This window comes from Strix uralensis, chromosome 29, assembly GCF_047716275.1.
Source record: "Strix uralensis isolate ZFMK-TIS-50842 chromosome 29, bStrUra1, whole genome shotgun sequence".
Taxonomy (NCBI): Eukaryota; Metazoa; Chordata; class Aves; order Strigiformes; family Strigidae; genus Strix; species Strix uralensis.
The window spans coordinates 6305639-6593996 of NC_134000.1; the positions used below are offsets into that span (position 1 = coordinate 6305639).

The following is a 288358-nucleotide window of genomic DNA, read 5'->3' on the forward strand; positions in this document are numbered from 1 at the left end:
TGAGAGAGCTTTTCACTCAACAGCCTTGGTTTCTTCACCTTTTACAAAAGCTGTGAACATTTTGCCTGTGATGTCAGAGGTGGAGAACAGGAGTTACTATGAAATACGGGGGTGTGTGAAAAATAAATTACTGTACGGGTTTCCCTGTTGAGGGCTGGCAGCGGGGGCTGCAGGGGCCTCTGTGAGGAGAGGCCAGGTCTGCCCACCACAGTTAGTATCTATTAATCAGACTGAAATAGTTAAAAAGATGGTGTTTGAGAAGTGGAAACTATATACTTATTGACTGATTGTTACTGTATTTGCAGTCAGCATTGGTTCCACTGTTGGGAGCCATGCAGAAGGTCAAACGGCAGCTGAGTGTAAAGTGTTCTTCAAGTACCATGTTATGTTGACATGTTCTGAGTAGCATTATGTGCCATAATGGTTAAAATCTTGGCATCTGTCTCATTTTTATATTAGTATTCTCAATGGTGGGTTTGCATCAATGTTAAGAGATTTAGAGAAAAAAGATGATCATGAATACTTTGGTATTGTTTTATATGGAAGGAGCACAAACACTTCGAAGACTGTTCACAGTTAAAAGTCAATAGGTTGGTAGACAGACAAGCATAACCTAGAGAGATGTCTGGATAAAGGAATTCACCCCATGAAAGACCACCTGAAGTTGTAATGGATTTTCCACTGCAGTAAACTACTCAAGGTTTCCATTGGCTACTGCTCTCAAATTTTTGAGGTTGCTCAACATGCCTAAGAGCTTTACAAACAGCTGTAGGTATTTGTTAAAGCTTTTTGAGATACTTGAGTTTCTACTCCAAAGCAAATGCCAATATTTCAATTTCCCCCCCTCACAATATATGTGAATTTTAGCTACAGAAATGAAATTGAGAAAGTCTAATTTAGAACTATGAAATTGAACTGAAAAATTGTGCAAGAAAAATATTAGAAGAAATGGACTGCTATGAAATATGAGCTGAAGACCAGATAAAATCAGTAGCATGTGTTAATAAAAAAGGCAAAACAAAATATGACACAAAGATAAAATCCAAATTAAATGGTCTCCTTTGTTTGGATTGAACATTTCCTCAATATCAACATGTTCCGACAAAACATTTCCCTTTTGCCAAAATCACATTTCCTGGCAGAAATGGACTCTGTAAAAAGGTTTTGACTAGCTCGAGCGTGTGTATGCCAAGTGATTCCTTTTGTGTTTTGTGGTTTCATCCACTGTGGAGTGAACTTTTAGTGAGCCTCATTCATTCATCTGCCCCACCATAAGAATGCACGGCTATTTTAGGCATGTCATGAAGTGGAACATGCCACTTGGCCAGGCTGCCCAGTGATGGGAGCGTGGGCCAGAATCCCCCTCTGTACCCACCCTGTGCCCAGCCCTGCTGTTTGGGGCAGCAGCATCCTGGGGGTGCATCAACCCCTGCATGCCCAAATGGAGCATGTACAAAGTGCCTCCTCCTGGAGAGGTCTGTAACTTCAGCTCACCCACAGCAACTGGGATGACTCATATAAAGAGATACTCGCATTTCTGTTTCTTCCCCCTTTACAATATCTTTCTTTCCGAGATGAAAATCTCTATCTATCTCACCGAGCCAATAGACCCATCACAAAAAGGATCGGCTGCCAGAGTCCAGAAAGGGTTAAGGCAGCAGTTGGAGAGGTTTGGGGTGACGTCGTGCTTCTGGACGCCTGAGAAGTCTCTTGAAGGTAGTTCCCCTCTGGTGAGGATGGGAGCGAGCTGAGGTCTGAAATCCGAGATCCCTCGCAGCCTGGAGCTGGTGAGGTCCCAGTAAAAGCTGTTTGCCTGCTTTCCTTTCCTGAGCAGTCACACCGCTGCACTGGCCTGGGCGGTATGGAGCGAGCCCCCTGGACACATGTAGGACTCACTCTCCTCCAGCTCCTGCTCATCTCCTGCTTGCCAAGAGGTACCGTAAGCGAGCGTGTGCGTCCCCGGCACAGCCGAATGAGTCCCTTTCCTTCAGTGTGGTCAGAGGGGTTTGATCTCATGTGCTGTCATGGGAAGTAGAGAGATCTGCAGGGATGGTAATAATAGAAAGAAGGGGCTCTGCTTTATTTTTTTTTTTTCTTGTTGGCATGGAGTGGGTGTGGGGGAGGCTTGCCCAGGGATGATTTCCAGGCAAACTTAATAGCTTTAAAGAGAAACAACTGGCTGGATTTTTTTTTTGCCAATGGCCATCAAGAAAGGGTATGCAATCACTTCGCTTACTACTGCTTTATTTTCTCAACACTCAGTGCTAAGGAAATGATGATAAAAAGAGGCATTTAAGTCTCTGAATTGTAAAGCATAATTTGTTTAGTTTGGCAAGACAGAGACTTTCCTCTCCAGCCCCAACACCAAGAATGAAGGCAAAGGAGGAAAGAAGTGAAGGAAAAAAAGAAAACAAAAGCCACACATTGTTTCCGATCTGGGCTTTAATTCTGCCAATATTATTCTTTCGAAGGGGAAGCCTTGTTAAAGCAGAATGATCTTTTTTATGCTCAAGCCTTGGTCCAGTTTCTGCTGAACCAGCATGTATGGTTTCTTCTTGATAAGATCAAGCGAAAAGCATTTACTGTTGATTGAAAATTTGCTGTTGTTATGGCCACGAACGTGGGCTGTTTACACCTGGAGGTGGCTGGAGCTGCTTGCAGCCTAGCTGTCAGCATCGCAGGCTGCTTTCTCAGGAGCTGCAGCCCAGAGGACTGAGAGGTGAGGTGCCCTCAAATCACCCACCCTTCACGCTGCTGCAGCCTGCGGCACTCCCGGCAAGGTAAGCGCCTCTTACCAGGGGAGCTGTCAGGTACGCAGGCACCCCAGTTGCCATGGCTGTAGATCATCAGGGTTGAGGACGGCGCTTCAGAGCCCACCTCACCATGGTCTGCCTCTGCGATGCCCTTTCCTGCCAGCCCCTGGGGTCCCAGGGTGCGGGTGACGGGTGGTGGCCAGGGCCATCTGCCCACCAGGCTGGCCACCAGCCCAGCAGCCATCCTGGGAGGCTGACCTCCTGCCAAAGCTTCCCCGTGGGGCACAAGCACAGAGAGCTTCCCCACACCTCCCTCCCACATGGACTGACTTGTCCCTGCGGTGGCCTGTCCCGCAGCCACGGGCCACCTTGCACACTGGCCAGGCGAGGTGGCTCCGTGGCACATGCCAGAGTGGCACAGAAATAGTCCTGCCAGTGGCAGAGCAGCCATGGCTGCGGCTGTCCAGCGGCTACGCGGGCAACAAATCCTTCCTGCTGTGGGGGTGGCATGTGCCTCCCATGGCGAGAAGTGGGCAGACACTGGGCTGCTGGGGGCCCCCCCAGAAGCAGCGATGAGGGGAGGCAGGAGGAAGTACAACGACGGGCAATGGGACATGGGGGCTGTGAGGCTGCAAGGTTGGGAGGGAGGACGCTGGTTCCCCCCCGACAACAGCTCCTCGTGTGCCAGGAGCAGTGCGAGAAGGGCCTGGGGGACACATGGAGGGGCTCCATCCCCCTCGCCCCCTCTCCTCCCTCATCATGCCTCCCCTGCCCTGCTGGTGGGGGGGGTGCCCAGCACACAGCTGGCAGTGGGGAGTGGGCAGGAGCTCCCCTCTGGCAGTGAAAGGAGGGGCACTCAGAGACAGGGAGTGATTCAGAAGTGCAGTGGCCTTAGCATGTCAGGGCAGGTTGGAAAATAGCATTTTGCCTCCTCCCCACAGATGTATCCAATTTTTATCCATATTTATCACACCCAGTTGCACAGGGCCTGCCTCAAGACTTGGGGGCAGGAGTCGGGGAGGTCTGGGAATTGATTTTTGGAATAAACTTGAAGTGCAAGTGACTCATATTTCCTTAAAAATATATGTGTGTTTGTGTGTGTTTCTGCCTATCTAAACCTTTCCCAACCTCTCTTCCCCTCCCCCTCCAGCCTCTGTCTAGAGAAGTGGAGACCAGATGCACTCAGACGTATCCAGATGCATTCAATCTTAGCAAATGGGTTACTTTAGTTCACATGTTTAAGTTCCTAGCATGGACAAAGAGAAAGAAATTTGCTTTTTATTTTGGAGAAAAGCTGGGGTTACTCACTCTCGACCCCTTGGCCACCTCAAGGGGCTCCCAGTAGCCCCTGCAAGCCTGCCAGTGCCTAAGATTGGGCTCTCCCTCAGCCTAGAGGGAGCCCTCACCACTGCAGAGCCGTGTGGGTGCTGTGGGCAGCATGACCTCCCATGGGGACGTGGGTGCCCCTTTCCCTCCTGCAGGACCAGGGGCAGACAGGGAGGGAGCCCACAGGGCAGGGAGACAAGCTGTCAGCAGGGACAGGGGCTGCCAGCCTGAGGGCATCTGCAGTCCTTGGTTAGGGCTGGCCTACACACCCTGGGGGAGCTGTAGGAAGTAAAATTGGAGATGGAGGCTCCAGGGTTTCGCTGCTGTCTGTGTGGACTATTTCTATCTGGGCAATATTAACGGCAGTTAAACTGCCAACGTGACCCAGGCCTCGCGCCGTTACAGCAAGCAAGCGCTCACGACAGGTCTAGCACCACTCCTCCATGCTCATAACACAAGCACATTCTCATGTTATGTGGTCATGAATCTCAATACTGCAGCTGCTTCTTCTCCACAGATTCCCAGATATTCTCCCCTATTGCAGAAGTCCGGCTTTGCCCCCCAGACCCCATTAGCAAAGGCTGGGCTCTCTAACCTCATCCATGCTGTCACTAACTCAGAAGTGCTACATTCAGTACCTGTTCCTGTTCCTTGTTTTGCAGCACAAAGAAAAGAAAATCTCTTCCTGATCGCACTAGTATAATTTTTCTAGCCTGGCCCTAAAGTGAAAGGAGGGGATATAAGGGTTTGTTACAAAGAAAATGGGAAAAGGAGCAGAGTTTCGACTTGGGAGGTGTGGAGTATGGCTTTATGTTGCATGTTACAGCTTACCACCAGGGAACAAGGGCTGCTGAAATGTAGGAAGAAAGGGAATGGGAAGTTTCCAATAGCATCCTACCCTAGAGCTACCTGTCAGTCCTCTCCGCAGCAGAGGGTAGAGCAGGCAAGAGGAGGGGTGCAGGGCATGCAGGTTTATGGAAAGAGGAAAACGGTGGGAGTGACACAACCCAGCTGGTTGGGCAGCACAGTTGAGGCCATGTTGGCTGAGGGGCAGTGGGATTACCGAGGCTTTGACATGAAGAAAGACCGAACTGACAGTCCTGTTTTCAGTTAAGACTGGAAACAGAAAACCCTAGAGCTATTTGTGTTAATGCTGTTTTTGCATTATCCCATCATTATAGCACTTAGATGGGTGACGTCTAGACCTCACAAATAAAAAGCACAATTTTTATTTGGCTTTCCTTTTAGTTACACCAAGATACTTGATTTTTATCACGGACAAAGCAAAACAAAGCAGTGTGGAGAGAGGTACCAGCTTTGGAAGTCACAAGAGAAATCCTGTCAAGGACCCGATGGAGACCACAAAAATAATTTTTTTATTGAACAATTATTCTGTCCTTGGAGCAGAAGTGTTGGGAGTTTATATGTTTGTCACAGCCTAGTTAAGAATAGAAGCTTACAAATGTAAAAAAGGCACTACTGTAGAAACATGATGAAGCAAATCTACGGTCTATCAGGAACAACATCAGGACTATTTAGTTCTGAATTTATAGCTACTAAACACTGCATGACAACAGGAAACCTGGAATAGAGACCCTCCTATCTGACAACATGAGGCAGACCCCAGTTCCTGAATCAAAGGAGAAAGTGCATCAGTATTTTTTTCTATGTGAAACATGATCTGAATTGTTAAAAAGGTAGAGCTTAAGACAACGGTGGTCTCATCCAGCAGAACACAGATGTACTTACACCAGACAGGTTTTCAGTGAGTTTTTTAACAGAATGTACTTTCTGTAATAGTTTAGTCTGCTTTCAGCACAATCCTGCATTTGGGACATAAAAAAGACAGTTGAATTAATGCGCATTTATTAAGTGGACAGATTCATCTTGGTATAGCAGATTTCCCCCTCTGTTCACAAACTGGCTTTGATTTTTTTGATAGAAATACTTTCTTTTTTTTCCCCACTCTTACCACCGTGTGAAAGCATGCACTAATGGCCAGGAAAGGATGCTAACTGCCTCGGTAGGAGAAGCAGTCTAATTATTTAGCAAAGGCCTGCGACCCATAAAGTAAGCACACTGAGTAAAACTAAACCAGGGATGTATTTTAGCTCCTCTTTTAATTAGCCCAGCTGCTAAAAAGAATAATAGGTACATAATTTCTAAAGAGAAGCAAGTGTTTTTAGAGACAGCATTATCCCTTTCATCTTCTTAACACACCTATTAGGAAAACAGGCATCATTTGCACAACAGGTTATCTGAAGCAAAAAGAGGTTAAGAAAAAAGACCTGCACTTTCCTTCATTATTAATGGTTTGGGCTACGCTGTTTTCCAAGAGCCCCAGTAAAAGCCTCTTAAAGGGAACATCTCTCTTCCCTTCCGAGGTCTGTTCCTCTTGGCCTTACTGGAATCAAATGGAGAGTTTTACTGTTCATCACAGTGGAGTCACAGTTTCACCCAACATGTTTCTCATTTCCAGCTGACCAATTCAAGATCTCCTGTGTGCTCAGAGCTCTTCCTGTTAACGTCCACACACATGATACCTATGGGGTGGGGCCCAGCTTGCTCATCCATGCAATGACAGTAGAGCTGAGTAGCAAAGGAGCAGGACAAAACAGTAATAAAAAAGAGACAGACCTAAAGAAAATGTCAGATGTTACCAGGTCTCACCTCTGTTGGAGCTATTTTTTCTTTAAATGAGAAAGCTTCATTTCAGAATTATTACATGGCCAAACATTCCCTAAGAAGAGAGCCTTAAGAAATTGCTCCTTCAAACTCAAATGCTCTCTTCTTCTGCAGAAGGCAGTAATTGTTTTTGAGCATCATGCTGAAAAATTAAAATGGAATCAAATAAAAAGGGGCATGTTCCCATCTGTGGAACATGAAGTGGTTGAATAATCACTTTGAAAAAGTCGTTCTCTATGGCCTCTAATTTTAGAGCTATATCTGTTTGTATCTGCTCTTATTTACAATGCACTGTTAATTCATACAGCACTTTTCAAAGTAATTTGAAATAATACTTCTTTGAGCCTAAATCATGTTTTACCAATGTGCTGATGGATAAATTGAGGCATGGAAGGAGAACTCATCTTTTCAGGGTAACAGAATGGACTTGCAGGATGGGAAGTTCCATCAGTTCAGACCAAAATATGGACGTACTTATGAATCACTTTCTTCCATCTTTCAGGAATTTTGATAAATACATATAACCAGCAGGGTCCTAAGGTGATCTCTCTTTTGGAGGACACTATAGCACATTTAGGTTGTAACCTTTTTTTTTTTTTCTCCTAAGGATGGATGGAGATGGCAAACTGGTTTTCTGCTGGATCAGTTCTCTGATCCCTCCACGTAGCAGCTAATGCCAGCACAAAGACAGGGAGTGGGAATGGGAAGTCAGGGAGAGAAGAGAGAAAAGTGTCCCATCTCAGCAGCAGCATGGGTTTATATCAGCTTAAAGCGACTGCAACCTAAAAAAGTAATGCTTTCGAAGGAGTGGAAGACACAAGAGTCAATTGGTGTAATCGGGCTTGCTTCAATTCACCACAGTTCTTAGCCATATAATTTTCGCAGCTCTCAGACCTCTGGAACAGAAATCCTCTTTCTATCTAGCAAGGTATCTATGACTGACAAATTCACCATGGCAAAAGACAAGTGTGCTGCAGCTGGTTTTACCATAATGAGCTGCCTGACCCATCCCGGGCCAGCAATGGGAATGTGCTTGTGAATCTGTTCCCGAATCGCCAAAGCTTTAAGCCTGCCCTAGTAAGATAAACTAAAGTTGAAGCTGGTTTTCTTGAATATTCCAAGGTGCAAACTGTAATTGGTTAGAACCTCAGTAATATGTGGACCACACTTTATTTCTTTCCACACCCTCAAACCCTTGCTCAGATAAACAATTCCCCTGAAGATGAAAGCTAGTAATTCACTACATTCTCTACCACAGTCTTATATTTCATCCGCACCCCCATCCCACAGGAGTCTCTCTTCCTCTTTCTTTATTTCTTTTTTCTTTATATGGCTGAAGAACCTTTCGCTATTATTTTAATTTCCTTTGCAAGGTCAAATTCAGCTTGGCTTTTGGCAGTTCTTCCTTTGTCCCTGAGCTCTAAGACATAGCTTGCTTTGATGATCAGACTTTTTTCCATCCCTGATAGGTCTCTGCTTTTCCACTGAATGAGAAATTTGACTGGGCTCATTGTATATCCCACAGGATTCATCACTATCTTTTCCAGCAGACCTTGTATTGAATAGAACTAGTGCTTTAAGATGGTCTTATCCTTGCAGCTATTTTTTTTTATTACTTGGGCATCCTCTTTGAACTCACTTGCATAAGAATAAGTAACATATCTCCAGTCTTCAGGGTGAGTGCTCATGGAGCATTCACTTACCTTCCGAGGAGACTTCTGGCTCTGCAGAATGGTGCAGTAAAAGCTACCCTTTTGGAAGGTTGCATTTCCACAATATTTCTGTCAAACCTCCATCACAACCCTTCCCAAGTACTAATAAAAGAATTTCTTGTGTGGTTTTTATCACCTCATTTTCCAAAGTCCTGCAGTTTGGAACAGGATAGTATTTGAGGTTTAGTGAGGACAGAGATGGCTGAGTCATATGTGTGCCCAGACCATGAGGGTGATAGGAAAAACAGACCCACTTTGTGTGTGTCAGGGAGATGATGACTGCATCGCTAACTGTTCAAGCTCCTCTGCTGCACCCCAGACTGCCCAAGCACATCTAGGCCAAGGAAGTCAGCACGTTTTGAAAAGGTGATGCAAAAATGAGAAGCAAAAAAGGGAATTCTGGGCCAGAGAAAGTGAGGGATGTGGGAGAGCCTGGCAAGTCAAAGCAGAGCTGGATTTGCTGCAACTTCATCAAGGAAGTGAGTGACAGTAGAAGCTTGATAGTCCAGAAGATTAAAACTACCATCAAGCTATTGCAGCACCAGGAATAACCCAGTTCCACTCCTTCCCTTCACTGGCTCCTGTGGGTCCATGGTACAGAGGCAGGCAGGCAAGCACCACTTTTTAAAAGACAAACACTGAGCTGAGTTAAAATCAAGAGCAAAGGCTGAAAGTTTTGCCTTTGGAGTCTTCAGGATCTGTGGAGAAACTGAGGTCCTGCTACCAGCAGGAGAAGTCAGTAAGCATTAAACTACTCAGCAAACTGGCTGTGCATTTCATTCGGTGCCAGCTCCTTTGCAGATGTTCTTCATCTGCTTTTCAGCAGCTCAGCTCCCAGCACTGGCTCAGCGGAGGCCAGAGCAGGATCAGTCAGCTCCCCCCGTCCACATGGTCCTGCTGCATCTTCTCCTTGCTGCGGCTCATCACCCACACGCGGGTTTTCACAGAGGAAGCTCAGGGCCCACCTGTCAGCGGGGAGGGCTCCCCAAAGTGAGGAACCTTTTGCTCCTCCAAGGCCCTGGGTCAGCACTGGGGAGGTGGCAGCATCACTGTGATGAACTGCTGCCGCTGTAACTCAGCCCTGGGACTGATGCTGCTAGCAGGGAGGACACTGAGTGGGAACATCCCCTCCTAATGACATTTTACAAAGGCTGACAGGATCTGACAGCCTTTAGGACCTGAAATGTGCTCTAGGGACTAGGCGGTCTCGCTAGGTGCAGATGTCAGTGAAAAACATGAACGTGTTGCCATCTGGACCTGGAAACGCATGAGAATTACCAGCCACCCTGCATATGCCTCAGTGCTCATCTCCCAGCTCGCTTGTCCTTCAGGCTGGACTCAAAGCATTGGGTCAAACGCTGCATTGTGCTCTGCCAGGCTCCAGAGCCGAGCAGGTTTTCCCTCCGGCACCTTCCCCAGAGGTTCGTGTGCTTTCCCAGTGCAGCCATTTCTTGCTTGGTTTCCATGGTCTTGAGCTGCTTCCATGTGTACTGTTTATGCCCGCATTTAATGGGCTTTTCTTCCATCATTAAAATCCCATCAATTAAGCCACTGTTTGTTTGCCTGTCCAGAGACTTGTTTGTTCTTTTCTGCTAAACATTTTACACGGGTTGTCAAGCAGCTTCTTCCTGCTTCTCCCAAAATCAGGTCAAGCCACTTTCTGGACTGTGTTTGATGCTGAGAGGCACAGCCACTGCCTGCAAGCCAGACTGTCTGCTTTGGAGGATTATCAAAGTCAAGCCTACAAAGCACCCCACAATTATCTCTGCCACAGCTGGCCAAGGCCTGGCTTCCAGTATTTTACTCAGTCAATAAATCTCCCCCCAGTCTTCCCTGCCTCATTCTCTTCTGTTTTGGGGTCATAATGGCCAAGTGTGGGTGTGAGGAGCCACCAGTGGTTACCATTCCCCAAACACACAAGGGGGAGTGGGGTTATGCCTCTTCCTCCCTGGAGCCCAGGCTGAGCTCAGCAACACAAACACAGAGCTAGAGGCTCTGTGCACTTCCCTCTTAAATTTCTGAGAGAAAGGTTTCCTTTGCCTTTTGTTCAGTAGCCTGGAGATACTTATGCAAAACAAAAGGAATCCTGCCGTTACTAAAGAGATGCATAAAGTCTTCACACAAATTTCTTTAAAGAAAAGCTTCTACAAAACGTCAGAATAATAGATTTGAAGATTTCTGTGAGGACGATCCTACAGAGGATCACTTCAAAAAAAATCTCAAATCCACATATTTCCTTGTCAAGGCTATATATGTTGACCAAACTGAAGTACCTGAGAACCTGAAAGGGAATTAAATTGTCAGTAAATCAAAAGACAGTCTATTTTCATTGTCTCAGTTGAGACAGGGGCAAGAAGTGAGCAAACAGCATTTCTAGGTAGCAGTAAATTTATCTTTACAATTCTTTAAGGGCCAAGATCTGCTGCTCCCGTCTTAACATTAAATATTACCTTAAACTCAACTTACACTACAAATACACATATTCGATTCACCAAGAGCAAGTGTGACATCTGCCTTTTGGCCCTGTTGTGTACACAAGCCCTACATATAAAAATAAATATGCACGTGCACACAGACACACTCTCTACACGTATACAAATATATGTGTAATATTTTATGGAAGCATAGAGTAATTTAGATTAAAAGGGACCTCTGGAGGTCATCTGGTCCAGCCCCTCTCTCAGAGAAGTGCTAACTTGGAAGGTACGTTGTGTTGCTCGCAGATTTATCTTGCCAGGTTTTGAATTCCTGCAAGGATGGAGACATCCTTAGTCACCCTGGTGCAACTTTTCCTGGGAGCATTTGGATCATTTTACAGATAGCAATTTCTCTTGGGCAATTTACAGCTACAACTCACATGGATGTAGCCATTTTATTAATAAGCTTTAGAATCTTGAGAGAAAATAGATTTCTAGCTTGAGTTGGAACACATGACAATTTGAAGGAAGCTCTTCAAAAGCTCCTGAGTGTTGGGTAGTAATTTATGACTCAGACTTTGGGGAGTTCTCCTTCAACAAGGATTGAGACCCCCACCCCCACATGCCACCGAAACAGCTATTTTCAGTCATGTATGGTGAGGTGTATCAAACGGAGCGTCAGTTCTAATAAGATAATTAGACACATGTAATCAATTTGCTCTGGAATCTGAATCAAATACAGTTCATAGATAAATGGCTTCATTAAAAGAGAATAATAGCCATAGGTTAAGAAGTCCCAACTTGGCCAAGTTGATTGACTGCTGTTCTGGGAATTAGAAAGCATGAGTTTAATTCCTGGCTCTGCTATTGTTTTTTTCTGGGACCTTGAGCAAAGTCACTTCACCTCCCTTGTGCTTCAGTTTCCCATCTGGAAAAAGGACTTTGTAGAGCATGTCGAGATCTACAGGGAAAAGGCTATATAACTGCTGAACACTAAGGTTATTTCGATGCGAGAATTTATTATTGGAATAAAAAATTACAGAACCTTACTGAATGACAGAAGCGGCTTTCTTTTTCTGTTTGGAATGATTATGGGGGCAGGGAAGGGGGATAGAAAGGTTTCAGCACAAACAGCAGCCAGGTTTCCAGAGTCAGAGCAGTGGTGGACTCTTCGCAGTCGGTATACCAGGCACAAGGGAAAGGCTGAGTTCTGAGGAGCACGAAGGGCTGAATTTCATTTCCCAGCCAAAGGGAGAAAAATGAAGAAACAGTTTGGTGGTCCGTTTTTTATGGAGTCAGTAAATATCATTAGGGGAAAAGATAAGCTTCCAGGAACCAGGCTTCATGAGGCTGTGAAGAATCAAGTGAGACAGAGCAGCAAGGTTCAGTGGTAGGGAGCTCCAGCAGGCATGGTAATTAGGTTATGAGGCGCAATGAAACAAAAACCAGCAGTGTGAGAAGGGAGCCAGGTACAGGCACGGAAGGGAGTGCTGCGCCTTAAGAGACGTATGGCTTGTTGCAAATGACAAGGCAGCCCTGTACTCAGAGTTTAAAACAAAAGGAAAAAGAATGTTACCTAACCACAATGAGGAAAAAAAAAGGAAAAAGGGGAAGAGAGAGGGAAGAAGAGATAGTCTCATTATGTTTCCATCATGTCTCATCTTTCTAGTCTGCTCTCTCTCTTTTTACCATCAAACTCCATGAAAGCAGTCATCAGGTCTGTCAGCTGGTTAGGACACATGCTGACAGCACCGTGCGCTCATTAGATTTCACTTTGTAGAATTTAGACAGCGTGCTGGGGGAGAAAGAGGGGATCAGCACTTACTGCAGCCGTCCAGAGTCACAGTCCGAGGTCGTTTCCTAAAAGGGCACTTCCAGCATAGTTTAAATATCATCATATGAGGTTATGTTAAATAATAAAAATATATTAATAATGTTACCATATTAGAAATACCAGACAAAATGAACCTTTAAAAGTATTGAAAAATCTTGTTTCCTTTGGCAGTGAAGCCAAGTGTAACACCGTGTGCTTCTGAGTGAAAATAGGGAGTGAACCCGGCTAAAACCCAGCCTCAAAATTGGCCTTTCCTGGTGGACACCCTGGTATTCAAGAGTAGGAAATTCATGAACAGAAATAGGACTAAAACACGCTATTATAATTTAAATAATCTATACTATGTACAAGGGTGTAAATCAGTCCTGTGATCTGAAGAAGTCTCTCTCATGTGACATCATCCTCTGTGGTTTTTTTAAACTATTTTTCTCATCACAGAATTGGGAAGGCCTTGCAGAGAAAAGACTGAAGTGAATATATTCCTTCCCTCTGTCTATTTACCTCCTCTGGCTGGCACTGCAAAACTGCCCCTGTGTTCTTTAGACACCCAAACCGAGCTGACATTTTGACCATGTGTTACCACGTAGTTTGGGATTTCCTGGGCGGAGGACCTTGGCCAGCCTCATGACACACATGATCTGACAAATCACAGAATAATAGATCCTGTCAATCCTCGGCATATAATGGATTATTTCTGTGTATGTCCCTCTCTGTTCCCCACTTGCAGAGTACACAGTGATCAATGAAAACTGTCCGGGCGCCGAGTGGAATATCATGTGTCGGGAGTGCTGTGAATATGACCAAATTGAGTGCATCTGCCCAGGACGGAAAGAAAGAGTGGGCTACACCATTCCCTGCTGCAGGAACGAGGAGAATGAGTGTGACTCCTGCTTAATCCATCCAGGTATGCTTAGGGCCCCACTGCGTTGACACCGGATCTTTGGCCAAGGCATCAGCATGTAATGGCAGCTGCTGCGCAGGGGAGCGGCAAGAGCAGGCGCATCTCACTGGGGCATGGCATTGCCCCGCATCTCCTCAGGAACTCCCTCTGCCACTCTGCTGGCAGCAGCAAGACACTTGGCAAGGTGCCCCTGCAGCAGGTTGCACCGCTGCCAGAAAAAGAACACGCTTTCTACCAGCAGTGTTGTCCTCGGGGCATCTTGGGCAGGCTTGGGAGCTGCCAAAGGGTGATGTTGCAGCTGGCTTCACACCAGGAGTGTGTTGTAGGTGCTCTGGGATGATTTGCATCCCCAAAGCAAGAAGGGATAAATGACTTGGCAGTCCAGCGAGCAAGGAGGAAAGGGCAAAGTGAAAGGTGAGAGCAGGAGACAGGACCAGGTTCAAAGACACCAGAGTCCCTTGGGCTGGGCCCAAGCAGCCCCAGCACCCACATTCAGGCTCCTGAGAAAGGCATTTACAGTCAGAGCAATGAGATTTAGAGGTTTGGGCAAGTCAGACTGGGAGTTTGGCTCCAAATGTCAGAGTCTGAGCTGCCAGAGTTTGAGGGTGGAGGTTGGGTACAGTTCACAGTGGGGAAGCTGTCAGTACTGCAGCAGGCACTAAGATCGTTTGTGGCATTTTTTGTGGAAAAGAGAGAGACACTGCTCCTCTCTCTGCAGGACGATCCACCATGGCTTTCCTCTAACGCAGTGGCTCTCCTTTCAGGCTGCACCATTTTTGAGAACTGCAAGTCCTGCCGCAACGGCTCGTGGGGAGGGACACTTGATGACTTCTACATCAAGGGGATCTACTGTGCAGAGTGCAGAGCTGGCTGGTATGGAGGGGACTGCATGAGTAAGTGTCCTGCACTTAAACAGCGAGGGAGGCATGTCAGGGACAGGGAGGGTGGGATGGAGCCAGAGCCATGCTGTGCCTTTCCAGCTACTCCTTTACGGTGACTCTTGCAAAGGACACAGGCAGGAGAGGGCAAAACCAACCAGGCAGTAAGCAGAGCTACAGTGGGGAAAACTTCTCCCAGTGCTCATCTGCTTGGGATTGGCCCAGGCCCCAAGTCATGGGAGGTTACAACCCTACTAAACTTCTATTTCGGTTTGGTTTATTTTAAAACTTTAACTACTGTGGCTCTGGATATCTTCTCCGCATTTCTTGGACATACTTCAGCATAACTGATTCCCCAGAGGCCTTCAGCAAAGCATAAACATTTACAAGGGCAACAGCTATATCAAAGAGCTTCTCCTCTTGTCCTCCTTCAACCCCTGGGCTGCAGAACCAGCCCCGAGGAAGTCCCAGTGCTCCCTCCCTCCTTTGCACAGCTCCAACACACTCCAAGGTGGCTCTGGAAAAGTGTCTTGGAGCAGCTAACAGTGCTGTTACAGATCAGGCGTGTTTCAGGCTCTGTAGTGATATCTGAAGGCTTTGTTCTCGAGAGCGTACAAAAGTTCCTGCTTCTTGGGTTTTGCTAAGATGCTGGTCCCAATGCTACCTCTCAATAATGAATTCAATAAGCTAATTGGATACAGTTTAAGATTAGTATTTCCTTTACCAATTTCCCACCGGTGAAGGTACAGCCTCTCACCAACCCTCTTTCAATTTTTATTGACTGTCTCTTTGTTCACAGTTCACTGAAACGGATGAAAGCAGTCTGCATTTCCTACCGTCTTGTCTGTTATTCTACATATCTTAGTCTTGTCACCTATTAGGCCCTGATTTTAAAGTAACAATTGCACCTGCTTTCCCAACACAGCCCATGACCATTCAGGAAGTGAAAGCAAACAAAATAAAATCATTGCTTCAAACAGCAGAATATGGAGAATCAACATGTTTCAGCAACAGGGCTAACTCAACCTTGGTGCTTTGGAAGTTGATAAACGGAGTCCCTTGCAGTTTATGGTGTGATTTCTGATAGCACTTTAAAGTCCCATTTGCTCTGGGTCGATGCTAGGGCTCCCCTGGCACATTTTATAAGAGCAGAGCCAAGAAAGAATCATTAGCTCATCTAACGCTCCCTCCCTCTGCCTCAGTAGATCGGCTGCCTACAGTATATTTCAGACTGCTCTGCCTATTTGTGTTCTAAAGCAAATACACCCTCACACTGCAGCCTATTTGGACATTTTTGCAATACTGAAATTTTGCAGAGCTTTGTCATATTTTTCTTCCCGTTTGCTCTTCTGAGGGAAGCAGCATGACACTGGGGATGCGGTCTCTTGTGCACTACGATGGGCAGACAGTGCTATTGTCTCTTCCACTCTCAGAGGAGCACAGGGGCCAGTTGTGATCGCAGCACACTCCTGAGCTCCCCTGCTCGGGCTCTCATGGCTATCTCACTTTTAGCCTGTAGGCCAGAGACTGCACGTCCCGCAGGCAGCCTATAACCACGCCAGGTGCCTGGCGTTGGGCCTGGAGGGGGGCCAGCCAGTAGCCCTTTGGGCCACAGTGCGCACTGGCTGCTGGCCCAGTGGCTGCGCTAACACAGCACGTTTTGGAGAGCGAAGGAGGAGGCATCTCTTTAGTACCTGCGTGCAGGATCACACCTGAAACTTCGAAGCCTGCCCCGGGCACCTCGCCAGCAGCGGAGTGCCGATAAATCCTGGAGACACGAGGGAGCGCGACCCCGGTGACTGGAGGGTGTAACCTGTCTAATTCATGATCTATTGCAAACGCTGATGCCCTCAGCTAGCACGGACGGCCCGTGGGACCGGCCCTGACCGAAACGGGCGTGTAGGCAAGCCGCCCACAGAGCTTCACCCACAGAACGGAGGGCTCCTCCTGCCAGAAATGCCCTTGCCAGGCGTCCCCAGGAGAAGCCCCTTCCCCAGATTTTACCTGCCCGGCCAGGCCGGCCTCCCCCTCGCCCCTGCGCCAGGGCGACCCGCCCGCAGCCTCCACAGCCCCGGCCCACGCCTGAGCGCCTTCGGGCTGCTGCCCAGAGCACGGGCCGGTGCGGCGGAGAGCGCGGAGGTGCGGGGAGGCAGCCCCGGGCACCCGCGGGGCTCCGGCCGGACCCGCCGCTGCCGCCCGGGGAGCGCCGGCCTTTGTCTCCCTCTCGCGGGGCGCGGGCGGCGTTGCCGCGGAGCACCGGCCGCGGCCCCGGGCTCCCGCTCCCGGGGCCAAGACGACGAGCGGCTCGGGCAGGCTCCGCCGTAAGCGGGCGAGCGGGCACCCCTCCGCCCCATCCCGACACTCCCGGACGGCTCTAAGAAGCCGCCCCAGGCCCGGCCCGGCCCGGCCCGCCTGGGCGCCTCCGCCGCTCCGCCCTCCGGCCGCGCCATTTCCCTCAGGCGCGGCGCCGCCGCCAGGTGGCGCCCGGGGGCCCCGGAGGAGCGCGCGCCGCCCGGCTCGGCCGCGGCCCGCGCCTGGGAGGCAGGTGGGGAAATGGCGGCGCGGGGGGGCCGAGGGGGCGAGCGGCGGGGAGCGCGCGGCTCTCCGGTGGCTGCGGGCAGGGTTCATGCCTGTTCAATACGGCACCGCTGCAGGCGGGGCGGCTGTGGGGCAGGCTCTGGTTCCCCCACGGGGAGCTGGGAGGCCTGTCCGCGGGGCAGCCCCGCACCCCGGGGCACCCCGTCCAGCTCCCGCCGCCGTGGTGAGGGCGGGATGAGCCCTGGGCGCCATCTCCGGGAACTGCGAGTGAGAGCGGGGATGTGACGAGGCAAGGAAGGAGTAGCATGGGCCGGCCTGTGGGGCCAGCCGGGTCGTGTTTGTGCTGGCAGAGCCGGACACACGGACACGGCTGAAAAGCAGCCAAAGGACACCAGATCGTTTGGTAAAAAGATAGATGGTGTAGGGTAGCCCAAAGGAATGTTATTAGGAAAAAAACATACTGAATAGAGTTAATTGGGTACTGGGACATTTCCTAATGGGACTGTTTATTGGATTGGACTATCATGCCCTAAAAGGCACATCAGATTCTAAAACCAGAAGAAAAACAACCCTACAGGACCCTTTCCTCTGTACCCTGCACTCCAACAGCCCTCGTCAACCTCCAGTTGTCACGTTGCTTGAGAACACATACTCCATCAAAGCCAAAGTGGTGGTATCTAACAGCTGACCTCAGCGCTGCTGTCCGAGCGTGGGCCCTGTGATGAACAGCAGTACTTGGCGTTTTAGAGAGTTTGCAAACATCAGTGGTTCACATAATGCTGGTGACCAACAGGCAACAGGTAGCAAGAAGGCAGGACGAGTGACAGCTGCCTTCCTGTATCAGCCTGTTTCTGAATACCAGTAACGTTTCTACTATCATTCTCCTTTGTTCAGTCCTCTTGACCTTTGAAGGAGCCCAACATCAGTGCTGTAGCACTCAAACAGGAGATAATGAGTTCTTACCAGAGGTCTCCTCAGGACCTCTCCCTCCACCGACCCACGGGTCTCCGTGGGCTACAACTCAGAGGTCTCCTGAATTGTTTTCCTTTCTGTTAGTAACAAGCCTTGGAGGAAATCTTACTGTGGCCCTGAAAGCTGCCTTTTTTTTGGGAACAGGAACGGAACAAGGATGTTGACACTCCGCCAAAGTGGATTATTTTTTTGTAAATGAGGCAGAATTTGCCAGCATTTGTGTTTAGGATGTAAATTATTTTTGAGAGCCTTCCAGATCTCCCACAGATTCAGAATGGGAAGAGAAAAGACTCCTTTTGATCAACAGATGATTGAACTGTTGGTCTGGGGAGTCAGCCTAACTTCTGCTAGAAGGGCTGGAGATACAAGAGCACAGATCTGATGTGATGAAGCGAAGGTGCTTCATGCAGAGAAGGGCGGTAGCAAATCTGAGAACGTTCTTTTGGAGGCGGTCATTGAATGGCTCCTCTTTAGACTCTGGACCACCTGCTTTGCTGGCCAAACCTACTTCCTTGGCACCAGTGTTCAGAGAGTTCGGGCTGTACCACTGCAAACAGAAAAGTGCGTTTAGTATGCTGTGCATACAAGTATCTCTTTGCACCATTTCTTTGGCTTTCCTTTGTTAAAGGCATTGGAAACTCAGAAGCCTTTCGGGATGAAAGGGAAACTTTCTTTGAGGTGGTCCAAGCCCCCTGTCAAACCATCTGAAGATTTCTAGCAGCTTTGTCTCAGGTTGTTTTTGAGGCACGAGCCAATGGCAGGACAAGGTCCTGTTTCTTGCTGTGGGAAGGAGCATTATCATGTGCACCACAACAGATCCTGCTGTACTTGCTGAATCCTAATGTGGTTGCTGGGCACAGTCATTAATCCTTGTCTTTTACAGAGGGAACTAAGCAAGCCACAGAGGAGGATGAAACACTTTTGAGGAACTCTTCTGAGCAGGATTTCTGTTTCCTTGGGTCCTGCTTAATTAAGGGTAACCAAGGGTGAATGAACAAAGGGTATTTCATTTGAGCAACACTTTCTTAAGAAGAAAGAGGAGTAATTGACCTGCAGTTTTCACATTTCCCCATAGACCAGATGCAGCAGGACTGATATCCAGACACTAAGATCAATGGGAACCGCAGATGCTTGGTACTTCACCAAATCAGGTCACTGTCACCCTCTTTTCCCAAAGGAAGGAAGGCCCTGAGGCGAGTGTTAAAACCCACTGTTTCAGTAGGAAACATTCAGCCTCTGTTACTGGTTAAAATTTTAGTGTTCCCCTCTGGAAACAGATGGAAGGAGCAGGGCTTTCTGTCGGACTAAAGAGGTAAAAAGTGAGAGAGTTGCTGTGCAGGTCTTTTGGGTCATTTGTCTTTTTACTTATGCTTATTATCTGTGGTGTGCAGTTTATCAGAGTCCCCTGGTTCGGTGATGCTGTTAGACTCAATTGCAATTTCTGACTTCTGGGTACAGCCTCATCCCCCAGCAAAGCAGCAGAAGACTTACCAGGGAATGTAGCCATGCGCAAGACTCCATTCGGAAAAATGTAGTCAGGAAAGTAGAAACTGAGAAATTAGCTCAGTTTGGTGCGTAATGATTTAACTGTGCATTTTGCTAGCAGTTGCATTTACAGATCACAGAAGGCTCTACAAAATCGCTAAACAACTTTCCTTCTTCCACAGAGGAAAACACCATTAGCCGTATTTTATAGCTGGGAGAAAGGGAGAAGTTACAGAAAGTTGAGAGAACTCTCTGGGCTAAAAATTTTTAACACCCAAGATGGGGAATTAGGACAGCTATCCCTGGACAGATGCCTAGGGACAGCTGCAGGATAGCCATGAAAAGATATTGCTTCCTCAGTGTGTGACCTTGTCTGCTGTTTGTTCAGGTCATTGTTCTCCGATGGTTTTCTCAGACTAGGCCCAAATGGCCAGAGTACTTCCTCTTCTTCTGATGATGGGCACTGAAGTACATTTCATAATATGGTGAAAAGCTGAGAGTGACGCAGGCAGAGTAGGACAGGAGGAGAGTAAGGATAGGAATGAACCTGAGAGAAGGGATGAGGGCTGTGTTTTATATATGTGTTACACTGAGTCGGTGGTGGAGGAGCTGTGATGGTTATATGTCTCCATCGGCATGGTGGCATTAACGTGTGGGTGTGGTGAATCCTGAGGACAAACAGATGTCTCCTCTAGGAATACATCAGCTGTTTTTCCTCCAAGAATCTCCTTGTGAGAGACTTGAAACGATGATGTTGGGTGCGACAGCTCCTCCTCTCATTGTTTCTCTCACTTGAGCTAATTCAAGCGTTCATTGTACCTTTGGCACTTTCCCACCAGCTTCCTCAGCTTCAGTGGTTACACAGGTCAACATGAGATCCATCAAAACTGTTCTGAGCTGGAGTGTCAGCCAGGTGGGTGGGTGGGCTAATCAAGAGTGGGGGCAAAAGCTGTAAGAAATGGTTTAATAGGGCTGTGTGGCAAACAAGGGAGAAGCAATCAGCTAAAACTTTTCTGGGGGTGCTCTTAGCCTAGACAATACTCCAACAGAGTTGTAACTCTTTATAGCCATTGTGTTGCTGTCCCATTATTTCATATACTGCCTTGTATGAAAGTGTGTACCTTCCTAAGCCACCCTGGCTTCTCATTCCAGTGGTGTTTCTACATGAATTTTCTTCAAATGCCTCTTGAAGGTCCCTCACACAGATTTGTCTTCTTCTTTTGCTCTCCAGGATGCGGGCAGGTTCTTCGAGCTTCTAGGGGTCAGATTTTGCTGGAGGGTTACCCACTGAACGCACGATGCGAATGGACTATTCACGTTCAAGCTGGATTTAACATTGAATTAAGGTAGGTCATAGTGACGTTAGCCAGCATTGGTTTCAGGTGGCCACTGGGATAACCAAGAGTCAGTGAGGGTCAACAGCAGGGAGCCCTGGGGCAGTGAAGGTACTGCCACCACTTTGCATTTGGTAGCTCAGCTCTTTCCCCTGGTCTAGCTTGTGATGGGCAGCCGCTGCACAAATAATCAGTGCTGTGCCTTCAGTTCCCATTTAGGACAGCTGGATGCTAAGCAGAGTTTCTCAGATATTGGGCACAATGTATCTCCCTAGAGGTCTCTTCAAGACCTTGACAGCAAAGCACCCAATAGTTTCTGAAGAGCGTACCAGACTGAACTAAGACATTCTTTGAAGAAAAGCTGTCGGAACATTTTGATATGATGTCTTATGCCAGGAGAGAGTTGCCCATGGGACCTGCCTTGCATTTAGCCTGCATTTTCCCTCTCTTATTTTTCTTTAACTCATTTTACCAGCCTTGTCCTCTACCAGCTTCAGTTATTCCTCTTACCATTCCTATGTCTGGAGGATGTAATTGGTTCTCCTGCAAGTCATTGTTCCTCTGTCCTGTGTATGTTTAAACCTGTTAACCCACCCCTGCTGACTCAAGCTCACAGTTCTTGATTGGGTACCCTGCCTAGTGCAGGAGAGCCCCTAGTTGGGGAAATTAATACTGTTTTCATGTGTGTGCAGCAGGGAGCTCACACATGCACCAGGAAGCTTGGCAGGGGATTGTATTCAAAACCCACTTGTTAATATAATAAAAACAGTAGCTAAAGCCTTCACATCGATATTTCACCAGCTTTGGAGCTGAGGCAAAAGAACTACGCTAGATACACAAACAGATTTCTTCCTCTGTGTTTAAAGAGAGACTTAATATTTAATAAGAGGAAGAGAAATCAATTGACTAGAAAAGAAGAGCTTGTGGCATTCCCACACTAACACCCTTTTTTTCAGACTTGCAAATGCAAGCCTATTGTGTAGTTAGGAGCAGCTGCAATTATTGCCTGGATAGCGTTGGAGCCTCTTCCCTCTGGAGAAATGTGTAGGAGACACAGGGGAGCAATGCTGTGAGGAGGAGTTTTGTGTTCTTGTGACACAACTGTGCATCAGTCTCAGCAGGTGTGAGCTGTACCTACCTTGTTTTTAAGAGATGTTATTGGTTATGTGTATGATTTGCACAGCACAAGCTCAGGGAGGTGGTAACCTGGTATTTTTTGCATTTCTGAACAAGGCTTTGCCAATTGTAAGGCTTAAAAAGTGCTTCAGGAGCTACAGGTGTCACCCTGCCTTCACTGTTATGGTGGTGCGTGTGAGAGTGGAAATGGCTGCCCATCAGTAGTGCAATGCACGCAGGTCACTAGTGAATGCCCCCATCTCTGGGTGAGGAGCTGACAGCCAGCTGGCACCAGGCACACGCTCCAAGAAAGGGAGGAAAGGCTGTTGTAGCAACGGGCACTAGATCGAACAGCAGTACTTGCTGTGGCTGCACTAAGGGGATTCTCGTCCTTTTTCAAGGCAGAGGAATGGCGAGTGCTGTAAAGTAAGCTAACAGAGGTACTAACTCCTTGGAGAAATCAGACCTCCATTCTAGACCCTGAGGGCCACCCACATGCGTGCTAGGAAGTTGCTAGTGTCACGTGAGATCTGTACAGTTCACTCCGTTTACCTTTGCTGTCACCAGACGATGCAAAACTTTAACATGAGGAGCATCCTGCAGAGAGTGCCTTTCTCTTTTTCCCTGTGTCCTACAGTCAAACAAATGCAACACTAGGCATCTCCTTGATGTGACATAACGTTACATTCCAACCGTGTAAGTCTCCGGGAGGGGACCTGAGCTACCAACTGTCTGTTGTGAGCAGTGATATTTATCTGAGCTGGGCAGCGTTGGAGAAGCCTAAAGCCCTGTGCCCAGCCTGAGCTGAGCTTGATGTCAGGGTGCCTAGGATCCCAGCAGATGTCACAGCACTTCTAGGGGAAGATCAGGAACTGTCCTGAATGTCCACATTTAATCCTGCCACCCTGCAAGTCAGGAGGCATAGGAGGAAGCCTCCGGGGCAAACACACCACACGAGGACCTATGTCTACCTCACGTAAGGTAACCTTGGAGTGTGTTCTGAATCAGCTGAGGTTTCCAAGGTGGACCACCTCAAAGCTGGCCATTGAGGTACTTCAGCAGTTAGATACTGTGGAAAACTGGTACATTTATCCTAAAGCTTCTCTTTTAGGCCATTCCTACACAGAAGGGCAGGTACAACTAAGGCCCCCAGAGTCTTCCTCCTGGGTCTGCCATCCATGCTGAATTGCTGCCTTCAGTGCATTTTCATATCAACGTGCTGATCCCCTCCGTGGGTGCTAACTCTGCTTAGAGCTGTAATGCGCAGCCAACGTTGTGCTGAATCAGCACAACTGCTGACAAAAGAACTCCTTTCTTCAATCTCTCTGTGCACAAATCCTGTTTGCTGCCACTCTGATGGCTTGTGAGGGCAGAGATGGGGACAGTGTGATACAGAAGGGGAACAAAGTGGTTTGTCTCTGCTTACATAGGGCAGGAAGAGTAAAACTCTCAGGAGCACAGATAAATCTTCCCTTGCTCCAGGCTGTGCCGCACAGTCCTCTGGGGTTGGCTAAGCAGAGCTGTTTTGATAAATGGTGCCCAGATTGTGGTGGTAGTTTGTTTTCTCTGCTTTTTTCCAGCCTTGTTTTAATTTGGGTTGTGATGTATAGGCTCCCTCAGCCCCAGCCATGTCAGGGATGCCATACCAGAGTAGGAGTAGCTCGCAACTTTCAATCATTTTCTTTAATGCCTCAGCAGAGATGCGGTTTTAAATATTTTCCTTTGCCTAGAAGCTTTCCTCAGAGGGGTTGGTGAATGTATTCACACTGCAGACACCGATGAAATCAAGACAATACTTTGAATTCTATTTTGTGTCTGATGACCTGTAGCACTAAATTAGCAGGCTTAGCTTTGTAATATCCAAGAGAATTATGATATAGTCACAATTTCCCAGGTGAGGGAATGGAGGTTCATTACATTGCCTGTACCTGTGATTTAAACAGCAATAGACTTCGGGGTCTGTAAAGGGTCCCGTCAACCCCTGGCCATAGCCAAGAGGTTTTGAAAAGCTGTGGCAGGTTTCCTGACCTGCCAGTTCTGAGTCTTAATCATGGGACCCCATGTCACCAGTACAGTGTATCCGCTTCTGTGTTACGTTAAATAAAATGCAAATCAGAACCCCCTATGCCTTTCACATCTTTCACTCTGTTTTCATCATTTTTTTAAAGCGGAGAAAGCAAACAATTAAAACCAGTATTCTGTGTAGGGCTCTTTCATTCTGTGCCTTCACTCTGTGTGAGTATCTCTTGATATTCTTCGTTCAGGAACACACTGCTAGACAGAGTTTACCTTTACATCTATAAATAATACTACTCCCATTACATGGTGGGCATCCCGGAAACTTTCCTTCTGTACTTATACACATACTTAATTTTAATCGGAGAACTGGTAAATATTTTTCGGATTGAGTCTGGATGAACTGTAGTCTGATAAGTGTGACAAGGATGAATGGGTTAATTTGTATTGCTCTATAACTTCCATAAGGGTAGATCCCTGGGGTATGATTCAGCAGTGAAAGAATGTTTTGAAGATGTAGTGTATAACCTGATGTCTGGGAGGAAATCTCTGGCAAACCTGACAGAACTAGAATTCAACTCATGCATTTTATGCAAAGCTAAATTGAATTAATCTCTCTAATGCATATTTAAAGCAGATGTCATTTTTTTCTTATTCTACATTTCACCAGATGATTTAAAAAATGAGGGGCTCTGCTCCATTGGTGCAGCTTCCTACAACTGCTCATTCATTTCTCTGTATGTAGTGTATTCCTGACGCTCTAAAATCAACCCTATGACCTGGACAAAGGGGACTGAGTGAAGAGGCCTCTTAAGTCAGCTCATGAGTCATCAAAGAAAGGTCATTTCACATAACATGGGGGCCTCCGTAACACGGGGGCCCGAGTCTCAAGAAGAGAAGAGCAGGAAATAGGTGCCAGTACTCTCTTGCCTCTTTAGACTGTGAGATCCAGCAGCAGATCCAAAATTTGTCTCACCTCTTTGGTGTGAAAATGCAGTCTTTGCAAATGACTAGGCCCACACTAGGCCCACACTGGAATAGGCAATGTGAGAGATTTAGCCTAATCTAAATACATGTCTGCAGCATTAGGAGTTCTCAGGAAGACTGAGTACACGTTTCATTTATAAAATATTCTGCTGAACAGTTAGTATCATGGCCTGTCCCGGGCCCAGATCTCATTCTTATCTGCTGTACCAAGGCTGGGCCCAGCACCCCTGGCCATCGCTCATGCTCCAGAGACACTTGGTGTTTCTCACTCTGTTTCTCATTCATATTCTGGTGGGATGCTTTGTCTCTGTGCCCCGCTGAATTCAAACCGCAGCATGTGACATTGCTGTTAACGAACAGGAGCCTCCCGCAATGGCTGGATCAAAGCTAGGAGAGACAGACATTGTGGGAAAAAGCTTTAAATATTTCCCTTCTGCACTAACTCCTGTCCCTCATTTCTGCCCTCAAAAGAAGGGCAAGTGCCAGACATTGGGAATTTACCACCATTATGCTTTCTAATGCAAAATGTGCCATAGCGTTTCGAATTCCCTTTCTCTGCCTGTTTCTTCTTCTGTTACATCCTCAAGCTCTCCTTGTACCCTGATTGCTGACTTCTGAACATCAAAATGTAAATAGCTTTTGAGCCTTGATACTGTTACTTTCAGTACCTAGAATAAATTTAGGGGAGAGAGAACAATTTTTAGCAAACAGCCATTATAGAAATATGCCCCCTACAGCGTCTGCCCTTAGATGACAGTTCTAACACTGCAGTGTGGTTAGGGACCTCATGCATGTGAACAGGCTGTATAAGTTCGATGTAGACTTCATTGTTCTGCCTGTTAAATATTCTCATGGAGCGACTGGGTAGAGTTGAGCTGGCTTCCAAGAATCATGATGCAAAAACTGAGGGGGACTCCATGTGATGAGGGACTTGTTGATTCATTGAGGCAGAGGAGGCACAACATAACTAAACATCCAAATAAATCAGAGTCAGGGCATACAGGTGAGAGTATGCAGTCTGACTCTGTGTCCTTGTTCCCCAAGATTTTCCATGCTGAGCCTGGAGTTTGACTACATGTGCCAGTATGACTATGTGGAGGTCCGTGATGGGGACAATTTGGACAGCCGAATAATTAAGAAATTCTGTGGAAATGAGAGGCCAGCTCCCATCCGAAGCACTGGGTCTTCACTCCATGTCCTCTTCCAGTCTGATGGATCCAAGAACTTTGATGGATTTCATGCCGTCTTTGAAGAAATTACAGGTAAAATAATCTTAAAGTGGAACTTGCCACTCATTAATTCAATTTCACTAATCTCTCTCCCTGTTTTGCTTCATTAAAAACTTTCATGCTGTGTTGCCAACAGCAACTTACACAAAGTCAGTGCAGGGAAGATTCAAAAGCCGTCAGATGGCGTGTGAATGTGAGGCTCTTCTAACAAAGACTTGAATTCCTTCCACCTATGTGAAGAACAAGCACATCAGCCAGCACACAAAAGCTGCAGTTTTGTGAGACTTTCCTGTTTGAATATGAGAACTAAGAGCACAGAAGGAAATAGAGGAAGGGGCATGTGTATCTGCAGTTGCAGAGTTGCACAATCCTGTGTGCAGGAGCAGACTCACTGTCTCAATTAGCAAAAACCTGATGCAAAGCCTCATAATTCGCTCAGTGAAAATGCCCTGACCTGGCTCTTGTGTTGGCTTATGTATCATACCATTAGGGCTCTAAAAAAAGAAGCACGTACAAAGGACAGATTATGATCTTTAGGAAAAAAAAGAGCCATTTCCCATTCTGTGGTGAACTCAGTGTTATGAATGACAGAAGCAGGGCTCCAGGTGTTTTTGTTAGTACTCAGTGCTTGAGTTCCCCACACTGCTTTCCATTGTTTCTTTCTGGCTGCAAAATAACATTGAAAGTGTAGCTGGCTCCTCATTTTGCCATTGCATTTGAAGCAGCCTCTACGCTCTTGCTGGTTCTTCCTTGTTTAGCTATGTAGGTGATCTTGGTCAAATCTGTCCTGGCACTCCTGGCACAGAAGGCTGATCAGAGTGTTTGCCATAGATAAACCCTGCAGGATCTACAACTCACCGTAACTTGCCTTCTGCACATCCTGGTGACCTACATTTCACAAGGTCATCCAGGGTATATCTGGCTCAGGAAGTTTAGTTAGTTTATATGATCCTTGTATAAATACACAAACCTACAGTGGATCAGCTGTTAACAATGATGGGGGTGTAACTAGCAATCCGAAGCGTGCATACCGCTGGATGCAGTGCTCTGCCTGCCCTGTTCTTCAGATGCTTCCTCTAGTACCTGTTAGCAACGTAGCAGGAGCAGTTAGCTATTGATAGTTCGCCCGGGCTTACAGCAGGAGAGATGATAGAGAACAAATGAATGTGGTGTGGGCTATGTTGCGTAAGGGCTGCCTACACTCAGGGAACTAACATTTTCCATATGGTGCAAGCTGAACTGATTTTGTTTTCTCTGCCCAGCAGGGAACACTTGGTATTCGAATACTGTTGAGCACTTTATTTCCGCCCCATTTTTAGTGGTAATTATTCTGAGGCTGGGTGGCTGCAAGTGTGGCAATCCACACAGAGCATGTTCCAAAGGGCTTCTTAGAGTTTGTGAGGATGTCTTATTGTGCACTTTATTATGAGGCTGTTCTGGCATAATGTGTAGCTGCAGTGAAAGGCTTTTAAAATGCTCCCAGTGTCTTTTTATGGGAAGCATTAACCTGGCCAGCAGGACAGTTCAGGGGAAGAATATGGCATGCATGGGGCAGTGTAGAATTGCAAGTGGGGACAGCACAGGATCGAAAGCTCCGGCAGCACATTGCAAACTGAAGCATTTCCCTGAAATTTCCCTCTGTGAACAGCACTGTGGAAAAGCTGAGGCCCTTGGAGTAGATTGCACAGGGCTTGCTAGAGCAATTCCCTGTGCTGCAGGTGAGAGGAACAGCAGCACTTGTGCTCACAGGATGTGGACCAGGCCACGGAGGTGATCTGATGTCCCCAGCTCTTTAGTGGTGTAACGGAGAGGACTGAAGAAGCATCTTGTACCATCAGAACTGAATTCCTTCCCTTTGTGTCTTCCCTTCCTCCGAGCTCTGTGCTGGCTTATAAGTCACAGCTTGCTGAAGCAGTGGCACTGGGTGCACAAAGGTCACTGGTTCAACTGCCAGAAGGGTTTTGATTGATAGCTGCAAAGCCTATATCCCCTTTAGGAAAGGTCACTGCATGTGTAGTTATTAAAGAACGAAACCACACAACCTGCTGCGCTGCCTGGTCTGAAAGCAGGCGTTGGGTCCCATCCCATGCCAAGTGTCAAATGGGAACCAGTAATTGGCATGAGTGACTAGAAGTCACTCAACAGACTTCAGATGAGAAGGATGGGGGGCCAGCTGGGGAGGCATCAGGGTCTCTTTGGGATTAGACATATGCTGGATCTAGTTAGATGAAAGCCTGTTATTGAATTTCAATAACGCTTTGCTTTCTGTACCCCCAAGCTATGGATCTTTGTCACAACATATGGGCTTTAACCTTTTGTAGTGCTGTCCCATGTTGTTTGGCTGAAGCCAGGAAATCAAGACTCCTTTACAATGAAAAATATTTAGTGCTCTTGAGTATCAGGCATTTTTAAGGACAGTATCTGGCACTTACCCTTGTTCACTTGACACGCTTACTTTTACAGAATCATGAGACAAAGCTGAGGCAAGGACAAAGCTGAAAGTTCACTGGCTTCAAACCAGTGACCTCAAAATATCAGTCTGTACAGGCTCTTCTGCTTGTCCTTCCCTCTCTCAGTGATATTTTGTGTTAGTTGGATACAGTACAATTGCCACATATATATTCCTTTTAACAAATGAATTACTGTCCTTAGTCAGACCTTAGTCTTCAGTGAGACCAGGAAGATATGCATTGCCTAGCCATGTATGAATTGCTGTTACATCACCGTGTGAAACCTCCAGAGAAATCCGTATGTGGCATCTACATATTTCTTGTCTCTTGCCATCTGGATAATAAGAGACTCAAAGATTATGCTTCAAGTGAAGTCTTTGCAAGGAAAAATGCTGATTCTGATATCTGTCATTCTGGATTGCTGCAGAATGTTTTAAATATAATAGTGCACAACCTCACCATAGGTCCCTCAGGGCGGGTTGCTCATGGTTGCAACACTCAACAGTTGGTATAAAGATTCATATTTCTGTTATAACCAAAGTAATCAGTGTATTTAGCGTGGGAGGACAATCATGATCTGTAAATGAATTAGAATGCAGACCTTTCTAGCAATTATGATTTCAAAGTTTAATCCGTAAATTATCAAGCATGCTTGGATAATTCTTTAAGATGGCAAGAAATATGTTTTGTGGTCAACATGAGCTGAAACTGGACTCAACTTCTATTATGGATCCAGCTGTGAACTTTGCTGCAGAGTCTTGTTTTGTTAAGATGGACTTGAAGCAGGGCATCAGATCCTGAACTCAGGTGTTGGAGTTACTTGAATCTTAAACTGGATCTAAATCTTGAGATTTTGGCTCTGCATTCTGTCTGCTAAAACCCACACTCAGTTTGGAAGATAATCCAAGTGGAAATGATTTATTTGTATTTTTGAAAGTAAGTTATGTTCTACTCATCGCCCTTTAGAGCAGGCACACAAAAAAAGTGTGTGTGTTACTGCACAGTAGAATTTGCTGGTATTAAATGGTGCAATTACACATTCTGATATTAATTTATGCTAATATGTACAGTTTGATGTGTATCACTGCCAGATTTGTGGAGTGCAAGACCTTCCCCATTAGACTTAGGGTAAATGACCATTCAGAGCTTCCTGAACCCAAAGAAATGCTTCTTAGGGGCAAAGCAACTCCCAGAGTCTGGGATGACAAGACCTGAGGCCCAAAAAACCCACCAGAACCACAGATCCCAGAACTTATCCCTAAACTCTGGGGTGAATGGCAGGAGAAATGTATGTTGATATTAAACTTCTTTAATTTAGGATAAGCTCTAAACACAGTTGGAACTTGCTGTAAATTATTTTTCTTCCACAAACCTTTCTAACCACTTGACTACAGTTAAAGGAAAATGGTAAGAGTAAGTGATGAATGGTGGGAAAAGACCTGCCCATCCCTATAAGATCACCTCTCCAGTAAGTAAGAAAGAAGAGCAGAAGGCTTTTTGACATGCATTAGGTTGTGTCTTCCTAACTTTTAACCAGAATATGTAATTTATCCCAAGACACAACCATCATGAGGACAAATAGATAGGAACCCCATCCTATGAGAGACCATGAACGTTTTTGCTTTTCTTTTGCAGCTTGTTCTTCATTTCCATGTCTTCATGATGGAACGTGCATTCTAGACAAAAGCGGTACCTACAAATGTGCTTGTCTGGCTGGCTATACAGGGAATCGCTGTGAAAACTGTGAGTACAGGCACTGTGTGTGTGACCAGCCTCTGGGATTGTCACTGATGCGGCCATTGTTAGGAGTGTCATTGATACGTAGGTTAGGTCAGTCACAGTGCCAGAGAATGCACTGAGCTTCTTGTGGCATTTTTTTAAGACACGTTGCTTGCAGTTTATAAAGATATCCACTAAATAGTTCTGGAGCTTAATATCTACTTGTAAAAACGTAAAACAGAACTGGAGCTGGGAAACAGCATACAAGAAATCTTGTAATGGCCTAGCCTTATCAGAGAGAGATGTGTCTGCCTGCTGTTTTCCCCTGTGTGGATCAGCTGTTCTCTTCTCAAAGCACATACCCCAGCCGAGCCCTGCGCTTGATGCTCTAGCCAGAGTCAGTCCTAGGAAGTTTGTCTTCCCTCACAGCCACCTGAAAGGTAGAGTTCTGGCACCATGAATGGCAGAGATTTGGGATCAAAACAAATGAAAAAGAGTAGATGCTGTCCCTATCACTGTTGGTGGTTCTCACTGTACGTGTAGTCATACACCTGTTTTTGTCTTGCCAAGCAAATTATAAAATAGGCGTGTTCAAATGAGTTCAAATCAACTGGCTGTTCTAGAGATTTAATTCTTCATGCTTGAGCAAATGTCTTCATCTAACAGGGCTTGAAAGAGCAAGAAGGAGTAAGAATTGTGCAACATATGCTATGATAAAGGTTGTATCATCTCTACTGGTTGAAAAGAGCATTGTGCAATATTTAAAGTCACTGAGCTAGAGCTCCAGCTGACCCTGGAGGATTTTGGTGCTACTAGATCATATTTGGCCCAACACAGAAAGCATGGCTTACTGTGCCCTGCTGTGGCATTTCTCTGGCTGTAAGGCACACAATGACTTGCTTGCTTTCAGAGTTTTTAATTCTATGTCAGAGCAGCCAATATACACCAGAACTCACCACTTCAAAATCTTTTCCTCACACATGTCATTGTCAGGAGTAGCTTTCTCTCCTGGAATTGCTTTTACTTCATCAGGGGAGTTAAATCATAGTGACATGGTACATCCTCATAGTGACATGGTACTGAGATAAAAGACCTTTCAATTTCTACAGATCCAGAAGTAGCTTGTAAGACTTGACTTTTCTCCCAGCAGACCAGAAGAGAGGTAGTTTTACATTTTCTATAAACCTGGAAGAGTTTTGGTTCTCAACAGCATGCCACATTCCACCAGACTGCACAGAGTCCTGGTATGTTTTCAGTAGGGAAGGGGTTGCTGAAAATCGAGGGTTCCTGACCTCAGCACTAATGTGGCTGGTTCTTCTGCTAACAGCCTCTTTGCTGTGAATAGTTGTTTAGCAGGTCATTTAGGGACTGGAAACTCATGAGCTCTTTGCAACTGCTCAGTGAGATTAGTTCCGTTCCTGTCTTTAGGAGAGAGTTTAAAAAAAAGAAAAGATTCCTGTCTGGTTCAGAACCAACCTAAATTTCAAATTAATTAAATTTCCAGCAAACCTCAACCCTAGTTTTGGCAGGCTCTACACTAGAGTCAAGGCAAGAAATGAAGCTCGCATTCTTTTACTAGTTTTCTTTTGTAATTCCAGTTAGAAACCTCACCCATGCAACACACAGAGCAAACAACAGAGGAGGTAGTTGAAAAATAATAGGATGAGACTTCTGTCTTACTGTAAACAATGAAAGGTATAAGTAGTAACAGAATAAAAAGAGGGAGACACTTAAAAATATATACAGTAAGATTTTTAACTTGACAGGAATCCTGTAGTTTGATTTGTGGAAGAACAGTTTAGGTGGATAAAATGCTGTTACTTTATGATGTTTGTGGCCATAAGCTTGCCTTTCGCTTATGCTAGGAAATATTTTTTTCCAGCACCTATATTGCTGCCTTCCATAACATAGATAAAGGTTGGCTTTTTTTTTCTTGTATGTGAATAGCAACCTCATAGTGGGAAAACATCATGGCAAATCTTTGTTCTCTGTGGCTTCAAAGAAGTTCTTTCTTAAGATGTTTCCTTCAGTTTTGCCAAAACGTATCCTAAGTATTTTCCAGTGTATGGGGGGAAAAAGGCAAAAAATTAAAGTTTGATTTGTTTTTTTAAGAGCAAAAGGAAGAACTGGAAAAAATATCTGTGGGGTAATTCTTTAAAAATTAGTCATGTAGTTTCCTGAACAGCATTGCAGTTTAAATGTTAAAGGGAGATTGTGTCATGCTCAGAATCTTTCTGTCTGTTAGGTCTTGCAGCAATAGTGCTGTCTTGTGAGATGGAGCCAAGGAAAATAAATTTATTTCTGCAGAAAACAGTCATAAAATGGTCACTTTTGGATTATTGAATATGACTTTGGACACTATGAGGCTGATCCTTTCAGTCTGGTTTTCTTGGAGCAAGTCAGGTACAATCCCATTAAAATCAGTGGATTTAAGTTGATGAAAAATAGGTATAAGAGAGAAGAAAATTAGAGCCCCTTAATGTTAAGTGCATGTAGAAGATTTGAGTGGTGCAACAGAAGGTACCCAGAGAGATACGAGGGTTTTAAAGAAATCCAAGGGACATACCTCAGAGGAAGAGACACTGTGGGATTACCTCATTGAGGAATAAAGGCCAAATTAAACAAATTCAGCAATGGACATTTCATGACAGAATCAGAATTCTTCTAAGTCCCCCACCATCCCAATGCAGCTGTGTGTTTTTCTCTGTTACCAAGTTCAGTTTTAAAGATCTGGAAATCACTATTGGAGTTACGGTGATCACCTTAGTGAGATAAACCATAGGAACCTGTTTGTTCCTCTGTTAAACTAAATTCCATCTGTTTAACAGGATGATCAACATTGGTCAAGCTGCTTTCCTGGGGTAATATTCAACCCTAATCACTCTGTCAGTTACAATTTGCAATATCAGTAAAATAATTAAAGGCCCAGGTTGCTTATAACTAGCAGTCTCTTTTCTCTTCTGCCATGGCAGCCAGGAAATTGTCTTTTTGTTTACAATTTGAGGGGCATGTGTCTTTCTAACAGCTATTAATATTTCAATCAGTCCTGCTTCAGGACAAGAAATACTTTATCTAAATACATCTGATGTCTGATTTCACTCCAGAGACTGTTTTAAAAAAAAAAAAAACTATGGGAAATTGTAAAACAAATGCTAACCAAGAGAGTGAGATTTTTCCGTCTTGCTTTTGCCCTAAAACACAATAAAGACAAGTCCTAGAGACCATCAGCAAATACCATCTTACCCATAAGCATGCTTTCTTATGATGATACAGTAAGTAGAGAAAACTAATTCCTATTTTAAATACTTGGGCTGCTTTCTGGTCTTAAGCTGAATTTGCAGTATAGCTGCATACCCCTCCCAGTGACCCCTTAGCCGTGCTGACATGATTGAGGTCAAACTCAGGCTTTTCTGTCTGACCTGTGTGGATTTTAATGCAAAGAATCCTGCAATCAGAGGCATTAAAAAAACCCCAAACCAGATCAGCTTGTTCTCTTAGCCTGCAATACCCTGAAACAGAGCAACAACTTCCTCGAAAAATGCACATTAGGAAAAAAGTAGCAAACTGACTAGTGGCCTCATCCTGGTGCTCTGCATGCTAAAAGGCATCCACTCAAGTATCAGACTGCCAGTGACTCTGTACAAGCGTGACAACTACTTGTTCAGCTCAAATTAAGAAAGGTCTTTTCCAGAGTCTCAGTGTTGAGTTTGTCTGCTGAAGATGCAGCTGTAGAGCGATGGTACTGCTGGTACCCCATGGCAAATGCTCTCCCTCTCTGCTTGTCCTTCTCTTAGGACGGGGTGTTCTGACTCAAGAGTCCTCCCAGGACTTGCTGGCCCCAAAGCAAGGGACCTTGACCTCCTCCTGCCCTGAAATTTCCTGTTACCTTTATTTCAAACAAAGCTAGGCGAACTAGAGTTCCTACGCAAATAAGAGGAACTTGTATTGAATGGAGAATTCAGGGCTCAGATCCGATTTCCATTTTTATTCTGTTTCTCGCTCCTGTCTGCCAAGAAGAGGTTTGTTCTGCATCCTAATGAAGGGTCCAATCCAACTGACTAAGCTGTATAAACTAACTCCTTGCTGTAGCTTTTGATGTTGCTAGGGCTAGCCTCCCTATGTTCCAACAAGGCCTCTGAATATAGCTTTCGGGCCCTTCCCCACTGCTGATATAATCCCCTTCCATCCTTCTTGGCCCCATACAACTGTGATTTGGACCTGTTCTTAGGGATGCCCTCACCTTAACAGACTGACTGACTGATATTTAAGATAGGGAGAAAGCATTAACACTGCCCCGCCCCCTGCCTTGTTCTGCTGTGGGAGAAATGAGCCCACTGTCAGTGCTTGGCACAGGCTAGATGGAGTTTTAATCGCAGCAGTCCAGGATGAGGCACTGGGGAAAGGTTCTGGACATTAAACCTAATTTTCTTACCTAACCATGGATATGTAATGCAGTCTTCTAAGGGAACATTTGGAGTTTATTAAAATTTTTTGTCAGAAAGGTTCTCAGTTTTTTCAAGGAGTGCCATAACCACCGTCTATAATCACTGGTATATACTGTGCCATTTGCAGCCCACGTGTGTTAGACCCTGCCTACACTGCATGATTACAGTGGAGAACTTCAGGTATAACCAAATGCCCCTAAGCCCTTTCTTGCCACTCTGGCCTGGAAATCAGTCCTATTCCAGTTAAGGAAAATGTTCCAAAAAGAAATATGACTCTTTAATTTCCCTACTCCTAACCCTGCCATTGGTTTTTTTGGTTGTTTGTTGGGCTTTGCGTATTTTTCTTCCAGTGGGAAATAACATATTACAGCTTTTTTAAAGGGACAGAGTTCTTCCCCACTTGTGTCAAGGTGGCTTTTTTGGTGGCTATGTCAAAGAGATGAGATTAATGCCACTCTTGCTCCATCACATTCCTAACGTTCTCCCTGTAGGCTTGCGGGTATAGGGTGGGAAATGAGAACCCAACTCCTTCTGCTGCCAAAGCATATCTATACCTGGAGCTGCTGAGGAGTAAAGGCTAGTGGCCTTTTTTCACTATCACAATCCAAGGGTTCACCTGCCTCAAGACTCACACACTACCAAAAACCTTTAACTGGAATGTGGCAGTTCTCAGGTTTTGCAGACCCATTAGGGGTTATAGGCTAAAGCTTAAACCAGCACCACCCTTTGGCCTGTCATACAGCAACCCTGTAGTGTGAACACAGGCAGGATGCTCTCAGAGGTGCCTTGTTCTCCAGAACCTTCCTGGAACTCCCTCTGAGAAGCAACGTAGTATTGCTACGTGTGCCTTGAGCACTATTACTTAGTTAAACTGCTCTTTATGGGCAAGACTCTTCAGAAGGACAGTTAGTTCAGACAGGGGGAGGTAATCCTGCAGTGAAGACATGGCCAGTGCAGTCATACAGGAAGCTTCATTGACCCGCTCGTCTCTGCAAAGCCAGGTAAGGTAATAGCACTGCAGTCCTCAGAGAGGTTTTTAGTAAGTCACCTTCAGAATTCAGTTCTGGTGGGATAATGCCCTCTTTTGTTCTCCTGAGCTGATCAGAAGAACGTTGTGGTACTGGCTGGATGTTTGCTAGGATGTTATCCTTGCTGCCCCATACTGCCCCACAGGATACTCCTTTCCAGGAGGATCATGTGTTTACGAGGCAAGATCTGTATTGTTTAGTGCCTAGTGTGTGGCTTGAGGTGGAGGTAGAGATTTCTTCTCCCAGTTTTCACTTCAGTATATTTCCTGGAGGTTTCTCCCTTGGTTAGAAGGTTGCTGGAACTGTTAACACAGCAACTGCCAAACCACCAAACATTATGTCTGGTGCTTTAAGGTAACCTAACATCAATTTTGGGTTGTCTTAATCCACTGAGCAATAAACTAAAGCTGTTCGGCTCCTGTTACACAAACAGCCAAGCTGCCCTATAGGAGGACAGAAACACCTAAGAAAAAAAATGAGGTTAATGGCTGAGGATGGAAATTGCTACAGACATCTGAAGCAATCACTAAACAACTGCTGCTTGTGAATCAGCCTGCCGAAAACTGTTCCCTAGGACTGCTCTTTCCTTCAGCTTTGTCAATATGACTGTTGGACTGGGCAAGTCATGCAGTTTCTGGGAGGAAGTTGCTCATACCATTTAGCAGTGTTTGATCTCATAATATTTTTACAGTGTTTTGAAACTCCAGTGAGTAAGCGTAGCTGACAGCAAGGCTGAAAGAGACAGGACATCTGTTTTATTGACAACTTCTCTTGTCCCTTTGTTATTTTCTCAGTGTCTATTAACTAGACAGTTTTTTAGTTTTTCAGAAAGTGAAACATGCCTGGTAAAAAACCATGGTATTCTGCCCAGAGCATAGCCACAAGCATTGCCATCATCTAAATAAATCAGAAATTCTCTCTCTGTTAACGTGATCCATCCAAGGATAGGCCTGCTGTAGCAAAAGAGTTGTATTTCTAAACCACATTAAATGGATTCATAGGGAATCTCCACTTGCCCCACCCCAAAACAATCCTGAGCTTTTTGCTCAGTCTGCTAACATGGCTTGGATATAAACCGTCCCCAGGATTCTCCCTGGTGTGAATTGCCATGTGGAAGGATGAATCAGTGTTGCAGGAGGACAGGTTGTACCAAGCTGCATTCCAGGTATTCTTGCCATGCTGGATGGGACAAAGATACTTTCCCCTGTCATTTCATCACTGAATCACTTAGGAGACTGAGTCTTCCTGACAGGTCTGCTCTAATGTATGGCATAAATCAGCTCTACAGAATAACTGCATGCAGGCCAGGAAAAAAGTCTGCATCACTGGCACACTTCAGGCTCACCCCCACCTTTTGCAAAGGTCACGACAGTGGGGGGCTGGTATGGAGTTACAAGTTGCCAATGGACATGTTTTCTGCCTCCTAGCTGAGGAGGAGGAGGAGATGTCTCTTTTGGTTTCTTTGGAGCTAGAAGAAATGAGTGAAGGGCCCAGAGCAGTTTATAGATTTGGGGTCTCTGCCTCTGACCACTCCTTGTCCTCTCTGAAGACTGATACTCTGTAGCTTCTGGGGTGCAAGCACGCAGACTGCACCTTCTTGCAGTGTTTTGGGATAACCTTAAAACTACTCTGAAAGTTTGCTGGAACAACCAGCATGCTTAAATGCTGAGAGTTTCATTCTTTCTCCCCGCCAAGTTCATTCAAAGGCTTCCTTCCTCACTGAGGATTTTACACTCAGACATCCCTGAGGCAAGCTACCTTACACACTTCCCTTTGTTGGCTCATGGGCATGATTTCACTGTCTTGCACGCTGTTTGCAGCTGATACAAAACACTGCCAAGGCAGAGTGGCCCCAGGCGGTAGGAATGATGACACAAACGACCAGGCAGTACCCCACTTGCTCTTTCTTATGGCTCCCATACTCCTCTTTTCTTTCTTCAAGAGCTCAGGAACTGCATTTCATAGCTAACCAAATTGCCCTGCTACTTCCTTAGTAGTCTCCTGCTTTTTAGTTCCCTTCATTTTCTTTTTCCCTACACTCTCATCTCAACACTTGGTAATTTCCATCTCTTTTTTCTTAAACAGGCAATGCCAGATCTTCCTTTCTGTCTGAAATCCAGCTCAGATCCCTGCAAAAGGCTGACAAAACTGTTCTGTCAGCTATGCTAGGATGAATCTCTGTCATTGGATGGTGTTCTCCTGTTACAGTTAATGCACATTCCCAAGCATTGTTTCAAAGCAATATGCATTTCTTTGGAGTGTCTTTCTGATCCAGCATTTCCTGGGCTTGTCCCTGTTTAGCTGGAAAGCTGACATCTCCAAAGTGAAACACCTCAAAATGATTTATTTTCCTTTGTAATTTGGTATAATAATGAGGATATCAGCTTCTCCCATTGCTCTAAAATTTTCCCCCCTGAGCTGGTAGTGCTCTCCTCTGCAGTGTGATACTGTGATGTTTTCCAAGGGACACATTGCGGAACTTATTCTAAACATTAGTTCTTGCCACTGATAGAGAAAAAGAATGTTGAGGATCGTTAGGATTTCACTCACTCCAGTATCCCATGCACAAACAGGTCCAGTTGTATAATTAAATAGGCCATCCAAGTACCGGAAAGGTTGTATCCAGAGACACAGCTTTCTAAGGGCTAAGAACAATGCTGATAAAGATCAAGTGGCTAATTGTAAGCAACAACCTCCAAATTGCCTCCGGATGAATAAATCACAGTGGGTGATCCAAGCATATTTTCACATGGATACGGTCTCATTCACAGTAGCAGGGAGCTGGAAAACATCAGGGGTAAGTTCCAATTGGCTGGAAGGGAATGAAAAGATTTCGATTTCAGTAGGGATTATGTCATAGTTTTGTGTAATTATTCCTAGCTGGTGGAACCACTGCAAAAGCGAAGAGGCCCAGAGAGCAGGACTGGAAATCTACTATCTCTGGTACTTGGGGTTGGCTGATCAGCTGCTCTTGTTATGATTTCCTTTGACATTTCCAAGATTAATGTGAGGACTGGCAAAATGCAACAATGAGAGGAGATTTAAACTTTCAGGACTCTTTCATGGGGGATAAATTAAGGCCAAAAATCTTTGTGGTGAATTGTCAGTCCCAGCATTTCTGCATGAGCTGTGGCTGGAGCTGGGCATGGAGCTGGGACAGTGTGACCCGGGGCATCACAAGAGGCATGAAGCCGGGTGGAGAGTTTCCTCTCTTTTGAAACACAAGTGAGTGAGGGCAGAGATAGTTTATCCAAAATTCTCCCTTGCTAGCAACCTGAATGGAAGCTACTGCAATGCAGGGGGGCACTTTTGGGGAATAATCCCTGTTACCTCTCCAGGACTTGTATTTGATACCGAAGGCCAGTTCCTAAGTGACATTTAGGCACCTATTTGCTCTTTTAGCTATTGAAATCACCATGGCATGGGCACCTTTATGGAGCTAAAATGCCTCTGATAACAGAGGCTGGAGATACCTCTGAGACCCTCACCTAAAGCCTCCCCCATTGCTGAGCCTGTGGTGACAGGCATGACCAAGCAGAGCAGTGCTGCTTGGGTGTGTGGCTGTAGCTGTTCAGACCATCCTTGTTCTTCAAGGTCTAAGGGTCTCCTTATTCCAGAACACTGCCATCACTGTGAACACCTTTTTATCACAGTGGTTTTCTTGTCCTTTCCTGTACAGGATCTACTGCAGCGTTTGCATGTATTTGTTCTCTGCTTTGAGAGTCTTGCTTTACAAAAATAAATTTCAACCCAAACCTTAGCACTCTTGGCTTTCCTTGTTCACCCCCTTATAATTTCTGGTTGTAAAAGTTGGAACCAGACTCTTTTTTCACCTAAAATGCAGAGCTTGCCAGCTCCAAAAAGTAAACGTTCTGTGGAGCAACAAAGAAGACAAGCAATCATGCTAGACATCACCAGCCCCCTCAGACATGGCCCATGCAAACACACACCAGCTCTGGAAAGCGTTTCCTTCAGAGAGTCCTGACCAAGACCACTCCCTCTCTAAAGCAGTTCACCTCCCAGCAGTCTGGTCCTGCTGTGGGGAAGAATGATGACCATATAGGAAAGCTGATGCCATTGAGCCTCTCCTGCTCTCATTCACATCCAGCTCTTGCCAGGGTCTGGAGGAGAACACTGGGCTGCTTGTCAGAGTGTGGCTTCCCAGTCAGCAGCGCTCTCCAGCGTAGGAGGGGTGAGAAGTTCAGGGAGGTGGTGGCAAGAAGGTTAATGTCTCATGTTGGACATTAACACAGGTTAATGTCTTATGGTGGATCCCGCAGTGTTTGTGACCATTATTCAGGAGAGCTTGAGCTGAGAGTTGCTCTTGAGAGCAGCTTCAGAAGATGCCAGGTTCTTCCCTGAGTGTAAGCATCATCCTTGTAGGAACAAAGCCTGTGCTGAAACGATTGCAGGCTCAGGGAGAGTGTCAGCAGCGTCACAGAGGGGACAGCCCCACCACAACTTACACAGCTTGCTCTGTGAGGCGCTGCAGGTCTCAGGAATCCAGTGTTGCTATCAGCAGACTTACACTGTGCCCGTGATCCCAGCATGCAGAGAGCCTTGAAGCAGACAGGATCCAGGCGAGAACGCTGGGACTCCGTGCGTCTGGAGTCAGGGCTCTGCACAGAGGAGAGCGCAGAGCCACGCAGCCTCAGGATGGCAGGGTGGCCTGATGCCTCCCGATGCTGGTGGGCTGGTTCATCAAATCCATCACCAAACTCATATGCTTGCCTGGAAGCCCTGCTCCCTGCTTATGAGAAGGAATAAAAAAGCAGTTCTCCTGAGCACTCTGAGCCACGGCCTCCAGAAATCCCTCACCTCATTCCCTCCTTGAGGACACAGCCATTCCAAAAACATTTTGACAGCCAATGTCGTTATGCCTTTGGCTAAAGTTAGTCTCCGTGGGTTTATGTGTTAGGCATTAACTGTCTCTGGGCTGCTATGCCAAGCTGCAGAGAGATGATGTCTCAGGAGAACCATCTGACTCCTCCCCCACATCAGTTCTTTTCTGCCAGCAAACCCTGTGGGAACCTGGGGCATCCTCACCTTGTGGGTGCACGCTGGGGAGAGAAGGGGTAAGTGTAGGAATAAATGGTATCAGAAATTTACATGGACTGACAGAGCTCATGGGCCAAGATTAGGAAATAAACTGTTGTGAGTGAAGACCACAAATTCCGTAAGTCTGAATTCAGAAAAGCTCTTTACTCATGGGGCTTTGCAAAGGGCATCACAATACGCAGCAGTAACTGCTGAGCTCTTCACGTCTGGTTCCCTCCTTAACTCATGTGCTTTGCGTTCAGGCACACTGAACTATCTGCTCCCATATGGCTCCGTCACCTTGGTACAAAACACTGCTGCTGAGAATAATGTGTGGATTACATAATGGTGTAATTATTTAATGCTGATTTCTGCAGAAAGTTGTCTCAGGTTAAATGTAAAAGTAGTAAAAATAGCAGGAGATGACAGGACTGTTCCTAGCTCTGCTACTCACTCACTGTTTGCCTTCAGGTAAATCACTTAATATCTTTGTGCTATCTATAGCTTCCCCAGCAGTAAAATGCAGACAGACACTCATTTTGTAAAAAACTTTGGAAATACAGAGATTATAAGCTTTAAGAACTGTTACGTAAAGATAACTCAGGTAGTCATGTAATCAGACTTGCCCTCGAGACGAAAGTTAAACCAAGAAAAAGCGTTTGATCAAATCAGAGACTTGGCAAGCCAAAAGTCAAACCTGGTGGTATTTACCACCATTTACTTTAGCAGGCTTGGCCATAGGCAGCGACTGCACTGCAAATATCAGTGAGCTGCGTGAAGTGCGTGAAGAGCTGGCTTGGAGTTTTCTGTTAGAGTGGTTTCATAACAGTGAATTTTCAAAGACATTTATTTCTGCTGGATTTTTTAAAATTATTATTTTCTTAATCAGAGAGAAACCAAAAATCACTTCCACATACGCTGCATGTTATGCTCCCTCCAGCAACAGCACCTTGGAGCTGTGATTTCTGGGGCTTCCAGGTTCTCTGGCTCCAGAGCACTTGCCAGCCACTGCCACGGAGCCAGGAAACCCCAAAGCTCAGGATCCAAAATCCTGATGCTGAGGTTCCCTGCACAGTGTTTCTCTGGCTCGGGGTCTGCTGTGGCCTTTAGCAGCGTGCTGGGTCATGATAGCATTCACTGGAGGAAAGAATGGCATTTAGACTTTCTCATGGCAAAATGTCCTCTTTCTGAGGTTAATTATTTAAATTTCTTCAGTTTCAGTCTCTATCAGGCTTTCTCTGACAGTCATTAGATTGGTTTGGCTAGGATAGTGGCACCAGGGGTCCCAAAGCAAGTCCATAGCTCTCTCTTTCACAGCAGAAGACATATGCTAGGATTCATAACAGCAGGAGCTGCTCTACTCCCCTACTTGTTACCAAGTGCAGTTTCTGTGGCCGTTTTCAGTGTTTGGCCTCCCCTGAGCGTGCCAGCACACCTTATGCGAAAGCAATATTACAGGTATATCAAGAAATGTTCTCCAGAGCCACTACTAGATAGTCAAAATGTGCTATATACATTAGCATGAGTCAGCCTGAAAGCCAAACTCTGACTTCGGAATATGCAACAAGATAAATTTCTTTAGCAGTATTAAAAAATCCTGTAAGCAAATTAAGAACAAAACTCCATACAACTCCAACAAGCTCTTGCACCTAATATTTCAGGGGGGACAAAAATGGAAACGTAAACCTTTTATTAGCACCAGCAATGAGAAATGAGATTTATTTCAGGCATGCAATATATTATTGAAAGGTTGTGCAGAATTTAGAGATAATGTATGATCTGTGTGAGGGGGTATATATTATTTAATGAGGAAGTGGGCGAGAGAAGGCAGCAGAAAAAAATGGTGTTCATTTAATGAAGGGACCCTGGGACAAAAGCAAATGATAATTCCATCAGGCAGGATTTGAAGGACATTGAAGAGAGAAAAGCGTAGCTCAAGAGATCATCTAATTTATCTCACTGGTGATAAAATGAGCGTGAGAACTATTTCTAAATGGCAGATAATTCAGATCTGAGGAATGTCTCTTACATATAATTTAAAAAGGAGATCAATTTGCACCGTTATTATTAATAATGGAGAATTTTACTTAAAAATTCAGGAACTTACTGTTCCTCTAGTCTAGTTTTTCTCAGATTGTGGAAAGTTGTCTGAAATGTGGAGCCATTTTAATGTTTCATATGGGACAGAAATACTGTTTTGTTTTTTCCAAGACACCAAAGAAAGAGGCAAGGGGAGTAAGTTTTATCAGGATCTGTGAGTTTGTTCTGTAGATATTTGAGGCAGGTCTGGTTTTTATTCTCTCTCTGACAACCGGGCTGGGCTGTCACAACTGAACATTTCTGCTAGAGATGCCTGTAGCCGCCTTGTCTTCTACCTTCCTCCTGCCTATAAACTGTACAGAGCTGTATCAGGCCAACACTTGTCTCAAACCCTAAAGTTACAAGGATTACCTATATGCCTGTATAGATTAATTGTGAAACTTCCCAGGAACAACAATGTGTAGCAAAATATGGAGAAATTAAAAACAAAAAATTCTCTCAGCTCATTATGGGCCTGCTAGTGCCGCCCTGTTCTCTCCAAAGTCTGTTCCAGTTTTTTTTCTTAGCTGGAGTTTCAGTTTTCAAATGATGAGACACATATCATTTCCACTTACAACCTGCTACGCCTTTCAAACATTTGTCAAGGAGACTTTTATGGAGTTTTTCTTGAGTAATAATTCTCCTGTGCTTAATTTTATCCTGCCTGTATATACCTCTGTCCTCCTTTAAACATTTTACAGTATCCTTTCTGGTTTTAGGTTTTAGATTATTGTAGTTTTTAGCTTTTGCATCACCAGGACCATTCTTAGCTCTTAGTCAGTCTCAAGATTATAGTTCCCTAATGTTAGTTTCACCTTTCCCTGAAATCTCTCCAGGTTTCTGATTGTTTTCTAGATGTAAATTCACCAGAATCTTTATAGGTGTCATGACACCATGGCATGAAGAGTGGGATCAGCCTGACCCTCATGGGTTGCACAGACTGCTTTTGGCAGACCTTGAATGAATGTCTTTCATATTTGTCTGTCCATTACCATCTCACAGTAGAATTTTGCAGCCACCTAGTCCATTTTCTGGGTTCCTGGTGGCTTTGGTCTTCTGTTTGTGGAGAGAAAGGTGCAGAGACCAAGTCCTGCAACCTGAAATCCTGATGCTCTTAGTTCCATTTTGGCAGGGTTGTCTCAAACCTATTTGGGGTGAGTATTGATGACTTCATGGAACATTTCGTAGATAATTCTGTCTGAAGCTCTCTACCTTGTCTTTGCTTCTTCCTCGGTCTGCCTTGCAAAGTGCACTGAGAGAAAAGGTAAGGTATTAATCTTGTGAAAGGCTGGGCAGTGACTGCTATTCAGAGGGCATTGCACTAATGATAGGGAATTGTTGATAAGGCCTTTCAGTCGGATAAGACCTATGGATGCCAGTTCTTTCTTTAACCATTGCTGTGTCAGTGAGAAGGTCCTTCCATGGGTTATCAAGAGAGATCATAGAAACATAGAATACCATGTTGGAAGGGACCTCAAGGATCATCTGGTCCAACCTTTCTTGGCAAAAGCACAGTCTAGACAAGGTGGCCCAGCACCCTGTCCACCCGAATCTCAGAAGTGTCCAATGTTGGGGAATCCACCACTTCCCTGGGGAGATTATTCCAGTGGCTGATTGTTCTCATTGTGAATAATTTTCCTCTTGTGTACAACTGGAACCTCCCCAGGAGTAACTTGTACCCATTACCCCTCATTTTTCCATATGACTCCTTGTAAAAAGGCAGTGTCCATCTTCTCTGTAGCCACCCTTTAAATACTGGAACATGGTGATAAGATTTTCCTACTCCTTTCCTCTCACATTTTGCTATAGACGAGTAATGCTATAGCCAAACACAGCACCAATGACATATGTCTAAGACACCTTGAAGGTAGGAAGCTAGAGTCACAAGGCAGTAGGAATCATTTATTTCATGTGGAGCAGAGCAGTCTAACTAGTGGCCTAGGAACAGTTCCAGCCCATGGAGTGCCATGGCCAGCCCACCACCTGCTTCCCAAGGAGGTGCTGTCCAAATGGCTCAGAGCCCCGCCTCTGCCGTAGCTGTCAGGCTAGACCAGGCTCAGGTAGAGCTGGGGGTGGGTACAAGGTGGGATGGGGAGGGCTGTGGGTGGGCGAGAGCTGTGGGGCGGATCCAGCCTGCATGACTGTGGAAGCTGGACCACACAGAGAAGGAGGACTGATTTTCAGAAACACTCAGTAGATGGTAGGATCAGGCCCATCCTGCCTAGGCAAGGGAATCTGGAATCATATCAAATATCTCAGAGAGCTTAGAAACTGAAGAGCTCAGGTGGTTGGATTTTATGGGTTCTGTGTGTATCCAGAGGGTAAGGGCAGAGCTAGGTATGAATGACAATTACAGAATGTTCTTTTCCTTTCTTTTTGACTTCTAATAAATGTCTGTTGGAGAGTTGGATATAGTCTTACACCAGGAGATAATGTTGAAAGACTTCAGTAAAATATCTCAAAGGAAGCTGTCCTAAAATTCAGTGGAATATATTGCACATTCTGAAAGATGTAAGAACCAGTCAAATTCACACTCTTGATGGGAAGCTCTCCACAAAAACATCAGAGAGAATTGGGTGAAGCACACAGGGGCTAGGATTCCCTTCACAATAACTGTTCAAAGCTCCATTGCCTGAAGTGTTCACAAGTGAAGGGAAAAGATGCAGAAGAGCTGCCTGAAACATATTTGGTGAAAGGGATAAAAAGCAAGTCGATCTGAAGAGGGAAAAAAGCCACAGAGCTCAAACCAAAGCAGCAGAGGCAGGTACTGGAGTATCTGTATGTGACTTTCAGGCTAGATAATATAGCTGAAAACAGAGAGCTCAGCTGTGGTACTGAGGTGCAGGGAACATCTCAAGATTCAAAACCACATTTAGTTTGTAGAGAGAAAGAATGAACTTACAAAATGATCCAAAGAAAAAATAAAACGCATGGCTGTGCCTCCAGTGGCAAAGTTGGAAGAACAAGACAGACCACGAGGGAAGATCCTGTGTTACAAGAGAACAGACAACCAGTAGATAAAGACATGGGTAGCAAAAGGGGCACGTCTATCAATAATACTGAGCTGTTTTGCCGTCAGAGAACCCCCACGGTGGCTCTGTGACACAAGTGGGTATGAGCTAATGCTTATAACATCCCTGTGAGGAAAGGGGTGCTCCCATCTATTAGAAACAGCAGATGAAGCAACTTACCCATGGCCACAGTTTTGTAGCTATGATTAGATCTCATGACCTTCTGCCTCCATATCCTCTACTCTGGGCCATAGTTCCGTCACTAAATTAATCTATGCATGAAACACTGAGTTTACATCATAAATAAAGCCAGAGCTGTTCCAGCTGGGTCACACTGGCACAGGGAATCTAAAGGAAGTCTGGCAACCAGAGGAAATCAAAAGGACTAGAAACAGGCTATTGTAATCACTTAGGAGACTGAACAAGAACAGATACTTACAGTTCATGGAAAAAAAAGTAAGTGTAGTTTGGTGACATTTTTTCCAGGGTGGACCTAGAACACAAAAGCACCAAAACATTTGTTCTGCAGAGCTGAACTGGACCACAAGCGAAACAGAAAACCTGTATTTATGATAAAAAGGAGAACTCCGAGTGGTGCACAGATGTTTCTAATCATCATCTTTTCTCATTTGACAAGCTGAGTGTGACTTTACATTGAAAGAGAGAAATATAAATGTAGTGAAATTAATTGCTGTTCAGAGAAAGATATGGAGGGAGTGACTGGGAATACAAAGTTCATGACTGGGAAGACAAGTGTTCTGAGAATTTAAAGCACCTAGAAAGCCTGTGCTCCCATTATTTCCCTTTCATTTATGTATGTGCTTGTGTATACACATATGCACCTATATATGCATGTATATGTATGTGTGCCTATATGTCACATGAGAAACGTCAAGGGCTAGGAATGAATTTTGTTGAATTTTTATCATTATTCTTTTGCTAACAACGACACTGATGCAGAACACTTGCAGCCAAGAGGAAATGTTGAGCTCCCCTAACTGGATGTGCTTTGATTTGGAGCAGTGAGTCTGGGCCCTTCTCTAATGCTTAAATGGTAGACAGTTTTTCTTTCCAAGATTTGTGCTTAGTAGTGCACAAATGATTCTGCCAACTCATTGTAGTAGTCTGCAAATCGTTTGATGTAGCAATCTGTAAATTGAGGGGAATTTCTGTGGAGCCTTGTTCTTGCAAATGCTGCTGCTTTAGGACTGTTACTCAAGTATCTCTTCCTTATGTGAATAATTGGATGGTCCACAATCCATATAAATAGATGCATTCGTGTGTGTTCTGTGTAAGGACTAAACAGCTGAGTCCTTAGAAAAGCTTTTTCTCTGGAAATGTAAGGATCAAAATTTGGCTGTAGGTTAGTAAGCAACTAGCTATGAGGTAAAACAGAAAAAGTCAAATTCTAAACACATAAAGTAGGGATGATCTCTTTAGCATTCATGTATCTTCAGTGGAGCACCGCAGGTCCCAATTAAAAAAATGATATGCGTATCTAAATTTTGCACTGAATCCTTTCCTATGATGCAGTTTTCCACACTGAATGGCCAGGCAAGGCCAGAGACACACAGAGAGATGGGTAACTGTCTAGATACTAAAACCTGTGTTTCCCACATTGTTGTAATTTCTACATACAGAAATACATACATATAATTTCTACATACAGAAAATTGGTCTTAAAAAGTGACTTGAAGAAGTTGAATAGGGCATGGACATTCTCTGTCTCTCATAATGGAGAAAGTAGAGCATCAAATGAAATTATCAGGTGGCAGGCTAGAAACCAAACCAAAGAAAGCAGTGTATTTTTCACATAACACTTAGTCTGTAGAACTCATTGCCACAGGATATTGTGGACACCAAGTATGTAGCTGAGTTTGGAAAATACTCAGACAAATTAATGTTAAAAAAAAATCACCAGGGTATGTTATACCAAAAATACCATCGTAGTTCAGGTAGTCCTCAAGCCTCAGATTGCTGAATGCTGCCAGAATATGCCAGGAAAGTATTCTATATGCTTGCTCTGTTTTTATATTCCTTCCATCAAACCTACTGTTTACTGCCCTTGAAGACACGTTTCTGTGCTGGATGGACCTTTGTTCTGATTTAGCATGGCTGGTTTGATGGTCTTGGAGAAAGAAATCTTGCTTATGATGTTTAATCTAATATTTACTGCTTGCAGTAGTTAAATAGACCATTGTCTGTAAGGATTTTCCCAACAGAGCAAACCCTGTGGAAAGGGTAGATATCACAGTTTGGTAAATATCAAGATTCTTTTTTAATGTCACTGTGAGAATGTTTGATCTACACAAATAATGATGCTTTAATATTTCAGTGAGGTTATCTGAAAAACTATATAAAAATGGAAAGAAGAATTTGAAAGAATTTCAATATAAGGCTTTTAAGGATCTAATTTTTTTCTTGACCAACCATGGTAGTTCAGTCAAAACCCCTGTTAATGTGAAAAGTGCTTCGAGTACTAATGTTTTGAGCAAATGATCCCTGATGATACAAACACTTCACACTTGTGAGTAATCCCATTGACCTGAATGGATCAAGATATGTTTTGAAAAGTGGCGTATATGTAAGTGTGTGTAGAACTGATGTCTAAAGAACTTCCTAAAGGTTGGCATATACCTGTCTTGTAATTTTGACTCCTGTGCCCATTTTAATTGGTTTTTCAATGTTCTGAATAAAGAATCAACCTAACACAGTCCTGTTTTTGTAATAAAGTGGATTTTTTTGAAATATCTGAACTGTCAGTGGTGATGTGTAGGACTCCAGGTGCTCCCGCTCATGGTATTGTGGAAGGAGATGACTTTAAATACGGGGCCCAGGTTTACTTCAAGTGCAACGCAGGTTACAGCTTAAAAGGCAGCCGTGTTGCCTACTGTCAGCTTGATGGGATTTGGTCAAGACATCATCCTGAATGTGGTAAGGTCACTTTAAGTTTTGATTTTTATCAAATGTTTCAGCCGTTGTATTCATGTGAAACTAGAATATCCAGGTGTCACTTGAAATTTGGTAGATCCGTGGCTTAACGTGGTGTTGTTCTGTCTTCCTGTCTTTAAGAAGCAGTAGGGATTCTTATTTTACTCTACTGGAGCCCAAGCCTGCAAGACTTGCTCATGTAAAGGTCTGACTGAAACATCAAACGACTGAAAAATAATTTCCTTAAAGACTTTAGGCACATACCCTTCTTACACACAGACTGAAAATGTCTAGGACCAAAACCAAGTGAGGGACATTGTGCAACAATGAGTAGCTACTTCCATTACTATGTACCTCTGATACCTTCTGTGCAGAAGCCTGGTGCACTCTGTGGGGTTGATTAGGGGTTTACTGCGTGAAGACTAAACTCATTTCAACAGAATTCCCATCCTAGCAAAAAACTGATGAAAGAGAAACTTCCATTCATTCTGGCTGTGCAAGCTGGCCTGCTTACCATTCACATTGATTCAGCTGTGAAATTCCAAGGCCCTTGTTCTCATCCAAAGAGACTTTTAATTTTTCTTTAGTTGTTTTGTATTGCACAATTTTATTTCCATATTTCAGAATAATTTGTATCAATTGGAAAAGCGCTTTTACACGTGTGTTGTGGCAAAGTTGGGGGGGAGTGTTGTGAAACAGATGTATATAAGTTTGTCTGAAAGAGCAAGCAGTAGGCATTCTAGAGAGAACATCTCCAGTTGCAGTAAAGGTGATGTCAGGATGGTGCTCAGCTCCCTGCTGCACGATGTCCCTGGCTAAAGATCTATTGAAATACCTGTCTCTAGACTTGACTGTACTGAGGTGCTAGGTGATGTAACTTGGATCTCTCCTTCCCAGATGTTTTCTCTTTGTTTTTAATCCATCAAAAAAGTCATAACCCTGAGTTTAGGGAAGAAGAGATTTACTGTTCAAGTTACTGATAGGCGTAGGATGAAACACAAGAAGGCCTTCATTGACTTACGTGGTCAAGTTTAGGCACATTCGGAAACATGTACTTTGCTCATCAGGTGATGCCTCTAGGCTAGATCTCAGTGCAGAAAGCAACTTGCATTATACTGTGGGTGATCCCCTGTAGTCTTTAGCTGCTGTCAAGTTATCGGTCACTTGCCCTTCACAAGTGAGAGAGCCTGTGAGGTACAGAGAAGAAAAATGGAGCCAAATTAAAAGGAGACAGAGCTCTGCTTCTCCCTTTGTCCTGGTTGAGAGGAAGTTCAGACATCCTCTTTGTTTACTGAATATGACTCGTGGAAAAATATCTGAGTACATATAGAACCTTCAGCATATGCTAAAATTCAACGTTGTTAAAGAAAGCGCTGAAATACATGCTCAGCTTCAATTATATACTCACCGTTAAGAGCTCTTCATTGAATCTGTACTGTTAGAACAAAGCTATGTGCTTACATGCTTTGCTGAGCTGGGCTCTGTCTGGTGACATCAGGACACAGGGAACAGGACAGGGCCATACCTGTGCACTGTTACTGTGCTGATTTCACAGGGATTGAAGTAAACGTTGAGGTGCTTTGTTATATGTTGGTGCTTTTGTGAAGTGAGTGTCAGCAGGCAGCTGAGTCTGAGGCAATGGCATGAAGAGGTCACTTCTGGTCTATTGATCTGTCTCAGTCTTCTCAGCCCTCCTTAAGCAGAGCAGCACCAACACTAGCTGTCTACACTAGATGTTCATGGTTATCATGCAACGAGACATCAGACAGACGAATTAAACAGAATTGCATGATACTGTCACCCTGACAAGAAATCTGAGATGAAATCCAAAAGAAAAAGAAAAGTACCTTTTCAGCTGCTAAATAGAGCAGAGGAGTGAAAAATACAGGGAAAAGCATTTATTAGCATCACATAGAGAATACTGTCATTCAGATTTAGGCCGAAAATTTAAGTTTATGGAGAGAAGAAAACACAATAACAAATAAAAAGAAGGCGAAAATATTGGGAAGGAGGAAGTAAAAGAGGTTTTATAGGCAAAACCTAGCATGAGTAAGCTTTCCATATTAAAGTTTTAGTATCAGTAAATGTATATATATATGTTCTCTTTCAGTTCTCATATTTCCCTGGATTATTGAGATCTCTCCTTCAGTGCTAAAAAACCAGTATGCAGCCAAACATAAAAGTAAAATTAAGTCGTCTAGTTTTATTATCCAAGTCCAGTGAAGTATAGAAAGTAGAGAACAGGGAAAAGAATGCCCATTGCCTGTTTCCTGCAAATAGTTTAAGTGCATCCTTTTCTGCTCTTGAAGTAGCCCTGTTAATGTCAACGGGACATTAACGTCATGTAAAGTCAAGGTTCTCTTGCAGGGTTATCAGCTACATTTTAAGATCTTTTTAACAATTTGAGAATCTTACTGTTTCAGTGAAGACTAAAGTGTGTATTGTAAACAGACATCTGCATATTAGAATTTCTTCTTTAATATTTGATCTTTTTGAAGACAGAAATCCCAGCTGGGTCTTGAAGAGGCATCTTTAATAAAGTGTAGATTGTGTAGCAACATTTGAATGAAATGCCAAGCAATCTGATGGGTGAAAATAATGCTATGAACCTGATAAAATGGTTACTATTTTTTTCCCCTATCATTAGTTCTAGATGAAAAAAACTGCTCAGATCCTGGTGGCCCACTCAATGGCTACAGAAGAGTAGTAGAAGACACTGGGCTCTTGAATGGACGCTATGCAAAAATTGGCACAGTCATTGCTTTCTTTTGTAACAACTCGTATGTTCTTAGTGGGAATGAACAGAGGACCTGCCAAGACGATGGAGAATGGTCAGGGAAACAGCCAATCTGCATAAAAGGTAGTTTACAATCTTTTTTACCACAACTCACAAAAGTTGCTATGGTTTTACTGGAGTTTGTTTTATATAGGTTACATTTGCCAAACAATCATTTTTGCTAAGAATCAATTGTCTGACTGAGACCTGATGCTGACATTAGTAGTTTGCCAGCTCTACTGGTTGCTAAACTCAGCCAGAGAAGATGCCAGCGATTCCAGAAGATGTTTCCATCTTTAAACATGGAAAAGAATGTTCCCTGAGACCATTATTACCCTCATTCTAGGATCAAACCTGCGTATGATCAAAATCAAAGAAGATCAGGAGGGAATTGGAATAGAAGGAAATAATTGACTCATCAGAGTTGCTGTCATAGGGCCCAGCTCTCCTCTCACAATCCTTTTAAGTCAATGGGACCAGTTATGAGTGTAAAAGGCCAAGCCTGTAGATTGCAGCCTTGAAGGTTTGGTTTAGAAAACCACTTGAGGACATGCTTAAACTATCTGTATTCGTCAAAACACATCTTTAAATACTTTGCTAGGAAGGGAATTATGCCGTTGACCTGGAGCTACTCTAAGCGTGTCTGAAACCCTGAATGGATGAATGAGTTTGGGCTGGGAAACTGCCAAATTCATTTTCCCAAAGCATTTGTTTGACACATATTGTAATGTGTGTTTGGTTTTTTTTTTAAACCGAAGTAATGATAATATAAGGAAATATGTCTGTCCCCTGGGGAATTTCATAGAATCATAGAACACCAGGTTGGAAGGGACCTCCAGGATCAACTGATCCAACCTTTCTTGGCAAAAGCACGGCCTAGACAAGGTGGCCCAGCACCCTGTCCACCCGAATCTCAGAAGTGTCCAATGTTGGGGAATCCACCACTTCCCTGGGGAGATTATTCCAGTGGCTGATTGTTCTCATTGTGAAAAATTTTCTTTATTCTGTTCTTTTAGATGGAAATACTTTCTCCCTGAAGCATATAATCATCTGCGGAAAGCATCTTTATTGATGATAATAATTTGTGGAAAGCATCTTTATTGATGTTAACTTTGATAGTGACGTAAAGGTTCACATACACAGTAATCACAAAGAGCTAGATATTGTCAAATCCCACAGAACACAAGTGCTCAGGCATACAGATAAAATCCATCCCGCAAGATTCCTTTTCTTCTACTGTGTGCAACGGGAAGGAGATCCTGGCAGAGTTATTTGAACTGATAAACCTGAATATTTTATCCTGCTCTTAAAGTAAATAAATGGGATACGCAAAATTAGAAGTCCTGGATCTCCCTTCTGTTATTTTGTGCATATTCAGGTAACTCTGAGGTATCCCTCTGAATCAGAGTCTCCAGCTCCTTCCAATGGGTGCATAAGCAAACAGACTCCTAGAATTCTGTAACATCCTGCAGCCTTTCTCTGTATGCCAAGTCACTGGCATTAGCTGTGTGTGGCTACACAGATGGAAATTAAGTAATTTTTATATAATTCCATCAGCTGTAGTGGCGTAAATCTGGCATTCAGACACACTGATGAACAAATCTTCCTCCATGGCTGGAAGTGCCACTGCAGAAGACACTCAGTTGCTTCCATCATTGTAAATGGGATAGAACTGGTGATCTGTGGGGAAGTATTTTTCCAAGGCTTTAGGTTTTAGGGCCTATCTTTATTTTCATGCACGTAACTTACTGCCTCTTTTCTTAATCCAGTCCACTATAGCTAGTGAGAGGAAAGAGTGGGAATGTGTATGAACCATAACACTTGAGCTGTGAATGTGGAAAAGTACTGTGCAACATTATATTTTTTCTAGCCTGCAGAGAGCCAAAGATCTCTGACCTGGTGAGACAGAAAGTGCTTCCAATGCAGGTTCAGTCAAGGTGAGAATGCAATATCTCAACTACAGTTTAAAGAAAAAATGTGATTGTTTTTCCCCTCCTCTCCTTTCCACCCTGTGTGTTTAGCCTGCCTGAGCAGCCATTCCTACAACTCCACTGACGGTAACTGAGCAATGAGAGCTGCTGGGAGGGGAGGTCTGATTAAGCACAGGTTTACAAGCTGCTGGAGGCAGCCAGGAAGAAATGCACACTTAGAAATGTGCAAACTACTAGATGATGCCAGAATTAGGCTTGCAAGCTTGTGACTGGCTGTGAGAACAGTCTGAGAACAGTTCCTTGGGGCTAATGATGTGTCTGAAAATATGAACATGTGCTGTCTTAGTAAAGAAATGAGAGGGGAGAGTGCAAGGAGAGAAGGGGGTAATGTAATCTGCTCCCATTAAGTTTCACCATCCAAAGCAATGTAGCACAACTGACATAAAGTTGGGTTTGGGGTGGGCATGGGAGAGAGGAGGAAGTAGAGTAGGAGGGGAGGAAGCAGTGAAAGATTGGACCCTGTCTGGGCTTACCCTTCTGCTGATTTCTTGAAATAAGCCCAATCTGAATTAGTTATGTTGCAATGTTCAGATTCATTTTTGTCCCAAGTAGTAATTTCTCATTTCAGGCTTTTTTTTTGCAGTGCATGATTCATTTATTTTTAGATGCAGTGCAAGAACTGTCCTCATCTTTGGTCTTGAGAACAGCCATACCAGGTCAGAATAAAGGTCCAGCTCAAGCCATATCCTGTCTCTGGCAATGGCCAGTAGCAGATGCCTAGAGAAGACTTTAGGAACAAGGCAAGCATGTACTTCCCAAATGCTCTCCCACTCTCCAGCTGTGTGATGTATGATTGTAGAGATGGCTCTGAGAAGCCATCAGGAGGCTTTAGTAGCCATCAGGAGATTTTTCTTGCTTAAATTTCTCAATTCAGTTTTGAACACAGGTTCTTTTATGCTAAATGTTTCCGATATTAACACCAGCTGTCTGAAAGCGCATACATGCCCCCACCTCCATAGCATCATGGTGGCATCTCGTGTTCATGGACTGTTTTTATCCCTTGAAGTAGGATCTCCATTTCACAGATTAATAGTGAGGCAAAGTGTGGATTACACAATATTGCATGGTCACATGTGAGTAGGGAATGGGACCCTGGAAGTCTAAGCATGACCACAGCAGCTCTCATCCTTCTTCCAAAATACGAGAAACTTGCCATTGCTCTTGTTCTTAATAACTTTACTTTCCTTGAGTGCTGTTATGTATCGCCTCACAGATTCTATATGATGGAGACAGTCTGTGTCTCTCTGTGACCAAAAATGGAATTACCACAGGAAAAAACATTCTTATGGCTTTTCTGGATGCAGGCAGTACCAGAAATCTCAAGGGAAATTAATTTCCTGCTGAGTTTTCCAGACGTAAACAGTTTTTTCTGCAGATATGTGCTTTTAAGCATTAGAGCAAGGGACACGTTCTAAGTGATGAAGATTTAAGTATGACTGTAGTCAAGCTTATGGTCCATATCTAGGCTGGTGCATATATTTATTTTTTTAATTATGTGCCGTGTTTCAGCTAATCAGTACAATTTCTAAATGGAAGCTTAGTGATTATTGCAATTATGAAATCTCTGTGGTGAGGCAATTATCTCTGTTAATTGCTAAATCAAGCAACTTTATCAACATGGTTTAATCTGAATCGATTCCTAATACTGCCTATTAAAATGTTCACTAGAGAAAAGATGTGCCTCTCTAGTGAGAATAAATTACGGCAATACCAACTTCCAGTGTAATTTCTTTACTTAAAAACATGGTATCTCAGTCCTTTTGTGAATGGCAAAACTGTTCCGCAGTCAGAGGCAACTGGTTGCAATCCAGAAACTGTAAAATGAAAAAAAAAAAGAGACACAAATAGAAAATTTATAAACATGTGTGTATGTATATATGTGTACGTGTATATATATGTAAATAAAATAGCTGGGATGTAAATGGGAGTACTGCTAAACTATGTTGGAATGATATTTTTGCCTTATTCTTTCACAAGCAAGCTTCAGATGCTTTTAAATGATACTTAACACAGCTGGTGATAAAGCTATGATAACGATTGCTTTTATAATATTATTGTTATTAGTATTACCTCTTGTTCTTTGTGCCTTGAAACAGGGAAACACCTTTGCATCAGCTTTACTCATCTGCATTCAGCAAGCAAAAGCTTGAAATCTATCCAACCAAGAAGCCGGCACTGCCATTTGGAGACCTGCCCCCAGGGTACCAGCATCTGCACACTCAGCTTCAGTACGAGTGCATTTCTCCTTTCTACCACCGCCTGGGGAGCAGCAGGAGGACTTGTCTCAAGACAGGAAAATGGAGTGGGAGAGCCCCTGTGTGTATTCCAAGTGAGTCTCCAAGAGAAAAAAAATGCACACATCTCTGCGTGGATGGGGGAACAGGATGTGTATTCATCTTAGATAATTAGGGAGTCCCAGCGGTGTAGGCTGCCTGTGCTTCCAGCTGGGAGACAGGAGCAATAAAGCTTGGAGGATACATGACTCTTTTTATCCACCAGTAGAAACTGTGCAGCTGATGGTAGAGGGATCAAGCTTTCAGCACTGTAATTTGCCATCAATTTTATTATTTACTCTTTTATTGAGCAAAAGGTGCAGTGAGTTTCTCTCCTGATTTGAAACTGTTTTCCTACTATCACTTCATGTTTTCCTGTAGTATTTACTGCAAATGCGATTTTTCTTTCAACTGTATTTTGGCACACAGCTGACAAAAACATCGAAGTTCAAACAACAGAATGGAGAGTCTGCATTTTAAAAAGCCTCTTCCTTTAACATACCCTGCTAAGGAAGCGTTCATATTGCAAACTGTAGGTCCAGATAAAATCTTATCCAGAGCTAGTGCACAGAGTAAGTCAGGGTAGGAACATCACAAGATTTGGTACAACCCACTACTGACATCAGGCAAGCTGTGAAAAGTAGATCCTAACATCAAGCAAATTTTTAGAGTTCTTGTTTGTGGTTTTGCTTTGCGATCATCTCGGGTGTTGAAAAGTATTGCATTCAGTCCTCTTCACTGTGGGTGTGCAGAAGCTACATCCCAGGACAAAAAAATGCCCTAAGGGAGACTAAAAAATGTGACCACATGATGTAACTCTTTCAACTGAAGTAAACCTTTCCTAGTACAGGAGATTCTACCCCAGGTCTGAGCTCGGGTGAGATATTCCTAGAACAGGGCAGAGCTGCTGCTTTTCCCCGGGATGGCTGTTGATTTCAAGGTTGTTGTTGCAAGACAAGTCTGTTCGCATCGGCATGAACTCATCTGTGCTAAGGTCAGTTCTAGGAGAGGACCTCACAATTACTCTGTGACAGCCTAGGGTGAGTTTTAGTGCAATGCTGGTTTTATGGTGTTTTACTATAAGCAGGAATCAGGGGTATTCTTTCCATTGCTTTATGCAGTCATTTCATTATAGTGCAGCTTGATAAGGTTGTCACGAAAATTCACCTGCTCAGGTGCTAAATCCACATTCCTACTTCAGCCAGGAATTCAGATAATAATGGAAAAATTGAAAGATTTTTTTAAAAAGCTATATAAAATACTTGTATATTGTAATTTTGCAGGTTGGAGAAAGAGGTTAATTAGAAAGCTGTTCTTCATGTTAACTATTTGTCGTGGTTTAACCCCAGCCAGCAACTAAGCCCCACACAGCTGCTTGTCCACCACCCCCCGGTGTAATGGGGGAGAGAGTCGGAAGGGTGAAAGTGAGAAAGCTCGTGGGTTGAGATAAAGACAGTTTAATAGGTAAAGCTAAAGCTGTGCAGGCAGGCAAAGCAAACCAAGGAATCCCTTCAGCCCTTGCCAGGGGCAGGCAGGTGCTCAGCCATCCCCAGCACAGCCGGGCTCCATCACACCTAACGGTGACTTGGGAAGACAAACGCCATCGCTCCCAACATCCCCCTCTTCCTCCTTCTCCCCCAGCTCTATGTGCTGAGCATGACGCCATATGGGCTGGGACCCCCCTGGGGTCAGTCGGGGTCAGCTGTCCCGGCTGTGTCCCCTCCCAGCTCCTGGTGGGGTGGGGTGAGGAGCAGGACAGGCCTTGGCTCTGTGTAAGCACGGCTCCGCAGTAACGAAACCAGCCCTCTGGTATCAGCGCTGTTTGCAGCACAAACCCAAAACACAGCCCCATACGAGCTGCGGGGAAGAAAATTAACTCTACCCTAGCTGAAACCAGCACTCCGTTGCAGTTTGGTTTCTTTTGGCACATCCTAAGCAGAAATCAAGAGTTACATTCGGATTGTCTGGTGGGGAAAAGGCGTTACCTCATTCTTGGTTCATGTTTCCCCAGTCTGTGGAAAAGCAGAAAACATCACCCTTCAGAAGACGGTGACCTCTACCAGGTGGCCCTGGCAAGCAGCAATCTACCGAACGGCCAACGGGGTGAAGGAGAACAGTCTCCGGAAAGGGGCCTGGATCCTTATCTGCAGTGGGGCCCTGGTGAACGAGCGCACTGTGGTGGTGGCAGCTCACTGCGTCACTGACCTGGGCAAGACCATTGTGCTCAAGACAGCAGAGCTCAAGGTGGTTCTGGGGAAGTTCTACAGAGACGATGACAGGGATGAAAAGACCATCCAGAACCTGCGGGTGAGTAAGGCTGCTGGGAGTGGAAAATTACGAGCACAGACAGATGCTGATCACATCTGTCTTGTATGGGGAGAATTGAGCAATATATTGTTTTACACACTGTTCTTGGAAATGGCTATCTAGAGACTCAACTGGCAGAACTGTCATGGCACAAGGAGGGCATATGCTGTGATTCATTAAATTCCCCTGACACTGTCCAACTTGTATGTTCACCCCCTAACAGATCACTGAGAAAACTCAGGTTCCATGGGCCATAATGTCTTGAATGGTATTGCCAGAAAAAAAGTAGAAGAGATGCCAGCTACTGTCAAAAGTGATTAGCATAATTTATGAGGGAAACACTTGTGCTCCCGGTTTGACGCCACGAGCGCATTTCACATCTCAGCCCCAAGGCTGTACGGCTCTAAACTCAAAAGAAGTTTAGGTCTGACTCCAGCTCCAAAAATAGCACCTGAGGCTCACCAGAGTGGTTTGGTTTTTTCAAGTAGAACTAGAAAGGTTGGAGTCAAAATGAGAAGAAATACAGCAATTCTGGCTCTGTGTGTCTCTTTCTGGAGTGGGTGTGTGTGTGAGTTAATTAATGGGTTTTATCCAAGAGATCATAATTAATTTGATTATTTCCACACACCACCACCCCACCCCCTCCCTTTTTAGTTTCTTTCTCTAATTTCAGCTTTTTCAGACTTTTCCTGTGAGGAAATGTATTAGGTCTTACAAAATCTCCTCACAGGAATCTTACCCATTCTTGTAGTGTTTCATCAAGGTAACTAGCAGTAAAGGTTTGGCCCCAACATTAATTAATGGGTTGCTAGTATTTTTTTTTTGGTGGGAAGATGGGTTGAATTTAAATAAGACTTTAATTCAAAGCCCACTCCCCCCCTTGGAATTCTACAGGCTGAAGATGACATGGCAGGTAAAATCTTTTCAGTACACAGTGGAAAAACTTAAACTGCACATTAATTTCCCATTTTGCTGAAAATGTCCTGGACTGCTTTTCATTAGGAAGAATTTCGTGCAATAAAAACTGTCCTGAAACCTAAGCCAAAAAAAAAGTCAGAAGATGCTTGATGTCTTTGCATGTTTCTCATTTGAGTGAGCACTATGGTGAAAGAACAGTTCGGGAGTGGAGGGTCGAGGAGAAGTATGCAAAATAAACTAACATGTATTATAGTAGTATGGAAAGAGCGCTGCTGACTTGCCATTGCTGTTAACTCTACAATTCTTCCTACTCTGTTTCCTCCCCAGATTTCTGCCATCATAGTGCATCCCAATTATGACCCTATATTACTTGATTCTGACATAGCTATCATAAAACTCTTGGACAAAGCCAGAATCAGCAGTCGTGTTCAACCCATTTGCTTGTCATCTTCTCATGACTTGACTTCATCCACAGAGGATTTAAAAATAATGGTTACTGGCTGGAAGGTATTGGCTGACATAAAAGATCCCGGATACAAGAATGACACAATCCGCATGGGAGCCGTTCAGATGGTGGATTCACTGTTGTGTGAGCAACAGTATGAGGATAACGGGATACAAGTCAGCATCACTGACAGCATGTTCTGTGCCAAACAAGACCACACAGCCTTTTCTAATATCTGCCCTGCTGAGACTGGCGGGATTGCAGCCATAACTCTGCCAGGAAAAGCATCTCCTGAGCTAAGGTGGCACCTGATGGGATTAGTCAGCTGGGGTTATGATAAAACTTGCAGCCTAGAACTCTACAGTGGCTACACCAAAGCTCTTCCCTTCAAAGACTGGATTGAGAAGAACCTGAAATAAAAAGCTGTGTCTGGAAATGGCATTTTATAACTATCATAATATCTCTCTCAGTCTCTGCTGCTTTAGGCTTCTCATCCCAGTGATGAGCCACGTCTGGGATAAGGTTAAGGCAGGCAGCCTGGTAATTTGTCCTACAATCAGATGTTCCATCAGGCTACTTTTACTTAACCCATGACAGAGGGTCTTAGTGCATGGGAAGTTTTGCCATATTTCACCTGTCTCCCCTGGTGGGAGGAAGGTGCTTTGCTCCTGAGTCTGACCTACAGGACAGCAAATTCTGACTGAAATTAATCCGTAGTGTGGAGTCCCCTAGAGAAATCAACGGCGAGCCTCTCCCGAGGATCGGTGTGACTGAGCGGATGAGGAGGCTGGAAAGCGTAGCCTGAATTCATTGCGATGGATGAGCTTGTTACAGTATGTGCTGTCTGTATTGCCATAGTACAGTGTAATCTTTTTCCCTCCCAAGTACTTTACACATTTAAATAAACCATGGTTTGTTTTTTTAACCTACATACCCATGTCTGACATTATTTAGATTCCTTGTTGCTTTATCTGTGTCACACTCTAGGGACTCTCTACTGCCCTTGTCTGTTTGCATGTGACTCTCGCTTGGGACTCTTTGGGCACACTGAAAGGCAGAATTAGCACAAAATTCAATTACTACATAAATAAAAAGATTTTTTTTTTCTTAATACATCCAATGCTGCTATTGTCGTACGTGAACCATTGCAATGAAACGTACAGGGCACTTCTCTCCCACCTTGTATTCTGAACAGATGAAAACCTGAAACATACTTTTAAAAACATTTTTCCATGTGGATTATTTCAAAGGCCTATGAAAACCTCAGGAAAACTTCTGTTTCCATCAGTTCACATAATTTTGTGGCAAAACAATTCCTCTGTAGCTCTTCAGGGTGAAGAATAATGTCCAAGTCTCACACTCAGCAGAGGCTTTTCTTGACATCAAAGTGTAAGATTGTCCCATTGATCATGTTGTCCAGTGGAGAAACTTTGGTCCCCTCATGGTCCTTAATCACCGCTCTTTCACTAAATCGTTCTCTCTCATCAGAGATGAGCCCTAGAAAAAGTCTGGGAGGAGGGGCAGGGGGACTTCTCCCATCAGTAATGACTCCTGGATAAGTCATCTTCCACACCCTGGAATTTGTAGGACCTCCAAATTATTACAGTGCCCAAACCAGCTCACAGCAGCGGTTGGATGTGAAGGCTGGGGATCTGCTGAAAGGATTTAGTACTCTCACCAAGAAGGACTCAGATCCTGAAGTGGTGCTCTGCCTAGCCTATTGCACGGCTATGGCAATTGTAAGCGAGCAAGTCTGATTTCAGCTCTGATTCTCTGATGCTGTGAAATCTTGTTAAGAGCTTCTTAGCATTCAGTAGTTTCTACCTACTTCTGAATCTGAAAATTGCTGCTAAAAGGGCAATTAGTATTGAAGGTCATTCCATGTTATTTGTTTTTTGCTTTCCTGGGCAGAAAGATTTAATGTGTTACGCTTTTGCACTTTTCTTATTTTCACTGGCAATAGGACCAGGTGATGTTGCTTGAATCAGAAAGTTTAAGGGCTACGACCAAAGCATATTGGTTTGTCTTTATGTGGTTTGTCTGTCCCCTCCTGCCAGGAGATTATGCTTGGCTGACAAACTGCATGGCAACAACAGCAACAAAAATTCTGAATTAAATGTGAAAAATAAGATGTGTTTCATTCCTCTGCTGGGAGGAACGTGTGCCAGTGAACGTGTGGTACTCCCCCACTGACAGAAGGGGTTAGAGGAAATTAGGCGACAGTTTTGGAGAAGGGCAAACTTGCAGAAAGTCAACATGTGTTTCTTCCTAACACTATCAACGAAGAATGAAATGAGGAAGGAATAGAATTGGAGCCTGGATTGCCCAGTCAGAGCTCTTCCATGATCACATTAAATGAGTCTCTACACTCTAATGGTGAGAGAAATTCTCTTCTAAGCCTGGATTCATAAAGGTCGGTGAGCTGGTTCTTTTCTCAGTTACGACACTGTGACTGCATTGTTCTCCATAGCATTATTGTTCTCCACTGCTACAACTGAGAGAGAAGAGGAGGCCCTAAAGGGTTTTTTTCCCCCTCTCTAGGACTTCTGCACTAGAGAACTAGGCAGTCCACACAGATCTGCAAAAGCCGGTGTTAATTCCAGCTTTAGCCCTCACTCTTCCCCTTTTACTAAAGATCAGCAATGCTGAGTATTTACTTACCCTCTAACTCCTCAGTGCTGAACCCCATCCCCATTTGGCTTCAAACTACTCACAGATCTGGCAACGAATAGCTCAAAGTTTCTGGGCTTGGGCAGCAACAATATAGCTGTTCCCTGGCTGTATATCACACAAAAGAATGTTCTTGAAGAGAAACTTGAAGGAATTCATGGAATGAAAATCACAGGAGGAAGTTGCTACAGCTGGGCATGCACAGCAGAATTCAACCCCCCTTCTTTTTACAGTCACGATGCTCTTCAAAGAGAAGCAAGAAAAGGGCCAGGCTTCTCTCAACCCCCAGATTTTAGCACAGTCCTTTACAGGAAGAGGAATTAGCTGTGGCATTTGTGCTTCTGGACCTCAATGATGTTTGAATCCTAGATTCAATGCTGGCTGATCTCTAAATGCAAACATAATGTTTTATTTCTACGTACAGGTGGGCAGTCATATCAACATACCCCAGCCCCGGCACCGTGCCTGGCATTCCTAGGCGTTACAGCTCAGCTTGTCCATCCTGTCTGGCAGGCTGACCCACAGGAGTTCCACACTTGCACCCTGAGCAGAACAGGGGTTAACATCTATCGCCAATAATGAGGAAAACCAGGAGATGAATGTTTGAAAAAAACCAACCTGCGGTCTGGAATCACTAATCCCTTCGATAGCTAGGATCTATTTTTAAGATGCAAGACTATTTCAAACATCTCTTTCTAAACAGGTGAGGATCTGTGCCATCTGTTGGAGGAAGGGTGTGAAATAGCACAGCATGGATAGCAGCACATCTTCCCTCCGAGGAAAAGAGCTGTGCATTCTGGAAAGGCCGTAAAGATATTGCTGTGAAAAAAAGAGCAAAACGGTCTCTGCATTCTTACCCACCCCGATGGATTTATGCTTCTCCCTCTGCATGTTTTTGGGGCTGGGGGTGCATTAAATCCCTTCCAAACGCCAGAGTGCTGAGCTGCATCCTGCCGTTGTTCAGGCCAGGTAGGGGAACCGGCGGGGTTGCGGGGGGGGGGTCCCGGGGGGCGGTGGGCTGGGTCGGTGGCCGTGGCGCGGCCGTTCAGCCCCCGCAGCCCCTTCCCGCGGCCGGGAGCTCCCCGCCCGGCTGCCGCCTTGGCAGAAACGCCCGTTCCCGGTGAGACGGGACATCAGGTTGGTCAGACCTGGGTGGGACGGCAGCGCCGGGGCGGGCGGGCAGAGCCCCCGCGGGGGGAAACGGCGCGGAGGGGCCTGGCAGCGGCTGGCACGGCCCCGGTATCCCGGCACGGGGGCGCGGGCCGCGGGCGGGCTGCGAACCGCGACGTGCGGGGCAGGCAGCGGGGCCGCGGCGGGCTCCGGGAGCTCCGGCGGGCCCCGCGCTGAGGCTCCCGGGGGCGTCAGGGGAGGAGGAGGAGGGGTCGCCCCCGGCCGCCGCCGCGCTCTCCCGCCGGGGCCGCTCGGCTCCGGAAAGGGCCCCGCCTCGCCCCGGCCCGGCCCCGCCGGCAGCGGGCCCCGCCGCCCCCTCCCCCGGCCCGCCAGCCCGCGGCCACGCGCGGCGCCCCCGGCGGGGCGGGGCTGAGGCGGCGGCGGCGGCGGGCGGTGCAGGTAGGGCCGGGGCGCGGGACTGCGGCGCGGGGCGGGCCCGGGCGCGGGGGCGGCGCGAGGGCGCGGAGAGGCGCGGAGAGGCGCGGCGGCCGCCGGCGGGACGGCGGCTTCTCCCCGCGGCCCCGCTGCGCCCCGCAGCCGCGCGGAGCCCGCCGGGCTGGGCCGGGCCGCGGCAGGTGGGGGCTCCCTCCCCGGGGCGCCGCCCCGCCTGCCCGGCAGGGGGCAGCACCGCCCCGCGCCGCCGGCCCGGCCGGGGCCCCGCGCGCTGCCTGCGGCCGCGCCCCGCCGCTCCCTGAGGGCGGCCGGGGGGAGGCCCCGCGCTCGCAGCCCGCCGCGGCCGCGCAGCCCAGCCCCGGGCCGCCCCGGCGAGGGGCTGAGCGGGCCGGGTGGCCTCGGGAGGCCGCCGCCGCGGCGGTGGCGGGGCAGGTGCCTCGGCCGCGGGGGGGGTCGCTCTCCTGGCGGAGTGCCGGCTCCGCCGGGCAGGGGACGGGAGGGGCGTGAGGGGACACCCACGGCGGGTGGCGGGGGGTGTGTGGGGGGTCCCGCTCCGTCCCGTCGCTGCCGGCCGGCTCCCGCAGTCCCGGCGGGTGCTGTCGGTGCGGAGGGCCGGGCCTGCCCTGCCCCGGGGAGGCGGTGGCGGTGGCGGCCGGCAGCGCCCGGCCCTCCCCCTGCGAGGGGCTCGCCGCCCTCCGCCCCCCCCCCCCCCCCCGCTTCTGTCAAGGAGCGGTTGGGGGGATTTATAGGAGTAACAACGGCTCGTGATGTCAGCCCGTGCCTAAAATAGAGAGGGATAGACTGCAAATCCACGGCTCGAGGCTAAAACCTTCCAATCCAGCCTCAGCCAACACCGCGCCGATGTGAAGTCACCCCCACCTCTCGCGCACACACACACACACACACACACACACACACACCCGCACCCCACGGCGAGGGGAGGGCGCCGCCGATCGCAGCCCAGGTGCCAGCGGCTCCTCGCCCCCCGGCCACTGCTGGGCGGCCGCGGGGCAGCGGCCGGTGCCGGGGCGCCGAGAGCCCTCGCTGGGGCGGCGGAGAGCCGAGGAGCGGAGCTGCCGGCCGCTCGCCCGACGGAGCCCCCAGGATTACAAGGAATTGCGTGCTTGTTCCCAGAGGCGAGCGAGGGTTATCCCAAAGAGCCAACCTCCTTCGCGCCCTGCTGTCCAAAATAATCCCTTGGACTGTTGAGAAGACAGGGGGGCTTTCGGGACCATGGCATCGACAGAAGGGTGAGGGGGACCGTCTCTGGGGAGGGAGGAACGGGAGGATGAGGCGGGGGTCCGGCATTGTGCTTTTGGTAACAGTTTCCTGTCATCTGCTTCATTGCTAATCCTCGCCCCTCACCATTCCCGAACGGAATAATTAGGCAGTGAGAGGTAAAGAGAAGCGGACATTTAGGAGAGGGAGAGAGAGGGGAAAAAAGAATTTCAGATATGAGCCACTGGAAAGGTTTTGGTTTTCCTCCCATCACTTCTTTATTTAACCCCTGGAGAGCAGATCAAGCTTAAATCACCTGCCTGAAAGAAGTCCCAAGTGAATGGTTAACTCAGAGGTGGAGGGGGGAGCAGCCTCCTAAATATAACAATAATAATAATAATAATCAATATTTCCAAAAGAATTGAGGAGCTGTTCCCCCACCCACCCCTTAAAAAGGCAACAAACAAATCCAACTTCTCGAGGAGTTTTGCAATTTTGCAGTTTTGTGCCAAATGCATTACAGTGCTAGCGAGAGAAACGCTGGGAAGGGCAAAGGGTTATACAAGAGGCTTTAAAGCAATCACAGTTCAGCCCTGGTAGCGTCCCTTGGAAGGAAAGCTTTGTCCCTACCCATGACAGGACTGCGAGGATCAGCCGCTTCGTCGCTCTGATGGGGCTGGGGGCTTGGCTGATTTGTGGAGTAACTGGTAGTAGGAAAGAAGACAAAACCTTCCTTTGATCTCTGGTTGCCCTCTTATAATACTGGCTAGTATTAGACTGTGTCTGGTGTGAGCCTCCCCTTTATCCCTGGATGTTGTCAGGTTGTATCAGCATGATCTGCTCTGGATAGGACTCTCTGAGGACAGAGTGCAAAAGGAAGCTCTGTTTATATTGCTTTTGTGTCTCCCAGGCTGAAAGACTCACTGAGCTGATTTAAATAACCTGACACATGTCTGGGAGGGTGTGCACGCAAGTGTCCTGTTACCTGGACAGAGGAAGGGACTGGCTGGCTGCGGAGTGGCCCCCGAGCAGTTGGCCTGGGAGGAGTGGAAGGTTAGAAAGTATTAGCTTTGGTTGCTTTAGAAAAAGGACAATCCCCCGGGTCTGACAGAGGGCAAATCTGTGGGGCTTTTCTGGCTCTTTACAGGACTGTGACAGAGGTAACTAACTTACTGTTTGCTACTGCCTTGGCTTCGCGGGGAATTTCTGCTCCAAATTTGTACAATCCTGTTTTGCTAGCAGCCCAGCAATTTAATCTGCCCTGTAGCATTTGCTCTGACAATAAAATCACTTAGCTAAATACTGTCAACAAATAATTATTGGAGCCACAAGGAAGAAGCTTGGAGATGGAGGAAGCAGGCTACGTCTGTAGGGTTGCAGCTCTGTCTTCTCTGTCCCTCCCGTATCCTTGGACTGCCCCAAGTTTCGCTCCCCTCTGGGCGCTCTGGTCACCTGCTGTTTTCCTTCCCACATCAGGCGGCTGTAGAGGTTGTTTTGGACCAGTGGGGGAACGCGGGGGCTGTTGTGCAGGGGTTTAATAAGAGAAGAGATGCTGAGAGGGGGTTGTGTTAGAGGCATTTGTCAACTTTGGATGAGAGGAGGTTTTAAATGTGCGTGGAAAGAGAGGTGCTTTTATAAGAAGTTGGCTGAACAGGTGGGCTAAAAAAGATTGGAGCGCCAGAAGCAGAAAGGCTTCCATGGGTGCATGCTTTTGCTTTCCTTACTGGACAGAGCTAAATGGTGAGGGTGAGAAAAGAAACGAAAAGTTTAGGCTTGGCTTTCAAACTTTTTAGGAAACTTACCTAGATGAAGCTGAAGCTGTTTATTTGGTATGATTCAACTAGTGCTCGGCGATAGCTGAAGGAGGTGTGGAAAACAAGCTGAGTGGGAAGCGTTTCACTTGTCAGGGCCTTTTTACCAGTGAGAACTTCTTACAAAACTGAATTGTCATCTTTCCCTCCCCTCAGGTAAAAACCTGAGGGTGGACATAAGCTTTACACTCTAAGGTCAAACTCAGGCACCATAAGGATCATCAGGGAAAGTGAATACTCTCCAGACCTTGCTCAAGAACAGCTTTCTGCCGGCACCGGCACAGCGGGAAAAAGGTAGCAGAAAGTGCCCGTTGCTGCAAGCAGAACCGTGTATCTATCTCAGGCACACACAGGTACACGGAGAAAGAGCTGCTGGAGTTGGGGACAAACTGTACAACACACTCCAGGTTTATGTCTGGTGGCTAGATACCTTTGTCGAGATCTGAAGTATATAAAGGCTTTATTTTGTTGTGATGGAACTACTCCAGCCACAGTCATTTCTGCAGTGTGTTATTTCTCCTCTAACAGGGGACCTTATGTAAAATCTCCAAAGTGGGGATGTCAAGGGTGTGACAGGATACTCGCCGAACAACGAAAGGCCCCCATATATACACAGAGGAAGGCAAATCTGTATTCCATTGTTAAGAAGTAGTGGTCACTTAGAGCCAGGATTTGCTAGGAAAGATTTCCTTGTCTGCGCCTTTCCAGTCATTTGGTTTTTTCTTTCAGTGTCTTATTTGGTTAAGCTTATCCATGTATGCAAATCTGCTGCCCAAATCTTTCTGTTCCAAGAGGATGACGGACAATGGGAAACTTCAATCAGTTGAAAATGAGAATGGAAATGACCCCCAACATGGCAAAATCAGACCCAGGTGTGCTCTGGGTCTCCCTTGCTGTAGCTCCAGCTAGCGGGGCTTTGGCTTGCTGTTGAGTACACTCTCTGTATCTTGACTGTTAGGTCTTCCTTTCACAAAATGCCCTGATGAAGATCTCATCACTAAGATTGATTTTTAGTGTGTAGCTGGTGCTGAAAATGGAAAACAGCTAGTTCAAGGAGGAAGGGCTAGGACCAAGTATTGGTACTGTTGAGGGTTGCTTGGTTTTATGTTCTCTGTTTAAATGTCCTCTGCTGGCCGTGACTGCAGACAGGGTGCTGCTGGGGAGGTGGCCTTCTGAGCTGTGCTGGCATCACCCGTCCTGAGTCCTTCGCGTGGTTCAAAGATCCAGCGACATCAGTTCCTACTCAGATTGTGGTGTCTGGCGTAGGGCTCGCTGTGTGGTAGGTTGAACCTTAGGCAGGACATTTAAGCATTTCCTTTGCTTTCCCGGGGTCTGAGAGGACCTAAAGGTTAAATGAGATAGACTCCGATGCAACTGATGCCCATGCTTGCCTCCAGACCTTTAAGCAACATCCTGAACACCTTGCTTCACATGGTTTTGTTATGGCTCTCATCTCTGGCTTTAGTGTTACTGTTTCAAAAGGGAAAGAACACAATACCTTGCTACTGTGTTGTTTTTTGTTTTGTTTTTTTTTTTTTTTTTTTAAACCCACATTTGTATAACCTAGAGATAGGTTTTAGATGTTAAATCAGCATGCAACTTTGTAACTCAGATATTAAACTGTGAGTGTTTAAATGATTCATTTTATTTTATCTCTTGGAATGATGCCACTTTAGATACTCTAAAAATCTAGAGATGCGTTTGTATTTTGTCTGCCTTTGAAGAGTGGGAGTTTCAGGTGTGAAGTTTGGGTTTGGGTCTGTTCCTTCAAGAATATAGCCACTAGGAGACACTATCACTGCGTCTATAGTAGTAAATTAAAGAGAGGCAGAGCAGGTGTCTGAGCTGGGAGCTGAGCCCTCTGCGTGCAGGTCAGCCTCCGAGCAGTCCCGCCATGGCTTTGGCCAGGCAGCCCTCTCCCAGCTGCCAGGCATGGTTAGGGAGTCAGCGTGGACCAGCGGCCCTTCCCAGCGGGCAGGTCGGATGTGATCACCACATTTTGGAGAGTTTAGTAATACTGATGTGGACTCTTTCATTTCTGTTGGTCTCAATGCTAGAGAACAGTCCCAGGGCAGGTTTATGAAAAGAACAGAGATGTTACCCTGATGGATATAGGCTACACAGTTAACAGGCAAGTCTTTGTCTGTGTGTGTGTGTGTGTGTATGCACCCTGCTGCAAAATAAATGTAGTGAAGTGGAATAGTACACTGAAACGTTATTATGTTTGAAAATACAGAAGTCTGGGTAATTGCTTAGCGTTGTGATTTGATTAGTGCAATGGTTTTAAGTGCTCCCCAGTTTTATGTACACTTAATATAAATAGTGTTTAGGTAATATGAAGTGGCATGGATGCAGAGCTCCCATTCTGTTCCCAGTAGCAGATATACTGCATGCAAGCTACAGAGACCCCTGTCTTGATATTTGACTTTATCAATATCTCACCTAAGAGGAAAAAAACCCCACAAAACACCCCAGCTGTGGTCCATTCCTCCCCTTCCAACTCGATTGTTCCTACATTCTCCTTCTATAGATAATCTCTATCTTCATCCCAAGTTTCACTGTCTCTGAAGCTACAGTTCCACGGTCATGAATACAGTTTGTCTGTACCACCTGAGCACCAAACAATAGGAGTTTGGTCCAGATCAGGGAGCGTATAATTTGATTTCTCTAAAATTAGCCACAGCATATAGTATGGAACTTACATGGGTTTTATACTAGCTGTAGAAAGATGATTATTAGTCAATTCAACATAAAGTTCACACAGGAGGCACAAATAATAAATACCTTACCTGGCATCAAGCCCTGTGGATGCAAGTTAACCTGTCAACATTTTTTTGAACAAATTTGAACCTTAAAGATTAAGTTATTATACAGGATTGGTCTTTTAGTCATGCAGCTGTGCTGGTTTAGGATCTTGGAGTAGGAGTCCTAAAGCCATTTGCTGCATTGTCAAGACAAAGCCTGGAAGGCAGATTGCCAACACGTTTCAGGCCTAGCCCAGAGACAACGGGACACACCTAGGTGAGTCAGAAAAATTAGCTTTGCCTTTCATGGTAGGGTTCAGGTACCTACACAGGAGAGTGGGTTTTCAGGATCTGCCACAATATGTACAACAAGCGCACCCACAGATTTCTTGTCATTTGAGTTTTTGCTCTGTAATTTACCCACAAAATTCCTCTAAATGGAAACTTGATGAAATGTGCTGGCACAAATGTTTAGATACTTCAGAGGATGAAATCCTCCAAGTGCTCTCACTTTTATGTGGGATTTGAACAGCGTTGACTCAGGATGCAGATGTTTTACCCTATGCTCTTTCTCAGACATTTTGTGGGACAGATGGAGTGGGTGTAGCCTATTAATTAGACATATCAGCTGTGGCTCTGACCTCATTGCACTGTTGTCGATTGCAAATCTCTCATTGATTTCAGTAAAATAGAATTAGGCTCTACAGAAGATAACTCATATTCTTTAAAACTGATGTGATGACACAATAGTGCTCATGGCCTCAACCTTCAGTTTGGCCTTGAGCTACACTTTCAAAAAGAAGTTGTCACCTAGATATTAACTCAGTTTTTCTACATACCCAGATGCACAAGGATTAAAATACTTCTTATAAAGTCTACAGGGGCGTATTTATTCTGAAATTTTTGGAAAAAGCGTGTTATAGTATTGGATTAGATGTACAAAGGCTAAAGGGAGATAGTGCTTTCTTAAAAAAATGGCTAAAGTTTTCAAAAGTCTTGCCTTACCATAGCTTTCCGTGAGGTAAACACGTGTGCGTAGACCCTCCTCCATGAACATACACGCAGGCGTATATGTACAAGTGGACTGAGAACGCAGCATTCCCAGCAGGACTGCATTTCTGTACTAGCAAATTACTGCATTTAATTGTCCTTCTTCGTCTTCCTGTTTCCCCTTGATCTACAGTCTGTCCCAACACGGATCGCTAATAACTGTAAATTTGTGAGCAGGTTTTAAAGGGTCCCAGGTTTTCAGCTACAAAAGGCTGCCGTTAGAGCTCCGTCCCGTTCCACCCGCCCAGCGGTGCGGTTGCACGTGGTTCCTGCTCGGTGCAGGTGACAGCGGGAGCACCAGGGCTGCGTATGCCGGGTGTGCGGAGCCCTAAGCTCAGCCTAGCCTGCAGGGCCAGGCTATCTCTGCACAGGAGCCAGCTCTCTGCTTGGGAGGGGTGGGGAGGGAAGGTGCAGTGCTAATGAGTGGGCCTTCATCTTCGGTATCTTCTCATTTAATACCTTTTCATTTTCTGTAGGATTTAATTCCCTTCCCCAGCCCAGTGTGTTGCAATACCTGCTATTTAGAACAATTAATTGTATGAGTTCTTGGACACACTGGCAGGAGCTGTCAAATCCATCATCTCTGTTATTGTCCATTTGTTAATGAAAACTCCTCTCTTGCCAAGTCAGTACAATATTTCACACTTTAGCCTCCAGCTCGTTAGTTTAAAATGTTATTTCCAGGGGCATACAAACAATGAAAATAAGTGTGCTTTTATATATTTAATCCTACTTCTATATTAATTTCAAAGCCTCTCAGTGTAATTAAAGCTTTGAGACAATTAGCTACAATACATGTCTCAGTGCTTGGGAAAGATAACAAACGAGGTTCAAAGATCATCATATTTTCTACCTTTTATCTAGAACGTATTTGATCCTGTGTAAGCAATTCCAAATTGCTTCCTTACAAGGAAGAACAAACAGAACCAAGGCATAAAAGAACTAAGGAACACTCCTGCTAATTAAAGGCGTCTTCAGGAGAACAGCATGAAATTCACAAAAATGCAATATTTCAGGTTCACTGACATGTCTGAGAAATCAAATTCATTGTAGTGTTTTAAAGAAAAGAGGGTGGAAGGAGAATTTAAAAATGAAAACCATTTGATTTCTACTTCTTTTAAAAAAATGCTTAATTTCAGCCTAAACATTTTAATTTCAAACCTATTTTTCAATTGAAAAAAAGGTCAATGAATAAAGGAAGACTAAAATGAAATGGCAGGGGCTCCAATACAAAGGAAAACACTTCACTGTGTATTAAGGAAGCATTTTGGGTTGACTAAAACAGTATTTGTCTTTTTTTGTGGTTTTTTTTTAAGTTTTGCTGACAAACTCAAAGCATATCTTTTCTAGTGTGAGTGCGACCGATCTATTTCTTGACATTTTAAAAATATAAACAGCAAGTCAAAAATCAGTAATTTTTCCAGGCTGCTTTCTGTTCTGTAGCTTTTTTACTATTTAATTAACATGAGTTAAACTCCGGGCTATCCCTGTAGGCATTTAAATTTATACAGAATCATAGAATAGTTTGGGTTGGAAAGGACCTTTAAGGCTCTTCTAGTCCAACCCCTCCTGCAATGAGCAGGGACATCTACAACTACATCAGGTTGCCCAGAGCCCTGTCCAACCTGGCCTTGACTGTTCCAGGGGTGGGACATCTACCACCTCTCTGGGCAACCTCTGCCAGTGTTTCACCACCCTCATTGTGAAAAATTTCTTCCTTATATCTAATCTCAGTCTACCCTTTTTCAGTTTAAAACCATTAGCCCTTGTCCTGTCTCAACAGGTCCTGCTAAAAAGTTTTTCTCCATCTTTCCTGTAGCACCTTTAAGGCCTGGGAGGCCACTCTAAGGTCTCCCCGGAGCCTTCTCTTCTCCAGCTGAACCCCCCCAACTCTCTCAGCCTGTCCTCACAGGGGGGTGCTCCAGCCCCCCGAGCATCTTCGTGGCCTCCTCTGGCCCCGCTCGAGCAGGTCCGTGTCCTTCTGATGTTGGTGCCCCCAGAGCTGGACACAGCACTGCAGGGGGGGTCTCACGAGAGCAGAGTGGAGGGGGAGAGTCACCTCCCTCGACTTGCTGGCCACACTGCTCTGGATGCAGCCCAGGGCACGGTTCGCTATCATCTGAGCTGCGAGTGCACATTGCTGGCTCATGCCCAACTTTTCGTCCACTAATACCCCCAAGTCCTTCTCCGCAGGGCTGCTCTCAATCCCTTCATCCCCCAGCCTGTGTCGATACCAGGGGTTGCCCTGACCCATGTGCAGGACCTTGCACTTGGCCTTGTTGAACTCCATGAGGTTTGCATGGGCCCACCTCTCCAGCCTGTCCAGGTCCCTCTGGATGGCACATCCCATCCCTCAGGTGTGTCAACCACACCACTCAGCTTGGGGTCATGTGCAAACTTGCTGAGGGTGCCTCGATCCCACTGTCTGTGTCACTGCTGAAGGTATTAAACAGTCCTGGTCCCAGTACAGACCCCTGAGGGACACCACTCATCACCAACCTCCATCTGGAGATTGAGCCGTTGACCACTACTCCCTGGATGTGACCATCCAGCCGACTCCTTATTCACCAAATACTCCACCCATCAGACCCATCTCTCTCCCATTTGGAGAGAAGGATGTTGAGGGGGACTGTGTCAAAGGCCTTTCAAAAGTCCAGATAGACGACATCTGTAGCTTTTCCCTTGTCCACTGATGTAGTCACTCCATCATAGGCCATTAGGTTGGTCAGGCAGGACTTGCCCTTGGTGAAGCCGTGCTGGCTGTCTCGAATCACCTCCCTGTGCTCCGTGTGCCTCAGCACAGCTTCTAGGAGGATCTGACCCACGATCTTCTCAGGCACAGAGGTGAGGCTGACAGGTCGCTAGTTCCCAGGGTCCTCCTTTCTACCCTTTTGAAAAATGGGTGCAGCGTTTCCATTTTTCCAGTCAGCAGGGCGTTCACCTGACTGCCATGACTCTTCAAATATTGTGGAGAGTGGTTTGGCAACTACATCAGCCAATTTCCCCAGGACTCTGGGATGCACCTTGTCGGGTCCCATAGGCTTATGTATGTTCAGGTTCCTCAGGAGGTCACAAACCTGATCTTCTCTTGCCGTGGGAGGGATTTTTCTCCCCCACACCCCATCTTGCAGTCCATCCACTCCAGAGGTGTGGGAAGAGAGGCTGCCTGTGAAGACTGAGGCAGAAATGTTGTTGAGTACCTCAGCCTTCTCATCATCCGTTGTTACCAGTTTGCCAGTCTTGCTCATCAGGGTGGGGTTACGCTTTCTTTGACTTTCCTTTTCTGGCTGACATACCTGCAGAAGCCCTTCTTCTTATTCTCCGTGTCCCTTGCCAAGTTCAGCTCCAGCCGCGCCTTGTCCTTCCTGACCCCATCCCTGCACAACCGGGCAGTGTTCCTGTACTCTTCCCAGGATGCCTGTCCCTGCTTCCACTGCCTGGGCATTTCCTTCTTGCCCTTTTGTTTCACCAGCAGGTCTCAACTCAGCCATGCCAGTCTCTTGCCTTCCTTTCCTGATTTCAAACAGCTGGCAGTTTGCTTCCCTAAAATCCAGTGTCCTGACTTTACTCACCACCTGACCCATACCCCTCAGGACTGCGAACTCCACCAGTGCATGATCACTGCAGCCCAGGCTACCTCCACTCTTGATGCCACCAATCAGCTCACTTGCGATGGTGACCATCAGGTCCAGTATCACATCCCCTCTGGGAGGGCTGTCTGTTACCTGGCCCAAGATGTCATCCTCGATGCACTCCAGGAGTCTCCTGGATTGCCTACAGCTCGCTGTGCTACTCTTCCAGCAGATGCTGGGGTGGTTGAAGTGCCCCAGCAGGACAAGAGCCTGCGAGCGTGATGCCTCCTGCAGCTGGAGCACAAAGGCTTCGTCAATTGGCTTCCCTTGATCGGGCGGCCTGTGATAGGCACCAACCACAAGGTTCCCTTTGTTGCCTCAGTCTCTCATTCTTACCCATAAGCTTTCAACCTGCCCATGGACATTCTTCAGAGAGAGCTCTTCACACTCCATCCATTTCTTGATGTAGATCACCTGTCCCTTCTGAACAGGCTGTAGCCATCGACAGCTGCACTCCCGTCATGGGATTCATTCCATCAACTTTCAGTAATGGCCACTAGGTCATAACTTTCTAGCAGCGCGGTGGCTTCCAACTGCTCCCGTTTGTTGCCCACGCTGCGTGCATTGGTGCAGAGACACTTCAGCTGGGCTGTCGGCCGTGTCACCTCCTCAGAGGAACATCCCTTAATTCCTTTGAGGTATTTCACTGCTGTTTTCCTGTCGGCTCCTATTACCTCAGGAGCCCCTGACTCGTCTCCATAAGACTTCAGGAGTGCTCCTGAGCCATCAGGTCTTGGAGCAACAGGCTGAGGGCCCTTGCTAGCACCCCATCCCTCTAACCTTGGCGTGCCATCCCACAGCTGGTCACAGGCAAGCCTGGTATTATCCCCTTCCCCCTTCAAGTCTAGTTTAAAGCTCTGCTAGTGAGCCCCAATAGCTCGTGAGCAAATACCACCTTCTCCCTTTGAGAAAGGGGAATCCCATCTGATGCCAGCAAGCCTGGTGCCGTGTAGGCCATCGCATTATTGAAAAACCCTGAACTGTGGCAGTGACACCAGACACGGAGCCATGTATTAATAGACTGGGTGCGTCCGTTTCTTCCAGTGTCACTGCCCACAACTGGAAGATTGCTCCAGATTCCCTTACCAACCGTCCCAAGGCCCTGAAGTCTCTTTTGATCGTCCTTGGATTATGTGTTGTGGCTTCATCACCACCCACATGGAAGAGCAATAATGGGTACTAGTCCAAAGGCCGTTCCAGCCTAGGAAGTTTCCCGGTGATGTCCTTAACCTGGGCCCCAGGGAGGCAGCAGACTTCCCTGAGAGGAGGGTCTGTCTGGCATATTAGACCCTCTGTTCCCCTCAGAAGGGGGTCACCTACAACTATAACATACATTACGTATATGTATACACGTGTGTGTCTATGCATATATATGTATGCTTCATTCCTCCATTCCAGATAGTGTCTCTTACCCGTTTTATGTAGTAGACTTTGCTGCTGCTTCTGTCATATCGGTGCATTTTAATTCCACCTCCGTCATATATTTCCACAGTAACATTTGTCTTTTTTACCATCAGATATTAATCTACTTCCTACACTTTCATCCACCTCTGTTGTCATTCTTTTATTTTTAGTCCTTCATGGCTTCTGTTTTGTGTTTTTTTAATAATAATTCTCTTTCCTGGTCACTAGACAGTGACGATTCACCAAGGCTTTCTGTGAAGACAGCCAGTTGAGAAGAGGTTTCGCCAAGTCTTTATGCTTCAGTACGATTTTGTTTAGTTTGGATTAAAATGCTTCTTGTTCTCTGGCTGCGTACAAAGGCATATCTAATTCTGTCTTCAGCTGGTTTACTGGTGTTACTTCCAAAATTGCCAGAAAGTTTTGAGCACTTTCTCTGTCAGTCTCAAAACCTGTTAGTGTATTTTGCGGTGTTGATTTTCACAACGGCTCGTTTGCAGCACTCATTAACTGAATGCAGGCATAGGGGCTGCCTGCCGGTCTGCTGGGTGGGCAGGATGCAACTGCCATTACCAAAGTCAAGGTCCTTGAGCTCCAGCCAGGATTTGGGCTTTTTTTTATTCTGTCATAGCTCATTATCAACTGCATCCCCAATGAGAGATAATGGACAGCACCTCCGAAGCAAATATTTAGGGGCATTTGAATTTAATCAGTCACCCCTTTGTCATATCCAGAATGATGTATCCAAGTGTAAAATCAGGTCTAAGGGGAGCTCTATCACCTTCTAGTTCACATTTCTGTGTGAATTGAGTTAGTCTCGCTTAGCCCCACTGCCAAATTTGTGCTTCAGATCTGAGAGCGACTGTCCCTCTGGTTTACTTGCGGCCTCCTCAGGTTGTTTTGTATGTGGTTCCCAGCTGGTGGACTTCATCTCCCTCGAGGTAGGAACCCTGGTGTTTGCCTTTCCAACCATTCTTTGTACTTTCCTCCTGCCATTTGCTGTGCTAAACCCAGCAGCTGAGTTAAGTTTGGATCTTGGAGATTTGCTCTCTCCCAGGGACAATGACAGAGATCACCGATAAACAAGTCACGTGCATGGCTGAGCTCCTGACACACTGCACATCGTTCCCAAAGGCTGGCTGGCAGGTCCTGTGTGCAAACCTCTCCGTTCCTACTCCTCTGGGCAAGTGCGTCTGTTGTAGCACCCTCTTAGAGGGGTTGACAGACACCTCTGGTACACCTTTCCAACCTGGAGGAGCAACACGATCAGGGACCAGTTTAGATCCTGAAGGTGGTGTAACTGTATTAGCCCAGCATTGTAGCCAGGCTAATGACTGCCTCTTAGCCAGGCTAATTAGCTGGAGCACGGGAGAGCACTAGTATGGATGTCCTGGGCTAGCACAGAGGCAGACATGGGTACCCTTTATGTCCCAGGTCAGGCCCATACAGAGCCTGAAAGCCTGTTTCTCAACAGGTTTCTCAGTCCAAGGAAAAAAAGATCAATGTTATTTCTTCCAGAGGATGAAAATTATGGCCAGCATTTGTGAGTTCTACTAAACAAGTGTCTAGGACCGTGGCTCCCTTAATCTAAAAAAATGCCAACACATGTGACATGTAACTGGGGATATGAGCGTGGAGTAGAGGCTCTCCAGAGGTCCCTTCCAACCTTAACTGTTTGGAGATTCGGACGCCACAGATACACCGTATGCATCTGTCTCCATGTAGTACCCTCATAGCTCAGTTGTTGGATACGGCTGTGATGCCACACACTGCTGGCACACCATACTGTACTAGACTACGTCCATGTCACTGAGTTTTCATGAGATTGGCTTCAGGCTCTGTATATATGAATAACAGTCCAGCCCAACAGGAATAGTTGGTCCTGATAAGTCCACACCACACTGGTTAGTATGTGGAGAGCCTTAGGTGTGCTCCCAGAATGCATCTCCTGGTGTAGCTTAATCCAAAAGTAATTCAGTGCATCAGCCCCAACACAGCTCTGCAATGCAAACTGGAGCACAGCAGTCAGGAAGTTCATTCCAGAAGCTCGCTCCCGATTTGGACTAAATTGCTAATGTAAGTTTATCGTCAGCTGGTTCTTGATACTCCTCAGGTAAGTGCTCCCCAGTGGGCTGGTTCCTGGCAGGTTCTTTTAATCTCCTGGATACTCGTGTGCATGCCGGCAGCACGGCTGCTCCTGCAGCCACAAGCTGAGATGCTGTCCTGGCCTACTGAGGTATTTGCATACGCAAGCTGCTGCTGAACAGCACTCAGCCTGCTCGTCCTGAGGAGCACAGACTGGGGCAGAGCACGGCTGGAGGTAAACTGTAGTGTCCAGGCATACGGAATGTGGAAGCTTCATGTCGAGTGTGCCGAGGGCTCTTGGCCCCATGCAATGGCAGAAGCAGCATGCTGAGTATGTAGGGTTGTAGTACACTGAGACAGAAAGCTATCTCATTAATGAAGCATCTGGTCCTTATCTGTGTAAGAACTACTCTTGCTATAGTAACTGAGAAAAGACCTGTCCTTAAAAGCGCACATGTATGTATAAACACATGGCATCCCCACACACGCACGCATATGGGAATTAATTAACACCTGGCTGCTATTTATAGCACAGCAATCTGGGACAGGAAGTGAAAATCAGATACGACTCCCTCACCCGACATTTTAGGGGGACTTAGAACAAGCAGATGGCAATGTCCCATGCTGGAAACTGCCAGGAAACACTATTCCTGTTGGTATAAAAAGTGCCAGAGGAACCTTCACAGGTATTAGGCCAAAAGCGTTACAAAACCTGTCTCACTGTAATACCACAGCACCTCAGTAGCAAGCCTTCCACTGCTGCCAGGATTAGCTGTTGCCTTCCTTCTTGCTTTCTTTGCTGTCCCATTTGCAGGCGTGTGTGGTGGCCTGCTGAAGGGGATTCCCAGCTGCCCTGAAGGGGAGCTGGAGGACCCTCTGAAGGGCACCGTACTGGGCTCAAAGTTAAGGGTAAAAGGGCCTATAGCAGTCACTGTCGCTTCAAGCCAGTTTCTGGAGTGCCTTGAGGAGGACATTCCTGTCTCCCTTCTCTGGGAACAAGTTTGTGTCACATGGTGGCACCCTTGCAAACCGAATAAAGCTTGAACTCCCGCTGCAGCCTCTCTCAGGGAGGTCTAGGGGGGCTTCACCCTCACTCTGTAACCAAAGCTTGATTGTCTGTCAGATGTTGAGCCCCTGATTATGTCTGTCTTGAAACCAGTGAATAGGTGGAAAGACTTACTGGGCAGTGGGAAACAGATAAAATCCACGGGGATGATGTGGTATTGTAAGCAGTAAACGCCAAATAATAGTGCAGAGAGTACAATCGCAATATGTTGGTTGGTATTTGTCATACCCGGCTATTTTTGCCAAGATACTTTTTTTTTTTTCCTTTGTAATATTTAGCAATGAGACGTTACTATCAGTAGCAGTTAAGGATTTTGTGAACCATAAAGCAAGAATATACATAGCTAAATTCAGACCGAAGGAATCCCATTCTGGCCACCTGGATTCTTGCCAGCTCCCTGCCTTACAGTGGGATTGCGTTACCAAGTGCTCCCAAGCAGTTATGTTATTCTGCCTTTCCACAAATGATGTAGGCTGTTGAGTTTAGGTACCTCAGTTTCGGAATGGTGCGTGCTTTGGAAGCCTCTGTGTTTTAGGAGATCAATCCACTTGAGATCTTGCCGTTCGTTATTGTGCTGGCAGTGTGCAAAAGCCTGGGCTGGGGTTCAGAGCCCAGCTGTATGTTAACTGTTACATAGATTTACAGTAGAATGACAGTGTTGTCTGCTTTGGACAACTTGCACTCTCTTACAGAGATCCAGCAAGCTGCTGCAGTGGGAGCGTGGCAGTGTTTATTACAGAACTTCTTTGTGCGCTGCATTTTTCTACCTAAAAAAAAAGACACCGTCAGTTGTTACGGCCCTTCGACGTAGGGGCCCCGGTGAGAGCAGGAGTAAGGTGGAGTCCAAAGCCAACTCAATGTGCAGGTTTTATTTATTCACTAACCCGCAGAGAAGTGTTTCTAGTTCAGATAACAGTGGTGTTAGTTAATCTGGATGTATTGTCCAAATCAGGAGAAAAGAATGCATTTTCCTGGCTTGAGGGAATAGTAAAGATGTGGTCATAGAAAGGCTCGAATGTCGGTATCTTTATTCCTGTCCATTTTGCCCCCAAAACATCCTGCATATGTAGCCCTTAACAATAAAACCGTGAAGAACAATAATATTTAATCAGTGAAGAGTTCCCCTGTGTCTGAATCACCCAATCTGGATTTGCCATTTGCTTTGATAAGTACAAGTGATTTGCTGCTGTATGTCATGCTATTCAACCTGCATGTGAACCTGGTTCGCTGCTTAGACTCCTTGACAAATGGATGTAACAACAGTGTAGGATTGATATAATTGACTTGAAAAAGTGTCAAGTGACAGTTTAATTCTACTGGCTGGTAACAGTTCAGAATATTTTCTATTCAGGCTCTGCATTGAAGGTACAAAACCGTGATACCTGGATCAGTGTAGCAGCCATCGTATCCCTCCTCAGGCAAACACAGGAGGATTTCAGCAGTCAGCACATGTCCGAGATCTCTGGCTGCTCCGCACAGCCGTTGCCTGCTGAGTGCTGGAGGCAATGGGAGGAAAGACCTAGAGCTCTCACCTTAAACTCACCATCTCCACATCTGCAGGGGGAGCACTGAAAGTTGTCACTTGGAAGCTGGTCAGAGCTGATGAGAGGAACCTGCCAGAACAGGGCGTGGGTTGGACAGGCACATGGAATGGGAGCTGTGGGGGACAAAGCAATTACCGTCTTGTCCCTGTGTTAATGCCTGGTAATTACCCTGGGTTACGCAGTGCCCATACATCATCCTCTAAGTGAAGTATTTCCATAATTTTAGACACCATAAGGAAATCACAGTAGCTGTCATATACTGTTTCTTCATTATTTCCAAGGGGTAGAGAAAGGCAAGAGAAGGAGGGTTTTAACTTCCAGCCACTTTCCCTGCTATTTATACTTCTTCTGCCATCAAGAAAGACGGTAGTTTTGGCAGCCTCCCTTCTCATCTATGGCATATCAAGAGTGGCCTCATCGAGGTGTTGTTTTTCCAATCTATTTATTAGTAATGCTGTGATACCAGAATGCCTAAGATGCGCCTCTTTGGGACTAAAACGACAGGTACAGAAAGATTAATGTCTCCTAATTTATCTTCCTGTCGAAAGAGAAATCAGAGACAGCTTAGGAGAAGCAATGTATTCTCATCTTTATAGATGGAGAGCTAAGGCGTGAGGTTTGCTTCCTGTCACGCAGGAACCTGTGACTGGGGATAGGACAGTTGTCCTGTCGCCGTGGCCGGTCAGGTAATGCAAAACTATCTGTTCCCCACACTTTCCATCCCAGGTGATGTTGGTTGCCCCTTTCCTGCCTGACTAGAGCAGAGGGAGGCTGGATGAGGGGCTGAACCTGCTTCTTTGTGTGGACCTGCAGTGGCTTCCCTCTTCTTGTGAAAATCTTCAGATTTGTTGAATTGTTTGGGAATGCTTAGGTTCTCCTTTTGCTTTCTCTCAATTTTTTTTTTTTTTCCCCGAAGCTTAAAATATCCGAAAACCTGGTGACGACTATTTATTTTTAGAGGCAGACTGAATTTCTCAGAACTGCTGTTTCTAAGCGCTGTTGTGAAACTGATGTGTTTATTAACAGCGGCTGATTTGTAAAACTAGGCTTTTAGACATCAAGAGCACATACCTGAAGAATAGCTAGGACATCTCCCAGTGCCAGGAAATACACTGGTGCCAGATGTACATCAAAAGCCAGCATGGAAGGATCCTTATTGGCGGATGACCAGCTTATCACATTTCACAAACCTTCCATCACTGTTTTGTGGACTATTACAAAACAGTACTCAGGAAAAGGAAAGTCAAAACCTATCTGAAGCCTATGGTTTCTTTAACATTTCCTGGCATAATGTGTCATGTTTCAACAGGTAGATTCTTTCTCATGGCTTATGCTCTTGATATAACTTTAGATTCTGCCTAGCAGGACAGAATAGCAGGAGACAGAAAAAAGTTAGTCTATTTGTTGAATAAGCAATTAGGTAAGCAAGATAACACCCCAGTAGGGCATTTTTTACATGGCAAAGTGTAAAAGAAGAATGGAATAGTGTGTTTTCTTGAAACTGGCCATAAACGGTTATTGTCAAGGGTCATCCTTGTTTAAAGAAGATGCTCGCGCATCTGCTGAGCCATGGAAGACATTTTTACATGCAGACACATACTAAAAGAAACACGTGCAAACATGCAGTCACTGTTATGCCCAAGTGGTGATCTGCCACCAAGCTGCCAGGTGTCTCTAGGACATAACTGATGAACATGGCATAGTTTTAAATTGCTCCATTTGCTATACTGCAATATTCACATTAAAGTGGAGATGGCATAGCTGTTGTTTGGTCTGTCTGTCTGGGTATTACTGGCCTCAAAACACATTTCTTAAAGATTTGTTAACAGATTCTCTCCACTGTTTCACCATGTCCTGAGTTCAGCGTAAAAGAAATATTTGGGCTCTGTGGAAGTGATCTTCACCATCCCATCCCTGTATAAATTAGAATATTCTAGCAGGTGCTTTAACATTCAGCCTTTGGGATCATTTATGATGGTTAGTGAGTGTACTAGACATCCTCATCTTGTATTTCATCCTTACAAATCCTTTGTCCAGAATTTCTGGAGAAGGTATAGGAGTTGGCGAAGCTGTATCAATACCTTTCAGCGTCTTCTCAGATGAGCATCCCTCTGTCCAAGAATTACACTCTTGATTCCTTTTGAAATACTCAAATGAAGTATGTGGAACAGAAAAGATTCCAGATTTTAGCCTTAAATCTAGTCCTCTTCTAAAATCCTTGAGCATAGCTAACGGTCGTCCCTGACAAGTTGTTCCACTGTTAGTGTTTTGAAACCATCAGCATTAACTTGCTGTAGTGATTCATGTTTGTTTTTTTCAAGTGCCATGAGGTCCTGCAAAGATTAGGTAGATTAGCAGAAACAAAGTCAGAAAACAGGCCGACAAAAAGGCACATCGGATCCCACGAGGTCTACAGTGTATAGCTAGAAATACTACAGTAAATATCCACTGTAAGAGAAAATACGGTGAGTTAGCTTATCTGTTTTGTGGACAGTACTGAATCTGATTGCATATAAAAAAATCCACTCACAGCTCAACAAAGGATCAGTGACTCCCTCAGCAGGGGAGAGACCTCCTTTGACTTACTGTTGTCAGCAGTGTCCACCTTTATCGATGGACCCCATATCAGTGACACCCCTCAAATATGTTTCAGTGGGTGTCAAATCAATGCACAGGTCTACATTCTGTATGAAGATCTCAGAGTTTCTAAGTTTTGTTTAAAATGCATCCTTCCAGGTCAGTGAGATCATGCATTATGAGTTTACCTGTGCAAAAATGAAAAATGAAGAGTTATATTTCACCATCTAGTTATTATTTGCCCATAACACTTTTATTATGTTTAGTTTCTTTTTTTTTCTTTCTCACTCATCCACATACAAAGTGGGAGTTTCCTACAGCTTGTTGAGTGCCTGTATGGATAGAGCTTGTCCCGAGGAGCCTTGACGGGCCTGGCAGGCTCAGTGAGCGGGCTCTCTTGTGCCCGTGGGTATTGTCAGTGACCGTGAGTGCAAACACCCACGTTCATGTGGACATCAGTGTTCACACGCAGTGGACCTGAACATTCCTCACTCTCTATTTTTTGAACAGATCAAATAGTGACCCCCTGACAAACACTGAAGGAGGATTTAACAGTTCTGGCGACAAGCTCTGTTCTGCTTACACTGTAAGCCTCTATATCCTATTTTTTCTTCAGACTATTGGCAATAGTTGGTCACTTGAACTAGAATCAAATTGATAGTTGCTAGAACTAATTCATAATACCAGTGTCAGGTTTTTATTGAAAAGGAAGTGAGGAAAAAAGGGCATTGCAGGATTTTCACAGTGCTATCCAGATACTTCTTTTAATAGGTGAAAGGTAGGTATTCTGCCCATTTGTTCCTTTTTCAGTCTTTACTCATTGCAAGAACAAATAAAAATTAATTACAAAGGAATGTGAGGAAGGTGGTACACATTTAATTGCAGCTCTCCTGGCCAACTTTGCATAGTTTATTTGGGTTTGCCAGTACAGACTGCTCTGACTATTTGCCCATGTTCTGGCAATCACTTCTCGTCAGTTATAACAGAGGAAAATTTCATTTAAGGTTTACTCTTCCTTCAGTGGGACTATTGCCTGTGTGGCTGGCAGGAAGAAAGCAGTGTCAGTGGAATATGCTGGTCTTTTTGCTCAAGTCCAGACTTCCATAGAATATGTGGTACGTGTCAGGCATAAATTCTGATGCTTTGCTGGATTACCCATTGATCTGAAAGTCTTTCTTTAGGAAAGTCCTTCACAGCTACTCACAGACACGCTAGCACTCTGTCTGGGCTTGCCTGCTGTGAAGCAGGCTATCTGGCTAGCTGGCTGTGTACTCACTACTCTGCATTAATTCTTCACGCAGACACACTTACCCCAAAGCAAAGGTGAAGTAGCTGACCCTGAAAGTGTAGGATAGCCAGCATTGTACCTTTGCCTGCACTGCTATAGATTCCCAGTGCAGGCGAGCCTTGGAGTTGTAAAGGCTCTGCTGTCCTAAAAAAATCACATCTTCTTTCAATTCACTGTGAGTTTCAGCAGCTTCGTTTTCTTGGGCTGGGTCCTGAATGTGACTGCCCAGATGAGGCCAGGAGATGGGGTTAAAGAATTGATTTTGACTCTGTTCGCTTCTGACTACCAGCTAGCAGTACATGAGACACTCTGCAAGTTTGAGCCTGGCAGCTAATAAAACCGCTGGATTTTATGCACAAAAGGGATTTGACTCATACGTACTTGTCTTAGAAATATAATGCAGCTGTGTCGGAGCGACAGGCCTTTACTTGTTGCAAACCTTGCCTTGTTCCCTCTGTGGAGCAGTTCCCTCGTGCTGTGGGTGTAAAAGGAGCAGGACACTTGTGAAAACAAGTAGCGTGCAATTGCTTGTGGCTCTTTTGGAGCAAAAAATAGGTAGAGCTCAGAAACGTTCATGTGATGTGCAGAAATGGGGGCTAAAAAGCTAACATTGCCAGTTCTCCCTTCACAGGGCATTTTGTTAACAGCAGATGCTGCCATACAGTAATATATAACCGCAAGGACACAACAAGGCTATATGGGAGGGTGTAATTAGCACTAAAAAAAGATGACTTGAGAAAACCAAAGCAAGCCAAGTGGATGCTGCCCTAATGAGGCTGTGAGGAAAGTGCCATAAATAGACTAATGAAACTCCATTTAGGAATACTCTGACAATACCACTTCCAAGTTGCAGTTGTGGAGTGACACCTTTTCCTGCCTTAGAAAAATACAAACCTGGAATTCAATTCTGCCGACACATGGACAGAGGAGACTCACCGTATTAAAAAAATAGAATTCATAATGCTCAGATCTGCTTTATAATACACAATATCACGTATTTTGAAAATTACATCTGTAATTTTCTTCAGGTGCTCCCCAAAGCAGAAAGGAAAGGAAGGGGTGGTTCATATCATAAAACCCAGCTAATCACATTTTTTTTAAGAAGCGGAGGAAGATCAGTCTCTGCTGCTCCCTATTTGCTTAATGCTGCTGTATCTGGATTTAGAGTAACATGCTGGCAGAACTCAGTTTGGGACATGCAGGTGGATGCTTGAGGTACAGAAAGAGTTAGGCTTGGTCAAAACCAGAGTGGAAACGTTGTTATTGCCTCTTTGAACTGTTAGCCTCAAGGTGCAGATGTTCTGAACCCTCGCTGTGCTGAGGTCGCTCAGCCTGTGCTCTGGGCTGGAGGGATGCGAGACAGCTCCAGTCGAGGAGGGTTGTGTGGCTGCATGTGCCCAGTGCTGCTGTGCCTCGTCTGTCAGCTGGGGTTACACAGAATCACAGAATCACAGAATCATGTGGGTTGGAAAGGACCTTGAAGATCATCTAGTCCAACCTTTAACCTAGCATTGGCAGTTTCCAACTACACCAGATCCCTCAGCGCTATGTCGACCGGACTCTTAAACACCTCCAGGGATGGGGACTCCACCACCTCCCTGGGCAGCCCATTCCAACGCCCAACAACCCCTTCTGCAAAGAAATACTTCCTATATCCAGTCTAAACCTTCCCTGGCGCAACTTGAGGCCATTCCCTCTTGTCTTATCACTCATTACTTGGTTAAAGAGGCTCATCCCCAGCACTCTGCACCCTCCTTTCGGGTAGTTGTAGAGGGCGATGAGGGGTTATTAGCCTGTGCCTGGTATCATGCTAAACCCTTTTGGTCAGCCTGAGCAGGGGCGTCTCTTTCTGCCTGCCCTTTGCTGCTCGAGCCCCGGGGGTCAGGGCCGTGGTGCAGCAGCCTGCCTGCGGGCTGACCTCGGCGCCTTCCCTGCTGCGGCCGGAGGGATGTGGTTGTCACAGAGCTGAGATGTGATCTCCACCAGGTCTCCAGACAAGAACCTGAACCCAAAGGCCAACCTGCCAACAGCACATTCCCTAGGAAACTAAAATTCTGTCTAGACAATTAGATACCATGCTTAGTGCATTTAATATGATTCTTTTAATGTGGATAGTCATATTCTATGAGAGTACGAATTAACTTTCTCTCACCTGTTACCCTCTGCTCACTACTACCTTATTCACAGCTTATCCCAAATACATGTATGCAGAGCTTCTCCTTCCTCTCCATTTGCCTTTCAGAGCTTAGTCATACTCAGTTTCTCTGATTTTTTTTCTTTCCTAGCCTTAGTTTTTAATCTGAACCATAGTTACCTGATGGCTTTAGCATGCTTGTTGGCTAGGTCAGAGTGAATTCAGTGCTCATGAATAATGCTAAACAAGAAACCCAGAATAGATTTCAGTCAGCATTCGTCCATGGGTAGGAAGGTCTCAGTGCTGCTTCCGTACGGTCTTCCAGAGATGCCTCCAAATACTCAAGCATCTGATTTGTGCATGTTTGAAAAATCTCGTCCTGTCTCTTGCAGGGCGTGAATCCAGGCCCAACAGGCAATTTATCCTTTGGCTTCTCCCTGCTGTGTCTACCACAAGTAATGTTTTCGTGGTTTGTGGGACTGCTCCCTAGGAACTGAAATCACTCGTTTCACATACATCACAAAACTGCCATTAGTGGTTGCGCGTTTTGGTCACAGCCAAGACAGGCTGGACTGGGTCCAGGGATGAGCCCAGCTCCATTAGGCATCCAGTTCCACTTGCTTGCAACACTGACACCCTCCACTATGTAAAATTCACTCTGCCTCTCCCAGAATAAAAGTCTTAATGATGTTACACCATGCTGTTGCTACATCCATCATAGAGGCGTGGCTCCGTTAGAGAAGCAAGGCTGACTACGTGTGTGCAACTCATGCAGTAGTGAATTATACGATGTTAATAATAATTGCTTCAAGCTGGTAAAAATGGCCTAAGCTCCAAGACCCTCCTGAAATCATGGGCAGCACCACAAAGCATCCCATGCATCCCGTCACCACTCCTCCTGACTTATTTTCATGCTCCGGGGAACTGAAGGAGCTGTGCAAAAATGTGACACAGAGTTTTATGGCCAAAGGACACAGAGTGGGGCCGTTCTAACTGCACACCGAGGGTGGTTGTGTGTGAGCGTGTGTGCCCACATGCAACTGGTGCTCCATTAGGAGAGACTGATCCTATCGCAATGTGAACATGAAACCCAGCAACTATTTTCCAGTAAGGAAGAAAATGGAAACGAAGAGTATTTATTGTTACTTTCCCTTAGCGAGGAGTCCGTGCAGACAGTGGGATGTATTCTCTGTTTGTGTTCACTGGTCATCACTCTACTGACCTCAGTGCACTTCTGTCACTTCACATCAGCAGAGATGTGACCTTGTGCTTGCCTCAAATTTATAGAGACAATCCATCATTCAGTCAGCTGCAGACCGTGTATGTTATGGGGCAACCTCAACTTTAGTGTATAAACATTTACCCTTTGTCAAGACATGCACTGTTCGTGTTCAAAGCAGCCCAAATGTGTTTTTATGAATAGAGATCTCAGGCGTTACTATGGCAACCTAATACTGTCAGTCAGGAGTAACTGTTAATGATTTTCAGCAGCAGAAAATGCAAAATCTTGTTCCTGATGGCTGTGCACTGTGGTGTCGTGCTTTATTGAGGAAATAGTGCAAGACTTTTGTATCACTGGGATTTCATAGTGCATTACGTAAGCTATAAGATCCTTTTTCTTTCCTTTATATATTTTTTCCTGAAGCTTTGTCATCTACTCTTAAGCTTTAAACAGCTCTAACCATTAACAGACAGGCAGAATGAGTTATGTTTAAAAGGGAATTTCTTCCTCTGAGCTTCAAAATTCCAAAGCAAAACTCACTTTTTAAAAATTTTGTCTAGAAAATGCCTCCTGACATTTAATAAATTACTATTTTAAATTAGAATCTGGGTGGTAACTATAAAAATCAAAATTTAGGGAAAGAAATGTGTCTGATGCCTGCTAGTTTTTGTTACAGCTTTTCTATGCAGAAATACCAGGGTTGTAAAAGTATTGCAGAAGATTTTAAGGGTTTTTTTATACATTCAGTAATCCACAAACTTCTTTCCAAACAATACATATGTAGGGACAGACTGTAGCGTTCTAATTTTCTACGAAAATGGACGCTAAATTGATGAGCTCTGAATTTCTGGTTTTGCACTATTTATTAAGAATTTTTGTAATGGATTTTCCTTGCTCACATCTGCCCCCCCCCCCCCCCCAACATATTTCAAACATTTTCTTTTATAAAATTTCCTGGAAATTCTTTTTAGTGTTTAGTACAAAAAGCATCATGAGGATAAGAGGACAATTCACTTGGAAATGAAACCTGCCAGTGGCGTGATTTGAGGGCAGAATATTTTCCATCTTTAATATCCAGATCAACATACACTTCTGTGTTCTGGTATTGGCAAAGACAGCAGCTATTCTTCAAAGGGTCAGACAACTCCTTGCAGCTTACAAAACTGGTTGACACAATGCTTACTTTTTCAAAAGGCTCTGAATAACTGCTGTTGTAGGACTTTACTGCTTTAAAACTACTTAAAGATGTGATTCTGCTTCTAGATTTTTCTCATGTTTGTACCATCAGTTTTCTTTGGTTATTCAGATTGCCTTTATTCTTAGTCTTTTCTCACTAAGGGATTTGATTGATGACTCCAGGCAAGACTTACATTTTTGGTAGTGTTGAATATTTGTTACAAAAAATGGCAGAAAGTCTTTAAAATGTAATTTAAGAAACATAGAGGTGTTAACCTCCAATATTCATGGTCTATGAACGCGTTCTAGGAAAATACAGATGTTTAACAGATATGCCAAGGAGGAAATTTGGTAGATGTAGTTATGCTCAAAAATACTGGGGATATGATCCTAAATTTGTTTGTTGAAACAACTAGATAACTGAATAATCAATCACACTGCATTTTTTTCCACCTAGGACTAATATGCCCCCCAACAGTCTGTACCAGGTAGGTGAGTTTTCATGTTAGATCTGGAAGGGTTGTACGTGGGTCTTTTGCAAGGCTGCTGCTTCTGGCTGGAGAGAGATCTTCCTTTCCCAGACGGGGAGCTGAGGTAGGGTGCTGTGCGTAGCTCCACCTCATGCCTTGTGAGCAGGGACTTGCGTCTTTGGGCCAAATTCAGAGCTTACTGTAGGGCTTTGCAGCTTAATCGAAGTCCATGGATGTCTTCTCCTTCCAACCCCAACTTCTCCCGTTGAGATGGCTGGTATGCTCTGATGTCGCTATATGCTGATAATTAATGTCATTATCTTTATTAGTGCAGATTTTTCCGCAGCTCTTCTCTTCCTCTCTTCACACTCTAGCTAGGCTTTGGTATGCAGGAGTGTGACCAAAGACAGGTTTTACATGCAGGGTTTGAAATACAAAGCTGATGGTCTATGACAGATATTGTAAGCTCATCAGCCAAAGAGAGAAGAGCTGTATCTGCCTGGCTGTCCATCACAGGCCCTTAACAAGTCCTTTGGAAAAAAGATAAAAGGAGGAAATCAGAGCTGTAGGATGCCTCGCTTTGCTGACACACCTGGCAGGTGGCATTGATTGTTTCTAGGAAAAGCAATAAACTGAAGAGTCGGCAGCTTTTTTTGCCAGCTCTTCAAGCCGGATCATGCTTCACTGCAAATTTATAGAGGTAGCCGTGGGATCCCATTTCAGAGGGGATGGGAGACCTCAGCTGTTCAGCAAAGCTGGGGGCAGACAGGGCCAAACAGCCAACCTCGAACGAGTGGCAGCACAGCAGGTCTCCTGGGGAAACCAGACAGTCAAAGCACAGACTTTTGGGTTTTGTCAGGTTTTTGTTAGAAAGAAGTTTTCTGTACTAGGCCGCTCAAATTAGAGGCAGAACCATTATTGCCATGGGAAGGAGAAACAGTGATTTTAGTGGAATTTTTGTGTAAGTTGCCTGTGCTTATCTGAGGACATTCTTCTGCTGGGCTCTGAGCTGAGAGGTAGTGCTGCAGGTTGAGACAAGTATTTGTACCATCCGGAAGGGAAGGAAATGAGTTGGCTTGGTCCTTGTGAGATATAATTAGGAGTAATCAGATGGAAAAAAAAAGAGGGCAAAATGAGCTGGAATTTACTGGAAAAAATCCAAATGTATGCATGCATTTATGTATTAATGACAAGATTCATGAGACAGTTTTGGAGATCCTCAGGGGAAGTAGTGGAAGATAAATTCCTTAAAACTTTAATGACAGGCTGGACGACTCACTCTGATATATCACAAGGCACACCACCTGATTTGCCTAGGAAGTGCCCAGATGACCTACTAGATACCTGGTTTAGAGCTTTAAATGAGAGGAGAAAGGTCCAAAGGCACTAATGGAAATTAAGAAAAATCCAGCCCTCCTTTTTCTACAGTGGGATCCCGTTGTCCTCTGGGGATTTGAGACCTTCCACCAGATTCTTTCTGGAACACTCAACATGCGAAATAGGAAGGACAGCACTTTGTCTCCTGTTTCTTCATCATTTCAGCATCTGCACCACTGCCCAAAAGCCACCTTTTATCAGGAAAGAAAATACTCCTTTCCCATTCAGGGTGCAGTCTGTGGTAGGAAATGATTTATTTCCTAAGGGCAAGGAGTTACCCTGAAATGTAACCCACTGAAAACTAGACAGCCAGGAGGGAAAGAGGTGGCCTGTGGAGAATGTGCAGGGCCAAAACATTAGCAGTAGGGTTGTCCTTAGCAGATTTTTTAGCTATTCAGTAAACCCAGATAGAATCATGATTTGGGAATATTCAAGGCAACTCCCTCTTGCTTGTGACTGAAAGAGGAAATATTACAAATCAGATGGCAGAAAGCAAAGAAAAAAGAAGAGAAAAAGGGAAATAAAAAGAAAAAGATAAAGCAGAAGAAAAACCAAAAATCAGTAAACCTTCATGAAAATCCACAAGCCTTGGGGATAACATGTATGTTTTGCCTGATCTGTGTGGATCAGGCTGTAACAGCCCTCCCAAAGGCAGGCTGGGGTGCAGCAGCGTGCGGGTGAGCGGGGAAGGCCTGGGCCACCGATGTGCTTAACATAGTGCTTCGGGCACAGTCACTGCTTCACAACCCAGATCAAAATAGAGAGTTACCAAAACCCCCAGACGTTCCGACTGTAACAAGAGCAGTGCTGCTTTTTGCTATTCCCCACCCATCCCTAACATCTGTGTCTTTTCCTCCTCCCTGCAGCCAGCCTAGCCATCCCTCGCAGACAGCCCCTGGCCGTCGCCTTTCTGCAGGTTGGCATGCGTTAAACCCCACCCCACTCAGCTCATTTCCCTGCAGAGGTGTTAGGGGGATCGGCCAGGGGCTTTAAGAGCTGAAATTCATGTCCCAAGAAGGGCAAAATACTACAGGTAGAGTCTTGTTTATAAGATTTAGTCAAATATTTTGAGAGACATCTACTTGCAATTACGAGGCGTTCCACTGCCCGGAGTTCAATAAACATCTCAAGCTGAATAGTACAACTAGGTGTCATTTCACCAAAAAATGTGAATTATCCAGTGTTTTCCTGTATCTTCTTAGTTCCCTCCCTGAAATGGAAAGGAAAGGAAGATTACTTAAGCATGGAGCAGAAGAGTTCAAGCCTGGTTTTGCAATGCCTGCTTTCATAAGCAGAGCCTCTGAGGTTACTTGGAAGAATAAAGGCTGCATTCTTCCTGTCTGCAGAGCACATCAGGAAGCTAAAGCCAAGGGGTTCTTTCTTACTGAAGAAAATCAGACTAAGGCCTGTGCCTGAGACATGGTGAAATGGGGAGGTGCCTGCCAGAGCTCCCCCATTTTCCACGTGGCCATTACTCAACACAAATTAGGAAAACGTGTTTAGTTCTCTACCTCTACCCAGCTGGGAGTAATCCAAGGTCTAGGCTGTCACTTTGGGACAGATGGAGTTGGCTATTTGTCTTCCTCACAACTCTTTTGCGTGTGAAATGGCCTTTCCTGTACCCATATGGCCTCTGTGCACGTGTGTGTGGATTTCTGCCTCTGGCACCTTCCTCACACTGGAGAAATCCCTCCTAATTATTGCATGATGGCCAAGTGACCCTTACCTTTATGCCACCTGCAATAATCATACCACCGTGTTTCCCCGTACAAGGGAAGGTGGCACTCAATTAGCAGCTGCAAGGCTGTGACCAGGGAAGAGGTGTGTCTGTCTCTCTGTTTTCTTCTTTCTCTGTCTCCCAGGTTCAGGCTGTGGAATTGCCAATCACAGGCTCTGGTAGAAAGGCTTCAAAGACTATTGATGGCTGTGGCACTGTTTTTATTATGTATTAAAATTTAACAATAATATATATCTAAAAATACACCATGCTGTACATTGAAATGCGTTTCTCCCTCAGCCCTTCTTTTTTTCTAAGATCCTAGTTAGAGGGGCTAAGATAAAAGTAAGAAAATCTGAGCAAGCAAGCTGATAAATGTTTTCCTGTCTCTTTGAGATGCAGTGAATAATTGCAGGCAGAGCGTTGAAACAGAAGACAACTAAATGCATGTGGCTCTCCCACGTTTTCCAGGCTGCACTAGGATCCCAGGGAAGTGCTGCATGCCTTCTGGCTCTCCTCTGTGCCTTCCTTACCCTCTTAGTAGGGTAAGAGTAGATATAAAAGAGGATTATTTGAAAAAGCATTTGTTGTCTTCTTGCAGCTCACCACCAATCTAAGCTAAGATTTATCAAGAGAGCAGCCTAGTCTGTGATGCAGCAAAGATTAGTCAGGCTTTAAAATCAAACATTTTTGGAAAAAAAGTTCAACAAAAATAAACTGTCATGCTTTTATCCATGAATAGGTACAAGGACAACAAATAAGACACCAATGCTTAAAACAACATGGAATCACAACGCAAGAATGAATAAACACCTGTCTTGTTTTGAGATGTGTAAAGTATGAATGGTAATACCTCTGCACGAGATGAGGAATGGTGGTACCCCGGATTTCTGAAGGAAACAGAAATTCTGCGTTATTAATGGTTGAATGGCATCATGTTATTAAACAGGCATATATATATATACATCAGTGGGAATCTTCCCACCTACGAACACCACTGAAATCTTTGGTGCCAAAAATGCCTTGATATTTGGAAAGTGGCAGGGTGCTTTACATCCCAACAGCCCTGACACCACTGTTCGGGATTTAGCACGTCAAACCTGGCTCACAGAGAGCCCCGTGACTCCTCTGCCCAGCACAAACTGTAAAACACATTCACTGTCAGAGGCAGACCGGTAATTAGCAAGAGATTAAATGCAATCGAGCAACCAAAGCCCTTTGCTGTTTTGTTCGTATTAATGCGCATTGTACCTTAGTGGAGACCAAAACAATACACTAATCCAACCACTACAGTGTCAGGAAATAATGCTGCAAGGGACCTAAGGAGGCTTTCCATCTTTCATTTGAGACAGGATCAGTCATTCTGGTCTCATCTCTGACTGTTTTCTGTTTAAACTAGAGGGTCGGTGAAGGACATCCCCAGCCTCTGCAGGCTACTTCTGCAGAGCAGAGGAGTTTTCATAACACCTAACCTTAGCCTCCTTGCTAAATATTAAGTTCTTTTCCTTCTATCTACACTACAGCCACAGATAGAAAATAGTTTTTGTCCCACAGAGCAGCCTATTTCATAGTGGAATGCTTTTCTGATCCCCACTTGGTGTTATATCTTAATTTAAATACCTGACTTTTTATGGGAAGCACTACATTTGTTATATTAAAGCTTACAAGAGATGCAGTCCAGTACTCAGTTCCCACTGTACAACCACAGAATAACATTCCCCTTTTGTTCTGACCATAATAAAGCTATCAGTCACTGGGGTTTATAATGTGGTATTTTAGTGATGGTTTGCTGTATTCAGCATAACCTGTTTCCATTTCACCCGCAGGGAATATTCAGGGCCTCTCTTTTATATACTTTGCAAAAAGAACCCTTGTTTTGTGAAAACTCTACCTTTTTACATCTGTTCAGAGAACCGACTTTAACTCCCAGATCATAAATGGAATTTATTTTGCTTCTTACCGAAGAATGGTAGGAAGATGCCTTTGGGGACTAGCCTCATTTTGCAGTATTACGGTGTTAATGTGTCTGGCACTTTGGGCCAAAGGCAGTGATAGTCTGCACTCTGCACCTCAGTGTATGCTCTCAAAATCACAGACTGGCCTTTGGATATAGAAAAATGAAAAGTGAAGAACTTTGCAAGATAGAGTCGATCACACTGTTCAGTGGGCCATGAAGCGTTCTTCACACTCACATAAGGGAGTGTTGTCGTTAGGACGGTAAGGCCAGTGATGTCTGTCTGATTTTTCAATATTTGTTTTCTTTCTAGAAATCTTACTTTATTTGTTCTTCTACACTGTAATGTAGAAGAACTCAAAGAGTTGCAGTCAACAGCTCAATGTCCAAGTGGAGAGCAGTGACGAGTGGCATCCTCAGGGGTTGGTGTTGGGACTGGTGCTGTTTAACATCTTTGTGGGTGACATGGACAGTGGGATCGAGGCACCCTCAGCAAGTTCACTGATCACACCAAGCTGTGTGGTGTGGTTGACATGCTGGAGGGAAGGGATGTGCCATCCAGAGGGACCTGGACAGGCTGGAGAGGTGGGACCGTGCAAACCTCATGAAGTTCAACAAGGCCAAGTGCAAGGTCCTACACATGGGTCGGGGCAATCCCAAGCACAAACACAGGCTGGGTGAGGAGTGGATGGAGAGCAGCCCCAAGGAGAAGGACTTGGGGGCATTAGGGGATGGAAAAGTGACTGTGAGCCAGCAATGTGCGCTCGCAGCCCAGAAAGCCACCTGTGTGCTGGGCTGCACCCAGAGCAGTGTGGGCAGCAGGATGAGGGGGGGATTCTCCCCCTCTGCTCCGCTCTGTGAGACCCCCCTGCAGTGCTGGGTCCAGCTCTGGGGGCACCAACATCAGAAGGACACGGACCTGCTCGAGTGGGGCCAGAGGAGGCCACGAAGATGCTCGGGGGGCTGGAGCACCCCCCTGTGAGGACAGGCTGAGAGAGTTGGGGGGGTTCAGCTGGAGAAGAGAAGGCTCCGGGGAGACCTTAGAGCGTCCAGGGAGGGACTTTTTATCAGGGAGTGTAGGGCTAGGGCAAGGGGTAACGATTTTAAACTGACAGAGGGCAGATTGACATTAGCTATCAGGAAGAAATTCTCCCCTGTGAGGGTGGTGAGGCCCTGGCACAGGTTGCCCAGAGAAGCTGTGGCTGCCCCCTCCCTGGAAGGGTTCAAGGCCAGGTTGGACGGGGCTTTGGGCAACCTGGGCTAGTGGAAGGGGTCCCTGCCTGTGGCAGGGGGATAGAACGAGGTGATCTTTAAGGTCCCTTCCAACCAAAACCATTCTGTGATTCTGTGATTCTATAATACTGGCTGTATTTTGAGAAGAGTCTTGAGTTGAAACCTGACGATGCTCATTGTGAATAAGGGTGACAGTGTCTAGCTGTTAGGTGTTGGAAACAGGAGAAAAGCAAAACCAGTGAGAAATCTGTAAAACACCCATTTCCTTGACACAGGGTGCCCAGAGCAAGCACGGGACGGGATGGAGGTCCAGTGATTTGTGTTTGTCGTGGCACCAAGGAGGAATGCGATGTGGGGCATAGGCCGCGCGGTCCCATTCTTTCATTTCAAGGACAGATTTATCTCCTGCTCTTTGCAGTAGCCTGCCGGCCTTGTTCCCCATCCTCCCTTTGTTTTCTCACAAAACCCAGCTGCACCCCTCGCATCGAGCCGACCTTGTTTCTCATCCTCCCTTTTTTCCCCCAAAAACCAGCTGTACCCTGTCACCAAAGAATGTGCTGTGCCGTTACTCAAAAGATAATGGCTTGGCTGCAGTCCCACCCACTCACACATACAAACTAAGTTTGTACCTAACTTGGAGGGTCGATAATCCGACACCAAATCGGAGGGACAGATCGATAGGTTTGTGCTCTCACCGCCCCCCCAGAAGGGACACCTTTTGGTCAGATTTCCCTCGGCTACGCCGAGTGTATGCCCGGGAACTCTGTGTGTGTGTGACTGCAATCGTTTTCCTTTTGTGTGGTGCTCTAGGGCCAACCTGCAGCGTGTGCATTTATCGCAGGCGATCTTAAAGAATCTGGAGATGTTGCATGAAAATAAACCGTGCTATTCGTGAATCTGACTGCTGCTCTTGAATGCAACCAGACTGCCAGTGTATGGGCTGTTCGGGCTGGGTCAGACCTATAGTGACGGCCACTAATCCACACTATTTGTGAACCTGATGGCTTCTTTTGGACCCAACCGGACCTACAGCACAGGGGCTGTTTGGGTGTCCGGGTCAGACCTATAGTCCCAGTCCCAACTGACATACCTATTAAGGGATAAGGCCAGCCCCCCCCCAGCCCCTCTAATCTCTGAGGACCAGCTAGAACGCAAGGGGATTCATCTCTTACCAAATTTATTCTCACCCTAAATGCAACACTAGCTCGGTATAAGCTTGTTGCAAATCTAGGTGGCGTATTCTGCTTTTCTAACAGCATGTTTCATTTTTGTTATTCTGCTTAGCCATAAATGGGATTTAATTTGCTAGGCTATCTTAGCTTCCCTTTGTTTTCCCTCTGTAAAGACACCGTTTGGGAAGTGTAATTCGAACACAGTAAGAGCTTAGTACATTGTCTGGATTAAAGCACCCTGCTTTTTGATGAAATTTGTCCTAGAATCTGACAATAAAATCACAATGGTTTATTAAGAGAGTGGTAAAGCATGACTGAAAAATATTTAGATGATTATCCATTGGCAGCTAAGTAAACTGATTGAGCAGACAGCAAAATGCTACGTTGTTGGTCAGTTTAGTTTTATGCTGTTGTAAATCTCCTAAGGTGAGCGGTATAACAAAATGAAAAAGGAGGAATAAAGCCTGTGCTGACTCTGGCCTAAGAGTGCTCTAGAATTTTGCCTTAATTTTCATTTCATGTGCATTGCTGCAATGCTGAGAGTGACTCCAACGCTCCGTGTTCTCACCACAGTTCTCACTGACTCCAGTACAAATCATCTGATGCCAGCGTAAGGAGAATTGACTCGGCAAAATCAGATTTCTCTAAGCCTGGTGTAATAAACCTGAGGGTCAGGTCATTTATATACTTTTTCTAAGGACAATATTTTTAAATGTCACTGTGTGAATGACATTTAAACGTCTGTTCTATGGAAAAGGGCTATGTATTATTATCGTTGTAACACAGTTCCTGCGAATCATTTCTGATTTTTATTGGGGTGACTGGGATCTAGCATTCTGAATTAGGGAACACAGGATGGGTTGTTATGAAATAACGTTATTAAGAAGTACATTAAGGTTTGTGCTGGCTTGTCTGTAGTGTGTCTAGGACTCTGCTTTGGAAGACAGCACCTAGTGTAGCTTACATCACCTGGGCAATTATGCAAAGTTAGGGTGTATTGACAGTCGCACACTCGCTGACCTTGTGTGACCTTCCCATGTTGATGATCTTCGAGTCCTAATATTAACTTTGTACAATAAATCTTACCTAGAAGTGTTGTCAATGTCAAATCCAGGGGAGTAGGTTGAGACAGAAGAAGGTCATAAAACAGGGAAAAATTGTTCTTAAGAAACACCAGAAATTCTCAACACCATATAATGATGCCTTAGCATTTTCCATACAGGTCTTTAAAGTCTGTTTTGCCTCTCAAGGCAAAAGGGAGACAGCATAGAAGGATTTGAATACATGTGTGAGGGGATCGTATCTGTGCTTGAAATGAGGAAGTTACACTACAGTCTGGAAGACTGCTGGGAGGAAGGGGCAGGTAAAAAAAACCACACTGGCTTTTAGTTTATATAGCGAGAATTGTTAAGGGATGGATGCAAGGACCTTGAATGCAGTAATGGTCAGTGTTTGCAAACAGTCTGTGGAGAGCTCTGGGCTACGTAAGGACCACCAGAACAGGTACCTTGTCTACTGTCACCAGCCCAAGGTAAAGACTGTACTGCTCAGCTGTGAGACTTTCTCCTCGGTTTCTGTTCTGAGGCAGTTATCTGTGTGACTTCCAGGCTCAGGAGATGGTCTGCGAGCCCAGAGCGGCAGAAGCCTCGAGGCTGTGCCATGAGTGTCGCCGTGCCGGGTGCTGCATCAGCCAGCTGGAGTCACTGCGGTGATGGGTCTCTGGCGTTGTCCCCTGGCGCGTGCGCTGGTGGCCTCCTCTGCCAGGGAGCCACTTTCCCTACACCCCTTCAGTCAGGTTTCCTTACTGAAGCAGAAATAAACCAGCAGTAAACCCGCTGTATTTCTGTAGTGGCCTTCAAACACGCTTCTGCATCTTAGCAAGGCTGTTGTGGGCAGCATTACACTTCCTGCGCTGGGAGGAGGACGGAGGTACGGAGAAGTTCAGCAGATCACCAGAGTAACACTGAACCCGTGACAGAGTCAAGGACAACTCGCAAGGAGTTATAACTCTAAAAAGTGCTAGTGAACTAATTAATCAGTAACTAGTTTATCTCCACTAGTGTCAGTAAACCTGAGATGGCTTACACCTATAAGTTTTCCTTTACAAGTGCCAAATTGTCCTAATAGTTGCCATTGTAATTCATATCCTGATTCAAATTCACATCTGAAGAAAAACACTGATAAAAAGAACTGGCGTGTATATCTTCGTCTTTCAGCAGCTGTCTTTTCTCCTACAGAGCAGTTGGTGATGCCTAGAAAGAACTGTCTTCAGTTTGGCCTTTGAAATAGTTGCCAGGTATCATAAAATTCCTGCCTATGTTTCTGGTCCCAGATCAGTCTTTCTATCAAGTCTGCCACACAACTTCTTTCTGGCAGGTTGACACTTTTTCCCAGGGTTCATCAGTTGTGGGTTAGGTTTTTTTTGTGTGTGTGTGTTTTTTTTTTTTTCTTGGCTAGATTTACAAAGGCTGGGCTTATGGGCAAAGCTTCCACTCACCTTTAAGGAAAAAGGTTATGATCACGAATGTAACTGCTCTGGGTTTTCCTATAGCCATTGTAGTTTTGCCTTTAAAATATGTCTGTGTAGGACACAGAACTTAACATTTTCTTGGACTGATTGTTTTTATGTCTCTTTCAAACTGACAACTATGTATATTCTTAATAATAATTTTTTTCAGATTCTCATGAACTTTTTATTTTTTCAATGAAAAAGAAAGAAACAAATGCAGAGATCCTGTTTGTTTTTCAAACCCAGACTGGGTAGGCTAGAAAGAAAGAACACATCAGCGAAACGCTGTGATGAAAAACATTTCTAAAGGCAAATGTTTTGAATAACCTGCACACTGCATGTGTAAAACTAAATAGGAAACTTTCAGCGTATGTGGGCTGGTAGTAAATCATGCAGGCACCTCCTCTTGTTCTGGTCGCAAGAGCACTCCCTGAAACAAGGGGACTGGTTGTTCTTCTGAGTTTATTTCAGCTCGTGCTAATATTGCATGCTTTAAAAATAAATCTGTTCCTTCGTTTGGAGCTAAGCTGTACACTCCAAAAAAAGTCACAGGGTGTTCTGCTTAAGGCAGTAATTAGGTGTTTGTTTGACAGTATTGTGTGGAACCTTTCTTCCCCCAAGACACTGCACATCTACGCTCAGTATCCCCAAAGGGGACTTTCATAGCCAGTTATTTCCATGCTTCAGTAACAGAAGAGATGGGAGTATTCTTTGATGTCATTGCAGACCCCCACTGGTGAAAAAACAGGTTTGAAGATATATCAATACTGAAGGATTTTTTTTATTCCTTGAAAACTTCATAACTGAGCTAAAGAAAACTGAGCTGGGGAGTGTAGTGTAAGTCTTTGGTGTTACAGGCAGGGAAAGAATGGATTAGTATCTGTGAGATTGTAGGGAACAACTTCCATACTAGACAGAAACAGAATCACTGGTCTTAACAATTTAGTTAGTCTGCCGTTTGGGACAGAGCTTTATGTGATGAAGCCAATAACATGCAAAGCGGGTGAAGGACTTGGATTTTTTTCCACATTCTTATTCTTTGTTGTGTGTAAGGGAGTGCTAAGGCACAGGTGTACACTGCATGCAGTTGTTAATACTGTGTAAAGATGAGGGCAAGAAATGAGGTAGAGGCTTCTCTGTTCTGTGCACCCTCAGCTTTCAGTGTTGTGTTTTTCATTACAAAGCCAGGATGTTGGAGTTGCCAGCCTATGCAGCTTACTCAGAAAGAACCCAGTTGCTGAGTGTGACAAACTGTACTGTGGGGCACGGCCAAACCTCTGAGCAGTCTTCCCACCATCACTGTCATTCTTTTGTGTCCAGAGGGCGGATGGCATGCTCTCCAGATGTGCTTGCATCTGTTTGTTTGGGGGTTTTTCCCAAGCAAGATATAAACCAAAATCTATTGCCAGCTGCATTGTTCTGCTTGAGCAACTGAGGAGAGATTATGCATAAAACCAGCAATGAGTGGATGAGATTTGTATATACAAAAAAAATGGGATAGGTCCTTCTTCCTACTCCGGGAAATCTCTTTCCTGGCATGCAGCTCAAGATTTTCAGAGAGGAAGGAGCCCACATCCTCCTATCAGGCAGCCCTGAGGTTTGAGTACTTTCTCTGAAAATCACTAAAAGAAACAGGGATCCACCATTAACTTTAGGATGGTTTGGTTCAGGTTCAAAAGCGTGGAGCCTTAGAAGAAGAGAGGAGATCTGCGTTCTGTTTCAACTTGTCTAACCTTTAGCAAGTCACTCAAGTTAGAGCCCTGCGGCTGTAGGTGATGGTGCAGTCTGAAGGACGGTACCCAAGGGAAACACGCCCTGCTCACGCAAGCAGGAGGCTGCACGGTGTGCTGCCTTCTGCACGGGGTCATCTCAGTTAGTTGGCATGGAATAAGCAGGGCCACGTTCAAGTCCCTTTCAGCTTCCTTTGGAGAAGCTGCTCCTTGTGTAACTTGAGCTTTGGATTTTTCATTAGAATTTTTTTTTAGAATTTTTAGAATCATGTAGGTTGGAAAGGACTTTGAAGATCATCTAGTCCAACCGTTAACCTAGCATTGGCAGTTTCCAACTACACCAGATCCCTCAGCTCTTTGTCGACCCTACTCTTAAACACCTCCAGGGATGGGGACTCCACCACCTCCCTGGGCAGCCCATTCCAACGCCCAACAACCCCTTCTGGAAAGAAATCCTTCCTAATATCCAGTCTAAACCTTCCCTGGCGCAACTTGAGGCCATTCCCTCTTGTCCTATCACTTGTTATTTGGTTAAAGAGTCTCATCCCCCCTCTCTGCACCCTCCTTTCAGGGAGTTGTAGAGGGCGATGAGGTCTCCCCTCAGCCTCCTCTTCTCCAGACTAAACCCCCCCAGTTCCCTCAGCCGCTCCCCATCAGACCTGTGCTCCAGACCCTGCACCAGCTCCGTTGCCCTTCTCTGGACACGCTCGAGTCATTCAATGGCCTTTTTGTAGTGAGGGCCCCAAAACTGAACCCACTCATCGAGGGGCGGCCTCACCAGTGCCGAGTCCAGGGGCAAGATCCCTTCCCTGTCCCTGCTGGCCACACTATTGCTGATACAGGCCAGGGAATTAAAACATGATGATTGTCATGCAGCTGACTCAGAAGGGAAATCAACCACTGGCTGGGTCATGCAGCATCATGATGTGCCTTAGAGCAGGACCATAATACTACTAGCCCAGGATGGCATAATTTGAATCCTATAATATTTTAAATGATACCAACTGCCACAAGTCCCAAGCAGTTTTCATGACAGTCATCAATTCTGCTTGTTGTGATATCCAGTTACTTTTCCTGTCTGTAGCCTTTTTATTGGCCATGGAAAAGGTCTCCTGAGGCATCTGCTCAAGGGGGATGCATCCAGTGGTAGCTGAGTGAGCTTTAAGGCAGTTTGGGTCAAGCTGAGTAACCAGACAAGCTCTTTCTTTAAAACCTTTAGCCTTGTCATCTCAGACAAGCCCATGAGATCATGACACCGTCTCACATGTCCATGAGCCAGCACTCAGTGTGCACAGATCACACAGCTCAAGCACTTCAGCTCTTGAGCTTCCACCTGCTGAGCTCAGGCTCTAATGGTTGGGCATAAGGAAGATCTTCCAAGGGAGTGTCTTGCTCCTTTGAAATCAGAGGTGAAACTGTGTTATGAGCATGAGCAGAAGTGTATGAAGTAGATCACAGAGCAAAAGCATCCTTGCAAAAACCATCCATCTTGTCCTCTCTTCATGCACGGCATGAATCCATGTGACAGCCTTAGTGCTCACCAGGACTACGACAGACTCACACTTGGGATACTTTGCATCAGTTCAGAGGTTTCACAGGCCCTAGCAAATTCTTTTGAAACAGCATCTGGTTTTCCCCCCATGTTTATTTTTCCTGTTGTTTGTTTTAAAGTGTGAATCAAGATCGTACCTATTTCTCCATCAGTAACCAATCAAGAGAGAAATCTGCGAAAAACAGCAACTAAGCAGAGAGTGACCACAGCGAGGGCACGTTGTTTGTTGTCTGTGAATGTGGCTACAGATACACCTCCTGAAACTTTATTAAAACAGGATCTAAACCAAAGCTACTCCGTCATAAATAACGTTTTGTTCACTCCAGCACTTTTAATTGCTCAATAGTACAGGCTTTGTGCCCCTTGAAGGTTTGAGGTTTGCGTGTACCTGTGGCAAAGTTTGCTTTTGGGGAGTTTTTTTTAACTTGTATTATAGTCAAGTAAGAGGACCTGTCCTTCTTCCTGAGGTCCTGTCCTTATCTTTAGAAGTTAATAGCTCCCATTAAAATTTCCCTCTTTCTGTTTTCCTTGTGTACACACCTTTTATGTCAGAATGTGAAGTTGTGAAACTGGAGTTAGGACATTCACATGCATTCACAAAGAACAAAGGCATCATTCATTCAAGTTGTTGGCATTGTTTGCTTTCATACTTCCTTACTTCTTTATTAATCTCTCATTTTGAGTCTTTAACCTACATTTCGTACTTCTTTTTGGTTACAGGTTGCTTGGCACAGGTATAGCAAATTCAGCTGTTAAAAAAAAAAATATTCTTCCCCTCATGACTGGTTGCAGTGAAATAAAAATGTTAATTCAAGCTGAAGTGAGATTAAGGTTGAAAATTTCTAGCAAGGAGCAGGAAGAATTAAATACACGTGCACTGTGAGAGATCCCTTCTTCTAAAGCTTCTGGATGTTTAGGACCAAACCAGACTCCCCTGTTCCATCAGACCTATATGAATGCTGCTGCCCTTGCTAGACAGACATGCTACTTTTCCTGCTTCAAATACCACCTTGTCACTAAAACTACTCAGGTGAATGAGTCTCACCAGGCATTAGTTATGGTTTTGGGATCATGCCCTAGTAAGATGGTTAATTGTAAAAGCCCCATTGTGCCTGCTTCTAGGTGAATGGGAAGGGAAGAGGGAGCACAGGTGAGCTGCTGCTGCTCCCTTGTGCAGCGTAGTGGTGTCTCCCAGCAGTGCCAGAAGAGACAAAAGGGAAGACAACTGGCTGCAGAGGAAAAGAGGCTTTGTATCCCTGCAGAGCCATACAGTTGCAGTGCTTCTGTAAGACCTTTCTCACCACTGCAGTGCCCTACGTCCTCTTCTAGCAAAGGGTTTTAGGGGTAAGCTCTCCTGTCTCAGCAGCACCTCACACAGGGGTGATGTGAAAAGGCTGAATATTTGCTTGTGAAGATGGCAACACACAGGAAATGTCTGGTTATTAATTCTCTTTCCTTCACATATCTGTGATGATAGACATTTTCTTCATGGCACTGGGCACTTATGCCACTGGGCATTAATCCTGTGCATTACTGTGGAGCACACGCTGAAGCCACAGGTGACGGGCACATGAGAGACCCAGAGGCAGTAATGTTCTGGCCAAACTCCACTTCCAGCTTTAATTGAGGATCCATTTTCACAGCACCATTCACACGACATTGAAAAAAAAGCATTGAAAGTGTGAAAGTTTCTATTGTAAAGGTTCCTCTTTGGCAGTTTTTTCCCCTTCTACATTGAAGTGATGTAAGAGAAGCATTTCAAACCCATGGCCTGTAGGTTGGGCTGCTGGACATAAGGAGGTGGACAAAAGCCAACAGTGACTGGAAACATTGAGCTCTGTTTTTTTTAAAACTCTGATTGTTTACGTTCAACACAATATTCCACATGAATTTCAAGTTGCTGGACTTTCACACCAGATAAAGCACAGTCAATTTATCAGTATATATTTCATGTTTAAATCCTAATTGCTGTTGGGATTTTTGTTTTCTTTTTAAGTTCATAACTAGTCTATGGGTTAAATCTACTAAATAACATGGAATGGATGCAGCGTTTTATACAAGGAAACATAAAATCCAGCATAGTGACCATGAAACAGAACGGGTAACTTAGGTTCTTCTGTTGTCTTTCTGGCACGTAGTGGTGGGACAGGAGAAACAAAAGTTTTGGGTTTTGTTCCATGCCATTTGCTTTTTTCTCCACAACTGCTGCATGGAGATAGACTTGAAGGACTCAGGTTACCATTATGCAACTTGGTGGCATGTTTTCTGTGCCTTCTCCTTCAGTTGTGTGTGGATTCTTTATTTTGCTTCATCCCTCTGTAAGAGATATGTGTGAAAGGAACTGCCTGCAAAAAGTCAGGGTCAAGTGCCAATTGTAGGAGAAGTGAGGAAGTTTGAAAGTAAGACTGTAGTTTTGTGTTGTCTAATTTTCTTGCAAATGAGTTTCCAACTTTCCTGTTCACAGTCAAATACAACTGGAATATTACGTGCTGCTTTCCACCTCATGCTTCTGTGAAAAGATTTCTGTGACACTTTGCGTGTGCAGAGTTTCAAAAGCTCTTTGAGAACCATTTCTGCTGTTTAATAACTTCTAACATATTTTTTAACATAACCATTTTTGGGTTTAGGAATGCTAATATTAATCCTGACCAATAGTGACAGTAACTCTTAAGGCTGCTAAAACTTTTCCACTATAACTTTATTTTTAATTGCTTATAGATTTTGCTTTTGAGGGGAAAAAATTCCCTAGATTTTTTTGTGCAACCATATCTGCTGTAATTTTTTTTGTGTCAGTATGAAGATCCACTACACTATGACCTTCATCATAATTCATGTGACCCTTAGTCAGGAATCTGAAAGAGTAGAAATTGTAGATCTGCTGCTAATTTAACTTCTCACTGAGGATACACACTGAGGAGTGGTGTTATGAGCATGTCCTCTGGCAAGTAATGGTGACGTGTTTGTTTTGGTTTTGCATATTTGCATTTGGTAGACCTTCCGGGATTTTTCTTGCTTATATTTTATGCGAAGAGCACATGAAGGGCACATATATGTTGCTTTATTTCTGTTGGACAACTGATGTGGTTATGATTCAAAGAGAAAAGCATAACATTGCATCAATAATGTTGTAAGTCACAACTAAACTAAAACATAGGGTTTCCAGAATTCTTGGCTGTTTCATTTCTTTTGTCATAGAGATATGGCCCAGGGATGAAGGGTGTTTAAGAAAATCAGGGTAATTTTGTGCATCTGATTTTATAGCAGATGTTTAAACTTCCTGGAAAGTCTGTGTGAGGAAAGAATGTGTAGACAGAGATCTTAAGGCATGCTTTATTTTCCTCCTATGGAAACCTCATCACTTCAAACTATACTTGGGTCAGAACTGCATTGGCTGAATCATCAAACTGTCTCAAATGTGCTATGCTGTTGTCTTGCAACAACAGCTGTAATTTGGGTACCCAGATGGTTTCTCATTCTTCTGAATAGGCCAGGTTAAAGGTCATACTATATCTTGTGATGGGAAGAGTGAATCATGTTAATGTCCCTTAAGCAGATAAAAATATATGGACCTGAGGTCATCAGAGACCTTCATTTTAGCGTATCTGAACTGAAATATTTTGTTCTGGGAATGTGAACTTTCCCTTGCTGGATTTTTCTCAAGCCCTGAATTTTGACTAAGCCCTGACTTAGGAGTGAATAGGCACTCAGTTGAGAGTCATGGTAAAGTCCCATCTAATAAATTCCTTTGCATTTGGGGAAAGAGAGTATTGCCGAGTTTTATGTACTACTAATTTTGGTCACTCATAGAGCCAGGTCTTTCCTTCCCATCCACATCTATGCATCCAAGAGAAGGAAATAATCTTGTAGAAGTGACAGGTAAAAAACCACAACAGACAAAGAAAAAACCCAAGACATTAGTGGGCTGAGGGCTTAAAAATAATCGTTTAAATCATATGTCAGTGAGAGGTGGCAGCCCAGAAGAGAATTGAAAAATAAGGATATTAAAGGGGCAGGCAAGTGAGAGATGTACTGGCCCTGGTTAAATTGGAAAAGCTAATTAATAAAGAGGAAAAACATGGTTCAGGATTCAGCATGAAGGTGGGCTTTCTTTTAGGTGATGCTTATTAACAGTCTGGGGCATTACTATACAGAATATTAGTCCATAGAGCTATTATTTCTAGTAGAAGTAAGTGGGTCTAGACTGTAACGTGCTAGTCCAGTGACTTGTGAATAATTTTGTTCTTAGACTCTCTTCTAAGCAGAAAAACATCTTTTTGGAAAGTGTGGAGGATCAACCTTTTATATTCCAAGATAAGAGCAAAGGGAGTTGAAATGTGATCTTTGACATACACATGAATGAAGTGAGGGACTTCCCCTTTTAATTAGACAGTGTCTGTCTTATACAGTCTTAATGGCAATAACACTTCTTTCTGTTAAATATAGAACTGGAAAGAAGAAGAGATAAAAACCAAGTAGATGTTACCAGGGATATTGAAATGAGCAGCAGAAGACTGGTTTGTATGGTGAGGGTGAGGTTATGCCACAAGGTTCTCATTGTGATCAATTTGCTGCTGTAGAGTAATTTTCAGGTTTTGGGGCAGTGACCCAAATGTTGTACCATCAAAGAGGGCTAATAGCAGGTGTTGGTGGGATAGCTGATGTGTAGAAGGATGAGTGATTGTGAACTAGTTTCTATTGGCTGTATGCAGTCTAAAGAAGAGGCTTTTAGTCCGGAAGACATTTGAAGCACTTTGTTTAAGATGAGATGCAATGGCTTTTTGGTTACACATTTATCTTGTGCCTAGATGAAGAACTTTGATTTCCAGTGCCTTTCCTCTTCGAATGACATAAAACGCAGCTTAAATAACTTGTAATAAGATTTATCAGTCATCTAGGGAAACTGCCTAGGGAACAAGTGCTCAGGCCACAGGGCACATAGGAGTTGGCCTTTGGAAAACAATGAAATGTGTTGGGTTACTGCTGAAGACAAGTGCATGCTGGACTTAAAGTCTTTCTACAGAAACATCAGCTTCTGCTATTTAACAGTTGCTTTTTCTTATTTTTACTGTTGATAAACTCAGTTCACTGTTAGTCTCTTACCACATCAGTGTACCACAGGTAATTGAATTAGACACAACGGCTGTTTACAAATTAAACGAAAGGGGGCTCTTTGTAGTCACCTTTTCTTTTCCATCTAGGACAGATGCTTCCTTTTGTATAAGAAATCCCCCATCTCTGTTACCGTTCAAGAATCCTTTGTGCTTTCAGTGGAGAGCCTTGTGGCTCATTACAAGATTACATGTAGTTGTATCATCCATAACAGAGGGGAAAGAAAGGATTTAGGAAACGACCAAAGACAGGTTCAATTGTATTTAAGACTAAGGAGATTCTCTGAGGCTAGTGTACTTAAAATTGCATTCAGGGTACAGTCTGATCCCACCAAATACTGGAATTTAGCTAAACTCTTTTGGTGCCTAATGGACCCTGTATTGTACAAATGCACATCAGGGATGAAATCCAGATAGTCTTCACAAAATAAATACTGTGTGGCCTGTCCATGCCTACTTGTTCTAAAGAGCAGGACCTGCTTAAAGGAGACTGAGTCTTGCTGATCTCTGCTGTTAGCAAACCCAGTACTGAAATCTGGACCCTTGTTATCATGACAAAAATGGTCTAGGACAGGGGAGAGAGGGGGAAACAGCATTAGAAAATTTTGCTTGTTAGGAAGGTCAGAGGTGCAAGACCCAGCAACGATCAAGTGTAAGAATTGCCATTAAAACTTTTGCACTTTTATAAGGTGTCTCTCTAATGCTGTTCTGGTTCTTCTGGCATTTAGCAGATCTTGATAAAGTAGGTAACAAAAGCAGATTCTGCGCTCTACTTGTTGCCCAAACTTCTGCAAAGATTTTAATGGTAACTAGTGTAAAATCAGGGCAGAACCTGTTGGCAGCAAGGACAGCTGTGGGGGCTTAGGTTAGCATATTCCCTCTCCTCTCCATAGTTTCCTGATAGGTGGCAGTGTGAAGTACTTCTGAGGAAGTTTTGTTCACATTAGGAAAAGCTCTAATGTGTCAGATCTGGTGTGATGGGGATGCTCTGAGAGTTGCTGGTTGCTGTAGTCCACAGTAAGGCTTCAGGGAACGCACAATGGAAACAAAATGGTATCGCCAGCTTACAGCTATGGAGAACTGTGAACCCAGGAATGGTTTGCACCTACCTCACACTAATACAAATGGCAATACACATTGGCAAAGTTGTGAATAATTCTGCTGGGTCTGTTAGGGTTTCCTTTCAGAATGTTGGTGGCTTAAGTACGGGGAGACACAGCAAAATCTTCCTATACAGATTGTGTGCTAAATTAGATGCGTTTTCACTTTTACTGCATCCTCTACTGAAAGCAGAGTGAGAAAGTGGCATTATACATGTATGCATGCACAACCTGCACTGAAGTTCTTTCAACTGCTTAAGCGCTTTAATTGTGCAAAAGCCAGAATTGCCAACAGGATCTGAGAGCAGAGAGCAGGGCAGGGGCAAAGAAGTCAGAGAAAGATTATTTCCTCAAAGATAGAAAATCCAGCATAGGTCTCAAATGTACCCATGGAAAAGAAGCCTGAGTTACTGTTGGATAGCTTCATGCAGGCTTTACTAATCCCAGAGTACAAAGGTAAACTGTCAACTACTCCCTTTGCTCTTAGTTCTGAGAAAATAATAGAAGGAAAATTTTATAGCCAACAGCCCCTTTAATTTTAGGAAGCCTATTTACTGCTGTACCTGCTTATATCAATGCTTGATGTCAGCCTGTAGGGGTGGTCCTGAGAAAGGTGCAAGAAACCTTCTCTGTCAAGCACCTGTGAAGTACTCCAAGGGCATTGTTTCATCCTTGCTCCTGGTACAGAGGAATTGGCCTCTGTGCCTTTAGGATGTAGCCTTGTCCTTTATCAGTTTGTATCCTGCCAGGTGTAACCAGAGTGAAGGGTATAAAGTTCCCAGGAGTAATGATGGCACATTATCAGCTACCAGAAGATGGGCTGAGCAGACTGTGTCCACTTTGAGAACAATTTTAGCAACAGGCAAGTCAGATATGAGTGTCTTTGCAGCTCTAAGAGCTCTAAAGAGTTTGCAATATTTCACGTGTCTAATGGGTGAGTGATGGATATCATCTGTGTTGCTTTAACCTTAAAAACTGTAGTAACATTCTGTTGAATTATCTTAACCCTCCCCTTCTTTTAGACTACATGCAGATAAACCCTAAATAAGTCCAAACCTGGACTTAACATGTTTGACAAAAATGTGTCTGTGCTAGAAAAATACTGTGTTAACAAAGCAAACCAACGTACCTTTTAATGAGTTTAAAAGTAGATTGGCTGCTAGTGCAGGTGTGCATTTCATCATCCCAGGCAATCTGTAACACACTCCCTGCAAGCACGATAACAAGCTGAGTAGTTTTCAACCCAAGTGATGTGTAAGAGGAGGAAGAGCAATCAGAATAATGTTTCTTCTTCTTCATATAGACAGTACAGGAAACTGTGTAACAGGCTCTGGCAGAGGCTTGCAGGAGGTGATGTAGCTGGAGCAGAACTCGGGCTCCAACTTCTGCTTGATACAGATAAGGGCCAAAATAAGTAAGGGCAGGAAAATTCGTATCTCCATTCTGTCTGGCTTGGCATGCATGAGCTAACGGGGGATGCATGAGCACAAATTGTTCAGGGGTTTAGGTAGAAGGAAACTGGGGCGGTGTTTGATGAAGCTGCTTAGTCTGAACCAGCTCCTTCATGCACTGCCAAGAGATTCCTGGGGCTCTAAAGTCTGTCTTCTGGAACCTGAAAATGTGAAAGTGTTCAAAAGCAAAGAAGAATGGCAGAGTGGGAAGGTCATTCTCGGAACAAGGCTAAAGCTTTGTTTTCTCAGATAAGTTCAAGGCCAGGTTTGGGTTGGACAGTGTTGTCACGTCTTAGTAGAACATGTCCCAGTGAATCCAAATGAATGGATTAGCTGGGGAGCTTTTTGTATTACATGGTAAGCAAGATGCAAATGTTTGACTACCTACATAGAGAGGATTAGTCATGGATGGAGTAAGGTTTTTTGCTTAATGCATTTCTAATTCAGGAATATTTATTCTATTTCTCTGAGTAGTTTTTGGCTTATAACTTATTCACAATGAGTTGTGTGTACCTGAATGGGCGTAGCATGGCCAGACCTTCAACAAGAGGAGGTTAAGCCTCCTTAAAGAAACCTCTGAGCAGTCTCCTGGCAGAACTGAGCACAGGCTATCCTCATCTGGCATAGGGCTGCCCTGTGCCCCCAACATATCGCTTTGCGCCCTGGAGAAACCTTAGTGGCTCTCGGTCTGCAACCCAAAGAGAGATCAAGGAGGACCTGGGGAATCGCTAGGGTGATGTCAGTGTTAAGGAGGAGCCCAAGGCACTCTGGTAGTCTTGTTTAACGGAGCAGGTTGTTGGCACTCATCCTGTGGCCTTTGACTTTTCCATCATTAGCACTAAGCGATTCTAGTATAGTGGATAGTCAAGCTCCATGTTTCTAGAGATGAATAGCTAAAAGAAGGAGAAGAAGGAGAAGCATTTTATTTGATAAAAATATACAGTTAAAATGCAAAGATCCTATATTGTCATTCAAAGGTGGGATTTCATACATGGATACAACAGAGTAAGGCCCTGTTTTGTAACTGCTCTGTTGTATACTTTCCCACATATTTGCCTGTAGCACGTGTGTTCACCCTTACTGTTCACATTTCATCTTTATTTTTAAGCATAGGTGAAGAATGTTTGTATATTTTCTGGTCTAACACCTATGCTTCCTGTTATAAATAATCGCTTGCAAAACACCTGTGATTCATTATTTGTGCTACTAACAGATTTGCAAGCAAGGCAGTATTGAAACGCATGGAAAATGTGAAGGGTATAAAAATCTTTTGCATTAGTCTTTGCCGTGAAAGTGATCAAATTACTAAAACCGAGAGCCAGAGGCAAAAATGCAGAGGTCATTAATTATCGTTCTCACTAGCTGCCTGGTTTGTGAAGGCAAGGTCTGTTGGGTAACTCGGACTCGTATGACACCAGTAAGGGCGGTGGTTTGAGTTGCTGTTCAGTGCCATTCTGCCCAAGCCTCTGCTGGCTTCTGCAAGCCTGCGCCGGCTCTCAAACCACTGTGGGGAATCAAGTGTGGAAGTACATCAAGAAAGCCGTGAGTAGTACACCGTCACCATAAGCCATGAGCCATGAGCTCCTGCCACTCTCAAAGAGGACACGTCGTATTACCAGGGCCATTTCAGAGCAGGCGTCTGTCTTCTGAAACGGAGCCCTCAGTGCTCTTCAGCTTACTAGAAGGAGTCACGTCCTCCTGCTCAGTTGAAGGTGCTTTTTTGAAGCTCCAGTTGCTGGAGAGTTTAAAGCAGAATAAGGAAGAAGGAGCCAGAATAAGAATAAATCCAAACTTAAAATAAAGTGAATAGTATTATAAAATGACTTGTCACCTGACAATTAAAGCCCAGAATTGAAGAAAAATAGAGGAAGTTCTGACTGTCCCCAAATTTATATTAATCTGTGACAAAATTTGAGCTCTGTGCAGTCCTTAGGAAATTGGATTTTGGTTTAGCTGTTTGCCTTTTGGCACCACATATCAATGCATAAGATACTCATTTTAGGAGAAACACATCATTTTTTACCACCAAGAGGTGCGCCCATTCATCTCCAACAGATTTGTACTGCGTAGCAAGAGCGAGATCTTTCTCTTTGTAGGTGGTGCCGTGATTACCAGGCAAAACCCTTCTGAAGAGTGCTAGAAGTAAAGCTTCAGAGCATGCCAGGGAAGCTGAAGCCGGTGTTGCTTCCAGTGGACTTTATCCCCCTGCAGCTGGCAGGGGAGCTCCTTGCAGCCAGTTGAAACGAACTGTACTTTTCCCCCTTGAAAGGTCAAGTGAACCTGTCAAGAAATATAATAAGTGTAATAACTACTGTAAAGGAGCAATGCATTGGTTCTGGCTTAAAATTTGCCAAATGATGCTCTCAGACAGTCCTAAGAAAGTGCCTTTCACCTGAGTGCTGGGAAGCCTGCGTGTGCGTGCAGCACGGCGCAGCTGGAGGTTCTCCGCGGGCAGGCGGCGGGGGGCAACGAGGAGTGGGGAATGGCCACCTGCTACTGCAGAGGAGAGGAGTGGGGACAGGTGAAGAGGGGACAAGAGACGCAAATTGGTCAGAGAAAATGCTGAGGGTGCCTTTGCAAGAAGTTAATCCTTTGGTGTTTTCTCTGGGGCAAACATTTGATTTTCATGAATCTGCTGCTTTCCACCAGCTGGAGGAGTTTGCTTATCACGTTTGGGGGTGGCCACAGGGCTTGTGTAAATGTCCTCGAGGACACTTGTGTGTTGTGAAACACAATGTGACCGGTGCCATATGAAGGGTGCAGTGACTGAAAGGCCACGGGAGACATTTCCTTGGGTAATGACCTCTGGCCACTCACAGAGAAATGGGGGGATACTTGGGCTGCGCCAACAACCTAAAGAGGATTAACAGCAGAAGAAACTGAGTTAAGTGTTTCAAGAATGGCAAGACCAGCCTGTTTAACTGTGTTACAATAAATACAACCATGACAAACTATAGTTTTAAGTAATCAGAACATAGTGAGGTTAGTGTATGAGACTTGAGCTGGGCAGAGAGAGAGTGAGGAAGAGAACTGAGCAAAAATACGTGGTAAGTTTGAGTGACTCCAGGATGCCTGAGGAAAGATACACAAATGCACCATCACAGATTTTTCATTCCTAGAGCTTTTCAAGTATTTCAGTGGTACAAACTTCGTCCTTGATTGGTGTCACCTCTTAATTAATCAGGCAGGAAAGTACCAGAGATTGAACAGACTCATTGTTAACTTTTTACAAGAAATAGCCTAATAAATTCTGGGGCTATATCTTCCTGCAGTTCACTGGTTAGGGACCAGATCAGTCAACCAGATAAACATAACTTTAAGGACATGTGTAAGAGCTGCTGAGTTAACACAGAGCTGTGTCCCAGGAGATCGCTATTCATTAGATTAAAAGACCAAAAGATTGTATTTGGGTGTGACGTGTCCTGTCCTGTGCATTTACTCTGACACTGGCCCAGGGACAGGCCAGGGGACACTGAGGGGTGTCATGCTTCACACAGTTTTACTAGCCCTTTTCAAACTCACTTGAAGACATCCATTGCTTAGATGTTTAGTGGTGTGGGCTTTTTTACTTCTTGGCAATAATTTCCTCTAAAAGTGATTGAGATTTTCCACAGCTCCAACTTTAGGTAAACATTCAAGTGACTTAATAGAAATCCCAGTAAAAACTCAATAAAAGCCCTTAGGATTTACCTCATGGGAGTTCATTATTGGGCTTAGACTTTTTATCCCTTGGACTAAAGCACTACATCACCATTTTGCTGGAGATAATATTGACATAATATGCTTTGGAATTCACTATGGAAAACATAGATGTAGTAAATGTGGTTGGGGTTAAGATCGTTCTGTAATTTGTGATTTGAGATGTAACTGAGCATAATTCAAGCTAAAACTCTGCAAGCTTTCTACTTGTAGAGCACGTTCTACAAGGGTTCCCAATGCCATCTCAGGCTCGGTCTCTCCTTAAGCAATCTGGATTAGAAGTCTCACAAGGAAGACTGGGAAAAATTGCCTGTGATGTGTGCTTGTTCTTTCTTTCTATCTTTGTACTGAAGGAGTCTTACAGTTTATATCTGGATAACACTTGAAATCCACAACCCACAGGCTGATGAATGCCTTTTGGAAAATACCATACTACATGCTCATCTTACAGTCATGTCCTGCGTATCTAGGGCTGCTCACGGTCAGAGATTTCAAACTGGGTTGCATGAGCCCTCTAGTTTGACCTGCTTCAGTCTTCATGTTAAAAGCCATTAGGGTAAGGAGCACAGAATAATTTGGAAAATTAACCTTTTTAGATTTCCACTAACTTTGAAAAATTCAAGTTTCCATGGTTGAATTTGTCCAAGGTTAGAAAATCCATCCTAGTTTTCACAGAAGCTGTTGCGTCCTCATGCAGTGGCAGTAGTTGTATCATGCAGAAACCCAACTGTTGCAGCTCGGAGTAATGAATCCTGCTGTTGAGCCTCACAACTTTTGGATATAAAGATTTGTCCTCAACACATATATAGTAACTGTTACTCTGTCTTGAAGTGGAGCAGCTCCCTAAGAAGGCACCACCAGGCTGAACTGAAGTAGTCCAGCCAAGGCTACTCAAAGTGTTATACTACAGTCAAGTGGACAACACTAAATAAGCAGCAAAAATAAAATATTCAAGAAAATGTCTTGCTAGGATAGAGATTTATGAAATAAAATAAATCTTCCTGCCAAAAATAATCTTCTTCCTGCCAGCTCCGAAATTCTCTCAACCCTTCTGCACTGTAAAATGAGTGTAAGCAGACCTGGGGCAGACAAAGGCAGATCCTTTGATGGAGTGGTGCATGCCCCGAGGACATCATATGTATAATATATAAGGTAGAAAAGTAGAAAACAACTCAATCACCCATCTTCAGGCCCACAATCCTAAAAATACACTTCTATGTGAAAGCTATTTTGTATTTATGAGCTCCCATCTTAATACTGTTGCTTTTCTTGGTGTAGTTTCCTAGCAGAGATCTCTGATATGTTGATAAGGAGGGAACAATATAAACAGATCACCTGAGCAACCTATTTATCTGAACGTCCATTCCATTTCATACAGCTCCTAGAATAAATTCCTAGTCCATGTCAAGGGGAAACTTTTCCCTCTTTTCCCAAGAATGTGGTTGCAGTGTGTTTACTACTGTTTTTCATTTGTTTTAAAGATACAGTATGAAAAAAAGGCTCCACACCCTAATTATGAAGGCACATGAGACAATGAAGAACATGCAGTACACTGGGTGAAAACTATTGCTGCCTTCTAGGATTTCCTCTGTAAGAAGCCTTTTTGGTTCCAGCAGATGGCACGCACTCATCAAAGCTTGCTGTGTGTGATGATAAGTGCTGCTCCAGGGAGCATGCTGAGCTGTACAGCTAAAATAATGTGTCACAGGAGACTCTCTTATGCTACACTTGATTTCTATAATCTCTTTAACATACTACAGGAAGTTATATGTCTTAAAAACTTAAGTTCCTTTGCTTTTTCAGGGCCCAGCCCAAATAATTTTTGTTGAGACTGTTTTCACGGAACATAAGCCAAAGCAATTTTGTCAGCGTAATAGTTGTGATTAAAGCAATCTGAATGTCTGGCTATAATAATAGCATATTGGCATAAAAAGAGAAGCAGGGACTCTGGAAAAAAACAACAAAATGAATAAGAGAAAAGGATGAGTAGAAGTTGCTTGAACAAGATGCGTTTTAAGATAGAATGTGCCATATGGTCAGAGAAAAAGCTTAAAATGTCTTTTTTGGTTTTCACCTTGTGAGATAACGTTGTAGTGGTGAACAAATATAGTCTGTTTATAATGTTGTGCTACAAGACCTCTGCACTTTCATAGAGGCTTCTGGCACTCGGAGATTGCAGTGTTGAATTAGCTTTAGAGCTATTTAAAATTTCCTTGTAAGTCAGATTTTGGAGAACAGCTGAGAAACACCATTATCCATAGTTGGAGCAGAATGAACATCTGTTAGGATACGTAGGGGCAAGCTGGGACTTTGAGTTTCTGTACACTAACCCAAATTCTGACATTTTCTGCATAGAAGTTCAACTGTTTTCTTGTAGTCTCTTTAGTAGCTGCTCTTTGTGCAAACAGTTTCTGACTCTATCCACAATACTCTCTGGAAGAGAGATTTCCCCCACGGGAAGCACTGAGAAATGTTTTAGAACAGAATTAGTGCTGGATTCAATGTTATGTGCTGGCTCATGGACAACATCCCATGGAAATGAAGGCATTTTTTAGTGAATTGGTTGCTTTTTATTAAGGTTATCTGAAGTCTAGTCAAACTTGGATCTATTTGTGCCCTTTGCAGGGTTTAGAGAAAAATACTGAAAATGTGAAGGGTCAGACTTTAGCCACCAGAAGTTGGAGGGGAGCTCTGATTTTTTTTTTTTCCATCTTGATTTTTCTAGTTTTTCTGGTTGAATGTGTATAGCAAACCTAGCACTATCCAGTCACTTCTCAGAAAACATTTACAAATTAAAGGTTTTTTAGTACTTTGAGAAGCAACTAGTTGGATATATAGCTTCTAGAGCATATTTGAAAAGCAAGATGAAGCTTTGGTGTGAGAGGGAACTTCTGTTTGCAGGTTAAAGCAGTGTCATCCGTGATCGCTGTTTTCAGTTGAAGGATGCTTTGGAGCTGTATTTCTTGAAATCACCTGGAAGTTTACAGCACTTCATTACAGCATATCAGCAGTAAGACTCCTAATGCACCTGATGGGTAGTTCCATGCTGCTATCAAAGCTGTAGGGAACTTTCCAAGTGGATCCTAAGAACAGTAGTCACTACGGGCCAAGCAAGGAGGGTTTTCCTCTTTTTTTGTATTTTGTTCTGCTCATTGACACATACATTTTTTTAATAAATCATTGATATATAGATTGGTGAGAAAAAAATAAGCAATTAAGATAGGTCTTTTTATCCCTAACAGTGTCTAGAGGAATGCTAACTGTGTTTAGATTTGGTTAAGAATTACTTTATTGTAGAGCTCTGATTCAGCCATCAGGGTTTACGTGGCCACTAGAAACTTGTTCTGTGCAAGTGATGTGGTCCAAAATCACGAGTGTAGCTGCTTTCAGTGACAAACCTGTGAGAATTTACCGCGGGAAAAAAGTGATTCAAGAGCCATCACTCAAGCGATAAACTCATAGGAGAACTTGCATTTTGTTTCCCATCATCATGACAAAATTAATTCTTACTGTCTCACTCAGAGCTCCTCGTTCAGTCTGCATTTCTGTGAACTACTCTGAATTATATAAAAACCCCACACACTTCTACTCCTTTTTGTCCCTAGCCAGTATGTCTAGGAGCTGCAGTGTTTCTGATCTTCACACATTCTCACTGGCTTAATCTTTGCTCAGTGCACTTGAAAACTACATTAATTCCCCCATCATTTCATAGCCTTTTCCTCTGTGCTATCTGGCACACCCGAGGTAGAAGCAAATGCAAGATCATGATTTTACTTGCCTCTGAGTTTCTGAGCATGTAAGTAGATAATTTTTTGCACAAAGCACATTGTTATTATATCCTTTGCTAATAATAATATGATTCATGCTTAATTCTATTACTTTTCATCTCTGCCTCAGTGCATAATCCTGGGGTAATGAAGCATGCAAGTTCCCAGGTTGTTACACCACTATAAAGCCCTGTCAGAAATTTGACAGTTAAAAAAAGATATTCCACGCGTGCATCATTACATAAATAAATTATAATCTTTATAGTAGGTATTATACTGTATGGTTTAAAACACACTTTCTTGCTTTAGACTCTGAATGGTGGATAGAATTCCCTGTAGATATAAATGCACCTTGTTTATTCCAAACAAGAAACAAACTGGCAACCCTCCTTCCACAAAGAACTGTTATCCCTTTACGGTCTGAAGTGCAGAGTAAATCCGAATCTTTACCATGTCATAGTAGTATTTGCTTTTTTAGGTTGATTAGACTTGAGATTAAGCAGAGATAGTAAACAGACAGAGCTGGAGCTTCACATAAATATGTCAGAGCCAAATTTAAAGACTTGTTAAAAAAAAAGTTCAAGTCCAGATCCTCCGCTGGCAAATAGGAAGAATTATGGAAGCTTTTTCTTTGTCTGCTAAAATGTGAGCTATATTACATGTTCTGCCTTCCTGCAAACAGCAGCTACTTTACCAAGGCAGTGTCATTTCACCCTGGAGATGCTCACAAGAAGGGGAACATAACATGAGTCTTTGGTCGCTCACTCTGCATTGTAGACTGGTCAGGACATGCAGCAAGAAGCGGTTTTGGGTCTTTCAGATGTTTCTGCAAGGAGTGAATTTCTGATCCCTAGAACTTTCGTTCTAGTAAAGTGCTGGAGACCTTCCTTGCCAAGAACCAGGCGAGTCCACGGGCCACCTGTCTTGTGTGAGGTCTGGATAACTACCTTGGCTTTGTTCTTAGGAACTGTAACTTAATCTCCTCTGTCAGGCTTTGTAATGCCACTAAATTAGAAAGTTAGTTAACTCGCTAACATGCCCACACACAGACACTCTGACACACGCTCTCTGTGAGGTGTTCAAATCAGGTTTTCGTATGACTAGGTGAGAGACACCCAGAGGCACTGCTTTGGGGGGTCCTGCAGCCAGCAGGTTCGTGGCTGCCTGGTGGAAGGATACCTGTAAAGCTTCCCGTGGCTGCCTACCGTCAGACCCACCACTGCAGCAATTGCCATCTCTCTTCCTTTCAGACATGTAGGTGTTATCCTGACTGCTTTCTCCCCTGCCTACCCGACACTCCCAAAGCATTTCTAAGTATGCAGTTACATACCTGTTTGTAAAATACGATTATTTTATTCTAACAGAACCATTGTGGTTCAATGTGATCTGTTGGCTTCACATGGTTTATGGTGCAGGATTCCTGAAAAGTGAACTTTAGTTGACAACCTCTGCCATAGGAACTCATTTTCTTTTCCATGTAATGTGCCATAAAATGCTATATAAATTCTAAGTTTCAAGTTAATAGGAAAAATTTTGCACAGGAAGAGGCCTTATCCACACTCTGCACTCTGTCTAAAGAGACTATTCAAAGCCATGTATGTGGATATACACAGGATGTGTGATTCTGAGTAGAAAACAATTCATTCCTGCCCAGCAGATCCATCAGATTCTCTTATTGTTCAGATGTGTTGCTGCAGCCCAGTTAATACATAAATCAATACATTCGTCAATCAGATATAAAGAAACCCTAGGGGGGGGGAAAAAAAAGTCGTGTCTGCTCCATGGTGATAAGTATTTGTGGAAAGACCTGGACAGATATGTAAAAAAGGACCATGTACTTGTAAAAAAATCATGTCACATTATACTTCATTCTCCTTTGCTCCTGCTTTGACATGGTCTCCAGACTACCCTTTCTCCAATTAAGCTTCCTGAGCCAGATTCAGAAGCTGGAGGAACTGCTAAAGGAAGCATCTAGTGAGTAGAAACCTCCTGCCAATTCTAATGGGGTTTTAAAAACACAAACAAATGGAGCCTAAGTTCAAAGATTGCAAACTCAGATCATGAAGAGTTGTTTTCCTAAATGACCTCATATGACAATATTTTTAAAAAGATAATGTAACTGCTAACCAATGTGGAGATAGGAGTGGGTTCATGTAGACTACTCTTCCCTGCAGGTTCAGTAAGGATGCTGCTGGTCAGCTATTCAGATACAGAATCATAGCATCATAGAATCATTTAGGTTGGAAAAGACCCTTAAGATCATCAAGTCTGACCGTTAACCTAGCACTGCCAAGTCCACCACTAAGCCATGTCCCTAAGCACCATGTCCACACGTCTTTTAAATACCTCCAGGGATGGGGACTCAACCCCTTCCCTGGGCAGCCTGTTCCAATGCTTGACAACCCTTTCTGTGAAGAAATTTTTCCTAATATCTAATCTAAACCTCCCCTTGTGCAACCTGAGGCTATTTCCTCTTGTCCTATCGCTTGTTACTTGGGAGAAGAGACTGACGCCCACCTTGCTACAGCCTCCTTTCAGGCAGTTGTAGCGAGAGATAAGGTCTCCCCTCAGCCTCCCTTTGTTCAGACTCAACAACCCCAGTTCCCTCAGCCGCTCCTCACAGGACTTGTTCTCTAGACCCTTCACCAGCTTCGTTGCTCTTCTCTGGACATGTTCTAGCACCTCAATGTCTTTCTTGTAGTGAGGGGCCTAAAACTGCACCCAGTCATCGAGGTGCAGCCTCACCAGTGCTGAGTCCAGGGGTCAGATCCCTTCCCTGTCCCTGCTGGCCACACTATTGCTGATACAAGCCAGGATGCCATTGGCCTTCTTGGCCACTTGGGCACACTGCTGGCTCCTGTTCAGGCGGCTGTCAACAAACACCCCCAGGTCCTTTCCCACCAGGCAGATTTCCGGCCACTCGTCCCCAAGCCTGTGCTGTTGCATGGGGTTGTTGTGACCCAAGTGCAGGATCCGGCACTGAGCCTTGTTGAGTCTCATACAATTGGCCTTGGCCCATCGCTCCAGCCTGTCCAGATCCCTCTGCAGAGCCTCCCTACCCTCGAGCAGATCAACTCTCCTGCCCAACTTGGTGTCGCTTGCAAACTTACTGAGGGTGCACTCGATCCCCCCATCCAGATCACCGATAAAGATATTAAACAGAACTGGCCCCAAAACCAAGCCCTGGGGATCACCACTCGTGACCGGCCGCCAACTGGTCACACTGGACAACCACAACTCTTTGGGCCCAGCCATCCAGCCAGTTTTCACCCAGCAAAGAGTACACCTGTCCAAGCCATGAGCAGCCAGTTTCTCCAGGAGAATGCTGTGGGAAACGGTGCCAAAGGGTTTACAAAAGCCCATGTAAACAACATCCACAGCCTTTCTCTCATCCAGTAAGCGGGTCACCTTGTCATAGAAGGAGATTGGGTTAGTCAAGCAGGACCTGCCTTTCATAAACCCAGGCTGACTGATCACCTGGTTGTCCTGATATGATTATGATTAAACTCACTCATATGATTATGTTAAACTCACAGAATGTATACTCAATGCTATCTCAGAGGAAACAACATCGTTGTAAAATGATCCAGGGAGAAAAGTTCTCCCACTGCAAAAAGGCAAGTCATGCTTCAGGGTGTTGCTTGTAATACCAGTCCCTAAGCCAAATCAGGCTCCATGGTAAATCTCCACTCAGAATTCATTAATGTCTTACAAATAACAAGAAAAACCTACATAATGCAGTTAAAATTCAATAGAAGGGCTTAGTGGCAGCAAGAGGCTTAAAATAAACCCCTTGTTAATGCAGACTAAAGCTTATGTTACTCTTGGTTTTAGTGGTTTTGTGTGTGTGTTTTGGCATTTTTTTTTATTTTTGTGAGGAGACTGAGAGCTGACCAGAATATTTTATTGATGTAAAATACAACGTTTAGCAACTGGACATCACATAGCAGGAGTGATGCCAAAGTTAATGTATACTTTGCACAATAAAAGTATTCTGGCTGTTTTCATATTATCACACTGTGGCTGTATATGAGGAGCTTTACCAGCTCTGCTGTGGTTTGAAAAATAATCTAAGAAAATAAAGCCCCACACTACAGCACATACCATGGCACAGTATTGTCAGACTGTCTCCCAAAAGCAGCTCAACAGGTGTTTTATTGATATAATTTAAGCAGCAGACAACTCTATTTCAGCTCAAACCAGAAGTTCCTTGGCAGGCTGATGCTTGAGCCCTAATTTCACAAGAGCTGGTGCAGACTGTCTGGACTCCTCACACCCACCTAGTGAAATCCCTCTTGTCCTGGTGATGTTCTGTAAGTTTTTTTAGTCACTCGTCTTTCATCCAGCAACCAGAGTAGACCTTTTCCTACGTACGGGATAGGAGTAAGCCGATCGTGAGGGCTGGAGCAGATCCACCTTCCCTCTCCTGGTGGTGAACACAGCAGGTGATGCTCCATCATGGGTGTAACACTGTCTCTGCAGGGAAAGTGGAAGAGATACGAGGCTGATCCAAGCCTTGCTGCTGACAGATGCCCTTCAGGGCAGATTGAGCTCTCATTCACTGCCATGCAGTTCCACTGATTGCTAGGACAAGCTCTGTTGGTGAGAATTCACCAAGATACCTATGCCCCAAACTTCACTATACCATTTTTGCCATGACTTTTCAGCTGTGACTACATTTGAACCACCTGTCTCAATATTAGGTGGTTGGCAAGAAAACATTTGCAGCTTGTTCACTTTTTATTCTGAGGTCAAGAAAGCTAGTTCAAGTTTCTACACCCCCCCCACCCCCCAAGCAGGCTCTTAGGAACAACTGAACAAGTACTGAGATTTATGCCTGGTGTTTCCTCATTGCTTCAGAAGAGAGCAGTGCTTGGTTTGACAGCACACATCTAGCTCAAGAGATGCTCTTAGACCCTGAACTAAAACTTAAGCTAGTCCATCTAAGGTTTTCTCAAGAATAACAACTCTTGCAACCTAGATTGAAGTAATTGCTGCAAAACATAAACTGGTGCTTTATTCATGGTATTCCAGCAAGAAAATGTTATTTCCCTAAGTCCTTCCTAAACAGTTTGCTGAAAACCTGATGACTCTCTACTAAATAACCCTTAATAAACCTCCAAGAGCTATTTTGTCAGGTCCCCCAAAATATGAGGACAACCTCATTCTGTCATCCTACTCTAAAATAGCCCTTTACTATATTAACAAGAACCTCTCCTCTAAACAGCTTATTATTACCACCCCCCCCCCCCCCCCAAAAAAAACCCCAAATTAATCTCTAAGGCAGTGCTAACCAAAGCAGACTTTTATACTGAGAATTACCTGCTTGATTAATTGACACAGCTGAAATACTTTACACAGATTAAACACAGTCTCTGCTAATTTACCCCATCCACAGCATCTGTTTTCACTAGCCCGGTTATGATCTTTGCCTATATTTTTCATTTAGATGAAAGATTATTTTATCCCTCTAGTCTCTACTCTAGGTTTATGCTAAGCTGGGTGTTTGGGAGATGCAGAATTCTTTCCCTATAACTGACTGAAAATAAAAGGACACTGTCACTCAAGCACTGTGTAAATTGTTAACCCTTAACTTTTATGAGGAAAGGAGTTCTATTTGGTAACCAAGGAAAAGAAGAAAACACTTTTTCCAGCCTTTTAGGCCTCGAAGCTTCAGGGGGAATATAAGAAAGAAGCAGTTGTAAAGAAATAGAACAGCAGACTTTCCCAGAGGGAGGTAAAATAAAACCTAAGAAAAATGCTTAGAGGAAATAGGAACAAAAAATCCCAGGGACCCTGCTGTTTTAATAAATCGTTTTCCTGCATTTTGACCCCATTATGCGTAGCACCCAGCAAGAGAAACAGACTACAGTTTAGAAACTGCAGATAAAGTGATTATCTCATATAGCACTGTATATCTCATATGCTAAACTAACTGTAAATATTCAGATAATCTAAAATCAAATGCTTATGGACAGATTTTTTTTCTTGTACCTTGTACATACTTGTGGGGATGAGGGACAGTGGAAAGAGTAAGCAGCTAATTTCCTGACTATTCAGGGAAGAGATTGTTTCTTTGCTTCAAAAGCAGTAAAATTGCAGTTTAATTCCGATATTCATTTCTATTAATACACTTACATGTTGCCTTGGCATAGTAGAGTGTGTTTGAAGTCAGTGAAAATACAGATTGTGTTCACTTTGAGACACTTGTGTATTCTCCTAAGGTGGATAAAAATCAAATCTCCAGGGCTCAAAGGAGTTCCTCTCCTCTGGGGATAAGCGCTGCCTCAAAAGGGAGAAGAACAGGTGACACTGAGTTAGGCAGCAGATCATAATCGTTCAAAAGCCACTACGTATGTCTGGCTCTTGGTATGTGCAGTTTCATGTGATGTGCTGTTTCATGTGACTACATATTTTCCAGTATTTGGTTCGTTTTTTTATAAATCCTGTTAATGTTTTCAAGCGCCTGTAGTTGGCAGAAAATATCACCTTCTTTGAAGGTCTCAGTTCTTGCAGTTCCCTGGGGGCCTATTTTGGAACTTAGCTGTTTGGCTGCTTGTCACTCTGACATATGAAAATAATGAGCAGAATTAATTTATGTTATCATGTTCTGGCTTCAGTGAAGTTAGCCTAAAAGAGATTTTGGCCTGATGGGTTTCAGACGAGCATTCAGAACGCTTCGTTTGTTTGAATAGCTGTAGAAGCTCAGTGCAGTGGAACAATGGTTTATTTAACCAAGGTAAGCATTTGCATGTTTGAAAGATCACAGCTGCTAAAATGCATTCTGCACTGTTTTGTGATACCTATGTACAGAGGTGCCATTAACATAGAGATTATCTTAGTGGTGTTCAGTTGCATGGGAGGGACTCATGTTGTTGGTACACTTCTGGCTTTGTATGAGTCCCAGCACTGCCCATGAGTTGGGGCACAGTCAAGCTCCACTCTCATGCATTAATTTGTTCCTTCAGTAAGAAAATCTGAAGCACAAGAAAGCCTTATACATATTTAAGCCCCTTCCCTGCATGATTTAACATGGCACTATGGCCTCATGGTATGGAGAAAGCTGTGCCTGTGAGCATGCACTGATGTCAGTGACAGACAGCAGAGGAGTAGGACAGATCCAGGGGGATCTGGTCCATAAGGGCCCAGATTCTGCCCTAACTTACATCTGTGCATCTTCCATTGATTTTAATAGGAACTTCTTGCAATTATGTCATTATGTGACTGCAGGTTTCAGGTGCAAAAAGTTCTGCATTCTTCTGGAGCTAAACATCGTTTACAGGATGCAAGTAGAGGCACAAAACCAGCACAAGGAATGGATGAATACAGGTTCTTTAGGGAGGACAGGCAGGGAAGATGAGGAGTGGGGGTCACCCTCTATGTCAACGACCAGCTGGAGTGCGTGGAGCTCTGCTTGGGAATGGGTGAGGCGCCAAAAGAGAGCTTATGGGTTGGGATTAAAGAGGGCAGGGACGGGTGACATTATAGTGGGGGTCTGCTGCAGGCCACCCAACCAGGAGGATTGAGCAGATGAGGCCCTCTATAGACAGGCAGGAGCAGCCTCACGTTCACAAGCCCTGGTCCTCATGGGGGACTTCAACCACCGCGATATCTGTTGGAGGGACAACACAGCAGGGCATAAGCAATCCAGAAGGTTCCTGGAGTGCATTGATGATAGCTTTCTTCTCCAAGTGATAGAGGAGCCAATGAAGAGAGGTGCTGTGCTGGACCTTGTTCTCGCCAACAAGGAAGGGCTGGGGGGGAGTGTGAAGCTGAATGACAGCCTTGGCTGCAGTGACCATGAAATGGTGGAGTTCAAGATCTTTAGGGCAGTGAGGAGGGGGTGCAGCAAGCTCACTACCCTGGACTTCAGGAGAGCAGACTCTGGCCTCTTCAGGGATCTGCTTGGCCAAGTAGCATGGGATAAAGCCCTGGAGGGAAGGGGGGTCCAAGAAAGCTGGTTGATATTCAAGGATCACCTCCTCCAAGCTCAGGAGTGATGCATCCCAACAAAGTCAGGTAGGAGTGCCAGGGGGCCTGCATGGATGAACAGGGAGATCCTGGATGAGCTCAAACACAAGAAGGAAGCCTACAGAGGATGGAAGCAAGGAGAGGTAGCCTGGGAGGAATAGAGAGAAACTGTTGGAGCAACCAGGGATCAGGTTAGGAAGGCCAAAGCCCTGATAGAATTATATCTGGCCAGGGACATCAAGGGCAACAAAAAAAACTTTTAGAGCTACATCAGTGATAAAAGGAAGACTAGGGAAAATGTCGGCCCTCTCTGGAAGGAAAAGGGAAACTTGGCCACCTGGGATATGAAAAAGGCCAAGGTACTTAATGACTTTTTTGCCTCAGTCTTCACTGGCAAGGGCTCCAGCCACACTGCCCAAGATGCAGAAGGCAAAGGCAGGGGCTGGGAGAATGAAGAACTGCCCGCTGTAGGAGAAGATCAGGTTCAAGACCGTCTAAGGAACCAGAAGGTGCACAAGTCCAGTGGACCTAATGAGATACATCTGTGGCTCCTGAGGGAGCTGGTGGATGAAGTGACTAAGCCACTGTCCATTGTATTTGAGAAGCTGTGGCAGTCCAGTGAAGTTTCTGCTGACTGAAAAAGGGGTAACATAACCCCTATTTTTAAAAAGGGAAATAAAGAGGACCCAGGGAGCTACAGGCCATTCAGTGTCATCTCTGTGCCCAGCGATATCACAGAGCGGATCCTCCTGGAAACTATGCTAGAGCACATGGAAAACAGGCAGGTGATTGTTAACAGCCAACATGGCTTCACTAAGTGCAAATCGTGCCTGGTGAATTTGGTGACCTTCTACGACGGTGTTTGATAAGGGAAGAGCAACTGACATCATCTACCTGGATTTGTGCAAAGCATTTGTCACTGTCCCACATAACATCCTTGTCTCTAAATTGGAGAGACATGGATTTGATGGATGGACCGCTTGCTGGATAAGAAATTGGCTTGGTCACACTCAAAGACTTCTGGTCAACAGCTCGATGTTCAACTTGAGATCAGTGACAAGTAGCATTCATCAGGGGTCGAGGCTGGGACCAGTGCTATTTAGTATCTTTCTTGGTGACATGGACAGTGGGATCGAGGCACCCTCAGCAAGTTTGCTGACGACCCCAAACTGTGTGGTGTGGTTGACACACCTGAGGGATGGGATGTGCCATCCAGAGGGACCTGGACAGGCTGGAGAGATGGGCCTGCGCAAACCTCATGGAGTTCAACAAGGCCAAGGGCAAGGTCCTGCACATGGGTCGGGGCAAACCCAAACACAAACACAGGCTGGGTGAGGAGTGGATGGAGAGCAGCCCCAAGGAGGAGGACTTGAGGGTAGCAGTGGGTGGAAAAGTGACTGTGAGCCAGCAATGTGCACTCGCAGCCCACAAAGCCACCCGTGTGCTGGGCTGCATCCAGAGCAGTGTGGCCAGCAAGGCGAGGGGGGGGATTCTCCCCCTCTGCTCTGCTCTCGTGAGACCCCCCTGCAGTGCTGGGTCCAGCTCTGGGGGCACCAACATCAGAAGGACATGGACCTGCTTGAGCGGGGCCAGAGGAGGCCACGAAGATGCTCGGGGGGCTGGAGCACCCCCCTGTGAGGACAGGCTGAGAGAGTTGGGGGGGTTCAGCTGGAGAAGAGAAGGCTCTGGGGAGACCTTAGAGTGGCCTCCCAGTGCTTAAAGGGGCTACAGGAAAGGGGGGAGGGACTCTTGATCAGGGGTGTAGGGGTAGGATGAGGGGTAATGGTTTTAAACTGGAAGAGGGTAGATTTAGGTTAGCTATCAGGAAGAAATTCTCCCCTGTGAGGGTGGTGAGGCCCTGGCACAGGTTGCCCAGAGAAGCTGTGGCTGCCCCCTCCCTGGAAGGGTTCAAGGCCAGGTTGGACGGGGCTTTGGGCAACTTGGGCTAGCGGAAGGTGTCCCTGCCCATGGCAGGGGGTTTGGAACTGAATGATTTTTAAGGTCCCTTCCAACCTAAACCATTCTATGATTTTTCTGACTCAGTCCATAAGTTCATTTTCTTGAGTCAGAGGTCAAAGAGATTTTTCATCATCTAGTAACTGGATAGAAAATTTCTGGTGCAAAATACTGATTTTGTCATGTGCTACACAAGAAGCTTCTCTTATCCTTCACAGAAGTTTTTTATTTCATTATTGTTTCCCCTTCTCTCTCCCCCACAACGTATTCAAAAGCCTGGAACAATACTTTGTCTTTGGTCTGGTGGTAAAAATCTCATTGCTAAGAGCAGTGCTAACAGTGCAAATGCTTCGATTATTATCCTTTGTGGTACTATTTTTCATGTGATGATATTCATCCTTCAACACTTTTTGTTACTGATCTGCATGGTTATCGTATTTTAGTACTGGTTCTTTTTATTTAAAAAACCCATGCCAATCAGAATTTCAGTCCATGCTGAGGGTTCACTTACAATCTTCAGGAGCTGGAGAGTGTAAAACCCATATTTTGCACTCGAGGGAAGCACACAATATGGTATTAAGTTCCTGGAAATTTAGGAATGTCCTTATTTCCTTCTCTGAGAGGGTATTTGGATATCTACATTCTACATGGCTGAACTTTTGAAGAAGATGGTTGCTATCATGTAAAAACTCTGTGTTGTTTGACCACCTCAAGCAGGGCTGGCTTCGGTTCACTGGGGGTATAACCCTGAAGTAGTCACTGCAGCTGTGGGAGTAGATCCACCATCCCCTCCCTTTATGAACCTTCGTATGCTTACCAGACTGGGAGTGGAAGGGGGATCTGGCCAGCAAACAACATGCTGTCACTTAGAAATGGATGGGAATAGAAATAAGGCTTGAATACAAGAACAGGACAAGAGGCGTGCTTCTGCGTGGGAGGACTTATTTCAGCAGTGGTGTCAGGGGAATGACATGCTTCCGTTGTCTGTGAATTAGAGAAAAGGCCCACAGCTGAGGAAGCAGATATTTGTGAGGTGGCTTTCCATTGGACGGTATGAAGATAATAGGCATGGCATCAGGTGGGAAAGAGTCCAGGAAGCTAGACTAAACCTAGCCCAAAGCAAAACCCTAGAAAGACATATAACATCACCAAGTGCTTCTGTTTACTGTCCAGCAGAGACAGGGAAGGGATCTGACCCCTGTGCTTGGCACTGGTGAGGCCGCCCCTCGATGAGTGGGTTCAGTTTTGGGCCCCTCACTCCAAAAAGGCCATTGAATGACTCGAGCGTGTCCAGAGAAGGGCAACGGAGCTGGTGCAGGGTCTGGAGCACAGGTCTGATGGGGAGCGGCTGAGGGAACTGGGGGGGTTTAGTGTGGAGAAGAGGAGGCTGAGGGGAGACCTCATGGCCCTCTACAACTCCCTGAAAGGAGGGTGCAGAGAGGGGGGATGAGTCTCTTGAACCAAGGAACAAGTGATAGGACAAGAGGGAATGGCCTCAAGTTGTGCCAGGGCAGGGTCAGACTGGCTCTTAGGAAGGATTTCTTTGCAGAAGGGGTTGTTGGGCGTTGGAATGGGCTGCCCAGGGCAGGGGTGGAGTCCCCATCCCTGGAGGGGTTGAAGAGTCGGGTTGACCCAGCGCTGAGGGATCTGGTGGAGTTGGGAACTGTCAGTGTGAGGTTCATGGTTGGACTGGAGGATCTTCAAGGTCTTTTCCAACCTGGATGATTCTGTGATTCCAGTTCACCTAATTATTTGCTAATGGAAGAGCCTCCAAGGTCTTCTTCTGAATTACTTTCAGCTGTCCATATTTCAGATTTTCAGAGGAATATATAATCAACCTGTAGTGAATAATAGGTCTAAACAAGTTATACATTCGTGTTCAGAGTGCAAGTAAAATTAGATGTAATCTCCAGCTGCAAAGTTTGGATCCCAAGTTCCTTGACTTTGTGGCACACTTCCACCAGTGATTTCATGGCTCTGTGACCCATGTGCATGAGAACTGCAGTCACTGTCTCATCTTTCTCATAATTCCTCAAATAACTGCTATGCACATTATCCCGTGGTTAATCCTTACGTATCTCTCATACTTGCATTCATAAGTCTTCAAGAAGTAGGCATGCTTCACATTTAAGCTCTCAGAATGTGCACTGATATTCTTGTTTGTTATTCCACCACCAGCAGTACATTTCCTTGCAACCATCATTGTAAAATATTTAAAAAGGTACGGAATAAAATTTACAAGACTTGGGGGGTTTTTTCCACTTAAAAAAAAAAGATTGTTCTCTAATGCATTTTCTGCTGGTGCTACTTTTTTAACAACCAACTATATTGGAAAGAAATGCTGTTTCACTTTGAAAGGGAAAATCATGGAACTATTTGCATCAAAATGACTGAATTCTTATTGCAGGTCTAACTGTAACTTTCTGTGAGAAACTTTATGAAGACAAGAAACTATATTATGTATAATAAAAAAATGTTTTGATTCCCTGGAAGTAGTTTAATACTGAGAACATTGAAACTTTATATATCTTTTCAGATCTGTTTCAGGTCTGTAGACCTCAGTCTGCTGTTGTAGAGGAAGATTTGGTTTCCTTGTTCTAAAATCTTGTCCTAATCTGGCATAAGACCAGATCTCAAAATATATCTTTTCTTGATAATAAAAAATTTGCTCTTTACCCATTCCTCATATTTAAGTAGACAGCCTTAACTTTTAGGGAAACTATGTTTTATTTGTAGTAGTATTTTTAGTATTTTTTTCAAGTACATTTTAGTATTGTGTATATAAAAAGAGATTCTATTGCTAATGACTTCTCAGGAGTTGAGAACGTTAGAGGCATGGCTTTCGAAGTCCTGCACTCATGTGCATATCACTTACTCAAATATAAACCAGAGTTAGTCAAAAAACTTTTTCCTCTAAGCACTGCCAATTCAGTGAAACCAAAGGTTTTCTTGGGGAATGCGTAGTTTTCTGCCTAATTTTCAGAGGCAGTTGTTCAAGTCTCATTAGAACCAAGTTGAAAAAGATTCTTCTGACCCCAACATTCTTATTACATTACAATAAAATATTAATGTTGAAATGAGACGTTTTGGGAAGATTAAGCAAAAATATTCTGGAATGCTTTATTTTGCAAATAAATCCTCATTTTTAAACTCTTTTCCTGAATTGGAATTAAATAAGGTATTGAAATCTCCATTTTCCTGCTAATAGAAGCTTTGTTCTTCAGCCATCTCTCCTACTGAAGTAGACAGGGATGATCTTTGGGGAAACTGAATTTTCCAGATCAAGACCAATAGTTTAGTCCATGAAACCATTGGGATGATGTGTCCAGTGAATTAATTCTGTTTACAACTCCACCATTTGAGAGGTAACTGTAAAAATTACCTTAAAGGCTGCACCTTTAGAAGGACAAACCATTGCCATTTCAGAGACTTCTTCAGAGCAGCATATATACGGTGTGTGTGAAATGTGGGAAGCGATGGAATATGCATCAGATTCCCCATTTATATATATGATGGAAGTAATCCAGACTTTCCTCTCACTTTGGCACCTTGTGCTATAACTTTTACTTGATTTTCATTTTTTATTCTAGTGCCAACAATATGCCTAAGCAAGTAGAAGTGCGGATGCATGAAAGTCACTTAAGTCCAGTGGAGCACAGATCCAGGAACGTATGTGTGCAGTTCTGCCAGTCGCTCCACAGGAACCTGCTGCTGACTCTGACTGTGCTCGGTAAGCTGCATCTGCTGCTCTGGACCTTCTCTGTGTCTTTGCTCAGGTCGGTCCTGTCTGTGGTCATCAGCTGGGCCAGCCAGAGGGTGAATGGGATGCCCATAGGCATTGTCGCTTTAGGTCAGGTGGGCAGGGTATTACTGACGCAACAGGGGGCAAATCCCCACCAGCCAGGTGACATTCTGTATCTGGTTTTGAACGGAGTGTAATCTCAGTCCCAAGGCCTGTCAGACCCATGCCATTCCGTAGATCTAAATGCACTACTCCTTTTTTCTGCCAGCTATTTGAAAAAATGCAAAAACTCTTAAAACTTTCCTTGCCTTCGTCTTTTATCTCTCAGTTCATTCTCCACTGCTTTTAAGGTTTGTCCCCCTCTCTGTAGCTGTAAGCCAGTGCTCCGTGATCTCATCCTGAACATTGCCTCTGGCTTTAGCAGCTTCCAAATATGGAACAGTTTGACATTTTATTGTGGTTCACTGGCTCTTTGCCTGTTTCTTTTTCACTGCAAGCCTAACAGACAAATGCAGCAAATTCACAGACATACTCTATTTTGTTATTGTTTGAAAGACCAGCTGCAGCTGGTCTTGAGCTGCACATTTCACATCCATATTTTTCAGCCTTCAAACCCCATACTTCTATAGTGTTTAGACAGTATTTGCTTTGAATCATCTTTAGAAGTTTCTTGATGCGGTTCCAGAAAAAATTTTAAATACACATATATTTTCCATTGTATCAAACTGATACTTCAGAGAGTCATAGTTGCTGCAAATCAGGCTTTGCTGTCAAGTTTTACTACACTGGAGGCTTGGGCTTGGGATCAGGAAAACAAAGGCATCCTGGATGTAAACATAAAATATCCATTCACAAAGACCATGTTATGAAAGTAAACATGATCTTTTTTTTGATAGACTATGCTTTAACAGCCTCAATCTGGAGAGAGGGGTTTAGGTGTTATCAATGTACAAATCTAAGTGATGAAGGGATTGTTTGTGATTCGTGAACGTTAGCACAAAGAGAAGAGAAGGATGCAGAACATCAACGGGAGGGAGTAATAAACGAGTATGACGAACCAAGTTTTCTTCAATGGTATGTGCAGTGTTCCAGACCAGACACTCCCTTCCAAAACCCCCCGAATGAAACTTGAATCTGTTTTCTTCACAAGACTATTCTAGCTTTCCTGCAGGGGTTGTCTTAGGCTGTAAAAGAGCTGCTCTTGCTGACCTTGTTTTCAAGTGGTACCATTCTTATGCTGGGTCTGAACCCTGGCTCTTCTGTCAGTTCTGTATGGCCTTATATATATATATATATCACTTCACATCTCAGTGCCTCAATTTTGCCAGCTGTAGAATGATTATGTGAACATGATTTTATGATTATATGACACCAAGGTGAGTCGTGCAGTCGACACACTGGAGGGAAGGGATGTGCCATCCAGAGGGACCTGGACAGGCTGGAGAGGTGGGACTGTGTGAACCTCATGGAGTTCAACAAGGCCAAGTGCAAGGTCCTGCCCATGGGTCGGGGCAATCCCAAGCACAGACACAGGCTGGGTGAGGAGTGGATGGAGAGCAGCCCCGAGGAGAAGGACTTGGGGGCATTAGGGGATGGAAAAGTGACTGTGAGCCAGCAATGTGCGCTCGCAGCCCAGAAAGCCACCCGTGTGCTGGGCTGCATCCAGAGCAGTGTGGGCAGCAGGGTGAGGGGGGGATTCTCCCCCTCTGCTCCGCTCTGTGAGACCCCCCTGCAGTGCTGGGTCCAGCTCTGGGGGCACCAACATCAGAAGGACATGGACCTGCTTGAGCGGGGCCAGAGGAGGCCATGAAGATGCTCGGGGGGCTGGAGCACCCCCCTGTGAGGACAGGCTGAGAGAGTTGGGGGGGTTCAGCTGAAGAAGAGAAGGCTCTGGGGAGACCTTAGGGCAGCCAGGGAGGGACTTTTTATCAGGGAATGTAGGGCTAGGACAAGGGGTAACAGTTTTAAACTGACAGAGGATAGATTTAGATAAGATATTAGGAAGAAATTCTTCCGTGTGAGGGTGGTGAGGCCCTGGCACAGGTTGCCCAGAGAAGCTGTAGCTGCCCCCTCCCTGGAAGGGTTCAAGGCCAGGTTGGACGGGGCTTTGGGCAACCTGGGCTAGTGGAAAGTGTCCCTGCCCATGGCAGGGGGGTGGGACTGGATGATCTTTAAGGTCCCTTCCAACCCAAACCATTCTATGATTCTGTGATTCTATTGATTATATTTGACTATCCCTCCTTGTACTGCAAGGCCTACACAGTATTAGTAAACCTCAATAACATTATGGTTTGCAGCAAATATGTATTTGGAGCAGCAGAATAGTACATTAGGTGTAAGCTCAGCTGGCAGAAGACTCTACATCAGGACCACTTCTCTTTAATCATGAGATACATGGTAAGTGTGTTACATCCTCATATTAATCAGAAGGCTGATTCCAAAATCTGTCTCTATCAAAAACTGGCTGCCTTGTGTACTAAAAATTAGCTGCATTTTTCTTCTAGGCTGTTCTGGGTAATCAATGCGCATTCAGGGATATTTATGTTACTACCTGCTCTCCTTTATTCTTCTTCCAGGTGTCATCCTGGGTGCACTGTGTGGGGGTCTTCTTCGTCTAGCAACACCTATTGACCCTGACATCGTCATGTTAATAGCCTTCCCAGGAGATATACTTATGAGGATGCTAAAAATGCTGATCCTCCCTTTAATTATCTCCAGTTTAATCACAGGTAAGTTCTATTAGCCATAAATACTTGAAGATGCTTGCTACAGGTATCACCTGGTTTGCTTTTTGTGATGTAGGAAGAATAGTGTGATCCTTTCAGGGATTTTGCAGTTGTGTATTTCAGAGTTAATTTCTGATTAACTTAATTGGCTTTAATACGTAGGTGCTCCAGTGGATTTATTTTCAAGCCCATGCACGCATACTGCCTTCCTGAACATCAAAAATTTCTTAATACGCTGTTTCACCTGATTCCTGGGTTGGACCTTGCAAATAAGATGGCATGACACTAGTGAGCCTAGCCTAGCCTGTGGTGTCAGCCACGTGTCATGACCAGTTTGCAGCAATCACGGGCAAAAGGGTGGTGTGATATCTTCTCTATTTTTCAATGCCTCCTCTGCGATTAGATGGACTCTGAAATGCTTCTCTTTAAATTAGTAGCAGCAGACACTGTTCACGTAAGAACTGGAGGGAGAAGCTTCAGTAATCTATGTAGTGGTGAGAATTTCACAGGGACAAAAGTAGACACTTGTAGGCAGTCATTAAACTTTGCAAATTATAAAGGATTTTATTTGATTATTATTGAATTGGATATTGAGTCTCAATGTATTTGTTTGTTTCTTAAAATAAAACACCTGCAGGACTGTCTGGTTTAGACGCTAAAGCAAGTGGCCGATTGGGTACAAGAGCCATGGTCTACTACATGTCCACCACTATTATTGCTGCTGTGCTGGGCGTGATTTTGGTTTTAGCCATCCATCCAGGGAATCCGAAACTCAGGAAACAGCTTGGTCAAGGGAAGAAGAACGATGAAGTATCTAGTCTGGATGCTTTCTTGGATCTGATCCGAAACCTGTTCCCTGAAAATCTAGTCCAAGCATGCTTTCAGCAGGTAAATCCTTCTACTCCTTGGTAATATTTTTTACATCTTTTACTTGCCAGGGATGTCTGTAGAGTTAATGTCATTGTTTAGGCAAATGACAGAAATGATGATGCGAAGTGAAATACAGGTCTTAAGTTCTGAGCAGGTAAATGAAAGAACATTATTTATAGCTGCTTTGGTTTATGTTGTAGTTATTTAAATTAATAGATTTTTCAAAAGGAGATGATTTTTAGTAAACCTATATTTTTTTCCTCACTTTTTGTACAATATATACAGTCACGAATGGTGGCTTGGGGCTGAACAGCTGATGAGTTATGGGACCTTTCACCCAGGTTGAATTTGATCTTGGTTGTTAGTTACAGAGCTGATGGTTCTGCAATGCCCTGTTTGTAGTATATGGATAGTCTTCACTCCGGCTGGTTGCCAGTGGAAATGTACCACAAAACCCAACCTCTCATAACTTCTGTTGCTGTATTAGAGTTCAGACTAGGTGGAGATAGTACCGTCAAGCAGCTGACCCACCTACAGGTGGCTCCATCAGGCCAGGTTTAGAGCATGCTGGGAATGAAGGATGCTTGCATCATGTGTCACTTGCTCTGTAGGTAGATAATTTTGTCTAAAAGCATTTCACCAACGCTTCATCAAACCAGCTTCACTTCAAGGGGAAAAAAAATGAAAAATGCATGCTTCCTAATTTCTGCTTAAGCACATTACTTGTGTGTAAGCTGCTTTTTCCTACAACTAAATTATTTGGCATTCATGCAGACTTTTTTTTTTTGGATGGAACAAGGTTTGTTGCCAAACCTGTTCTTAAGTGTTCCCATGTGAAATGACATGATAGCTGGAGCTGTGGTTATGGCTAAAGAATAAAGTGAAGAGAAGAGGGGGAGGGGAGAAGCGGCCATAGCGGGTGGAAGAATGGAGGGCAACCTAAGCTGTCAAAAGGGCTTGAATTACTGAACTTCTTCCATGGACTTCCACATAAAAACACATAGTCCTTGGGGATTTAAAGAGAGAACATTCTCAGTATTTCCAAGTCATCATGGGAATGTCAGTCATGTGGTCAAACAGTGGGTGGCTTAACATCACATGTCATGTGAAATGTATTTTTGCAAAATTGAGTGAGGAGAGAGTAAGGTGCTTATGGATTTTTCTTCCTTTCCCTCATTTGAACTGTGGAAAAGAGGAGAATTAAATTTCAGGTCAGTTGAAAATGGTCAAATATCTCAACGAAGGGACAAAAAGTGGGAGAAAGAAGAATTAAGCTACCCGTGTCAGTTTTCTTGGGACCTCAGTATTGCTTTTTCAGTGTGAGTAATATCAGTGCTTAGGTCACCAATTCCATTGATTGTTTTTTAAAATTAGTCAGAAAAGCTACTGAGCTCTTTGGCTTTCCAGTGTTTAATTTTATCAGATTCCAAACTAACTGCCAGTGAAAGCCCCTGCCATAAAGTCACCTTTCATTTGCAAAGTCACGCTCCCTTCCAAACGGAACTTGTGCCTTCTCTCAGCCCTTAGCTTCTCAGTAAGGAGTCAGGCTTTACTTGTCTTTTTCTTTATTTAGGAGGAAAACTACTTGTTTTTAGTGGTGTTAGCATATATTTTCTCTTCCTACATTTATGTGGACCCTCTCCATGACCATTCAGTGTTTCCCTTGCAACCAGGCAGAAAGCAAGGAAGGGATTCGCTTGTGATTTTTAGACAGTTCATTTGCAAACTGAACTCTGAACCATCATGGGATTTCAGTGTCTCTTGAATTTTTATATAGTCCACAAGAAAGTCTGAATTTATAGTGAAAACTGATATTCCAGAAGTGACTTAAAAACCTATGTGCCATGAAAGAGAATGGGACTATCATCTATAAATATGACTGTGAAATTTAAATGGTTTTCTGGCCTCAGACGTTGGCAGAAACTGAACTTCATGTTAGGCTCAACATTTTTAGTGGCTGTACCCTTGTGCAAAGAAGGACTGAGGCCTTTGACTTAAGTGACTAGTGGACTTGGTGAGCGTGTAGTCTAATGTTTTAAGCTTAATTTCTGTGACTCTGTTCTTACATTCTGGATACCTCACATCAAAACTGTTGTGTTGACAACATCCCTCAGATAAATTTTATCTCCGAAGAAAATGTAAACGTGCAGGAATGTTGGGTTGTTTCACAACAACTGAAGAGTTTCTCATACAAATCTATGTAGGTTTTCTGTCTGCATCTCCCTCTCTAGATTTGGACAGCAGGTACTACAATGTCCATCTCAACAGGAAGGAGGTGCAAATGTTCTTTGAAAGCCTAATGCACCGTTTCTGATGCCTTGCTCAAACATGTTTTTAGGAGCAAGGAAAGTAGGGAGCAGGTGGCAAACTGGTCATAGCTTCCTAATGATTTTGCCTGTCCCAGAGCCATGAAGAGGCAGGAAAAGCTCAAAGTGTGAAGTGGGAGGAAAACGTCCCTTCTAAAAGCTGCAAGTCAGAGATCTCTTTTTCCACTCCCTCCTCCCTTTTTTCCTAGCTGTAAACTCAAGCACATTTCGCCCCCTACCATTCCTTCCCAGTTTTCCCTTGACCCTGCCAGGAGGGGTCCAGATCCATTCAGATGCTGATGTCTTCTTTTTTGAGGTGGTCAGATTTGATTTAATAGGTATCTGGCAACTTTGATAATTTTTCTGTTATCTGTCACTCACAGTATTTTAATTAGAGAGCTCAGGGGACTGTGTGTATTCCGTTTTGAGCTCTCGCAATCACAAAGTGAAGTGTGGGAAATGTTCTAAGTTTTTAATTCAAGTTAACCATCAGACTATAATAACTTGAGCTGGGCAGACTATCCTGCATAACAATCCTTACTGCAGAGTTGCTGCTGTGATGGTGCCTGCCTTTTGGTGCTAAATAAATGGTATCAGCATGTAACACAGTCTGTGAAGCACCATTTGTGAACCATTTGGACAAAGGGGCTAAAATGTTACATTGCAGTGTAAGGAACAAGTATTTGCCATACTTTTCACACTAGAGTCATGAGGAAGACTCCCAGGACTTTGTGACACTTGGAACTATTAAAAAAAAAAAAAAACAACTTATTTTTGGAAGCGGGGGTAAGAGGTTGTGGAATGCATGTCTAATTGTTTAAAAATATAGTTCCTTGGAATTTAAAGTGAAGACTCTTTTTATTATTATTTCCTGATCTCCCATATGGATTACATTCAGTCTGTTTCCATTCTCATCCTCCCTTTTTAATGCCTTCAGATCCAAACTGTCACCAAGAAGGTGCTGGTGCCACCACCCATTGAAGAACCACCTAACGTCACCGACTCTGCTTTTGCTATGATGAATGAGACGGCGCGCAAAGCACCACCAGAAGCCCAGCTGATCATTAAGAAGGGACTTGAATTTAAGGATGGCATGAATGTCCTGGGTAGGAGAACTTTTTGCCGGTCAAATATCTACATCATATGTATGACACAGCTTTTGGCTGTGACTGGGTAGTCAGTGTTGTCTGATCTGCTCTTCAGTGCAGGTTTGGTCTCCCCAAATAATCATCAAATGTTATAACCTACTGGCTGCCCATTGGTCTCTGAGCTGAAAATCTGATGGTCTGACTAGAAATATGACTGTATCACAGAAACAAACAAGTGAATTATTCTGGATTGGCAGCTTTGCAGGTATTGACTGGAGTACCGTGGGGGAGCATGGAGGAGGTACCCAAAATATCCTTTCATCCTAGAAGCAGCCTACCTAGACTAATACTAATGCATATTGGCAAAACAGTATGGGGAAGAGCTTCAAGAGCCAGTGCTTTACCCACCCCCTGATGAATCTGAGCTCAGTTGTTTCCCAAAGGTGTCTCAGGCACGCTGAACTAGGATTTGGCTTGAGGCAGAGTCTGAAGTGAGAGGTGAGGTATGAACCGCACCACCCAAGAAAAATCCCAGAGAGGTTTGACACATCTCTGAGTCACAGCTGCCTCCTTCTTTCATCTTGGCTGCTGACCTTTACCAGCTGCAAATTAGGAACAACTGTCGTTGTGCCATCTTGTCTGGACAAGCCAGCAAGTGGGGGTGGTACAAAGGCTTTGACGATCTCCCACCCCTTCCTGAAGCACCTGTTTAGACTGGGGCGGGGGCGTGGGGGAGCAAAGAGCTGCCAGACCTCTTCTATTTTCTCCTCTGTGCTTAGACTCACCATTTTGTCAGCCCAGAGAGGAGTGCTCCTCCTTCACCTTCTTACTTTCTGGTGGTGGGTGAAGTCAGTCACAAATTAGCCCTCAATTTGTAGCCTCATTGGCACGCCTACACTTGAAGATACACATGCTCAGTGGCAGCATGTCCACAGGGCTGAGGCTGACACCTGTGTTTGTAGGCGTCCTCCTCAAAGCGGGACAGTATGTGGCAGTACCTAAACTACTGCTTTATCTCACCACTAAGCCATCACTTTTTAAGGGGGAAATGGCCCCTTACGGGGTGCGTACAGCTGCTGTGGCTGCTGTGCCTGCAGAGCTTCTCCAGGTGCTGGTGAGTTGGTTGGCAGGGGCTGCTTTGCTTAGATGTGGGGGAGATAGCATCAGCAAGCTGATCAGAGATGATCTGCATTCTGCCTGCCTCCATGCCTCCTCCTTCCATTCAATGTCTGTGGGCAGAGGAGCCACTTTCTTTCAAAGCTGCAAATTGGCATTTTGCACCCTGTGTGAGGCAGCAGCTCATTGCTCATGCTGTTACCCTCAACTGCCTTTTTCTCTCCCGGAGCCCTGCTTATGCATGAAAATGAAGCAGTATTTCTGATGTGAGAGATGCATTACATCTAGTGCTGGACTTGGTTTGTGCAAGCTCTGTCATGGATAGGAAGAGAGCTAGAAGGTTGAATACAATTCCTACAGAAAGGAAATGGGGGATTTGTGTAGTATTTTGACCAATGACTCTCAAATGTTGCAGAGTTTTTTGGTGTGGTGTGGTTTGGTTTTGAATGAAGTAAAAATGCTGGGGCATTGCCATCCAGCTTGCATAAACTGTACAAGCCAGGCAAATTCCCGCAGATATGAACGAACTTGACTCTTATGACTAATGTAGCAGCTCTTTTGGAATTAACAAACAAAACCACCTACTAGCATTTTCTGATGCAGAGCCTGAGTTCCAGGAAGTTACTTGGTCTTTGACTGAAAAGCTTTTCATCATTTCTCTATGCTCTGCAGCACACAGACATACACTTCACTTCCCTATTCAAGTGACTCAACAAAGATAGCTTGGTGCTAAAGAATGGCTTTATATCCAGGAGACTGAATTTAAAAAAAAAAAAAAACAGAGAAAAGTCTGATTGCTAAACCCACTGTGGGGATATGGGACAGCCTGTCTTTTCCCAGAGTACTGGTAGCTGAAATTCCCTTCTCTTGAATGTGTCCTGGTGGGTTTTTCCTTAGGAATTTCCCAGATGAGTTTACATATTTGTTAAATACTGAACTCATAGCATGACTGAAGGTTCAGCCTCAAAGGGTGGCTGAAGATTCAAACCATCGATCAGTGTCAGTTATAATCCCACTCTGGACGCTGAAAATTGCTGGATGGTAAAGGTGAGCATTGGAGACACAGCTCCAAAGTAATACATGACAGAGGCACTCGGTTTTTCACCCTGATAGTCCAGTACTCCAGATTTTTACACCTTAGCATTTAAATTTAGGAGCCAAATGTTACTCATATTGAATTCTATGATTATGTATCCACTGATAACTGGTTTCAGTGAAGTTAATCTGTTTAATGGGAGTTCCCTGGTTTAGCTTAAAGTGCAATACCCACATTCTCCTCCCACCTCAACCTTCTTCAACTGGAGTACTCTCGGCCTGCAAAAGTTATGTTCTGGGGCTGGTTTTGCCTTTCCCTGTACTCCAGGACTGACTAGTCTGTAGGTTGAATCTGTCAAGGGACTTTTGTAAAGATCGAGAAGAATGCTTTTGGTCTCTAGTGACTGTTTTAGCAACAAAGAAGAGCCATGATATGGTGCTGTGTTGCCTCTCCCATTTGCCAGGGGCTATGAGGTTTCTAACAGTTGCATGGCACTGAGAAGATTATGGCATAGATATTTTTTTGATGATCGGATCAATTTGGGGAAAAAACAAAACAACATAGTTGGGCTGTGAAATTGGAATTTATTAAAATATTGAAGAATAAAAGGTGTTACGAATATGATCATGAAAGTTGAGAGTGAGTTAAAAAGTCCCAAAAGATGTGTAATATACTATGGTTCTGAAAACTGGATTAGCAGGTAGTATCAAGACATTGACTAGGTGTGAAAACTTCCTAAAAACCATGGGTTTATTTGCTTTTTTTTTTGTCTTGCAATTTTTTCCCAATAGGTCTGATAGGATTCTTTATTGCTTTTGGCATTGCTATGGGGAAAATGGGAGAACAGGCCAAGATGATGGTGGATTTCTTCAACATCCTGAATGAGATTGTAATGAAGTTAGTAACTATGATCATGTGGTAAGTTTGAAGTTCTAATTTCTAGAACAAAACAAGATTTAAAAAAACCTCATAAACCCCTCATATAGCATATAGTGACCACAGTTTGTTAGTAAACAATGTCATTAAGTAGTTCATTTTTTAAAGCCTCGAGAGGTATGTTGGAACCACAACAGCATTATTTCTTTTTTCTGTTCGGTGAGGATTATTCAGGCCCCAATCTGAAATACTTCTGAAGGTATTCTGTTCTTTGTTTATTGAAATCCAAGACATGCAGGTACCAGCAAAGGCCTTCAAATGCCACATTGGTTATGGAAGTCCATTACGTAGAAGGACACCTAAGCAAACAAGAATGCCCCACATAAGAACATCGAAACATCCAAATCTTCCTGGGACGTAGCTCCTGGGATATTCCCAGGGTATTAGTTAGGAGGTATAATTACAAAGATGCCTGGAAACACACGTTATTCACTGTCTTCTGTAGTAAAAATACTTGACCACCAAATAAAATTCCAGTGGTTTTCAGTGATGTGTAGTCCCTCCACCCATAGTTTCTGCAGCAGTTGTCTTACAACCTCTCCGCAGCGGGGTCACTGAGAGGTATCCATCCTGGTTTTGAAGTGTACCCCTTTGTAACAATGGGGCCTGTCTTGCCTTCAAGGGAGTGACTTTACCCATTTAAGACTGAGCCCTAGTTTACATTTCTGGAAGGGGATTCTCTCTCTTTTTTGGAGATGTTTCCTCTGAGGGCTTCCCCAGAGCTATTGGTATGCAGTGCCAAGCGTGGCCATATCACACAAAACCAGTTTTTCAGAACATAAAAACGCATTGCTACGTTTGGCGTTGCACTACTTCGGCATTGTTTCGTATCTCCTGGGTCTTTGAAAGCAGAACTAGCCACTCCAATACAACACATGTGTCGTGGCTCATTGGTCCCTGTGATTCCCTGGTGTCCCTGGAAGTGATTTCCTGAGTTACAAGGCTGCAGTGGGCCTCTTCCGAGGCTCTAGATGGACACAGCGTATAGAAAAGGGAGCAGGGTGCCTGAAGTGCAAGTCTTCAGCATCATCAGTGTTTCAAAGGGAGACTGTTATGCAAGAGTGATGCAGATAGCAACAGCGATGTGGAAAGGTGTAGAACAAAGGAAAGAACTTGAAGCAATGACTTTGCATTCCTGTTGTGCTTCAGCTTTCCTGTAGATGATCTTCCTGCATAAAAACTCAGTTGTTGTTCCCAAGCCCTACTACTTTCAATAGTTACTATAACCTGCTGCTCTTGACTCTACAGAGAGACGGTGACTATATTCTCATAACACTCCAAGAGCTAGAATTTACTCTTATTTCACTTAGCACCAGCTGGTACACCCAAGACATAATACCTTGCCTACAGTATAAATTTTCTGTAGTAGTCAAGTGTTGCAATGGCAGGAAATCATTCAAGTTTCAACAAATTCACTGTAAATATTTATTTTTTACTGATGTGCTTTTTATTTCTCTTTTCATGACAAAGGAGATTGATGTTGGGAATTCCACTTATTCATTTCTGTCTAGAATTTTTAAAGAATTGTTGTGGCCACAAGCAGGTGTTTTAATGTGTTCACAAAGACAAATGCACTTCTTTATGCAGAGTTACGTTTTGTTTGGTTTCTGATTTCTCTGCACAGAGAGCTGTAACTCCCGTGGCACCTCCAGACTCTCAGGAACATGGCATTGCTACACAAACATGAAACAAATCAGACACCTGGCTCTGACGCCGTGTAATTCTTTATAAGAAATATGTTTCTTCAAGTTCATTGAAACATGGCTTCTTATGATACACAGCTGGCCTTGCATTTCAAGTGACTGAGGGCTTTCCAGGTTTTGGGCACATTGCTTGAGAGACCATGAGATGTTTCTTACAGAAAACATGAAGCACTTTTTTATTCTGAAAGTCAGTTTCCCTTGTATTGGCTTTAATTAAGCATCCAAATCACTAATCACTTTTGAAAATACACATTACCATTTATTTTCAGAGAGGCATTTTGTTTACTGTTTCTCCACGTTACACACATTACTTTCTCCCATTAAGTTTTATAAAGCAGATAGAGAAAGTGAATGTCACTTAACATGATATAATAAAGTAACCTTTACCAGTGCAGGTATAAATGTTGTCTCCTATCCATGCACTTCCAGGCAGTTTTCACTATAGCTGATTATTACATTTTTAAAATAATATCCATTCATTTCCATTTTTTTTATTACTGAACTGTGCTACCATTAGCAGCGTGTTTAAAAGTTCCATTTATGCCATCAAGAAACCACATGACTGAGGTGACAAAAACCCTCCCCTAAGTAAGAAAGCACTTAATTCTTCATTAAATCCATAAACAAAAAGCATTTCTCCAAATTGTTGAAAGCGCATAATGGAAACATTTGCAGCCTTCAAGGTAAAAGCATTTAACTTCAACAAATAGTTTAACTGAAGCAAATAATGCAACTCCCTGAAACCAGAGGAGCAATGGACTGTAAAATTCACGTATTAAGAACAAATACTAGACCACCCTTCATAATCATCCAAGCCTGTAGTATTCTTGTACGATTTTTTCCAGGATCAAAGAGTATTCACGAAATGTATATTCTGCTCGATGGGATGGAATGAAATGAAGTAGATGGGGATTTTGCTGGAGATGGCCATTATTTTTTAAAAAGATGTGAAAACTACCCATTGAATTTCCATCAATTCCTGATCTGCATCTCCGTGTTGAGCCTGAGAGGCCCCTACTCTTTCTCCAGTCTATACTCTGTTGAGCACAATTTTTATGACTATGCTGCAAAAACTAGTTCTGTCTATGCTTGTTCTCTTTCTCCAGGTATTCCCCTTTGGGCATTGCTTGCCTCATCTGTGGAAAAATCATTGCAATCAAGGACTTAGAAGTAGTTGCTAGACAACTTGGCATGTACATGGTCACTGTGATTGTGGGTCTTGTCATCCATGGAGGGATCTTCCTGCCTCTGCTCTACTTTGTGATAACAAGGAAAAGCCCATTTTCATTCCTTGCTGGGATTTTCCAGGCATGGATCACAGCACTAGGCACAGCTTCCAGGTACACTTGAGAAATAACAGCTTGCTTTATTTTTTAGCAGATTATTAGCTGCTGTTTAGCGATAACACATCTGCTGTTCTGACCTTCACTGCAAAATCATTTTATGCCATTGAATAAAAACTACTTTTGATCCAGCCAGGTTGAAATAAATAAAAATAACCACACACCTTTGGGACTTTTTAGCAAGGTCGTGCAGCCAACTGCAGAGTTGGGAGATCCACTTTTTGGTTTTGTTTCTGTCACTGGCTGAATGACTTGTGCAAATTGTGTTACCTCTGTACTTGTTTCCTCAACTAGGAAACAGTGATAATTCTATTTGTTTTGAAAGCATGTTAAGACCAGTCTCATTGTAGTGGAGAAAAAAAATAAACAGTGCTAGGTTTCAAGAAAGAAATGAAAAAAACCTCTTATTTTATTCTTTCATCCATTTTGGCAGAGTAAGGGGACTTCATTGACGAGCTGAGCATTTTAGACTCATTCCTAATGCACAGAACAGACTCAACACAGTATGTAGGCAACTCAGCTCAGTAATAAATTGATGCTTTGCATTGGGGCAGTTAGTAGATCTTGTGTTGAAAATATTTTTCAGTTAAATACCATATTTTAAAGTGTTTTTCTTCAATAAATGTCTTATTTCTGAAGAAAATTTAATCTTCCATTTCAATTAAAAAGGTGAAAACAAAAAAGCCAAGTTCAAAACTGACCATGAGAAAACTGAGCAGTCTTCATTTCAGGGAATGCCTTGAAAGAACTGTAATTCATCTGCCTCTTTGGGTCAACCCAAACAACTATGCTGAACAGCTTCTCCCCTGATGAACAAGAGGCTCGAGGGGGACCTTACTGATGTGCATAAATATCTGCTGAGACAGTGCAGACAAGATGAAGCAAGACTCTTCTCAGCAGTGCCCAGGATGAGAGGGAGTGGGCACAGACTGGAACACAAGAAATTCTATCTTGAACACAAAAAACTCTTTTCACTGTGATTTACTGTGACGGTGGTTGAATGCTGACACAGGTTGCCCAGACGGGACGTGGAGTCTCCACCCACGGAGGTACACAGAACCTGTCTGGGCATGGTCCTGGGCAATCTGCCCTAGCTGCCCTACCCTGAGCAAGGTGGTTGGAATAGGTGACCTCCAGAGGTGCCTTCCAAACTCATCAATTCTGTGGCTCTGTGATAAACAATGTAGGATTATAGGAGGTATAACTGGCCAGGATTAAACCACAGTTTCCCTAAATTCATTGAAGTATTTGAGTTTCCACTTAGATTTCAATACAAAATTTACAGTGTCCATACACAGCATGGGGTTTTTTTAGCATGAAATAATGTTTTTCTTCTGGAGTACCGAAGTGGAAAAATGTAGGAGATTCAAAGTGATTCCAGCATATGGATTTACTTGGATACTATCTTTACCACCTGACTGCTATCCAGATCTGAATTACTGGCTAAACGGAAGTGGACTAGTTCATAGCACCACAGACAAGTCACCACATGACGACAATCACCATCATATGGTCTAACCCAGTACCTCTGGAAGTTTCAAGTGCTTCCTATTCAGGGACCTATTAAAGCTCTTTGGCCAGGCTGAGGAGCCATGGAAGGCATCTACGTGTTGTGCTCTTCTAATAAAGAAATGATCTGTCTGCCTGTCCTTGGTCTGCCTGCCTGTCCTTGCTCATGGTGGCAGAACTGAAGGGGCAAGATATTTGCATAGTCTCTGGCTGCTGAGCTCGTCGGGGTTCATGGCAACAATGGTAGGCCATGGCTGGTACACACCTTGTGTAACAGTAAAGGTAAGGTGGGACTTGTATTTCTGAAGAAAAAGGACCTTATCTGGTTGAGTTTCAATGTGTGTCAGTGAACTACGTTTTATATTCTATTTTTCTTTTAATAAGATGTAGGAATATCTTTGCTGTAGGAGTCAAAGTGATCCTGGAACTTACTTGATAACTGACTAGTAGTTATTGGCTAAACCCACAGAATATTAAGCATTTGATTACCTTTGATTAAAAACACAGTAAAATAAATCATAATTACAAATATATTTGTAAAGATGCTAGAATGCAAGTGATTGGTACTGTGTAGCTGGCTTACTGATATCTGTTAAAAAAATCACCTCTGAACAAAGAATAGTCCAGTCATTTGAGCACAAGGTGGGGATCTAGAAGCTTGTATCTTCTAACTCATGTTTCCATAGGTGTGGGACAAGAGCGCTCATTTAGGAAGTGACTCAGGCGTCTGCCAATTCAGAAGGGTTTGGGTTTTCCGTAGATCCCATGCGAGATAAGTCAGCCGCATGTGCATGTTCCAGAAAACCTACAACGTTTATTATGACACTACATTTTTATAGTTAGGTATCTCAGTCATTCCTTAAGCTGCCTTTGTCATGGTTTAATTATCTGTAAAATGGAAAGATTACATTTTTTGTACCCAATAGCATCTCTATGGTAGTGGATGAATGAATGAGTTGGAAAGACCCTGAAGTTGCAAGGTACTAGCACCAGTATGCTGCAAGTATTTATCTGAGAAAATTTGGTGAGTCTAGTCCTTTATTCTTCTGTGAGCAAATCAGTATTTTTGTAGGGGCAATGACACCAGAATTAGTAGGATACAGTGGTGAAGACCTTTGAGACATTCTCCTGACTCAGCTGAAGAAAAGCAAATAAACCGCAGCAGATGTGCTCCAGCTGCTTCTGTATGAAACATCAATTAAAAGGAATTTCCCCAGGTCAGCTTTCTTTTCAGAACAGCTTCTCAGGCAACAACCAACTTCATTTAGTGGTGGACTTGACCTCAGAGATAACACAGAAAAGTAAGGAACCAAAACATGTTCCTGTGTTGGGTTTCATGCATGTTGCAGCAATTTGCCTTCCTTTGCCTGAAGCAGGCAGACCTGCCAGGGAAGGGAAGAAGTAGAAGATATTTCCGTCTATAGGGAACAAGATATTTGCATCTATAGGAAACAAGAATATGTTCTGGTTTCAGCAGTATTTTTTGATGAAGGTGTTTGGTTTTGAGCAAGTGAATGTAACAGCCTGCACTATTCCCACAAAGGCGAGGCACTGTGGATCTGTGCAAGGAGCTGCTCCCCTCTTCCAGCCATCTTTTGGGTCTTTTCCTATCCTCCAGCTGTGTTTCATATCCTTTCCTGTCCTCCAGTGTCTGGGAACTCCGTGGGTTATATCTTTTTGCCTGGCTTTTTCATTCCTTAATGCAACACTGATTTCTCCATTCAGATCAAATTCACAATCAAAGAAATCATAGAATCATAGGATTTGTCCCTACGCTCATAGTTCTGTCCATCAGAAAACATTTGGAACTTGTCTTTTTGAACAAAATGCAAGAAATAATTAATAAATGAGTCTGAAAAATTCATATACACTGTCTCAAGCTCTCATTCCTACTTCAAGTCGTGTTCGTGTCTTGGCTTCAGTCCCACTTCCAGCTAAATGTAGGTTTAATTTAAAAATTGGGTGAAAAAAGCTTGAATCACAGCAGACAGTGGAAGTAGAAAATGTAAATAATCATAGCAGAATTTATGACTTTACTCCCTTATGTGTATATATTATATGGTAATTAGGTTTTCTCTACTTTCTTGCTTTCTCTCCTTCAGTGCTGGAACATTACCTGTCACATTCCGGTGTCTTGAAGAAAATCTAGGCATTGATAAGCGCGTAACAAGGTTCGTTCTTCCTGTTGGAGCAACTATTAACATGGATGGAACTGCCCTTTATGAAGCTGTGGCTGCCATCTTCATTGCACAGATGAATGGAATTGAGCTGGATGGAGGCCAGATAGTTACTGTGAGGTCAGTTCAAAATACTTGTAGGCATTGTTTCTACAGACTGTAAAATGTGAAGCTTTGGGTTGGATGTCTTCTCAGTAGCTGTGGGTTTCGCTGTGAAATCCATGGATCTCTAATAATGATATGCAAAGGAATGGCATGTACGTGGTTCTCTGGTGACATGAATTTTCTATCATTTGCAGCCTTAATTCTTGCTAGTGGTGTTTTACAGAATTTTGCAGTTGACAATATGATGTGAAATACAGCATTCCCTGTGCAATGCAATGCCTTTTTTTAGTATAGAGGCACACTACAAGTGATATATGGGGCATTAACTTTCTAGAATGTGTCCTTTTTATATATTGGAAGAGAAAAGGGTACCTAAAAAATGTATCCATGTATTTACATTTGCCTGTACTTTTTCGGTGACTTTGGTGAACGGCACACAAAATGGACTGAGAATAGGACAGCCTGAGGGTGAGATTGCCCGCAGCATGGTCTGAATACTCCCAGCCTTTTTGTCTCTAACCCAGCAATTACTAGCTTTAGTCTTTTCATATCAAATTGTCCCATCTTGGACTAAGGTGAGTATCTGGGAGGACAAAGAAAAGTACCCATTAAAAGTGGATAAGAGTGATTGAATACTGTTTACTGTAACGAAGTTTTAAGACCTATTAGGTAGGGTAACTAATAAAAAACAATGGCAAAGTTATGACCGCTGCAGCTAAAGTTAATTTACAATGGAAAACTTGATGAGGACACCGGGCCTAACCTTTTGAATAGTTAAAATGGAAACCACAAATGAAGGCTGCCAAGTTTGCTGCCTTCCTGTAGTTTTCATTCACCCACCTCTCTTCTATTAAACCCTTTTAACACTAAGGAAACTCCTGCGAAGGGATGTCTAATTCTATGTTTCTCGCCCAGCTATACTAGTTCCACGTTTTCCATTTCTTTACTTCCTGCCCCAACCCCTGAAATAGTAAAAGTCAAGGTTTGTAAAAGGTTCAGGGCTGCTTCTAATGAAGGCAGTTGCTAGACCTGCATGATGCATATTTGTTCCTAAGACTGAAAACAGTAATTTCAGAGATGCCACATATTAAACTAAATTGAGACCAGGGGTTAGCTGTTGTCCAAGAGATTTGATAGGCCTGAACCTGAGTTGCTCCTCTTCTACTCCACTGAGGAACTGACCCATTAGCTCTTCCTGACCTCACCATTTCAAGGCTGGTGTAGCCAGCTTTGTGACTCACACTTACTAAGCAGGTGGCAACTTTGGGCTCTTTGTAAGAAAACCACTGGTTCTCCTCATGTATGCACTATAGCATTTTTGCTACAGCAATATGACCCAGACATAAACTCACCAAGACTTAATTAGCCTTTGATCAGCCCTAGTTGCTTCATATTGGTCATGTAGATCCTGTCTTCTTTGGGAGAGGGTGGTCTTGGAAATGGTAGCTAAGCCAGACTGCGTTTAGACTTGAGCAGTGCTAGCTTCATTCTCCTCCAGACCTGTAAGTGCTGCTGTGGGAAAGTTGGCAGGAGTATTTCCTCACAGAGCTTGGAAGCAATCCCGTAGCAGTTCAGACTGGAAGTGCCCAAGGAGCTGGCACCAGGTGCAGAGCCTGACGGCAGAGCAGAGCATCCTACCTGTACGCCTGCTGGACCTATATGGGCGTTTAGTAGACCAGGTTGCACTATAACCCAGACACCTGACAAACACACTGCAGCTTGGATTGTCTGGGTCACACCCAGCCGTCTGCCAGCTCTAAATCAGGCTAACATCCTCATAGACTGGTTCTGTGGCTAGCTGTAGAGGATTTCCCCCTGCAGAGACCTTTTTCCACTACTTCTGTGTTGGAAGCACTTCCAGATTTGTAGGGTACGCCCACAGTAGTACAACCATGTTACTCATTTCTGTTGTTCAAAAATACAGAGATAACTTTTTCTTTCCTTTTTCCTTGTTTCTTTTTCCTTGTCCCTTTTTCCTTTTTCCCTTCCCTCCCTCTCCCTCTTCTTCTCCATCTCTTCCCTGTTTTTCTCCCCTTGGCTTGTTCTCTGACAAATTTATTTTCCATTCTTCATGGGATTGTCCAATGATGTTGGTATTTGTTATGGTCTGTATTGTATTTTTACAAACATTTGGAGCACAGACATTCACTCTGCTGGTCTTCTTAAAAAAATAAGAGAGGCAAAAACAAGGACAGGTTTGGATTTATGAAACATTCAGATGAATGAAGGGTGATTTGTATCTAGGCTTGGTACACCACTGGCTTGTACTGTGGGAGTTTTGGATGCCAAAACTTTTAATCTTCTGTACTTCATAATAACCACTTTCTCTCAGCCATTACCTCACAATTCAGTCTTCAAGTACCATAAATAAACAGAAATTAAATACTCTGAAAATTCAACCTGTAGCCACCAAACTTCAGCAAGTCCAGATGATCAAAACTCAGGATTCAACACCCTGGATGTGTTGGTAGAGCTCAGAAAACACCAGGACAAAGATTTGAATGTCACAACCAACTTCCAAAACTTAAAACTCTCAGACAGCTCTCTTACAACCCTCAGAACAAACCGCATTGATCTAGCCTTCCCTGATGAATATTTTTTGAGAAAAACAAGCGTGAAAACTATGGTGAGCTTACCGTGATTTATCATATAGTTGTTAGTTTTCTGGGAAGAACTCATGGGAAGTATGCAATGGAAGTGCATGTTCCTTTTCCTGCTACCCCCATTTGATTTTTGTTTTTGCAGTTTGACCGCCACCCTTGCAAGTGTTGGAGCTGCCAGTATTCCCAGCGCGGGACTCGTCACTATGCTTCTGATCCTCACTGCAGTGGGTCTCCCTACCCAGGACATCAGTTTGCTTGTTGCTGTTGACTGGCTTTTGTAAGTTGTGCTGACTCCATTGCTTGGTGCAGAAAAAGTAGTGAAGTAATACTTGTCTGTAGTGCGTTTCAGCCAATGATCTTAAAGAACTCTAAGACTCTCCTCTACAGATGAAGCAAAGGAGGAAATAAATAGGCTATTTGATGAAGTAGGAGACACTGAAATCCGTTTCTCCGCTGGTACACATTTTCACAGAGCTACTGAAGGCAGTTTCTATGAGCCAAGGATCTTCTTGTAAGACCCTTGGGCTCATGCTCATGTATTTTCTTCTTCCTAATGATGCCTCTCCATTACAGACATAGCTCAAGAACTGTTTTCTGATCTTTGCTTTCATATTTCTGTTTCTTATAGTTCTGGTCCAAAATTAAAGACAAATGCTGAAAATGCAGGTTCCATCAGGATGTTGTCAGAAAATTTCAAGGTGGTTTGGGCATTTGTAGCATCAAATGTTTTATGCTCATAGTGGGGAAAGTCTATTTCTTTTTGTACATAAGAAAGTAAAATACTTTCAAGGAAGCAACTGTTCTAGAGCAGGATATAAACCAAAGACAAATAAGAAAGCAAACTGAAAGAGAGAAGGTCATTCCCTAGTTTGATTTTACTGACAGATCCCTCAAACTGGAAAGACTGACTTTCATTTTCAAGGACTTGAGATCGAAGTCCTTCAGTGCCATTGCAGGTCCTCTGATGAGAAACAGCTAACCCACGGATAGTTTTCCAAGGCTTTTGTTCTTCAACATTTGAACAGAGAAGCTGGAAATACAGACGGAGAATATGCCGAGCCACATCCTTTCTCATGTTGTCATTTGACAATGTGGATATCTCTGTCACCTACACAATGCTGACAGGGACTCTGTAGTCCTCTAAGTTGTACTGGCCTCTAGAGGCTTTTATATTGTCCTGTACTGCTGCAGCACAGTATATTCTGGCCAACAGCTGTCTTTCCCTTAATATTCTTTTACGTATGTTCCTGTTGTGCCAGCCGTGGTGCCCAGAAGGGGAGATGTAAGTACCACTCTGTACTATTTGTGCATTTCCTCCTACACTAGCAGCCTCAGCTGCCCGCTTGTGGTAGCTCTCACCTCCAGATACACCACTAAAATTGTGCAAGAAGAACTAACAGAGTTGAGAATGTGAAGATAAAATAGAAAATTAATTTTCTGTCATCTTTTGGCTTATTGAGAAGAATTCAAGAACTTGGTCAGTCCTCAGACATGTATTTTGGATCTACTGCTATACTCTATCTGTTATTACCTATCTTGTCACTAAGAGTTGTGAAGAATAGCACACAGCTCCAATTTCTGTTTCAGGGAAAAACGAGAGAAGAATTTACAGCTTGGGAAGGCAAAGGGAAGAGATGACTTACATATTTTATATATAACTGAATATTATGACTCAGAATGGTGAAATGAGGCAGGGTTCAGCAGTCAGAGTACAGCTGGTGTAGGGAAAAATGTGATATTCTGTGGGTTTATTATATTTATGAGGTCATGGTTGAAAACAGGAAAGTGGCATAGGAATCTGCAGCTGGGAGGAGGAGAGCAAAAGGGAGGTGCATACTCATTTTAAATATATGTTTTTTCTGGCTCTCAAAGTAAGGCAAATAGGTAGGTTTCTGCAGCTGGTAGGAGGATGTGCAAAAGGAGACTGTGGTTTGTTTGGTATTTTAGGGAAATGTCATTTAAAAATATTCTTGTGGACTGAGAAACTCTGCCCACACTAGCAAACCTCAGAGCTGTAAGTTTACCAGCAGTTCTGATCCACAATAGGTGTTGCGTTTCGGGCTCAGCCTCAGCAGCATTGTTCCCACTGGCTCATCCAACCCTGCTTGGGAAATAAACATGCCTGTACTGTGGAGCTGTAGCGGTGATGAACGTAAGTGTAGGAGGGATAGCACTTCTGAAAGAAATATTTCAAGGTATCTTTTCAAAATAAATGCCAGGCAAAAAGAACCTTTCAGCACAAACGATTGGGTTGGGATCCTTCTGGCCTAACAATCAGCAGTGCAACTGCAGCATGATTCAGAATTGGAAGGTAGAGGGAAAAGAGAAAAGAGATAAAAAAGGAGATGAAAAGCTCTGTGTCATGCCACTAGTGCTGCGAAGTGAAGATAAAGTTTGCTGGTGGAAGTGTTGTGCTAATTAACATATGTTCAACAGCCAATAGCTTTATTTTCCATCTTCCAGTGGTTGTGTTGTGGTAGCCATGATGCTCTAGTGAGATATGGAAAACGATGCTGCTGACATTGCCGATGTTAAGAAAAGGCATGCAAGACAACTTTTGAGCAAGCTTTTGGGCACAGACCTAAAGAATATATGAAATGAAAGGTCATAAAATGATATTTTCTTTACTTACAAACATTGTCTTCTTTCATTTCTTTAGATCATCAAATAATGTTACAGCGGTATTTCTAACAGAATGTAAAAGAGAAAATAATAAGATATTGAAGACCCAATTCCAGCCACTTTTCTGGAACCAGTGTGTAAATGCAACCAGCCATGTAGAAATATTTGGAATAGCTCTTTTATAAATCTCAATTCCGGATAATGAAAGCTTTTTGAAAATGACCTACTTTATGAGTTTTTCAATATTTCTGATGAAAGAAAATATCAGATCATGAATTGATTTTACAATACTACCATCATCTGAAACTGTGGTCTTACCAAAACCAGTTTTGCATGATTTGGTCATGGTGTAACACAAAGCTGACTTTTGATTGTTCTTAAACTTGGCACTCTGTCTTTGAAATTGGAGCCAAAAGGTTTCTGTATCGATCTTGTTCTCAAGCCTCTCCAATATCTAGAGATGAGGTTGCTCAACCTTTCCCCCTCCCACGCATACATACACAGTGTGAGCTTTTCACCAGGCAGGTTTCCCAAGATTTCACAACTCTCCTAGTTTTTCAGTTTAAAACTAAGCACAACACAGCAGTGACATTTAATAGGACAGTCATTATATGCCAACAGCTGGAATAAAACCAGCTTCTTTTGCTCTAGCCAGAAGCTGGCTACTTTCCAGATGTGAGACTGACAAGCTTAGCAAATATTATAGCACAACCTCAAATACGGTGGTATTTTGCAGTGAAGAGAACTTAGAGAAAATGGGCTTGGATGGCTGATCCAGTATTTAAACCTTCATTCAGTAACTCAGAAAAAGATTGCTTGAGTTCTGACTCTGTTCCTTGGTTTAGACCTAAATTCAGAATATTCAGACCCAGTGGACGTCTGGATGTTATGAACAGGGCCTTATATAAATCTAATTAAACTGTAGAAAGCAGGAGCTCTTTCCCATAATGACAAAGAGGTAAGTCAAGTTAAACATGTCAGCTGGTCTTTGACTTAGCAGGTGTGCTAAGATTTTAATCTCCTTTCTAAAATCTACTAAGGTTGATATACCAGGTTTTCAAGCTTTCAGAGAACAGGAGTCACTTTTTTGTGTGCTAGAGTGCTGTATAGGTGCTATCACATTATTAACAAGGGGTTTTGATTCAGTTCTTCAAATTTCTATTCCTTTCATCTACATTGTTAAACTTCTAGTTCTTCTGATTTATGCCAGTTTGAGGAAATTAGGCATTAACCTTTATCAGGATTTAAAGAATTACTTCCCAATTATTCCAAAGCACATTCTTACCAGATGTTGCGTTGGCTTTTGAGAGACAACTTTGACTTCCAGTCCCATTATTTTTCTCAGAAGTTGTTATGGACAGTGAGGAAGTAGATGTGTTGGGGCAAGTAATTTACCAGACTGCAGCTTTCCTATACTGATTTTGTTTACATCGTTCCAGAGTAGCTGGAATTAATTGGTTGGCTGTTTTTAACAAAAGGGAAAGTACAATCTTCTTTGTTCTTCTTAGGCTGTTCTTCGGCCCAAAAGAGGTCGGTGACACTTTGCTGTTGATTCCTGACAGCTGAGACTTTGTCCTTTCTGTTGTAAGGAACTTGTTTACTTTGGTTCACGCAGTAGAGCATGTCCTGCAGCAGCGTGCAGTTTGTATTGCTGAATCTCTTGGCTAGTAGTCCCTGCAGTACCTGGAGTATCTCCTCAAATGACCCTTTCAGAATTTGAATTGTGCCTCAATTATATTTATGTATTCTCTCCACCTTGTCTTTTTGACATCCTATACTATGCCTTCATCGTCTGCATCAGCGAATCCTTTCAAAATTTAATACCACTCATACAAAAAAAATTAAGCAGGTATTCTGTTTGTGGCTCTATATTGCCAGGTTCAGTATATTTGATGGTCGTAACTAAAAATTACACTCGGAAAGTCATATTTTCCTATTCTGACACTCTGACCAGGTTTAAAACACTCTTCACAGGTATGGGATGAGAACTTTATAAAGCATTTAATTTGTGTGAAGCAAAACTGGAAGGATGTTTTCCTCCTATGGATTGTTGGTTGGTTTATTTTTGGGGGGATTATTGGAGGGGTTTTTTCCTTCTGGGTGTTCTTTTGATGACAAAAAAATAAAAATGAACTGTTTCAACGAAGATATTACACCACAAACTCCAAATATGTAAGCATGATAATGTGGAGATGGAGAGGAGAAACTTGAAAGGGAATATAGTTCCACAGCTGGGAAAGGCAGATTTACAGATAATTAGAGCAAAGATGTTTAGGAAGGGCTCAGAAAAGTTTGTATGGCATGTGTAATGAATGTTTATCAGTTTGGGGTTTATATATTTAGTTTGGGGGTTTTTTCCTCAAAAAAATCAGGAAGAGGAGATGTCACACAAATCTAGTACCAGAAATATTAGAAAGGCTGTTTTCAAATGAATCACTGTCATGCGAAAGGAAGTTTTAGGTGCTGGCTTTCCTGTCACTTGGCAAATGGCCACACTGTTTTACTTGCCCATTTTGTGTAAATGAGTCTTCATGGATATACCTCTGAGAATTAATCAGTGTAATCACATCTCTAACCTATTTGACAAAGCTAGACTTAGTTGCTGCAGTAGCTTTAACTTGCAGCCCTCAGAAGGTTTTTACGAGTCTTATGTTTAGTTCAGATATGAAGAGGCAAATTAGATTGTAAATTATTTTAACATCTGTAATACAGCCTGCCTGCAGTAGGAAGGATAGCAGGAGCCCTTAGTCCTGCAGTGCTCTGTAAGACCATCTCCCGTTTTAGCAGAATTTTGGGCAGGTTTGGGGCAGACTTCTGAAATCAGGGAAAATCCACAACCATGAGTTCACTGCTGACAGATAGAGCTACACTCTAAAGACAGGAGAAAGGTGGCATGTCTGCCCAATGACATTCCATCCAGGAGGCGCCCACAGACACATTTCTTTGTAATGAAGCACGTGAGTCTCTGTTGGCACCCTCCTACAACGAGGGACACTCGTTACTGAAATGCTGTCATGGGCTCATCATTTTGTAGGCCATGACCTATATTTGGTTGGCTTATATGCCAAGCTCTGGCATACAGTAGTGTGAGTGGGCATGTTGCCACCCTAACAGATGATCATCTGTAAAGATGGTGCCAGGAGAGGAGCTTTGATGGCCTGAGCCTTATGGAGATACTTCAGGAATTTTTTTTCCCCATAGTTTGCTCTCTGAGAATAAAGGGAGAGGCCATTTGTTAATCTGTCCCAGAAATGAGAACACTTCATCAGATCCAAAATCCTTTTCTCTGGCTGCATTAAGTTCAGGGCTGTGATAAATTGCGATTAAACAAAGGGCAATGATGTGAGCCTGGCACACTGACATTGAAACCTCCAGCTCCAGAAGCAGGTGCTGAGGAGATCTCAGTCAAGCACAGCTCTGCAGTTTGGCTGTGTCTCTAGCACAAGTTCTTTGCCAAAATCCATGAGTATGAGCAGCTGGGACATGGGAGTTTGCACATCCTCCCTGGCTGAACAAGTCCTCTGGGAAAGCAAGTTTTTTCAATTTCACTTGAAAGCTCCCATCTTGCTGTTCTAAAGATGCCTTAAGCTTTCTGAAATAAATGCAGTAACTGTAGCATTATCAGGGCTGCCATGCCCTACTTTTCTTCCTCTCATGCCATTCAGCCTGTGCTTTTTGCTTCTTTTGTAGGGACCGGATGAGAACGTCAGTCAATGTAGTGGGGGATTCTTTTGGTGCTGGCATTGTCTACCACCTTTCCAAGGCAGAACTCGACACCATTGATTCCCATCATAAAGGGCACGAAGACATTGAAATGACCAAGACTCAGTCAATCTATGACGACATGAAAAATCATAGGGAAAACAACTCAAACCAATGTGTTTTTGCAGCTCACAACTCAGTCATAGTAGATGAGTGCAAGGTACCTTTCACATTTATGGATATTGAGACATGTATATAGCACTGCATGCTTTATTTTATCTTATTTTTTAACCTGCATGTATTTTTCAAATCGTTCTGCAAATAACAATGTGACAACAAGGTTCATGAACCCCAGACATTTTGAATGAGTTTGAGCAGTTCAAAAGATTTTTTTTTTGCACTCTTCTTAAAAGTTGTCATTTGAGGGGGAAAAATCATGTACATTGTTTACATCTCAAAAGGCAAGATGCAGCGTATTATGGAATATGCCAAGACACAGAGAATATGGCATCACCTTCAAGGGACATTTACTTAATTTTCTATGGCAACAGAGAACTTAATTGCCAACCCAAATAAAGGATAGCTGCAATTCAGACACAGGTGTTGTCATTTGCTGACTGCCTTCCATGATATGCTGTTCCGAGATGGACATGTTGAATGCACTTTAGCATCAGAATGCTCCTGCACTCATACAGCATGCTTACGCTTTGCTTCCGTCACCGGTCCCGAGTCTTTAAGACACAATCATCGTATGCTCTCTCTAATCCTTGCTGTAACTAACATGATTATTAATAGTAATAATAACGTCTTGATCAGAGCAAGGTGAGCTTGAGAAACCCACCAGTTGACTGAGAACCCAGTTGGGGAGGTTAGCGGTTAAGTTGCCTAAGCAGCCACCACTGCGATGGGGCAGTCTAAAATCAGGAGAGAGTTTTTGAAAAGGAGTAGAAAGAGGCTGAAACAAGCTGGAACTTTTCATTTCATAGGCGCTTTTTAAAATTTATTAATACTCTGATCTGATCCAGTGAACCTACCTTAGCCATTTATCCAAACAGATTCTCTTGCATCTTCCAGTTGCCACAACTGAGGCAGTATCTAACTGTGAATGCTACACTAAGTCCATTAGCAGACCACCATGTATATTGGGAATATAAGTTCTATTCTATCACTTTCACCTGTCTCCAGCCTGGCTGGAAATGTTCTTTAGAATATATTGTTTTCTGATGCTTACTTCTACATAATGTCAGGCCGAACCTGAATTTCCAGGGGAAAAAGTACTACTGAATTCAGGAAAGTAAAAACTTTCATCTTATCCTCATTTTTTTTTCCTGAATCTTCCAATTTTTAATAAAATGATTTTTTAAAATGAAAACAAATATTTTGTTCTGATATGGTTCTCCCCTTCCTTTTCTGACCCAATCTTTTTCCATGAGAAAAATAAAAGTAAAAAATAATTTGTAATGGAAAGACAATACATGTTTACCCAAAATTAAAAATTATCATTAGTTTATATTTCTCAAAAAAGCAAAGGACGCAGAAGAGATAAAAATTTGAAGGAAGAAGGAAACTCCCTGAAAAGGAAGATCTCATTTGATAAAAGATTTTTTTTCATTAAAAATAAACATGCATGGACACAGATACACACGGACACTTTTTGGTTAACTTCTTTTGGAACTTTTGGAAAACTGTTTTCCAGTTAAATAGACCATGCTAATTTCAGTGGGTTTAAGACAAATTCAGCTACCACATATCAGGATCATGGAACTGAATACTGATAATTTTATCTCCTTACAGTCTCTCAGATTTGCACAGAGATGCAAGTCGTGCCAGAAATTAGTAGCCCGCTGATGCAATACTTGCTGCACTTTCTTTTCTCCTTCAGTTTGTCTTACAATTTCCCTCAGTTGAGGCATTAACGTACCTCAAAAACATGGATAAATGATGGGGTATCTCATCCTGAGCACACCCTTTAATTAAAATTTGGGACCAGTGCTTTATGAGCTAGAAGTGTTTGTCCTTTTCCATTATTTTAGGTTTGGTCTGCTTGCAATCTCTTTTGCACTTTTAAACTCATGAAAAGAGCCAGGGTTTACTGGATTGAGCACAAGACTGACTTTGAGCAGGTCACTTGTCCGTGTGTCTGTCTGCAAGCTGCCAAAAGGATGTGATGTTACGGTCTGCTTTATAAGCTCAGAACATCTGCTGACATTTACAAAGCATTTGGATCATGTTGAAGTGGTCTACAGCTCCCAAGTGTCAGAGTAGCAAAAGCAACAGAGTGTAGGATGTGGGGCTTCAAAACAGGCAGCTGTGAAATCTGAAGAGACATCTCTTCATCCTGTCAAATGCACTGGTGGGTTGAAAAGCTTACTGCAACTCTGGTCAGAATTTGGAAAAGCTAATCTACTAGCATGTCTTTTCTATTTCCTTTCTGTAATATATTCCATGTATAACACTAGTAGTTTATGATTTTGCATGGTCAATGTATATTTTTACTAAGTAGTTTACCTTTATATGGGGGTAGAGTGGTTGTTATTGCACGATATTTTTGTATTTTTTTATTATCATATTTCACATGACTCTGTGTGATTTTCATTTCTGAATAAGCTGTTCATTCCTGTATTTGCATGTTTCCCTCTTTCAATTATCTAAGAAAAAGCTTGACTTTGTTTCAAATATCAGTGCATTTTGTCATGTTTCCATGTCCCAATGCTTCCATGCATCCAGTTTATCCAGCATGGGGACTTTCAGCTCTGTCTTTAAGTTTTCATTTGAAGCTGAGGATGTTAACTTACAAGGTAAGTTAGGAAAGAGTGAGCCATCCATTTAGAATTAAATGAAAGGTTCTCTCACAGTTATAAAGATCCAGTTTACTTTTGTAAAGTTAAATTGACATGTTACCTTTTTAAAATTTTTAAAGTCATTTGGCTGGAACTATCTTTCTTAAAGCGTGAGTTTATTTCTAGTGATCTCTGGGATGCAATGTGCTGGCCAGTGTTTACTGTGAGCTGGTAGATCACTGTAGGTCTTCTACCGTACTTAAAACCTAAATATTTTAGCACTTATCTTTACAGGCAAGGGTGATGTTTTGTTGTACTTTGTGTGAGACAAAACATAGCATTACTCTGAATTTTTGGTCTGACTAAAGTCAAAATCTTTCAGTACATAGAAATAGTGGTGATGAACAATACTTTCAAAACATATCTTTCCCTCCATTTCTTTAAAGGTGGTGTAATTGTAGGTGAGTTTGTATAAATACACATCTATGATTATTCTGGCCTTGCATATTTTTCATGTCCTTGCATCAGCTATCCTGCTTTGCTAAGGAATTCAACTGAAAAAATATGACTTTTTACATTAAAAAAAAAGTAATCTTTTTTTAAAAAGAATCCAGAGAAATCTATGGGAGATAGAAAAAAGTAGAATCTGAAATATTTATTAAAAAAAACCCCAACCTACAGCAAAGGCTAAGAAAATATGGAACTTCTTTCCTATTGCTAATATTTTCTAGTCAGTATAATAAATAAACAGGAGTCTCACTATTTGGGAGTGTTGTGAATTCTGAATAAATACATTTTACATATATAGTAAGACATGGTGTATGTAGTTCCTGTAAGTATCATGACCTTCCCTATAAAACTCAAGACTTTTCTTGTCGAAGTGCCTTGGTCTTTAAGTTGGTTGTTGATGATAATTGCTTGCAGGTAACACTGGCAACTAATGGCAAATCTGCAGACTTCAGTGTTGTTGAAGAAGAGCCTTGGAAACGTGAAAACTGAGGGAAGAGATTCCTAGCACCATCTTTAATAAGCCCTGAAGCTATCTTCTGGCAAAAGATATCACAATTAAAGAAGATTTTTCTTTTTTCTATTTAACATCTACAGTTTCTGCTTACTTAATTTCTTAAGTGAAACTTAGCAAAGATCTCCTCACGTCATTGTAGTGTCTTTGCCAAGCAATGATCCATAACCATCTGTCTCCCTTGTGTTACTGTTTGGATGATGCAGCTGGAGAATACTCCATGCAGCGCAGTGTGCTCTCACCCGCCTCCCCTTTCATTCAAGACACAGAGAATGTAAATGCTGCAAAATGGGAAGATCAAAGTGCCAGTACGGTTCACTACAGGGACTCAGGGTCACAAATACAAGAGAAACATAAAACCACGTAAACCTTCAAGTGTTTTGGTGACTCTTGTGGCATACCTGATCTATTTAGCACTGTATGGCTAAAATATCTTTTGAAAATGTCCATAAAAATTTCTATTTGTTTTAATAAGATCAAGCACTGTATTTTTGTGCCTAGTTGTACTTTAAACCGAACTTAGGTCCAGGGGCAAGATTAATGTATAGAAGTCAATAAATTATCCCAGACTGTTTGTTAGACCAGTACAACTAATACTTAGCATCAAGACCTTAGATTTGTATGTGCATGTGATACGTTTTCATCAGCTGTCCCAGGGCAGGTGCAGCCTTTTTTTTGTGATGGGGCTGTGCTGCTTTGTGACCACAATGCATCATATAATACAAGACAGTATTATTGCAGGGGTGGTAGTTCCTTCACTAAATCTATGCCTGATGTACAAAATACAGAATGCCACGGGCTCAGTTATGCCATTCTTAATCAAAGTAGGTAGCACCTTACTACTCACCCTGCTCCACTGATGTTGGAGGGATTCCATATGTGGACAGGACTACTCAAGTAAGGTACTGCTAAGATTGATCATGGATGTTGTGATTGAGTACTTAATAATGAGCTATAAACAAATTCTGAATCCATTACTCTAAGAAATTGAGAGGTTTTGAACGTGATCATCGATAGCATTTGGTATGAAGTGAAAGCCATCTTCCAATTATATGTCGTATTTCAGAGAATGGCTAAATCCTGAATTCATTGCTAAGCCAAATTCCATATAAGGTTAATAGAATTTGGCCAGGGTTAGGACTGAATGAAGAATAAACCAGAATTTCAGGATTTAGACCAGTACATTGAATACACAATCTCTCTTTCTTTTGCAGAGTAACAATTCATGTGACTCTCTAACGTGAGAGAAATGTTTCTTAGAGCACATGGCATCTGAATTAACGAGATGGTGTTTTGTCAATATAGTACAACTGACCCACCCTGTCAGAAGACATTACAGTCACAATAATCACCCTGTGAAGTGTTTTTAAAGGTGCTTGTTAATACTCAGCAATTTTAAGACACTGGTGAATGCCATTACACTATTAGCAATGTTCTATAGCAAAGCTGAGCCGTGTGGCCTTGGAGGCTCTACCCACAGAACAAGCTTTGTGCAGTTTTGGGGGGAGCTCTCAGAGGTTCTCAGAATGAATCAGAATATGAGCATAAGGTGAACTTAAAAAGTGGCAGAAAACAGAGCTGAAACATCATGTGTCTGTGCTCAGACCTGTTGTGGGTTTGAACAGGAATAATGTGTTTAACTGTAGAGTGGTATCTGGCTCTGTAGAAGCTATTAAAATATAAATATAATCTGCTTTTGCTCATCTGCATTCATATAAATATCTCCAAACATGCATATGGACCCGAGCCAGCCAAGGCTACTTGCATGATTAATGATGTGCAAGATCAAGTCCATTGTCAGAGTATCCCTCATTTAAGCATTTGTTGTCATGGAATTTTCTTGCCATTGTTTTTTTGTCCTCACTTGCACGCCATGGCTACAGTCCTAAGCAAAATGGCCTAGATAATTTAACAAATATTGAACCACTGTGAATTCTGTAGGCCTCTAACATGTATTAGAGGTGGAGACCTTTTCCAGAGGCCTCCTGAAGCATCTTAAGGAATTTTTTTGTGAGGAATGGAATTACAGGATATTCAGAGAAGTGGTAAGCAGGTTATCTTCTCTTTTCTTCATTCATTAGTTCATCTGGCACATCCAGAGTTAACCTATAGCTAGCTGCTGCTTCTCTGAATTTGCATTCGAAGACATTTTTACCACTGGGTTATGTGCCAGAAATTTGCCTGGGATGGTGTGTGGGTACTCTAAAATGTTCCCTAGTCTGAGTGTGCTGGCTCACATCAAGTGAGATTTGCTGTGACTTGGGTGGTAGATGTATCCAAGAATAACATGCAGTGTTTACCCCGGTTTATATCCAGCATTCTCTAGCTGTTTCATGGCACAGCTCGCTCATTAATAGACTTTCCATCCTCTTCACTGTAGCAGTTTCTTGGGAGCAGCCACGCTGATTGCTTGCCTTGAAAGTAGCTTTAGAAAACTGGTCATACACTTTTAGCTGTCATTTGAAACTGTTTAGCAGTTGGAAACAAATAGGAATGCCAGCAACAATGTGACTAGGCAGCTCCACAAAATTACATATTGAGAAACACTTAGAATATGCTTTCACTTACCCACTTGGGATGTATTGTCCTTTGAAGAGCGCTTCTTTGGATGGAGACCAGGGGAGGAAGGAATAAGAATCTAGAGAAACCCCACCCACACAAGGGAGAATAAATTTGGGTCTTTTGATAGGACTAGAATAGCAGACTGTGATTTTAAAATAGTAATTCTGTAGATACAGTAACTCAGGGACGTTTCAAAAGATAATTACGATGGTATTTCTATATTTAAATGTGGATGTGAGAAAAGGAGAAATGTTTTTGGTAAACTCCTCTGCTTTTAGCCTGACTGAATATTTAATGTAGTGTTACTTCAGCGCAGCACTGTATTTAACCATCAAAAAGCTTTCAGTTTCTCTGGGAAAATGTAACACACTCTTGGCTTGCATTTCTCGATTTGCTCATTCCACATGAGGCTGTGTTGCTACTTAACTAAATAAACAAAAAATAACCCAGGGACCGGCCACTTCAGCTAATACAGGGTTCACGTTTCAGCAGGCAGTGTTGGTTACTGACCAGTCTCTTTTTAGTTTCACTAGGAGTGTTGCTGCATTAATTTTCATCTGGCAAATTTTTTGTATTTGTTCGCAGTGCTTGGGTGGCAAAGTTAAAGGAAAAGCGCAGTGGAAAGTGATATGTTTTCTGTGTCGTTCCTAAGCAAATTAACATTTCTTTCTACATTCATCTCATCTGCTGCTCTGTTGGTTCCCCCCGCCCTTGGCTGTGCAACTGTGCTATCCTTTGCCCTTTGGATTGCTGACAGCACACTGGCACATGGAAAAGTCTAGACCAGGCAAAGACTCAGTTAATTGCATGCTTAATTAAGTACATGCTTCTGCATCTGCTTTATGCATTTACTGCTGAAGCTAGGTCAGCATTCTCTAAATATCTGTTCACTGAAACTAAAGCCCACTGTACGTTAAAACTGCAGAAGAGGTGGAGCACTTTGCTGCTGAAGTGGTTTCTTCATTGCTTCCCTTAGAACACAAAGGCTGCATCAGCGCTGGAAGAAACATGCATGGGTCTTATACACAAAGGTGCTTCAGATAGGTGGGGGATAAGCCATTTGAACCATATTATGGGATGTGGTCCTTCCATTTGAATCGGTGAGAAACTCAGTATGTCTTTGAAAAACTGTGTTTGCTGTAGTAAAACCTGTGCCTGCAATGCTCTGACTACATGAAAGCCCCGCTGAAATCTATGGGAGTCACGGGCTTCCAGGAAAGGTCAAGTCCTTTCCTGTCTCCATTAAGTTATAAGACATTTCACAATCCCATCCTAGGGAATAGTCTTTGTCTGCTATGTATAATGACATTGATTCTCACATCCAAAAGGTTTCTGCTAAGATGATGCTTTTTTTGCCTAATTGATTCTATGCTCCAAGTCCAGCAATGAATTTAAAACTCAGCACGAAAATAAGGATTGCTAGCATTACATTTTTTTCCATTGCTTCCTTCAGACACAGCAGATCTCCATTTCTTTCTCAAAGCACATGGAATTCCAAACTTTATGCCACTGTAAAACGTACAATACAGACTTCTGATTTGTTTTCCATCACTCCCAGGGTCATTAGTTTTCCAGCAGTAGATACTCAGAAGAGCAGACTGTTCATCTGAGGAGCTGCAGCAGCAGTGTTTGAACAAATTTATTCTGGCAACTGCCTGGATTTTCTTTGCTTCCTCGCCTTCACTTGTGTTGTTGCAGCCTTGTTGTGGCAACACAGCAGCCATCGCACAAATCCCCCAAACCATAGGCAGTATTAAACCTCACCTCTGACATTCGGTTCTGTAATTATCTTTAAAAAGTCTCTGAGCTTTAGTACCGGGCTCAGAAGAATACTTTTGTGAAGATGTAAAGATATAATTGTTTCTTTCTCATTTCGTTAAGTTCCATTCATCTATTTTTATTGCTGCATTTGAATTAATTTACAGAAGGATAAATAAGGGCACTTTATAAAAATGTACTGTAATATTATTCTGTTATGAGCCAGAAGACTATCCTTGATTTTATTACTGTGACTTCTAAGGCCACGATTAAGATACTTTTCGTAATAGTTACTATGGTAGGTGTGTAGTCCCTTGGGACAATCCACCTCAGCTATAATTCACGATATAAGACTACGTAAAAGCTCCTATTCCCAGCACAAAGCACTCTTGGGAAGATGAATTATTTTCTTCTCTCCTATCATATTGATGACTTTGAAGGGAAAATATGTACCCAATTTCCTTTGTCTGAGTAATGATATATAGAGTGTAGCTTCAAGTAATGAAAGAAAAAAAAAAAAAAAGGAATGACAATACTGAAGTGTCAAAGAAGGCAGTCCAGCTGTAAACAGATTGTTCAGCTTTGCCATTTTTGGAAGCATTATGTTCTTGCTCACAATTTACCTGAAACAATGTACGTAGTATAAATTCCTTCCAAGTCATTGATCTTTCTCCCCACATAGCCAGCAAGGCTGGGTCTCTCTGTGGCCCTCAAAGCACAGACTCTGCCATTCTGCACACCTAAGGCAGGACTCTGATAAAGTCCCCAGCAGCGGTGTCTGGGGACAGACTGGACAGTGGGTGCCTCCTTCATTCTTTCCTCCTGGTCATGTTTGATGTTAAATTGAAATCTGCTGTTATGAATGAGTCAAACTGCTGCTGATGCCCAGGTGTTGGTAATTCTTTTCCTTCTTGTCTGAGTGGGCTCCCTGGCACAAGGCTCTGAGGAACCATCCCTCGCATGTGCCCACCATCCCAGAGACATCTTCCTCTGCTCGGGGGAAGCCTGGTGACTTCCCGCTACCGTGTTGATACAAATCCTAGTGGATAAGGTGTTTGTGCAGTTGCAGCTATGAGTCTTATGGAAAACCCAGGCTCCAAACATTGAAATAACCTAAAGCATATGACCGAGCCACTGAGTGGGTCTCTACTAGTCCAGGATGGAAATAACCAACAGGCTAATGAGGAATTTGGGGAGGCAAAAAGACTTGTGAGATTTCTCACGTCACCCAACCTTTGATTCCCTTTCACTTCTAGCTACATTCTGCTGCAGAGCCAAAGCCGATCGATGCCAGAGTGTCCAATCCTTCTAGTCTGATTTTTCAAAATTCAGGAGTCCTGCAATTGTTTTTAATGATGCTCTATGGCGCACACCATTACATGAAGGGAAACTGTCATAGGCAGCATCACGCGACCCGGATTGCATGGTACCTGTATATTGCTTTGTAAAATAAATAGTATAGTTCGCAGGGATTTTTGTATCATTCTTTTCTATTTTTTTCTACAGTTTTTCAAAGACTGTGTGCAAACTGTGTTTACAAATTGATTTTGCAGTCAGCATTGTAGACTATAGCATTTCCATTTTGGTGTTTTGTATGGGCTTGTGAGTTCTTGTATACTACAGGTTGTCCTTCCTTCTTAAAGGCAATTGCATACACTTCCATCCAGCATATCCTGATCCTTTCTTAAATATATCCCATTTCCTATGATCTGGTGTGAACTCTAGTTTGTAGAATGCATGAGAAAAAGCTGCATATGTATTTATATTGTTAAATATTATATGCTGAATACCGATGTAGTTATTAATACAGGTTTTAGGGGTTTGTACATGTTCTCTGGAAACTACAGTGTAGACTGAACTAAATTACCTAGTATCTGTAATTTACAGACACACTAATATTTTCTTATAATGTTTTCTATATGACCGTAAAAGGTAGGGGAATAGTCCTTTAAAGGTGATATGTACCTTAGAACAAAACCAGTTTCTTATAACATTTAGGATCAATGAAATATTTTTGTGTTATGTTTAGTGATGATTTATAAACAAAGCACAAAATGCAAGAAGCAAATAGGAATTTCAAGATGTCCTTAAATGCTGCAGTTCATTAAGGAACAATGTTGTAATAATCTGAACAATCTTCTAGATTGACTGCCTTGGGCAATCGTCCCTCATTTTTGTGATTTTTCCTGGTGTTACCTTTGCCAAATCTGGCAATTCTTTCTTAGGGTCTGACCATGTATAACTGACTGACTCAGAATACAGTTTATAGAAAAGTGGAGATCTGGGTAGGCAAAAAATGTGCTATGAGGTACCCAGTCCATCTTTCTACGATACAGTGTATGTGAGTTCAGCCTGTGGAAAGAGTTCGTGATTTGGGTGGGCACCTACCTTTGCCTTCTTGAAAAGGGACCAACAGAACCACCACGGGACCAATGTAATTGGGTAGCATCGTACAAAATACCTCCTGCTTTCTTATGTATTTTAAAGAGAGCAACCACTATATTTTTTGACCAGGAAAAGTGAGAGTTGCTTCTTTATTATGGTCATCTGTTCCCATTAGGCAAATACCTGTTGGCATTAAGGCCGTGGCTGTAATAATTTCTATTTAATTAACAAGGAACTGTTTTAAGAGGAATAAAAATAAATTAATATAAATATTCATAACAATTATATCACAAAAAAATATTTTATGGCTCTTTGACTGTGATTCAAAACAAAGAAAACATTGACTAGCAAGTACTGCTGTCCCAGTGTGACTGATACTTCTCTTCAACTATTCAGAAATCCGTGGGGCCATGTTATTCTGCTGACATTTTGGAAACTAAATTTCTAGTAGATATACACGTAGGAAGTGTGTTGATGCACCCTTGTATTTTAATCTTCTATTTTAAATCAGATGTACCGGGTATTATCTTAATAGGAACTGCAGGTAGAATAGTGCTGAATTACTAATAGCTGTAAAACCTTACTGATACCAGTTTTGATGTTTTGTTGAAGCATGATGTCCAGTGCCTCTCTGCACTTAGTGTAGATAATGTAGCTATCAACATGTAATTTCAGTGAAATGGTGTATACAGTATGTGTAGCAGTGCTTTAATTTAATTTAATTGGTTTCTGTGTATTGAGCCATAGTAGAAAATGAGACCGTCTTTTAAAATTTTGTTCTACTTTCTGTTTTTCATTTGTATCTGGGTTTGTTTCCTTTTGACCATTCAGCCCATTATGTTCCACAGCTTAGTAACTTCTTTATCTGTCTATTATGGAGTATCCTGCTCTGATAACAGTCAGCATCATGTATGCAGCCAACTTATTGTAAATACGTTATTTTTAGTTTTCAGCTATCTAACCAGTGTGGTATGTGTTAGTACCTGCATGTGTGTAGTTCCCTGGCAGTGAGTGAAAGTGATTCCAGCATAGATTTGCTGCCTTGTGAATACGGTTGTTATGACCTTAAGAATGATTAGTTCACCTAGAATGATTAGTTCCTGTTTTATTTTCTTCTCGTTTGCTTGAAATGTTGGGACTCTCTATCACCAGAAATTAGTAAGCCACTCTTTGAATTGGCACAGTGAATAAGGGGAAATCCATCTAACTGCATTCCTTCCGGCTGCCCTGGCTGACTCTTTGTGCACTGCGCATCGTTCAGCCCTTAGTCACATCACGGCACCGCAGGATCGCTCTGAGTCCTTTCCAGTTCCTCCTCGAGCACAGACGCCAGCAGAGCAAGTGCAGTCCCACGGCTGCGACAGGGCAAGGTTGCAGCTGGGTGCGGCTGCCACTTCTCTCCAGAGCACCCGAGAAGTCAAAGCAGGAACCTCTGCCTTGTCCCCTTGGCAGGAACAGTCTCTGAGTGAATACACTCATGGGTAAAGGTGCACTGTTTCTTTTGATGTTAAAAAAGGATATTAATAGTTACTGGAAATTAAATACAAAGCTAAATGCTTCTCAAGCTACTGTGGTTGTTGTACAGGCCTGTTGTTTAAAAAAGTATGTCTGATCATGAAACAGATATGTCAACTATGTAGTCAGTGGCAAAAATCTTCTGAAATCAGGGCTACAGTTCAGATCTGTGAGAAAATAAGACCTTTCTGGGGCAAAACCTGGTTCTGAAAGAGCTTGGGACAGCAAGAAGAAACTAGTTTGCTCCTAGATACCCTGGGCCTGCATGTCGTAAATAGAGTCATCCCCTGTAAGCGGGAAGAGATCAAACTCAGGCCCTAAGACACAGGCAGTGTCCTGCTTGGTGAGTCCCGTTACGAGGCTTCAGGATGAACTGCACACTCCAGGACTGTGCGCTGCCTATTCATCATCTCTACGCCCCTCTTAAAAGTGACCAGGCATGAGGTGGAATGTTTTGAGACGTTTCATGGAAAAAAGATAAAAAGTAAGAGAGATAAGGTTGATCTTTTCCTTGCACTCAAAAAGTTCCCCAGATTTTGAAATGACATACTGTACAGTATCTATAGCACAGTTTGTTTAAAAACTAATGAATGCAGATGATAAAATTTCTCCCAACTCTGGGCTCTGTTCTCGTATATGGTAGTTGGAATGCCTCATTGGCTGAGTCTATTTTTGTAGTTCAGATCCTTTCCTCCTTACAATGATTGGTAGTCATTTGCTTTTAATGCTTTCTTATGGTGTGCACTGATTTCTGTAACTTTCATGTATAAAACAAACTAGACATTCTTTCTATATTGGAAATAGTAGTGAATATAATATTTCACTAAGTGTTGTACCTCTTATGTACATATCATCAATAAATGTTGATTCATAATTTTCATGGCTTATGAGTTTTAATGTTAGCCTGAGCTCAATATGGGAATGCTTTGGTTAGGAGTTTAGGTAAAGCAGGCTGATGTGAGAGGCTGCCTGTTCTGAAAACTGCAGGCAGGGTAGAAGATGGACCTGACTTTGCCAAAGTGTTAGAAATCTCACCCCTCACTGTGTCCTCCAAATATTCCAGGGTGCCGGCTGCAGCTGAGCTCATTTGCCACAAAGGCCGGGATGCACTAACTATGGTTCTTGGCAATGAAGTCTAGAGAAGTGGGAGGAAGTGTTAGAAGAGTAGGAGGATACAATGTAATGGTTGCAGTTGCTTTAGAAACCTACTTCCCTCCCCTGGCTGCTAAAAAATAAATTTCTTCCTCATAGCCTTTCGCAAGAAATAGTAAATAAAGCCTGTAGCTGAACCCCTGAAGCACTCTGTAAAGAAATCTATTTAATACGTGAATTAAAAGTTGCTCATGCAGTGAACCATGGCCCAGAGGACTGGCAGCTGCTAAGTATGGAGAGAAACCTCTGACATGTACGCTCGGAGTAGCACACATTGTAGTGTAACTACTACTGTGTGATCAAGACACGTGACTGAAACCCAGGTTGTGAGGTTTAACAGTCTGCACAACCCTGGCCTTACTTCTTACTAATCTAACCGAGGCCAGCCTCCACTTGAGAAGTTTCCAAAGAAAATCCAGGCATGGCAGGAAGTGGCTTTGGCAGGGCTTCAGCTGGCGGTCTGCCCCGGAGTCAGTAACGGACTACGTCCTGATGTGGCACTCGGGAGATCTTTGTGCAAAAGATAAATCTGAGGCCCCGGCTATCTGCTGCCATTTCTGTACCACCTTGCTGCTTCCTGCCACAGGCAGAAGCACCCTGAGCCAGCCTCATCGTGTCGTTAATAAATGCATGCTGCTGACATAAAATTCCCTGCTGCCATCACTCACATATTTTATGTGCACTGTGTACATTCAAATTCCTTCCATAAAAGGTGGTCATTCTTTTTTTTTACACAGCATGTCAAAAAGTTTGAAAGGCAAGGCTCGACACTGTGACCTGTGTTTGTTGCTTTTTTTCAAAGCAACGTTACTGCGAGAATGACCTAAAAAAACCCCAACCCATGCAGGAGCCAATTCTGCAATTATATGGTGTTGTCCCTTTGGAAATGAAAGGGACCCAAGGGCTGATTCTCTAAGCCCTTGCAAACCCCTTGCGTGCCCCTCTTTTTCCATGTCCTCAGCCTTAGATAAAAAGATTATTTCAGGAGTGGCTTTGTATCTGGAATGTGTCCCTCTCTACAGGAAAGCCTGTGCTGTAAGGGGCTATAAAAGACAGTGGGTGGTGAATCACTGCCCCATATTAAGAGATATTTCTGTATCCTCTCTCAGGCATGAAAGAAAAACCGAGAGAATGCTTCAGGGCTGCTAAACCTTAGTATTCTCCTTTGTATTAGGTAGTACATGTAAACAGGACAAGGATATGAAAGAAACAGGTGGCCCCAACTTACAGTGCTTTAGGAGGAAAACAGTGTTAAAAATGACGCTCAGCTGGGCTAGCAAGAGTCGTTTGCAGCCAGCACTTCTACTGCAAGAATGTACAAACCCTGGCAGGGTTTGTCGTCGCCCCCCCCGAAGCGCTCAGAGCCCCACAGAGGCGCCGGAAGCTGTGGTGGCCTCTGCGGGAGGCCGGCTGCCATCTTGCGTGGCCAGCGGGCAATGAAAGCACCCGCCTGCTGCGGCCTGCGCAGGAAGGAAGCCAGATTGCATGCAAGATCAGGGCTGGCGGCCGTGGCGGCGTGAGCAAAGCAGGCGGGTTCTGCAGCGATAAGCAAAACGTGTCTGTGTAAACAGATAAATTTCAAAGCTGACTGCTGCCCACAGAAACGCGCAGGGATGGGATCCGGAGGAATGAGGCCTCACACTGTTTATGGTGCTTCTGCAGTACAAGGATGAGTATTTAGAAAAGCAACCTAGGGTCTGTCTTTCACAGCGTTGGGCTATTCATTCTCACTCGTGACTGAACTGAAAATATATTTGCCTTTCTCGTAGTCCTTTGTAAGACTGATCTACCTCCATTTGGCTGTTTTCTGCCTGAAGGCGCCTCATGGATCGCTCTCCGTGGTCCACCGACTCCACTTGAGAAATGCTGCTGTGAAGATACGCATGCGAGAAAAGATAGCTGTGAAGGGGAAAGAAGAGCAACCAGGCTAGGAAATGCACTCAAAATTCAGTCCACTGTTTCACCTAGGTTACCAGTATTGCCTAAATTGCCAGGATCAAATAAGCTTTGTTAGCTTACTTTTTAGTAAGGATTTTTGAAGGCACTACTGCATATGAATGAAGATTGCTCTAAAAAAGGGTCCCTGAGGAAGACCCGCACCTTTAAAGTTAATCTGCAGGAGGCTGACCCTCTGAGCTGTCTCTGAACCCAGTTTCTCCCATTTTTGACCGGCATGTAACCATCGGGTAGGCTTTATATCCATCCTCTGCGCAGGGCAGGGAAGCCACCTTTCTTGAACAAAGGGTAAGTTTAGTTTCAAAGTCACTAGCTGAACAAACAAACACCCTTACCTAGAGTTCATTTCAGACTTTCTCTTGAATGAAAGAAACATTAACTAGAAAATGAACTTCAGGGAAGTACCCGATAACTATAAACTTGTCTCCACAGGTGAACCTGATGACCTACTGCTGCAAAACAAAACATGCTTAATTGAGTGGATGATTGTAAAACAGTTTTACAATAAAACAAACCCCATGTAGTTGCACACCAGGGAACAGATAGACAGGCAGCATTTGGAAATACATTACCAGTGCTTGAATAAAGCCAAAAGAGTGAATCATCTGTAGATCTGAAAAGTAAAGTGAGCCCAACATAATTTTTCTAGAAGCTTGCTGTGAGGTTTGTGTCATTGACAGTTGTAGTCCAGAGCACTCACAGGAAGACTTTTCTCTCCCTTGTTGTGCTGTTGTCAGCTGAGAGCACTGTGTCTTGGATATAGGGCTCATCTATGACAGGCTCATCTTGGAAAAACTCATCCTACAGACTCAGGCTGAAACTGCTGAAAACTGTCTCTCCGAGCTAGCTACGGTAAGGGTGCTGCTACCAATCTGCAGCAGCAGCCTTGAACCAGTGCTTGTTATTAAAAAGAGTAGGCTGATAAAAAGTGGTGAACATAAACTCAGACTTAACCTCTGATCAGGAGGCAAAACATACCCAGCTTATTACTGCTTGTTCGGACTAAAATAAAAGCATGGAGTCTCAATTCATGCGAGGAAAATGCGGTCACTGAAAATGATCTAAAAGGGTTTTTTTTCAGTATTTGCTGGGGGAAAAAAAAAAAAGCGCCTTTTGAGTATGTGGTGCCAGAAGACAGATGTACACCAATGACTGCAAATGAATTTAGAGTTAAAGCTAAAACTGCTGTTACTAAACCATTTACACACTGCAACATGGCATATGGGCGTTAAGGCTGACCCCACCCTAACACGATTGCCTGAGGCAAGGCTTTCAGATGCCAAGTACAAAACTTACAGCCTCTGGAGAAGAGGTGGAAAATGCCTTATCCTCACATCTTCCTCTGTCCTGGATTGCTCTAGGAGTTTGAAAGTCTTCAGGACTAACTCAGCAGAGCTGGGACCTGTTTCAGGTACGGAGCCTCCGCTGCCAATGAGCCGTATGGCAATTTCCCACCACCAGCCTACACACCCCTCACTCCTATTGGCATTGCTTGCAAGGCAGCCTCTTGCCTCACCTTCAGCGCCAGAAGAAAGCTGCTGTTGAGCTCAAGTCTGAGTTAGGTGGGTGTTTCAGAGTGAGACCTTACCCTAATATTCTAAAAAATGATTGAGGGTTTCCCGATAGATGCACTTAAATTTATGTCAGATCGTATTTGACTTGACAAATCCTCTTTTACTGTAAATTTACACAGACTTTTTTTTCCAATGGGAACTAAGTTACTTGTAAGGATTTAATTTTGTACAAAGGGAAAGATATATTATGTGTTAGGCATGGTGAATCTTCAAAAAAAAAAAAAAAAGGCAATTTTGCATAGCTAGATCTTCTATCTGGGATATTAAAACTAGCTAAAACAACATTTATTTCTGAAAACAGAAAATAGTAATCTCTCATTTGACAGTCTTTATGGACTTGTTTTGATCCAAAACTTCATAATTTTGATCTTTTTTCTTTTTTTTTTTTTTTCTGAAAGAAACTACAAAACTAATGACTTTCACATCAGTGTTCAATGCACAGATTTGTGTGGCAGAGAATGCATGAAAATGGCGTTCAACCATCCAGTTGTTCATCCAAAACCTTTTTGCCTGTAGAGTAAGAAGTTTCAATAAAAAATTTAAGACTCCTTGAAGCTGTTGCTCAGGCAAAACCTTTCTAATGCTTGTTGGAAACATCCAGACAAAATTGAAAGAAGTCTGTGTTTAAAGCGTATGTAAAGCTTTCACTGCCTCTGCTTTACTTGCACTTAACAATAATCAGCTCCCTTGAGGTCAGGAGGGCTTCTTCGGTGATGGATTCGTTTCTTCAATTTCAACTTTTCAAAAAACTGTGCAGCCGCACATTTGACCTGGGTGAAGATCTGTGTAAGCCTGGTACTTTAAAAACAGGAAGATGAGCAAGAAGAGAAACGTTCTCGAAATCTTGCTGTTGCTAACCTTACTCCAAAAGGGTGAGACAGGGAACGCAAAAAGTACAGCCTCTGTGCTGTACAAAAGACACTGTCGCTCATCTTTGCTAAATTTGCACTTTGCCTCTCATTTCTCATTGCTACGGATGCTTGCTCTCGGCGTGCTGTTGGTGGGTGCCCCCATGCCATAGTAATAAAGAGAAATAAGCTACCAGGGGAAAATTATTCAAAATGAGTTTGCAAATGAGGTGGTGAATGTAGAGGGTGACTTGGAGGTGGGGGTTTCACAGGAAAAGGCCAATTCTTTTTTCCTTCTCAGAGCTTCGAAACATTCAATTGCCAAAGTCCTGGGGGTGTTGAAGGGACTTTCCGAGCAGTGGCACAGAAATTTCACTCTCCCTTTACTTCCTTTCCCAGCAACTGTGTCCTCCCTCCGTCCGTAATCCCCTGGAGCTCCCACCCCCTAAAACGTCTTCGCACAATTCCTGCCCCCTGTAAGGAACAGAGTTTTTTCGTCCACTCCCACACAGCTGGAACTGCACCCCGAGGAACAGTCCAGCACAGTGCTTCTCCTGCCACTGTTTTGTCCTTTTTCCCTCCGCAGAAGAAAACCCCAAAGGGTTCGTATTTGACTAATCAAATCTCTTGCAGCCAGAGAAGTCAGAACCTTGAATTGTCTAATAAGGGTAAGAAATAATTAGTAGCTAATGACCTAATATAGCATAAAATAAAGCCATTAACTGTTGGTTTACAAAATATCCTGGTGTCCGCGTATGTTGAGGCAGAACACAGTTGTCAGAGGCTTTAACTTCTTTCCTTCCCCTACAGAAAGAGTAATTAGGACCAGCCCTAACCAGGGTGACATACTGACCTCTGTCTCTGCCCACCATGTGCTAAAGAGACACTTGGTAATTGTCTCCTAATAATATTCCAGGGAACATGCTTCAACCTACTTAGTACAGAGGCTGTTGTTGTTGACAAAGGACACACACAAAACATCCCTACCATGTGAAAAAACACTGTGCAGAAATATAATTTTGAACCTGACGTTGTGGGAAGGGTTTAACATCCATGCAGGCAGACATGATGGCCATATATCCTTTCTCTGCTTTAATCAAACATTCCTTCTAAGATCTTCAAGAAAATACAGGTGAAACAATCACTCTGGACTGTTTGATGAAAATATTACATTCTCATAAAACACACAATCCCTCTCTCAAATATGCTTACTGCTTTAGACAGTATTTCCATGAGCGGGGTGGTCTGGATTACATTTATTTAAAACTGTTCAAGACAAAGGAATAACACAAGCTGATCACGGGGTCCGTTCTAGGTCCAGCCTGGTCTCCTCAGCATGTTTAGGAGAGATCCTCATTCTTCCCAGGCACCAAGGGTAGGCTAAGACCCAACTTGTCTGTCAGCGCCCTGAAGGAAGGGCTGGATCTTGCTGGGTGCCGCACTCTCCCCAATGCCGTTGGTTAAGTGAGCCAGGAATAGTCGTCAAGATTTTACTGAGTTAATCTTAATTTGGACCAAGCTGTCTGCTTTGAGGGGGATGCTGAGCTAATCGCTAACTTCCAGAGCATCCGGGGTGCCTATGGGAGGCTGGCAGAGCAGGCAAGGTCACACAGCATTCAGCTGAGCCTGGTTTAGAGTTTGCAAGCAGAAAAAATGAGCCCTGGTTCACCATCCTTCTCAGTACTTCTCTTCCACCGATAATGCTGGGCTTACTTTTTCTCCTGAATGTGGAATCAAGTTTATTTTTGGAAGTTTATTTTACAGTTCAATGTGGCTTTAGCAATACTATTTCTAGTTACAATTTAGAGATGATATTTCTTTCATTCTGATTAATCTGTTAAATAAATATGCAAATATATCAAGTGCTCTATATAAAAAACACATACACACAACAAACATCCCCTCAATAATAAAACCAAGATTAATAAAAATATGTACTATATTACACATATGAAATGACCATCTAGTTTTGAAACTATAATGAAATTTAATTACACGTGAATCACATGACATAATCTAAAAAGGATCAGCATATATAAAAAAATGGCATTGCCTCTGTAGAACTTGAGCATCTCCTTATTTAAAAATATAAAAAGAAGCCAACCAGTGTTGTCCATGCATTTATAGATACTGAACATTAGATAAATTAGGAAGGAGTTTGTGGATTTCTCCATTAAACGTTTGAATAGGGAGATGAATAACATGCCACAGCCCTTTTTTTTTTTTTTTTAAAGAAAAATTTAGCCTTCAAGACAATGAAATATCTCTTTTTGATTGAGACCTATATTCAATTAGGATTTAAAGAGAGGAGTAATTCTTACTCTGAATCGCCATACTTAGTGAAATGAGTACATAACACCAGTTTAAACACAGCCTTCAACAGATCATGTTGATTCATAATGACAAATAGAAAAGCTTGCTTAAAAACATTACCGGAATTAAACAAAAATCAATGCGCACAGTCAACAGACTTCCCACTACACAGTTCAGTATCAAAATACATGAAAAGACTGGGAAGTTTGACAGTGAACCACAGGTACTGATAGTGTAAATCACCTCGACCCCATTAGCTTCAGCTTGTTTGAAGACCTTCAGACCACGAGCTGTGTGACTGTTCATAGACGAAACATGCTGACCTACGTAAAGTCAGAAAACCTCCCATGTGTACTTTAAAACCACACCTTGTCTTGGGACCTTTTGCCCAGGCGTAAGCTGACCCTGAGGAGATCTGCCTGCAGATACCAGGGCACTGAGCAAACTCGATGAAACAGCTGGAGGGCTGTGACTGAGAAATGTAATCAGCAGTCTTGTGCTTTATGTTCCAGTAAGGATCAGTGCTAGCTGATGTTAGTATTTAGCCAGCCGAATACCCATCCTCCAAACTGCTGCAGATGGAGAACGTGCCATCACATGCTTTAGCAGAACAAAGGTGCTACAGTCAGGGAACAGGAACACTCGAATAAGCTGCTACAGGATGTTCCCCATCCCACAGCTGACCCAGACCACTGCCTGCAGTTACCTTAGACTGTTTTTACTTGCATGTTCTTGAGGCAGCCCAATTAGAAGTTATCATTCTCCCTCCATTCCAATACATTTTCTTAAAAATGGCACAGACCACTGGTAGTAAATAATTTTCTTTCTGAGAATTCATGTCAATATAATGCACAGCATCATAGCTTAATACAAATACTTTACATAACAGACACACAAGGACAAAACAAAATAATGTAACAATGCAGCTGCAGCTACTTTACTATATTACATGGCTGGGAGAGTTTCCTTTCGTTTTCTTTGATCTTTTCTGTAGAATTTGAACTTCTGGTACCAATTAGCAAGCAATGTTTCTTTTAGTATTTTTAAAAAGCAGAGGAAAAAACATGGGTGAAATAGAATTCGGAGGAAGTGAGCGGGATCACAGAAAGGCAACTTTTAAAATATCAGCAAACTGGTGTAACATAATACTTACAGTGGAAACGAGTTTTACTAGGAAGCATCTCCTAAGTAAAATGGAGCAGAAGATAGAGACCTATTCTTCAGGAATAAAATACTGTCATCTTCTCTAATGATCTCCAATTGCTTGATTTGTGCATGTGTGATAGAGCTGGGGTCATTCTGTTTTATTCATTATCCTAACTAACAGGCTCATTAAAAACATGCACAAACTGTGACCAATGAAGGAGGGAGGGGGAAGAGCAATGAACACCTCAAAACTCAAGGATAACTGTACAGATTGTTAGGATAATAAAGTATTGAAGTTTATTATGTATAGCTCATGTTTTCATCTCTTTATTCCCCCTCGCAAGAAGACTTGCTGTACACCCATAGACATTTAAAAATAGAGATAAATAAATCTTGTCCTTCTGGGTTTCCCTCATTGCAGACCAAGCCATAAATCATTATAAAACATCATTTTTTGTTTACACTGACAAACTCTGAATGCACCTACTGCTTTTTTTCTGGCTGGAAGGCATTTCTGAAGGATTCTGATGCTTTAGACATTGTATAGGAGGCCTTTTTGGTTTAAACTTGATTTTTGCTCTTGACATTTGTTCCTCACTTACTCTTGTACCATGGCAAGTTTAGTACCTTAAATGCCTGTAAGATGGAGTAACTGGATACTTCTGTAGCTCTGCACAGTGAAGACCCTCCATCTGGGGAGCAATGATGTAAACTTGGATCCCTCCTAACACCCAGGACACAGTGAGCGTCTTCTGTGTAGGAACTGGGAACTGAAAACATTATGCAAGTCTTGGGGGCTTATTTCAGAAAGCAAATGTCAATTTTGTAACTCAGACATCATTTTAAAGTGATTAAAAATGAATAAAACTTATGTTTAGTTATGTTCAAAAGACATCAGTAGCACAGTGCATCTGTGAATTCCTGTCCAAGTTCCATGTGATTTTGATTTCCCCAGCTCTGGTCTACTTGACAACTTAGTACCATTACACTCCACTCTTCATGTCAAGCTCCTGATGATTTTGTGTTTCATTAATGGTCAGGAATTCGTCACATGCTCCTGTTCGGTCATTTGACTGTTCTTTATGAACCAAGTGCACCATTTCTTGTGATTTGCTGGCATCTCCATTTAATCCACTTGTCTTCCTGTCCTCCACTGCCCCTTTGCCATTGTTAATCACTAGCTTTTTCTTCTGCCCACATCTAGAAATAAATACAAAGAAAATAAGCACTATAAATGGAGACTATCAAAGATAAGAAAAAAATTGAAAGTCAATATTTAGGAAAAGGTGTTTGGAAATGAAACTTGTGTCTGCCAGTGCAGATTTATACAATGCAAAGTGTAAAGTTCCTCCATATTGCATATTTTATTTTTGAAAGCTTCCACCATTATATGCATAAAATTTGGCAGAAGCTCGCTTATTTGATTTGTATCTATCATCACTACAGATAGGAATAACAATCATTTCTGAAAGCTAGAAACATTTGGATATATCCACATTTATGAACTTTGTATATATCCCGGGGGACAGAGCCATTCTAAATCCAGACTTCTTGAGAAAGCAGAAATTTTGAATCAAGCTCTCACCTCACTATACGAGATAACTTCTTCCTTCTTTGTGTTAGCTTGTCAGGCCTAGAAGCCCGCCAACAGCAAGGAAATACGGAGAACTACTCTTGCTATTATCAACAGCATAACTCCTTATGATATTAACGTAGGAAATAACTCCTGTGCTTTGAAAGTTACACTCACTGCAGTGCTGCCAGTAAACTCCATACGCAGCTCTGAATGAGCACACACACACATACACTCTTTTAAAAAGTCACCAGGCCAAAACTGATGCATGCTGGTCAACAGGGGCTGGGTATTCAAGGTAGTAAAAAAGTACTAGTTACACAGCTGTCAGATTTGCCCCAGACTGGTTATCTGGCTGCACAGTGTTGAACATTCTACTTATCCTCGAGCAGCCTTGCGTAAATTGAATATACAAAGCTCAGCTCTCTTAAGAGGGACAGTGTCTCTGTGACGTTGTACTTTAAAGTGCTTTCTTCTTAAATGAAGCCTATTTTGCCTGAATGACTAGTCTGGCAGTTTAATTAAACTATTATCCTTCTGAAATATTACTGGTTTTATGCTAACTGACCGATAGATGAGGGTTATTTTATCTGAAATAGCTCCGTTCACTGTGCTAACGTTACACTCACCCTTGGGAATGATTCCTGGTCTGCAGCCATGAAATGTCAAAAGAGGCCAGTGAGGAGCTGTGGAGCCCCACAGCCTCTCAAAAAAGCAGCTCAGAGTCTTTCCTGACATGATGGCCAGGCTGAGCAGCATCTTCTGCTGGACCCTAGAAGGAGATCCTCACACTTTTTACAACAGGCACCAGACAGAGGCAGTCTTCTTTGCAACAAGAGGAATAACTAACTAACTAAATAGGACCACACTGAACTGTGACTTTTTTGGTTAAGATAACTTAAGACAACACCAATTAAAAAAAAAAAAAAAAGGAAATACTATAGCCAAGCAATTTGCTATTTACTGAGAAGCCCCAACTGCTTCTTTGCAATGTTTGAACTCTGCCATATTGACCTCCTAACAAGAAAGGATAAATTGATTTTGGAATCAGGAAGTCAACTACCTTGAAGCTAAGGCCTACTCTTCATGAGGCTTTTTCAGACAACCCAAATGAGAATGAAACTGGAGATGCTGCCGTTAGCATTCACTTAAAAAATGGTGTAACTGACAGCATTACGCAAATAAAAACATAGACCATTCTCACTTTTTAAATAAACTCATGTTTGAAATGTTCTGAGCTTCCTGCTCAGCTAACACTGCAAGGCTCAATCCTCCTTTCTCAGCTGTCCGGTTTTCTCATCACACTGCTGCAAGTGTTAGTTTCGGATTAGTTGTCATTCATGTGTAGTATGCTGACTGCACAGCAACTACCTTTCTTTGAATTTTCAGTGTATTAGCACTTATCAGAATAGTTGAAGAAAGGATTCTTGACTTATGTTATCATTTGGATCTTGCTAAAGTGAAAGAAAGAATTCCACTTGTTTCAAGCATGCCAGAGTACGTCCTTACTTCAAAAAGTTTTCCTCAGAGTGATTAACACATATTACTAGGGTCTAATCCATCCGTCCATACACATACATGTACCCACATGCACTTTCTCTCTTGTGACTCACTCCCAGCTGCATGGAAGCGCTAAGAGATGTTTTCCATTAATGGTATCTAAGGCATAATTTACAGCTCCGAGATGGTTTCATTTCTTGTCTATAATTAGCCGCAGTGGCCCTGTTTGTCTGTTCCTATGGTGACTGTGGGTTAAGAAGGAGGAAACAATGGCATTCTCTACTTTTAAAGGTCTAACAGAATAACATATAAATCAATAAGCCATGACATTCAGCCTGTGCAACTCCAGAATCACTTCACAGAAAGTTGTAGAGTTTTCTCTCACCATATACTTGATATCTTTCTTATTTCATCGGTTCTCCAATAATGCTGTCAGAGAAGCACTGGTATTGTGGATACAGTCATAGGGCAAACATACCAGGTGGCATCTCACTACTGACTTCAGCAAAACTGGATCAGTTTACTCTGTCTGACAATTCTGCATTTAGTTTGCACTGTTTTGTCTCATAGCAGCCTTCTGCATTACGGGCAGGGACTGCCTGGGTGGCTCCCTCACCACAGTGGCAGTGCTTTGTCCTAGCACCCATGCCATACTTCGCAGGACCTTGACTCTATCTCACAGAAGCATTAACATGTGCTTTCCTGCCACCAGCAGACTAGGAATAAATTTGCTCACTGCTTCCTGAATAAAAATTTCCACATATTATATGGTTACTCTGATAAAAAAGTTCAAATTCAGCATTCAAGTAGAAAATAGTTACTCTGTTAAAAGGTTCAACATTAATGTTTTAGTAGCAAAAAGCTGTTTAAGACAATTGAGAAGTAACCTCAGAAAAGTCCCCAGAGAAAAGAAAGAGTTAAGAACATTACAGCCTATCCTTTAGGCTAGAGTTCAAATTTCCTGGCTAACTTTGCACAGATCACTGCAACTTTCTATTCGTCAGCTTCTTCATCTGTAAAGTGGAGTAAATAAAGCTATTGAGTGCTCTGATAGCAATGTTAGAATACATCCCTGTGACTGCCAGCTGGGATACTGCCTTTTGTTTGGAAGGAACAAATTAACCCTGTGACAGTGATTGTCTAATACAGCCCTTCACACCATACAGAGACAACGCTGTTAATGGTGGAGGATTATGCTGAGCTCATCTTGTGATTGCTGCTATGTCCATCTCACATAGTTTTTACTCTCAGTGGACAGGATTTTCCTTTTAATAAGTAATAGGTAGAGAATAATTAATTCTCTGTGATCTATATACAGTTAGTTTCCATCTACAAGTAAAGGCCAAACGGTTTATACAGCTACTGGCTTCACGTGCTTCCACATGAATGTGGAGGCTGATGTGTGACCTGTGCAGGACACAGTGATGTAGACCCTCACATCCCAAATCACAGAGCTCCTCAGAGGAAGCTCTTTCCTGTGTTATGCTACCCCGCTCTACCACAAAGTTTTGAAGGCTCTCAATGAAGAAAACAGCAAGGCAGTGTCTTTTGAAAAAGGGGCCACCTTACCTTCTCCGACTGTTAACAGCAATGCACACTGCAAGTATCAACGCAAGTGCCACAAGAGCAGCCACTATGATCAGCCATTCTGTGGGGAGAGTTGAGGGAGGGGAGGAGAACGTGTTAACGGATCTCATGTAGTTTTGCTGGTTTGCAGAACTACAAGAACACAAGCTCTTCTACATTCTTTAAACTGTCAGACTTTTTTCCTAGTTTGCATGAATGTTTGTTTGCTTTACAAAGTGCTTCTGTCCAAATCGAACACATTTTCATCATTCAGCTATACACAGGCCAGCTCAGATGAAATACTCCATCGTTGGTAGCACTGAGAAGCACCGTACTTCGGTGAGCACACGTGAAGAGGAGTTGTATCACTGATTTACTCCAAGAGCAAAAGAAAGGGCTTAGCAATGATACACCTGCAATCCCAGGCACAAAAGCAGGATGACTTTCAGGTAGAGTGAAATTTATTTTTTTTTTACTTTAAGGGGTACTTTTGGGGCAAACTCTAAAAAAAAAAAAAAAGGAACTGCAAAACTGGAAGGGACCCGAAGAGGTCTATATGAGCTACATTTCACTCCAGTGTAACAGGGTCAATAAGAAGATGTCTCAGGAATATTCCATTTGCTCTTAACATTTTTAGTAAAGGAGATTTAACAACCTTCCCAGTAGCCTGTTCTTTATGCTGTACATTATAGACACATCCTCTCCTAAGAGCTAACTCCTTTATTTCGTTTGTTTGAAACAACTCTCCCTTGTTTAACTAGTCTCCTATGTTTCATTTGAAACAAATTACTTCTTCTAGTTAGTGAATGTTTAATGGGAGTTCACGCCATGGTGAAAAACTGATAAGTATTCTGTTTTGTAGCATACTCTTCTCATATCTCCCTTCAGTTTTCTCTGAAAATGATGCATTCTTCAAAAGGTGCTTCAAAGTTACGTTTCCAAAATTTTCATTGTGCTCTTCTCTGGTTTTTTTTTCTATGTAATTAATACAATGCCTTGAACTGAACACAGAGATTCAGCTCTGGACTTGATAGGCCTAAGTAGAGTGAGATAATTACTTTCTCTCTTTTAAAAATTACTTTATTGTTAATATGTACATATTTGCATTCTTTTGCAATTCTACCATGTTGGCTTCTTTCTATTCTGTTTTAATCTGCAAACCCTGTTCTGTAACACTTGTCTCAGCTATTATTTTCACTGAATGTTCCGATGAATATGATAACTTGCATATATATATCTTTACTGAATTTTGTCTGATTTCATACCAATGTATAAAGGTTATTTGGATCTTAACCTCATTCTCCAAATGCATGTTTTCTCTCGTCTTGAAAATTGCTGGAAAATTGTATGAGTTATAATATGCTCCATTTTTTAGACTACTAGTGAAAATGCTGAATGTTACCTGATTCAGAACAAAGCCTGAACAACTGTACTTGACCTACATTTTCATTCTTTACTTCAGTTCATATAAATACAACTCTGTGCTTAAATTGTTAAAACATATGACTTCAAAAACCTACCTGGTACCTGGGCCGACCTTGGTTGTGAAACTATTTTTGTTGTTGTGGTCTCTCCAGGGAAAGTAGTGGATTCATAATGTCCCTCGTGTGGTCCTTGATTACCATATACACTGGAGGAAGATCCTAAAGGACAAAACTATCTGTTAGGCCAAATATTCTTAGTGAATATTTAACATCGAGGTACAAAGTCTATGACTTCCACAATTAAAAAAACTTATTCTGGAAAGTGCATGCTGAGGTCATCAAGAAGTATTTATACTTAAAAATATCACATAGACTATAATCATCATACTCATCTGAACTATGGCTAGTTTTAGTCTTTTGAATAACAAAATTCATGGGTTTGCCCTCTTGTCTCTCTCATATGTTTCAGCTATGTATTATGTATTATGCTGTACTTTCATGAACAAGGTGCAACTGTAATTGCCTAGAAATTTTCTGGAGAAAATGTAAAGACATGTGAATGTTGGCAATTTTTGAACAGGTCTTTGTCATACAAGTCAAACGCTTTGTCTGTTCCATGGGGAAAGGAGAATGAGAAAAGATGAGAGAGCGAAAAATAATTTTACTTTTTTTTGTTTAAACCTGAAGTGACCAACATGGAGAAATTTTGAAGTTTTTAATTCTATTTCTACACAGGAAAAAACTGAATTTCTAAACCCCTAATGCTTTCATAAAATAGAAGGATAGTTCTCTAGATGGTTCTAAATTTGATAGCTATGTATAGAGTAGGACTTTAAAAATCCAATCTATTTTTCCTGATAGAACAAATTCTCTCTGTAAACTTAGAGGTGGAACACCTTGTCTTTTTTAATAAGTTCTGTAATTGGATTCTAAAATGGTACTAGATCTTAAATCAAAATGCATACTTCCAGTCTCAGTTATTTGCTATGCTGGCCACACCACTTGAACTTTTATGCAATTACATTTCTGTCCCGTGCTGTTACCATATGGGTATTCCAAGTCTAAAATTATCAGCAGACCATAGATACAGTGATTTCATTTGGGACCACTACTTCATTATCACTATAAAAGAGATATTACAGATCTCCACCTCTCTGAGTTCTTCCAGACTCTAACAGAGCAAATTAAGCACTTACTCTAATCAGCTGTAAAGTTATTTTCCTTTTTCTTTAACACCCATTGCAACTTATTTCTAGCCAGCATTTCTGATCTCATTTCCAAATAGCAGCTGGCAAATACAAAACTGAGAAGCACATTTTTTCCCTCTGTTAAGCTTCGCCAGCAAGTAGTTCACGAATCTTCCAGATGTTTTCATTATTTTTATTAACAAGAAACTTTCTGACCAGTGAGTTGTTTTGTGCTACCTCACACAAAGGACAGAGCACTAATTCAGCAACTAAGGGTCCTGATCTAGCCTCCAAGAAAGCTGACCGAGAGGAACATGCTCGCTTGTCTACCCCACATCTCAGCAGATTTTTTTTTTTTAGGTGCTTTTTATCATCCTTGAGAAATGCCAGAGATTTTCCACCACAAAGCCCCTTAGAAAGGCACTCAGATATTTATTAAAATTTGTGCGCTTAGAGAACTGCTACATTCACCCTTCCCCTCCCCTGAGCACTGACGAGAAGCAACGGACTCTGTCATGTCCCCTGCTGTTCTGGCTCTGGGAGGTGCTTGCAAGTCAAAAGTGCTCTACATTTCATTTTGATGACATACTAGATTTTTTTCTTTTTGGCAGTTATTCTTTGGGTTCCTTCAGTGGACTCATTTGTTTTTCCATGGACACTTGGACGACAGTATTATGTCAGATCACAGCTTAAACATTGCTGTAGAGAAAAACCAAATGAAGGAAGGTAGTATAGTACATCAAGCCATTCATTTGTTTGGAGAAAGCCTTTAACTATAGTCTGCCAATACATAAATGAATCTTTTCCATTCCATTACAGCTATATGGGCAACGTCAGAAATGAATGAACTCTTCAATAAATAAACTTTTTAATGATGATGGTTATCCTAGTAATTGCCTTCTATTGTGTTTTTTAAAAGCACCAAGAGAACATAAATGAAATAAGAAAGAGTTTTGGGAATATGGCCTTATGAACCTTTGTCAGGGCACTGACAATGCAAAGATTCAACACAGACATTCACCTTGAAAATGATCTTCAAACCAGTCCTTACAGGTTTTACATGCTCAAAACAAAAAGGTATCAAACATGTTTTCATAGTGTGTAATGCTTGCACAGAAAATTAAGGAGGCAGCTTGGATTAATTAAGTGAATAGGGCAAGAGAAGTCAAGAAATTTTTTTGTTGTAGTAGGAAACCATTATTAAAAAGAGATTTATCTTTCCAATAAAATTATATCAAATAGATATTTTGTATTTACATTGCTGTGCCTGTGTCAAAATACTATAACTCAGGCAATTTTGATGTGGTTGATTTTAGTGGGTTTATATAAAATTCTGAAAAAACAATAAGTAGACCACATTCTACCTGACAATGTATGAAATAACATTAATTACTTAATTAGTAAAATAATTATTTTTAAAGCGTTTGCTGTATAATGCTGTATAAAAATATAGGTACAAAATCTTGCTTATGTGCAAAGAACGTCCACAGAGCATTGGCCAAAATCTACGCTGGGATGGTTCCACTAACTTTCAAGAAATTGCATGAAAACAGTATTTGAATTAGTGTGCGTGAGAAGTAGCGTTTGGAAAAAAACTTACTGTTAGGATGATTATCTGTATGGAAATTGCATTTGGGAATAAGGAAAAGTCCCTTCATTTCCCGTACTATTAGCATGTGACCACACACACAAAAACCAAAAGGCTATGTGTAGTGTAATAAGTAAACACTGTTACTGTTACCTGCACTAAGTCTATCAGAAGAATAACCCTTTAAAAGAAAAGTCGTTCGCAAATGAAATGTCAGTTACAGCCCAGTAACATACCTATAATTAATCAACAGGCAAGACACTAACAGCAAATAGACCTAGGAAAAAAGGTTTCACAGAGAATTACCTTTCTTTTGATACATATTCAAATAATGTAGGGAATATGGATGGCAGAAAAAAGTGACAAATGGTTAAGAGTTACAGAGCTATCATTTGGGCTCAGCAAAAAAGAAAGGCAAAACGCTATCAGGTATGTAAGGGGTTGATGAGAAAATTTACACTTGTTCACTATAATAGTTGTGTTAACACAAACAGGTAACAGAACACAAGAAAAGATTATTTGAAAACCACTATTTTCAACCTTTAGCAAATGTCTTCTGCTTTGCACAGAGATTTCCCTTAATGACATCTTATAAGCGGGTTATAAACTATAACAAAACCCAAACAGGAAATCATAATCTGACAATAATTTACTATTATGGTTAGTAGTTGTATTTCTGGACAGTTGCCATTGTCTGGAGTAATAACTGACTGATGTATAAATGAAAATGCTTGCAATTCGCAGTTCTTACTAGTAGGAAGAGGGGTCTGCAATTGGTTAAGGTGGTCTTCAGTATCTGGAAAAACTCGAGGTATCCAATCCACATGGGAACCTTCTGTGGTGGCTGTTTTTTCACTTTCACTTCCAGGTGGGGTGCCAGCTGCCAGTGGCTCCTCGGTTGCTTTCTCTCGCTTAACATCATCCAAGGACTCTGTGACTGCCATGACGATGGCACGATCAGCTTTAAAAGTGAGCGGTCACAAAACCACCACCCACATTATTTCCCTTTTTCCTGCACCACAGCAAGCCAGAAAGCACGTCCGTCTTCCTCATTGAAAGCACAGAACGAGAGAAGACATGAAGGCCTCCCCTTCTTCTCCCACACTGTCACTGGCTTCCGAGACCATTAAGCGCCACATACATGCCCACCGTGTTGGAGGGAGACCTTGGCTACATACAGAGATCCCAGTGACAGATGGAGAGGGAAGACCTTCAGGAGAAGAGACCACAGCAGCAACAACCTGACCCTGTAACTCAGGAGTGAGCGGCCAGACTGCAGCCAGATCTGTGGCGGTCTTGCCTGGCAATTCACCAGTGAAGAGGAGTAATGAATTGAAGGCAGAATTTATGTAGAAGACGTAAGTCTTCTACAGCTGCCCTGCCCTCACCGCTGGGACAGCTCTCCCCAGTGCTGGTGCTGCTGCTGAGTCGCAGAAGCAAGCCATCTGATTAACCCACCAGAGCACCTCCACTGCACCCACCGTGGTGCCAAAGCATATCAAGCCTAAGCCCCACTGATGCGCAAGAAAGGAAGATGGGGCTGGGGATTCAGAATCACCAAAGTGTGTGTCTTGCAGAACAGTGAGGAGGCCACCAAGAAACATGCGCCAGCAAAGGACAGAAACCGCCAAGTGTACCAGCAAGGAGTCCCTTATGCCTTGTCCAGAAGGCAATTCTATCAACAGCACAGATCCCACCACAGATTATTGCGCTGCAAGTCCACACCGAGAATGTAGAACCCCAAGATGAGAAAGATAGGGAAAGGACTCGATTTCAGAAGAAGTAATGCCTCATTTCACACCGGGTGTGAGAAATGAGCATGATCCATTGTTCTTACTGGTACCCGTCAGAGGAGAGTCATCACCAGCTTTGTTCGTACTGGCTGTGGCCCTGTGGAGGACCTCACTGCCAGGGGCGTCTGTGGGATGCGTGATGCCTTCAGTGCCCTGTCCTGGTTCATTATCTGAAGGCAGAGGTGGCTGGGTTGGGTCTTCGTGGTGGGCACCATCAGGAGAAGCAACAGCTGTTACCATGACGCGAGGTGCCCACACTTCCTGCGTTATATCTTCTTGTTTCGGAACAACAGTGGAGGCTGTGACTGTTGTGATAATGGCTAAGTTAACTTCAAAGACGTTTACAAAGCCTCACCTTATGTATTTTTTCCTCTATTTTATTTAACATGCTCTACCTTTTTCTTTATTAGCCAATATACAATATAAGGTGAAAATAAAAAACCCAAGCAAACAAGATCTTGCACATATGTGAAATCATTTCTGGTCTGTCTTTTTGTAATACACTATTGATTACTTTAATCCACACTGAAATTTAGGAAATGAATAAGCAACTATTAAAGCATGTAAAGACTTTCCAAAGACTAGGTAGCAGCCACTTAGAACTATTTGAGATTGACAATACCATCAGATTAAGAAATGTCTTTTTAAGTTTATTTAGGCATTTCTCTTTTCCCATGAGGTAATCATAAGAATGTGGGCTGGTCTCTCACTAGAAGAATTTCAAATTAATTCAAATTAAAATAGAAAATTAAGGAATGAAATATTTAATGAACATCCTTCACACATCACTCTGGCACTGCTAAGACTGCTGCTGATGCAAAAGAGTAAGAATTTTAGAAAAGCATGCTAAGAATTAGGCATAGCTTAACTAAATGCACTTTCAGAATTTCCAAGTACTCCAAAATATTAAATGAGCAATAAATGTTAATACCATTCAAAATTACACCACTGAAAGTTAACATCGCTAAGCAAAATGAGAAACCGAAAAATGCATTTCTAAACAACTGTAGCCTGAAGTGTTAGTTTTGAAAATACCTCATAATCAGTATTTAGAAAGGAGAAAAATATATTATTTTCAAAATAAAATGAATGTAAGAATTCCTGTTGTTACATAGGAGTAAGATTAGAATGACTTGACTGAAAACATTTGAATAAATTGTAAAATTGCACTTGGGTTTTCATATTTGCAATTGATCTGTCAAACCACATAAAGCTTTACAGGCTGATGACAATGAACTGTGAAGCTTTATAGGATCTCCTCCATATTTAGAAAACAGGAGTAAGGAGTAGAGAAAATAACTAGTTTAATCCACACAATCTTTAGTTTTCATAGCTCTTTGGAAAATCCTAAATGTTGCAGATTAAATAATCGTGATGAGAATGGATTTTGGAGAAGAAAAGGGAAAGCGTAAATGAGAATTTTTTCTTAGGATCCTTTTTTTTTTTTAGAAAATGCAAGAAAGATGCAAAAGTTCCAAAGCACTATGATCTTAGAAAAATCCATTATTAAACAATAAAAATATTAGAATAGAAAAGCAATATTTTGATTGGGGATTATTCTAATTGGATAACAACCAGAGTTTAGGAATCGAAGCTAGAGCTTTGCAGAACTACATGAACAAACTGCAGTAAGTTATTTCAGTTTACAGTATTAGGAAACTCAGTGGCAACATCAAGACCAGGACTGATTAGACATCAAAAACTGTGTTTAAGTCTATGATTCATTTGTACCACCTGCCACCCCCCCAAAGCAATTGCTTTCTCAGTATCACCTTCTACTAAAATTAAACCTGAGAAAAGCTGGGAGACATAAGAAACAGGGGACCCAGGGAAAAAATATCCTTAACACATAGCAATTTGTTGGGATGTTCATGTGCAAGGAAGTCATAAAAACATTTGCACTGCAAGTCCACATCAAGGATGTAGAACCCCAGGATGAGAAAGATAGGGAAAGGACTCGATTTCAGAAGAAGTAATGCCTCATTTCACACCGGGTGTGAGAAATGAGCATGATCCATCGTTCTTACTGGTACCCGTCAGAGGAGAGTCATCACCAGCTTTGTTCGTACTGGCTGTGGCCCTGTGGAGGACGTCATCGCCAGGAGCGTCTGTGGGATGCGTGATGCCTTCAGTGCCCTGTCCTGGTTCATTATCTGAAGGCAGAGGTGGCTGGGTTGGGTCTTCGTGGTGGGCACCATCAGGAGAAGCAACAGCTGTTACCATGACGATTTAATCAGCTGTGAATTGCATATGTGTGCTGCCACGCCCCTCCCATCCCCACCACCTTCAAGTCTCCTGTTCATTTTAACCCCTGATACCCTGTTCTCGCCACAAAGGGGGAAGACAGGGAGACCCTCTGTCCTTCCATACATCATCACTGCTCTCTCAAAGTATTGATCAGATATTTTCATGTGTTATCCTCATCCACTTTTTTCACTTAATCCAAAATTTTCCCAGGGACAGTGGACACATGGAAAGGACATAGAGACAGTAGTCAGGAGGATTTCCAGACCTGCATCCCAGGCTGACTACAGATCATCAGCTTCAGGGACACTGTCAAATGCTGCTACATTGGGTTTTACGTTACAGATATTAGTACTGACAGTAAAGAACTCTTTCTATGGGCATTGATTCTCCTTTGTTGCACAAGACTCTGCAAATGGTGAAAGGTTACAGAAAATGCTTGCAATTCGCAGTTCTTACTAGTAGGAAGAGGGGTCTGCAATTGGTTAAGGTGGTCTTCAGTATCTGGAAAAACTCGAGGTATCCAATCCACATGGGAACCTTCTGTGGTGGCTGTTTTTTCACTTTCACTTCCAGGTGGGGTGCCAGCTGCCAGTGGCTCCTCGGTTGCTTTCTCTCGCTTAACATCATCCAAGGACTCTGTGACTGCCATGACGATGGCACGATCAGCTTTAAAAGTGAGCGGTCACAAAACCACCACCCACATTATTTCCCTTTTTTCTGCACCACAGCAAGCCAGAAAGCACGTCCGTCTTCCTCATTGAAAGCACAGAACGAGAGAAGACATGAAGGCCTCCCCTTCTTCTCCCACACTGTCACTGGCTTCCGAGACCATTAAGCGCCACATACATTGCCCACCGTGTTGGAGGGAGACCTTGGCTACATACACAGATCCCAGTGACAGATGGAGAGGGAAGACCTTCAGGAGAAGAGACCACAGCAGCAACAACCTGACCCTGTAACTCAGGAGTGAGCGGCCAGACTGCAGCCAGATCTGTGGCGGTCTTGCCTGGCAATTCACCAGTGAAGAGGAGTAATGAATTGAAGGCAGAATTTATGTAGAAGACGTAAGTCTTCTACAGCTGCCCTGCCCTCACCGCTGGGACAGCTCTCCCCAGTGCTGGTGCTGCTGCTGAGTCGCAGAAGCAAGCCATCTGATTAACCCACCAGAGCACCTCCACTGCACCCACCGTGGTGCCAAAGCATATCAAGCCTAAGCCCCACTGATGCGCAAGAAAGGAAGATGGGGCTGGGGATTCAGGATCACCAAAGTGTGTGTCTTGCAGAACAGTGAGGAGGCCACCAAGAAACATGCGCCAGCAAAGGACAGAAACCGCCAAGTGTACCAGCAAGGAGTCCCTTATGCCTTGTCCAGAAGGCAATTCTATCAACAGCACAGATCCCACCACAGATTATTGCGCTGCAAGTCCACACCGAGAATGTAGAACCCCAAGATGAGAAAGATAGGGAAAGGACTCGATTTCAGAAGAAGTAATGCCTCATTTCACCCCGGGTGTGAGAAATGAGCATGATCCATCGTTCTTACTGGTACCCGTCAGAGGAGAGTCATCACCAGCTTTGTTCGTACTGGCTGTGGCCCTGTGGAGGACCTCACTGTCAGGGGCATCTGTGGGATGCGTGATGCCTTCAGTGCCCTGTCCTGGTTCATTATCTGAAGGCAGAGGTGGCTGGGTTGGGTCTTCGTGGTGGGCACCATCAGGAGAAGCAACAGCTGTTACCATGACGATTTAATCAGCTGTGAATTGCATATGTGTGCTGCCACGCCCCTCCCATCCCCACCACCTTCAAGTCTCCTGTTCATTTTAACCCCTGATACCCTGTTCTCGCCACAAAGGGGGAAGACAGGGAGACCCTCTGTCCTTCCATACATCATCACTGCTCTCTCAAGTATTGATTTGATATTTTCATGTGTTATCCTCATCCACTTTTTTTACTTAATCCAAAATTTTCCCAGGGACAGTGGACACATGGAAAGGACATAGCTGTATAATTAATTGTTCTGTTCATAGTCGTTGTAAGACTAGGTTTCCTGCCAGAATCAGCTTTAAAGTTTGGCATTACTGAAGGATTTTACCTTTTAGAATTACTCTGTGACAGGCGGTTTACTGAACCCACCATTCACACTGTTCTACTCTTCCTTATATGCAGAATACACTTTATGGTTTTTTCTTCTAATTGGATCACAAAGAATAGAAGGAAACAGGCTTTGCTATTTATTTTCATTGTTATCAGCTTTCCAGCTTCGTAACCTAGGCTGTTCTGCTTTTTCAGAATAGCTGGCTAATGGTGTACAATGGCAGGAGCAATAAGACAGAAGAGATATCATCAGAGGAACACACAGCAACTATATAAGAAATCTAAATACTTGTCACAAACTCAAAAATAGGTTCTGATCATTGTCTGTTTAAGAAATGACTAAAGTTACCTTTCCTCTCACTTCACTAATAAGTCATGTGTTTCTCATATCGTGTTTTTAGAACATTATTTTGATGATATAAATGGCATGTGTTGTATGAGACTGCATTATGATGTTGTGTCATGCCAGTTTTGTAAATTCCTTTCTCTCATCATTCTATGAACCAGAATAAACATTTGGATAAAATCTATTAAAGGAACACTCTTTCCCCAGATGAAAATTCACAAATTAAAAGCATTAACCTGTTGATGTACAAATATGCATAAGGATGATTTCAACTTTATTGTAAAGACAGTTTGGCAACACCAAATTATATGACTTATGTAATAACCTGGATGCAATTCCACAGTCATGCTTCACTAAGGAACAGAAAGCACTAAAAGTGGTGCTGGTAAGTAAAAAATAGATGTTTTATACAGAGCTATTTAAAACTTCTATCTCACCACCATGCAGGCAGAGTACAGACAAAATTAATCACTCTGTAATTTATATCATTATGTTTAAGAGATCAGTAAGTTACTCCTCTCTACAAGTTCACGCAATGTCTTTCCAAGCCTGGCCATCTGAGAGACAGAAATGGTAAAATATACATAATTGACATTATTACTAATACCTGTAGTGGAAGACTCTTTTTCATGATTATTCTCTCTGGAAGGGATAATTCTATCCATTATAGCAGGTTGTGTAGCATAATCCTCTCCCTTGTCCCAACCTGGATACACCAATGGGTCTTGCGCTGAGTCATTCTGTTTGGCCCCATGGTTGGAGGCCATAGCTGTTATGGTGATGGTGAAGCAATTATGAACTCAGTATATAAAGATCCATTTCTCATATTATTCTCCTCTTCGGTTCTTGTCTCTATGACAGGCCTTGCTCACAAGTCTACTACATTTAATGGCAAAGAGAAGTAAAGCAGATTTGCTTCTCATTCTGGCTTATGTTTAGAAAAGCTGCCTACTGTCCCAATAGGACCAACTCCTTCCTTAAACTGAGCATATGCTTTTCAGAATCAAGATACCTTATTGTTTTTCAAGATTATTTCCCTGAATTATACTGTTGACTTTGTATTGGTTGAATATTAAACCAATTTCCACTGATGCAGAATTAAGAACAGCAAAGGCAGAAATAACTGCAAGAATATGACCCATCAGTAAGATTTTAATCACAGCATTTCAGTGTATTGACTATATCCAAGTTCTTCCCCTTAAAATTTCACTATTTTATTAATTGTAGCATCTCCAGGAAAATAGACAAGGAAGTCTGACAGAGGGGAAGGCTAGCACATGCTGCAGATTTGTGAGTGGTACACACAGTAAATAAGAGAGCATTCAGCTGGAGAATATTTGATATTGCAGTTATTTAGAAAAATATGATATTGTTGCTATCAACCAATCTATAGCTTTTATTAGACAGTCACAGCAAAAGAGTATCCAAATCTTATAAGTAGCATAACCCTCATTAACCATCCCGACCCAATCAAAAAAACCTGAGAAAATTGCCACAGCATGTTAAAATTTTAAGTGTAACTAGGCCAAATTATATTGCTATAGTAGTATAGTATTTATATATATCAGTAATACATCATACTGCATCACCAGATTTTTAAAGGATGTTGATGAAACACCTGGGGTTGATATCTTAGAGGACTGTTGGCTTAGGGACTGCTGAAGCAGTGAGCTACTCAAAACTTTTGCCAGTAGGATTCCATTGAATCGAAAGAATGGATGCACAGCATCTCAAGTAATGTCTATAATATGCTTGTCTTCAGTGGCCCGTATTTGATAATCTGCAAGAGCAGATGATGACTGTGTTAAATTCAATGTTGGCAGTGCTTAGTACAGCACATCAGACATTAACTAGTAAACTTAGCACACTCACAGGAACAGAAATTAATATATGTCAATCTTCAGTTACTAGCTTTATAATATATTGTGTTCTTTTACGTTTCAATTGCTTCAACCGATGGGAGAAGACTCCCTTTTATTCTACAGTATGCTTTGTTTTCTTCCCTTCATCATCAGTATCACCTTGTTAGAGTTCAAAAGTGTGCTGACTAGATATTTTAGATTAAAATTTTTAGATATAGTTGCCATATTAAGAAAAACTGAAGAAATAAACCAGGTCCAATAATGACTTGCAACAAGGGAGTGAACACAGCTCTCAAATATGTGAAAAATACAACAGACATTATTATTTTTCCATTTAAACATTCACTGCTTCCTACAGATCCTACCCTAGTAGATAGCCTGTTAAAACCTTGTGACTGCCATGACATAGAACACAAAACGTAGGAGACAGTTACGAAATTAATCTGCTATAGGTCTTCACATGCAATTGAAGTAGGAGAGAAAAAAAATCCTCAGGAACAGGTCTGAAGAATAAAAAAACCCCAAACCAAAGCATCAGAATTGCTCAGGTTTATTCGCAGAACCTCTGTTATGGCCTCAGAATGAAAAATTGTTAGTAAAAAAGTCCCAAAACTAAATCTTTAGTAAACCCTGATAATTTACTAAAATGTGACCTGTAATATTACCTGTTTGAGAAGATTCCTTTTCAATATAATTTTCACCTGCAACAGTAAATTCATGTTGTTCAATACTCCCAGTGGTATTTGCAGGATTTTGTTCTTGACTGATCCACCCAGAATGAACACTGTGTAATAGTGGATGTTGGGTTGCTCCTTGACGTTTTTCACTTTCACTTGTAACTAGTGCTGATAAGATGATGATTCAATCAATAACAATCAAAATACCTAACATCAGTCATATTATTCTCATCTTCATGGTCTACAAAGCAAGGGTGCTTGGCTTTTGTGTTTTGGCTTTTTCTTTTCATTGTTGCATTTGATGTGAAATGAAATTTGAAAGAAAACAAAAGTCCTTTGCAAACCCCATCACACAAAAGCCTCACCAGGGTCAGAAGAAGATTTAAGTGTGCTAGAAAGTATCCCAATGACCAATGGCAGAGAAAAGCTATAGGAGAAGCAGTGGAAGAACATGTAGAAACAACAGCTTGCACCTCTAGTTCATATTTATTAATACTAACTTAATTGTTGAGTCTGTGCATTCTGGGTTTTTAAAAGTGAAAAAGATGATGAATTTTCTCTTTTGAGTTAATATCTGAATTACAGAACTAAAAGTCTGGCTCTAAGGAAATTGCCATTTCTTCTGGAGCTGGATAAATGAAATAAGTAGGTTTATATATTCAAAGTTGAAAAGCATACTTGTTCTGAACTCAGTAATAATTAAAGCTCTTACTGATAAAATAAATTCATTGCTCCCTCTTTAATTTGCTGTTGCTTAGATAGCAGAAGATGCAGTCAGAAATCACCTGAAGTACCACCACCATAAGAAGTTTTCTAATGAACATTAAAAGGCTTAGAAAAGATACAGCAGGAAAAAAAAAGAATACCTATAGTACTAAGACGAGCATTAGTACTCAGATTGAAATATATATGCCTTAGGTATCAAACATTTGCATAAGTGATGTATCGAAGGTAAACCAAAGGTCCCTAATCAGAACATGCAAAGAATGAGGCGGACCTGTTACATAGGCCGTAAGTCACCAGCTAGAGAAACCTATTTCCCAAAAAGATCAAAACTGGAGGAATATTTATCTTCACATTCAGGCAATGAAGTGTTCATAAAGAGGGTACTCATGCAAATTTAATTCATTATTTTTGTAATTAAACCAAATACATATAGATTATCTTGTAAAAAAAAAAAAAGTTAGAATTAACTAATGTATGAATACAAGCAATCGATCTAACAATACTTCAGTACTAAAAGAAAGTTATCACGAAAATTATTTCTGGATCATTATAGCACCTGTTCTGATGCCCAGAAAGACAAGTATCTAGCTATTGGAGCCAGATCATATGAATCCAAAGAAGTACCACAGGATGTAGAGAATGCTTGTTTTTACAGCGGGATAAGAAGTTTTCCACAAGTCCCAATGAAATGTATTTCTTTTCAGTACAAGCTAATTTTATGCAGTTACAAGGCTGGCTCCCAAACCAGCTGTACATAGCTGCGCCTCCAGCTATTCAGTTTTGCACCTCTCCTTAACAGGGTAAAGCTGTGCATTATAGCCAAAACGTTCTAAAAACGAAGCTCATATCCAGCTATGCTTTTCAAAAAATGTTAACTGGAAACTATTTAGGTACACAGCAAAAAGAGCTGGAGAATGCACTCAGTAAGCCTTTACCTACAGAGGTTTTTAGGCTTGAAGAGCATGAGCACACTTTCAGTATCTCGGTTGGCGACCGGCACTAACACTGGCAGCAAAATATTCACATTCATCTGGAGGTAGCATATTATCCTTTGTAGCACAGTTTCATGCATTTGAATCACTGGCTCCCTTTTTTGTCTTTTGTCTTCAGATTTTACAATAGAAATTTTGAAGTGGAAAAAAGGGATTTTTTTTTCCTCACCAAGGCGGGTCACCAAATGTTACAATCTGGTTAGTTTTATTACACTACTGAGAGTGCAAGTTTAAAAATCCCAGAGATGTGAGGAAAAGGGGCACGTAATGAAGATTAGATGCAAGAGATGGACTTGGAATGACCGATAAATGTTATAGATGCCACCTCTGAGGGCTCTAGTGCAAATAATATAAAGGTATTATACTGAACTGAGGCTAATGGTATGGGAATTACAACCAGCTGCACCATAACAGTGTTATACTTCACTGAATTATGTCACAAATCTGAATATTATCTGAAATGCTAATAGCTTTACCCCTGCTAGCAGAGCTAGGATACTGCTCCTCTTCATCTGTATAGGCAGGGTTCCATTGCTCTTGTGTGGGGTTCCAATGCTCTTGTGTGGGGTTCCAATGCTCTTGTGTGGAGATTTCCAGAAGTGTTTCATGTTGCGACTCTACAGCTGCCAGGACAATGGAGGATTCAACGCTGACCATGCTCTACATCTACCACTATTACTCTACTGTTAGTATGTGCCATAAATGTAATGGAAAATGGAAATTAATGCATAGCTTAACTGTAGTCTCTCTACTTTTCTTATTAAATCCCTTTACATGAAACCAGTCGTTCTTTTCTTTGCATCAGACAGATGCAAATTTTCCCAAGAAGAATGGGGAAGACAAGAAACAGAAGAATAATGTATAGCAGAAGTAGTGCAAAACCATTACAGCAGTTATAGACATTTAAACTCAAGTTTGAAGAATAATGCTGGAACTAGAGAATAAGGTAGATGTCTGAATACATGTAAAACATGCTTGCTAAGTACTCAAGAAGTACTCAGATTCATGTTAGAATATCCACCACTGAGCTCAAAAGCTACAGTCAGCAAAAAAATGAAAGCACCCTGACAGCCACCAGGAAGCCAATATTAGTCAAGAAAGTTATAATACAATTGACCAGATAACATAAAACTCCCACAAGAGTCTACGATCAGAGACTGTAACCATTTTCACCCATGGAGCATGCAGACATCACTAGGCAATAGAAAGTAGTTGGAATGCAATACACCATGTGGAATAAGTCACCAATGCAGTCTCAAAGATAAATAAATTAACACCAGAAATACCCAAAATACATGCAAAAAAGAAAAAAAAATAATCCCAAAGCAAGATGACTTGCTCATTTGTATTTTCTTCTAAAAATGAAGACCACTGCTGAAGAAAAAACAAATACTTCACTATCTTCTGAAAAAAAGCAAGCTTATAAACAGTGATTTATAAACATTACTGAGTAAATAAGTGTACAGACAAAGTCACATTAAGATGTGCTCAAATTGAATTAAATTGAATTAAATTAAATTACAAACCAGCAATGATTATTAAACACAATTAAGAGTGTTAGAGTATAGTCACTAATGGCAAAATCTATGCTGAAAAAAAAAACCAGGGCTGGGGCCGTCCCCTGGTCATAAGACCAAGTAGCAGACTGTGCTTCAGTGACACACAGCGTTGATCCTCATATGTGGTGGTTTTCTGGTTTTGAGACAAAATTATTTTAGTTATGGACAGCTCTTTAGTTAAAAAAGAGCTATCAGATGATCACTGCGAGACTATTCATATCAGGAAAACAAGGCTATGTATTAAAATATCTGAGTTGTGGTATTGGATCATGCCTAAACTTCTGAGGTAACAAAACAAATGAGATGATGTTAGAAAAGTGCATGGGAAGAGCGTGGAAGGTAGCAAATATGAGATTGTTTGGTTGACACTTCCCAATGAAGAGGACACTTGGGGTTTGGCCTCCCCAAATTGTGCCTGAACATGTTCCACAGACAGGAAGTCTAGTATTGTATAGATGTAGATTATGAATAACATGAATTAGAATATTTTAACACTGTTTTCCAAAAAAAGAAAAAAATAGAAAAAAAGATAAGAATTTTTTTCTTGGAAAATAATGGGTGAATGCATGCATTCAAATAGACATGAAACCAAGAAGTTAATTTTAAGTAGTGAAAGACGATATATTCATTCTTATCGGTATGGACCTCATATAATCTTTCCAGTCACAAAAGAGACATTACTGAAGGAATAGTTGATGAGGAGAGCATCCAATTTTCACACAATATATGTGTGGCGAAGGAGGAGGACAGGAAAAAGAAGAAAGAGACCATCCAAAGAGAGAGGAAGTTCCTTACTAGTACTTGGAGCATACTCGTCCTTGGCCACACTCCTGTCCCAGCCTGGAAACACTGTTGGGTAAATTGTCTCCTCTGAAGAATCTTCGTCATCTGAACCATTGCCACTTGAGGTCACATCTGCTGTGATGATGTTAAATCTGCCATGAAGCCCTAAACCACAAGGTCTTCTGCTGACAGCAGTTATGCTTTCTTGTCTCCCCTCATGCAGCCTTACAATCACAGAGGAGCGCACACAGCACCGTGCTTCCCACGATCCATATCCCCTCCTGGTTGTTCCACCCACAAGGGATTCATCACGCTGCCATGGCCCTGCTGAAGGTGCCCCAATGTGGCTCTTGGCTACATTTCAGTGCCCTGTGCATGCTCACACCACTAATCATACTCTGTCCTCTTCTAGCAGAGTGAGCATAGTGTACTGGCTTGAAAACTTGTTCCTCCTTTCTCCCACACATCCTTCTCATTGGAATAGAGTACTTCTAAATTGCCTCCAAACAGGAAAAAAAGAAAACCCCAAATACACCCTTTATAAAATGACTCGCATACTCATCTTTTCAGACACAGAATACCTCCACAGTACATGAACAATGTGGTCAACTGCTCTATCACTGCCAGATGGACAGTACTTTGCTTTTCCCACCTCAAACACATGGTAACAAAAAGCCGTGACATATACCACACATTCAACCCCCCTCCACTTAATGCTTCTGAAGCTTGCTGCCCTGGTGCTCTGGTTATTTGGCCCCTAATCAAAGCGCCCTCTTAGCATGAAATTCTTTACCCTCGGTTGCTTGTGTAGGTTCTTGCGTCATCTCTCCAGGATTTGACCACCACCAGTGCTTTGAGAACGGATTCCACCAAGCTTGGGTGGTGGATTCCTTCAGGTTGTCATGATGAGGCCCTGGAGCTGTTAGGACATGGTTCATGCAACCAAGATCTTGTTATTATTTCTTGAGAAGTTCTTTTCTCCAGAAAAGTCAAGTCTGCTAGGACCGGCTCCCTGAGCATGCTCATGCCACTGAGAGATGTGAGTGCAAGGCGAATGTATGAACCCGTGGTATCATTACATTCCTTCAACAGCAAAAATAACCAATGCTTTTAGTGTAAGTGAAGTTTGAAATGTTCTACTAAAGTATAAGATTGTGTTACCAGCTCTGAAAGTCCAGTAAGGTCAATGAATTCTTCATAGCATTTTTAGGTGCAACAGATTAAATTATGTACATGTGAAACATGTCCCAATATTTTGACAAAAAGCATTCGAAGTTAATAGAAGCATGCGCACCATAGAACTGAAATCCCTCAAGCAACCCAGCTGATAGTTTAACCTTCCTGTCTGTGAAGTTACTCATCAATGAACTGAGAAGCAGTTTGCAAAAAGAGCTGCACTTGAAGTCATACACATATTCACCAAAAGAAAGCAAAATCTACTTCAAAATGTTTATCTGGAAATATTTTTATTTTGGAAATTGCTCACAAGCAGTATTTTTATCAGCATTTAGACCATCTTCTATATCTTGAAGATGAAGAAAATGTATCATGTACTCTTTTTCATTCAGAAAAAAATCTTTCAATAATTAATTTAGAGAAATACCTTGAAGACTAACATCAGAGACACTAGCTTTGCTCAGTTTTTGTGCAATATATGAAAGCATTGGAAAATGCAATACCTAGGAATCAAAGTTCTAATGATCAAACAGGGTACACTGATGTTCTTCAGTCTGCAGTAGTTATGTTTTGCTTATCTGTAAACTGCAAAGTGTACAAAGTGTATGGACTTAAACTCAGAACTGCACTTGTCAAGGTGTAGCTATTTTGGCAACAACACCTCAAAATTTTGCCTTTCTGAGAAGCTGTCCTTGACTGAATAAATAACATCTTTTCTCACGGTCACTAATTGCTCCCTAAATTTAGTACTACTAGTACTATTCTGACACTAGTGTCAGAAAATGGGAAACCTGGACATTCAAACTCTGATCTCTGAGTGACAGACCATCAAAACCCAGGTGGTCTCAGATTTGGAGCTTTGGGATGGAACTGTGAACAAAATTATAATGCCACAAAATTGGTTAACAAGAAAATAACTGAATGATTAGCTCAGTAATTGCCATCCGACTTGCTGTAATCACAGCAAAATTCTCACCTCTACCTGTTTTCCACAACAAGCCTTAGAAGCTCATTTTCTTAAGTGATGAATATGTACTCATGGCTTCCTTTCACATACAAAATACCAATGCAGAGGCTTTCCTGTCAGATCAGCCAAAGTATGGACAGAAGACTTTTCATTGATGAGATTTTTTTCAGGGAATGTTCCAAAACGAATAAAAGGGAAAACCACCAGAGCATAAAAATACATGAATGACCAAAATCAGTTGCAGTTACTGTTTGAGTAAGTAGCTCTGATAACTTAGGGAAGTACCTCATTGATCAGCAACAGAATTTTATGCCATCTGATCCATGGCACATCTACAGATGAATCATAACTTGTTAATAACAAAGAGAAAAACTTGTTTCAGCCAAGAGGGAAAGTCAATGGCAAAGTGTTGGACTGTGAACTTGACGGAGAACATCACGAATAACGTCCAAAGCCAGAGCAATAATAACAGGGGATCATCTGAAGAACAAGGATCTGTGGCAACTGCTCACTTCAAACCCACAGCAAAGAAGTGTTTTGATCAAGCTAGACACTTTTTCACCAAACTTTAAGTTTACAAATGGTGTCTAGTACAGATAGAGAGCCACTGGTTTTGTTTCTCACTTTCATGCACTATAGAATTAGATATATTTTTAGCCATCTATCTGAAGGTATATGCTGAATAGTTTTCTTTACTTATTTCTCAATTTTCTACTTTTCTGCCTGTGGGATTTTACACTGGGAAATTAAATTGTGTCTGGGATATTCCAATCAGCCTGCACTGTTGCACAACGTAAATAGCAGACATTGGGGCATGGCTTTATCTTTTCTGTTTGTTCTCCATGTAGCTTTCTCCTATGCTACTAAATACTTGATGACTTCTCATGGAGGTGCATAGCTTATACTTAATTTCTGAAAGCAGTGTTATATTACTCATTCATTTGTAATGCAGTAAAATTAAATGAAATGGGTCTGTTTGGCTTTAAAGTGATGTTGCTGAGTAATAGCTAAAGCTATCAGAGAAGCCCAGATGTGGTACCTTCATAATCTTTTCTTCCAGAGAACCAACCTATCAACCCTAAACCAATAAGCAATCATGTCAATGCTATCACTTCTGTGATACACATATATCAGTACTGACATCTTTTATTACCTATCTCCATAGTTATTTTAATCTTTTACAATTTTAAATGCCTCTAGCTTTCCCTTTGTAAAATAGTCATGCCCGTGAGAGAGAATTGTTAGCAACAGGAAGGGACATATGTATTTAGGATCAAGACATTTGATAATCAAGTAGCAAAAGGCAAACCGAAAGCTTTCCCACCTAGAAACAATGCACAGGTTTTGCAATGGGTACAGAAACATCTGTACAAGGAAGCTCTAAGTCACATACACATATAAAAGCAAATATATATGAAGGAAAAATCACCACCAGTCAACCAGACAAACTCCCCACAGTTACCAGGTGGGAGTTCGCCCCCACTCCCCCCACCTTACAGGTAATATTTTGTAGCAAAACCTTTCACTTGAAACAAGCACCAGAAAATTCTCTACTTGCTTTCAAGGTCTGGGGGAAAATCAACCTGATATTATTTTTTTCCATTTACATATTTGTAAGGTGTTACTAACCTTCACATCCTCTGAGAGAAGGTGCTTGGTTGAATGATTTCTGGTTTTTAGTAAAGCTTTTGCTAACTGTATAAGACACACAATCATTCTTACTCTGTCATGTGATTTCTAAATACAGGACAGTCCCTCCAAGTCACATAGACCATTTGACCATCTATCAGCAACCAATAAACAATTAAGCAAATTCCTTACTATCATGGGCTTCCACGGTGGGGAAAAAAGTCAGCAGCAAGAAACTTCCATTTCTGTCAGTTCAATCTTTACTACAACATGCCTCTGTAGATCTCCTCTGTATAATTAAAATGTTCTCCCTTTACATTCGCTTTATTTTCTGGGCAAAGATCTTAATCACTCTGAACTTAAGAACTAGAGTTAACGTGTGTACATTTCCACTTCAAAACGTGTAAGATGACTTGAAAAGGTTTTCGTTTGCTGTAGGTGCTGTGCACTACATATTTGATAAAAAGTCACAAGTAGTTTTTCCCACTCAGTACAGCTATTTAAAGACAAAGCAGAGAAAATGGCTACTGTTCTTTTGCAGCCTCAAAGCCTGTGGAGCCACCACAGGCCCTGATTTTTTCTCATGCATATTGCCAACAACAAGGATGAAATTAGTTTTAGCAGCGCACAAGTGGCTTGGCAGTTGGAACTGCCACTTAAAGCAGTGCTTTAGTGAGCGAGGCCGTGGTTTTGACACGGATCATCCACATCCACAACCATATATATATTAGAATCACAGACACTTTCATCACAAATTGACAAAAATGTCCTTTTCTACCTCAGAACTTGACTTCAAGTGATAAGTGGTTGCACTAACTTGTGGTGCCTCACAGAGTAAGTAGGTGTGATAAAAAAGCAGTGGGAAACACAAAACAACAATCTGAACTCACTGAAGTAAACATACAGTAAATGTTTTTACTCCCCTTGCCCCAGAGAGTGAAGTTTATTTCTGACCTAACCAGTCTGGAAAGTACTGTCTTTCAATGTCTTTCCAAAACAGGAGATGATGTATACTTCACCACTTACCAGAATGCCCTGTTGGAAGAAGAAAGCAGTTTTAATGCAATTTATATTTGATGTAGTTATTATAATACATAAATCTTACTAGTACTCGCAGGATACTGTCCACCATCTTTTCCAGGGGAATCATCAGCTGTCGTCACCAAAGAGATGTCAGGTGATACAGGAGAAACTTCATCATCTGTATGGTGATGGATAAATCATTACTATTTCATTAACTGAGTAGCAACTCGGTACTCACACCTACTTCAATTATTCTAGACTGCAAGCTTCATTCCTTCATTTATTGGTCCAAGAGAGAAGAAAGATACAGACTAGATTCTTCACAGAATTCTATCCCAAATAGCCTTACTTTACTAACATCATAAGGATATCAAAGAGATATGAAGAGAATGTTAGGATTTACCTTTCAAGATGCTAACTACATGGAAAGACAAGCATAACGTGTCATGAATATACCACCAGTGAAAAGTAATTTTATAATCCTAATCCATTAGGATTATAAATAATCCATTTTATAATGCTTCCGCTCTAATTTTTTTTTTTTTAAATTTCCGTATTTATTGAGGATAATGATGCAAACTACTGGTATCCTTTACTGGTAAGTTACTGGTGATTTGAGCCTGTAGTTAGAGGTCACACAATAAACTTTACTGTACTTAGAGAATTAATTATTTTTGTAGCCCTTAGGTTCAATGGAGCCAGTCTTTCAGACCTCTGATAATTTTAGCAACATAAAAGATGAAATAAAATGAGTGCCACTTTCACAAGAAAGCAAGATACAGGCAAGGTACTCTGATTCACTACTTTGCCACCCTGCAGAATGCCCTAGAAAAGAGTATGGCATTGTGTTTGGTAGGGCTTCACGAAAATAGGATTTGGCTTTACCACCTAAAGGAAAGAGATATTAATAACATTTTAATTTGACATTTTCGTCTCTCAGTGGATTCTGTAATATGCTGTAGTAAGAAAATGTCCTAAAAACCCCTTGTGTTTGTACAAAGAGAAATCTCTTGTACTGTAAACTCCTCCTTGTTCTTAGTACTTAATGTCAATTCACCCTTTTGGAGAACAGATAAGAATATTGTCTTTATCTCTATATAGCCATGCCCTCAGCCTCACTAACCTCTCCATGTTCACTGCTAGATATGTTTTGGGCCTTTAATTAAATAAATATTTTAATAAGAACAAGAGCAGATTCTTAGAACCATCTTTTCTCAATATCCTGGGAAGGTTTATGTGGGAAACTATACTGACGTGTGGCTGCTTTTTACTCCTGTGCAATCAAAAAAATCCTTAGAAATTCAGAATGCTTCTGTTTTCTTTCAAAGACACACATTCTCCTTTTACTTCTCCAGGATACAAATTAGAGATGGTGCTTCTCATTCCCTCATGACATCCTTTAACTAGCAATGTAGTCCTTCACTCCGTTATTTTAAAGGGGATATAGTGGCAACCTCCTGTCCTTACCAGAATCTTTTCTAGGAATTTCTTTTTCACCCGCTCCAGAAGAATGATCTGGCAGCTGTGAGACTGGAGTAGCACTTCCATAATATGAGGGGCTGGATCTCCTGATGGAGGTGTCCATGGGAGTTGTGTCATGTGTTGATCCACTGCCTACATTTTCATCATCCACACCTGAAGTTGAGGACTCCCCGCTATGACGTGTGCCATCTGCATTATAACGCGAGCCATCGGCATTGTCAATGACTGTTGGAAAAAGAAAATTAAGCAGCTGATAGTATCAAGGAACTACATATCTGTATTTCAGTAATGCTAGACAGTTTGAGGCCTATAACAAAGAAAGATAAAGAGAAATAGTTGTGGATTAATATCAGTTCATCCATTTTTGCCATCCTATCTAATCTGTCTAGATCATACATCACTAAACCATGTCTAATGTATATATGCTAATGTATATATTTGACAAACATATAGGGCCTGTTTGCCATCAGATATTTTGATATTTTGATCTGTTTGATTTTGAACATAAAATTTTGGCCTCTGTAAAGTCAATCAGAATTTTAGAACTGGGACAAATAATTTATTATGGTATTTTATTTCCACTTCCAGCTGCTTTTCTAACCAGCAGCTCAAATGAGATGTGGAAAGGTTGCTGTCTTAAGCTAAGCCCTATATGTCAAAGAATCATTAGCAGCTCTGAGGTGGTAAAAAATGTAAATACCTATGTAAAAAATGTTTAGCAGCACACTGAGACAAACCAAACTCCATAGGATTTAGGGGAAGAGAAGTGACTAATTGTTTTAATTGCTGTTGAACATGTCTTGACTTCTTATGTTTGTCTTGATTTTTAATATTAACAATTGTTTGTGTAAAAAAAACCCTCAGATCCTAAAAATAAAACAAGTGGCAGGTGTCTCTAATCAATACAGTACCTATTTCATCCTGATTATTGAGCAAAGAAGTATCTAGTCTTTCAATTGGCTCACACGCTTTGTCCCTTGTTTCTGTAAAAGAAGGAAAATAGAAAATATGAACTTGAGAAAATTGAGAAAAAAGTCACGTACGTACCCATATTGATTATACATAATCACAAAATGTCAGCTTCATATGTGAACAATTGAAAACAAATTTCCAAATCAAATGTTATTCACTGATCTACCTACACTCCGTTTTTGGTTCTTCCCAGATGGGGCACTTCAAGATTGTTCTGCCAGCTAATGACGAGATTCTCCATTTCCATAACCATTCCAGAAAATAGTTGCAATCAACATCAGTTATAATAGCCTTATGGCCCAGTTTCGATGCGGACAACCCCACAGTCATGATGGCAGTGACAGCTCTAATCCTTTTTAGCCGGAGGGGCCCCATCCGCTCCATGGAAGGCTCTGCACAGACAGAGTGTGCCCTGGCCTGGTGAGCACTGCTTACTCCGGCGGGCTGCAGTGCCACACTCGGCACCAGAGGGTGAGCCTCCTGCTCATTGTGCCAGAAGGGAGTAAGAGGAGGAGTTAGAAAGCTCTGGTGGGGATGGACATCGCTGCAGCAGCAGAAGAGTCATCTCTGGGTGACAGAGGATGGCAGCTCACCTGATGCTATGCTCCCTAATGTCTTAATGGAGAGTTGCCTGAGAGCAAATGATGGATGAACCTGCAAACAGCAGAGAAGCAGCCACATCCATGGGCCTGGGATGGCCCCCCTGGGCCCTGGAGCTGCTGCAGGTGGCAGCCAGGCCCAGCATCCCTTGACAGAAGTAAGTGCTGTTCGCTATAGAAGCTCATGTGTGCATGAACAGAAGAACTGAGAGACAGCACCTACAACAGTTGTCTTTTAGATTCACTGCTGCAGTGGGTCACTGCACTAAACCGTTATAATGAACCATTCTGAAGCTACGAAGTTAGTCCCAAGGGCAGAACATGGTTTAGTTCAAAACACACGAATGACAAAATGGGTCAAATTCATTGCTGGCATTGTAGATACACTTACAGATGATATTTAATATAGAAGCTCTCATTCCAGTACCTTAAATAAGAGATTACATATGTTATTGTTAGTTAATCTATATCTAAAATACATCATAAAGGCACATACATACCTGTGGCATTGTAACAGTATGCATCATACCGACCAGTTGTGTTTGTTGAAAGTTTGTAAATGCCAGTATGGTTTGCTGCACAAAGATGATAGGGATTGATTCGTGGGATAACAATATTCCCCACTACAAAACCATACCTGTGAAGAACAGTGGAAAATACAGCACATTGCATATTATAGCAGATGGCATGAATGTTCTAGGTATCTCAAACATGAAGAAGCTCTGAAGAAGCCATTATTTTCATCTGACACTATTTTTCAGAAGTGCATGTGTTTATACATACTTTTTGTATATGAAGGGTGTTCCTTTCTCACATGTAGCTGCATCCAGCCACTCAACACCATTTTGCATGTAGTTTCTAGAGCCAAACCCATTTTAATGAAGTCAGCATCTTATTAGCTAGGACAATTAGTTCCAGAGCAAGACAGTGAAAACGAGGGACTAGAGGCAAGTGTACTTTTTAGTCAGTGTAAGGTGTATTACTTGACACTAAAGACTGACATTTTTTCTTCAGGGAGTCACATTTTCATTGCTTTGAGCATAACATGCTGCTCAGTGACACTTCATACAGAAATGTTGGGGGCTCAATTTATAGTACCTAAGCAAATTTAGAGAATGATAGTAAGACACATCACCTTCTGTAAAAGCTGACAGCTTAATAAAACATTCAGATACAACACAGATTCTTACTGTATCTTTCAGTCAAACAGTGTGGTTACTGTGTACAGAGTTCACATATTTCAGTGACGACTGTGGTTAGCAGAGCTACATAATGCACAATACATTATTGCTATTTTGCAATCCTGTGACACCTGATTAATTCCAACGTTCAGTTTTGGGCCCCTCACTCCAAAAAGGCCATTGAATGACTCGAGAGTGTCCAGAGAAGGGCAACGGAGCTGGTGCAGGGTCTGGAGCACAGGTCTGATGGGGAGCGGCTGAGGGACCTGGGGGGGTTTAGAGTGGAGAAGAGGAGGCTGAGGGGAGACTTCATCACCCTCTACAGCTCCCTGAAAGGAGGGTGCAGAGAGGGGGGATGAGTCTCTTGAACCAAGTAATAAGTGATAGGACAAGAGGGAATGGCCTCAAGTTGCGCCAGGGAAGGTTTAGACTGGATATTAGGAAGCATTTCTTTGCAGAAGGGGTTGTTACGCGTTGGAATGGGCTGCCCAGGGAGGTGGTGGAGTCCCCATCCCTGGAGGGGTTGAAGAGTAGGGTCGACATAGAGCTGAGAGATATGGTGTAGCTGGAAACTGTCAATGTTAGGTTAACGGTTGGACTAGATGATCTTCAAGGTCCTTTCCAACCTAGATGATTCTGTGATTCTGTGATTCTGTATTTAGCTGGGTCGTGTGATAGGACGGTAATGAGAACTGGGGTTTGGTTTGGGTTTTGTTTTATTTCTTGAGAGGTACAACTTATCAGGGAGGAGTAAATCTCATAGCTTTGTAGTTTTTCATCTGTGAGCCCCATTCCAGTTACATGCCTAATGTGCAGATACTTGCAGTTCTGAATCTCTTTTGTAGGTGAAATTATAAACCACTTTACTCACACTTCCAACTGAGCCTACAATGCTGACACTTTATAATCCATTAATCACCTACTTGTGTAATGGTCGATTCATCTTATTCAGTCACCATTCCAGATGTATTTTGATGATTATATGCAGAATATTTTTTCTCTCCTACTCAAGCTTGATCAGAGCCTAGCCTTACTGACAAGGACTTCTAGCACAGGATCAACAAATGAAAGTAAGAGGGTGGGAGGGCTGGCCAGAAGGACGGGGGGAAGGAATCCTATCTACATTCCTTACATGTCCACATCTGTCCTCTGCTAAACTGTGAAGTGGGGAGAATTGTAACATTAATGAAAAACTACAGCTCCCCACTGCAAAAAGACTTTTCCTCTACTACTTCTTTCAATTATCTTTATATGTTAACTTCAGAAAAGACTTTCCACATTGCAGAATACTCATAATGGCTAGTGCTAGAAAGCCCTACCCCTAGGCATTTAGTTAGGATTTGATCCTTAGTCTCTACACATTGTGTAGTGCTGGACAATTCAGAATGTTGTGTTCATACGCTCATGTTAGAGAAAGAATGTGCATACTGTGTTGTGCAGGTCTTTTCCCTCAGAGAAAGAATTGTCTCCAGTCCTTATGTGGTACTATTTTAAACAACTTTCCCACTTCTCACAGAAGATTCTTCTAAGAATTGTCTGTCCGTTGTTCCCTGATCCTGTTGTCCACCTCTTTCACCATTGTGCAGGTCATAATGCTTGTGAAAATGACTGTGCCATATGTTGTCATCAACAGCAGTGCATGACGTTTATAAATATAAGAACGTTTTCAAGGCACTGCACATGTAACTTCCCATGATTACAAATTACTTTGTATGGGTACTATTGATTTGAAAGGAGCTTTATTCAGTTCTTATGGGCTTGTAAGCCAGTAGGACAGAACATTCATGCAGTAGGCATTAAAAAAGTAAAGCACCACTGACTAAACTGAAATGAAATAATTCACAGGAAATAGTTGCAGGCAGTATTGATGCTAGTACTATTTCTCATGGTACCAGAATGGAAATCTTAAAGTTTTGGAGAAATGTCCACTGAAATTTTCTACTCCCATCAGTTAGGAAATAAATTCCATTTCTCTATCTTTGCTGTTTATTTTAGGTTGTAATAAAGTTGAAAATCTACTGAAATTTATTTCAACTCTATAATGGTTTGCCAACACGAATCTATGTTATTTGATTTACAAAAAAACAAAAACAAAACCAAAAAACAAATGTACAGCTCCTGCCTTCAATCTCTTTCTGCATATGAATGTTTAGGATGACTTGTATAATAAGTGCATTATGTATTTTGTAAAGCAAGATCACATAATCATCTAGTCTGATGTATTTACAGACCATAGGACTGTCCCAACTTGATTACTGTTTGAACAGAGGGCATCGTTGGGGAAAATATTTCATCTTGATGTAATTTTGGTGTGACAAAGAATCCTTGTAAGTTGTTCCAGCCAATAATTATTATCCTCACGTATCATGTTGTATTAGTACTCACTTATTTTTTTAATCCAAAATTTTCTGTGATTACCTTCCAGTCTCTTGGTCTAGTTATTTTTTGTTAAACCAAAGAGTCTGTATTATCCACATTTGTTGCCCTATACATTATTGATTACAGAGGGTAATCAAGTCACTTAACAACATGGTTTGAGGGTTTTTAAGCATTTTTATGGCTGTGTTCTTCTGAAACTGCTCCAGTCACAGATCATAAGAATGCACTAATAGTGTGGTCATTTTTTCACTGGGGTGTCAAGTTCATCCCTCACAGGACCACTTGCTGGTTTTTGCTGTTTCTTGACAAGACAGAGTTCCCTATACAGTATACACCATCTTCAGTTTTGACCTTACATCAGGTCATTGAAAATCATAAATACTTTTCATACTTATCTTTTCACATACTTTATCTTACCAAGTGATACTGTATGAACTGAACATCTTCCTAATTAGTTTATTATACTGTCAATCTTTTGTCATCTTTAGATTTTATCTGTAAGAGGTTATGATTTTTTAAAGATAATTAGTAAAAAGTATATGCAGTCAAGGACTTATTTATCATCAGACCCAGAGCAAACATACACATGCACAGAATGTTCATTACAGAACATAACTTGCTTGAGGACTGATATGGCCATCTAATTAACAGCTACATGAAGTCAATTGTAATTATCACACTATAGCATGGATGGATGGACTTGTCATAATGTATTATTTTTTCAATAATTTCTTTACCTGCAAGTTTCAAATCCAAGTTCATGAGCTTTCTTCAACTGCTCTAGTGTTGACAAGGTACTGTTGAGAGCTCTGCAGAGTTCAACTGCTTCAGGTCGTGTGAGACTGTAGCGACCATTTTTCTCAACATGAAAAACTCCTCCATATCTGCAACTTACATTGAATTCTGTTATCGAAAGAAAAGAAAAGAAAAAAAGGAATCACAAATGGTTGGACTTAGTGCTTCACTAAAGACCTGGAAATGACTTATTTTCAAGTACAGTGTTTTCAATGCAAACCAGCAACAAGTAGCAGGTATCCATTTGTTCAGAAAGAGTGCTGGCACTTTCAATCACCTTCTTCATACTTCCCTTCTTTGGGCTGAGACACAAACCAAAACTTCAGCCTTTCCAAAAACAACAATACAACATGTTTTTGTGAGGTATCACTTCTAACATACCATTAACAGTAACATGCAGAAAATGTAAATACACTGTGAAAGTCTTGGAAGGCACATTACTGCAAAACTAACTGAATATTCACATGTATTTGTAAATATTTAGTTCATAACAGAATCTTTTAAAGATTAAAAATTGTGTATAATCAGCCATTATGGTCATAATGTTCCTTAATTATCTCATTGTGATCCCTTCACGGTGAATCCTTTTAAATTAATATATACATCAATCCCGAGTTTCAGAACTAGTTCAGGCAACATGTTCCTCTCATTAGCTAGTCAAAAGCAGGAAGCATGCATTGGTTTGATGTTGCATGGTCTACCTGAGACAAAAAATAAATAAGCTGCACAGATATTCTGAACTAGAAAAACATTACGCTGTTAAATACTCCCTGAAAGATAGTCTTTAAGCTCTTCTTATTCAGCCTGCTGGGGCAGACAGAGAAGCATCAAATACACGTTATATAAGAGTTCACATGAATGAACTTCTTGCCCCCTGTTCATTCATCTTGACAGTATTTCCCTCCACTTTGAAAGGCTTCCTCTTGCTGGGTTCACACTCACACACAAACATCTTACTGCCAACCCATGGCAGAGCTTTGATATGTACTGCAGTAAGCTTATGTAATGTTAAAAGATGACTTAGATGGATTTTAATTGAATAATGCTGTAAAAGTTTGCACATGGAAGTAACTTTCTATAGCAAGCAACGTAGGGATAAAAACAATGAATAAAATAAAAAAAAAAAAATTAGGTGCCATAGTTAGGTTGTGCAATTTGTTTTCTGGCCTTCAGCCTGGGAACTCTGAACAAGCAGTACATGCAAAGCCTACGGGAAGGGAGCGCCTCAGACAATTCACTACAAACATTGAACAAAAGGCATAAGGGCTAGAGGCTCTGAGGAGATCATACTCTCTTCATCTTTATATTGGAAAGATACTGCCTACACAATGCAACAGGTACAGTGGGAAAACAGTGTCATCCAAGGAAAGTCTGTGACTGAGTAAAATGAGAGGAAAAATAACATTTGTTTATCACCTTTTTTTAAGAGGAACATCTAAGAAAGAATTAATAATAATAATATGAATAAGAATAATGTGTGTGGAGAAAACGGGGAAAGATCAGGATGCTTCAAAGCAATGTGAATTAACTTTGCTCATGCCCCACCTTCCCTCAAGAGAAAAAAGTGGTTGCAACTCCAGACTAGAATGACAACTGCAAAGCACACTTAATTGGAGTAGCCTATTATTCCCAGTGAAGGCAGGAGCATGACTCATTTTTATCTTAATTTTATTGGGAGTTCCATGTGCAAGAAAGGGAAAATAGACCAGTCTTCTCCAAATATTGAAAGGGGGTGTCTGTACCATCTATTTCAAATACAAGATGCTATGTAATAACTGGTTTCCAGAAAGAGCCAAAATGAAATCCATGCACATTTTCATTGACACATTCTATGTGAATAACAAGCAACCTTTCTAATATCATTTTTGCTTGACAGTCTATTCTCTTCTATAGCATAAATGTGAAAGCAAATGATAGTAATCAAGGCATGCACACTATCTTCAGTTGGTTTTGCTCATTGGTAAACTGAGGTCATTCTGTCTACAGTGTATCTACTCAGTGTGAACTGCAAGGAATGCTCCTTTCCACAGGTAACAGGAAACAATCAAGGAGGTAAAATATGAAATTATATCCAGACTGTACAAGAAGACAGCCATTATTCACAACATAGGTAGGAGTTCAATAGTATTGATGACTGCTTATCCAAAGGAACTCAAAAGCTGTACATCCACTCTTATTTTTCCCATAGGCAACAGAATTAATCATTATGGTTGCTTGGATTGCCTTTCCACAAAAAGGATCTAAAAAATATCTCTTCTCCCACCTGCCCCACCAGTTATTTAGGCTGACAAAAACATTTAATGTAGACAAAATTGATATATGTTGCATAGCTGTTTAACAGTCTTGAGTACAGTTCTTAATATTTTTATTATCATGTGGTATAAAAAATACAAAGAGGACATAATTTTTAGTTTTGTGAAATTTATGCAAGACTAACATGTTTTCTCAAAATGACACCACTGTTTTCTTCCAGGGAAAAGTAGTTCTACTAAAATTTCTCTGATGACAGCCATGTCATGAGAGCTTTTGAAGGCAAGAAATAGGAACCTGTGTGGAAGACGACACTAATGAATTAATTTTTCTTTCCTGGAGGAGTTAATGTCTTGCAACAGGGCTGAGTTTCACAGGCTGAAGAGAAGCTAGTGGTTTAACATAAAATGATAGCCTCAGCAAGTTCCCACACGTGATTCTGGAATAGTCGCAGTGGTTCCACCAGTGCCAGACGCAGCCATGCACAACACTGGTCCTGGGGAGAGCTGAGGGACTAGAGACCTTCTGTGGCCACACCCCTCACCAAACAGCACTGCCTGCCCAAAAGCCATCGCCACGTACACACAGTGTCGCAAATATAGTCAACAGATGTTCAGGTTGCAGATCCCAATAGGTGTTTTCTTACCAGAACACAACGAACAGCTACTCTGTGTGTAATGACATAGCCCATGACTACTGCTATGGGATGGAACCGCTCTCACAGCTGCCATGTGAGGGACTTCTACTTTGGCTCCAAATGTTCCGTATTCAAAGCCTGACGTTATTTTGGAAGTTGTCCAGTCAGTAGGTGTATTAAACGTAAATGACCTAGACAGGAAAAAGGCTTCTCTTTAGTTTTCCCTTCCTGATTCTCCCTTCCCTGTAGAACAAGGCAGGCCTAAATTTGTTAACAGTTAAATATACTCTATGAAGTCCAAAACTTAATATTAAATTTGGGGATCAAATCACAAAGATCTATTTGATTACTTGAAAGTAACAAGCTGTGATTTTGGAACTAGATTTGTTTGAAACATCAACATCTCTTCCAATAACTTTAGGATAATTTCTGAAGAACTTTCGCTATAAAAGCAGATACCACATCCTCTTGCTTTGGGTTGCATTTGAAGCCTGCAGCTTATCCCAGATTCACTGAAATATTAAGTGAATTACACTTCATTTAAAGTGAATCTCATTCAACTGTCTTCAAACCTCAGTCCGTTCACGGTTTTAAAACACTACAGTATAGCTCCATCGCTACTCAGAGGTCCAACCGTAGCCAGGATCCCACTTATTAGGCAGCCAATTCCTTAAACTCCCACTGCTGAAAATAAAATAGGCTTATTTACACAAGAAAGCTTAATGGAACTACTTGTGGGGTACAGTTGTGCATGTACATTTTCCAGAGTATGTGCTGTACACCAGGACACATCTGGGAAGTATCAGGTTTACTGCACATGTGCTGAGCAACTGCAGTGCACGCACACACAGAAGGGCCAAAGCTCCCAGGAAGCCTCGCTCATGCAGTGTGGGAGATCATGAGGGTGTCCAGGAAAACCCAGGTAAAAATGTGGCAATCCCAATTCTCAAAACTGTTTTTGAGGTGATCCAATTATTTGTCACTTTGACCTAAAGTAATGTTGAGACAGCATGCTTTGTTTTTATTTTGAAGACATCTTCTACACCTACTATTAAAAATGTTTGTAACACTGCTGTAGTATAGACAATCTGTTCACGAAGCAGTGAGTGTGGAAAAAGGACTGCAGCAGCACATCAAACCCGCATGACATTTCACAGTCTAAGAAAATTGCATAAACCCAGCATCTCCTCTGTGAAGACAGTAATTACCACATTTTAAAAATGTCAAAATACAAATGCAGAGCATACTGCCCAGAGCTGTCAGGGAATCCACAGTTTTTATTTCATGGTCTCATATTTTAACGTCCAGACAATGGGGACTCTGAATTAATGAAAATTTTTCTGGTCATATCTATACAAAACTTATAAAAAATAAAAGATGGGGTCTAAACTAAATTAACACCTTAAATTCTCTTTTTTCCAGGCTGAGGCTCATAGACTAATTTTGAGTTAAGAAAGAAACATGATTGCCAAATCCAGCTCTGAACACATATTACACCTTTTCCCATAGTACAGGAAGGTCAAATCCATTAATTTTATGTTGATGCTACTTGGCTGGCTTTAACACAGTTATGAAAAAGATGGATTTTTTCTTTGATTCAAGAGACAAGGCAATGCAAAACTTACACCATGTGCCAAACTATTACTGATCCCTTCAACCCTTTTGAAGTTTCAAAGGAACTGATTCAGAGCGGAATCACAAGCAGCACCCAAATCTTCCCTTCTGCCCTCTCTTATAGCTGGCAGGCTTTGTGGGCTGACAGACAGGCTGTGATCTTTCCCTGATATCCACATGATTTGCTATAACTGAAAGACAAAATTGTTTAATAATAGCTCTTAAAAAAGGCAAAAAGTACTAGACATGCCTGAATTGTCTTCATCATTAATCTCATCCAGACCATGAGACTTGAGTGACTCAACCCAAAGTCATGGAATGCCCCTAAGCTTGTGCTGAGTTTCATGAGCATGGAGAACATTAAGTTCCACACAGGCCATTTCTCCCTGTCTTTCCTGGGATTTCTGGTGCACTGCCTCAAGCAGTTGTGTGCAAGCTCTTCTCTGCCATTGCCATTCACGTATCTCAACCAGACTCAATTAACACTTTTCAGCCAAAATCACTAACTCCAGTTCCATGGACAATTTGCTAGTTGGAGTCCACTGGTGTGATAGAATTGGCTGAGACAGACTAAAGAGCATTGTCCTCCTATGAAGGTATGAGTTACACCCTGATTATTAATACTAGAGGCTTGTTAGAAGCTGTCACAGTAAGAAGCCAGGTGCAATCTCCATTTCCACCCTGGTTCTGCAACCCTTATGCATAATGAGTAACACTGACTCATGCAAATTTTTCCCATTGAAATCAATTTTCCATAAAGATTTTTGATCCCGTGTATGGATGTTTCATGCACTGCTCCCTGCTTTTCATTGTTTTCAAGACAATACCTAGAGGTTTTATTCTCAGTGTAGATGTTATTTTAACAACTGCAGAGATACAACAAAGCAGATGAAGTGGAAGATTTGCAAAAACCCTGCCCCCCTTAAGTGAAAACTTGTAGAAGAATACTTAGACACAAGGTTGTTAACAGATTTCTTGGTAAAACCACAGTCTGCATTGCGTGGCAACCAGGAAATGTTAGTGTGCTGTTCTCATGGGGATTTTCCTTTTCGGTTTGTGGTTCAAGATGACTGATGGGTCTCTAGGATGTAATAAATCGGGGCTGAAAACAGGGACAGAACTAGGGGTTTGACAATGCAGATAGTTTTCATTCTCTGTTTGCTTTAATAGAATATAGTTTTTACATCTATTGTAAAAACTTTGTTCTAAATTTATTAAACTTTATTTAAATTTTATAATAAACTTTATTTAAAAATTATTTCAAGCTCTAGGTGGATATACATGGGTAAACGTTTCCTTATAATCACAGATTATTTAATCTTATACTGACACTTTGAACAGGAACAACCATTAGCTTAGCACTGATATCTACATTTTTAATATTAGCACCTGCTTTAATGCATGCTAGTAACGAAGTGAAGTGGCATATTTGAAACAGATTGACATCTGTTTAAAAGAGACTCCTGGTAACTACAGTTCCTCTCCAGACAAATCTAGAAAATAGGCCATATGAGTCCTAAAATCTGAGGAGGTCTGGGCAGTTCAGATCTCGGCTCTCAGCTCAGACCTATCTCCAGTTGATGTTTTGTTTTTTCAAATGTTTCTCAGGAAAACTACTTCACAGTTAAATAAGAATGCATATTTTACTGCTGACTAGAGGAAATGCCCCCTGAATACAAAATTTCACATGGGATGGATTTATTTCAGGATCCGAGACATTCTGTCAACAGGTATACTAAGATAGTCCAATTACCACTATTTTGACATCTAGGAGAACTTGAATGTACAAAAATATCATTCAGTGATTCCCTAACACACTACGATACACACAGGCCTGGATGGCATTATTATTTGCTGAGTATTCCACCATTTCTTTAGAGATTATTAGTAAAACCATTCACCAAATCATTTTGCAGCCCAGACAAGTGTAATAGGATACAGAGGCTTCCACCTTTGTGTCAGAAGTTGGACTAAAGCCCAGGTCAGTCATGATGAAAACCACTGGATAGCTGTTTGCTGGGTTATGTAAAATGATTCATTAATCCCAGCCGCAGTCACTAATAGACACGTGTCAACATCATTAAAACACACCTATACCTGAATCCCTCAGGGACTGATGGGGAAAGGAAAATTGTGCTGGGAGAATTGGACTCTAAACTGGGATGACTACACACTGATCAAAATTTAGAAGTGAAATTCTGCAGGATCCACATGCGTTAAGCAAGCGTGTGTTCATGAGGCTTCAGTCCTTTACCATCACAACAGAAAAGCACCAAGGATCGAGCAACATGTATAGTCATTTAGTGTGGGTGGGTGATGTTTTTCTGTTCTCCCAGTTACGATATTTTCGCTCTGCTATCCACCATTCCCTACAGAACATAAAGAAACAAACCTGGGAATAAGCCTACACCATAAGTGAGTCTTCTCCTAATCGTGACAGTGAAAGTAAATCTTTACAGATTCTTGGGAGTTCTCAGATGAAATACTTTCCTTGGGGTATTGCCAAGTTATGAAACCTAAAATGATTTATAGGAAATAAATTTCCGGATTTGGTGGGAATAAACCATATTTTTGGTTTTCAAAGTATCCGTGGTGGATACTTAAATAAAGCAAAACAAGGATTTTGTTTTTGAGTTTGAAACTGCCTTTCATTTTGAAACTTAATTAATTCGTTTGCACAAAATAAAATAAAACAACTTAAGAAAGTTCATTTTAAATGTTTACATGGTTGCAAACAAGTAGATGGTTTAAGGAACCCAGTCCAAAATTTCCCTGTAGAATTTTTTAAATTTTCATATTTTTATTTCAGCTGGCAAATGTTCTAAGTCTTGAAAATTTTCATGGGAGAGAAAAAAAAAATATCCTTAATAGATCGCTGATATTCAGAGGTAAAATTTTCTGTGCACACCTGGCTTTTTAAACATAGTGAAGTCCAGGAAAATATTTTAAAAGGAATTTACCTGCATGTTGCAAGAAGTGCCTGCTATAAATAGAGACAACATATTCTTAGTAGTTGGGTGTGGTGACAAGAAAGCAAAGATGTCTCTCCATAGATCCAAACGTGTAAAATCAGACCTTTCTTTGAAGTTGTGCCAAAGCTGTTCCTACTACGCAGTTATATTTGGGTACCTAGTAATTTGGGCTGAAAAGGCAAGTAAGACAGTAGCTTCCTCACCCTCCTGTATGCTGCTAACCACATAAAAAGTCATGACAGAGCCATGCTAACCCTGTCATCCAAGTGGGCTCAAGTGGATCTCTGAATGAAAAGGAGAGATGTGGCTGGGGATGTAGACGGTTTCCAGAGATGGATACACTGCAGTAGGAGGATCTCCTTTCTTCACCAAATGTTAATAAGTATTCCTTACATTTCTGTGTTACTTCAGTAAGTGCACACTGAAAACAGCATGTGGGACAAAGCTCAAGCTGTTGACGTCCTTCTAAATTGTTCTTAACTAATTTGCCTACTGGCCACCAAAGTCATTGTCTATATCTGTTTACCAATGGGCAAAAATCTTCTGTCTCTTAATCTGATATCTTTCCTGGCTACCAATTTTAAAAAGTGAGGGTGGGGGTGGCCCAACTACTGAATCAAGCATTCATAGGGTCACTCAAAATTCAAGTAAGTAACAGAAATATGTTTAATTCCTCAGCAGTTGATGCAGGAAGAAAAAAGTTTGCTAATGCATCTTCCAAACATACTTTATCTGCTTGGCAACTGTTGCTCTGGTAAACATCCTGAGTGAGCCTATACAGTGTCATCACTTACGATAAACTTCCTTGCTGCTGACATTAATATTATTCTTTTTGCAATAGTTTCACCCAATAATGAGTTGAAAGTTTTCAGACTCCACCAGAACATGGTACAGCTGTGCACCACCTCAGTGGAAAAATTGCAGGCAGTGAAATCATAGTCCTGGAATTAGAAGTTATCAGATATGTCCCCCTCGAGATGATGAAAGCATAGTCATAATTGTCAATACCAGGAAAGCTTCAGGCTGTACAATGAGTAGTCTAACCCCAAAGGCTGAGTAACAGGGCCTGTGAAGCCAATCAGTTGGGATCAGTTCCATGCAATCCAGGTGAAGAAACATACGTGAAACAAAGCTGGTGAATAATAGTTGGAGTCTGATTTTCATTGTTTAACTGAAATCAAATCATTTAGTCATTTGGGATAAAAGCAGGTGAGACACAGTGTTGCTCAGCAAACAGATCCCCAGCCTGGAGCTCAAAGGGCCTTATGCCTGCTCTGTTGTTTACCTGCTGATATAACCTGGATAAGCCAATTCATCTCTCTACCTCAGTTTGCAAAAGCAATTTTAGATTTACTGATAAAGAATCCTGTAAAAGCAAAGGCCTATGACATTGTTATTTTATTGTGTTCTTACAGCTTTTACATTCAGCCTCCATCTAAGCTTTGACAAGTCACGAGAAGTCTGATTTAAGTTCTGTGGTTATTTAGATAAGAAATTAACACAAAATCAGACCTATGATTAACAAGTCTAATTAAATGACAGATTTTGGATTTTAATTATTTGTGGCATGCTACTCAATAATACCAGGTGTGATTTGAAACTGTTTTTCACATGACATGGAAATATTTTTTTACTTTTGGTAAACAATTTCTAAACTGAAAAACTACACCTTTTATGTTGCCTCTGCTTCTCTGAGTTTTACAGGAAAACGTCTAGTAAGTATTCTGAACATTTTAAAGTCATTTCTAGCATAAGTTCATTACGGAAAAGCAAGCAATGATCAAAACTGGAAAAGAGAAAAAAAGATGTTGAATGGGAAGTAGAACATCTATTGACTTTAACAAGGCCACTTCGCAAGAAAAAAACAGAGAAAGGAACCTCGAGAATCTTTTTAAAGGCTGAAAGCCAGCCAAACAAAAATAACATTAGTCTGGCAAACATACTCAAAAGAAGTGTGCTTAGAATATGCCTCACAATGTAAGACATGTCAAAGGACAAATGACCCGAGTAGACTTCCTGTAACTAATCATGGCAGGAGAAGACTGCCCAAACAGGAGACATATCAGTACTTATTCCAAACTCAGCTTTCCCACAATGCAGATGAGCTTATTCCCAGTTTCTTTCACAATCCCTCTCCATTTCTTTTCAAAGATCTGGGAAAACTAGGATGAAACCCAACCTTTTTGTAGAAGTTGCTTGTATGAATTTCCAAGGAGGTACCTTACAGAACAGAACAAAGTAGTACAATATTGATCACTTAAATCAGAGATCATGGTTGTTAATTGCATATTGATTAAAATATTGTCCAATAATCCATTGAATTTGGCCTGCTAGAAATCAAACCGGAGAACCGAAACTTCCAATGCAATGCATGATTCAATGACTCATACTAAATTCAGATTTCTCAGATTAAGAATGTATCTGTAACCTTCATGTGTAACTTTGCAGTTTTAAACATGCATAAAACACTACTTTTGAATATTTGTGGTTTTCACCAAAAAGCAGAATAATATCTTCTGCATTCTGAAGGTCTCCAGAATATGGAAGAATTCTAAGTCCTTACAAATTACTGGATGAGCAATAATCAAATCAAAACCAAAAACTGAAGAAAGTTACTTATTGGAATCAATGGTTAGTGAAAAGCAGCTGATTGCTTTGTGATGTTACACTGAAACCCTGCTTTCTTTCCATAGTGTGATTTTGAGTAACTTCTGCTAGCAGTGCTGTCTGACCATTGTTATCCACAAGACCTTACAAATGGTGTGATTTGAAGAGATCAGAAATGCTGGATAGGAAAGAGAAAGTAATGAAACAATCTTGGAAGAAAGCATTCTCTGAAGAACAGATCATGGAAGAAGTCTGAAGAGCTTAATTCACAGGCAATAATGAAAGATGGAAGTTGCATATCCAGTTGTGTGTACAAGCTACTGCAGTTTCAGAGATGGGGAGTGGGTTGATCTCGATGTGTTCCTCTCCATAAGAACCCAAAAAGCACCCAGCCATAAGTACATTTTCAATAGAGGGGTGGTAACCATGGTGCTCCTAGGAGCATTGGGAAGCATACGACACACTACTGAAAAAAACCCCCTCGTGCAACGCACATTTCATTTTTACTTGCTGAAGACCTTGAAATGTTACTCTGGAAATATTAGGACAGGCTAAGAGTGAAAAAACCCCAAATTTCAGATTGTCATTGGCAGAAAGACTTGGCTTGGGATCTGAAGTAAGTATGGTTCAAACAAAAAGCTACCTTTGGAAATGATCACCTTGTAAAAAACATGTAATGAGTAACACAATCTACTTTATCAAATCTCATTTAGAATCTATGGAAGTTAATGGGAAAGGTCTTATGCTACCTTAAAACAGTGCAAGCTTCTGACGATGGAAGAGAACACTGTCACATTCACTACTACCTCTGTTTTCTCCCTAATACCAGAAGGGCAGGCACCCCCTAGCCTGTAACCGAGATGCCTAGGCTAGCAGGCAACTTCTACTGGAATTTTAGGTGGCAAAATATTTCTATTTTTTGGTCTCTGGGTCACTATATCCATCCATATGTTACAGTTTCCAGAATCTTGAGATTTATACTGAAAATACTGACTAGCAAGAAAGTTTCCTACGAGGCATGTAGATTATTTGTATCCCAAGCTAGATGTTCAGTTACATTTCTTTAATAATTCTTACAGTCTTAGTTTTGAATATTTTGTAATTGATTTAGTAAAAATGTACGTCGAATAACTGGAGTTTGCAATTAATATTAGCATGTACACAATGCTGCTGCTATCACAAATGTGGTGAGAATGCCTTGGGTTTAATATATTTTTTCTTCTTTTTTAAAAATGTTTATTTAAACTTAACAATTCATGAGAGGCAGTGAAGATTCACTTGCATGAGGGAAGAATGGGAAAGAGGCATTGGCAGTGTGGTCTTGATATTCTGTGGATTCAAATACCACGTTAAATCCTGCATATGTTTAGGAAGTGGAGATATGTAAGGGCAATGCACTACTGTTTGCATGTAATCATCCTCAAATAGTGAAGCATCACGGTCTCCCAAAAGTACTGGAATCATTGTGAAGCCAGTGATTTTGCTCTGATGCTGCTGATTCTAGTAATCTTGTGTTTTAATAAGACATAGCTAGATTTTATGAAAAGATCCAGAATTAAATCAATGTTTGAATGGCAAATGATACAGTGACAGACCTCAGTTCGGGTCCTGTGAGTTTCATGACACTGGAAAGCATCATGAAGTCAGATTCATGCTGAGCAAGAGTCAATTCAAGCAGCAAATCAGGGATAAGCCATCTTAATAAAAAATCTTAGGTAGATAGTAATTTATTATTAATAAAACACCACAAGGTTATTTTTTTTCCATCAAGGAAATTACTTACATCCTTGAAGCAAAATTCATTGTCTGTCAAGTCCACTACACAAAGCAAAAAACTGATCTTGTGTGACCCACTATTACCACATGACAATGAGTATTAACAGCAAGATACACTACAGAACAGAACATACACTACCAAAGATGGATTGGGACCAGTAAGCTTGTGTTAGAGCTGAAAAGGAAAGCAAGCCAGCAAAGGACTCTGAAATTATAAGTAAGAAGATCTCATCACGTACTTGCAAAAAATAAAAGCGGGAAGTTCTTTAAACAAAGCAGAGATCTTCCTTAGGAACAGCAGAAGTAGCTGACACGGCAGGGAACCACTTTTCCAGATAATCTGCTACCAGTCAATCTGTATGGATCCCATTTGTCTGTCTTGAACAGTCTGAAAGCAGGTCCTGGACACACCTTACTAAATCAACTCCTGAAACACTGCTAATTCAGCTGACTCTTAAAACTATTTTCTCTGAAAGGATGGGAGATATTGGGATATCTCCCAATATAACAATCAGTTCAAGATACCAAACCAGTCAGTTAAAAAGCAAAAACCACTTACATTAGAACCTGAACATGTTGCTATGACTATCATTGTGGATATATTTCTATCATGTCAGAGGTGGAAAAAAGGTGTTAATATGTTGCCTTGCAATTGCTGTGAGTCAACAGCAATATGATTGTGACTGGTGTTGATAAAATGGCATGACCTGAGCACTCTGAGTATGAGTAATAAAGTCAGATAAAGTATTTGACTGACACTGTTAATAAACTCAGTGCAGGTCTGCAAACAATGGGTTGTAACGGTGTTTCAAAAATTAGGAAAATACTTAGCTCTTACTCACAAAAAGTATTTTCTCACATGACTTGTCCAGCTGAAGTAAGGATTGCATAGCCAGGCTCAATGATGGATTACCAAACAGTTAGTAACCGAAGAGAGTTTCCTGTTTTTAAGATAACAGCTTTCCAGAGAAAACTGGTCCTCTGCACTCTTGTTCACTTCTGCACCAGTAGAAGAATGTTTGCACAAGGACTTTTTTCTTACAAATAATAATAATGCTTATTTCAGCTGAAATAGGCCTGTACGTGAAACCATAGCTGCTTTCTGAAATTCAGGTGAAAGAGACACTAACCTTCTTGATGGAATACCCGGTTGAGACTTAGGAGAAAATGTTCTATTTACAGCTGTGTTGCTGAGTGACTTGTTTTGCTTTCTCTCTGTTTCCCTACCTGTGAGCTGGGGATAAAATCACTGACTTCCAAAGGGCTGCAAAGCCCCCTAGTTATTATTGTCTGCTATAAGCATATTTGTTAGTTCACTTCTTTCTCACTGTCTGGGATCATCTTTATTCTGTTAAATAATATATATCTAGATTTGAATATATATATATAATATATATATTATACATATATAATATATATCTAGACTTGAAATTTTAAGTTTTACGGTAATTTAAACACATTCAGCTTGATTTCAACTGTGCTGAATGTGTTGATGAAACACACGAGATAAGACAGGAACCCCCTCTAGACCAAATGTTGTAACATTTGTGTGAACTCCGTGTAACGCAAGAAAAAAGAAACACTACACAGAGTAGAATTTCATCAGAGACACCACCTGTTTCTGAAGTCATATATTGAGAAAGCTTAAGGCGTCAAATCTCTTTTAAGAAGAATTCATGTTCTTCTATGGTACTTGGAAGAATCCAGCAGATGACAAGTGGAAGGAAAACATCTCAGACACGTGTTGATGTCAGAATGTTCAAATGTAAATGTTTAAAGTGCTGTAAAATATATTCAGGAGAGACATTTTGTTACTAATGTCCAGCTTGAGCTTTGAAGATGTGGATGTGTATCATCAAGTAGAAGTTATCCCCAAACACTCTTGCAGGTTATTAATGGATACACCCCTTGCTGGGCCCAAGACTTTCAATGCTGTGTCTATGCTATATTTTTTAAATGGGATTGTGACAACACAGAAGCAATTGAAGAAAATAAAGTTGCCTGTTTGTTATTTTGAAGGGTAATCTAGTCAGGTAGAGAGAGTTTTTGAACTTTGTCTTCTTTGATCAGGAAAGGAAATTAATTAAAGAATTCATTCATTTGCAAATGCAAAATTTTGAATAGAAATTCCACTCATCTTTAAGGGCACAGTTGCAACATTTTACCAATCTTGCATTGTTCTACGTATGTAATATATGGTGTACTCTACACTAATTTGCGATAGGACTGGGCCCCACTGGCATGTATATAAATAATAGGAGTTGCTAGGACATATAAAAGAAGAAAAAAGATCTCCAGCTCCAGAAAGAAACACAAATTCCTTGTTATATGAACCACCTGGATAAAAATACACTCTCAGCAAAGCATTAACAGAAAACAAATTTGGATTCAGTCATTTGTCTGAACAATCTCCAAGTCACAGGCTATGCCTCCTCCTGGAAAGCTGGATGATCGGGCTTTTCTCTAATACACATGAACCCACAGAGACAGAAGATGCTGTCTAGCACTTTTGCCTAAGAGATGCTCTGAAAAAAATCAATAACTGTGCTGGTCTTACCCTTCCATGATGCTCTAAGATTGCCTCTGTTCCACTGTTTTAAAAGCCAGCTAATGCTGTTCTCTGTTCAGTGTGAACACAAACTATATTACTGCTAGGTAATATGTGAAGCTTGACAGGTCAAGGAGATGTTGAGATAATAAAGCAAAACTACTGAGATCTTTTCCCACCCAACAAGCAGCCAGGAAATACAGCTGTAAGAAAAAGAATGAATAGGACTTGAACCAATAGAAATGTCAGAAGAATGAATAAAAGAATTTTCTTGTCATTTGAGTCTTCTCTGAGGCCTGTCTCTTGGAAAACGGACTTGGTCTCTACATTTCATTTTGCCTGAGAATGACTAAGTTGCCGAGCAGAAGTTTTACTTGATCAAATGCCTATAAACTTCTATCACAGACACAGGCTGACTTTCAGATGTATTGGACTGTTTCAGCCAGATGTCCCAGAGAGATGGAGATGGATTAGTGGGGAAAACAGTAAATAGGTGAAAGAAACAGAAAAAGTTGTTCAAAAGAAGATGTGGCATTTAAAAGATATAGATGGGTACCACCTGGATACACACAGCTGCTGCACAGTGACACTCAAACTTCTCTGGACTTGTAACATTCTGGCCACGTGGCCTTCTGGCATAGTGACCAGGTGGCACATCTTCATGTTAAATTAGAGACAGTGGGTCTATTCTTGGCTCCTCCTCTGACTTGCTGGGTCATTTTATGTCTCTTGGCACTCAGCTTTCCCAGAGCATCAAGCCTTTATGTACAATCACTTGCAAGACCTCAGAAGATAGCTGATAGTTATCACTAGGAATTATTGCTTGAAACAGGAGAGAAACTTGACTCAATTTAAGACATCACTCTTCCATTAATTATTAAATCAGTTTTAAAGTTCTCAAACCTAAAGAAGTGTTAAGTTTGACAGTAGGACAAAAGATTTGTCAGTTCTCATTTGCCAAACAGCTTCAAACATCCCTGATCATAGAAAGATAAGTCTTGAATAAGAACTTTTTAAGAAAACTATACTTCGTATTCGCTGTTGTCTAACAGGAAGCAAGTGTTACTGAGTTGAAAATAGCTGCCAGTCTTCAGTGTGTGTATAGGTAGCACACACACAATTAAACAGAGCAACAAAGAAGAGTTTTATCTGGTTTTTATAGCACTGCTACTGGAGAAATTGATTTGAGCAGAATACACATTATTTCACTTCCATGTTGTAAATGTTCCTATATATCAAATTTATGCATAAGCAATATATAGGCACAGAGGACAGAAACCTACATTTATAAATATGAAGACTCATTAGCAAAAGAGTCTTTTCTGCACTTGCATGCCTGCGTGAATGATAGAAAAGGGAAAGGACATGTAAATTAATGGAGGACACCTAATCAAGCAGGAGGAAGAAGAAAAGGGAATTGAGTGAAAGCAAAACATTAAGATGAGTTCAAGCCTCACCCTCAGTGTCTTCATTATTAATGAATCATGTTTCTTTACAATTGGCAACTACTACTTTCCCTAAACCTGCCTGGTTAACTATTCCATATTCTTTGTGCAGAAGCCTCACCCAGAGAACCGTGATGGAGTTGGGAAGGCCTGGCTGCCCCTGGCCTTAGTCTCCTCATTCTGCAACAGGGATACTTCATCTTATCTAGCAGATGTGCAGTGGCAGATGTCAAAGAGTAGGTAAACAGCTAATCACTACCATCGCAATCACCCCTACGGAACTGTAGAACTAGTGCATTGACAAGCTGTAGAAAGACCAGCTGCCAGACTTGCTTAGTCTGTTTTGAGTGGGCACGTAGACTCTACCTACTCTCTGAAAACGGCTGCACTCATGCTGCTCTGACAAGCATGAGACCAATCCCTTGCTGATAAGCCTCCCTGGTGGCAAGATACACTCTCTCAAAGACGCTGCCAAGTTAAGGTTGGTGCTTGACTTTTAGAGCTCATTTTGGATAGCAGCTTGCTTGCTGTCTGGACAGAGCCCACTCACGTCTGCCCACAGGGTGCTGGGTGGCCACGGACCATGTGCTGAGCTCCATTTCACCTTTCACTTCTGTATGGGAACGCTGTAAGAAACTATGTATTACATCTACCCACACATACCACACCCTGCTTCTTTACAGACACCTATCCATTAACAAAAATAACAACAAAAAAGCCCCCTAGGGAAATATACTTCTGAGAACCTGTTTTGCTAACATGCTGCCTCTGTGAGACATATATAATCAACAAAAGCTATGTCACAGCAGATTTTTTTACTATTATACATTCTGTCAAAGGCAGCTTCTTATTTATGAAAGCAGGTATTTAGTAAAACAGACATTAACTGTGTAGTTGATGATTGCTGGCTAATGCCCTTCTCCAGGCAGCTGTCAGCCTGTACCCAGCAACCTCTTTTATAACCATCTCACATTGCTTTTGGAACAGTATCATTAGCAGAAACAGAGACAGAAGTTTTACCACAGCTGCTGCATGTCTGATTTTTTTCTTTTCTTTTTTTTTTTTTTTTTTCCCCCGCAAAGGCACAACTCAGTCTCTTAGAGCTTCCAGCTACTGAGCCTAGCTCAGTCGTTGATAGAAGGAAAGAAAAAAGTGAAGCAATGTATTTTTCAAACTGCAAATGTAAGTAAAATTCAGACCTTCTCCGTGATTTTTACTTTGAATTGGCATGGTTGTGTGAGCTTCCATGTTAGTAGTTGCTAAAACTGTAGATTATTCTTCAACTCCTTTCTGCCGTTTTTTTGTTGGTTTTTTTTTTTTTTTTTTCTGTTTCACAATGTGGGGGTTGAAGGTTATTGTACTGAAATAAGATTGCTGCATTATATAAAGCAGCCAGTGTTGCCATGTAGAGGAACTGGAAAGTCCCAAAGCCAGTACGTACAAAAGAGAGTTCAATTATGTTCTTAATTGTAGGCACAGACTCCAAAAATGACTGCAGGTTTCGTTAGGCAGGAAACAGTCACGGAGGTTTGAACTTTAAATCACAATTAGCTGAACTCTCAGTCTGACTGAAAAGATTCTCCAAGGAAAACCCCTCTGTCTCTCCGTTGCCATTTCACATTACTGCCTGCAAACTCATCCACGTGATGAGCTGCTCTGTCATCCTTTGGGTGGGATCGGCTCCGGCAGCAGCGGCAAGGGAGGAAAATCACAGCCAGCTGCTACTGATATTACTGCTGATGCCACTGTAGGGAGGCCTGTGATTTGGCGGGGAGGAAACTGATAAACGTTCAGGAATGACACAATCCTCTCTGCCACCAGTATTAGCAGCAGCCATAATGGCTACTGGTAATTACAGTGTCTGATGGCTTTGAATTGATTACCACCTCCCTGGGAGTGAGAGACAGCTAGGTGTTAACAGCTGATGAACTTCTGGGCTAGTCTAGAAAGTGACTATCAGCTACACTGGCTTCACGCCTACAGTTGTCAATAACCCACAGAAAACGGTCCAAACCACCAGATATATCACAAAGAAACACTTACAGGTAAAGGCAAAGAGTGAAATAGCTTGTGGATGTGGATTTTACTTGGTAGCAACCATCATGTATGTATCTGAGATGTGTTGGGGACAAACCCAACCTCTGTCTTGCTCCTCTGACTTTGCTGGCCTTCAATTCAAAGTTTGAACTTCTCTAGTCTAAGACTTCAATTTAGTGCTGAAAGCTTAAATTTGATAAGGCATGCTCTAAGTTACTAGCTGATGCTAAAATATCATGTGTTTTGAACACCATGAATTGTTCAACTACAATGTTGTATAGTTTTGAAAGCAGGCGAGATTACTGTGGTGGGTCATGTCTGCTTCATGGTTACCGTCTCTATGAAGTTACAGTTCACAGGTAACTGTACATTTAGCCTTGGTCCTGGAAAAAGCAATTTTAAAGGAGTTTGGCAGAACACCTTCACTCGCTCTCTCTCATAGAATTATATATTTTTTTTTAAAAAAAATCTATGTTTTGTAAATAATGGAATACACGTCATATGAAGTTGAGAATTATCATCTTCTATCTTGACGGTATTTTCAAACACTTATCCGTTAGTGCTGGAACAGAAATGCAAGTCAAGAAGACCAGAAAGCAAATGGGGAAGCCTTCTTACAGCATCTCTGGAATTCCAAAAAACTTTTAAATCCTTGGGATGACTTATCCTCTCCTTATATAAGAAGCTCAACATAATTTTTTCCCTGCAGTGTATTCCACTACCGGTCAACTACATTCAGAACTAAAATTGTCCTTTTATCAAAGAAGAAAAAGAGTTACCAGAGGTCTTCTACTCCATCTTCTTTCTCAGTAGTACAATCACTAATACCCAAACTGTCCTTTAAAGATGTTTATCTGGTCTGTCCTTACCTAATCTGCCTTTAAAAATGATGTCTCTTAGCAACCTATTTTCAAATGCAATTACTGCTCAGTCTAGCCACTCCCTCTGAATACCATCTCTTCTCTGGCAAGAATATTGCCATCTTGCATTGTTTACCCTTTGCTTTTTAATTAACCCATATCCCACAGAGCTCAGCAGAGCTTCTTCCTCCGCCATGTCAGCAACACCATTTTTACTTTTTCTAACTTTTCAAGTATCTCTAAGCTCCACTCCTATTACACATTAACTTGATTGCTGCTGTTATCTTCTTTATTCCTCATTTATTTTCTCCTGTTTCTGACAGTTGCTGTCCAAATTAGCGGAAGTGTCTGCAGAGGTTTACACTAGGTTCTTGCTTGGATACATTTCAGATTTCTTCTCTAACTTAAACTCTTCAAGACTTCATGCAGTCTATGTAACTAATTTTAGTTGCTTCCTGTAATCCACCATGCTCCTTGCCATACAACCAAACATCCCTTTGAGATCTACATTTTCCCTCACTATATTTTCCTGCTCTCTTCCATAAGTTCTTTCATTTGAAATGGCAGTTGTCCTTCAATGAAAGCATTTTTTGTACCTGTTCATGAAATTCTGGAGAACCCATCTTTTCTACAAGTATTTTAGCAGTAATGAGCTCGTGGTTCTCTCTGCTGTTTATACCCGTCTATCAGCATCTCAGGACTTCTCATCCTGCTGGCATATCCTTGCTACAGTAGAACCTCATGCATGTTTAGTTGCTATATGAATAACTGCGATATTAATACTGTCTTCAAGTCCTGGCCTATAAAAGTCATGGGAACTGTTCTGGAAAGAAAGACACACCAGGTATGGGGGGGAACATTTCATTTAACCTTGGCTAGAGCTACCAGTGGTTTTAAAAGCATTTAGTTAAAAAAGTTCTTCCTCAGTTGTATGATGCTATCTTTCCTCATTAAACCTTTCTCTGACTTCCTGTTTTTAAGGTTCTGCATTGTGGTGAACACCAGTAACTAAAGAATCAACAAACATTTCTCCAAAGATTGCAAGACAATCCTCTTCCATGGTTTGTTGGCTCTGTGTGTAAGAGTATTTCAAGGGCAGGTATATAACCTTTCCATTAAACGATGATGGAAGTTCAAGTGAACTTTAATAAAGTCTAGTTACTTTGCAGCTTTGGGAAAATAGCCAAGACACACAGTGTAAGGACTAAGTGAAAATAAACTAGCACAAAGACCTTCTTCAAACTGCTTTATTTACAAATTTACATGATGGATATACAAGCCAAGAGGCAGGCAGGTCCCTTCCTTTCTCACTGACTGATAGCTATAGTAGCCCTGTCTCGGAGCCTTACCTTGTACTGAGACTCTGGCAACCTCTCCAGGGCTAATAGCTAAGCTCCCTCATTTCATCTTTTCTACTACTTCTATTCCAGCTTCTTCTAGTTTGGGGGTCAAAATTGTAGGATTCGCATTGTGTTAATCAAGGAAAACTTTGAGAGAAATATTTTTACAAATACATAATGCTCACAGGGGAAAATCTCCCCCAGGATCATTGTTAACCAAGATGTCAGCATCTATATCCTCCTGGATCCAGACTTCTTAGACAAGAAAACCAACATGAACACCATGCGTACACCTTGGTCACATGTCAGTGACAATGTGGTCACAACAGCACAGAACTCAGGATGCATAAGTCTTTCAACTGCTCTCTCTACCTCATCTTTAGCAACCACGTTAACAGTAACCCCAGGTCCTTTCTAATTCTGCAAAATTCTGTACTAAAAGAATCAAAATTCCAGTTTGGAAGCAGATCTGAATTTTGTCTTCAAGCAAGATGCTTCCCAACAACAATGGCCACTACTCTATGATACACAGCAATGTCACTGGTTTTAAAGAAGAAAATAAAACCACCATCAACTACTGTTTTGAAGTCATTACCGACTACAAAGTCATGCTGGAATGTACCCCATACCAACTAAAATATATTGTAGCTGTAGTCTAATACCTTGCTAAACCATTAAAGAAACTTCCCTGTGGGGCATATATGAAGTTTGACATACTTTTTTTGTAACTATGCTGAAGACTAGATGATGGGGCTTTCTGCTATGTCTCACTGTAAAAATGCATTACTCCCAGAGTCAGTGCAGACCCTGCTTCTTTAGAATGTTCCTGGCAGCTCATAAAAGGAGAAATCAGTTGAGCAGGCGGTAACCAAATAATTATAATACTTCTACAGCACACAGACTTGGACCAAACCAAGGTTTTAAACACATCTCAGGCATATGTTTACCTACAGTACCCCTGCCCTTTCTCTAAGGGCTTTATCCATATACCTGATTTTAGCAAGAGCATTTTGACACAACGGACAATTTTAGAAGGAAAAGTAATGAGGGCGCTTCATCTATCACAGATGCACTGGGAACTGTTCACTCCGACACACCCATTCACAGACTGGCAGCGCTGCAACCATTACAGAAGTATCCACTGCTGCTCACACAAACGAGATATATATTTACTATACACTCACACAGAGCCCTTGGGTGACAATGGCCATGAAAAATGTATTTTGTTACACTCCTGGAACCAATGAGGAGAAGAATAATGTAGAAACATAATTGCTGTCCCTAATCACAAAATGCCTGGAGGCAGCTGCTGTCACAGTGAGAGTCTGTTAAAAGCATGCCCATTTCCCTTAAACACGGTTGAGCCTTCACCATGTGACATTTCAAAAGCATTTTGTCATTTTGGACAGACAATTTTTATTTTTTCTTCTATATTAACATTTAATTTTTTAATACAAATATTTGAAGCACATAACCAAGCTACAGAAAGTTAATTGATAACTGAATTTTGTGGTCACTTCAAACCCCCTTTGTTCTAAATTTCATGAGTCAACCCCAAAGAAACCTCAGGAAGTCAGAAACAAGCACGCTTGGCATAAAAGCTCTCCAAATTTCAGTCACATCACTGCAGTTTTGCTTTTGTTCAGCAAGGCTGTGTCCAAACACAGTATGTATTAGCTGTTAGTTCAGACCATGTAAACTCAAGAATGCAGTTGTTGTATGCTGGGGGGGTGGAGAGGGGTGGGGGGTGTCCAACCCCATCCCCCCAACCCCCCTCTTTTCTTTACTGTCTGAAACGGAACTGGGAGAGCAACGAAGTATGTAACAGCAGTCACATTGTCGAACTGAGCTTTACCAGAGCTATTCTGCTTTCCCTAACATACTTCTGTTCTGAGTTTAAACTTCACTTTAATGTTCTACAGTTCACTTTTTATACATCTGGAGTTGTCCTTTACAAGCAATACACTGCTTCCCGTGATTGTACAGATCAGCACAGCTGAGGTTACAGTTCTAAAGCATCTCTGATAACTCTTAAAAATGATAAAACTTTGTATAAAAATAGACACAAGAAAGCTGTTAGCTATCTAACAGAAGAGCTCTTCCTGTCTAAAGCATAAACTTATTAGCAACGGTGTTTTCATTCATAAAAAACTTACGTGTTTCTGTTAGACAAAGCTTCAGCAAACATAATCCAAAAGTTGCCCATAAGGAGAAGTTGGCCATTGTTTTCTTGGAACTGTTTTGCAAAAAACCAGAGATCCTTGCAAGCTACGGAAAGAAGAAAAGCCCAGACGCTTGTTAAGCCTGCAGTCAATGAGTCTGAAGTTTGCTGCACTTTATATTCTGATTCAAAGGAACTGAAGTAATGACATAACTGGGAGGGGGAGCTCCATCAGAAGTCACACCCATATTGCAACAAAAGTTACCCAGCAGTGGAAGAAATGGGAGTGGGAGGGGAGTTAGTACTGACTAAGCAGCCACCCTTGAGTTTTAAAGAGGCACTAAAGCTCCTCTTACACAAGTACAGTCAAAAGTTATACTTATTGCGCTTGCAGGAAAATTTGTGTAATCTCTCTTGAGTTAGCTCAGAAAGGCACTGTTTGTTATAAGCTTCCCCTCCTGCATTTTAAAATCTCCTCATTATTGCAAACCAGGTGAACATAAAGCACTAAAATTTCTGAACCCCAGAAAAGCATCTACAACTTCCTGCATGTTTCCCAAAAATATTTTGCTTATTTTGCCCCATCTCACCAATTTCTCTTTTTGCAGTTCAATTTAGAGTAAGCACAACGCCTGCTTTGCCATGAACCTTTCTAAAACGTTTCTGTTCGTCCCTGGAGAATAACCTCATGCAGAAGGTAAGTCGAGGCAGTTCAGTGTCCCACAGCCCATTCCACCCTCGGCTTCCCTGTACAGGCTGCTCCAACAAAAGTGGTCACTGATGCCAGTGCCAGCAGTGATACTGAGGACTAAGGCTGATATTTTATTGCATGGATGGTATGAGGTATGGAATGAATTATTCCTCCTATTCCCAATTCACAAAGCAGAAAAACGCGATGAGAACGTATGACGGTCTTTGACATTCACACGAGGTCTCAGTTCCTGAGGGACATATGTTCATTGCAGCGTGGGGTTTGGGGTGACTCTAAATGCCACATGAAATCCCTGGTCAAAAGCTCAAAGCCTCTGTAGGTAAGTGAAAGGCATGTCTGTCGTGTGCCTTAGCAATTTCTCAGGATGTCCCCGTACACTGGCAGCTCTTCAGAGCTGCAGAATTGCCACAGTGGTTTGTGTGCAGCGGAATGAGGGGTTGGTCAGGGATCACCAAAGCCAGGACATCTCACCTTTACCAACCAACACGTGGCAATGACTGACAGCCAGTAATGCCCCAATTTCAGTTTCACTCAGCAAATTTGAAATGAATAGTTCTATATCAGATTACCGTTTTGTCGATCCTCCCACTTGAAAGAATTTTCTCATTAATTTTTAATCTCTGTTAACACAAACAGTGGAAAAATACAGACAGGTCTTTCCAGCCACAAGCACAAGAACGTTACACAAAGAGGTTTTCAGGACTTTGCCTTCTCTTTGACTTTTGACTTAGAGATGGCTGGCTATCCTTTCCTTAATCAGACAAATTTTTAGCAACAGGTTCCAACAGGCTTTTCCTACAGGTCTAGAATATCTGATGGGACGAGGTTAAAGTGAAAATCTTTCTTTAAACACAGGGGATCTTTTTATTAACAAGCTAGCAACTTTGAAGTTACAGATAAAACACCTTTTATTTAGTGAATACGCTACTTTTTCTTTTTAAACAAATGGCTTTAAAAGCAAGGAAAAAACAATCTCCTATACACCTTCCTGTTTATAGTAGTGGAAAAGGAATAGTTCTGTGAATTCCTGTATGTTTATAGCTATAGATATTTTGGCACTGAAATATATGAATGAGGTTTAGTGGGATTTAAAATGCTGGTGCACAGTTAATGCATATCTTTTTCTTCAATTGCTAAATGACTTTTAAAATTCACCCCTATGGATGAAACAAAATAATGGAATATTTCATTAAAATTTAAGTATCTTTGAGTCTTATTTTTCTGATGAACATAAATATCTCTCTGTTAAATTCCTGTATTCACAATTATATGGAATGAAAAACTGAAAGTAAGTTTTCTTTGGCACAGGTAAATGGAGACTAATGTCCATTTCAGTGATGTGGGCAACTGTTACAGGCACAAAAGTCTTATTTTACCAGGAGTGGAATTTCCTAGTCTCTTCATGGCCTGAAGTTTCTAATTCTAGCCCTTCTAACAGCAGGTTATGAACAGGTGGTTTTCTCAATACTGAATATTATTTGATATGCATCTTAGACTTCTCAGCACTTCTGCGTGTGTTTGGTGGGGGTAGATGGTATTGCACTTCGGAAAGGCTCCTGCTTGTTGCCCTATAAAATTGGGCTAAGATTAGGTGTGATTAGACCAGGTGCATGGATGTGCTAGTACCCAGTTGCAGAAGGAAAAGATAGTTGTATATAAGAAAAATAATGAATCACAGTACGTCATTTCATGTGATAAACCACAGAAATAGTTAATGAACTATATGCATACCACACATAAGTTTGTCCAGTTCATATGCCATCCGCCTGCTCAGATGCCAGCCTAGGACACACACTTGCATTCCAATGCACTGAGTGCTTCAAAGAGATGCCATTAACAAATAAATAGCAAAGCTGACACAAAAATATGTCCTTCTTTCCTACCCAAACATGGAATTTTTTCCCTAAAATATTTTGGCCTGAGGTAGATAGCAGTCCAGATTTAGCCTGGGTGCAGGGCCTGATGTTACCCAGAAAATTTAGTCAAAGGAGATGTATAGATCCGGGAAAAGTTTTTTTGGTTTATAGGGTTTTCTTTGTGAGAAATACATAACTTCTCCTTTAGCTTGGGGTAATCTTAGTATACAGGAACAAAAAAATCCTAAATCAAACCTTCAGCTGAGGAAATGCAGCAGAGCATCATTGTAAATTGAGTTTATTCCCATCATGGATCTGTTCCTGTGACATTATTGATAATAAATCATATATAGCTAAACTTTGAGCTTTTGGAATTTGCTTACTCCCTTGGCAACAAGCAGCTAATTTGCTGACACTTAAAATGTGTAAAATAGTAAATAGTACCAAATGAATTAAGTTTTCAAAAGGCAATGAAACTATACAACTGGAAAGGTTAAAGCCTAGCATTTTCTGTGAAGCCTTTGACACAGCAGACACTGAATCTATGATGGTATAATATAGTACAGGAACACCAAAATAATTAATTAATTATTTTATCACATACATGAACTGTTGCCAGCAGCAATTAATTTTGATAAAAATCCTATTAGGGAATACATGTATTGGAGCCCTAGAAAAGGAACACACAGGACTTACAGCGATATAAAGAGATGTCTTTGTGGGAATCCCTGTAGAGGATGAAATTCTGGCCTAGCTGCAGTCAACGGCCAAAATTTCACTGAATTCAGTGGGGCAGCCTCTTCCTATAATGTATATTTATTTGGGTTTTATTATATGGACAGACCAAAAAGTGAATGTACCTGAAGTTATGATGAAAAAAATGACACCAGTGGAGATCAGTTTCACTCTTAAATGGGAACAATTGAAAGGGGGAAGAATGGAATTTTGTTTCTGTCAAAATAGCTGGCGTTTGTATTCTAAAAAACAGGAACTTCGAAAAAGGAAGCTTCTAATTTGAAAAACTTTTTTTTCTATTATCGGCAGAAATGCCTTTTTATTTTAATTTAAAAAAATCCTTTTCTGAATATACTTTGGTGGTAATTTCAAGCTTGTTATGGGGAGTGGAAGAACATAGTTTTGGTGAATATAAAACCCACAAATCTCATTAGGTAATTCTGGCCATGGCAGCGTACGTTCTACATAGACTACAGCCGGTCTGTGAGCCTGGCTGCAAGTCAGTGTTGGGGGAGGAGGGAGGATTTTATATCCATTTAACTGTAATCTCAGTAAGATAAGGTATTTTTAATAAGGTTTCCTCCTGTGTCCCTAGACTGCAATATTGTTTCCTGCATTTCAGACCAGATTTAATTTCCATGATCAACACTGAAACCAGGTTTTGTAATGGAAACAGTTGTAAATGCTTCAGTGTGACAAATCCTGTACTGCACTTTTTTCTTGGGCTCTGAGTGCTGATGGGAAGCATAAGAAGAGCCTGTGCTGGTCTAAGCCAGAAAAGCTACTCTTTTGGCTGGAGGGTAAAGCACTCCCTTGGGAAGTTGGGCACCCGGTTCTACTCCCATCAACCTTTTGTTCCTAGATGTAATTTACAGCCTGTGTCCTGCAGAGCATTAGGAAGATGAACAATGGCTCCTAGTTGTTTACTTCTGAAAAAGGCAGCAACCCAGATCGGCACCTACCGCATGGATTCATCAGCCTGTTTTACTGGTTTGCCTCAGATCCCTAAACAACTCACTAATCCAACACAGGCAAAAATCTTAACAGCCAGAATCGCTCGAGTAGGCTATGAGGAACTCTTCGCAGCAAGGATTTTCCTGTGGCAGACCATGTGGCCCCATCAGCTTTCTTGTTGCTAGCACCATCCCAAAGCACTCAGTCTCCAGCTGACCCACGCTCCCAGCAGAGCACAGCCAGGACATCTCAGCACCAGTCCCTGTTCACAACTGTCACACCACTACTCCCAATTAGGTACTACATTGTTGGGGAGGGGGCAGGAAACCTGCACACAGCAGATGCCCAAGCACGCAGCACAGGAGCGCTGAACGCATTAGTGACTAACTGAGCCACAACCAGCTGAGTAGAGGGCTGGGGGCTCAGGAGAGTACAGAGGGAACTGAGGGGAGAAGGGGAGACACATTTTCTCTGCAGGTGGTTTCAGTCTGTCTCTGCCCCTCCCTCCCCCTGGTTGGCCCTCCCAGCACACACCACGCAAAAAGAACCTGGAAACCAATCAGAGCATGAGCTGCCATCTTTGCGCTAAGCATTCTGTATTCCCACCGTCGTTTTTTTCATTTGCAGTTTAACAAAAAGTAAATCAAGCTTATACTGGGCCATTTCCAGGATGTGCTCTTCCTCGTCTCCCTCATTCTCCTCCCTACTGTCTTTCCATTCTCTTCCTTTTGATTTTGCTTCTTGACTTCTGCCTCGACTTCTTTCGTTCATCTCCACTCATTTCTCCTTCTTCTTAGGCCCCATCCTTTCTCATCCACTCTCCCTTCTATGCAGCGTGATGGCGTAATTAAATCAAACATTTAAAGCTTCAGAAGAGTGGGTGAGCTTTACAAAATGCAAACATTCACACGACTCAGGAAACACTTGATATCGGCATAAGCAAAGTGTTAACTGTACCTACAGATAACTCCTTAGAGGCTCTTATGCCTAATATGGACCTGGCCAGAGCCGTTCAAAGTCAAGGGCAGTTTTCTACTGATATTGTGGAATTCTGAGTCAAGCCAGCTGTGAACAGTGATTGGTTTAGTCCCAGTATCTATATTATGATAACTCTGCATACTGTATTACGTTTTTTCCCTGTATATGTATAATCTGAGAGGACAGAGGGATTGCATCAGATTTGCAGCCACTGATAAAATATTTCCCTATCTAAAGAAAGTAAAAACCAGTTTTTAGTTGGATTCATTCATGGAACAATTTCTGTTTATACCAGGTTTGTTTGTGCCAGTCTTGCCATAGCCACATATAGCATAGCCACATTTAGGCTGTACACTAAACATAGCAGTCTGGGAATGAATACTTAGGCCTGTCTTTTCCAGTTACAAAGAACACTAAAACCAAACCTGGTCTGTATATAAACAGAAACTTACTGAATTTCAGCAGTCTCCCTCTTAGTTTATGACCCCTGTGAAAGGTGGAAGGGAAGGAAAAGTCTCCTAATTTTAGACCATAATAGGCATGTTTGTTTTCAGACACAAAGATAATAGCTGGTTCCAGCCTGGCTCTAAGAGGCAAGGTGCAGGTGTGTGCACATAGTACGATGAACAGGGTGAGGAGTCTGACAGGCACACCAGTGCTCGGTTTTAGATTGCTAAACTTGCTGGGTAAAATACACATCAAGAAGTCTGCCCCTCTTACACAGCTTTAGGTAATGCATTGCTACAGCAGTAGCATCTTCTTCCTCAAATTGACTCCTCCTTGGTGCAACTGCAGCAGCTTGTTTACTAAGATTTGATCCTCTCTGCCTGGGCATACCCAGACAAAGCCGGGACAGCTGTCTCCCTGAGCACAACTGCAAAACAGGGAGCCCAAGGAGGCGCCTCAGGTCCAAACAGCATGAAGTGCCCCTCCACGGATGGAGAATGTACAAGGCAGGACCACCACCATCCCCATTTGTCCCTTGGAGCTCTCTTGGAGTGTGTAGAGGTGGCAGTTAGGAAAGCACTTTTCATTTCTGAGCTCCACATAATTTATGTGGGAATTGTCAAGGAAAATTAACAATGACTTCTGAGAGAAATTGCTTTGTCTATATAAATAAACAAAAGAAGGTAATTCTGGGTGACTCTGCAGGCAGGAGTTTTGTGTGAGGCTGGGACAGAGGCACAGGAAATAGATTTCATAAAATCAGTGAGACAAAAACTGTTTTTCCACATCTCCATGTTCCTGAATTTCTGGTAGAGAAATAGGTAAGGGAGTAGCTGAGTGCTATTACAACACAGTGAGTTTATCTTAGAACTGGGAATTGTCACACTAGACCACACATCCATTGCCTGCTTAACAACTTGGCTTAAGCAACAATGAAAGGCAATATTTTAGAAATGAAAAATAAACTCTCATTTGGGATATTATTACATAGTTGGTAAGAGTTCAATTATGTATTGAAGCTTTTCTTTCATTACATACTTAGAATAACACAGCTGTGTTTGAGAATGTATGTTCCTTACTGACCAAATGCTGCTATTACTTGTGGTTTATTTGCTTTGTCTTTTCTTTAGTAAAGCTGAGTGATAATAACTTACTGAAGTTAAGAAAAAAATATTATCTTGAATATTATTTTTAAAATGTGCTTGCATTCAGTTACAGTCCTTTTGGATTGTTGTTGGAGGGATGTTCAAGGTGGCAGGATCTACAAGCAAGAGAAATTCTACACAGAAAAAAAGAAAGTGTTTTATTCAATTGTAAATTACAAAATTTGCACTATGCTGATGATTTATATAAATACATGAATCATCAAATGACACAGTATCACATGTTCATCATTGCTAACCAACCCCATATAATCTTTTGGTTTCCACATGCTACTTTTTCACTCATTTGTGACTCATTGGTAAAGAAAATATTTGCTCAGGAATTCACCAGATTCTTCTGAACAATGCATGTCTGAAACATTTGTAATGTGTTCACAAACTTTTAATTTGCAGAAATGTACAACTGGCAATAAATAAAGTATTATGATTTATTTTTTCACCTCTAAAATATTACTTATATATGCTAAGCATTTTATTGAAGTGTTGGAAGGATTAAGGAGGTCATGTCTGAACAGCATTTTGAACAAGTCAGATCTGGAAAACTATTAAGACTCCTTGAGATGTTAGAGTTGCAGCCAACTTGCACTGAATTTACAAGAAATTATCTATGTCTGAGTCATCTGAGATTTCAAAGATATGATATGAGAACAAATTCAGTGTACAAATGGACACGGGAACTAGCAGGAGAGTCTGCAGTTTATCTGCTGTCCATTGTACCTGGAAGTCCCATCAGTCAAAAGCCCCTCATCCTCTTTTGCAAGATACATTAAGATAAGGATGTTTATACACATAAAGATTTAGCTGGGATTCATACTCCACCCAGTTTACTTTCTATAACCAACCCTTCTGTAATTGTTACAAAAATTTAATGAAAACTTTCCCTAGGGGAATGGGTAGGAGAGACGGAGATAATAGCAGGAAGAAAAAACTGTCCTGTTGGTCTGATAGATCTGGTGGTAAAATAAACTCTGCACACCACTATCTAGCACGAGGAACTGCTAGCAATACCACAAAAGGAGTATCATACTAAAAAGCTTTTTGAAAGTCTTGGGACAAAATAGAATACGTTGAGTGCACTCCTGCAAAGCTTCTTTCCCTTACACAGGAGGACAGTCACTGCTTGGTATTAGCTAGCCCAGGAAGGATAAATCTACATCAACATCAGCTCTTTCAGATTTATTACTCCCCAAGTGATGAATTATACGAGGCATATCTCAAGGGGCATAGATGTGAGATAGACAGGCTATGAATGTTCAACAGTCTAGTTCAAATAAAGATATAAGGATACTAAAGCTTATCTCAACTATTTAAGGATTCCTTTTTAACTTCTCCCTCCCATATTCAAATTAAATTTTTCAATCCCAGCCTAGCTAGTTTTTCCTCTCTTCTTAATCACACAGCTCTCTACAGACAGATATCTGAAACCCAGTTCACATGGCCCAGTCTTTGCTGAATTTAGCAATTCCAGAATACTTTGCACTTTTTCTAGCTTAGCCCATTAGAGAACTAATTGAAGCACTCACAGAAAATTGAGAAATAAAAAGGTAAAAATACGCCAGACGCTGCTAGTCACATGAAGCCAGAAACTCTTACTGAATGTCTGAGGAGGTTCACATTGCATCTCTCAAGAGATTACTCATTTCCTCACAAAATACGAGTGCATCATGACGAGGGCACAGCAGATCCTTTGCGCAATATTGTTAAGTATGGGAATTTCAGAGAACAGAAATATCATTTCTCTCTAACTGCAAATATAGGTTACAGTCTTAATTACTCAGATTGTGATTATCTGAAACAGAATGCAGTCAAGACTATAAGACTAAACACACACCTATGAGTGAATAAGACTAGATTATTTGATTGTACTGTTTTTTTGCCTGGGATGTGGAAGACAAGGATTTAGGTCCTTTACCTGCTATGACCATTTCAACCACAGCTGCTGGCCCAAGAGTGTACACTAGGTAGTGGAGAGTTTGGTCCCCTTCAGGTGGGTGTCTCAAGCATTCGTGTTGAAGTTGCTCTATTTTGCTTAGACAGTTAGGGAAATATTAAGCCAGAGATAGAAAATGAACCTATGGCTGGATGGTTTTGTTTGACACTCTTGTGGGGTGACTGAGATCCTCTTATTTCCTCAGGGAGTAGGCTGTTTAGCATGTATTTTCACATCTGCATAGCAAAGGAAGCTCTAGCCTTCTGTCAGCTGAGCCTGCTTCAGAGCTGAAAACATTGTAGTCACACTTGTATGGCATTGCATATGAGCTAATTAGCCTTGCATATAAACCTAACTAGCTAGGACCAGCTGCATTCTGTTACTGATCTACGACTTTGAGGAACTCATGCTTCTATATAGCTAGGCATTACATCATGTGGAAGTACCAGCTGGGTACATCTTCATCACCTTCTTCAGGTGAAGACTTCATGGAAGTCATGTCCTTAGTCCCTTGAGGTGAGCTTACCTAAAGAATACAGCACCTTGTGGGATCTAGTCATAAGTCACCAGTAACACTGCTTGTGACCTTTCAGATGATAAGAAAGGGAGTATCTCCCAGACTGTCTTTTCCCCACCTCCCTTCTTTTTTACTTTTGCAAGGCTCTGCAGGATTTCAGATTTTGCTGGTATGAATTTAGGCTGAAGCAATAGCCTATTCAGCCCATTCTTATTTGGCCTTGCCAAATAAGAAGTTCTTTGCCAAGCAGGAAACCTGGCCAAGCAAGACTAGGAAAAATTCCTCCTGAGACTCAACTGAAGTAAATGATAAAACTCAGACAGGACGAAAATTAAGCTGAATATTAGGAAGAAAATTAAGCTGAACATTAGGAAGGTACTGCTATGATACCAGCTACGTAGGGGGATAGCTTCCGAGAACACATTCATCCTTGCTGAATGATGGATGAGATGACTAGACCTTTTTAACTATGAGTCTGTGATTTGCTTAAGAGGATCCCGCATCTCAAATGCTGTACTTGAAACATCTGAACAGTCACTGAAACAAACACTAGGAATCAATCACGTCATGGTGGGATTTACCACTCCTCAGAGACTTTACTGCAGAAAAGGGGTGCTTTCAGTCACACAGCTTTCGGGCTGAAACTCAGCTACTAGTTTCCTCTGTTTCTTGGAACACAAGTTAAATTACTTTATGGGAAAGAACTTTCGTATTTGAACCCGTCTCCTCTCTATTCGTGTTATTGACCATCTCACAGACATCCTGGATTTTGCATTCCTCAAGAATCTGTTTTATCATTCCTGATGGATGAGAGATTACCAGTAGATAGCCAATTACTAGGTTAAAATTGAGGAATGGTTTGAGTATGAGTTTATGAGATTCATTCTTAATGGTCTTTTACTTTGAGCTCCAAAAGAAACACCAACTTATCTACACTTCCCTCCTTTGTCAAGACGGCACCATGTTCTGTGCTGTGCAGTGCAATTAGAGCCTCACAGGATCAAGATCTGAGAATGATTTCTACTGCCTCACAGATTCAGTAATTACTTTTAACATAAACAAGAGAAAACGTGGGGTTTGATGCCTGGCTGAATTGAGAATTCAAGTCACAGGCATTGTAATGAAACAAATCTATACAAAAAAGCATTCTCTTAAAGAGACATATAGTGATCATCTAGGTTAAGTACACTCTCATTCACATGCTATTAGACATTTGTCAGTGCTTTCCACACTGAGCTGTTACTTTGCAAATGATGGTCACTTTTAAGAGTGGTAAGCAGTGCTAAAGAATTTTGGAAATCGTAACTGTGCAGCTCTGACTTGTTTCATAAATTATTATGAGTGGAGTGGTACAGAGGGAAAGAAATCATAGAAAAAAGGGACACAGGATTTGAAACATGTGTACCAGGACTGGGTTAAATGCATTCTTTTCTGCTTGGCATTATTTTAATGGGTCAATTAATCATTTTTGAGCTGCAGCTCAGAAACATGAAATACATAATGCCCTCTTCCTATACGTATGGTAGTAAAGTAAGGAACGAGTATAAGATCTGTCAGGAGATATGTTTTTTTATCACTGAAAATACCAACTCTAGAGACACAGAGTTCTCAAGAAAAATATATTTCTATATTGTCTTTCAGATGATTCTTTACAAAGCTCATTCATGTGTGTGGTTTTAGCCATGCAACACTGACCGTATGAGTAACACCAAAATATCTTCATAAATCTGAGAGCCACGAGACAAGTTATGTAAAGTGGGGGGAAAAGAGGGGAGTTCCAGGAGAGGTTCACATGATGTTGGCTCCTTTTTTTTTCTGGGGCAGAGTTGAGTTGAGATGGACACACAGGGTGACCCACCAACACTGGCCTCAAGTCATTCTCTCCTACAGGCAGAGACGCAAATTCACCAGGATCTTTGGTCCCAGCTGAGCCTTCCCCATTGTTAAGTAGTCCCAGAGTGAAGTTAAGCAAGGATCATGAGCCACAGTTTGAGCCTCTGTATGATTTAGCTTTTAGCCCCTTGTCCTGAATGTAAAAACTCCAAGATGGAGTTGACAGAACCCTTCCAGCATTTTGAGATCTGAGTACTATCTATCAGCCAGTCTGCATTTTATTTTTTGTGGAAAGCAGTCCGAATTCAGATGTTCAGCCCATCTTCAGAGGAGTTATGATCAACATCCAACCCAAACAGCGTTCAGATCTACCTCTCAATGACCTCAAACTTAACAATACAACAAAAGGAGAATAAGATACAGAATAAAGTCTTAGATATTTGGTCTGCTCCATTTGTGAACTATTAAAATCAAGGAGCTTGATTTTCCCATTTGGGTTGTAAAGTTTAGCTTTGGTTAGGAATCAAAACCTGTCCGTAAGGATGTAGGACCATTTCCAGTAAACCAATATGCCTCACTAGGCCAAATTCCGTGTTGACATTTCTGCCTGTGTATACCCTAAAACCCAACAGATTTTAGAGGGGAAAGGAAACTCCAAAGTCTCGAGAATTTCTATAAACCTCAGCTTTCCTTCTCTGTGAAATCAAAGATACACCAGAATTTGCATCTCTGTTAAACGCTATGATGTGGAAAAAGGTGCAAACAGCAGAGAAAAGGTGAGCCTGGAGAGAGTTCAAAAATCTGCTTTAAGCCAAACTCTCAAGTCAGATACAAGCTTAAGGATGAGCTATGATAAGGGCAGAGAACTCACTTCCACCCAGCAATTAAGACTGTATTGTCTCAATCAGTAATCATTTGCACGTAATCACCACCTACTCACACTCATTCTGGATAAACAGAAATTCACTTCTTAAGTTTATTTTTTAATTCAACATCAAACACATTTGTTTAATTATTTTCAGAAGCGTTTGAAATGGAATCAGAAGCCATCTGTGGGGTTTATAAATAAACTCTTTTCCAAATGAACAAACACATTTTTCTCAACATCCACCTTAGTCCAATCATTTCTTTCTTCTGCATGTGGCTACATGACGAGTGAAAGAAAGACATAAACAACAATGCCAAGGATTTGGCAATGAGCTCTCACTATTATAGTCAAGAAATTGCACATCAGATGAGAAGCTGGAGAACTTAATTAAAAGGAAACAGTTACACAGTTTGTTGCACTGTTGGTTTTTTTTTTTTTTTGGTTTTGTTTTGGTTTGGTTTTTTTTGTTGCTTGGGTTTTTTGTTGTTTGTTTTAGTTACAATTTATTTTAAACTTGCAGAAATCCTCAACATCCTCTTAAAGGAAATAATGGTCTCAGCTATGCAAGAATGTTATAGAAAGTACCAGACTGGCATTCAAGGATTGCTTGGTTTAAATATTCTTCAGTATTTCTGCATGGCAGCTCTGCTGTTTGGATTCCCGTGCAACTATTAATGGTGTTAGCTTTTGTGGAGACATTTTTTTTAAAGGAGAGGAACTGTAGCAGAAATTTTTGGTTGTACATGTCCCTCACATTAGGTTCTCTCAAGTATGCTTTTAAAAGGAAGGAAAAAAATATAGTTGTGATATCAGGCTTCTTTGTATCTGTTTTCATTTTGACATGCTAATGAAGGCAGACACCTCCACAGTAGCATGTAGTCATCCAAAGACACTTCTCTATATATAGATATATTAATAATATTTTGTGTGTGTATAAAACAAGAAACTTTATGAATCACTCATCCCAGATTTAAAGAACAAAACTGCAAGAATACATGAAAAGGGGATTCCTGAAGGACTTCAGTAGAATTCAGCTATGACATTAACCCAAATCAAGGAGCCACTTCTCAGTATCTCTCTGTGACAACTTGGTTCTGACTTTTGTGATTTCCTTGAGATTCTTTATCTTGATCAGGTTTACATAAGGTAGGTACTAAAACTGACCAGCTCTTTAAGGCCAAGGGAAATTCTAGTGCAAAGTCACTACTGCTACTACTGACCATATTTTAAAAGAGAACATCCCAGTTTGCTCTCTCTTTGGTGTAGGAGAGTAGGAATTTATTCTTTCAAATGCTGCTTTACATAGGTAGCTACGTGTATACTTTTGATACCTGCGTACAAGCACTGTTCAGAGCTGTGATGCTGTGTGAATGGAAATATTTCCTTAGAAAACTGAGAAATCTACCTAAACCTCAGAGGAGTGTGAGATTTTAGAAATAGTCCTATTCCTCTCAACATTTCCTGCTATAGTTATAGGAAATGCCCTTTATAGATCCCATTTAGAGATACTTGACTTGGCTTGGCCACTCTGTAGGGAACTCTGGGTGAGGTTCTGGGTTCTATTTTGGGAGCCATAGGGCTGACACACCTAATTATTAGGTATTCAAGTGCTTTACTGGATCTAATCTAAAAAAATACATTCCTCAGAAATTATGTCAGTGATTCTGACTGGTTTCAACGGGGCTTATTCTTGGGCTTATAACTTGTGAGTTTAGGCATTTTGCTGAATGAGACAACTCCTGTTGCTAACTGATCACTGATTACCACAGAGACATTAGTATACACTTTCTTCTGTTTCTGTTACTTGTAACTGGGCAAAATTAATCTGAACAGCTGCCATTATATTTGCTTATCATTGTACCCTGCTTTAAGTCCCCCAGATTGACTGTTGAGGATGTGAAGCCAAGGAAAAACAAGTTTTCTGTGTTTTTTCCCTAACTCTGTTACCTGAATTCTACCCAGGCAAATCACACTTCTAACTAAGATATGGAAGACTGATAAGTAAGATAGGAAACTATGAATTAAAAAAATATTTCTTTGATGTTTTGCGGGATTGTCTTCCTTTTTTTTCCAAACAAATCTAGGAAAAACATGAATGTTTATTACAGGGAACATCAAGCAAAGAAACATCAATCCTGCATGTCTGAGGCATGAAAAAAAGAAAGCTTTTATCATATTTAATGTGTGTTGCAATTGCTTTATATAATCCTAAATTATCCTCAGGGGACCTGCAGTATGTTTTGAAATGTAGAGTTATTTGACCAAATCATTAAAATATTCTTTGATTCCTGACATCCTGTAAATGGAATGAAAAGTTCATGTTTTCAGCTCATTTCAGATCTGTGTGGCTCAAAAGTGTAGTCAAGTAACTATAACAACTAAATCTTTATTTCTGTCAATGACTTAGAAGACAGTAAAATAAGTTTTCCTCTGTAACACCACATTATTGCATTTTCCTGCAGTCAGAAACGATGTTTAGCACTGTGGGAGGATGGAGAACACCCTGTTTTCCTTAGGAAATACCACATAGACTGTAGCAACAAAGAGGTGGGGAGCTGAGCTGGGAGGGAGCAAGCTAAACTGGCAATTAATGGAAACAGACAAAGAAATTGTAAATAAGGAAAATCAACTTAAAATGTGATTTCAGGTGAACATTTCAAAAGGTAGATTTACCTGCCAGCCTACCAGGAAGTAAGACAGTTATATTTGTGAAAGAGATTCAGGTATCTCAAGGTCTTGTCTCTGTCTCACTAGAATCTATAACGCCACAGTAAGGATACTCACTACAACAGAAGCACGTGTCTGGGGTTTTTTTTTCCTTTTGTACAAGATCTAAAACCTGTATCCTTGTGCAGTGTCTCCTCTTGACAACCCACTGAAGAAACTTCTGACATCGCATTATTTTAATATTTGAACTTCCCCTTTCTACAGTCCCCAAAAGGCCCCATTTCCCCCTTGCTACGAGTAATCTCACCTCTTCCATCACAAAAAGTACCCAACATTCTTACTTAAATTTAAGAAGTAGGTGTTTCACATTGTTTCAGTCTTAGGTTTTACAAAACTCTTGTTAAACCAATTTTTCTCTGGCAGGATGTTAGGTAAAAAATTGAGTCCATATTAAGTTCTCTTTGAAAGATTCTTTAAAATCTTAAATAGAAGGTATGTTTTCCAGTGAGCTACCCATATTCTGTCGGGTTTTCACACAGTAAGCAACCTAGCTTACCAGAGAATTACCAGCATGTGGTAATTCTCAGGATATCTGTAATGACTGATAGCACATGCTTGAAGGTGCTGGGTACAGACGTGTTCTATCACAGTCCCTCTTGAGTGCAGGTTCCTGTGTCACTGTACAGTCATCAATGGCTCATGATACTGGCTTGTCAAGTGGCTATTTCATACACAGGCAGCTCCAGCTATTCCTAACTGCTGCTCAGAAACTATTGATGACTGCATATTTTGTTCAAACAGAAATGCTCAAGACAAAAAGAAATTCCCAAAGCAAATTGTTTACTTGCTAAAGACTCTCTGAAACAAAACTCTTTATTATCTTTCATAATAATGCCTAGTACAAGAGTTCACCTCTACTTCCACTCGTCCAACAAAGGAACAATTTCTTTTTATTCTGTTTTACTTATTGAACTAATGAGAATTATGTCAAAAGAGAACAAAAGAAAAGTTGAATTAACATGTTACTTCAGAGAAAATTTCTGCCCAGTCTGCTGCCCTTTTATCTTCTTGATTAAATAAAAATTAAAAAACAAAGAATGTCCTTACATGCCCTCACTTTTCTTTAAAGATACACATAGGAGTACGTCTTTGACTCCCGACTCCTGTAAGTATCATTGTATGATATGAGATCGGATGCCTACTTTAACACCATGTTCAAAATCATGTTATAGAAAGAGAATTTTTTCACCCACTGTGCTTTCTCACTGCACTTCAGAGCATACACTTTTACTGTATTTGTGTACAATACATGGTCAGAGATGCAATTACTGATGCTGGTGACCGTTTTTTCTCCACACACTTAGCGTACTGCAAGACGTGTGCTCCCAAAGCAGCAATGACTGTCAGTTTTTCCAGCACCAATGAGATCACAACTAGAATTAAAGAATTTCCTCTTCCATTGCATATGATATTCTTTCCTTTCTTTTTATTTGATTTCTTCCCCAATCTTTCTGGCCTAAGACACAAAACCTGAGCATAAACTATCTATTTCCCTCATTAGTTTAAGCAAAGTGGTTGACATCCATCCCAGCTCTCAGGCTAGAACTCTGTATTTTAAAGAACTTTGCAATTCTGACTTAGAAATTGAATTGATTGCATGTTTATAAGAGTATGTGTTTACATTATGTTCTCATTTATGCAAATTCAGATCTTAATGGAAGAAATTATTAGATTAAACAAAAAAGTGAAGCAGTGATTATCAGCACAGAAATGTTTGTGTTGAGAGCGTTTGTAGTTTCTCCTTCAAAGGGTCAGACTGAATATTCATCTGTGCAATGCAAACAGAACAAGTCCTCCGAAATGGATTTTCTCATTTGAAGAGATGAAGTTAAAATATTTATGCATCAGTTCTCTCTTACTATGTTGGCTGGAGAAAGTAATTTATATTCTACTGCAATTAGAAATAACTAGATAGGTCAGTGTTGCAAAAATCCTTCACAGTTCTCTCTTAAAACAGCACTTTTAAACAGGAGCAAACAAATGGTTTTGTGCTCTTGTACCGATGTATGTGATCTCGTTGGCTTGAGAGGGAGTGCACATAGTGGTCAGAACTTTACAGCATGTGAGAAAAAATTTCTACAAATGAGGCTTGTTTTCCTATGCAATCCTTCCAAAAGGGAATGACAATAACAGAGCCCAGCAAAGCAGTGGGTAATACAAAATACTGAAAATATTATCCTTTGCCAGGACCAACAGCCTAATTTGTATGTTTAAGCCACATTGCTTTGGACATATGCAGATGTGTATAATTCAAAACTGAGTTTAAACAGATACACTACTTTGCTGAGAGGATCTGAAGATGCACTGGAGTGCTCATAGGAATTTTGTATGGCTTGTGCATAATTACCTCCATGGTAATAAAGAAAAATATTTGTACAGAGACAGAGAAAATCAGGGGTTCATAAACAGACAATACTATCTACAGAAATGCTAATGCAGGAGCATTTTGACAATCTTAATTCACTTTTCCTGCCAGCCTACATTAAGTAAAGCCCTAAATTATCTCAGTGACCAAGAATGCAGCCACTATTTACAAAAAAGTCTCAGGAACAAACCTGGTACTTCCACAGTAAGGTGTCCTTGGAGTTAGCTACTATTTTTTCTAAATAACAAGAGTCAGTAACAATTCAAAAGTTCAGTATGTTGTCCACTGATGCTCTTGATAACCTTTCTTATAGTTTTTGATGAAGAACAAGTTCACAAAAACCTTCTTAAGTCCAGAATAAGCAGGTTTCACAGGGAAATCTGATGCTTACACCAATTCCACCACACTTTTGTGATCTCAGAAGTAAAGCAGTTACCATCCAGAACAACTCCTTTTTAATATATGCATCCATCTGGGGTCTTGAATCCCAGAATCAAAGCTTCCTATGGTTTTAGTCACAAGATACATGGGTTACCCAGAAGGACAGGAGCAGCAGAATTACTGCCTCAAAGCAGCTCTCATAGCTTATATGGCTATAGTTTTGCTTTTCTATTACGTTTGTTGAGCACTCTTGTATTTGGCTAAATAATATTTGTGCATGATACTGACACATTCATTTTCCCAGAAAATTATTAAAGTTACAAGTTTAATCAGTTGCAGTAATTACATAATCTTTGCTTTCATTAAGGTGAACTGAAACAATTTTAAACAACATATTAGCCGTAATAAAACAAGAGATCATGCATAAGGTTTTCTTTAGTCATTCTAGAAGCAGTTCTCAAAGGAGTATCAGGATCTATCTGTTTGAATTTAAAAATAACACAGATTAAAATAATCTCTATTTACATGCTTGATTTCAGGGTTTCTATATTACTTCTTCAGATTAATTTATGCCACTTTATTTATTTTCACATCAAATGCTGCAAATTAGATGCATAATGTATTGGTCCTTGGTCTGGATATATAGATGCTGATTCTCTATCCACCTTTAATCACATCTGTTGGTCTGGAGAAACATATTATATAGGCTTACAAAATTTGTTCAGCTTTAATTTCCAGTGAATTAAATTTTGGGACAAGGGAATAATTTTTCGTAATACCAAGACCTTTAACAGCAGCTGCTCTAATGGTCTTCACATGACAAGGAGAAAACTTTTTTGTAAAAGAAATTAAACAGCCTCTTCTGATGTTTACAAAGAAAACATTGTAGAACTGACTAAAAATGAAATTGGCTTAAATACAGTAGATGCAAAAATGAATCCAGGGTATTTTCATTCTTCACTAAGTAAAATGCAAAAAGGAAATAAGTAGAAGCAACTGTGAAAATCAAAGTGTTGGTTTTTTTCTTTTCTCCCAGAACACCTTCTGATGTCCAGTACTTAGAAATGGTTATCTATATATATTTACAGATTCTTCATTTTGCATACAAAATTCACTAAGGGTAAATCATGTCTGACAAATGTGACGTCCTTCTACGATGGGGTTACAGTGTTGGTGGATAAGGGAAGAGCAACTGACGTCATCTACCTGAACTTGTGCAAAGGATTTGTCACTGTCCCACACAACATCCTTGTCTCTAAATGTCAGAGAGATGGATTTGATGGATGGACAATCTGGTGGATCAGGAATTGGCTGGATGGTCACACTCAAAGAGTTGCAGTCAATGGCTCAATGTCCAAGTAGAGAGCAGCGACAAGTGGCGTCCTCAGGGGTTGGTGTCAGGACTGGTGCTGTTTAACATCTTTGTTGACAACATGGACAGTGGGATTGAGGCACCCTCAGCAAGTTCACTGATGACCCCAAGCTGTGTGGTGTGGCCGACACGCTGGAGGGAAGGGATGTGCCATCCAGAGGGACCTGGACAGGCTGGAGAGGTGGGTCCATGCAAACCTTGTGAAATTCAACAAGGCCAAGTGCAAGGTCCTGCCCATGGGTCGGGGCAATCCTGAGCACAAACACAGGCTGGGTGAGGAGTGGATGGAGAGCAGCCCCAAGGAGGAGGACTTGGGGGCATTAGGGGATGGAAAAGTGACTGTGAGCCAGCAATGTGCGCTCACAGCCCAGAAAGCCACCCGTGTCCTGGGCTGCATCAAGGGAAGTGTGGCCAGCAGGGCGAGGGGGGAGATTCTCCCCCTCTGCTCTGCTCTCGTGAGACCCCCCCTGCAGTGCTGGGTCCAGCTCTGGGGGCACCAACATCAGAAGGACACGGACCTGCTCGAGCAGGGCCAGAGGAGGCCACAAAGATGCTCAGGGAGCTGGAGCACCCCCCTGTGAGGACAGGCTGAGAGAGTTGGGGGGGTTCAGCTGGAGAAGAGAAGGCTCAAGGGAGACCTTCTAGTAGCCTTCCAGCACTTAAAGGGGGCCCACAGGAAAGGTGGGGATGGACTCTTTATCAGGGATTGTAGGGATAGGATGAGGGGTAACAGTTTTATACTGAAAGAGGGTGGATTTTGATTAGCTATCAGGAAGAAATTCTCCCCTGTGAGGGTGGTGAGGCCCTGACACAGGTTGCCCAGAGAAGCTGTGGCTGCCCCCTCCCTGGAAGGGTTCAAGGCCAGGTTGGACAGGGCTTTGGGCAACCTGGGCTAGTGGAAGGTGTCCTTGCCTGTGGCAGGGGGTTTGGAACTGGATGATCTTTAAGGTCCCTTCCAACCCAAACCATTCTATGATTCTATGAAAATGGACAGCAATCTTGTATTTTGGGTCACAGGCCCCTTTGATAATGGGATACACACTTTATGCACACACTGAGTGTGACACTCATTATGAACTTAACTGAAGTTCTCACTGATGATTTTACCAGCAACAGTAGTGAGGATGGAAGAAAGCCAGGCATCGTGGCCTCTCAGATGAACCTGAGGAGGAAAGCCACTGAAAATAAGCAGGGCTGGGAGATTATTGTATATTACTGAGCCTTACTGCAAGATAAGTCAGTTTAATTGATGAACACATATCAGTCCCTTGGTTCTGGATGGAAAAAGCACACATTAATGCTATTAGTTACTTTCAGCAAGTTACATGAGGAAATAAACTCATATCAGGGCCTCTGTTTAACCAGCTTGAGTGAATAGATGCAAATCAAAAGCGTTGAAGAGTTTGTTGAAGACCATTTGACCTGAAGAAGAAAACAGATAAATCAAATACAGAAATAAAGATGAATTTTGAGAGATCCGACTATATGAGCCTTATTAAACTGCATGTATACTAACCCCAGGGTTCAATAGTCCTACATCTGTTGAAATAGCTTGGCCATGGCAGTAACCCCAGGAGGTTGGGTAATGGCTCAGGTAAGTTTTTTAGCCATTTCTTTCAATCTATACTGTCATGACTGAACTCCCATGAGTTCCAAAACTAAATCACACAGTCACAGAATGGCTGAGGTTGGAAGGGAGCTCTGGAGGTATCTGGTCCAAACTCCCTGCTCAAGCACAGCTATCTAAAGACAGTTGCACAGGATTATGCCCAGACAGCTTTTAAATATCCCTGAGGACAGAGACTCTACAACCTCTCTGGCCAACCTGTGTCAGTCCTTGGTCATCTTCACAGTGAAAAAGTGTTTCCTGATGTTCAGAGGGAACCTTCTGTGGTTTAGTTTGTGCCCATTGCCTCTGGTCCTGTCACTGAGCACCACTGAAAAGAGCCTGGCTCTGTCATCTTCATTACTCCCTCCCTTCAGGTATTCAAATAAATTTGTAAGATCCCCCCTGACTCTTCTCTTGTCCAGGCTAAACAGTCCCACCTCTCTCTGCCTTTCCTTATAGGAGAGATGTTCCAGTCCCTTCATCATCTTAGTGGCCCTTCATTGTACTCTCTCCAGTCTGTCCCTGTCTCTCATACTGGGGAGCCCAGAACTGGACTCAGCACTCCAGGTGTGGCCTCTCCAGTGCTGAGCGGAGGGGAAGGATCACCTCCCTCAACCTGCTGGCAATACTTTGCCTAGTGCAACCCAGGATACAATTAGTCTTCTTTGCAGCAAGGGCACATTACTGGCTCACATTCAACTTGGTGTCCACCAGGCCCCCCAGGTACTTTTCTGCCAAGATGCTTTGCAGCTGGGTGGTCTGAACATATAAATATTTGACATCTCACTTTGGAACTTCTACACAGTCTTTTTAGCCATTATTTTTATAATAGCATAATCATGTCTTTTTGATCACCCTTTATTTATTGGATATTTATTGCACAAGTTTTGGAAGAAAACAGATGGTAACTTTGCAGCAATGAAGAGGTGTAGACTTGTTGCACTGAGGATTCAGAATGTCTAACTCAGTGTCTGATGTACTCAGCTAAATCACATTTCAGTACTGTAGTTATAATATAAAGTGCAGCAGCTGCTGAGTGTAAAGTTGACAATGTCTCCCAGTAGACAAAATAACTTTCAAATGGAGATTCCAAGCAGTTTTTCAGGACTCTTGAATATGTCTTTGAAAGTAATAACATTTTTCCTATTTTGCAGTTAAGATAGAGGGATCCTCTCATTGACTTAGTGCACTCAGCATTTTCAAGGGGTTTTTTTGTTGTTATTACTGAAGAAAATGTTACATGGTATAAAGATTAGTTTAATCCCACCTGGACTGTCAGACATCAAGCATCTACAACAATTAGTAGTAGACGGTCTTTAAAGTTACCAAGATTTTGGTCTTGATTCGATGCACTTCAGCAGGGAAAAATAATTTTAATGGTTCAGTCCTAATAATGCAAAGTTATCGACTCGCTTCTAACAAAGTGCTGATTTTGCCTGGGAAGCAAAGATAATACTTAATTGAGGAAGACATTGAACAGCTGAATCAGTGTGGAACAATGTACTTGTTAAAACAGGATGGGAAAAAAATGAAAATATTTACATTTGGAAGGAAGAAACACAACACAAATGTCACTGTGTAAATTTTTGGTTTAGAATATCCTATTATCAAATCAGTAGGAGCAAAAAACAGAAAAGAGAAGAAAAATTCAGACATAGGTGTGGTCTAAGACATAAATAATACCATGTGTGTACCAGAATCTCATTTCCATTTACTTATCATTCATAAAAAAAGAAATGCACATTGCTGTTTGCTCTTTGTGGGATGCAGTTTCCTGCCTAGTAAACTGTTCTCTGCTCACAGTTGTGAAATATTCCATGCAGCTGTGCTAAAATACAAGGTACAACCATGTGAACTAGACTGCTGTGTAGAACTGATCTGTCTGACCACTCTTTTACTGCACCATGTTTTACATAAACTTTATTGGAAATGACTTTATATTCTCCTACTCCTTAAAGAGGAAGATATTAAATAGCAAGCGAGCCAAGAAAAAAGAGACTCCTCTAGAAACTTTTCCATATACTAATGATTCCCTTTTTACAGTTTTTTGTTTCATTTTCTGGTGTAACACTGACTGAACATGTATGATCTCAGTTAGAATACCCCTGTATACAATAAACATGCATCTGTTGCATCTAAGTGCAAAATCTCTCCTGTTCATTTTCTCCTTTGTATTCCCAACTTTTGCTGAAGTGATTCCTCTAGATTCTCAACCCTATATGCTTTTATGCTGTTCCTGCTGTTGCCAAAACTCATTACCAGCTGCTAATGCAAGAAGAGATGAACAGACCCAAATCTCTCCCAGAAAACCCAGCGTATATCCATGGAAGATGTAACAGATTCTTTCACTCTAAAAGCCAACGGAAAATTCATAGCAAAGACTGTGTTCAAGTATTATCAAAGGGATAGAGAAATCAATTTGTAAGTCAACACTGGCATTTTTTTTTAAAACATTGTGATAATCTAGGTTAAAAATATTTTCAAACTATTTTTTACTTTTTTTTAATGCTTCCAGGCCTTCAGCAAGTTCTTAATTAAATTGTCCTTAAATACTGTTTATGGGAAAGTAATGCAGATCAACTTTTTCCCGCCAGCTATTAAAGCAAGGCATTTCATTCATATAATTCATCTATTCAACTGTAACAGAGATTATTTAACTAAAACTTTTCCTCTTTGACTGATTTTTATGTCTCAGTTCCCCTCCCTTTCCTTCCCCTTTTCTTATTTGCTTTCTTCAATTGTTCCAATCCACTAAAAATTTCTTGCAAGAAATGTCAAACTTAATATGTTATGCATTTGAGGAGATAATTCAGATGATTTGTTTTACACTGTGTATTTATGTTTGATGTGATCTGACAAAGAACTCTCTTATCTTGAACAAAGAGCTCTCAGATTTTGGACTTCCCATTTGTTCAGCTGAAGACTTGTGTGGTTTGTAAGTCTGGACAGAAAGAACCAAGAAAAAGGAAGTTAAATTGCGTAAAGGCCATTTGCTTTCACTATAAAGAAAGCCAAGCTAGGGAGGAAAAAACCCCATGAGGTTTCCTCTGAAGAATTTACCTTGCCATAGCAACCAAAGGCTTTTTAGAGCTGACAGATGAAAAGAACAATAATCCCTGATTCTTGAAAATCTGCAGTTTAGTTCCTGTCACCCCTCTCATGACTCTACTCCAAAGCAGCTCTGGAATTCGTGTTTCTGTTTGATTCACATGCTTAGCAGCAACTTACAAATGCTTGCAGCGGGCAGAACAATACTGACACACCTGAACGGCAACGACTTTCTCCCAGATTTCCATGTAGAAATGCAGTAGGTATGTAGTGGTCAGAATGATATCACTGCGGTCCTCCCAGTCCTGAGGACTAACGAGCCCCTTTTCCATGCAGCACTAGTAGGGGTACAAAGACGCAGCTGAGATTCAAATAATGGCAGACAATGATCCAAATGAAAGAAGAGAATGTTCCAGCGTTCTCACAGTAGTCTTTCTGTTTTCACTCTGCAAATGTATGAAAGAGCTGTTCATTATATCAGGTGCCATGCCAAAGAAGAAAGTAATATGTCTTTTTGACCTTCAGTGGTTTGGGACAATAATACTTACGCTAAATCTCCTTTTTACCACATCGCTTGCCTACCATGTGCTACCTAGAAAACACTAAATCTTCAAACTGTACTTGCCTGTTTAGTTCAGGAACAGAGAAATACTGCAGAAGTTGTTCCTAGTTAGAAATAACTAATGGAAAGTGTTACTGTCTCTATCAGGTCTGATTAAACGGGGTTAGAATACTAAAAAGCTGACAAAGGAAAAAAAACACTTTATGCTGCATTTTCATTTGTGTAGTACAATCTGTGTTACCTTCCGTAACCACAAGCCGGTTTAGCCTCATGTTAAATTGCCCTATATTAGCCAGATTTTAATGGCTATGCTTGTGCACTTCTGCAACTACAAATTGTTTATCCAAAAATATAATAAGCTATATAACTTAAAGAATGACTATCGCAGAGAGGAACATGTTGTAATGTTCTGGCTACAGATCAGAAGTTCTTTGCCAGTCATATTAAAACAAAAAAATTTTCCCCTCTGTCCTAAAACCCACCCAGAAACAATAGAGTTAAGTGCTGAATTGTTAGCACGTAATAATTGTTTACCAAATCTGTTAGACTACTGGGGAAATGTCCAAAATTTAGATATGCTTTGGATCCCAATTAATAGTATTTCAAATAGTATTCAGTAGTATGCCAAAATGTTCTTTTAAAAACTATTGCAACTATGAAAAAGCAAAGTTTGCCTGCAAAACCCCTTCAAATAAATTATATTAAAAATTTGTACAGATCAATACTATCAGTTATCTGAAAGCTCTCCTTTAATAACTACGCCGGAACATAGTCTGGAAACTAGAAACCACTCTCACTTCTGGCTCAACTCCATTGCTGAATCATTTGAGTTATTCCAGGCTGATCTCAGGCTGGTAAGCAGCAGGAGGTAGCACTAGCTTTTATGTTTTACTCAGTCTCTTCTGCTGTATTTTGGGGACATCTACACTGCCAGTTTCTTTCAAGGATTCTGTTGCCTTTGTCTTCTACACTGCACTTATGCTCTGTCACTTCTGGGATGTCTTCAGTTAGGTTTCAGCCCAATAGACAACTCTGTTCCAACAGGCAGTATGAGTTAAGATCTAGATATGCCTTGCTCCCTGCCACTGCCTCCTTTCTCAACTGTTAATACATCAAAACTTGTGCCTAGCTCTTTATGCCATATGTCTCTATGTGCAAATACACACCATCAGAGACATGTTAGGAGAGCAAAGATAAGGTGGGCAACAAAGTGGCCCTAGAGTAATCTTCATTTTCTTGTAAATAAATATTAATAGCTACTTGAAGTAGCTTTAAAAATGTTAAAATGCCTCAGGCTCAACAGTAGGTCAGAGGGAGAGGTCTTCAAAACCCAACTGGACAACCTGCTCTTGTTGGCCCTGCTTGAGCAAGAGGGCTGGACTTGATGATCTCAAGTGGTCTCTTCCAACTTCAACCACGTTTCTGAAAGGACTCAAAGCGCAAAGGCTTGTAGGATACCAAGTCAGAGATGAGCCCAAAAGTGGATTGTGACCGACTGTCCTAGATGAATGACCTGGAGAACAGGCACTCTCCACAGAGCAGTCCAAAGGTACACAGACATAATCAGTGATCAGATAGCGTTTAACCAAGGCAAGCTCAAACCTGGATTTAGAAACAGGTTTGGGTGACATAAATAGACCAGAAAGGATCAAAAATATATAATAAAAAATTCTTTCAACTATTCTGGACCTAAGAAAGAACTGAAGGTCAATTTTAAAACACAGCTTTTTATTTGTACTACTCAGAACTAAAGCAATCTTAAAACAAAGCCAACAAACATCTTCTTGTCTGAATGCAGCAGCTGTAAGTATGACCCAATCCTTCTGCTATGCAGATTCGCGCACAGAATTTAGGCACTATTTATAAATATAAACCCACTGAAATTCCCATTGAGGCAACTTGTATGTTCACAAGAAGCGTATTTAATTTATTTTTGCATCTCTCTCACTCAATACAGTCCAACTGCTTGCTCTCAATGAAACTAACTTGCATAAGTATGAAAAGCAACTGAGTTGAGGAGGTTTTCCAGAAAAGGAACTGAAATCTTTAATGAAGAGTAATATCAAATGAACAGATTGGAAATTTTTCTTACTGCATCAAATATTCTCCACTTAGAAAAATCTGAGAGAATCAGATGCATATCTCTGCAGGCACTTAATTTTCCATTCCTCAGTTTGTTGCCACACCTCTATACCATAGAATCACCATCTGGTCCTACTACTAGACTACTTACTAGGATGGTAATCAGAGACAAAAAAATGGAAACACTGTTTTTTGTCACTGCCTGAACTGATACTTTACTTCTTCCACTGAAGTTTATTCACACCAATCCCCTAGGAATACTCTTGCATAGGACTTTGTATCTACCAAAGCAAAGCAACAAGTAAAATACTTTACACGTTGACCTGGATATGTTCCTTTCAGGCAAGAATGATATCATTTTAGCTGGTATGATGCATGCTTCCTATGGGAAAGTTTCCCATGGGCAGAAGATTGATGGCTTAGATTTATCATTCAAAACCTCTAGAATGGTCACATTTTGTGAATGGTCTCAGAATTTTCCAGAAAATTGTCAGTAGCTACATGAAAAAAGATTGAAATTTCAACACAGATTTTCTCTTTTCAAAGATATAAATTTAATTACTCCTCCTGTATGAAATTTATTACACCGAAACCTGGGGGATCTCAGGGTTTTCACTTTCACAGAGAAAAAACAAGTTTTGTGGCAATTCATAATCTTTATGAAATGATCAAAAAGCAAAACTTCTTGCAAGATATATTCTGTTGTTACTTTTGCAGAAGTACAGTGCCTTGTGGCAGTGAAGCTACTTCCTTCTTTTTTTTTTTTTTACTAACCTGGACTTTGACACTGAGCTGAAGACATCAGCAGTGAATTGGAAGAATCTTTCCCTGTACGAGGATACATGAAATGAAATAGCAGCGCAGGTGAGCCTGAGTACAGTGTTCTGTACTCCCTCCTGTTTACGTAGCCCACTTATTTCAAGCCTCCTCACAACTATCCTAGATTGTTTCCCTGTGATTATATTTTCCTACGTTGAAGGGATTAGATAGTACCATGCAATTCTACTACTTTCTCATTTTATGTCACACAGAATTCTCTCCCCTATTCAGTATCCCCCACAGCAAAACTCTAATAACGCGTGTCCCCTTTCTGACAATGTAATGCACTGATAATTTGAAATCTCCTGCGAGTTTTATTCTCAAGTGAATTGCAGGGCAAAAAGGAACAGGAGTTACTTTCTTAGAGCAACAGTGTATATATTTCGATATTTTCTATATGATGAATCTTGTATATGCTATTTACACATCACAATCCTAGGCAGACTTAGCCACTCCAGATAGGCAGAGTAACTCAGATGCCAAGACTGGCTCCAAGTGATAAAGTACATACCTACACTAGGCAAGGTAAGTACATCAGAGAGGTGATGGAGAGTTTGGTCTGTGGAGGGAAGTGATTAGAGTAGAATTTCTGCATACTTCAGCCACTCAGAACAGATATGTTGGTGTAGAAAACCAGCCATTTCACCATCTGTGAAATTTATGCATAAGTGCCACATGGTGACTTCTTGTGCCACATAGTGACTTCTCTGCAGGAGCAAAACAATATTTCCAGCTGGGAGATGGAGGGCAGAAGGAGGTCAGCAGCAACAGAGTACTATAAAATTAAATACCTAGTTAATACCTGAGGATGGACATTTTTCGCTTGCAATTTAAATAAGTTCAGCAGGATGATATTTTCATGTCACCTTCCCTTTCTCAAACTTTCACCTGTGCATTTCCACAGATAGAGCAGGCCAGCAGTTCCCTGAGGAGCCAGTATTTTGGTGGTTTATACCATCAAAAATGATGACAGGCCATTTTAACCTTTTAATCTTATCCCCTAAATAAGTAAATTGGAAGGTTTTTTCACCTGCAGGCTCTTTCATAGATGTGATAGAGGTGAAAAAAGAGTAGTTTTTTTTCTCTTTAGCTACTACTGGAAATGCTACTTAACCCCCTTAATTTGTGATTAAGTTCACTGCTGTGTTCAGAAAGATGAGTCTTGGGAAATGTTTACTGAGAAGTGTGTTTCTATGGAAGAGCTAAATAGTTCCTTCACTGTAGATTAAGGGAACTGGAGAGAGGAACCAGGAACTGACTGGTCACAAAGACTGGATACACATTTAGACTGTAAGTTTAGAAAGATTTTCCAAGCCCACCCAAAGCAATTCCCTGCTCAGTCACCTAGTAACAAAAGTGACTTTTAGTGTTTTTCTGATCTCTATCTTAAAAGTCCCATGAATACTATGGACTATTTCTAATGGAGGGCTCCTCCAGAGCCTTCTTGCTCTCATTTTCAGGCTCCATACAGTCACAGCACCTCTATCTGTTTGATCTTGTATTCTTTGGTTTAAGATGTCATCTCTTGGTAGTGGTTATCCTCCTTGTTCATGTGCAGAGAACAGTATCAACTTCTCCACTTTCCTTTCTAAGTCAAAGAATGCAAATTTCTCCTGGGTGTCTACATTCCCTGAAGCATCCTACTTGCCTTTCTTTGCACCTCTTCCAGCTTATCAGTTGTTCACATACCTACCATCTCTACTAGAAATGCTTCGGCTGATAGCTCTCAGGACATTTGTTTTTTCCATGGATGTATGTCTTGTTGGCAACTGATAGCTGTCCATTCTCTCACCCAAATTCACATTCTTTCTAAGCTGCCTACCCCTGTGGTAGTCCCAATTCAGAATAGTTTTGTGATTAGTCTCTCCATTAAGTGTTTTTGTCTACTGGACTGCTGAATTTCATCTCATTCCTATTACTCCAGTCCTCAATGCATTCAAACCTTCCTGTGTGATGATCCAGTTCTGCAGTGTGATGACATGATGTGATCATCATCAGTCCCTCCATTCCCAAGGTGCTTCTTTAACTCTCTTCTTCTTTACCAACTCCTTCTCCACTTTACAACTCTTGCACTCATTCCCTTCTTAATCAATGATTTGTAATGTGGCCCTATATATGATGTATTTAATTCAAATAAATAAGATTTTCCCCACTGCCAAACAATTCCCTGATTTTCTACAGAAAGACAAAACATTTGAGTGGTGCAACCTTCTGTTTGCAAAATCATTGTTTGAATGCATCCTTGTTTCAATCTTTGAGTAATTCTGTCCTTCAGATTTGCTCTGAAGGCTTTCTTCTCTTTCAGGTTGAACCAATGCACCTACAGATATGTGGATATATCCCTTCCCCTGCAAGTGTTGATAAAACATTTTCTTTTCTTCAACATTAATCTGAGCATTGTATAATAAACAGATGCAACTTGGCCCAGCAAATGTTTGTATGCTAGCTAACTTGGAAACCTGGGAAAGAGGTTGACACTGATTGAAGTTTTGAATCATAATAAATATCTTTACCCCTGATCACATCCTCACTGCACTGAACATTTTTCCTTACAAACTTTTCAGTTTATACAGCTAAAAGATGTCTTGAAAATTATTTTTTATGTTCTTAACAAGGTCTGTTCAACCTAGGTTTCTGTTGATTCTTACTGTAGCCATATATTTCATGTCCAAGACATGGGGTATTTTTGGTGAGCAGACCATTTTCTATTCATTGCCAGCTCTCTGCTTATGATAATATCACTCTGGAGGTACCTATTATCTATTTAGGCACAGAAGGCCTTCAATAAGTTTTCCCTTGCATGAGATTGGAATTCCTGATAGTTCTTCAACATTCTAATTAAGCAAGTGTCAGTACTGTCTGCATGCAAGATTCTCAGCTTTCCTGCTCAAGTAACTTGAGTAATTCCCATACTTTATACAAGAAAATGACTTGGTTTTCTCTCTCAAAATTGAAGGCCTTATTCACAGATCTGCTTTTAGTTACCTTTCCCCCAATTTATAGTGGATCAAGCCACCAGTATTCAAATCACAAGTATTTTGTGTGGCCAGCTCTCTCTGCCCTCTTTGTAGCATGTTTTATTATGCACCCAAACCAAGCTAAATAACATCATGCCTTCCTAATTCAGGGAACAGTCCATGAAGAAATATGTCAGCTATTAAATCTGGGAATGTCTAAGGCTTATCATTGTAAGTGGCATTTCTTTTCTAACTCTTATCAAGAGAACTAAAAATCTCACAATCATGCAATTCCCGAAAGTATTTCCTAACATCATTGGAAATCTGAAAACATCTATACGGGTTTCACTATTGTCCTGCAATAACTTATTTTAGTATTCTTAACTAGATTTCCTTTTGATCCAAATCTGTTCTCCTTAAGCCATGCTACCTATTTTTTGTTTGGTTGGTTTTTGTTTGTTTGCTTACGTCCGATCACATCCTGAGTGTGTTGCACTATCCATCTGCCTTACCACCAGCTAAATGTATAAAGAGTGTTTTTGTATACGGCATACCTCTCAGTACCTACAGTCCAGGCATGATTCTTATTCCACCATGTTCCTCTTCTCCCCACCAGGTTTCATTTCCCCTAGCATCTCCGCTTCCTCCGTTGTGTTAACAGGCTGCAGTATTAGTATATAAATATTTGGTTTCTCACTGACCACACCCATGCTTTGAGATGAGGTGTAGTTCCTTCAGTACTTTCATCTATATGATTCCTTTTACTGTCTTTCTCTCCACTGATCATATTTCTTTGAGTTTTGTTGTATCCTATTTACCTGATTTAGGCTCTTGGTGAGCAATTACTAAGCCTCAAAATTGTAAAATTATCTCCCCACCTTCTTCCCTTGTTCCTTACTTTAAAATTCATATGTCTCATTATCATTACAGAGATTCCTCCAGGTAATTGGATAGAAGATGATTTGAGGTAGGTGACCCATTAGGTCTTTAGCTTTTTTACGTGGCTGATCATAACGTTGTTCATAATCAGCAATATAACAGTCAGAAATGCAACTTATCGGTTCCACGTGAGTGTTGAGGTGGAAGAGCATTGTGGCAGAGGGAAGTCTATAAGGCTTGGATATAACAGTAGATTGCCCAGTTCCAATGTTCAGCCTGATTCCTGCACTATATTTTAGACATTTGGCCAGCCTTAATTTTTACATCTACTTTAAAGCATTTTGAAGTCTCAGAGTTCTACTTCCTCCAGATTTTTCAGCTTATTAATTCTTGTAGCACTTCCTTTGCACCACAGTAAATTCCTCTCCTTCTTTGGTAATTCACATGCTTTAGCTTTTTCAAACTGTTATCACAATTCCCTCTGAGCTATCATTTCACATTTTCCTCCCAAGTCAGTCTTTCCAGACCATAATCGTTTTGCTGCCATGCCTTGCTCTAGAATTATTGCAGTTTATCAGCAGCTTTTCATGTGAGCCCTCCACTTACACAGAATATTCATCCTGCCTTACCAAACATGCATTATCTAAAAATAACACTGAAATTTTTTTCACTGTCATATCTATGATTTACAACCTCATTACCGAATGAAGCCGTAGAATTATAATACTCTTCATTTTGACAACTAACTCAGCCACTACTTGATTGTTTCTCCCAGCTTTAGTTATGCTTTGTCTCTTACTGTGTAGCACCTTTTGGGGATGAGGAAACATTTTCTACGGTGTCTCTGTGCAGCACATCGTAAACTGATGCCTTGCTACATGAGGTGGATCACAAGCATTAACCACAAAAAAACACATAGCGACCACAGCACAATATCTCATATGAATATAGAACATCAAATACTGTTTTTTGTTCATGGGTTGGTTTGGTTTTTTTTTTTTAACTCCTTGACAAGGAAGAAGGTAGCAGAGGTGATTCAGTATCTGCAGAAACTGAGAAAGTACAATGAATCTTGAACAGTTTTTTACCGTGCAAGCTTCCAAGGTTTCTAAATTTGTCCTTCAAGTCTCAAATTTAATATGACTGCATGAATGTGTGTTCAGAAGCAAAGAATTTTGACCCTGAACTTGTTCTTATCATGAAGCTCTGAATAATTATCATGAAGGCTTACGCACAAATACTAGGTATCTGAATGAAAAGTAAGTCGGCACCTTTGTGGGAAAATTGCCTTCAGCAGCATTTGACAAACACCACTGGGCTTAGAAAAAGAGGGCCTATGGGCTTGCATTAACCCCCAACTGCAGTGTGATTTACAGAGGAAACTTTCCAAGCTTTTCAGTCTCAGAAAGCAGACTGCAGATTGCAATTAATTTTCTTTTGCAGAGACATTGGAAGAGAGAGAGTATTGGAAAGGGTCTCTGTGTCCTTCTCTCACATATCATTTGATGTTATAAATTCCCTTGCAGTTTTATGACTGTGCATGCAGACCTGGAAAGGCAGTTCCTAACATACTCACCGTGAAGTGTGTGGTCGTCAGTTGTGAAAATACAAATGTAGCATTGCTAATTTTTTTCTTCCAAAAAAGCCCAACTTTTCCTTCATGGACATGAAAATAGATTTGGCATGTGCCTCTGTGAATGTGATGGTAGAGAATATAAATCCTTCAAGAGCTCTACACGGAATCTTTACTGGGTGGAGGGTTGCATATTTTTTCCGATCCTTTTTTTTCCTCTTCTTTTTAACTAAGAGGCAGTCTTCTGGCTTGCAAGTAATGGCACAGAAACTGTGCAACCTAATCTATGGTTCAATATAAATAATAAAAATGAGTTGTAGAGAGGAAGCAAAAGGTGTGGAAGAGAGAGAGGGAAAATAAAAAAGGAAAAATGTATGAGAAGAAGAGAAGGGAAAGAAAAATGAAGGGGAGAAAGATTAGAGTATAAAATCTTTCCAGTGAGTTCTGATACTGGAGTACATGTATGTACAAATAACTGTGCCACAGGTACCAGAGCACTAGCACTATGAACACTACTGTATATTTGACTTTTTTTTGCTGTAAGAGTGCACAGCTCCCCCTTGAAATTACTTCAGGCAATTCAAAGGAAACACTGGCTGCTCACAGAAATCCTAAGAAATCTGGAGAAGTTCTAAATTACGGGTTTTTGTCTTTGACAGCCATTTTGAAACAAAATCTAGTGAAGGGGAGTGAAACCTGGCTCATTTCCTCTGCCTGTATGTTCCAGAGCCCTGCAAGAATCTTTCTTTTTCTTCCTCTATTTCAGGATCTAGCGCGGGTTTTCATGAAGTATTTTTTGGTCTTTTTTTTTTTTTTTTTTTTTACAAAGAATAAAAAGCACTAAGAAAATGCCAAAGTATTATTAAAAGAGAATGGAAAATTTTATATACAAGGTTTAGCTAATAGCTCAAATATCCTCCCTACATCTCTGTCTTTTTGGAAGGACGCCAGGGCTCAATTTCATTTCAATATTGTAGATCAAGAACAGAATTTTATTATATGCAGGGAAAGGGGAAGAAAGGAGGGAGAGATTTTCTATGTAGAGACTGCCTTCTAGAGAGAAAAGAAAATCCTTAAATAAATATGTTTTAAGGCTCTGAGATCGGAAATGAAATGCAAAGTCCTATAATTTTAGAATGTTGCTTGGGTTCCAGGTCAGTCTTCTGTAGTTAGAAACATATTTCCATTTGCTGGTGGCTTAGTAGCTACTATTGTTTGCTCCACCTATTAAAGCCATGTAACAATACGTGCTTCAAAAAATCATAATTTAAAGGTCTGCTATGTTTTGAAACAAAACTTTTCTGGGTGTCTGCTGTGTTAAGGTAAATTTGGTTTTTAGAAAATTTCAACCAGAATAGTTTGGTCTTTTCAAAACATAAAATTAAGAATATACTGCTTTATTCAAATATCCATACTTTTGACACTTTTTTTCTTTTGATTCTTCTAACACCCACATACTTTACAGTTTTACATGGGAGTGGTTGTTGCATCAGAAGCATGCCATATTCCAATCTTATGAGTGCTGCTAAAATTCTAAGAGTAACTGCATCTCATATACACCCAGTGGCTCTTTGCAGCTATGATTATCAAATATTCCACCTCCACAGGGAGCACGGGGATAAGCACAGCTAACCCTGAAACTGCCAAATTCCACTCAGCCACACAAACCCCAGAGATGTCAGAGTCAAGGAGAGGACACAAGTTGACCCATATACAAGTGGACTGAAGAAAGAAGCCTGCTGGAAAACCTGGCGGGGAGAGAAGCAGACCTGGGCTGACTCAGAAAGGAAACAGGACAGAAAGGAAGAGGGGAATTGCAGCACAAAAGCAATAGCAAAGCTCAGCTACGTGTTGAAAGAAAGAAAAATGGCAGCTGTCCGTTTTGGTCCACACTCATATTGTCTCTCTCAAGACATATCCCTTTCTCCTGCCAGAAGCATTGTCCCACTGGATGTATAGTAAATGCATTCAGAAATATGGTCACTCTACTCTAGAGCCTCACTGCCCTCTGCCACTCCCTCATCTTTCCTCTAGTGATGGTTTGGTTGCAAACAGTCTACCACAGACAAACATCACTGTTAACTGATGCAAAGGCTGTGATAACAACTCAAGATAGTTCTCTACAAGGAAGCACTTCTGGAGGTTTTTTTTCATTTTGTTTTTTGAAAACCAAGCAGGTTGCATAGAATATCTCTTTTTTGTGATTACAAGGTTAAGGTTCCAAAATGAGGAAGTATCAGCATTCATCAGTGTATAATCATAATTCAGTCTTGTTGTATGCATAAGGGAGCCACCTTCACAATTTCACAATCATATTTTCCTTCTTCACCATACCTTATTCGGCATGCATGCTACAAAACACTCTGGGAAGGCAGGAAAGCTCTGAAGTAAAAGTGATTGTTGTTGGCAGCACCCATAATCCTCATAAAGACTGGAAGGTGTATAGCAGTTAGAATAAGGGACTTCAGGAGAAAAGGTGTGTTCATGGTTGAGGCTAAAGGCTAAACTGAATTCCTCTCTCTCTGCCACGTATTTTCTACCTGAAACAGGAGGTTACTTGAACAAATATTTTAATTTTATTGAACAAGGGAAGGCTGCATGTTAACTTCTGAGTGTCTAAGCTAAAGCTTCAGCGCCAGTAAAAGAAATCTCATTGGTTTACAGCTGTAAGAGAAGTTAGAGAGATACGCTTTGAATATATGAATTTCAGTTTACTCCTACATATTCTAACACATGATTTCCTGCATGTCTCAGTTTTGTCAGAACTGCACACGGTATTTACAAATAGAACTGTACTGTCTCAAATCAAGGTAATTGTTTCTTTTAATCACAAAACCTCCTGGAGGTGATAAGATTTGCTTGTCTCAGGGGCCTTTGTAAAGACAAACTACTGCTTTTGAAGCATTCAGGCACTATAGAAAAGCACAAGTCATCTCAAAGCACATGGCTTCTTGGTCATCGCAGTCCCTAAACACCAAACACAGAATAATGAGGCATAATCAAAACACATTAACTGAGCACTGCCTATGTCATGCACTGAGTGAGTCTGGGGTCAGTGGGAGGATGAAGAGAGGAGGAAGCATGGAAGCATTCTTTCTCCATTTCATTGGAGAAAGAATCATAATCAGATACATAAACAAGCCAAAATTACAGAAGTGCAGACAAACCTGTTCTGCTATTTCCTACTTCTTGAATATTTGACTTTGCGACTGTCATATTGTTCTCTTCAAACAGTATGTCTATGTAATTACCCATTTATTTCCTTTCCTAGCAAATTTCAAATGGTTTGATCTAATTGTTTCTTATGATGTTTAATGTGGCACCTAGGGACATCTGTCACCAGGTTAAAGACAGTGGCTCTGTGGGGACGCCAGCAAATAAGCAACAGGGAGGGAGAGCACTGAGTGTTGAGCTATTTGAGATGAGCATATTTGCAGATGACCTAGGGTAAGGAGCAGAATAAAAAACCCACCCCAAGATCTCCCTTTTTCCCTGGAATTTCCTGATTATTTACCAAGCTCACATTTGAGCAAAACAACCTGTACCAGCCAAACTGGCTGCATCCTCAGTGCTGGCAAGATAGAACTGAATGGACACCACTTTCATCCTTCGGAGCATCTCTCACCAACAAACTCCTTATCTCCCCCCCTCTTGAGTATAATACGGCCTCTTGTTAAAGGGCTAAACCTGCTCTACCTGCACTCAACCATCTCCAAGCAAGCTTAAAAAATCCTGCTGTGATTTTCTCCTCCAAAGACGAATTTCATTCTGAGGCACCACTGCTGGGCAGAGCAGCAGAGACCCTTTCAAATTAAAATGGAACTTTATTATCTCAGCTACAACTTTTTTAGACAATTTCTGGGCTCTTTAAAATGTAAATCCAGTAAAAATATTCCTCTTGTTCTGCTCAGTATAGGGAAATCTTTGCCAAAGAAAAACTCCTGTGCTTTAAAATTTCTGGAGCTCACTGTGGGAGATTTTCCACTCCTGTCCCACAGAGGACGTTTTCCAGTTCCAGCCTTCCATACCAACTGGGGAATGCCCTGATACAATTAGCAGGAAGCTTAATCTCAGGGAGTCACAAGGAGACCGAAACATCAGATCACAAGGTATAAGAGAGAAAGAGAGAGAGAAACTAAGAAAGTCTCTGTAGACTGTTAATAACACAACAATCTCATCTGAGTGCAAATCCGGCCAATAGTTACTACGCCACCCCAGACTGTAACCAGCATTAAGCTGAGACTGGGAAATTACACCAAACTGGGAAAATCTTAGCTTCTGCAGGTGCTTTACATGTTTTTCCCCTTAATTAACACCCACTAAAGGCACAGCAATTGTGTAACATATTGGCAAGAACCCACCCCAAACATGAACTAGTAACAATTCCTGTGATTCAGATGTACAGGGGCTTTCAAATAAAGTCTTGAAGGTGATATAAAAATTGGAAATTTTAAAAGAATTAAGGAATTAGTCTAGAGGACCATCTAGTGTAATATCTTGTCCTTGAATAAGCAAGATGTGACATTGTAATATGGAAGAGAGGAAAACTTGGTAAGACGTACTCTTTCAAATACCAGGAATCGAGCTGTTTATCTGTTCTACTTAAATAACTCAGGACAACTCATCTAATGTCATTTCTGAAGTACTTTTCAAGTGAGTGTGATTTTTTTTTTCTTAGTTAAAAAGGCCTTCATATTCTAAGCTGCCAATCCAGCATCATTCAACAGAAACTTAATTAACATAGCAGCCTCTAATAGTGAAGTTCACCTTTCTGATAGGTTTACTTTCCATTCTAACAATATTTTATTTTTTATTTCCTGATTGTTATGTTCCAAGCACTGCCAGTTTTGCCTCTTTAAGAGACAGGGACTTCATTTTAGTACCCTTCATGTCTGATAGCTAATGATTCACGTGATTTTGCTGTTATCTTTTGACTGACATGATCTCATGATGCTGTTTGGCTTTTGTATCAGATATGCTGTACAGTTTACATCTCAACTTTAAATCTACCAAGTAAACTGCAAAATATCAATTTCATTTTTTCCATCTACCAAATTTACACAGTAATATCTAGTCAGTGTCTATGATATGGGTAGTTATAATGGGCAACGATTGCTATTTATTTAGCAGTCCATCACTGGCAATTGACTCTAACTGCAGGCTACATTTAAGGATAAATTTGTCCGTCATTGCAACACAGCAATTGATTAAAAGTATATTGCTTTGACAATTGTTTATTTCAGATGAATATACATTATTGTTTAAAGAGAAAGAACACGGTGACTTGGAATCTGAGCGGAATTCTGGGTCCTGTTCTTAAATGCAAAGGCACAGGCGTGGTTACAGCACAGTTCATAGGCATAGTTACAGCAAGGTAGCCATCAGCACTCCGTAGGTAGCTGATTTAGTCCTGACTAAAGCCATATGCACAGCCAGCTGGGCAAAAAAGATGGAGAGCCCTTCTCAGAGTCATGGGCAGGATGCAGAGAATGAAACTGGATCCTTGTTAGTCATCTGCACCCCAAAACTTTACTGCCCATTAGTCAACAGCTCCTTATTCATGGGTGGTGATTGCTACATTTCCATGGCATAAACCTCCTCTTCCCAGTCACACCCTGAGCTCTTTCTCTCACCTGGGAAGTAAGCCACAACAGGTTGCTTTGCTGCTTTTCTGGTTCCAACAGTACCTCATTTTGAAATGCATTACTGTAATTACTGCATGTTTCTGGATGTTCCCATAACAATTTTCCAGCTAAAAAAAAAAAAAATAAAATCAAGTTTATGATGCAATGAGGGGAAAAAAAGAGAAAATATGTAGGAAGATTATTTCCTCAAGTGCTAGAGATCCTCACTGGTCTTTTTCCACTGCAGAGCATTTTAAAATAAAGTTTGCTTTGCACAAATACAAAACCAGCCCCCAGATACATGGATAACATAGACATTTTGGTACCTGCAGTCCCCATGCTATTTTTTTCCAGGCTGTTTCTGTGTCTTCTTGTAGGCTTGTACATCATTTTTTGGCTTGCATCAGCAGGGTTAAACCATGTGGTACCCTCCTTGGAACAAAACCCAGGGTGATGTAACTCTTGCTTTTCTCTTTCAATTGCTCTGTTTCCAAACACCAGCAAATGTAATCTATCAGTGCCTAGAAAAATAAAATCTTAGATGATGATTTGCATACAAGCTTCTCTGGAGAGAATAGGCATACCACATGTTAGAACTAAGTGAATAAATGCAGAAAACAGATTACAGATGTGTCTTTCATATGCAGTTGGGGTACAGAGGAGACAAGATTTGAGAGCATTTGTCCCAATAAATTCATATTTCAAAAGCTGCTCGTTGCTACAACAGTGTGCATGTGTTAATTAGGACCTCTGTGTTGGTATTTTAAATCTTCACAACTGGCAGTGTAATACCAGGTATATGTCATATAACTGTGTGCTGTTGCAATTTCTGTTCTCGTTTGCACAGGTGTTTGGTTCAGCTCATTTTGCCTAAAAGCAAACAGAGAATGGTGTTAATAAAAATATGAAAGTGTCCTAGGATAGAGTAAGAGCTTTAAAGATTGAAAGTCTCAATGTCAGTGGCTCCTGAATCATTTCATTACAAAATTTATGAGTACTTTATGTTTAAACCAAAGCCCAGAATGCTCCTCTTGGCTGCAGCAGGAGCCACCTTTGCAAGCAGGAAAGTAAAACTAAAGGCAACCCAGCAAGCTGGGGCTTGTTATTTCTTACGAGTTGGTTATGGTGATCCCGTAAGAGTAGAATTAATAACTGAGAAGTTATTAATTTGTCTGCCTCTGCTTGCTGTGACGCTGAGCATACCTCCTAGTTTGTAACTCTCCACTCATGTCACAGGAATGTTCACAGGCCTGGCAGCACAGCAGACTACACGTAAAGACAGCAGTGGTCTGCTAGCCTTCAAGTTTGCGTAACTCCATTTTCCAGAGAAGGGAGGGAAATCTTTAAGCAATTTAAATGAAGGAATTCAGTGTTTCTAAGTTAACAAGCACCAAGCCTGGGTAATCCCTGCTGTTCAGTTTCCATCCAGTAACTCTCACTAGCTTCAAGACAGTCAAGAGCCATTTCACAAGTACTTAGGCTGAGATTTACCTGAAATTGAGACCTAGAACAAGCACTGCCTGTATTCACACCATGACTATAGTAAACAGGCAGAAATAATTTTTTTTTCAGAATAGTTATGTCAGTGAACAACAAAGCCACAACAGTATTTAAAAACTAATGTTCTCCTTACAGACATTTTAAGAAAAGTTTTCATTTCTTATAAACCTAGTTCTGCCTCGCTCTAACTTTCATATTTTCAAGTGACGAGGGTGTATCATTGTCCATTTACACACAAATTGTATGAACAGTGTGCAGGCAGGATTTTTTTCAGCTTACCCAGGGGTTTTTTTTTTTCCTTCTGGTTTATATCAGCTGACTACTGCAGACTTAATGTTTCATAAACAAGAAATTCTGTCTCTTCTATTAAATAACACACACATCAATATGCTCTCTGACACAGACACACATTTCTATTATAAAATTTCCAGTAAAATTATACATAAGCAGAAGAAGATATAATCCTGATTTCTTCTGATCTTCTTCTATATCAGATATAATCCTGAATCTTCTGATTCAGTAAAAATACCTTGGACCATATAGTCTAAAAAAAAATTATTTTGAAATAGACAACCTCATATTTTTATTATATCAACATTTAAAGTCCTCTAATATGTTACTACATATGATTTATTAATTGTGATAGAAATTTGTTTTTTCATAAAGTGTATTTTGTATAACACAAAGAAGTATTTGAGCTTTGGTTACGGAGTTATTCTGTGCCAATTTAAGAATTAATTTTGCAAGACTAAACAACTAGTAAAGTCCTCTGAGAAAGAGAAGCTATCTCTTCCTTAGTGCTCATTCTTCAATTTGCTATCAGGAAAAAATATTTACTGGTTTGCTAAATTGCTCTCTTTCTTAGATAGTGTATGTATGAATAATACTGACATGACCAACAAGCCATGTGTTCATTCAGGGTATTTTCTGCTGTAGACAGACAGACTCCACCAATAGTCATTCAACCTCACATTCTCCGAGCTTACTCAGAAGATAACCAGGCACATTTGGAAAAGAAAAGACAGTTAACTGACTCAGTGAAAATGATCAGGTTTCCAAAAACGATCCCCCTGATGTAATAGAAATGTCTTTAAAAGAACAAATGAGTCATGTTGCTATAGCAGGACAACGTTTACATGCATTGTAGCTATGCAGTATAGCCATGGAAAACCTTGTGACATGGGGATAATCATGCTCGTGTAACTCACGGACACGGGCTGTGCCATTATCTCAGTCGAGCACTACACAAGTCAGCACTTCCCTTGGTTTCACTTGCTGTAAACTATCACACACAGTATATGACAAATTCCTTCACTGGCACATATGGCAGCTCTGTCCATGATTATTCCACCCAAAAGGACAGATAGTGAAGCCTCAGTGTGCTGCAATTCCCTTGGCACTTTCAAATGCTAACTTCTCTAATGCTACACTTAAAAAGGGAACACCTGCAGAAAGTGGCATCAATCATTTAGAAGACAGCACTTTCACCTTCTCCCACCATGTTTTATGCCTGAAAGGAAGAAAATAAGTTATTTACAACTTTCATTTGCAGGAGACGTCACTTCCCTCTGCATAACATAGTGCAGGCAGGAGGGCTATGTCTACTTTCACTGATAAATGTTTGTCCCTTCCTGAGACTTGAAAAGGCAGAGAGCACTGATTCATTGTGACACAGCAAAATCGAGAAATGGATGCCTACAAAGGACAAGACAAAAACATAGACTCATACATACCTCAAGGACAAACCAGGAAGGATTCAGGGGGTCTCAGCTCAAGGCTGTGATTGTCAATAATCTTATCTCAGCATTTTGATTCCATATAGACCTATGGTTTGTGTCAGTAAAATGATTTTGATTTCTGCTATTGAATATGCACAGAAAGCCCAAATGCAAAATTCACTGAGATCACAAGAGCTAAAAAGTGTGATCAAATTTCTTGTCATTGATGGGAAATATAGATTACTGTTCACCTAACACTGAACAGTAAGATAATGTTTATTTATGGGAAGTAATAATTAATAAGACATAGACTTACTCCTGAGAACCATGACTCCAGGACACCCTTCCACATCAACCTCTCTGGCTGAGTGTCTTTGCTTTTGAATGTTGAGTTCTTGGCTACATAGTGGCTCACTCTCATGATATAGGTAAAGATAACCAGGTGCCAGTTTAGCCTCTGGACTATCTATGTTTTTTTTCCTGGAAGGGTGAATCCTTGTCAGAGGAAAGCACTGAACCAGGGTCTTCTACTTTCTGAGCAAGTCTAAGTTTCCGACGTCCTTTCAGAGGAATGCACACCAAAAACCCCACCACCACTGAGCCAGCACCCGGACTGAAAGGACAAATCGACCTCTGAACCCGAGAAGGGGGTTTCTCAGTGGGAATCTCAGGGTTTCATATACCTGAAGTCATGATTAAAATAGAATGCAAAGACCGGGAAAAAGGCCAGATTTAAGCATTCTCTACTGGCCTCTATCAGTCTGCCTTGAACAACTAGGCTGGCTTCTAGCCCAGTTCTCCATGAATTGCAATATGATTAACATCCATAGGTTCCTTTTTTCTTATGAGACTTCTATCATTATCTTCCAAGGTTTTCAGTATTTTTGACAGAATAAAAGACTCAGAAACTCCAGAGTATGAATTAGGAATATAAATGTGTGCAAGAGATACGTGGGAAAATCTCTCATAAAAGCATGCACTGAAGTCTCTCAATCCGTCTCTTCCTTCTGAGAGTAACAGTGAATTGGATTGCCCTGACTGGAATCACATATTCTCTCAAAATCTGTAAGGCAGAGTGTTGCAAGTCAAGAGGTGTCACATTTGCCTCTTCATAATGTTCAGATGTTGGCTGCCAAGAAGAAATTCCTCCTGAATTCAAAGTTCACCAGGCAAGTCCATTATAACCATAATAGGAACCTGGTGAAAACCTGTATTCTTCCATCGTGTGTAGCTAACATTTACTACACAAGATTTCACTGAAATGAGAAACCTCCATGCGTGCACCTCTGAGCACAGAGTCTGGGAAGCCTCACATCCTGTTCTCCTCATGAGGACTGTGTCCTTTCTCTTTATGTCTTTGAGAAGGAAAAAAACCCAGTGTTTCTGAGCTTTGTCATCTCCCATGCAGTACCCTGTTTCCCTCTTGGGTTCACACCCACATTTGCCAGCAGCTTCAGGTAAGAAATCAGATAACATCACTAGAGCATGATCTCCTGATAGTGACCTGATAGATGTATTATGGTAGCAGAAAGCACAATATATATGCAGACAGACATCAGCAAATGTTACAGTACTGTCCATGGCTAAATAGTAAGTGAACTGAGGCAGCGTATCTCATCCTGGAAATCTAAGATGTCTGTTTGTTTAAGTGCAGCTATGACATTAAGCCAGTGGGAGTATGAACTCATCTCTATTTCTGTGCCCATGTTAATACTGAGCTGCAGTCAGCATTTCAAGTAGTTACTTTCAAAAGAGATGTGACATGCATAAAGAGGAACTCTTAATATTCTACTTTCTTTGTTTATAGTAAAATTATTGGTTTCACCCAGCTCTCCATCCTACCTAACTTTCATGCCATGCCACAGTGAGGCCTTTGCTTAAAAAAAAAAAAAAAAAAAAAAAAATTCTTCCATTAAGTCTTTAGAAATGTGTCTAGATGATCAAAACAAACACCAAAAAAGAAGGTTCTGGAAATTACTTTACCAAAGAGAGCCCACACTAACTGACCTGCGGAGTCTGGTGTTGTCAACTGATGACCTATTCTGTGACAGGAGGACTTATAGGCTAGATCACCATGCATGAACACTACAATTTGCTGAACTGTTAGAAATCAAACCCAAATTTAGATGACAATCCAAATAATTTCTGGACAAAAAGGACACATATTCAAAAGAGTTTTTGCCATTTAAACTAGTGGTTGTGATAATTCTCTCTTTTCTTATACGCTGCCAGATATTTACATAGATGAGTTATGGAATAAGGTGTCACATCTGAATGAGTTTACTCTGAAAAAGGTGTACTTTAAAGATGCTATGGCATAGACTGAAGTGTGAGCTAAGCAACTTGTACAATGTACATATTGAAAAGGAGAAACTCCTGTAGCAGATGCAGCCATCAAACTATTTGAGATTGAATATTCAGTTGCTGAACACAGAGTTTCATTCTCAGAGCCAGCTGCATATAGGGAAATATGACGTTATTCACCTTTGGAAGAAAATTATACAAGAAACTCCCCGAAGTGGAAAGAAAGCCACACGCCTCCCCAGAACTAATCACGGGAGTTAGCTATGCAAACGAACTTCATTAGTTATCAGACTGTTTTGGATAAATAAGTCTCATGGGCCAGGGTGTAATCACTGGAAAATTCCCATCCTCTCCCCACCTCTGTATATAACTTTGAATAGATTCCTCATGTGTCTTATTCCTGTTTTACTTTAGCTCATCTATCATACAACGCTGCTGAAAACAGGATGCAGAGGTGAAGTGTAATCTCCCAGATTAAATCGTTAAGACTGTAAAGAAAGAGACTGGATCTCCTGCCCCAGTGAACTTAAATTCTCTGTGCCTGAGTATTTTTGTTCCCTGAAAAGACTCTGCAAAGATAACCTAATTTAACTTTATGCCCAGGGGCTGGGAGACACAGAAGAAACTAGACAGGATATCGGTCTAGTGTCATGTAGGTGAAGGTCACCCACCTGCCAGCCGACCAGCAAGCGGATCATTGCATCAGGCTTTTAGCTGAGACCGTGGGTGAGCTGCAACACAGTGGAAGGCTGCTGACCATCTCCTGCAGATCAGAATTAGAAAAACAGTGTTTTGAATGAGAACAGCTTTGCAGTTCTGCAAACAGACCCAGTTGTCAGGAACCAAAGACAGGTGTCAGAAAAGAAGGAGGTGGAGAGAGCATAAAACAATAACCACAGACTTGCATGATCGACTAGATAAGAAAACACCTGAAGATGCTGTAGGATTCCTGTGGCTAACTTCAAGGCAGCTGCATCCACAACAAGCTGAAAAACTTGTTCATCTTGCACCTGCTAATGGGCTCAAGCGAAAGAACATAGGCCCAAGCTTTGGGACTTTGCCATTATCACATTTATATTTGAAAATCCATAATTAAAAAGAAACCTTGAAACATTTGGCTTTATAAAAATATGCCTTAACAACAGAAAATCAATGAAGGAAAAACCCTGCTCTGACTTGCAGTGTTGGATAATAATGTGTTAAAAAAAAAAAAAAAAAAAAAGTCATCCTACTCAAGACTAAATCCACGCTGACAAATAAACATGGCAAAAAAGTCAATAAGGACTCTGAAGTAGAAGCACTACTAGAAACATTTCTATTATTTAAATCAATGTTACACCGAATTTCTGGTAAACCATACAGATATAATTGATTTATATTGCAATAAACATGTTCTTTCTGCCTCTCTATACCAGTGTCTATAGCATGTCCCCAGGATTAACAGACTGTGAGTTGTAGGAAAGTCAATTCAGACACTGATGGTTCTTCATGAAACAGCTCAGACCTTCAAGCAGTACAGAGGAGTCCAGTAAAGGAACGTCCTTCCTGGGGAAACACAGTACTTTTTCTAATGGCAGCTGCCATTGGGTCATCAAGCAAAAGTGGTTAGGGAGAATCTCTTTCCCAATGCCTTGAACTTCAATGATTCAAAGACACCAAGTGCAAGACGTTGATTCCTTTTAAAAATTAATCACAAAGCCCAAAGAGTATTATGAAAAGAAATAATGTAGCTAGAAACTCTATCTAGGGATGACAAACCAGACAGACTTGTGATAGACCAGCTGATACATAAAAAATCCAAAATAGCTAAAAAGATTTCCCTTTTTATAATATTATTTTTGTTTGCCATAATGAGCTAAAAGTCCTTTTTTACTTAGCGCATTCTAGAAAACATGGCTTGGGCAAAACCTCCATGAATCTACTAGCTAATAAGAATGGTGCTTAAATTGATTGTTCAACAGGATCTTTTTACTACATATTTGTGAATATGTAATTAGAACAAACATTTGGGCTGACAGCTCCCAGATGAAGTCAATGGAGCTGCACAGGCTGAGGCTGCTGGAGAACAAACCCTTTGTCACAGTGTAAAAAGGGAGTTCTACACAGCAGCTCGAGGAGTGGCCTCTTAGTCTGGACAAACTGCATTATTTACTTGAACAAGTCTAGAAAAAAAAAGGAAAAATAATGAGTGCAAAAATGGGATCATAATATGCTTCCTATATAATGAGATCACAGCCGTGGCTGGATACTACTATCTGGTTGTCACAGTAATGGGTGTTTTCAAAATGCATATTTTCCATGTTGCAGTCTACATCTACTGCTTTATGAAGAAATCTCCAAAAGTACATTTTCATGCTAATAAATAGCATGGACGCACATATCTGTTGAGGGGGGAGAGGGGAGGGTTGCTTTGGTTTGTTTTTGTAAGGGCAGCAGCCTCCAAGATGGATCTCAGCCGCTGCTCATCAGCGTGCGGTAACACGGCACAAGAAGTTTGAGACAATCTAAACCAAAGCTGTACAAGGAGCATTCTAGGGAGGCTGGAGGCAATTAGTCGACCTGGAACATTTCCCACAGTGCAGTTTGATATCCAGCCCCTTCTGTGTCCTCTGCTCATTCCACTATTTGGTTATGTCTGTCTGTCCTAACTCTCCAGCACAGTCTTAAAAGCCAGTCGCTGTAGTACAGGCTTGGAAACTAGTCAGTGCTAACGTTTGCACTGTTCAGGGAGAGGGAACTTTGACTCTCCTTTCAGACAGGACAGTGTAGCTAAAATCTTGTTCAGATGTTCAGCTTGGAAGAGATTTAAAATTAACATTCAAGTATGAAAGACCTAATAACCCATGGAAACAACTGGAGAAAAAAATACCATTAGTAAAATGGCAGAAGGGCCAAGGATAAGTATACTTATCCTTGACATGAGTGAAAGATCACTTGCTTCCATTCAAATCCTCTCATATTTCATACAAAATATAAATTTGAATAGGCAGCACTTGATGAATGGTAAAGCTGGGGCTTAAAATAAGAGTGGGAAAAGACACTTAAAAAATGAAAACAGAAAAAAATGAGAATGGAAAATTGAGAGGCACACAAAACAGAAGGATGGGAGAACCAGTGGAAGAGAGTGTGCTGGAAGACAAAACTGGAGAACAGAGAAAGAAAAAAAGATGAATGGGACACAGTAAGGGGAAGAGTAAGAGGAAGAAAAACAAAAGGAGCAAAGAGATCAAGAGATGAAAGCAAGGCCATGGGGAGAGGAAAGCACAAGATAAGGCGTTGGGGTGAGCAAGACAAAGCAAACATCACCTGGAAGACCCTGGTCTTCCTAATGGGTCACCTGCAAGTTCTGTGAACTATAATACCTTTACATGTTCTACTAAAAATGCAAAAACTTCTACTAAATCTTCTACGTATTTTTTCCCCAGCTTAATTAGTTCGCTGGCTGGCTACCAAGTGAGTCTGCCATTGTAAAACTGCTGTCACCATAAACACATTAATCTGCAACAGTGAAGCTGTGCAGTCAGCCAACTAAATTACTGTAAATAGTTTATATACTGTATGCTGTTGACTGGAGAGTAAATAGTGTGTACAATGTATGAGTATACATGGCTACGCAGCGCACCCTCTCTCGAGGGTTACCCTCACTTTAGACTGTCACTCTACATCCGTACCTATCCAGCGATGGCTTTATGAAATAAAAAAAACTTTTCAAAGTTAAATTTCCAGATATCAAAACGTAAAATCACAATGAAGGTCCGTAACATTTCATTTTGCTCCAACGGTATTTCTTTGACTGAACCAATAAAGCTTTCCAGGATATCTCATCCACCAGGCTACTGAGAGTGAGGGCTACAAATTTCTGAGAGCACTCGAGCTTTGTGAATGTAAAACCTAGCAAGCCAGAAAGCAACAGCATCCTGAGTTTGACATAACTCTGGCTTTGAGAACAGAGGTCTAAAGCTGGGATAAAATTAAACTGGTTCTTCGTACACTAAGTATACACAGGCAATTAGGGTAAAAATGAAAACTCATTTGTTAAGTGAAAAGATGGGGACATTATAAATGTATCTCTGAGACTACACTTCCCATCTATTAAAACAGCATATAAGAAATGAATACGACAGTAATTTTGAAAGGCAAAAAATAATCTCTGTAAAAGATGAGCTGGAAGGCTGACATTCTGCTAGGAAAATATTTTTATGAAAATACAAAGATTAATCTTCACTAAAAGTTGAGATAAACTTGAATAAACCAAGATAAAAACAGAGAATAAGAAAAGATCAGAACTAAAGGAGGCTGATCTGGAATTGAGAACACATTTTCATCTCGGTAAAGCTGCAGCAAGGCAGGTTACACATGGAAGCTGTAGTGCACTGAGGTCTTCAAAAGCTGCAGCAAAAAGTGACTTATTTGTCAGAGCAGCAAGGGCCAAAGCAGTCCCACAGGGACTGAAAATGGTGGGCAGAACCAGGTGTTACTACTAAGGGTTTATCGACACTCCCAGGCAAGTGATGAACCAGGTACAGAGTCCATCCAGTGAGTCCAGTCAGGATCAGAAAACAGGGCCAGAAACAAGGCTATAATGTACATCCAAAGGTTCTGTTCCAGAGACAAGCTGCCTACAGCCAAGGTCTGATATCTGCCATTCACTTTTCTTAACAAATGGCTTTCTGCAGTCTAAGAAGCTTCATGAGAAATATGTTATTTAATATGCATAATTATAGAGCTATTTGTCCAGGTAAGGACTTTGCTCCAAGTAACGTGCCCAATAGGATTATTTTCTGCATCTTCTCTCTACACTGACTTCTTCGTCAACCTGAGGCCATTCCAAGGAAGCATACACCCTCAGAAATCTCATTTAAGCATTCTGAAAAGGGTGGTTTTCCTTAAGAGTTCTTTTCTGGACAGATTTTTATGGATAATGTCTTCTGATAGTGTCCACTAACATCTTTAGCAATATTGCATTTATGATTTACCATGGCTTTTTTGGTGGTACTGTGTCATCACATAGGCATAAGATCCAGCCAGAAAAATGTCAGAGCAGAGGAAAAGAGAAAAAAACTGCCTTAAGGGAACAGGGTAAGGAAAAATTAAACTGCTTCAATAGCATGAAACAAATTTGAGAAAAGAAGACCATGAAGTCTGGAAAATAAAAATAAAACATTGGGTACACAAGGTTTGCTGGAACTGGAAAGGCCAGCAACAGGTATGACAGGTAGATTCTGCAAAGCAGTTTGCAGAGGCCTTATGGCTAGTTCCACACAAATAAAAAATGAACCACCAAAGAACCATTCTCTGTTTTCAGCAGAAATGTGCCCCTTATTCTGGCTTTCTACCCCTGAACTCAATGACCCCTGAGTAGAAGATTGAGTTGATAGCTCTTGCTTTGTTTTAGTTGTAGTCAAGAGTCACAATGCTGTGGTTGGTCACCATGTTGATCACCTGGCAGGAGATCACCTGGCACCTGGAGACTACAGAGAAGAGCCTGGTGTTTGTAGGTCAGAGTGCATTTGTGTTCTTAGAAATCAGAAATTGTTAGCATGCTGCCAAACACATTGGCATATTGTAATAAGAGCAATGACAGCACTTTCCTTTCTTAAAAACAAACTGTAATTAACGATTCAGTGAGAAGCAGTAACACTCTAGTAGACGGTAGACATGAGGCCTATTAGTTATGAAGCACAATGGAAATTTTCTCCAGAAGAGACAGCAGTGTTTAACCTCTCTCTAATACACTGGTGTTTTCTCTTTAGCTTATTCACTGCCGTAGAAATGAATGTGCTGCTGTAAAGATGACAGTTACTTTTGTGATTTGGCAGTGGATCTAAATGTCAAGGATGGAAATCCTGACTCTCTGAAAGTTTAAGGATAGTAAATGTTTTATTCTATTATGTGCTGGAGTAAAAAAAAAAAATGCCTGTGGAAAATTCAGGTCAGAGTTTCTTCCAAATCTCGGGGACAGTTGTATTACAGGCTTTCATTCCTGTTTCCTTTGTCCCATACTGGAACTTGGAAACTTATGAGTGATATGTCAACCTAGGCCCATACTTTGTTGAAGATGACTTTCATTTTCTAACCATCTCTTTCTGCATCACTCCAGCTGTTATAAGGTGACACATGAAGTTAATATGTGGATTTTTTAACCAGCCTTTGGAATCAGCAATTCTCTTCCTCCTATGTCATTCTGCCTTCTGTCCCTAGTGCAGGCAATTTAGATTTTTCCACACCCTTTGATGCATTCTAGAAAATAGAGCTTACTTTACAATAAATTGAACTGAACTTGCTTGGTGAAGTAGGTGCTATAGAATATTTTAACATCAGAATGTGAGGGTACACCTGCTTAAAATTCTGGCAGATTCATGATAAACAATATACTGTGAAAATGAAGCCTGGAAAGTTACAACTGCTTCCAAAGCTCCAAAAAGAATGACTGATATCCCACTGGAGTTTAATCATGCTACCTTGGGGATGACGTACAATAACATGTATTTAGTTATTACAAGGAAAAATCTTTCCTTCCCAAATACTCACCCTACTGCTAATAATCCTGAAAAGATTGTCTTCTGTGCAGATTTTTTTTTCCTCCAGCTAAAGTGCAATGACAATTTTATAAAAGAATATGCCATACAGGGGACTGATGTCTGGATAACAGAGCTGACTATCTGAAATGTCAGAATGGAATAAAATCACTAGAGAAGGTAAAGGCAGAGAATCATTGAAGCAGAGCGTTCTCCTGGTGAATACACAAGTGTACAGCAAACTACATTATAGCAAACAACTTTTGATCAAGACCTCTGGGGCATGTATCTTTCCTGTTAAAGGAAAGTCAGGTTAGATGGGTTGCTAGCATTTAGCACTGACATCAACACGTGATACTGTGAGCAGAAACTCATTTCAGTTCAGCAGCTGTTAAAAATGCAAAGGGAACGATGAAGATAAACCATGGTCTTGTTGTCTATAGCTTGTTAAAAAGGATTGCAAGGATTGCTTACTTGGGAGAATCTTTGCTTCTTAAACCATGCACAGTTGTGTATCAGAGAAAGCAGAATATCTGCCTTTGCCCCTCCACATGTGGTGGGGCGATGTTCCATACTGCGGACATCTCAAAGGGACACGGAAGGCAAAAGCTATACTCCTTCAGACCAAGAAAAACTGAAGAAGCTTCTTGTATCCTTGCTCACTGCATCACACACGTACAAAGGCTTAATAGACCCTTATTGCTCATATCTTTCTGAAACATTTAATCCAAATGATACAGGCAAAGAAAAGTTCTTGTATCTCTTTAATATGACTGAGGCATAAGGATGTGGCCTGATTCTTCTGGGATTTTAATTAAAAAGCTTTGGAAATATTTTCCTGTTCATTTCCCTGCAGAAACAGGCCCATCACATCTCAAATGAATACCATACCTTCATGACAGTGTTCAGAGGACAAGGCATCTCAGGAAGTTCTCCACTGATTCCTGGAGGAAGTTACCTTTTACCCAATACAACACTTCTGCCTAAAGCATTACACACAAGGCACCAAAAGAGTATATCGGCAGCCAAAAGAGAAAAACTGCAAAATTACAAACCATTCAGTCTAGTCTGGGTATCTGCACTTGATAACTTGTCATTTTCCTCTGAGCCACATCAAAGTAACTTCTCATAATGCTGTACAGCGTGACAACAGAGGGCTACAACACTCACACAGTGACACCACTTCATGAAGCAGAAAAGAGGTGCAGAATCAGAGCTATTTTCTTCAGAACTGAGACGGTTTTATTTTTATTGAGTACTTTGTAGTCAAGGAGGTATTGTTTTCCATCAACACGAACTGAAAGAGTGCCTGGCTGGCATACCAGGCATGAATTGTCCTTGCTGCATAGGCCAGACAAGCCACTGAATCACCCCATCTCTGTCCTGCTGATCACATATGCACTTGATAGAGTCCACATAAGAAATCTCAAAGACTTGTTGCATTATATACTTAAAATGGATGGAGTGAAGGCAGCTGTACAAATGTCAACTTCTGCTGTGGATAGAAACCCATGATGCAGAAGAGGCATGGAAGGCAAGTGCTCTGTTCTGGAGCTTGTTGAACAGTTCCTGGAATGGAGAGAAAAGGTTGGCTGTGAGTCACTGGACAACTCACTTTTTCCTCTACTCACCAGACTTGCTCTGCTTCCTACAGTGCCAGCCAGTTGACCTGCATCTCCATTTTCAATACCCACCTCTAGTCTCTGGCAGATGTTCCTCTACTTGGAAACTCCATAACCCTCTTCAGCATGGTTTCAGTCTGTAACCTTCTATCTCACCTGCCGGCATGTACTCCCCCTCCAGACAATTTATCCTCCTTGGAACATAATAGGAATTGCAGGCCTAATTATGGACTTGATTACATGGCTGTATGAATTACAATCATGTTAATTAATTGCTAATTCTTATTCCAAATAATCAGTTGGAACAGTACTGGGAAAAATCCAGTGTATGGCCTTTTATAGCAATTCATTTGCCTTGGCGTTTGAGATCAAAGGCATCGGTTTGATGATGTCATTCTCTCGATTAAGACAACAAACCTAGTGAGTTGTCATCAGCATCAACATGTACTGGCATCTCTTGCTTTTTTCCCTACTGTTTTCTTCCTGTAGTGTCAGCCTACTATTCACTAAAGAAATGTTTTATTGCATAAATGCAAAGTATTTAGAAGATGCCTACCTAATTATGCACTGATTTTGGAAAGTCATGTATGTTGGGAAAAGTCCATATCCTTATAGTGGGATTTTCTTCTTTGTTTACATCTATGTTGAGGGCTTCTTTATTTTAAAAAAATCAAAGAATGCATACAGAGGAAGTAAATATACTTCATATTAATTTACTATGTAATGCAGTTATCCTGAGGAGCACTATTTAATTTTTATTTCCACTCTAAATACTCGATAAAGGAGTTCATTTGTCTTCTTGGCTGGATGTGTTCGATATGAATACAGAGCACACTTCTAATTCATTGTTTGCACACATCTTTCTTACCCAGTTTTAGTGGCAGTTATATATTTTTCAGTTCCTGATTTTAAAAAGTTTCTGTACTTTCTTTCATATGCCTCAGTAAACAGCTTGGTAAGCACCTGATAAGCAGGCAGTCCTTGTAAACCTTGGGTGAAACTGTGTTTGCAGTTTGGACTTTCCTGGGCACATACACTTAAAACTCAAGAGTTATCTGAAAACATTTAGCTTTGTGCCAGGAGTTACTAGACAGAACTTTCCTCCTCTTTGATTCATGATTCAAATCACCAAATTATAGATAATTGTAGTTGATGCTGAATTTTGATTTAATCGAAAGTGAAGTGTTTCTTTCCTGCTGTTTATATTTCATTGAACTTCAGAAATCTATCAGAAAGATAATCAAATCAAGTTATTCTTCAGCAAGTCCATTGTTTCTCATTTTGAGCGTAGCTTTGCAAGCTCATTTCTTACCCATGAATGAGGCAGCTCTCTGTCAGGAACGCAGAAGGTGTATGTAGCATGTGTACCTGTACCTTCAGGACATGCACAGCTACTGATGTGGTTAGAAACATGTCTCCAAGTCCAAGGAAAAATTGATTCTTTTTATATCATTCATTGCAATGAAAGTACAAAAGGTCCTGTCAAAAAACAAACGTTCAATTAAAAAAAAAAAAAAATCATTCAAGTTCATTCTCCAGGGAAACAAGAAACAGCAAGTCAAAACCTAACAGTGGTTTCTCTCCACGCTTACTCAGTGACGTAACTCAGTGATGAGAGTTTGTTGTTTACATACAAGTCTTAGTGGTATTTTAGACACCTTTGGATATCCCACCTGGTCTCTAGCTGCCAATCCTGAAGAGCAGCTATTGTCTGCTATTGTTTTAGCTTTTTATTTTTATTTTCTTTTAAACCAGATGTAAAGAGCCACCACAGTCCTAACATGCAACTTGAGGGCTAAAAAAATTGAAACAGTAAAAGCAAATTATAAACCATGCTAGCTTCAACATTATCATATATCTCAGTATATTTTAACATATATCTCTCAGTAAACAGCTTCTATGAAAGTGATTTAGCAACAATTAGAGGTACCCTGCTCTAAACTGTAAAACACAGTATGTGCTTCACATTAATGAGTCCTGCTTTAGTGAATCTTGAAGAATTAAAACACTTTACAGATGGACACAGGAATCCTTTGGAAGGGGTGGCAAATCCTGCTGGGTTACAGTGGGAAGTGAACAGTTTACAAAAGAGGAAATAGAGTAATCTTAATTAAATACTTCCTCGTGCTTCACAGGCTTCCAGTAGTTAGCTGAAAAGAAACGATTCAAAGAATTTTCTGGATAGGCAAATGAATAAAACATTC

General features: G+C 41.9%; 4 protein-coding genes across 8 annotated transcripts; 2 read left to right on the plus strand and 2 right to left on the minus strand.

The window, feature by feature from the left end:
* Positions 1-1758: 1758 nt before the first annotated feature.
* On the plus strand, positions 1759-60522 carry PAMR1 (peptidase domain containing associated with muscle regeneration 1). 2 transcript variants are annotated; one of them, XM_074852491.1, is made up of 12 exons: positions 1759-1934; positions 13455-13631; positions 14393-14521; positions 20733-20847; positions 25999-26216; positions 30269-30376; positions 48716-48886; positions 51531-51743; positions 53530-53596; positions 55747-55979; positions 57935-58230; positions 59476-60522. In XM_074852491.1, exons 1-12 carry the CDS (start codon positions 1862-1864, stop codon positions 60010-60012), a joined length of 2337 nt encoding a protein of 778 aa, XP_074708592.1. In that variant the 5' UTR covers positions 1759-1861; the 3' UTR covers positions 60013-60522. The 2 variants fall into 2 exon arrangements, with proteins under 2 accessions (XP_074708592.1, XP_074708593.1); XM_074852492.1 differs by lacking the exon at positions 48716-48886.
* A 2574-nt stretch (positions 60523-63096) lies between these two features.
* Positions 63097-170019, plus strand: SLC1A2 (solute carrier family 1 member 2). Of its 4 annotated transcripts, none has more exons than XM_074852496.1 (11): positions 63097-63232; positions 131131-131270; positions 133859-134011; positions 134646-134896; positions 138122-138290; positions 141216-141342; positions 144170-144403; positions 148018-148212; positions 150943-151077; positions 157113-157344; positions 160829-170019. In XM_074852496.1, exons 2-11 carry the CDS (start codon positions 131141-131143, stop codon positions 160901-160903), a joined length of 1701 nt encoding a protein of 566 aa, XP_074708597.1. In that variant the 5' UTR covers positions 63097-63232; positions 131131-131140; the 3' UTR covers positions 160904-170019. The 4 variants fall into 4 exon arrangements, with proteins under 4 accessions (XP_074708597.1, XP_074708596.1, XP_074708595.1 ...); XM_074852495.1 differs by lacking the exon at positions 63097-63232 and adding an exon at positions 63364-63400; XM_074852494.1 differs by lacking the exon at positions 63097-63232 and adding an exon at positions 63817-63832.
* An 8390-nt stretch (positions 170020-178409) lies between these two features.
* On the minus strand, positions 178410-234664 carry CD44 (CD44 molecule (IN blood group)). The gene is made up of 9 exons (XM_074852523.1): positions 234497-234664; positions 212197-212362; positions 208400-208536; positions 207240-207311; positions 206314-206553; positions 204929-205024; positions 184294-184416; positions 182777-182855; positions 178410-179334 (listed from the first exon to the last, which is right to left on the minus strand). Exons 1-9 carry the CDS (start codon positions 234561-234563, stop codon positions 179118-179120), a joined length of 1197 nt encoding a protein of 398 aa, XP_074708624.1. The 5' UTR covers positions 234564-234664; the 3' UTR covers positions 178410-179117.
* Positions 192509-198366, minus strand: LOC141935862 (uncharacterized). The gene is made up of 4 exons (XM_074852508.1): positions 198186-198366; positions 195980-196159; positions 194060-194221; positions 192509-192741 (listed from the first exon to the last, which is right to left on the minus strand). Exons 1-4 carry the CDS (start codon positions 198364-198366, stop codon positions 192509-192511), a joined length of 756 nt encoding a protein of 251 aa, XP_074708609.1.
* Positions 234665-288358: the final 53694 nt, after the last annotated feature.

What these genes read in the sequence shown, in the direction of transcription:
- LOC141935862 (XM_074852508.1), bottom strand. Translation starts at nt 198,366, where the DNA reads ATGGTCAGCGTTGAATCCTCCATTGTCCTGGCAGCTGTAGAGTCGCAA. An exon ending in TCCTAGCTCTGCTAGCAGGG is followed by an intron (nt 196,160 to 198,185) that starts GTAAAGCTATTA and finishes TCATCTTATCAG; the next exon opens with CACTAGTTACAAGTGAAAGT. An exon ending in AAAGGAATCTTCTCAAACAG is followed by an intron (nt 194,222 to 195,979) that starts GTAATATTACAG and finishes TCACCATAACAG; the next exon opens with CTATGGCCTCCAACCATGGG.
- PAMR1 (XM_074852491.1), top strand. Translation starts at nt 1,862, where the DNA reads ATGGAGCGAGCCCCCTGGACACATGTAGGACTCACTCTCCTCCAGCTC. An exon ending in CTCCTGCTTAATCCATCCAG is followed by an intron (nt 13,632 to 14,392) that starts GTATGCTTAGGG and finishes CTCTCCTTTCAG; the next exon opens with GCTGCACCATTTTTGAGAAC. An exon ending in AGGGAATCGCTGTGAAAACT is followed by an intron (nt 30,377 to 48,715) that starts GTGAGTACAGGC and finishes CTGAACTGTCAG; the next exon opens with TGGTGATGTGTAGGACTCCA.
- CD44 (XM_074852523.1), bottom strand. Translation starts at nt 234,563, where the DNA reads ATGGCCAACTTCTCCTTATGGGCAACTTTTGGATTATGTTTGCTGAAG. An exon ending in ACAGTATCCTGCGAGTACTA is followed by an intron (nt 184,417 to 204,928) that starts GTAAGATTTATG and finishes TTTGTCCTTTAG; the next exon opens with GATCTTCCTCCAGTGTATAT. An exon ending in AAGGTCGGCCCAGGTACCAG is followed by an intron (nt 182,856 to 184,293) that starts GTAGGTTTTTGA and finishes CTCTCCCCACAG; the next exon opens with AATGGCTGATCATAGTGGCT.
- SLC1A2 (XM_074852493.1), top strand. An exon ending in TATCTCCAGTTTAATCACAG is followed by an intron (nt 134,012 to 134,645) that starts GTAAGTTCTATT and finishes AAACACCTGCAG; the next exon opens with GACTGTCTGGTTTAGACGCT. An exon ending in TCCAAGCATGCTTTCAGCAG is followed by an intron (nt 134,897 to 138,121) that starts GTAAATCCTTCT and finishes TAATGCCTTCAG; the next exon opens with ATCCAAACTGTCACCAAGAA.